Source organism: Lygodium microphyllum, chromosome 8 (assembly GCF_053477565.2).
Source record: "Lygodium microphyllum isolate KBCC chromosome 8, Lygodium_microphyllum_v1.1.10, whole genome shotgun sequence".
Classification (NCBI taxonomy): Eukaryota; Viridiplantae; Streptophyta; class Polypodiopsida; order Schizaeales; family Lygodiaceae; genus Lygodium; species Lygodium microphyllum.
In genome coordinates, this window is record NC_141142.1 from 16,867,594 (window position 1) to 17,155,951 (window position 288,358).

The 288,358-nt window shown below is 41.2% G+C and overlaps 1 protein-coding gene across 3 annotated transcripts; it reads right to left on the reverse strand.

The window, feature by feature from the left end:
• Positions 1-83,568: 83,568 nt before the first annotated feature.
• On the reverse strand, positions 83,569-206,683 carry LOC148032021 (uncharacterized). 3 transcript variants are annotated; one of them, XM_087682647.1, is made up of 4 exons: positions 206,391-206,526; positions 205,785-205,890; positions 161,581-161,901; positions 83,569-83,885 (listed from the first exon to the last, which is right to left on the reverse strand). In XM_087682647.1, exons 2-4 carry the CDS (start codon positions 205,805-205,807, stop codon positions 83,822-83,824), a joined length of 408 nt encoding a protein of 135 aa, XP_087538773.1. In that variant the 5' UTR covers positions 205,808-205,890; positions 206,391-206,526; the 3' UTR covers positions 83,569-83,821. The 3 variants fall into 3 exon arrangements, with proteins under 3 accessions (XP_087538773.1, XP_087538771.1, XP_087538772.1); XM_087682645.1 differs by lacking the exon at positions 205,785-205,890 and having other exon boundaries at positions 206,391-206,683; XM_087682646.1 differs by lacking the exon at positions 205,785-205,890 and having other exon boundaries at positions 161,581-161,898; positions 206,391-206,677.
• Between the last annotated feature and the right edge of the window lie 81,675 nt (positions 206,684-288,358).

A 288,358-nucleotide genomic window follows, 5' to 3' on the forward strand; every position in this document is an offset into this window, starting at 1 on the left:
CTTGATTAGTTTGATTACGAGTAATATCATTTGGCAATTGTATCTCAATGTCTCTTATATACTGAGGATTAGCATTTGTGATTCAGAGATTTCATTTTATCAACACAAAAATTAGAAATATTAAATCTTTTAGGGACACAGTACCTTCCTTGTACTTGCATAGGTTCATCTTGTACAGACCCAAGTTAACCCTTGGAATTCGTGGTTAAGAATTCCTCAAAGAAATTATATGCATGAATCGAATAAAATCTTTATTTTTACATGCAGCTTTTGTTGCCTATTCATGGAATAAAGGCCCACTAGCTACTTTTATTTAAGAAGATTAGTACCTGAAGATCCGTAGTATGGGTGCTTGGTTGATGGTATTCGTGGCTTCGTTTGTAATCCTCGTACTTGCCGTTCCATTTGTAGTACTTGTGTCAGCAATGTTATTGGTAGCTTCTGCCTCCACGACCTTCGTAGCTTTCTTCTTTGGAGCCATGGTCTTTATCGCAAGAGCGCAAAATAGGGGAATTTGGTGAACGGGGTTGGGGGTAATTAGATTGATGGAATTTTGATTGACTGGGGGGGAGAAGGGGGGGGGGGGGGAGGGGAAGTGATCACCAAGGATTTTAAGAAATCGAGAAGAGTCTTGATTCCATAGGGAGGAATAGAATAGAAGGGATGGAGGAATTGAAGTTGAGAGCTCGTGGAGTATCCTCCTTGTCTTCTTGACGAGAAATTCATGTGCTCGCACTTCTCTTGCCTCACTCCCTCTTGTTATATACTCCTGAGAAGGGCCTCTCCCCTCTTACTCAAATTACTCTCAATGGCTCCCCATGCCTCTTATTTATAGCTAAATTAGAGAGGAAGGGTTGTGGCTAAGAAGAAGAGTTCTTTATGGAGGGGCTCTTCGCAAAATCAACAATCTGGTGCTCAGATCACAAATTTGATGGTTCCATTGGCTCCGAAAGGGGGGTAAAACTCCCAAGATTCTTGATGCTTGGTTAGAAATCTTCTAGATCACTCCTTCTCCATGTTCTAAGTGTTGTTTATTGCCTATAAACTGCAATCGCGACACATGTGATTTGGCCAATCCTTTTTTTACATTAAATCTCCAAAATTGACTGAAAATCCCACTTTCTTTTTTTTAAAACATGACATCATGTTCTAGAAATTTTCATATATTTTTAGGATATTTACAATAAATAATATCTAAAATATGCCAATCTTGTCCAAAAATCTAATATTTTTGGACCATCCATATTATACACATTGACACTAATGACTAATATGGCTCATAACTCTCATTCACGTGGTGACTTAGTTGGTTTGTTCTTCTATATTTAGTTGTTGGCATGCGTGAATTTAGTAATTCACTAAGGACACCCATAATGTTTGCTACCAAGGATCTAGATGCCTTATAATGATGAATTGTTTGAAGAGAATCGGAGCACTAATAGTAGAGTTTGAGAAGGGTGACAAATATGAGTCTAGATTAGTCATAACATCAATTGTTTGAAGAGAATCAGAGCACTAATGGTAGAGTTTGAGAAGGGTGACAAATATGAGTCTAGATTAGTCATAGCGTCAATCATGATACCATTTCTTATCATCAAAGGTACGCTTTATTCTCCATTGGTAGATCAATGGATGTACAAGAGGCTAAGGTGGATTCCCTTGGAATCAAATAATGAGATGGAGCCAATTTTTGAGCTCCATGTATTATTTCCATATGAAAACTTAGAGCTTATAATGGCATTGTTGTGCTTGAAAACCATTTGAGTGCACATTCACAGTATGGTGGTTAATGCTTTTTCTCATGGTTCATTTTGAGCCAATAATAGATGTCTTGATATTATTAGTATTATTTACATGGATAATTTGGTTGTGTTTACTTTCTCACTAAGCAATGTTTGTGTGTTTGTATATTAATATATATGCAAAGAGCTCTCCACATGTCCAAAGTGAAGGGCAAAAAATACATTTATATTGCAAGATGGTTATTGATTTGTGATGGAAAAGTGATTTTACTGTTTGTCAAATATTTCTCATTGATTCACAAGAATAGACTTTATACGATTTTTAAAATTTTTTGCTACTTTGGTTTCATGTTTTTGCTATTTTAGTTTCATATGTTTGTTTTTTTGGCATTTCCACTTTCTGTAAGTGTAGCGTTAAGACTTTGCAAACATGTCTAACTTATTCGTTGCTACTACATCTCTGATCAAAAGAGATGTGGAGCTCTATATGATGTTTTCTAAGGAGGATGTTGTGCTTGGTATGTATGATGTGTATAGGGAGATTCATGAACCTTTAGTTGCATATCTAATATCAGTATTTCAGTCATAGTTAGTTTTGATAGTGCATCAAGAATGACATAGATTCGTTTTTCTGTAGTTAACCAATTATATGCTAGAAATACTACACATAGGAAGATGCTAGATAAATTCAAATAAATCCATCAAATTACTATGAGAAGAGTGTGGAAGAGGTTAAAATAGTTTGAATTGAGATATAAGAATGATCTCTCTTGGGAGATGTGCCTTTTGTTCTTTGCACAACAAGGAAACACTAGGTTGAGGGTGCATTATCACCAACAAAAGCCTCCAAGCTCTCCCATGCTTCCAATAAGGTAATTGAAGAGCTTTGCACATGGCAGAAAATTTTGTTGACCCACCTACATATCCACATTCATATAATCTCCCTATCCACCTCCATCCTCTCCATCTCCCCCCCATCCCTCTTTCCCCTCCCTCTCCACCACCCTAGGCATATCCATATCACTCTCCCCCTCCCTCCCTACCTTCCTCTCCTTGTCTCTCTCCACCTCTATATTCCTCTTCCCCCCTCCATATCTCTCTCCCCACCTCCCTCTCCAATACATATCCTTGTTCCCTCCATATCACTCTACCACAGCCTCCCTACCCAAAAAGTACACATGATTAAAATAAATTAATGTAGAGATTGTGTAATTGCATCATAACTACAACATATTGTTTGTGACTTCTCCCTCCTTCACATGTGACCCTCAATACATATAAAAGAAAAATACTATTATTGACATTTATTATAGAAATAGAACATGATTTCAAGCTCAATACATCAAAGCTATTGGGTTCTAATATAGTTATCACCATGGAATTGATAGGATGGTTGGATTTTGCTTCCCACCTTAAACTAAGCTCTCCTTTAAGTTGTTATTTTCCCTTTCTATGTTGTTCTTTCTTAGCCCTTTTCTTCACTAAATGGTTCACCCTAGGAGGTTTTCTTCCTTTCATTAATATTTTGTATTTTATTGATGTTGCATCTTTCATAGTTCCCTCACTACCGTTTGATCCCTTGCCCTTGGAACTGATCCTAGGAGGATGTGGTGGAGAATTAGGATATTCTCAAATGTCAACATGCTTGCTAAGAATTATCTTGATGCTTTGGTTCTTACAATCCAAACATAGCCACTCTCGTAAAAATCTCATGTGAACTATGTAATGAAACATGGACATAAGCCAAATTTTATTTCAGTTTGACAAAATACCAAAGAAATAACTTATAATCCTTCTCTTCTTTGAAATAATAATCTTTTTCCCCCAAATGATCCATGCATTTGACCCTTCATCCATACATAGAGTTGTGTGGTTGGCGAGGTACTTGAAGTTAAATTTTTATCTCTTTTGAATGGGGGTAATTCTTCTAGTGCAACATAAAATCCTTTGAAAACCTCTTTAAAATTTTATGTTATTGACCACATAAAATTAGAGGTTCTTAAATGCACCAAAACACTTATAGCTTGACATCCCTATGAAACCCATAGAGGTAATTATCATGAAAATCTTTCTAAATCTAGGATCAAAATAGTAACACATGCGAATTTCATGCCAATAAGCAAAATTAGGAGGTCAAAAAAATTTGTCTCATTTGGAATAGATTTATGAAAAATTTCACTTGAGAATACTTGATTTAAATATATTTGTTATAAGAAAAACTCCATGCTACTTATGTTTTCACTAAGATGAGGGACTCAATAATAAACATCCTCATTTCTTTTTCCATTGGAAGTGTACACAAAAACTGTCTTCAAGAAAAAAGATTGAAAATCAAGTCAACAAGACTCAAGCAACATGAGAAAGTAGACTTTTGAGATGTCAAACCCTATGGAGTGCAAATGGCACTTCCAATCAAATTGTAGGGGGCTTTTACACGCCATTATAGAAAATTCCCAAACAAGAGCAAGACCATCAAGATAATATCAGTACATGAAACCTAAGGAATGCATACCTTAAGAAGACCAAGATGGTTGTGCCATTGATCTCCTTCTCCTTTCTATACAAAAGTATGGTGTCTCCAAGGTAAATGGTCAAGTACTATGGGATTTTCTTCACCTACTATCCACTACCAAACAGCTGCCAGAGAATGAGTAGAAACCTTTGACTCGAGTTTTTATTTTGCCACGTGAGATTCTATTTGTTGTAATTTTCTTTACCAATTTGAAGGATGGCACCTTAGATATGAGCATATGGATAACTTTCTATGTCTTCCTTATTTCTCTAAGGCTAAGGCTTGGGGAGTCACTATGTTCACTATATGTAAACCCTTGCTACTGTGTGCTTTCAAGGCCTGATTTGAACATTCTTAATTGAAAATATATTAAAAATAAATTATACACTTTTTCTATTCAACTTGTGAATATCTCCATCAAATGATGCAAGTTTTGCATGTAAAAAAGGTCTTAAAAATGGATTTTGAAAATCCCAATGATAAACTCATGTGATAAACTTACATATTCACAAGTAACCCCTAAGCTTTAAGAGGATCTAGTTGTTGACTCATCCTTCTCTTAAAAGTATGCTAAGAATTTTTAAGTTGTACTATATTTGTCTTGGATGGTGTAAGGTGCCCGCCCATTGGCTATCCAGGCACGCTTTTAGCAGTATATCAAGAAACGAATCTAAGAGTCGTTGGACAGCCAATGGGCGGGCACCTTACACTTAGTATCAGAGCCAAAACTTCGTAATGATGCGTGATTGATTAATGTATGGTTCGTAGACATATCCTAAACTGAATAACCTGAGTGGTGTGACTTGATTGTCAAGCACCTCCTACACCCACAAATACTGACATGCAAGAGAAGAATTTCTTCTCAAGCAAATTAAGGCACCCCAGGTTGATGGAGAAGGAATAGACGTTGCAACAGAGGCAGAAATATGGATTGAGTCAATGGATGATTATTTCTCTACTTTGGGAACTGCTTCTACCAATCAAGCAATGATAGCCAAACTTAAGCTAGTCGGTTGGACTCGATTATGATGGAAGCAATGGTGCAAGGATCAAGGTATTTTCAAAGTCACTGTCACTTGGGCTCAGCTGAAAGATGCTGTACGCGGACGATACCTTCTGCCAACCTACCAGACTTTGAGGATGAATGAATTTTTTCAAGCTCAAGTAGCTAGAATTAACCTTGGAAGCTTACTACTCAAGTTTGTAACCCTACTAAAATATGTGCCACCTATGGATATTGCACAGCAAGTATCCAAGTTTTGCCATGGCCTAAACACTCCTCTAAATCACCGTCTTGAAGCAATGCGTCCAACGGACTTGCAAGACACATTATTATGAGCGAATCCAATCGTCCAAGAACTTAAATTGGGAAATTGTAGCAAAGATGACTCCTGATATTTGGGTAAGAGATGCCACACATGCGGAGAGATAGGGCACATGCATAGGAGATGTCTCTATCGTCGATGCTTCCACTGTAATGAGCTAGGACACATCCAAGTAGACTGCCCTGATCTAAGTCCAGAAGACATTGAGCCTCCAAGAAAACGAAGCTACACAGGTGCAATCTATGGATATATAGAGGAATCAGATGAAGACGAAGACCTAGAACCGATAACACCTCTTCAAGATGACTAGAAATCCTAGAAATTTTGTTGACATGAAATACAACTTGTATTGGAATAAACTTTACTCTTGTAACTACATTTAACATGAGTAATATGAGTTGCATCTATTTTGAGCCTAGAACTTGCAAATGATTAGAGATACTCTATCTAGGAATGACAATTATAAATTGCAATGAATTTTTATTTAGTCATTCCTTCTCAACTAATATAGATTGGGTCTCATCATAATCTCGAAGCTTGGAAGTATTCTTTAGTATTACAAGTAAATCCAATTGTCAATGGAGCTCAATCCTGAACTAAGAAGAGGACAATCTGGGAACGTGGTTTCTAAGATAAAGGACCACTCCAATCTGCTAAAAGAATCCTAGGACACTTTGGTCTAAAGAAGAAAATCCTACCAAGGACAACCAAGAATCTTGTGACCACAAGTGAAAAAGTTCCACGATGTTTCTATTACAGGGAGTTAGGTCATTTCAAAAGGGAATGTCCAAAGCACCCCAAACACCGATGCTCCGAGCGCCACAACATTGGACATAACTACATCAATTGTCCCAACAGAACTCGAAGAGAACTTGAGCTTATAAGAAATAAAGTTGTTCAAGCTCCAGTGATCTAGAATATACCAGGTGCTTAGGAAAAACCTAGAAGATATCCATGAGATGTAACTACAATAAATTTTCTCTTGTAATCAAGACTCTGATATATCAAAAACAATAGGTTGTTGTTTCAAAAGACTGCATGCCTATGAGTAATCAAAGTAGCACAGCGGAAGCGTGATGGGCCCATAACCCACAGGTTCCAAAATGATACAGGTTCATCTCGAGATGAGGACATCTCGATTTCTCTAAGGGGAGGAGGATGTAATATTTCCACGCAATAAAAGTTAGTTGGTTAGTTTGAAGGTTAGTTAGTCAAATAATAAGTTACTAAGACTACTAACTAAAGATTAACTAAGGTAAAAACAAACTAACATTAATAACTAATAATTTTTATTTAATTAAAAATATTTTATTTAGAAAAATTGAGAGTCGTAAATTTGATATTTTTCTCGGATTAACAAGGATCGTAGCCACCCTTCACATAAGTTACGACGTGAACGAGACTTATGAGCTATATTAATCACTAGTATTAATGTGTATAGTTTGGATGGTCCAAAAATATTAGATTTTGGGCAAAACTAGTATATTTTAGATATTATCTTAAAAAAAGATATGGAGATTTTTAAAACTGGATGTCATTTAAAAGAAAAGACAAATGATATTTTAGTTAGTTTTGGAGATTTTATAAAAAGAAAATAAAGAAAAATGACTGGAAAAATGGCACGCGCCATGATCGCAGTCTACAGGTAGTAGACAGTACTTCGAACAGAGAAAAGAAGAAGGAGTGAGTTGAGAGATTTCTAAGCAAGTGTCTTAGGGTTTTACCTCCCTCTTTTGGAGCCAATGGAACCATTAGATTTATAATCTAAGCATAAAATCATTGAACTTTCCAAGATCCACCTCCACAAAGAGCTCCACTTCTCAACCACAAAGCCCTCTTCTCTAATTCACTATAAATATGAGGCATGGGGAGGCACAAGGGAGCATAAGGAGACCTCGAGAGACTACGAGAGAGAGGTAGAGAGAAGGATACCCCTCCAAGAGATTGTGAGAGAGAGCTTGAGAGAGAGAGAGAGGGAGAGAGAGAGAGAGAAGAGTTACCTCGAGAGGCTGCACAATTCCCTCTATCTCGGTCCCCAACTTAGCCATCTTCTCTTACACTCTCCCATCTTGAATCTATTCTACCTTCTTAATCTCTTGAGTCTACTTGCGGGCGATGGCCCCCAAGTGAAGAATGTCACGTGCAGATGGCAATCCCATAACCAACAACGAAGCTTCAAACCAAGGCATCACTGTCAATCCAATTGTGGTACCGATCGTAAGTAATGTATTTGCTTGTTTTCATTCTCGTATGAGATACGTTAGGCCCCATACTATGATGCATGAGAATAGGTCATCGGAAGGGATAAATTTTATCTCACGTATTCAAAAGATTGAGCTTGCAAAGTGCATGTATTAAGGAAAGTTAATTGCCCCTAGTTGCATATGGCTTATTCGTTAATAGAGCAATTATAAGGGAGAATTGGTTAGGGGTTATGAATGGCATAGTCATGACATTAAAAATTGTGCATACAAGAGTTAAGTAAATTTTACATAGAATTGATCTTTGATCCCAAGGAGAAGAGCAAATATGCAATGGAAATATTATCGCAACTATTCTTGCATTGTTTGGCAAGAATACAATTGGTTTTTTTGTTGGATGATCTAACAACATCCTAAATGCTTTTACATTCAACTGGTTGTTAGTTGTTGTTTGGATGATTGTTCCAAGTACTTGTGATTTATGGTAAATGCATGACAAGGGTCTGTGATAACAAGTTGCCATGGGGATAAAGGAATGTTTTCCTAAAAAATGATATTAGGGTTGAATGCCTTATTTGGGCTTGATTCTTAAAGGATTTAATTAAGGAAGGATATTTTGCACAGGTGGATCACCTCCATGATCGCACCGCGGATTAACCCAAAGATGGCACTGCTTGATTCATGGACCGAAGGTCGAGTGGAGAAAAGGCCAACCACGGGAATGATGTTTCTCTCCTAGACAGCTTGCGGGTCAGGTGGAGCTCTGGACACCCCTTGCTAGGTCTTGAATGGAGTTGAAGACCTCCGTGGCCCCCAACGTTTGGGCATGCTGGGAGATCCTATTCTAGATAAAGGATTGAATTTGTGGTGCCATGTGATTTGGACCAGTTACTTCTACAAGGCAGAAGGGATACTTCTGTTGCACAGAAGGGATACATAATTTCTCATCTATGGGCAGGAGACAAAGATTAACTTGAAGATAAGTTAAGGAACTTGCTTGAACTTGTTTGTCAATAGATTGCTTTGCTCTGTTTTCATGTCTGTGATGTAAGTTATGCAAACGAACCCTATTCCCTAAAAGGCTTAATTAATAAAGTTGATTTTAAATGTTGCACATAAATGTTGTAGGACCTAATTAGAAAACTAAAGCTATTAAGGGAAGCGGGTGGGCGGAACCCCCGATGGGTCCATCCTACAGCAGGGTGGTCCCAGAGAACTGGGAGGCTTCTCACAAGATTTTACCGTCGTTCGACCTTTAGGTATTGTTAGGTTAGAACCCGGTTCATGTCGTTTTAGGGGACCATAATGGGACTTCTATGGGAGGCTTCTCACAAGATTTTACCGTCGTTCGACCTTTAGGTATTGTTAGGTTAGAACCCGATTCATGCCGTTTTAGGGGACCAGAATGGGACTATGCTCTATAGGCAGAGAGGTTGAGCGGCGCATCCCTCTCGTTTCCAATTCTCTTTGAACCAAGTGCGGCATGGGTCTGCTTCGGCTTGGGTATCTCTGTGTAAAGTAGGATGTCCAGGATCCGACGCTAGAATGCTGTTAGGAGACCTTGGCCACTAGGAGCCGAATTTCAGGTCAATCCTAGTGGATTCAGCCATGAACGTTCCATTGTGAGGCGGAGTCGAGAAACCCTAGGCGATAAAACCCGAAATATTCCATGGGAGTGCCGGGTAGCGACGCTTAGATTCGTTTCTCGATAGACCACTAAAAGCGTGCCTAGACAGTCAATGGCCGGGCACCTTACAGATGGAATTTTTGCCCCTGAATCTTTTTGTGGTATACTTTTGCATGAAAAAACACCTAGTATTACTTACTTTTGACATACACAAAAGAAACTTGCTTTCCTTTACCAAATTTTCTAGCCCTTTCTAGGCTCGTTGTGGTTATATCAGTCTCATTAGGGATCTTAATGCTTACTAGGATTTACTCGTGGCATGAATAAAAGCACCTTTATTTGTATTCCCTTTCCCACTTTTAAGGGGCTAGACACACCAAGGCTTTATTTAGAAACCTTCTTGGTAGAAACCTTCTTGTAGCCATCGCTAGATAAAGCAAATAAACATATGAAAGAATAGGAAAACCATAGATAAAGCTCCAAAATTGGCAGTCATAAATGTTTAGTAGCTTAGACCCTACAATATGCTATTAAGAGGGCAGCAAAGGCATTTGGATAGCATGTATGCATGTTGTGCACTTTGATGTATTTTAATCTAATAAAGTAGTAGTCACATCATACTAGGATTGAGGTAGCCATGTTAACATAATACTAGGATGGGAGTTCTTATGATAAATAACATGGAAGAAGTTTTAAAACTAAAGGAAAACAAGATCTATATTAGATTTGAGCAACATAATACTAGGATGGGTGTTCTTATGATAAATAATGGGAAAGAAGCTTTGAAAGGCAAGGAAATCAAGTTCTATATTAGATTTGAGACACATCTTGAAAATTAATAAAAGTGTTATAAGTATTCAAATACTTGTATTTTATGAGGATTATATTAAGACTATAGATGAGCTCAAATTTCCTTTTTGAATTATTTTTAGTACAAAAATCACCCCTTTGTGAGCTTTAGGGAGAGAATTATAGCTTTGTTAAGATCGTAATTTTCGAAAGACTACACGGTGCACAAATGGCTTGTCCATTCTAATTTGGACTTTGCTGTCAATATCCTTTTCACTTATTATTACAAACAAGGTGTGTATAGCTTTTTTCAATGCCCTTTTAAGGAGAACATATGCAATAATGATTTTAAAAACACTTTACATCAAGTGGTGTGGCAAGACTAATGGAATGAGATGTGGCATAGTATACATCAAGCTTAAAGGAGTTTATGGATAGGCATTTAATATCATTGGCAAGGCTAATGGAATGAGATGGAAAGAGTTTACATCAAGCTCAAAGGAGCTTATGGGTAGGAATTATGTATATTTTATTTAAAAAATTGGTTACTTCTTCAAATTTAGAGTAGTGAAATTTCAAGTTACAAGTAAGCTCTTTCATGGATCTTTGGAGTGCAAGTCATACATTTGGTATCTTTTGCATTCATGGCAATGTTAGGGATTTTAATTGACTTCCTAGAATCTATTTTACATTTCTCAACTTGGATCCAATTGTGTGTAAGATGGCCCAAGAGTTGAACCCCATTTTGTGTGTTTTGTTGGATCCTCATGCCTTCAAAACTAATTTACAAGGTTAATTTTCCTTGCATTTTTTTAAAAAGTAGACATGAAGAGTCAATTGATCCAGTAATAATTTATTGGGAGGCTCCATTTGCAGGAGTATTAAATATGTTAAGGAGGTTTTACTTTGAGTAGGAGAAGAATATGTCAAGGAAACTTAATATTTCTAACCTCAAGAAATCCAATCCATTGGAGAATGAGTTTGAATCACTTAGAAAGTCTTTCTATCTTTTCCAATGCTTGGGAATGATTTCCTTCTACTAAATGATATTCAAAAACTCATACATCTTAGAGAAGACTATTACAAAGTCATAACTATATGATCCTATGAAGAAGAGGAATTTTATAGATGATTCTAGTGAGGATTCCTCTTTCTTGGATATGCATGCTATTCACTTTATGGAAGACCTTGGTTGACCCTTAGTGCTCAAGGTTTTACCTTTAAGTTTCCAAGATTGCTCATAGTAGCTTCCTTTTGAAGAGGATTTTTTGGGCATTTAGAGAAGACTTGGAATTCAACATATCTCAAGAGAGGTAGATAGAAATGTTGATACAGAGGAACTAGTATGGTAATCCATCAAACTTTTTCACCAAGATTGATAAGTTGAATATTCTCTTTGTCCACCTTTTTTTCTATAGTCTCTATTATGTCTTTTGCAATGGATTCTCTTTTTTTATGTTTGTTGAAGCTATTCCAAGTACTTCTGAACATGTTCAAGAGCATTCTTCTTAGGACAAGCTCTACCGAGATGTCCCATTTCCCTACAAATGTAGTAATAAATTAGGAAACTAGGAATACTTAACTACCCCCAACCATAGTTCAATAAGGAATATATTAAGGGAATTTTTTTTCAAATTGGCTATTTTTGGAAGATCTTTATAGCAATAATCAAGATAGATCTTCCTCATCAAATATTAAAAAGTAGCCCTCAAAAAGTTGGATATATTTTTTGCCACAAATTCATCCTAAAACATTGAAATTGAGGTTTGTGGCCACACTTTTTCCTATTTTCTATACCATTCCTACTTTATCAACAAACCAATCACCCATCTTTACAATTGAGAAATCATAGGATCCCTTATTCTTTACATTATTTTAATTTCTATTTGCATAAACTAGACCAATATCACTAGTGGTTCCTTGTGTCTTCCCTGGAGAATACACATATTTTCCATTTGTCTACCCTAGAACATACACATGTTTTTCTTTGCTTGCACGGCACCACAAGTGTTCTTACACACATATGAAGACATGGCAAGGACCTCTATGGTGGTAACACCAACCTCTCCTTCTAGCTAGTTTAAGAATGTTAGAAAAGAGGCCCATTATGTGGATTCATGCAAAAGAGTTGGTATTTGAGGAAAACATGGCCTCTATGGTGATAACACCAACCTCTCCTTCTAGCTAGTTTAAGAATGTGAGAAAAGAGGCCCATTATGGGGATTCATGCAAAGGAGTTTCTATTTGAGGAAAATTGTGTAGTCCAAAGGAGGGTAAAAACCAAATCTCCATCACAACTCATAATACTACTAAGAATACACTATTTGTCAAAGTCAAAAGTTAGTAGGGAAAAATAAAAACCCTTAGGGCCTATGAGTTAAAATGATACAATGAGGATCTTAGTCATAGGTAGCATGAAACCATCTTTCAAATTCCTATTTATTTGGCACATTTGCCAAGGAATAAAAATATACACTAGCCATGAGTACATTGCATAGTCATGCTACTTAAGGCATAATTTAAAAAAACATTGTTGGTGATCCAAAAATCCTATTCTCAACATTGATAAACTTTCTTGTTAACACTCTATAAAGAACTTGAGATCCTCGTGAAAAGTATTTTCCAACTCACACAGTCATGCTTGTATCAATTTCCAACAGTTATAGCATAGTCCAAATCCATGGCATCTCCTATGTTTAGTATCTTTTGTGCTAATTTCCAATAGTTGTAGGATCATCCAAATCCATGGAATCTCCTACCTTTAGTATCTTTTGTGTATAGCTATTACTCCTCGTAGTCTAATCAAAGAGGCCTCCTCCATTGGAAAACCACATGAGATCCATGCCCCACGAAGAGACTAAGGTGCCACATGTTAAACCAGCACAAATTTCCAAATGTAATTGCTATCAAGATGTAGTCTCCTACCTACACTCTTTGGTAACACTTGTACATATGCAAATATATGTTTACAAATGAGTTTAAAAATAGAAACCTTTTCTTGGCTACAAGTGCACATTTAACTTTTGAAAATTTGCAAAGATTAGGGATGAGATGTCCTAGTAAACCACCATATGTTTCCACCACATAAGGAACTCAAGCCTTGCATGATGCATGCTTTATATGAATATTTACTTGACATTGTAATAATTTACTTCTCTAGATGTACACATGCCCATATAAACAAGTCATTGATAAATGATTCTAAAATAGCATGTAGTTCTTAGAACAATAAAATGTGGTTCTACTCTATGTACAAACATTAACCTCTTTGATTTAGAATGACGCATTGCTTATTACTCTTTAGTATATTAGAAGTTTGGTGGAGCCTAACTTTCATAATTTTCTAATATTTGGAAACTATGACATACATTCCTATTATTACCAAGTTAGAAACACCATGAAAGCTCACACTTGGAGTTGAATAAATTTTTTGGCTTGCCTTTACTTAATTATAAAAAATGGACTCTATTTTAAAATAAGATGAAAATGTTCTTGATAATTAGAAGCATTAACTATCAAAACATTGAAAAAGCTACTTTCATGACATGCTCACAAGTTTGTTTCATCAAAATTGAATCTCTATGCATTTTCTTAGATAAGATGACATCATCCTTGATACTAAAAGCACTTCTCACCATGTTTTAAATCAAGATTTTACTTAAACATCAAATCTATGGGCCTTTTCAAAACAGGATGTCTAGACTAAAATATCCAAACCTCTATATCTTATACTAGTATTAAGAGCCAACATCCACATTCCCATCTTAAAGCCATGTAGATGTATCAACAAGGATATCATAACATGAACTAGATTTGATACAATGTAGCATGAAGCATTAGTCTTGTAGCTACAATTAGGAATAAAACAAAAGATAATCAAGCATCCATGGAACTTAGGATAGCTAAATATTAATGAATTGGTGTGCCTCATATGGATGTATATACACTTCATGTTGTCATACCTATGCTATATTTGTGAAAGGATATTTGCCCCATCGGCAAATGTTCTAGAAATTTCACTACTAGTTCCATGAAACGAAAGATTATGTGGTATGGTTGTGATACTTTCACTTACCATAGACATGGAATGTAGTTGGAGCTCTTTAATTCCTATGACTCTCTCCTTTTGAAGGGGAATGAGCAAGAATGGGGAAATTTCTTGTAAAAATAAAAAATTATATAATATGTGTAGACAATGCAATGGCATGTTGTAATTAATTTTGAAAGTTGAATACCATCCATAATGTATTGTTGTTAAATAAAGTTAGGCAGCAAATTTAGCCAAAAACAAAGACCAACTTCTAATGTGGACATATAGTTCATCTTACATATTTACCAACATATAGCTAGAGCATAATGGTATACAATCAATAAATTTTTGAGAGAAACAAAAACAAATTTCTTATGTAATCAATAGCTTGAAACTTCCCACTCAAAGTAAAATTATAAGAAGGGATGGAGAGAAAATAAAACATATTTTGTGAGTATGCAAACTACAAAAGTGTTTGTGAATGTTTAAGTATATTTAAAAATTCTAAAATCTTTTTACTAATAATAAACATTTTCATTCTAAAAGAATTCAGTATATTTGTGAAGAATAAGCCAAACTATTCTAAATTGAAAGGGCATTGTGTATATAATGTGGCTTCCAATTTGGAGTTTTCTTAAACCATAGTCAAGGTAGATTTATCTACATAGAAATGCATTTTTTAGTGGATATTAAAATCAAATACTAATTTCTATATACGTGTAGGGATCACTTTATTAAATAAATGCTCATTAATAATAAGAATTTTCAATTGCAATGTAGGTTTAAATGAGGGAGTTCTTCAATTATAAAAGTGCTAAATTGTAAAGAGATGGTGATCTAACAAAAACTTTTTCATGTTTTTCTAGGACAAGAGGTGTTGATCTCTATGTATGTAAGGTGTGTTTTCAATAGCCTTTGGATGAATTATATATGCGTGGCTTCTTCAATTTCATATTTATTTAAGCTTATAATAATATACCCACATGTGTACTATTGTTTCACTCTTTGTAATATTGATCAAAAGCTAGGTCATGTATGTTATCAAAAGCTCAATATGTTTAGCACAAAGGTTCATATATGTATGTAGTTGCACATTTGATAGTTGCATAACCACAAGGTTGTTGATTGAGAATATACATCATTGTGATTTTTCTATCAAACATTGCAATTTGCATGGGTTAATTCACTCATATCAATGTGTTATTTACTATTTACAAAATATTCACCCAATCCCTCAAGTACCATGAAGTTAGTGACTCAAGCAGTCAATTTGTTACACTTTATGGAAAAGTTGAGAGGAGAATGGATGGTTGGCAACAACAATGTGCTTTTAACACCACAAGGGTCAATACATATTTGTCAAGTTGGTTGCTTTATTCTCAAGTTTGAAATGGTTGGTACTTAACTAAAATACATGATTATCACTTACAAGTAGTATTGGATTCTAGAACCAGCACTTTCAAAAAAGTTTGCCCAACTTGAATTCTAAACTTTTTGCAAGTCTAGGTTATAGTTTGTAGCTTGAAAATCTGGAATGTGAACTACTTGAGATTTTGGTTTTCATGCTTCTGATGCAAGTTATCCTACTTTTTGAACCTTGATTTTCTTGAATTCAATGTAAAGGCAACCCATCTTGGAATTCTGGGTTGAAACGTCTCTTATTCAAGTACTAGATATTGAAGCCTTGTACGGCAAGTTTATAATAGAAGATCCATTCATATGCAAAAATGTACACATACTTCTATCCTTGTAGTGTCTTAAAAGCCAACTTAGGCATTTTATGACTCGAGTCATGCTGGCCTTATAGAATTATTGTCTTGAAATAGCCAATGTAGGAACTTTACGACTCATACCACCATGGAAGTCTCTGAAAGGCCCTTGGATAATGAAATGTGAAATTTTCTACTGTTTGAAGTTTCATGTCTCAAACCATATGAGACAAACTATGGAAGTCTTAGAGACAATCTTGAAAGGCACTTGGATAGTGAAATGTTAGAATTTCAAATGTTTGAATATGCATGGCTGTTACCCACAATATGAACACTTGCTTGCTCAAAAAGCAACTTTCTTTGTTGATAATTCCTAAGAGAAACAATGGGCTTGAGCAATTACACACATTGAGCCAAAGTTTAAGGATAAATTATTGTTCACTCATACATAATTTAATTGGTCCAAAATTACTTCTTAAAATGGTGTCCAAGACCTTCAAAGTATTCAAGAATCGTTGAAAAGTATTCAAGAATCGTTGATTTTTTAGAGGCCTTAGCATGGTTTTCATTTAAAGGAAATCACTCAATTGAAACCATATTTTTTTTCAAGATGGACTTTTATTCATCGTACAAGGTAAGAGATAGTGATTTGGGTATGCATTAAAGGACCTTTGGTGTAAAATCAAGACTTTGCTAAACAAAATATGGAGATCTCTTCTATCCTCCAAGATTTTGAGTTGTTGGATTGAGCTTTCTAAAGATGGGAGCCAAGATATCTTCCTTGCATTGAAGAGTAGCATAGTTAAAGTGCATTTGAATATATTCTAGAATATGCATAAAATAGAATGTGACTGATAAAGCTCTAGTGAAGCAAAACTTCTACTTGGCCATGCCTTGTTACAACTTCACCTAATAAAAAAGTGATACTTTCTCTCTTTCAAGATGGGTGACCATGTCTAAGTTTGTTTGAGACTTGTCCACATGTAGAGATGTTTGAAGAAGACACAAAATATTGTCTTTGCAAATTTGAATAGGATGAACTTCCTAAACAATAACTTTACATTAAGCACCTTGGACTAAGACTGACGAGTACTCTTATCTCATCCCAATGCTTGGGCAATCACTTAAATTTACATAGATAGAATTATCTTGATTAGCCTTACATAAAATTTTAAGGTGGTCCAATTGTCCAATCATGAGTTCTTCTATGAAAAAGGAGCAATTGAGAGAGAGAGAGAGAGAGAGAGAGAGAGAGAGAGAGAGAGAGAGAGAGAGAGAGAGAGAGAGAGAGAGAGAGAGAGAGAGAGAGAGAGAGAGAGAGAGAGAGAGAGAGAGAGAGAGAGAGAGAGAGAGAGAGAGGGAGAGAGGGAGAGAGGGAGAGAGAGAGAGAGAGAGAGAGAGAGAGGGGGAGAGAGAGGGAGAGAGAGAGAGAGAGAGTGTGTGTGTGTGTGTACATGTGAACATGTGCAAGCATGCATGCTTGTGGCTTTAAGGGGTATGCATGTTTGTGTATGTGTGCACACATATAGACGTTGCATGTGTGCATGCACATATAAATGTGCACAGATGTGCACAAATATAATATGACTCTTGCTTACATTAAATAAAAGGAAACCATGTGTAAGAATCCCAATGAAATATTTTCAAATGTCTATTTTTGACATGTTCGGTTCCAAAGTAGCTTTTGCACATTCACACATCTTTTGGAATTTTAGAGCACCAATGGCTCTATATGCTATGGTTATGAGCTACACAAATAGCAATAACATCAATCAAATATGGGTTACCCTTAGGATAGACTATCACTTATGCAAATTTCTAACTACGTGAAAAGTAATGGAAATTTTTGAATATTGAAAACTATCAATATTGCATTTGCTTGTATTAATCTCCAAAAAAGTACAATCAACAATCACAGTTTTCGCTAAATTTCTCTTCAAATCATGATTTTCCTTTCAAAAAGACATTTATGGTTTCATGTAGTTTGCTAGAGATATAATTTTGGAATCTAAAAAAAGCATAGAGGAGTTCCTTTATTCTTCATTTAGATGGTTAAGAAGTTTTGGTGGATTGAAGAGGAAATTTATATGCATGAGGAAATGGTTCATTGGGTTAGAATGTTTGAAAGTTCTCTTAATTGTTTAAGAGCATCCTTTCCAGCAAACTAATGTTTTGTGTCTTCATTCAGTACACTTGTTTGATATCTTTACTAGTGCTAGTGTATAAAATGGAGATGGAATACTAAGGAAGATTGAAGAACTTGTCAAGCCTTTTAAGTTGATTCCAACATTGAGGACTTGATCTTAGGTTGGTCCTATGACTTTTGCAATGCATTAAACCTCCAAGAAGGCCTTTGACTTTGAAAAAGAATTAGCAAAATTAGTTGACTAGCATATTTTCCTCATTTATGGATTATACATCATATTTACTAGGTGCTCTGCATCGAGGTTCTCTTGACACTTTATATCGATATTCTCCTAGTGCTTCACACTGGAGTTAGTAATAGTTAGGGCACTTCACATCCTAAGGCATGTTTCATGTGGCAAGATGATTCATGCTGGTTGAGCCACAAAGAAACCAAGTGTGAGAGACACATTCAAGAATAGTAAGATAGATAATATTAAATAATATTACATAATTACATAGACAATAGCAAAAAGTGTAGTGTGTATCTCTCATAAGTAACACATAATAGATAAATGTTACTATGAACACACACACACACACAACTACTAAAACATTTTCTATAAAATGATCATATTATATAATAATACAATAATAATATAATAAATGTATAGAATAATAATATGTATTTGTATATAGTATATTAAAAATGCATGCAATATAATATATAATGTAATAAATGTGCACACATGCACATCCTAAACTCTATTTTATGTAATCTTAAATGCCATATAATATAGGATAAATGCATATAATATAATGTTACCACATATAATACATACACACATTATACAATGTTAAAACTAATGAGAGAGAGTAAACTCTATCTTAAAACTCATAAACTTAAATGTTAAAACCCTATATTAAACTCTATGCTAAAACTCGTTAGAGAAAGGAAATGCATATGTTTAGCCTCCATGAAACAATGAATCAACATGAAACAATGAGTCAATGTGACACACACGCTCTCTCTCTCTCTCTCTCTCTCTCTCTCTCTCTCTCTCTCTCTCTCTCTCTCTCTCTCTCTCTCTCTCTCTCTCTCTCTCTCTCTCTCTCTCTCTCTCTCTCTCTCTCTCTCTCTCTCTCTCTCTCTCTCTCTCATAGAGGGAGGGAGGGAGTGTGTGCATGTGTATATTTTGGGGAGGGAGAGAGAGAGAGAGAGAGAGAGAGAGAGAGAGAGAGAGAGAGAGAGAGAGAGAGAGAGAGAGAGAGAGAGGTGTAAGCTCATCTTTGACTGAGGCTCAACATACATGAACTTTAGGTGTGCAACTTGAGATGTGCATAGGGCAGCGCGAGGGTGATAGTTGGAGCAGGGCTCAATAGATGGATGACAATCATGTGTGCTTGGGGCACTCAAAACTCCAAATCCTTGACAATCTTGAGACAAATGGATAGACTCAAAGGACAAACCAGACTATGGAGGATATGTTGCATGCATATATCTTCCATAGACACTCTAATTGGGAATGCAATCTTCCTCAAATTGAGTTCGCATATAACAATGCTAAGCATTTGGCTGCTAGTTATAGCCCATTTATGCTGATGCATGTTTATATATGAGCTCCTTGAATAACAAATGGATGCCCAATAAATGACGAATACAAAGAAAACGAGAATGAATGAATAGGTACAAGAACGTCCACATAGGCAAGGAATGTGATACAAGCACATGGAGTGGTAAGGTTCTGGCCAACCATTGAAGAACCTACAATGAGGGAATTTCTTCAAGTTCACCTTACTAACTTTTACTTCTTGAAAACCAATGGTCTTTGGCTTCATGTAGGATTTGAAACATCCTATCTTCAATCACACTAGCTTTGATTGGACTTTCAGACCCTTAGTTCTTCATGATGGCATATCCAAAGTGATAATCATTACAACTTTTAGAAAGTTTGTCATAGTTGAGAAATAAGTCATTGTGTCTTTGGATACATCAAGTCCCAATTGCACACGAAGTAAGCTATGGGAATCCCTTGTATCTATTCAACACTCTATTGTCCTCTTAGGGGACTTTAATATGAGCAAGTCCCTAGTAGGTAGATTCAATGTACTAGGTAGATTATTGGAGAGAGAAAGAGTTTATTGGCTTAATCATAAGGTTCCAAACCTTGGTTTTTGGCAACCCTTACTCAAGTTTCATATGGGCAAACAATTGACGAGGCAACAATTTTGGTGAAGCTAGACTTGATAGGATGTATATCTCTAAAGGTTGTCTAGATTTATTGTAGAGTCCAAGTGCTTAAGAATATTGTGTTGTAAGAGAAAATGCATCCGCTTTAAGCTCTTCAATGATAGTTCTAAGATCAACTTGGGTATGCCATCTTCCAATGTGAGCATGTCAAAAAAGGATATCTTCAATATTTGATTTGAGTGTTTCTCCTTGGCCTCAACCCCTTCTATCTCTTGGTTCTATGTAGTAAAAGCCTCCCAATCCTTTCTGTAGAACCAAGGCTGGATGAGATGGAAGGAATGCTGCCTACATTGAAGTCAATGAGCTCAAGTTTACAAAATGCATTTCTGCTCTTGGTTGATGAAGGTACTATCAATATACATTTAAAAAAACACAATAAGAAAATGTGATCAAATTAAACACCGGTTAAATATCTCAACAATATCTACAATGGTTTTGGCAAAAGTTTAGCTAGGATGTTGCGACATCAAGCTTAACACGAGTTGACACTTAGGCATGGATGATTGTTTCCACATCTACATCATTGGCATGCTTGATACACATGTCAACATATGCTTCCAAGGATACTTTGTAGTTGGACATCAATTAGTCCACCTTATCGGTTATTGTATATCTATCTAGCCACATCATTGGTTAGTGTGTTCACATTATGGAATCCTTACACATTATTATGTGTGTTGTAATTTTCTCTATTGGGGAGGTCTTGAACATGCAACCACTCTAATCAAGTCTTCCTTTCCTTAAAAGATTGATTTGATCGAGCCTAGACAAGCTTCAGTGGGCCTTCATTCAACAGTCTCTCCAAGATATGGAACTAGGTAAAAAGTGTATTAATTATGTTTCAATGCTTTTTGGTAATGCTATGGCCAAAATGCCAATTAATATACATACCACCCCTTTCCCTCAGTGGAAATCCATAGTCAAAGGTTCTCTTTGGTCCCCCTCTTTTTTGCCATAGCCACAAATACCCTAGGATGGATGCCAAGTTGAACAGGGAAATATTTGGGGCATTTCCCTCCTTAGATCCAATAGAGACATGAAGCTTAATTTAGGGCATCAAGCTCAACAAATCACAATAAGGCTAGTTATGGAACCTTATTGAAGAACCCCCTCAATGGTTGCTAAATAGAGGTTGTAAAATCTGATGGAGAGTAAGCTCATCAAGCTCCTGGGTATGATGATGGGTTTTAGGGTCAGCCTAAATCAAAGGTAGTAATGGGCCATTACTAGGATATAGAAAAAGTGAGAAAGCTAGAGTGGGTTTTAGTTTTGGATGGATGTTAGAACAGTAGTCCTCAAGCAGATCATTATCCCTACTATTATTTCCCTTCTTGATTGTTGGTGTTTGCTCTCAAATCTAGACTCAATCAGTTTGGAGGCTCTAGTGGGTGGTCCAAATTTGGAATGCTCCCTACAATGATTGGGCAATCAAGATGCATCATAAGCAATTCAGAGTTAGTCATGTAACTTCCTCGAATAACCTTCCTCTGCACATGGCCATCTTTAGTCACATTGAATCTTGCCTCCTGCCATAAAATGTTGAGGTACTATCGAGATTAAGCCTTCACCCATGTGCTCTTAATTGGAAATAATTGTTTTTAGGTGAGTCCAATGGCCTCTCTCCTATACCACCCACACTCAAAAACTGCGCTCCCTCAAAACCAAGGGAAAAAAAAGCCACCACCACACTAGCTATTTGGATTATATGGTTGAAGGAACATAGTGGCATTCAATGGTAAAGGATTTGATGAACTCTTTAAATTAAAAGATTGTTTGTTTTGATAGGTTTTTGTACGTGAGGGGAACTTAGGAAAGGAGCAAGCTCCGTGAGCTCAACAAGACAAACAAAAATGAAATTTGAGATCTTAAAGAGCTCAAAGAAGAAGAAGATTTTGGGGCGAAAGTTTTTGTGGAACACACATGTTTACAAAATGTTAAGAAACAACGCATTTTGGTAGTGTGGAAATGTGAATGCTTTGTAATTTTTGGAAGTGAAGCTTCTCACGAGAAACCCCTCTTAACTGAAGCACTTAGCTCTCTCTCTCTCTCTCTCTCTCTCTCTCTTTTGTTTTGGGTGTGTGATGATGTGCATTGTGATCTACTGAAAGTGGTATGCAAGAAAAGGTGAAAGAATGTGTACACAGAAAAGCATGAGTGGATAGAAATTTCAAGGCCACACGTGAAAAAGGGTTCCGTGCAGAGAAGGCCATGTGGCAGAGCATGTGAATGTTGCCCAATCTACTCAAAAGGGAGCGGGGTCCCGGCCCCCGGGGGGGTCGCGCGAGGGCTTCTTGTTAATTTTCATACAAGATTGATGATATATAATTATAATTTATAACTATAAGGCTAGGAGAAATATAAAATCTTTAAAGGCGTATATCCCAAACAGACATCAACGTGCGAGAGCCGCGAGAGAGAGAGAGAAGGCCCGATTCCCGAGCCCCGAGGGCCGAGGGGTTCAGATTCAGGTACGGGAATCTCCAACCAAACATGGGGATGTGGAAGGAATCTGCGATGTGTGGGGAGTGGGGCCCAGCCTTTCGCTTCTTCTCATCTGATCCGAATCCCGATCCCGATGATGATGGGAGGAGGAGGAAGATTCTCCGCAGCGTCACCAGCATCTCATTCAAAAAATAGAACGCATCGAAACGATACATATCCGAGTGCGCGAAGACGCACGAGATGGGTGGGTCCCACCCCGCGCGCAGCCAATCATTTTTGGGACGGGGGTGCTGCTGAGCTGGACAGCAAGGCGGCTGCTGCGGGGCGATGATGACGAGAGAGAGAGAGAGAGAGAGGCCGCAGCGTCGAGGCGCGGCGGCCAGCCCGCCACGTAAGCGGTCACGCGCGCGGGCCCCCATCCAGCAGGCAACGCCTCGCCAAGATTCTGGGCCCCGCCCAATTGGCCCTCTGCCCTCTTTGAGTCTCGAGACGACTCTCTGGCGCCCTTGGGCCTTGGCCCTTCGCCCCATCCACACTTCGTATTTTGAGCCCCCCACCTCGTTTCCACCACCCCTTTCGAACGTGTGTGTTTGTAGGCCGGCTTCCTCCCCTAAACGTGCCCCCACTCAAACGTGACATGTCATGTCTACCTAGTACCTACTACCTAGGTGTTTCTAGCCTCATTCCAAGGGCCACAAGTCAAAAGTCTTCCCATTCCATGCCTAGTGCTTGTGAAAAAACCACAAGTTTAATGTAGAATGGATCGCAAAACTTTGGGGGATCTAAAAAAACTTCAAAATTTAAAGGAAAATATTTACAACCTTGAGTGTGCAAAAATTGTAGTTACAAAACTGGTAAAGACATGAAATTTGATTCGAACATCCCTCCAAGATTTTGAGGTCAAGGTGTTTGTATCTAATATCAAACAAAATAGCCAAATCAATTGACACACCACCGAAGACTTAGAGGTAAACGCATTATCTAAGCCACTAGCATGATTAAGGTAGGGTGGGACACTTGCCAACCTCAAAGTTAAAACCTCAATAGCTCCTCTTCTATCAGGTTTCACCCATATGTACCAAGTCAAATGGCTCACATCAATTAGTACTCAAGGTCAATTAAAACTCTCCATTTCGATCAAGTAACGATCTAACAATTGGTTCTATTTCAACCTAACAATCCTAACAAGTCTTTCTACAACTATGAAAAAGGAAAACACTCCTCCCTCAACCTTCATTGCATGCAAACCTCTTAGCTTGCTTTGCATATAATACATGCACCTAGCAAAATCAAATTTTTATTATAGATATATAGTACTACAACCACAATCAAAATGTAAAAATTTGATATTGAGCTCATAATACATTTTCAAATAATGTGTTGTCTATGATTTGACTTAGTTCTACAATATGCACAACAAGCTTTTTGGAATAACATGATGCCACTACTCATTTTGATTATGTGTACGATTAAGCATCAAGCTTTGAATAAATTGCACTAAAGAAAGTTTAGGATACCCATTGATCAAGTTAATCGTAACCTTCAATCAAGAAAAAAGGTGCATTTATAGCTCAAACTTTTAAGATGATGTAGAGTTTAAAGGTATGAGCTCTAGTAGTGTGTGAAATAAGAAAGAACTCTTCTATGTTTATATGTGCATGCATGCAAAATAAACTATTGTGCATATTATCTATTGTTTTATTTTATAAAGATAAAGTAGAATCCAGAGTGCTCATGATTTTGGGATGCTTATGGGAATGATCAATGTGCATCTATTTTATGATGTGTACCTTCTTATCTAAACCCAAAGGCCAACGTGTGTGACAATTTGTATTTGACTTATTGCTTACTTCTTTTGGTAGTTGCATTGTTTGTTTGCAAATGCTTTTAAAATCATTTGGAAAAGACTTGACTTTACTAGCCCAAGTTTCAAGAAGAGTCCTCAAAGTTGTAAATTGTAATATTTCTTTTCTTGAGAAGTCCAATGCTCATTCATAAATGAGTGCACAAACATCCTTAAGACAAAAAGTTCCCTCCCTTTTTCCATGTCACATGCTTAAAGCTAGGTCACACCTAGTGCTAATAGGGAAAGTGTGTAACCTTGCTCCCTATTAGCCCTTGGACGTGCCCTGGATTAGCAACACTAGTGGGAATTTCTTTCCCCCCCCCCCCCATGCCACTACCATAGTCGAAAAACCATGTGCTAGCTCAAGGCTTAAAACACTAACAAAGTGTTGTTCTTATTTTCCATTTCCACTTACAAATAGGTCAATATCCACCAATCATAGTTCTTTCTCTCTCTAGATTTTTGTCGCTACTATCTCGGACTAGCTCTTCCCTCACCCCACAATGCAATTGCATGTTAGTGGGGGGAGTGCGACTGCATGTTAGTGGGGGGAGGGAAGCCTTGCTACTAGCCCACAAGGCACAACTCTTATATTCAAATTAGAACATACTTCCTTTAAGCTTCCACTACAAACATCTCAAATTTTGCATGGCTTTATAACTGGCTTTTTTATTAGTTATTTTTCATTAAATATTTCTATAATGAATCGTTCGTGTGTGTGTGTGTGTGTGTACACACACACACACACACACACACACACACACACACACACACACACACACACACACACACACACACACACACACACACACACACACACACACACACACACACACACACACACACACACATAGCTTCACCCCTTGAAAAATGAAAGTGTCATAGGCTTGCATACAACTTCCCAACTAAAGTGGACTATATATTTGAAATATGATGGTTTTGATAAACAAGCATGTAAATGACACAATGTCAATAAGATTGGCTCATGTCCATGTATGTCATGGACATGCCATGATCAAGTGTATGAATTAATTCTTGCTTATGCCATATGAATCCACACCCCATGCAGACGCACCCTTAACAGGACATCCTCGAGCCAACCATGTGAACCTACCCTTGCCATGTCATCATAGAACATCCTAGAGGATATGCCACATCATCACCTACATCATCAATGATGTCATCATGGAACATTCTAGAGGATCTTTAGGTGCCCTCCAACACCTATAAAAGGAGGGGCTCGCCATAGAGCTCATTAGTCTTGCCAATGCCAATCTTGGAAGCTCAAGGAGTTGCAACCTCCAAGTAAGAAACTTCGATTTCCAATTCTAGTTCTTGTCTAGTCAAGGTACCTAGTCTTGTCTTGTCTTCCATTATACTCTTATTGTCTTGTCACCTTGTGATCTCGGAGTACGAGATCTTGTCTAGTATGTCTTGTATCTTGTTCATTCCCATCGAGGGAGATCTTGTAATTCTGATATCTTGTATCCATACCTACAAGCCCAGGTTGTGGGATCCTTCATATCCTATGGAGTCCTATTGTCAATATCTACGGTAATGGGTTGTGGGATTTTCCGTATCTTATTAAGTTAACACTGTACCTTGTGCCCCCTACCTGGGATTATCTTGTAATTAGAATTCTTGTAATAAATCTAGCATCTAGTCTAGTCTCTCAAGCATAGTCTAATGTTGCCATAATAGTTTGGCAAGACTACTTTCTAGCCGTACTGAGCACCATGGAGGCGACCCTTGGAAGAGTTGTGGCCTCCCTTCAAAACCTCCAACAACAAATTCAAGACTTGAATGAACGACAAGTGCAACTTCAAAAAATAGAACACCCTATATGCATCTAGGCCCTACGCTTCAAGAGATGCAAGACCAAACCTGAGACTTGCAGAAAAAAAAAGGAAGTGATTAGATCATTCTGCGTGTTTATCAAACCCTAACAAGAGAACCCAAGATTAGCATGCCAAAGAAGTTCAATGGTGACCATTCGAAGTTCAGGGGATTCCTACAACAAGTAAAGCTCTATATCTACATGCAATCGGATAGGTATCCAAATGATGCTTCCAAGGTGGGATTCATTGGGACTTTGCTTTGTGTTTAGGCTTTATCATAGTTTGCCCCAATCTTGGAAAAGAATATACCAATACTTCATAGCTATGAGGCATTTCTTTATGAGCTCACTTCCACATTTGGAGATGTAGACACTGGTTGAGTAGCAGAAACAAAACTTTGGAAGTTACAACAAGGTAATCGCCTTGCCTATGCTTATGCATTTAAATTCTGGCAATTAATCAGTGATCTCACTTGGCATGAGGAGTATTTTATCATCCAATTCAAATGGGGTCTTCGAGATGACTTCAAGGACTTCATGCTCACCATGCCTGAGGTAAAAACACTCAATGATTATATCATGCAAGCCATCCAATGTGATAATAGACTGTTCAAGAGGAAGCAAGGAAAGCGAGAAGAATTAAGACCTCGCCAATGGAACCCATCCCCAATCAGAGACCCAATTAGAGAAGAAACCAAGCCCGAACCGATACAAATAGATAATACTGTTGGGGGTAAAGGCACCTCTGCCTAGCTGCCCGTGTATTACTATACTGACAGTACCCGCCACTACACACTACAGTGTGGCGAGTGCCCATCACAGTCACTTATTCTTTATTCTTTTAGTGACAATTTGAATAAAGGAAGGCCCGGCCACACATTGTGGTTGTTGCAGTTCACATTCCTTATCTCTCTCTTTCTTGCTCTTGCTCTCCCGCCATAGCTCTTATATGCAAGCTTCAATCCTTCTCACCTTTCAATTGGTATCAGAGCAAGTCCTTTGCGAGCGCTTCCCAGCCTTCCCCGGCATCTACACGAGGTATGAGAGCTTGCTTCTCACTTAGTTCTCAACCATTCTTTAACATGAACAACAAGGTTTCATGAAGAGGCAGTCATAGCTTACATCATTGAAGCTTGTTCTCTTCACCTTTTGCTTGGACTTGTCCTAGGCTTGTGTAGGCCTATTGTAGGCCTTCATTGGGCTCTTGCTTATCCCCTACCCACCCTGATTTGGCCCCTCAAGTACAGCATCATGCTCACGTTTTATTTGCACATGTTTGTAAAAATAGCTCAAAAATCAAAATTTTTGTCATATCTTGGGCATTCGGAACCCGATTCAGGCAAGGTAAGAGTCTAAGTTGGGTTTTTGGCACGCTTCAAACGTGATGGTGATGTTGGATTCACCAAATTCTAATGAAAAAATATTCTGCAACAGATTTCAGGTCTGAGACATCATGTATTTGTATGCCTATGGCTTATGTGATGCTTCTACTTATGTCTATTGATACCGGATCACTTGTGGATGTTATGCCTCTTATGTGAGATGCATTTGGAGCTGATTTAGCTCAGCCATTGATAGTTTTGAACAATCCCGGATTTGGCCAAAATAGGGCAATACTTATCTCTTGTCTATGCTTACCGGGATTGATCACTTGATGCATATAGATGCCCAGATGATGTTGCTATGTATGGAGATGCTATGTTAATGGATTGCCATCATTTTGGTACTGAATTGAGGCCTGAAATACTTAGTCTGGAGCAGTGAATGTCTATTGTAAACAGTTGGGCTGAAGCTATTCTACTCATGTATGCTTATGCCTATGCTATTCGGGTCATGTCTTGGATATGTACATTGATGTATTGACCATCAAGGATTGGAAAAGAGTTCGACATTGCTTCTTAATCATCGGTTGAGCTTGAGCTCCGATTTCCATAGCATTTGGATATTTATCTTGGATGTATCTTGGCACTTATCGGTCTATGCTTGACCGCTTTGGACATGCACTTATGCTCATGTCACCTAACTATGTCAGTTACATTGTTTGAGCTTGGTTGCTGTTGGAGCTTTACTTGGGCTTGACATTCAATTGTCTGGAGCATATTTTGGAGATTTATTAGCTTGCCAAATTTTATTTTGGGATATACTTGATGTCTATGGATGCTACATATGGATGTCATACCGTCTCCATGTTCGGGATGTCTCATTGATGCTTGATCTTGGACACTTGTCACTGGTGCTTGTACATGCTTTGTTCGAGCTTTGTTGCTTGATATTTATGGCCTTTGTGACAGTGGGAGCATCTTTGGATGCTTGACAGACATTGAGCAGGTGATCTATTCTATTTGAGCCTTTGAAACTATTTGGGATTTCTTACCCTTTGAGATGATGCATGGTTCATATATATTGATTCCTTCCGATACTTATGAGCTGACTCTTTGACTTGGATCCCTTTCCTTGTGAGCTGACACCTACTTGTGTCAAGTCTTGGTAGTGGCAGGCACACTCTGCTCTATTGACTAGGGGTGTGCCTACTCACTGGCAGATATTTCATGACATGTTTGGGTGTTGGATTCATGCTTATCGACTGTCATATGCCTATGTTATGCCTGCATGATGCTGGTTATGGTCTTGGAAGTATATGATTGACCTGGGATCCGCTTCTAGCACAGTTAGCTCTCATTTACTAAAATTCATCATTTATTACAAGAAGCTACAATTTTGCCTTTTTGCATTGATTTGGGACAGCATGGCTGGTCATCATCTGAAAGACACAGCTCTCTTTAACATTGCCAAGTTGGATGGTACTAACTATGGGTATTGGAAGTCCCAAATATGGCAGGTTTTGGTGTAGAAGTTGCAGATTAAACCCTTGCGTTTCAAAGGTGTCAAACTTGAGGATATGGATGATGATGTTTGGATGGAAGTTGATGAGCTATGTAAGTCTACCATTATTTTGTCACTCTCAGAAGAGGTCCATCATAATGTTGTTAAATTGATGAGCTATGTAAGTCTACCATTATTTTGTCATTCTCAGAAGAAGTCCATCATAATGTTGTTGAAGATGAGAATTGGAGTGCATGGGATTTATGGGAGAAGATTTAGGAGCTCTATGAGTAGCAAAGTCCTATGTCACAGATGTATTGGCTGAAGCAGTTATGGACCTTTGCATGAAGGAGGGGTCATCCCTATCATCTCATTTCAGTTAGTTTCATGCTATCATGAAGAATCTGTTGTCACAAGGTATTGTGTTCAATGATAACTTGCACCCGTTATTTCTACTTGTCACCCTTCTTGAATCATGGGATGTATTCCGTACTGCCATATGCACGAACAAGCTTGATGGGATGAAAATCAAAGGTGTTGAGAGTGCTTTATTGACTAAGAAGTATGATCTTACATGTCATTATTGTGGGAAAGTAGGACATATTAGGCCGCAATGCCATAAAATGTGCGATGATAAGTGCAAGGAGAAGGGAAAAGATAAAGTGCAGGAAAAGTCTTCTGAGCGTAGCATAGTACCTGTAAAGTCTAGTGTGAAGATAGAAGAGGTTAATGTCACGCAGGCCACTGATTCAGATGATGACTACATACTTGCAGCTTCTTCATACGATGCCTTACAAACTTTTGAGATACATTCTATGTATGCGCAGTGCTGGCTCTTGGATTCGAATGCGTCCTTTCATGTGACACCATGTCGAGATTGGTTTCATACCTATCGTACCATGTCCGGTTCTGTGCGTCTTAGTGATAGGTCTCTTGACATTGTGGGCATTGGAGATGTTAGGCTGTAGTTTCCTTGTGGCAGCTCTTGTGTTTTGCATAATGTACACCATGTACCTGCGTTGACTCGCAGCCTTATATCAGCTGGTGAGCTTGATGATGTAGGGTATTTTGTGTCTTTTGAGACTCTGCATGGAAGATTACTCGTGGTAGGCTTGTACTTGCAAGAGGTGCCAAGTCTGGCAACCTCTATCCCTTACTTGTATCAGGAGTTACATTGGATCATGTTTTGTCTATGGGTTCTATTCCCCATGTATCCCTTTGGCGTGCTCGTTTGGGGCATATGTCTCTTAAAGGAATGAAAGTGCTCCGTGCTTTGCAGTATCTTTCGCCTTTTGACTCTTCGCATTTTGATTCTTGTGATCATTATTTGTATGGCAGGCAAACTAGACATATGCATAAAAAGTCTGGTAAGAAATGCATGGGTGAGTCCTTGGCTCTTGTGCACTTAGATATACGTGGGCCCATGTCCTGTCAGTCACTTAGTGGGGCAAAGTACTTTGTTACTTTCATAGATGATTACTCGTGTAAGGTTTGGGCTTATCACATAAAGAGAAAATCTGATGTCTTAGACACATTTTAGCATATTGGCAGAGAACCACTCTAGGAAAAGGCTCAGATGCCTAAGGCCAGATAATGGAGGTGAGTATGTATCACGTGCTTTTGAGCAGTTTTGTGATGAGCGGGGTATTAAGCATCGGTTGATCGCCCCTTACACCCCACCCCAAAATGGTATGGCTGAACGCATGAATAGGACCATTCAGGAAAGGGTTTATAGCATGCTTAGCCATGCTGGCTTACCGCAGAGGTAGTTACTACTGCAGTGCATCTCATTAACAGGTCGCCTAGTAGTGGCATTGACTTTCAGGTTGTAGAGGAGATGTGGGCAGGCAAGCCTCCCTCTTATGATCATTTTCATGTCTTTGGATGTGAGGCATTCCACCATATTCCCAAGGACAAACGCAATACGTTGGATCCTAAAAGTGTCAAATGCATTTTCATTGGCTATGGAGATGCAGGAGAGATGGGTTACCGTCTATGGGATCCGCAGGTGGGGAAAGTGATCCGCAAGTGCAAAAAGTGATCCGCAGCCATGGTGTCATCTTTCATGAGGACAAAGTGCATATGCAGTCTGAAAAAGTGGTTGAGGTACACAAAGTTATATTTTAGGAGGAGCTACCTGCTCCCGTTCAGCCCGCTCCATGGCTAGCTAGACAGCGTGTAGCATCACCTGATGGTCATGGCCCAGATGTTAGACATGTTGATGTTAGAAATGATGTCGGTCAGGTAGTAGAGCTTAGGTTGAGGTGTTCTACTAGAGATAGACGACGTCCTTACCATTTTGCGCCCTCTATGGATTATGTATTGGTTACAAATGATGCAGGAGAGTCTCTTACTTATGATGAGGCTATGTGCAGGGGTGATTGTCACTCTTGGGAGAGGGCTATCCAGTTTGAGCTTGACTCATTGCATAAGAATAAGACTTGGGATTTGGTTTCCTTGCCTCAGGGTAAGAAGGCTTTGCCATGCAAGTGGGTGTACAAGCTGAAAAGTACCCCATGGACATCCCAAGTCGGCATACAAGGCTCGATTGGTTACTAAGAATTTTATGCAAGAGCATGGTGTTGACTTTGATGAAGTCTTTTCTCCTGTGGTCAAGATGTCCACCCTATGCTTAGTGGCCTTGGTTGCACAGCTTGACCTGGACTTGTATCAGATGGATGTCAAGACGGCTTTTTTACATGGGGACTTGCATGATGAGATTTACATGGAGCAGCCTAAGGGCTTTGCAGACCCTAGAAGGGAACACCTAGTGTGCAAACTAAAGATGAGTCTATATGGCTTGAAGTAGGCACCTAGGGAATGGTACCATAAGTTTGATGCATTCATGCAGTCACAGGGCTACAGCCGCAGTGCTATGGATCCGTGCTTGTACACGAAGAAAGCCCGTGATGATTCTTTAGTGATTTTGGTGCTCTATGTGGATGGCATGCTTTTAGAAGGGACGGCTCATGAAGAGCTCGATGCTCTTAAGGCTCAGCTCAAGAAGAGCTTTGAGATGAAAGATCTGGGACATGCCTCTCATATACTTGGTATGCGCATCATGCGTGATAGATCTTAGGGACTCCTCTATCTGTCACAGAGGGAGTACGTACATAAAGTCCTTAAGCGCTTCCGCATGCAGGACGTTAAGCCTATTGGTTGTCCATTACCTTCTCATGTGAAGATTTCACAGGCCGATTGTCCACAGACAGATGAGCAGAGGTCTAAGATGGCCAAGATTCCCTATGCATCAGCTGTGGGCAGTCTTATATATGCCATGATAGCCACCCTTCCAGATATTGCTTTTGCAGTTGGGGTTGTGGAATATTATATGGCTACACCTGGCAAGAAACATTGGGATGCCATGAAGGGTATCATGAGGTACTTGAAAGGCACAACAGATATGTGTCTTTGTTATGGCAGCCAGGATATAGGAGTCATGGGGAACATTGACTCTCATTATGCAAGACATGCAGATAGTAGGAAGTCCACTTTTGGCTATGTGTTCACTTATGTTGGAGGGGCTATCTCTTGGATGTCTAGGGGGCGCAGAAGTGTACGGCCCTTTCTACTACAGAGGCTGAGTATATTGTAGCCATAGAGGCTTGCAAAGAGGCTATCTGATTAGGCCACTTGATTGCAGACCTTTGTATGACAGATGTTATGCCTACACTGCATTCTGACTCTATGAGTGCCATTCAGTTGGCCAAGAATCCGATCTTCCATGCGAAGACAAAACATATTGAGGTGAGGTATCACTTCATTCGCGAGGTCATTAAGGATAGGTCTGTTGACCTTGTCAAGATTCTAACTGAGCAGAATCATGCAAACTTGCTCATGAAAAGCCTCACTACCGAGTGCTTTGCCTTCCTTAGGATATTGATGGGCATTGGATGAGATGGTGTCTTTTTCCTTATCCTGTTGTATATGTGTACATGTTGTACCATCTTTTCTTTTCTCTTTCTCATTGGGGCAGATTCACCTTTGTGGGAGGTTGTTGGGGGTAAAGACGCCTCCGCCTAGCTGCCCGTGTATTACTACACTGACAGTACCTGCCACTGTACAATACAAGTGGCGGGCGCCCATCACAATCACTTATTCTTTATTCTTTTAGTGATAGTTGTAATAAAGGAAGGCCCTGCCACACATTGTGGTTGTTGGAGTTCCCATTTCTTGTCTCTCTCTTTCTTGCTCTTGCTCTCCTGCCATAGCTCTTGCATGCAAGCTTTGATCCTTCTCACCTTTCAAATACCAAATTCTAGCCCTTGGCCCCATAAGAAAAGCAAAGATGAAGAGAGAATCATCTATGCCTATATTGTGGAAACCCTAGACACATTGCCCTAAATTTCCCAAATAAGAGGGCAAGAAACCCAAGAGTTACTCCAACCACCCTCGAGTAGGAAAACGAGGATGTCTGATTGTGAATGAGACCATACAATCGATCATGTCTCTTGATTCCAACCATGCCCATGGAAACTTTCCTTGTCACAATTCACATGATCCTTCTGAGAAAGACCCTTTCTCTCAAAGCCTTGGTTGACTATGGGATCTCCACATGTTTCATTGATGATGGCTTTGTGAATAGATACTAGATTCTAGTACTCCAAAAGTCCAATCTTGCACCACAGTTGAAGTCGTGGATGGAAGACCTCTAGTATCTAGAGATATTACCAAGGAAACCTGACCACTCATGGTAACTCTTGGAGATCAAAAATCTTGTGTATGCTTTAATGTCATATCCAGTCCCACAAATCCAATCATCCTTAGGATGCCTTGGCTAAAGAAACACAACCTAGAAATTGATTAGATTAAGTAAAAGATTACATGTCGTGAAAATCAAGGAAAGTTTGTATATCTAGGAGCCAAAGCCTCTATGCATACAACAAGGTAGGAACCAACCTACATGATATATCATATACCAACTCGAGAATCTAGTAAGGTTGAGTTTGTCAAGCTACCAAGACAATATCAAGAATTCCAAGATGTATTTGATAAAAATAACGCAGATCTCTTGCCCAAGTACAGTCCATATGATTGTGCTATAGAACTCCACGAGGGGGTTCAACCAACTTTTGGACCCATCTACAGGCTATCCCATGATGAACTAGCTAAACTACGCAAGAACATTGATGAGAACTTAGCCAAGGGGTTCATTAGGCACTCAAAATTTCCTGCTAATGCCCCAATTTTGTTTGTGAACAAAAAAGACAGGTCACTTCGAATGTGTGTGGATTATTGAGGACTCAACAAGATAATAGTCAATAATCGATACCCTTTGCCATTTATACCAAAGCTCTCGGAACACCTTGGAAAAGCCAAGATCTTCACAAAGGTTGATCTATGAGGGGCTTATGATCTTGTACAAATCAAAGAAGGAGATGAATGGAAGACAGCCTTCCGCACAAGGTATGGTCACTTTGAGTATGTTGCTATGCCATTTGGTCTCACCAATGCTATTGTAGTGTTTCAACATACGATGAATGATATCTTCCAAGAGAATCTATATGATTTTGTAGTTGTACACTTGCATGATATCTTGATATTCTCAAAAGATCCAAAGGAGCATGAGCACCATGTTAATTTAGTTTTGGAAAAGCTCAGAGGAAAAGGACTATATGAAAAACTTGAGAAGTGTTTTTTCTATCAAATAGAAGTGGAATTCTTGGGGTACAATGTCTCCCAAAGAGGAATCTTCATGGACCCCAAGAAGATTGAGACTATTCTTGATTAATATACACCCGCATGTGTTGTGATGTTCATTATTTCCTTACCTTTGCCAATTTCTACATGATATTTATCAAGGATTACTCAAAGATAGTTACATCACTCACTAGACTCATAGGAAACTCAAAGTTCTCATGGATCCAAGAAGTCGAGAAGGCCATCCAAACCTTGAAGACTGCTTTCACCACCACTGCCCCAATCCTAGTCCACCCAGATCCTACCAAGCATTTTTTCTCAGAGACCAATGCATTAGACTATGCCTTAGGAGTTATATTGTATCATCATGGAGATGATGGTCATATGCATCTAGTGGCATTCCACTCAAGGAAGTTCTCCTCTCTAGAGATAAACTATGAGATCCATGACAAAGGACTCCTTACCATTGTAGATGCCTTTGATACTTGGCATAATCACCTAGAGGGTGTAGTCCATAAAGTTATCATCTATACAGATAAAAAAAATCTAGAATACTTCATGACAACCCACATCCTCAATCAAAGATAATCCCTTTGGAGCAACTTCTTATCTAGGTTTGACTTTGTCATCATCTATCGCCCACACAGGACGCCAACAATGCCAATCGTATGCTTTATCAAGAAGATCCTACCTAGTACCTAAGAAGAGAGAAGAAGCTTTTGATCAACAACGAGCAACACTACTCAAGCCAAAGAACCTCCAGCTATCAGCCATCCCTAGTTGTCACCAAGACGATCCTACCTTGATCCAGTTAATCCATGAAGCCTTGCTGCATGATGATTTAGCCAACAATGTCAAGAGAAAAAATCAAGAGGGTAAAGGAAATGAAGTTTGTGAGTTTTAGGAAACTAATGGATTGTTATACTATAAGGATCTACTTTACTAATGGATTGTTATACTATAAGGATCTACTTTACATCCCTCCAGGAAAGCCGAGACTTTAGGTACTCCAACAACACCATGACACCCTAACAACACGACACTTTGAAGTTAATAAGAACTTAAAGTTTATTTCAAGAGATTTTTAATGGCCCCAGATATGGAAAGAAGTTAAGAAATATATAAAATCATATGATACCTGCAACAAGGACAAGGTACCTTGTCACAAACCACATGGCCTCCTCCAATTCTTGGCCATTCTAGCGTGATCTTGGTCTTCTCTATCCATGGATTTCATAACGGATTTTCCCAAGTCAAACAAATATGACTCTATTCTTGTTGTGGTAGATAGGTTCACAAAAATGGCACATTTCATCTCTACCACCAAGACCATCATAGCCACAGCTACCACTAGACTTTCTCATATACATTTTTAGATTACATGGACTCCCAGATGACATCATCAATGAGTGATTGGGGTCTCCAATTCATATCTCTTTTTTAAAAGAGCGTTTGCAACCTCCTTGGAGTCCAAGTTAAGTTATCCATAGCCAATTATCCACATATTGATGGTCAAACATAATGGGTAAATCAAGTATTGGAACAATATCTCTACTGCACCATCAACTACCATCGGAGTTTGCTTATAATAATAGTATCCATGCATCTACCAAGCAAACTCCTTTTTTTGCAAACTATGGCTAGCATCCAAGGATGAATTTACATCTCTCCAATCAAGTATAGAACCTTGCCGCTTGAGATAAAGCTTAATGCCTAGCAGATATGCACCAAGAACTCAAGCAACAAATCCAAAAGACCACCTATCCAGATTGAAGATCATGAAGAATTTGAGGTCGAGCATGTCTTAGACTCGAGGATCTCCCGAGGTCGATTGGAATACCTTTTTCACTAGAAAGGACATGATATCAACGATCACACTTAGGAACCTGCAAGCAAAATATCTCCAAAGATTACCTCTAAAAGTTAAATAATTTCACAAGAGAAATCCAACAAAACTTGGACCAAACCTCCCAGCTGCTCCTCTTGGAACTCATTGCTAGAGGAGGGGGTGATGTCACAGACATGGCATGATCAGTGTATGGATTGATTCTTGATCATGCCATATGAATCCACACCCCATGTGGACGCACCCTTAACAAGACATCCTCATGCCAACCATGTGAACCCATCCTTGGTATGTCATCATAGAACCTTCTAGAGGATATGCCATGTCATCACCTACATCATCAATGATGTCACCATGGAACATTCTACATGATCTTTAGCTACCCTCCAACACCTACTTGCATCCCCATACTTAGGACATGACATATATATATGTAAATGCAAGAGGTAGGGTTAGAAATACTTGGCCCATTTAGTTGGTCAAGGTGGACCATCGTCGACGTGTTGGGGATCAGAGTTGTTCGTAGGAGGTACCATGACTCGTCATGGCACTTTTCTAGCATGAAAGGGACCATGCAACAACGCCTAGGGATGTACCATCATTAATGGCGAATTGTTAAGTTATTGGCGATGAAGAATATAGCACTCAGCTTAACAAGCACTCATGTTAGGATGACAGATCAGTCGCTTGCTCCACGGATCATGTCACTTAGAGAGGAAGAAAAATCCCTATCTCTCACTTGGTTGAGAATTTGACAAGAGGAATGATGCAGAGGAAGTATGTTAGTGTGCACAATTGATGGTGCATTAGTGCATTCCAACTCATTTGGCATAGGTGTGAGAAAGCAAGCCAGGGAGCCTTGCAGTGCAATGCACAAAATAGAGTGGCATTTTTGGTAGTGATAGTAGAGGCTCATTCCATGTGTATTGTTAACCCCGGCTCGAGATGGAAGAAGCAGGTCGAAGAACAAGCAAAGGCACAAGGATGGTCTCTAAGCCTCTAAAATTAAGTTAAAGGCAAAAACACATTTTTAAGTGAAATGCGCCCCAAAATTTTTGTAAAAGAGTGCTAGGCTCCCTCCTGTGCAAATTGTAAAAGGGTAGACGGGCAAAAACTAAAGAAATATGCCAAGTAGAAGGGAATGGAAAAAAGGACCTTGCCACAATGGCCGGTCATGTGAAAAAGGGGATGGGTGCCCATGGGATTTTAGGACATGTATATAAAGTTCAAAAAGTGAATGAGAGCTCATCCTTGGTGTGTGGCAAAAAGAGACTCTTCTTCTTCTCTTCTTCTCTCCTCTTGCTTGCTTGTGTGTGCTTGAGAGAGGGAGTGTGAGAGTGTGAGGGAGTGAGTGTGTGAGGGTGAGAAATCAAGGAAATGAAGCTCTCCACTATCTCCTCTCTTCTTCCTCTTCTCTTCTCTTCTGTTTTCTTGTCTCGTGCACGGCTATGGGGGATGGAGCTTGGAGGTGGAGGCTTGAGGATGCTTGAGCTCGCATCAAGAATCGTGGAGCTATTGGTGTGCTTGAGGGAGGAGGCAACTCGTTCGGGCATCGAGGTAAGCTCACTACACTTGTAGCGAGAGAGAGCGCGTCGTCTATGTGAGAGTAGCCATTTGTGCTCGCTTTAAATGCTTGAATAAATAAATGGTCTGTGGGTCTTGGTGGTTGAGTGTGAGCTCCCTCTACATGTGCCTAGGAAAACAAAAAATGTACCTTGTGCCAATGTCATAACATACCTCAATCCTCACCTCTCAGAGTTGAGTGAAGGGAAAATCAGCTATGCTCAACCCCCCCTGTCTCCTGCTCTGTTGATGAATACAAGAGGGCATCCCATACTCACATCCTTATCTAGTTAGCATGAAAGCTCACATCACTTAGGGTTTATCGATAAAGAGCAGCTTCATCTTGTTGATGATGTCAAATAGTGCTTGCTGATGAAGAGGCATACCCAAGGAGGTAGCCAATAGATCAAGTCTAGCTTGTATTGCATGTAGAAGAGATTGTCTACTGTGGGGGTTAGATGTAGATGTCTAAGCATAGGACACAACGCACCAAGGGGTGGCTTCAGAACTGCATCTTGGGGATTTCAATTAAGGAGTTAGTTGTTTTGGACTGCAAGGTATTGCAACCATGTCCACAGTTAAATTTATGTCCAAGGGTGTTTACCACCTTTTTTTGGAATGAGGCCTATTATGATAGGAAATTTCTTCTTTTTCTCCCATAATAGTTTTTTTTTCTTATTTCTTTTCTTCTTTTCTATTCCCTACTCCCGCAGGTGTTTCTATCTTTTCTCGAAGAGTAGGTCGGCATGACAAGGACTGAAGTTATTTTCTCTCATGACCCTTTTTTTCCTCTTTTTTTAAATTTTTTTTCCAAGTAAATGGTAGAACACCATAGGTTAGAATCAACATAGCCATATCAATTGGATTAAATAGGAGGGTAACCGCACATAGGCAAGATGTGGAGGTGAGAGGCTTAAACAATGATACCAACACATGAAGATGAGATTGATAGAGCTATCAATAGCAACATGAGAAGTAGTAAGGAGCGATGCCCAAGAGGGAAAGGGACTATCAACTATGATTGTCAAGACCCCTAGGGAAAGTAATACTTCTTCAGGTGATAACCCTTAATCAGGAAAGGATTCTTAGAGGCATCAACAGTTTGCACTTGGACAGAGCCATTAGGGTTTACAGTAAGTACCTTGTAGGGGCCAATCCGAAGTTATTGGAGCTTTTCTAGAACCTTACCAAAGTGTGAATCATACATAGGCAAGGACTAGGTCACCTTCCTTAAATTCTTTGTGCTTGATGAAGCTATCACAATAAACCTTTTGTCAATCCCATCTGACTTCCATACACTATAAAGCCATCATCATATTTTATCCAAACATTCAAAGTGTAAGAGGCGGTGTTGCATAGACTCAGTATCTCCCAAGTGCTTTGTGATAGCCACTCGCAAAGAGGGTAGTTCTAACTCGACAAGAAAAATGACTTACGTACCATACACCAATTAGAAAGGTGTCTATCTTGTAGCATACTTATCAGAGGTTCAAGATGCTTAGAGGGCCTTTGTAAGTCGATCATCCAATCAGGTGGTGTGCAACAATCGTTCTTGTTAGGATGATTGAATAGATAATGTGATTGGTAACTTCGACTTGGCCATTGGCTTTGAGATAGTAAGGTGTGGAGTTACGATGGCGGATCTTGTAAAGCTCTATCAACTCTTCCATAATCTTGTTTAGGAAATGAGTACATCTATCATTGACCAACTCTAAGGGACTACCAAAGTGAGTGATAATATTCTCAAACAAAAACAGGGTTATCATTTTGTTGTCATCTCGTTTGAGAGCTTTAGCTTCACACCACTTCGTCACATAGTCCATACAGTTCTACTTCATTTTGGTTGGAGGGTCAATTAGGCCCATAAAATCAATGCGCCACTTCTCAAACAGGTTTAGGGAAAGGATGGGATGTAGTGGAATGGCACTGGATTTGGTAGGCTTTCCCATCCGTTGACAAGAATTACAATATTTGTAGTCATAGAAATCTTTATGTAGTATAGGCCACCAATAACCTGCATGTAGGGCCTTTTTGGTTGTTGCTTCTCTTACAAAGTGTCCACCACAAGGCTTGTCATGGCATGCTTTTAGCGCAATCCCGATCTCATCTCCAGCAACACATCTCTGTAGCACTTTATCTTTGTCTCTCTTGTATAAAGTGTTGCCTTAGTAGAGTGTAGGGGGTTGATTCTACCAGAAGCTTCTTCTTCTCTCTGCTAGAGATGCCAAGGGGGTACTATTGTGTGGCCAAGAGATTGGCAATGTTTTCATACCATGGGGTTATTATTTCAATCAAAAATAGGGAAGCATCAGGGAGGTCTAGATCCTCCTACTTCTCTTCTTTAGTATGAGGGATCTGTGAGACAGATGATTGGCCAAAACATGAGAGTGACCAGCCTTAGTAATCACTTCAAAATCAAACTCCTGGAACAGAAGTAGGCATATCATCATTCTACCTTTAACATCTTCCTTATTCATCATGAAGGACAATGCATCATGATCCACATAGAACTTGAAGTGCATTGATGGTAGGTAGTGTTGAAACTTCTTTAAGGCAAACACCATTGCTGCCAGGCACTCTAACTCCATCACTGTGTAGTTCCTCTCTCAATCAATGACCTTACAGCTTGTGTAGTAGATAGGCTAATCAACCTTTGAGGAGTCTTTTTGGCATAAGACTGCACCTAAACCTTCTACAAATGCATTAGTGTGTGGAATTCCTTCATTCAATCAGGATGTTGCAAGGTGAGTGCCCCAATCAGACATTGCTTCAGAGTGTTGAAAGCTCCAATCAGACATTGCTTCAGAGTATTGAAAGCTTCTTCATAATCATTTGTCCAATTAAAATTTTCATCTTCCCTTAGGAGCTTATGCAAGGGGCTTGCCTTTATTGCAAAATGTGTGATGAACTGCTTGTACTAGCCTACATGGCTAAGAAATCCCCTCAATTGTTTGCGGTTAGTTGGTGTTGTTAGGGTTATGATATGGCTCAATAGAACTTCTAAAGAGACTCCAAAGATGAATTTGTCAAGGTTGAGGAAGATCCAATACTCCCGCCATCAATCAAAGCACTATTCCAAGTGTTTCCAATGCTTATGGATTAGGCTATAAACAAAAAATTCATCCAAGTATACCTCAATGAAATCATGTAGGTGATTTTGGAATGTGGCCATCATCACTCTTTGAAAGGTAGTAGGGATATTAAAGAGCACAAATGACATAACTCTATAAGCACAGGTTCCCCATTTTGTTGTGAAGGTTATTTTGGATTGATCTTCTTCTACTATGTTGACTTAATTATACCCGCTGAATCCATCTAGTAGAAAATAGAGCTCATATCCCACCACTGTGTCTAACAGTTGGTCTATGAAAGGAATAGGAAAATTATCCTTCTTTGTCTTGGAGTTCAATTTGTGAAAGTCCACATAGATCTACAACTTTCCATTCTTCTTGGGTATTACTATGATGGGTAAAACCCATTCACTATTGGCCACTGGATAGATAAACTTAGCTTTAAGGAGCTTCAACAACTCTTCTTTCATTAGGGCTGAGTAATTTGGATTCATGCAGCTCTATCTTTGCCTGACATGTTTGGCATCGGGCTCTATGTCAATTGATGCTAACACACTGTGGATCAATCCCCTTTAGATCTTTATACAACCATGCAAATAAGTCCAAGTTTTCTTTTAGTAGGTCATGCAGGACACCGACAACTCCTCTTTCGGAAGATTGGTATCCACTTCACGTGATGTTCAATGCCACATCTGCATCCACAAAAGTCAATTGCTTTTCACCTTGCACTTCACGAATGAAGGTCCCACGGACTGCTTTTGGGTATAGATTCGACTCCTTCAAGGGAGTAGCCTCCTTGTCTAATGCTTTGCTATAGGAGTGACTTCTTCCTTCCATGGGGACTCGGGCTAGCTCTTTGGGATGCAAAAATGGTATCATAACTATATCAAAATTTGGGGAAGAGTCAATTACTTCGTGACTCAAGGACTCATCTTTTGAGTATGCCTCCAAGAACATCGCATAATAGGAACCTTCCGAGTTTTTCTTGGGCTATAGGACCGGTGATTGTTGGCAAGGTGCATCATCATCATCCTTTCTTGAGAAGGGTAAATTAGGGTGACAAGAGTCACTATTGAAGTAAGGCTTATTCTGCTCACTCCATTTTCTATAGAGGTTTTGCATATGATGCAGTTCATTTACTAGTCCAAAGGGTAGTAGAGTCATTCTATCCCACATCATGAGATTTTCAGCTTCAAAAGCTTCTAGGAGTTTCTTGTTAGTATCCTCTTCATATTGGATAGCTTTCTCCACCTCACTTCCATAATCTTCATCTTGACTTTCATCTTTATCCTCTTCAGACTTTGGCTTTGCCTTTGTAAAGGCTCTATAGGAGAAAAAAAGACTCTCTATTATATATTTTTCTTCTACTTATGCATCTAGCTATGCTTCTATTTTTTTCTCTGGCTCTACTTCTGTATCAGCTTTTATTTTTATCATTGTCTCTGCTTCTGTTGTCGTTGGCTCTACTATGGCCATGTAACATGGAGAACAATACATCCATGCCTCTATCTCACTGTTAGAAGTCATTTCACAATTCATTTCTAGACCCATCAGAAGGTATTCAACCATGGACAAGGACTTTGCTTCTTTTGTGCCATGCCACCATTGTTGAAAGGTTCTAACTAGTGTTCCTATCGAGTTCAACGAGAGAGGAAGGAGGGATTGTACTTGTTAGTCATCCTCTCTCTTGGCTTGACTTTGATTATCATAAGTACAAGTGAGCTAACTAATATGGCATGGCCTATCACTAAAGTCTGGATCTATACTTTATATTTCGACTAAGCTTCTAGAGGGCCCACTAAACATTCTAGCATTGGTGTGGCCATTAAAGATCCCCGATGTAGGGTTGTCATGGAGTGTATTTAGGACCCTCTTTTACTAATAATATGACAGAATATAAGGCCTTGATTATGGGGTTGAATGTAGCCCGATGTGGTGGTATCTGCCAATTATTGGTGAAAGGTGACTCGTAGTTAGTGATCAATCAGTTGAATGAGACCTATAGTGTGCATGATCCCATCTTTCGGATGTGCCATCGTGCAGCCTTGGATATGTTGCATATTTTTGAGATGGTGACTTGTCAGCTAGTTCCTCAATAGTGGAATTGCTTTGCAAATTCCCTGGCTAGTTATGCTTTTGTTGAAGATGTCTTTTTCAATTGTGGTCAGAGGGAGCTCTTACAATTATCTTCTCACATTAGCCCTGGACTACTTTGGGGTCTTCTTGCTAACACATCCTATTTTGGCCACCGATGGCTAGTTTGGGTCATGAGTCAAGTAGCAATTAAGTACCTTCCTATTTTATCATGGTTATATATGATTGTTTATCGTCATATTCGTCAAACACCCCTTGCTATTTATGCAGGTGGTTAGCTAATAACCCGATGCATTTAGTACAGGGCTTGAGGAGCCCTTATCCTTGATCGATCTTGTGCTTTAGTAGAGTTATGTAGTGACCAAGGGTTTGTTTTTGCAGTGCATTGCTGAATAGTAGTGGATTATCTTGTTAGGCCAGAGGGACATGTGTCTGTTTGGTGCGGGTGCATTTAATAGTTTTCTATTTTAGTGATTGCATCAGATAGGTTTGATAAAGGACCTGGAGGGATCCTCTTACTGTGCAAAAGCTTCTTGTGGCCCAATCCAGGTGACGTTCCTCCTTTATGAGTACTTTTCTTTTATATTGTATGTATTTATGTACTTGTGTGAGAATTTCTCATTTGTTGGGGACCGAAAATCAAGGCATGAAGTCCTAGAGTTAGGTGAGGTATATCTGGGGGAGGTTTGAGTAGTTGTCTACCTCCTGTCATGATATTGCCAGGCATTGAAGAACCATTTTAGAAGGCAATACTAGTGACCCTACTCTACTAGCCTACTAGGTAGCTATTCTAGGAGTCCCTGCTAGTGTGAGGCAGTTAGAGAAGCTTGTTGAAATAAAAAAAGAGAAAATTTTGAATACATCTGACAATCACAATACATAGGTGTGTAAAAAGAAGTTCTAGCCCCTAAAATGGAAAAGAAAAGAAAGGAAAATCTCAAGAGCAATTGATTATCACCTTGCGAAGGCATGGTAGGTTCGTGGGGTGCCTTGTCTTTCTTGGGGTAGCAGCTAGCTAAAATAAAGAAATAAGAAAGGTTGGAGCGAAAATAAAAGTGAGCGAAAAAGAAAAGCATTAAGTGTCACTTCGCGAGAGCTTGGTAGGTTCTTGGGTGCCGTGTTAGGACACCCGAGACCAATGCCGTGTTCTCCTTGGGTCACTCTACACTCAACTCCCTCCTTTTTACACCCAAGTATGGAAACTTTGGAAGGAAGTGTGTTAAAAGAAAATATATGATGACCAGGCTATAAGAGTCCTCACCTAGCAGGAGGGCCTGGTCCAGTTATCCTAAGTTAGGTCGGAAGTTGAGGCCACCACCAGGAATGATCTCTTTGATAGTTCTTTTCGTCAGTCTGTGTTGGAGCACTTTGGATTTCTGTCGGATTATTCGGGGCATATTCCTTGTGGAGTTTCATGCCTTGATTTTGTTAGGCGCGGTAGAGTGAGAGTTGTTATTGTGCTTTGTTGAGTATTATTTTTTGTAGTGGCTTGATGCTTTTTATGGTTGTTGGTTGTGCAGATCAATTCATGGGATTCGACAGAGGCTAAGTCACCCTATCCCATGGTGCCAATGAGAGTAAATTTTTAGACCCCATTTTGAAGCAAAAAGTGGCCCAAGATCCATAAAAGACCAATTTTTCATGCAAAATAAAATGGTTGTGGATCGATGAGCTGGAGTTTTCCTAGATGGAGTTCGATGTTAGGAACCCAATGCAAGTCTCGGTTCATCTATCAAAGTCCGTTTGACCCCCATTTAATCCCTGCAAGCTTTGGCATTATGAAGCATCTATGTGATTCGAGAGCCGCAAAGTGCATGATGGAGGAAAACTTTATAGATTTTGACATTGTGAAGCTAGCTAGCCAATCAGATCTCGAATTCGAGCTCATTTGCCCCTCCAAAATGTTAAAAATCACTTATGCCAAGTGTGAACATGAAAGGTGGAACTAGTTTTTTTTAGGCTTAAAGCCTTAAGCTTGTTTAAGCTTGGAGAAATGAAAAGCCACAAAATCATTTTTAATCTTGGAGGCATTTTTAAATCACTTTTTAATTGGATGAATCAAGCTTAGGCAAGAGACCGGGAAAGATACTCAATTTCTTCGCCATTCATCGCGACATATTGATTAGAAAATGATGCACTGAATCAAAAGATCAGATTTTAGTCTTTCTCTCTCCTATCTCCTCTTGTTGTATGTTTCTATGGGTTAATTTATGAGAGAAGGGGGTGGGTTGAGATGAAAAATTTTGATCATACGATGGTGGAGCACAAAGAAGTGTAGATTGGAGTTGGAAGGATCATCAACGGCTATTGAGGAGCATCAGGGGGCCTCCAATTTCAAAATATGTATGTCATAAGAGGCGCGATTTCATGAGTAAGTTGTAGATTTCGTTGTTTTATGATAAATTTTGGTTGAAAATGGTTGGGAATGATTGTATTTGGTTGCCAATGCTTTGATTTATCAACCATGTTGAAGTAATCAAGAAAAAACAATCGTATAATAATTCTATGCTAAACACGCAAAACCCGTGACTATGCAGTTTAAGAAAAATTATGTGTTTTTTAGATTTTGTCATGCATATAGTGTTCCTATGGGTTGAAATATAAAGAGAAAATTATTTTTAATAAGATCAATCAATTTAAACTAGTAAATCAGTAAATATCATAATTATCTATAAATAAATAGAAAAAGATAATTAAAAATAGATTTTTTGCATCTAAAAAATAGGAAAAAAATAGACGTATGTTTGTGAATGTATGGTAGAGCTAAAGAATGAGTTTTAGCCTTAGTTCAATCCTATATCTATGTTAAACTAGATTTTTATTGCTTTCATGAAAGAAAAATACATGAAAATATGCCTTAAACCTACCACCGAATGCATAACTTTAAATTGTAGGGAGAAGGGGATTGTTGAGTGTTTAAAATACATTGAATTATGATGTTTTTATGATGCATAGCATATAGGGTATTTTTTTTCCTAAAATTAATAGGGTCTAGCAGCACGAGAATGCTCGATACTAGTCCTAAGCAATGCAGCAATCGGGATTTAGAAGAAAATCATGAAAATAACTGTTTTTGCACTCTCAGGATGCTGATTGTTAATTAATAAAATTATTTGAGAATAATTGCATTGCACATACCATATGGTATCATCCTAGATACATAACAATCATTTTATGAGCGATGACCTACATTGAGAGTATGAGGTACCCTAAGCTGTAGGGTTAGAGGTTCAATTCCTTGGGGGATACTCAGTGAGGACTATCTATTATCTCCTGGATCAATTCATCAAAAGAGTGGAGCTTGTTTCTAACATGCTTTATGTGTTCACAGTGCATCTCGGGGCCACTGAGTTGTAGGAGAGCCGTAGTGGAGCCATAGTAATCAGTTGAGGGGTGCTCCCTTTGTATATGCTTATGTGGTGTATAGCACTGATATGTTTAGGGACTCCCTCTGAGGAGTGTGGGGAAGGATATCCATTGGACTACAAATCCGTACAAACACAAAGTTCTGTATCAAAGGTTAGGGTAGTATATCATTAAAGGGAATAAAAATTCTTACTCGTTTGCAATATCTTTCACCCCTTGACTATAAGTGTTTTGATTCTTGTGATCACTGTCTTTATGGTAGAAAGGCTCGTAGTTCGCATAAGAAGTCTTACATTACGTGCATGGGCGAGCCCCTAGCTCTTATTCATTCTAATGTTTGTAGACCTACACCGGACCTATACCCTACAAGTCTTTAGGTGGTGTGAAATATTTCATTGATGATTTCTCACATAAGTTCTAGGCATACCCCATCAAGTAAAAATAAAAAATCTTGGCTATATTTCAACATTGGCTTGCTCTTATTGAAAAGTAATTTGGATATAGGTTGAAATTCCTATGATGTATAAATGGGGGAAAATATGTATCTAAAGCCTTTGTGCAATTTTGTGACAAGAGGGATATTAAGCGTCAGTTGACTGCCCCATATATGCCACCTTGAAATGGTATGGTTGTGTGTATGAATAGCATGATTTAGGAGTGAGTTTGTAGTATGCTTAGCTAACCAGGATTACTGTAGCATTTTTGAACTGAGGCAGTTACTACTACCATACACTTGATTAATTACTCTCCATGCACTGCTCTTAACTATCAGCTTGCAAAGGAAGTATGATCTAAAAAAACTCTATCATATACTCATTTGTGTGTCTCTAGTTGTGAGGCTTTCTACCATGTTCCCAAGGACAAGTACAATAAACCAGATCCTACATCTATGGAAACATCTTTCTTGATTATGGGGATGTAGATGAGATGGGCTATCACCTATGAGATCCATAGACTTGGAAGGTCATTTGTAGCCATGATGTTGTTTTGCATGAAGAAAAAATACATAAGCAGCTTGATTAGGTTGTTAAGTACGCATGGTGATATTTCAAGAGGAGCTTCCTATTGTTGTACAACTAGTAGCTAGACATATTGCAGTAGTTGATGCACCATTGGCCCAGGACCATGATGTTAACTAGGAGGTATAGGCTCCATAGCCTATTTTGCGATAGTCTACTAGAGATAGACATCAACTTGATCGATTTGTGCCCTCTATGGATTATGTTATGGTGACGGATGTTGGTGAGACTCTTACTTATGATGAGGCCATGCATAGAGGTATAGTCACTCTTGGAAGAGGGCCATATGGTTAGAGTATGAATCCATGTAGAAAAATCATTCTTGGGATTTGGTTCCCTTTCCTAGTGAAAAATGTGCTTTGCCATGCAAGTGGATATACAAGTTGAAGAGTACCTCTAGATGTCACAAGCTAGACTATAAGACCACATTAGTTGCAAAGTATTTAAGCAAGAAAATGGTGTTGACTTTAATGAAGTCTTCTCTCTTATACTCAAAGATAAATACCCAACACTTGGTATTGGCTTTGCTTACACAACTAGATCTAGACCTTTATCAAATGGATGTCAGGATGGCTTTCTTACATAGCGACTTGCATGATGAGATTTATATGCAACAACATAAGGAGTTTGAGAAAAAAAGGCAGGGAACACCTAGTGTACAAGTTGAGAGAGAGCCTTTATGGCCTTAAGCAGGCACCTAGGGAATGGTACCACAAGTCCAATGCTTTTATGTATTCACAAGGATATGCCCACAATAATGTAGATTCATGTTTATACACAAAGAAGACCCATGATGATAGCCTTATGATTTTGGTACTCTATGTGGATGGTATGTTGATTGCTAGGAGTACTCATGATGAGCTGGATGCCTTGAAAAGTCAGCTCAAGAAGAGCTTTGAGATGAAGGATATGGGACAGGCCTCACATATTCTTGGGATGTACATCACACATGTTCACTCTGGCAATTTGATGTATGCCATGATAGCCACTTATCCTGATAGATATAGCATTTGCAGTGGGAGTTGTGGTATGCTATATGGCTACACCTGGAAGTGGCATTGGGATGTCATGAAGGGTATCATGTGGTACCTTAGGGTACTATACATATGTGCATATATTATGGTGGCCAAGATACAGGACTCATGGGGTACACTGACTTTGATTATGCAAGACATGTAGACAGTAGGAAGTTCACATCTAACTATGCCTTCACCTTTGTTGGAGGTATTGGTTCTTAGATATCCAAGGTGTAGAAATGCACATTCCTATCCACTACATATATAGAGTATATTGCAACCACCGAGGCTTGCAAGCAGGATCTTTGGTTAGGTCGTCTAGTTGCAAACCTCAATATTATTGATGTGGTTCCTACACTACATTCACATTCTATGAGTGCTATTTAGTTGGTTGGTCTTCCATTCAAAGATAGAGCACATTTAGGTGCATTTTCACTTTAGCAAAGAGATCGTTGAGTACAAGTCCATCGAGCGTGTCAAGATCTCAAGTGACCAAAATTTTATAGATCTACTCACTAAAAGTCTCTTAGCGACGGAGAGCTTTTCCTTCCTTGGGAAACTGATGGGCATTCGATGAGATGACATATATCCTTGTCTTGTTATACTTTATGTACATTTGTACTTTTCACTTTTTTCTTGTTCTCTCATCACACTAGGGGCACATCCACCTTTAAGTAAAGGTAGTTGGGAGTAAAGATGCATGTTTCTGATTGCCTATGTATTCGTTACACGAACCATATCCACACACTTATACATTGCAGATATGGCAAATGTCCATCACTGTCACTTCATTCTTTATTATTTCAGTGACATTTGAATAAGGTAAGGCTGATCACACATTGTGACTATTGGAGTTTCCACATCTTGCGTCTCTTACTCTTACTCTCTTACTTCTTCCACTTGTGTGCTTCCATCCAAGGCTTCTCACTTTACTAATAAGGCTAATATCTATATCATTTTGTGTCTTTTATATAATAAATATAATAATAATAATAATAATAATAATTGACTGCTAATAGAACTAACTAACTCACTAACTTGACTATATTAACTATCTCATACACTTATTATGTGATGGTGCAAGGGAGGAGGGAAATTCAATAACTCATGCATATTTTATTGTATGTTAATGTGTAGAGGAAAATTTCTATAGGTGTGCATACACAAGAAAGTTTTCTCGTTTGGATTTTCCCTTATAGTTCGTAATAATGAAGGTTTCATCCACATAGAAAGAGATCTATTTTTAAAGAGTTATTTTAGCATTCATGTGTAAACTTAACTAACTTTATCCTTGAAAAATTTCATGTGTCTCATGCACAATGGATAGAGGAAATATAAAATAATGGGCATGTTATACACACACACACACACACACACACACTCTCTCTCTCTCTCTCTCTCTCTCTCTCTCTCTCTCTCTCTCTCTCTCTCTCTCTCTCTCTCTCTCTCTCTCTCTCTCTCTCTCTCATATACACATACATTTTAGAAATTTTTAAAGATCATTGACAAAACCAAGCTACTCATGAAGACATGGGAATTTTGAGAGCTCTATCATTGAAACTTAAAGGAAGTATATTCTAATTTGAATATAAAATGTGATGTAGAATAATGATATGATTTTTAATTTTAAGGATATTCTTGTATTCATTATGAAGGAGCATTGACTCCTTAAGAAAAGAAAGATTATTACAACTTTAAGGACTCTTCTTGAATATTGGGCTTGTAAACACAAGTCTTTTCCAAACAAAATTTCAAATCATTTGCAAAAAACTACTGAAACTACTCAAAGGAGTAAGCAATAAGTCAAATACAATATCTTCACGCATGTTGGCCCTTGGATTTAGATAAAAAGGTTCAAATCATAAACTATATGCACATTGATCATTGACATAAGCATCCCAAAATCATGAGCACTATAGATTCTACTTTATCTTCATAAAATAAAGTGACACATAATAGTTTATTTTGCACGCATGCATACTTAAGCATAGAAGAGTTCTTTTTTACTTCAAACACTAATAGAGCTGGCACCTTTAAACTGTACATCTTCTTTAAGGTTTGAGCTATGATGCTGATGCATGAATTTTCTAAATAGAATCTAAAATGCAACTTTTTCCTAATTGAGGGCGCTGATCAACTTGATTAGTGGGTATCCTAAATTAAAAAATTGTAGGGAGTGAAAGAGAAAACTTTCTTTAGTGCGATTTATTCAAAGCTCGACACTTAACCATACATGTCATCAAAATGATTAGTTGTAAGTTGAAAAGTTGCTAGTCACATTATGTTATTCCAAAAATCTTGTTGTGCATGTTGTAATAGTAAGTCAACTCATAGACAATACATGATTTTAAAATGGATTACAAGCTTGATATAAATTTTGTTCATTCTACCTATGCTTGTAGTACTACACACCCCTTTTAAGAAATAAAAATGATATAGCCCCTCGATGCATGTACCATATGCAAAGCATGTTGACAAGCTTGCATGCAATGAAGGTTGATCAAGGAGTGTTTCCTTTTTCATGGATGCAGAAATACTTATTATAATTTCTAGGTTAAAATAGAACCAATTGTTAGGCCATTGCCAGATTTCAATAGAGGGCTTTGATTTATCTTGAAAATTAATATATGTGATCTAATTGGCTTGGCATGTATGGGTGAAACCCTAGAAGAGGAGCTATTGAGGTTTAACTTTGAGGCTCATAACTATCCACCTTACCTTAATCATGCTAGTGGTTTTGTTGATGAGGGTTATCTCTCAATCTTTGGTGTGTTTGTTTGCGATTTTGCTACTTTGTTTGACAATAGATATAAAAACCTTTAGTTCAAAGTTTTGGAGAGATTTTTGAATCAAATTACATGTGTTTCACCAATTTTTTGCAAAAAAATTTGTGAAGCTCAAAGTTGTAAAGATTTTCTTTAAATTTTAAATTTTAAAAAAATTGCAATTCATTTTACATTAAACCTATGTTTAGTGAACACTAGGCATGGAATGTGAAGAATTTTGATTGTGCCCTTAAAATGAAGTTACTAGGTAGGTAGTCATGATATTTGAGTGGAGCCATGTTTAGGGAAGAAGGCCTACAAACACACACATTTACAGAGGGAGGATGGAAACAAGGTGGGAGGGGGGGAGCAAGTGCAAGCTTAAACTTGTTGTTGTTTCTTTAAATGTGGGGCCCTTGAAATTCTGACTTTGGATCCTATAAGGGGTGAAATACCAAAGAAAAGATAATGTAGAGAGAGAGAGAGAGAGAGAGAGAGAGAGAGAGAGAGAGAGAGAGAGAGAGAGAGAGAGAGAGAGAGAGAGAGAGAGAGAGAGAGAGAGAGAGAGAGAGAGAGAGAGAGAGAGAGAGAGAGAGAGATTGGGTAAGGCTAAAAAATGTTGACTAGGTAGGGCCTGCTCTTTGGAAGGGGTTATCTATTCAAAGGGACGCCATTTTGCTCAAGGCTCACCTAACATCATTTTGTGTAGGTGGGTCCCACCAACTTGGGCCAAAGAGGCTATGCGTAATGTGTGTGTACATCTGAGTTGCTCCTACCTACATGGGGAGTGCCCCATGCTAGTAACACTATGAATTTTTTCATTTTAAAATTAAATTAAAGTAACAACTATATGAGAATTCCCAAATTCCCTAATATAGTGTTTATGTGTTCAGATTGAAAGAAGCTAGTGAATCTTTTGCTTGATAAACCCACAACCTCTTTCTAAGTCTTGTGAATTCAATGCACCTTGAAGTTAGAGGTGATGGATTTATAGTTGTCCTTGGTTTTTCATCTTTTTCTTGAAAATTCTCTTTTGATAAGTAGTCCATTAAGATTAAGCTGGTAAGTGCCTTGGAATTGCAAAAGTTTGTAACCAAATACTACCATCTTGGGCAATCCAATGAAATCTCATCAATCCCAAATGATCAAATGTCTAGATCTTCACTTCATCTAGTTGCATATGGTTATCTATCTTACTATCATCAACTAGTTCAACGAGTTTGTCTATATCATCTAGTTCTTTGATCACTACTATCCAATCTAGTTCTACCACATACAAATACATGTTTATACAAAGCCTTGAGAAATACTTTGATCAACTTATGTTTTAAAAGTAACCACTGAATTTGAATTATTCATTGAACTAAATTACTTTCAAGGCATAGATCTATTGTAAAAAACCTTCAGACTTATATCTTGTAGATTATGATTATCCATTGTATTTATTTTGTGCACTTCTACATTAATGAAAGCCCACTTTGGTGTACTAAACTATAATATCCCCCCTCTCCGCAACAATTGGTTTTTTTTGGCTAATCAAACAACATCCTAAATGCTTTTACATTCATTTGATTGTTGGATTGTGGTTTGGATTATTATTCCAAGTGCTTGTGATTGATGGTAAATTCATGGCACGGATCTGTAATGACAAGTTGCCATGGGAATAAAGGAATGTTTTCTGAAAGATTATATTAGGACTAAATGCCTTGTTTGTGCTTGATTCCTAAATGATTTAAGGAAAGGTTCTTTGCATGGGTGGATCACCTCCAAGATTGCACTGTGGATTAACCCGAAAAGGGCACTGCTCGATTCATGGGCCGAAGGTCGAGTGGTGAAAAGGCCAACCACAAAAATGGTGGAACCCCCGATGGGTCTGTCCTATGGCAGGGTGATCCCAGAGAACTAGGAGGCTTCTCACAAGGTTTTACAGTCGTCCGACCCTTAGGAATTGTTGGGTTAGAACCCCGATTCATGACGTTTTAGGGGACCAAAATGGAATTATGCCCTACGAGTAGAAAGGTTGAGTGGCGCATCCCTCTCATTTCTCTTTGAACCAAGTGCGGCATGGGTATGCTTGGGATTGGGTATCTCTACGTAAAGTCGGATATCCAAGACCCGACGCTAGAATGCTATCAAGAGACCTTGACCACTAGGGACCCAAGTTTCAGGTTGATCCTAGTGGGTTCAGCCAACGAACGTTCCGTTGCAAGACGTACACGAGAAACCCTAGGCGACAAACCCCGTAACATTCCATGGGAGTGACGGGTAGCGATGCTTAGATTCGTCTCTCAATAGACTGCTAAAAACGTGCCTGGATAGCCTACTAGGTGGGCACATTACATGAGCCCTTTGTCTTCAAAAATTAGAAGGGGGAGGGGGGGTTGAAATTTATACTACAACTAAAAAAATAGTACCAATGCAATCATAAAGGGACATAAATGAATAATGAAAACTTAATGTTTTTCTTAGGAGGTGAATGTTCATAGGTCTTTTTTCCTCCTAAATCAGGTGCCAACTCTATGGCAACCTTAGCCTTCTTCTTCAGAGTGGCACACTAATCAATGCTTTTCCTATTCTTCTTGTTCCTAAAAATTTTAGTGTAAACCTATAAATTTTTTTCCATAAAGTCATCCAATAATTCCATTGTTTCTTCTTTAGCTAGAATTTACTCATATGGCATTTTAGTTTTATCTCTTGCTACCTCACTTTAAGCATTGTCTTTTGATGCTCCTAGCTAGGCTCCTTCAATGCATCCTCTCCATTTCCCATTAGATATGTTGATCTTCCAACCCAATACTCTACCATATGATGGGGCTTTTGAATACCCTTTGTGGTCTTGGCAACTTGTATTTAGGACACACTTCAATCCCCCCCACAACATGAACTATCAATGTCAAGCTTTTGTAAAGACCTAGCTTGGGAGTGTGTTGCAAAAATGACAAAGAAATAGTACTTAACAATAAGTTCTTTGAGCACTTCAAGAGAAGAATGAAGAATATAATTTGAGATATCACCAATACTAGATCCAAACATTTCTTCCATTGTACTTTCTTCACTTTATGTATAGAAAAAAACAAGAAATATTTAAAGATTGATACAACAAAGAGAAATTTATTGTAAGGCATACAAACATGTATTAGTTGCACTATGGTCATTTACATGCACATCACTAAGTGCTACTACTATCAATGCATCATTCAAAAACTCTTCACACCCCCATGAAATATCTAATGGGAGGAAGAGGTATAGGTAGTTACAAAGCAAAGTGGATAATGTGGATGTTGATAGGAAAGCATGTATACACCTATAACAAAATTGCATTGTCGATATCCCATAAGCAATGTAGTCACCAAATGATGCATTGCTAGTGCCCATGCCCAATTGAATTGGTGTTCTAATAGGAAGAATATGCATTTTTATCCTAAATTTTTTTATTATTGTCTCCACAAATCAAAGATGTTGTATTGAGCTTTGCATTACAAACCATTGTTATATCAACAATTGATGCTAAATACATGGTAAAGGAGATATTTGATATAGAACCAAAATCTTGATTCTTCAAAATCAACTTAGCATGCCGCAAAAATGTATGTGCACCTAAGTTAGTAGGTTAGTCAAAGGATGTGCCAATTATACCATTGTAAAGTGCCAGACTTTCAATAAAGGGTCTCCTCTTAGCCACATCTGTTTTGAGCCATTTATCGACCTCCAACTCTTCAATTTCTTATTCATGTTGTTTTGATGACATATTAGCTTGATTACACCCTTCATAAAAAGTACCCATCCATAAGAACAAGGCTATCTTCTGTCCATTTGCACATCTTCAATGTGAATCCACTTGCAAAAGGAAGACTCGCTTCATTATTTAGAGGTGCTCCTTGAGATATCTTATAGTATAAAGGATGCACTTCTCAAACAATTTTGGTCTTATTGATTTCAAATGGACCTTCTCCCTCTAATACCATTTATGTAGCCAAGATACAACCATCCCAAGTCTATGAAATCATCATTGCAAAAAATAAGTCCAGGATCTTAACCAACTTGGCTTAGCCCATGTTTTGATTCAAAGTCCTCCTTCATAAAACAAAAAATGTTTTAAATCAATAACACTAATCATGCTCCTAACCACCTCATTACAAAAAAATGTATATAAAATCATGTTTGTATACAATTAAAAATAACCAAAAGCTTTACAAAAAAGTGATCTCTTTTTTAAAAAATTGTGTGCAACACTTCTAGTGATGCTCTACCACTCACAAGTGATGGGCAACCATTCCAAAGTGGTATATAACCACTGTAGGTGTTGGTTCTCGCTTGTTAGTGGTGCAAAGGGCTATAAAGTAGAAGCCCACCACTTTTTAGTTTCTCTAGTACTTAAAAGAGTGTGCTACCACAAAAATTAGAGCGGGAGCAATAGTTTTGATATAGTGGAGCATTATATTTGTAGTGATGGAGCACTTCAAAGCTCTTTGAAGTGCTTCACCGCATTTTAACAATGGCTACACACCACATTGGAATGGTTCTCCACCACTTCTTAGTGGTGGAGCACAATGGAAAGCTTTCAACTTAATGGAGCACTTGAAAACTATTGCTCCACCACTTCCAAGTGGGTCTCTAGAGTTAGTTCTCACCACTTCAACAATGGCTTCCTTACCATCTAACAATGGTTGTACACCACATTGAAATGCTTCTCTCTAAATTTCATTGGTGTATCACCATTACAAAGTGATATTGCACCACTAGAAAAAGTAGTAGTGAACCACTTTAACCTAGTGGAGCACCACTTTATTACCAACTGCAATGGTTCTACACCACTTTCAAATGCTTCACCTCAAGTTTATCAATGTATCACCACTACAAAGTGTGTTGTAGCACTAGAAAGTGGTGTTGGGAAGGACCACTTTCGACTAGTGAAGCTCCACTTTAGTGGTGGTTATTCAATGATATAGTCCCTCCCCAATAGTTTAGACTCATTCTTGACTACTCTAAGATTATATTTCATGTTTAGGGCTATCTTTTAATCATCTTCTAATGGTTTGTCTCCACTTTTAAGTACAATAGAGTGGTACTATACCACTAGAAAGATGTGAACTGCCAGTTTTAAGTGGTGGAAAAACCAATTTAAGTAGTGGAACACCATACTAATTGAGCTTTTATAGCCCATCGCATAGTGAACCACATGCTTTATTGTATCACCACCATAAGAGAGGTCATGAAGTCTACATCTGTCATCAACAACCTTCACAATCATGCTAATCTTGGCTACTGCAAAAATTAATAGTAAATTCTTATTCATGTTTGGTATATACAAAGCATCTATATATGTGAAAATACTACCATTAATAGTAGTCAACACAATTTTGCCAACTCCTTTAATAGGACAAGAGGAGTTATTGGCATATGTGATAGTACTACTTTGAGGGATAGGCTAAAAAGAAGTGAATAGATTGTATAGAGGAATAATATGCTTAGTGCACCACTATCAAAGTACCATACATCTAAATCCACAATAAACACGCAAGGATCATGTCAAGAAGGTCAGGTCATAACTACATTGTATACTAAATGTTTGCGATGTATCTTATACAACTTTTGTAGATTTTGACTTAGAAATATAGGCACCAAAATCCATACTAGCCTCTTTTGTACCCAGTTTAGAAGATTTCTTAATGACATGATCTTTTTTCTTACCGTTGTTGCAATAGATGTTACTCTCATTTAGCTTCTCAATCTTATTAACTTTCTTTGTCTGAACAACATTTGTGAATTTCTACTTACTAGTAGAAAAGAGAACTTTTCCTTTACTTTTCTAACTAGCAACAATAGCTTAATATATAACTTTTCTAACTGGCCATAAAATCTTGATTCATAACTTTTTTTACTAGCCACAAAAGCTTGATTTGTAACACATGCAATGGACTTTTTTTTACTAAGATCGTTCTTCTTGTAGTAAAACAAAAGCCAACTCATCAAATGAAAAACATCTGGATTGACGTTCATCATCAAATGGAGAATAGACACAAAACTCTGATAAGAATTAGGAATGCCATTAAGCATAGGCTACACAAGTGAATTGTTTGGAAAAATCTCATTTGCAACAATCAATTGCTCCTTAGCATATTTTATCATTGTCAAAAAACCATCCATAGAGTCACCTTCATCCATATGTTCACTTGTTGATTACTTACACAAGTAAGTAACATGGGTCTCATTTCTTCCTTGATACAAACATGTAACTACATGTAGCCACAAAAGCTTGATATGTAATACACACAATGGACTTATTTTACTAATATTCTTATTCTCACAATTTAAAAAAATCCAACTCATTAAATGAAAAGCATTTGGATCGACTTTCATCATCAAATACAGAGTAGATGCAAAACTTTGATAAGAATTAGGAAGGCCATCGAGAATAAGTTGCATAAGTGAGATGTCTAACAAAATCTCATCTATAGCACTGGAGTTCTCCTTAAGATCTTTTATCTTTGTCAAACAATTGTTTGTGGATTCAACTTCATCCATATGCTCACTTGCTAAACGGCTTACACAAGTAAGTAACATGAACCTCATTTCTTGTTGATACAAATATGCAAGTGCATCTAGTTGTCTTACATGAGCTAATGTGCAAAATGATGGTATATTTAATAGAAAATGTAGTTAAGGAATGAGGCTTTGCATCTCTAGCATCCCAAATAATTTTCTCAAGAATAGATGGTGGTGGTGCTTTGCACTAATTGTAGCAAAACTAGAACATGCAATATCCTCAATAGCACCTATTTTTATTGCACTTCCAGCTTTCAAAACACCAAAAGAACCTTTTTCAATTCCTTGCACAATGATCTAAAGCCCCTTTGTAATCAATACATGATACATCATATAAGTCCATTGTGGATACGTGGCTCCATCCACCTTGTCCTCAATAGGATAACATATGGAATACATCATTGTTTGTTGCCAAACCTTGCTATTGATTGATGCAAAAGTTATTTGTATAGAGAAAAATATGCACAAAACTAGCATGTGTGATGTAACACAGTATAAACTAGATTGTAAGGCCTTTTACTTGTAGAATTGATCATTGTTAAAAATTATGCCCAAAAGGATGAAATACTTGTATAGTAATGGTAGTAGTGTAAACATAGACCAAAAAAAACCTAATTCAAAAATCTAATGATGCCAAGCCCTCCATCGAGTCATCTCCCAATATTTGTTGACTCCAATTGGAGGAAATCAAGAAAAGTGTGTTTAATGACTCTACCTAAGAGACTCAAGCTCGCTCTAATGCCAATTGACAGATTTTGGATTGCAAGAATGCACCACAAAAGGTATATTGAGTGATATTAATAGGGAACATTTACAAGACTAAGTCTTCCCTAAAGTGAATAGGTATATATACAAGGTTAGGGGAAAAGATCCTCCTAGAGAGGGAAAAAAGTACTTGGATAGCACTAAGTGTGTTCACACAAATTATGGTAATACAACTATATGATCCACTTTCTAAACTACCCAACCACTGTAGAACTCTTGTAGTTCATCAAAACCCTCCTACATACAAAATGATCACTATCCTTTGCTTTGATGGTTGAAACTAGAAAGTTGTACATGAAAGAATAATCCACATCATGGATTAGAAGTGTTTGTAGGTGTTTCATCAATAATAAAGATGGTTTTCCTTTACTAAGTGAGTCATACATCTAAAAATTCAATATTCCACGTACTCTTGCCTTCTAATGGCATGATGGACCAATAGAAGAATCAATTTCTTCTCAAGCACATTAAATCCCCAAAGTTTGACAAGGAAGGTATACATATAAAAACTAATGTAGAAGTTTGGATTGAGAAAATGGAAGATTAGTTTCTTGCTAATGGAATCATCATAGCACATTAATCCATAATAGCATGAGGTTAGCTTACATAAAAGGATAGACTCTATTAGAAACAATGGTGCCATGATAAGGTGGCCCTCATCACTAAGTCTTCCCAAACTTGGGTATACATAAAGGCAACCATGCAAGGGAGATATTTTATATACACCCAAAATTGGCTACAAATAAAGGAAGTCATGCAAGGGAATACTTATACCCCTCCTAACAAACCATTAAGACCAATGAATAATGAATGACTTTTTAGTTTGAAGCAACATGGCCTATCCTTGGAAACCTACTATTCATGTTTTATAATTCTATGGAAATACAAACCCCCCTCAAAAAAAGGCATTAGTTTCTCAAGGCCTGAACCCACCCTTGAATGGATAGCTTGAAGCAATGAGGCCCATCAACTTAGAAGATGCCTTGATGAGAGCCTAGCTACCATTGCTAAATGCCCTCTCTAAATGGAGACTATCCATCAAAGACAACATTATAGTAGGCTTGCTTAGAGAGTGACAAAATGATTGTAGATTTACATAACTCATCCAGTTCAGTCCAATCCTCTACATCAAAGTGTTCGGATTTACACCCTCATGTCTCAATGACTTAATCTACTATTTTTGCAGTAGAACTTGTCAAATTTGTGCTTTCCAATAGCTATAATTTGTGCCATCCAACTTGTCAATATTGAAGATAGCAATGTCGTTTGACCCACCAGCCATAATGCAATAAATAAAGGCACAATATAGCAAAAAAATGAGGCTATAAATGACAATAGAACAACCCCAAAATCATATCCAAATCAAGGACTAAGCAAGAGGAACTACCAAAATGGCAAACTGTCCACAAACTATAATCAAGTAATTGTCAGATCCAAGTGAGTGCCCTCATATAGAATTCATAAAACTAAAATGGCAAGCTACTATAATAAACTATAGCAAGATGCCAATAGGAAATTGTAAGCAACCAAGAAAGAAAGACCACAAACAAGTAGCATTGAAAACTTTCACAGTTGCAATGTGTCAACAACCATACATGCGGTAGGCATAGACATCATGCACATAGGAGATCTCAGGGTAAAGAGAAAAGAACTGCCAGATGTATAACCCACTGAGCAAAGCTCAATACATAACCTAGAAGTATAAAAATATCGCTAGCAACACACTGATAGACATAAGTGCTTGGTCCAAAGTAAGTGATCAAATTAGCCCATTGTAGGATAATTGCATCTAATACATATTAAGAGAGAATGTACATGAAGTAAGTGTCACATGGTAAGTAAGCTCAAGTTCAACTCTGAATGCCCAAAGCTCTATGTAACATCCAAAATTTCACGAAAGATCCCACTGGAATGAAGAGTGAATGCCAAATGAGAAAAAAAAGCTCAATAGATCAGAGGTATTGTATCTAAGCATCCAAGATACATGTGACATACATCCAGGAGCATAAGACCTCAATAATCCTCAAGCTTGTATGTAAGAGCACAAAAGAAACCAAAGTATAAGTCCAATGTTGTAATACATGTAACCAAGGTCAAATCACGGGTCAATAGCATCCAATCAACATATCAAGACATGTAGAATCAATGCCATATATTAGGAAAACTATTGAAGTGCTTAAGAAGTATGAACCTACAATAGGCATGAAGTGCTTCAAGGTAAATACTTGATGTATAAACTATTTATAGCAATAAAACTATCAATAAAATGAGCCAATGCAAGCTCAAGATTAGCCCCAAACCATGTTAGATCAATGTTATAACATCCACAAGTTTCGAGTATCACATACATGTCACATGGGCAATGCAAATGACGCACAAGAGCTAAAACAATAGATGAAATGTCTATCTTGTTGCTATTACAACATGCTTTTCACAATATACAATAGTAACATAATTGTCAAAATCAAGTCAATGAGAGCTTGAATCAATCCCAGAAGCATGCCAATACATCCTCAAATTATTTAACACCAATGCATAGCCATATGAGCATCACTAGAGTAATATAGAAGCCACAATCTTTGAGAAAACATTATTCCAAGTATATTACAATAGGTTTGTTGTTCATATATAGCAATAATAGAGTTTGGGAGCTCCAAACACAAGTTTCCAATGTGAAAGAAGTGTCCAAGAGGTTGCCAAGTGTCAGAGATTATCAAATGCCACACAAGAGACATGAGATGCACTAGACTAATCAAGAAAGGGGTTGGACAACTGATCACAAATCATGCAAAGCTAGCTGCCCTACCTATTTGTCCTACTACTCAATATTGAGGCATAAATAATAATGTGAAAGGTCTTTTGCACCCCTGCCTCAATAGCTGGGAACAAGCTGGTAGAAGATAGAACTCAATGTATACCTCGGGGTGAAGAAGCCACTGCATGAGTAAACTATTGTAGGTACTATCACGAATTAAAGTAAGTGTCAGGTGATGCTACTCAATCTTAGCTCTGATATGGTTGAAGGGAGAAGCCCTTAGAGGAAGCACACAAGTGGAAGCAAGAGCTATGGTGAAAGAAGCAAGAGAGCAAGAGTAAGAGATATATAGGATGCTAGAACTCCAACGGTCATAATGTGTGACTGGTCTTCCCTTTTCCGAGTGTCACTAAAAGAATAGAGAATGAAGTGATAGTGATGGGTGTCTCCCACTTGTACAAGTGTGCGGGTATTGTTAGTGTAATGAATACATGGCAGTTAGGCACATGCACCTTTACCCCCAATGATTGGGAGGGCAAACCTATCTACTATCACATGAAGAGTCCTTCCATCACTCTCTTTGGTGCGTAGATCGAACGTTGTACGCTCACGTAGTGAATGCCGGAAGGTCCCCCAAGAACAATAGAACTCTACTTTTGCACAAGTTACAAGGTAAAAAGCATGAACGACAAGAGCAAGAGACCAATTGGGTGCAATCTCCCCCCATGCCTTGTGTGAGCGCTTCACAAAGCATGTATTTTATGTATATTTCATCTTCATGCTCAATAATAGCCCAATTTACAAAAATATATCAAGCTTTTAGCTTTTGAGTTTGCTTTTACAAAAATAGAAATAAAGCTAATGGACGGTCCCCAAAGAGTCTGGCACGCCCAATACAATGTCCAAATAGAAATAACATAACCATGCGCATGGGCGCATACAAAATAATAAATAATCAATGCCTCAATAAACATGACAAAATATAGGCGTGGCGCCTATCAGAATATAATCCATAGATCGAATACTCGCTATCCTCCAATGCTTTCCTCCGCCACTTCTGCTATCTCTATACATCAACTGAAGCATTCACAATCGTTAGTAAAATAATACAATTAAACCGACAAAAGTGAATACCTAGCAGTCTTCAGCTACATAAATAAATCAACTGGTTAGAAATAAATCCTAACCTTAATTTATTACGAGTGCGCACTCTAAACTCATAAACGTTTATTAATTTAATATACATTTTGCGCAATCACCCGCTATGGAATCACCCATGTACACACTAAATTAATGAAACGCCTGAAAAGGACAAGCGTCCCCATCAACTTCTCGCACAAAGAATCCACTTTGTGTATAAGCCCCGATCAACAAAGTTTACGGAATCCATCGTAAAACCTCACGGAATCCACCGTGGCACGGAATCCACCATGGAATATGCCTCCTGGCATCATAGCCCCGGGGTGGGATAGCAATTGACCTCAATTGCTATTAGCTCAATGTGGAGCTAACAGAGTGGGAAAAGCATTTAAGTCTCTAGCGTGCATCCATTGTGCTTCCTCTACAGGATGGTTCTTAAATTTAACTAGATATCTAGAATACCTTTGGCCAGTTCTAGTGGTCATAAAGTCAATGTCTATAATAGCTTCTGGTTTAAGTATTTCAGTCTCTTTCTCTAATAAAGGTGGGTTTTCATAAACAGGGTGTATAGGTAATTGGCCTCTAAATGGTCTCAATAAACTAATGTGAAATGTGTTGTGAATTTTCCAATGAGGGGGTAATTCTAACTTGAATGCATTATCATTAATTTTATGAATGATCCTAAATGGTCCATAGAATCTAGGGGCTAATTTGACAACTGGATGTCTATCTACACTTTGCAGTCTACGTTTTTCTATTCTCAGCCAAACATAATCATCAACTTTGAAATTCATTGCTTGTCTTTTCTTGTTGGCTTGTTTGGTATATGATTGCTAGGCTTTAGCAATCATATCTTTGACCTCATAAAAAATAGTGTTATGCATACTAGCAATATCATCAGCACTTTGAATTCTATTTGACAAAGATGCAACAGGTGTAGATAATCTATATCCATAAATCACTTCAAACGGTGCTTTCTTTGTAGATGTGTGTGGTGTATTGTTATATGCAAACTGTAATAAATGCAAATGTGTGTCCCATGTCTGTGGTTTAGAGATAGTATATGCACGTAAAAGATCTAGAATTGTGATGTTAGTGGCTTATGTTTGTCCATTAGTTTTTGGATGAAATGCAGATGAGAAATCAATCTTTATACCTAGGTTAGCAAACAGAGTAATCCAAAAGTTGTTACAAAATCTAGAATCACGATCTGAAATAATAACTTTTGGCAATCCATGGTTAGTAAAAACAGTTTTCAAAAATAACTCTGCTGCCTGTGATGCTGTTAAAGTTTTCTTACATGGAATGAAATATGCTTGTTTACTAAATCTATCTACTACTGTCCAAATCATATCATGGTTAGATTTAGTATTAGGTAAACCAGTAATGAAATCCATAGAAATTTGTTCCCAAGGTTTAGATGGAATAGACAAAGGCATAAGTAATCCATACTATTTACCATGATGTCTCTTAACTCTTTGATAGATCAAACATTCAGAAACAAAGTTAGATACATCAGCATCCATATGCTGCCAATAAAAATATTCAGTTAACATACGTAAGGTAGATATGATACCTCTATGACCTTGATATGGGGGACAATGAATTTCATTCAAAACAAAAGATTGGAATGGAATTGTAACACACAATCTCTTTTCATAAAACATAAATCCATCATTATATGACAATGAATCAATAGGAATGAAATTATTTTGAACTAATTTATTCCAATTACATGAAAAGTAATATCCTGATGATATGTATCTTTCATAGCAATCAAAGAATCAAAAGATATGACATAAATATTATGAATGGCAGGTCTTCTACTCAATGCATCAGCTACTACATTTTCTTTTCCGGGTTGATATTGAATGATAGGATGAAAACTTTGAATAAAGGAGGCCCATTTGATATGTCAGTCAGAGATTTGGGGTTGGCTAAGTAAATGTCTAATACTTTGCAGATTGGTCTTAATCATAAATTCTGAACCCATTAAGTAGTGTTTCCACTGTCTTAATGCTTGTACAACTGCTAATAGTTCTTTGTCATATGTGGAATATTTCAGCTCAGAGGGTTTCGGCTTACAACTAGAATATGCTATAGGATGATTGTCTTGCATAAGTACAGCTCCTATTCCTGATCCACCAGCATCGGTCACTACTAGAAAGAATGGTCTATTAAAATCAGGCAACTGTAGAACAGGAGCATGGGTTAATGCATGTTTCAGTAAGTCAAAGGATTTCTGTTGATTTTCAGTCCAATGATAAACAATTCCTTTCTTCAGAAGTTTGGTTAATGGTAAAGCAAGTAATGAAAAATTACGTACAAACTTCCTATAGAAACTAGCAAGACCAAGGAATGAGCGTAACTTATGCACGTTTTTAGGTACAGGTCAATTCAATATTGCATCAATTTTCTTAGGATCAACTTTAATTCCATCAGATGATACAATATGACCTAAATACTCAATTTCTGTTTTAAAAAATTCACTCTTTTCAAGATTTGCATACAGTTGATTTTCTTTCAATAACAGAAAAACCAATGACAAATGCTCATAATGTTCTTTCTCATTTTGACTAAACACCAAAATATCATCAAAGAAGACAATTACACAATACTGATATTTCAGAAATATACGGTTCATCATTCTAGGTGCACCGAATGGAGAACTGCTAGGTCGAATCAATCCTCTATTTAGTAATTCCTCAACTTGACTCTGGATTTCTTTTTGCTCTATCTGGTTATGCCTATATGGTGCTTTGCAAGGTGGTTGTGTGCCAGGGATCAAATCTATCTTATGGTCTTCTGGACGTGAAGGAGGTAAACCTAGTGGTAGGTCTTCTGCAAAACAGTCCTTAAAATGTGCAAGAAATTCTTTATGCCTAGGGTGCATATGATTTTCTTTTACTTGCAATTCATTCACCAAAATGAGATAGGATTTACTACTCTTGCGTAATGCACGTTTAGCTTGAGTATGCGAAAGGAGTGGAAAAACATTAGATGCATGCATACCATATAATGTAATAGATTTTCCTTGAAAATTAATATTTATTATGTGTGTGGAATAGTCTATATCTGGATTATACTGGTAACGCCAAGGCATACCTAAAATAATGTCACTCAACTGTAATGGAACAACTAAGAAATTTTTTCTTTCAGTGTATGAACCAATTTGAATCTCTAAGTCTTGCACTTCATGTGTACCATTATACCTAGTACCTAAGAATGCAGCTTTTATGCGATAATGAGTAGGTACAGTCTGTAATTTCAATTCTTTTACCAATTTTGCTGAAATAAAATCATGAGTGCTACCGTCATCATGCAAAATAGTATTTTCCTTTCCATGCACCAAACATTTCATAGTCAATAAAGAATGTGGAGTTGGCATACCTGGTAAAGTATTGGAAGTAGTAGTAGTGTCGTCCTCATCTTCAGTAAAATCAGGCATATCTTCATGTTCGTCTTCGTCCATTGCTCCAAGGTAGTTGATATGGGCAAGTGGCTTCTTTGAATGACAATTTGCTGCTAGATGTCCAGGCTGGTGGCATTTATAGCATACTATTGGCTTGGCTTTGGTTACATTGTTTGCAATGGTGGGAAGTCTAGGTACATTAGAATTTGGCTGTGGAATAAGCTTAGAATTTTGATTGACATTGGATGGTAATGCAGGTGGTTTTGCCCAATTTTTGCGGAAAGATGATGAAGAGAAACGACCTGGATTAAATCTTCTAAAATTGGAATTGAATTGTTTAGATCCATAGTTACCATTGGCTTGGAATTATTGTGGTCGTCTGTCTCTACCTCGTAGCTTGTCTTCAGTATCGTGAGCTAGTGAAATGGCGTCTTCAAGAGTAGCAGGCTTGAACATGTTAACTTCAGCGTAGTAATGTCCAAGGAGTCTAGACATATACTTGCGCTTGTGTGTCACTTCTGATACGTCTTCAAGCATGCGTAACTAGAGTAGTGCATTCCAAAAACGCTTTGTATACTGAGGAATAGGCTCACGATCCCGTTGCTGAAGAAGATCCCATTGCTTAATAGCTTTCTCATGAAATTGTGGTGGAAGGAAATTCTGCATGAGCTTCTTCTTGAAATGCTCCCAAGTAGCAGGACAATCTATGCTCTTGCGTACTACAGTCCACCAAAGAGATGCTCTGTCTACTAAATGATTAGTAACACACTTGATTTTATCTTTTTCTGCATAGGTTTCCTCATGGAAATAGTCATCAAACTGACTAATGAATGCTAGAACAGTTTTTCCTTCTCGTATGCCATTGAAAGTACGGAATTTAAAACTTCTTTTACTTATCTTGGATTCCTTGCAGATGGTTTGGCTTCAAGAGTTGCGTCGATGGTACGTCGAATAAGATCTTCAGCTTGAGGTTCTTCTTTGTCGGTAGACGCTCTTTGTAAATTTTCCAGTTGAGCTTGCAATGATTACCTAGCCCTTCGTTCTTCTTCCAATTGCATCATAATTAAGTCCAGCTTTTGCTCCATCATAGGCTCAGGTAGGTCGCCTTCCGCCATAAGATCATCCATATGTAGTTCCGTCATCCTGCAAAACTCAAAAGACCTTTCTCACTCAAAATCTAGTTAGCGGGATGAGCGTAGCTCAAGTTTGGGAATACAAGGCTTATGTGTTTTTGGGTATAGCTTTCTCAATCTTCAAAAAATCTGCAATTTATCCTTCTTCCTATGCTGAAAATGCTTTAGTAAACCTGCGTATGGGTAGAGTACCTTCCAATGAACAACTTTGCAGTTCGGAGTTTCTACGCAGGAACAATTCTTCTAGGAGTTTTGAGCACAAGTCAGTTTTGACTCCAGTTGACTTGTCTGACTTGCAGAGTTGCAAACTTATGTGACTTGCAAAGTTGCAGACTTGCAAAACTTAGTCGATTTATGGAACTTGCAGAACTTGATCAGAAAATACTTGCTAAACTTGATTTTTGTGGTGTGGCCTGGAGTTTATGACTTGCAGAGATGACTTGCCTTAGATGACTTAGCTTAATTGATTAAGCTTAGGGAGGCTTAATGAAGTGAAAACGGCGCAGATCGTGGGGGGGGGGCGTTTTTTATGGCGTGCGTGATTTTCGGAGGTCCTTTGAGGCTTTACGATTAAATTCTGAAGCTTAAAGCTTCTTCTAAAGTGTCTAAGATTTAAAGCTTAAAGCTTGAAAAGTGGGAAATTAATGACTTATCTCTGGTTGTCCACGACTTGATGAAGGAGATGAAGGAGTGGTCCTCCGCCTCTGTAGCCCGGTCCTTTGCGATCTAATGGCAGAAACATGGGTTCTTGATCGCCAGAAGTCTGCCTGTATCGACGGTTCGCGACGAGATTGACCGTAGAGCCCGATCGTTCCAGGAGCTCCGCCTTCGCACGAGATGGGTAGTGATTGGAAGCTCTTGATCTCAGCTCCGCTCTGATACCACTGGTCCGCAGATCGGACATTGTACGCTCGCGTAGTGAATGCCGGAAGGTCCCCAAGAACAATAGAACTCTACTTTTTGCACAAGTTACAAGGTAAAAAGCATGAACGACAAGAGCAAGAGACAAATTGGGTGCAATCTCCCCCTGCCTTGTGTGAGCGCTTCACAAAGCATGTATTTTATGTATATTTCATCTTCATGCTCAATAATAGCCCAATTTACAAAAATATATTAAGCTTTTAGCTTTTGAGTTTGTTTTTACAAAAATAGAAATAAAGCTAATGAACGGTGCCCAAAGAGTCTGGCACGCCCAATACAATGTCCAAATAGAAATAACATAACCGTGCGCATGGGCGCATACAAAATAATAAATAATCAAATGCCTCAATAAACATGACAAAATATAGGCGTGGCGCCTATCAGAATATAATCCATAGATCGAATACTCGCTACGGCCTTCGCAGGCTATAAAAGCTAAACCCCTTCACAGCCATCGATCACTCATCTTTCACCCAGTTAGAGTTGTTGTTCTAGCTAGCCTTAAGCTGTTCACCTATCTTCTGTCTAGATCGCCATCTAAGCTTCACAAAGTGGAAGCGCACGGGTGGACAAAGCCATCTTTGTATCAGTTGTTTGAAGTTAAAATATTTACTGATTCTCCTCTTATCTATTGTGTACTCTCTATCTCTTTCTCAGATTCTGTTTGCTGCGTCGTGTAATTTTTACATGGTATCAGAGCCCAGGGGGCTCTAGAGATCGGAGAGTGTGCAAGAGGCAAAGGCTTCAATAGCAAAGAGAAACTATGACCAATTACAGTGGGATTAGCCAATGAGAAAATCCAACATGTCAAGGAATTTCTTCAAGATCATTTTGATATGCTAAAAAAAGCACTATTAATTCAAAGAAATATGCAAATGAATGTAGAAATATGGTCACTTTTGAAAAAAGTGATAATGTCTACTTATGTTTTCCAAAACATTCAAGAAGTTTAAAGTCTAGACCATTTCTTAAGTTATCTCCATGGTATTGTGGGCCCATTTACAATCCTTAGGCATGTTGGTGAACTTGCATACAAATTAGATCTACCATCCTCTAGTAGATTCCATCTAGTCTTTTATGTTAGCCAATTGCAAAGGCAACTTTGTAATTATGATAATTGGACCGATGAGTGTTAATAGAAATTATTGAACCATCAATTCAACCTCATGAACTAGAATAAATCCTAGATTTCCATGAGCACTGTAAACATTATCATGTTCAAAAATAAGTTTGATCAAGTGAAAAGATAGACCTAAAGAAGGTTCTACTTGGTAGAACATTATTATACTTAAGAAGTGATTTCTCACTTTTACTTTTGAGGATGAAAACTCTTCCAAAAGGGGAGAATAATGTCAAGGTCCTTGGGTCCTTAGCATAAATGGTCTATGGGATAGCTCAATGTAGTGCTGATAGCAAGTAGTAGATCATTATGTTATGGCATATTGATGGGTTAAGGGATCAAGTGATAGTCTACATTAGGGCATAAAGGTATATGGACCAAAGGAACACATAATAAGAAATCAATGTGAATGGACTTACTAAAAGTCAATCTAAAAATAGTCCATAGATCTCCCTAGAGATACCAACGCGATGCTAAAAGAGGCTATGCTCTTGAGTGACTGGGAGATTAACTGAGCTTTTCATGACTTCTATGTTTGTCACTAAAGACAAGGCACCAATGCGTGCGTGACATTAGGCCTAGGACAAATTTCAATTGGGGAGGAGGGGGATGGGGGAGGGGGAAATTTAGTTACTTACAAATTTAAGCCTAGAACACATTGCAAATTCAGGGGGGAAATCATCCACATAGTTCCTTAGGAATTTAGGCCCTAGGGCACATTTCAATTTGATTGCATTGCAATTTGTGGAGGAAAATCATTCACATTGTATCTTAGGAATTTGAACCTAGGACACATTTCAATTGGGAGGCCAATTTAGGCCTAGGATGCATTTCAATTTGGGGGTGAGAGGAGCAAGGGAAGGTTAGTTCCTTAGGAATTTAGGTCTATTATAATACATTTCAATTTCATTGGAGGGGAGGCAACTTAGCTACTTATGATTTTAAACCTAGAATCCATTGCAAATTAACGGGGGGAAATCATCCAATCAAGCCATCAACTGCTACGTCCTGTTCATTGCAAGTGCCCTATAAGAAAGTAGCAAAAACTAATTAAATACGAGGAGAATGAAGACGAATTAAAAGGACCAAGCATAACTACATCCTAGCTTGCTAGGTCAATTGGATCAAAAATCCTAGGGATCCATGAGTAATAAGAGCATGTTCCAAGAAGATTGATTATCCAATGACAAAGGCACATCAAGGAGCAACTAAGGACAATTACACCCAATGCAAGATCAAAAGAGAATGACACTAAATGATAAGAACTTGAAGAGATAAAGTCAAGAGACTAAAGAAGAACTAACAAACCTAGAGAATAAAAAGTAAAGTGTACACAAGATAAGACCACACAAAAATGTACTATTATAAGAAGACTTGACAAGTTTTAATTGGCTATTGAGAGCTTGATACTCTTTATTGTTGTGTCTTGATGAGTAATGTTTAAGAGTTTTGAAGTAATTTCTCAAGTTACAAGAGGACAAGATGGAATCACTCAATAGGAGTCATCCTAGACCTAAAAGAAGGAACACAACTACAAATAGGAATCATCCTAGACCTAAAAGAAGGGCCAAAGCTACCAAGAGCAACACTATATCTTCTATAGCTACAAAGACAAGAACATCATACAAAAGGACAAGGAGATCCAAGGCATACAATCAAAATTATCAATGTAAAAAGTAAGTACAAAGCCACAATGGGCTCCCAAAGTGTTATTGCATGTTGAAGGGTTCTGTGTAGGAAATCGATGGATTTAGTTGCAATTAAAAAGTCACTTCTTTTCTATCAAGAAAAGGCACCTCAGTCTTCCATCACAAAAGTACAATAGCATGATGTGTTTGCTACTCTACCATAAAAACTAGTGGTGCCTAAGAAGTTATCTGGTAAATACAAGGAAACAAAGTAACCACATCCTTGTCATGTTGCTCAAACTAGTAGAGATAGTTTTAAAATGGATGTGATAGAGCCATCAACGGTTGACAAGCAATAACCCATTGTATTCTTTGGCCCATTCAAGTATCCAAAATCTCCCAAAACTTAAGAACCTTTATCATCCAAGCCAAAATAAAAGATCACATAGTAGTCACCTAGTGCGACTACTCAATCCAAGAAAAAGGATACACCAAGAATAGACAAGAAAATATCAAATGATTGAGACCTCCCTCCTAGAGTCCAAACACAGCTGGCAATACTAAGACTGAAAACACTTCCAATCGATATAAGGATCCAAATGTGCAGGTATCTTTGATGAAAATTTTTGACTAATCCATTGAATTCATAGTTGCTACTTTCAAATTTGAGGTGGACCCCACACAATCCGAGCCTTTGACTACAGCAAACCTATCACAATATCAACTAACCCATTCAAGCAGTGGTTACTACTTTCAAACTTAAGCCTGAACCCACACAATCATAACCTTTAGCTGCAACTAAACTTATCATTTCTGCTAAGAAACATGCCTCTGGTGCTTCTGCCTCACAAAAGGATACAAACTCTAAAACAATGAGCACCATCAACTTAATAGCTATCCAGTTATGCTCAACCTGGCCAAAGCCTCCAATGAATTGAAACCATGTGGTGGTGTGCTTGGTGGTGGATGCAAAGGAGTAGATGGAGTATGATCATTGAACCTTCAAGCTATTAGACTACTATGTGGAAAGGTAAGCTAGTAAGTTCACTACACCTCAAAGCTAGTATGAGGAATGCATGGTTGGTTAGAGTTTGAACTGTTGAGACAACTATGTGAGAGGTAGTTGGCCAAGGATGTTCAAGGTTTAGAAACAATGGAAGTCCATCAGTGTCCTAACTCTTATGCTTTTACCCCAACAATAAAAGCCTTAGTGAACCTATTTCATATGTTTGTTCCCATTTATCAATCCATTGTACATAATAATCATAGTGAAGTAGTATACTTCTTTTAGAATGATGTTTATCATTGAAGAGAGTGAAGTGAAAATTCTATTCTTATGCCATCATCATCCAAACTCTAGAGAATTTTATCTTATAATCGACAATTTTTGATACAATCAAGTAGCTACCAACACTTGACAAAATTATACCTACCTACTCGATTGATTAAAGTAGGTTTCACAGCTTTTCCTTTTTCCCTTGACTTTTTCCCAATGAATTAAGTAAAGAAGGTTTTCTCCATTTTATCTTTCTACTTCATGGCGTGTTTCTTCCTTTTGGGCTTTCCACTTGTAATATGGTATTGTGTGCGTGTGCGTGGGCGTGGGCGTGGGCGTGGGCGTGGGCGTGGGCGTGGGCATGCGTGTGCGTGTGCGTGTGTGTGCGCGCGCGTGTGCGTGTGCGTGCGTACGTGTGTATGCATGCTTGATTTAACGTTTTACAAGCACCTCACTTCTTGGAAGATTACTACTTTAGGATGACTTCTTACTTGAAAACTTTCTAGTTTGGGGAGTTGTAGTAAACCTAGGTAATATGGGATGAAAACTGTCTCTTAAAGTGCATGCTAAGGTCTCAAGTCATCCATATATTTTAAATTTTACCAAACTAAGGGCCAACATTTGGCATCGATTTCTAGTCCTATAGAGATTCATTTTAAATGGGATCTAGAGTATATCCTTAGGGCATAGGACCAACTAATTTATGTGTTTAGGTTCACTTAACTATCAAGCATTGATGTGCAATTGAACTTGTGTGAGTTTCTTCTTACATTCAGGCCATTATTTATTAGCTTTGAATGGTGCAAAGAATACCAAAGTTGTAAGATTAAAAAAATGTCAATTGATATTTTGAGGCTAACAAAAACTTGAAAAATAGTAGCATGTGTCATTTTGCATACTCCTCCTTACTCAAGGTGACCTTTACTTCATAAAATTCCACAAGTTCCATTCACTGTACATTATTCCCTCTCATTTTTTCGCTTTGCAATGTTGTTCCTCTATTTGCAAATACCCTTTCACATTGCAACTATCTTATTTCCATAATGCCCATTCATCTCTTTCTTATCATCAAATCTCCAATTCTACACTAGAAAGCACCCAACATCGCTATCTTATTTGCATTCTTCTCAAAGCCATTCTAATGGCATCTAGAAACTAACAAAGGTATCCTTCATATTTGGTATGTGCTATGTGTTCACAACACGAAGGAAGAGAATAGACAATGGGAAGGGGCAATGCTTAAGGACTATTCACATGTACACATAACCACAAATAATTGGACCTCATAGAGCAACAATTAACCATTTTTTATCCTAATAGACTGCTTCCCATGGAATTGAGTTAGGTATCAACCTTTAAACATCCTAATAAAGAGATATAATGATTTGCACGTTGTGATGGTGAGATTATGATGGTTGGAAAGTGCCTGCTTGACTACAAAATCTACTTTTATAAAGACAAATAGCTAGTGCCTATTTTATAAATTGTATGATACTTTTGAAATTAGCATTCCTTGCCTATCCTTTGATTCCATTGAATGGGCCATGCATGACTGAAGGAAATGCACTTACTAAGATTCAAATATCTTGAATGGCATGCAAATTCCATTGAGTGGCTCATGCTTGACTAAAGAAAATGCAACTACTATGATCAAAGAACTTGAATGATGTGCAAAACTTGTACAATCTTCAAGTTCTAGTTCATGTTTATTGATGTTTTAAAGCATATTTTCAAGATAATTGATCCATGTCATTAACCCTATATGTCTATTTGTAAAGACATAGGTAAGCAATTAATTCATAATTGTTGCTAGATAAAGATGGGGATAAACTAGACATTATACAAAGAAGATGTATACTCAATAGGATGTCCATCTCCCATACTACCTTTCACTTGCTTGATTGCACATTCATCATTGAACATGCACTTCTATTATCATATATGAATATCAATGCATGCAAGTGGAGAAACATGGACCAACAACCATTGATCTCAATCTCCATATGTTAGATGGCTTTGTGGAGATAGTTTAAATGAATATATTGTATGTGTAGTGAATGTCCTTCCTTGATAAAAAGGGTGTATTAAAGCTTACATAAAAATTTTGGGTTGTTAAGGTGGGTGATAGAATAGAGAAAACTTTCATGGTGTCAATGCACACACTATTATCCAATTGGACCATGTATCTAAATTCAATATCAATAGATAAGTGTCTTTCTTATTATTTGATAACATTGGATTTTTCAAGTTTATTTGAAGTTTATTTTTTGATTTATGTGGGGAGGTATCATTCAAAGTTTCAATGAATATTACTAGAGTTTCTCCAATGCATGTGACATCTAAGCATCGAATATTGATGGGCACCATAAGCATGAAGGAAGGGGAGCCTCAAATTTAAAAAAGGTGTATTGAATCTCACACAAAAATTTGGATTTTTTAGGTGGGTAAAAGAATGGAGAAAACTTTGATTGCGTCAATGCATGGGATCGATATTTGGTCCAATTGGATGATGTATCTCAAAATCCAATTAACAGATAGGACATTTGCATGGAGCATGGTTATGGGAACCCTTAAATCTACAGAAAGTTGGGGAAGGGTGACTTTTCTAATGGAAAATGTGTTTCTAGAGCTAAAGAAACTATAGAAACAACCTTTTTGAGAGGATTGCACAATAACTAGAGTATGGCAAGAAATCTTCTTCATCTTTGTTTTATTGAGCAAAATAGTAAGAGTATGTACTTTTTATGTTTGGTGATAACATGCTCCATGAGAGACTCAAGATAATGGGTATTCACACTCTAAGAATCTTGAGCCTTCAAACCATATGAGAAGTTAGAATTAAGCTCTTCTTTGAATGGGTCAAGTAGGAAATTAAAATGGGATAAGTTTATATGCAAAATCTAGTGGTTCCAACTATGGGAAGTATGGTTGGAAAATTGGGTAAGAAGGATGTGGCTAAACTAGCAAGTATTTTCAATTAGCAATGATCCTAAAAATTATATTCAATGAATATTTTACTAATATAATAATATAACTTTTCACGTCTAACATATGTTGACTCAACATACAATGAGTGCCCATTCAAGTTCAAAATGTAAAAATACATTAATGATAACATGTTGCTCAATTGAGCTCTACATATGAAAATAAGAAGATTTTATTACTAAATATTTCATTATGTAGAGATATACATCATTATGTGCAAGAGAATTAAATTTGGGATGTTAATATCATTAAATTACTTTTCTTTGTGTTTTATAAGGCTGTTGACAAAAGTAACATACTACAACAAGCCATCATGAAAGTTAATGAGACAAATTAGTTGAAACATATTTCTTGCATCTTTTTGTCAATTTCACTTGTTTTCTTTTTTTCTCAAAAAATACCACTTAAATTTTTGGTGCACTTAGCCTCCTCTATTACTTATTAGAGTTTATAAAGTACAATAATCTTCAAAATGGTTTCATCTTCAAGTAGACCTCATCCAAAGGATTTTGTTACAAAGCTTACATTGGGATGAAATAAAAAATGATGATATTTTGATGAATGAGAAGTTCAAGGATGGTTCATACTTGTACATGCAATCCTTAGCCCTATGAATCACACAAGGCTCATGATAGAATGATAGAGGGCAATGCACCCTCATTCCTTCATCATTTCATCAATGCAAAAGAATACGCTTAGTCACACACTCCAGTGAAATAAGGATAGGTCACTTAACTAGCCACACACACTAACTACAATTGAGTCACATCCGCTCATTTATTATGTCACACATGATGGTTCATAGCTTGGTTATAGCTGTCCTATAGTGTTGGTTTCACTGAGCTTGATTCCCAACACTCACTCAAGCTCAAGTCATCTATTGCACTCCAAGTAGCTCTCAGAAGTAGACAAACTTATCTCTACCAAGTGATTTGGTAAAGATATCAACTATCTAGCGTTCAGTCTTCACATGAATCAAATGTATCTTCCCTACAAGCACCATCTCCCCAATAAAGTGATAATGTACTTCAATGTGCTTTGATCTAGCATGGTAAACCATATTGCTAGCAAGAAGCACGCTACTCATGTTGTCACAATGCAATGTGACTGATCTATTCATGTGTATGCCCAAGTCATTTAGTAGTTTCAAGAGCCAAACTGATTCACATGCAGCTAATGTTGCACCTCTATACTTTGCCTCTATGCTAGAGAGAACAATTGTAGGCTGCTTTTTGCTAGTCCAACTGATCATACCAAGACTGAAATCATATCAACTTGTCGACCATCTATTATATGAGCAACCATCCCAATCTACATCAGAGTATCCTATCAACTCAATAGTCTTTCCAAACTCATAAAACAGCTCATGCTCAAATGTACCCTTAACATACTCCATAATCCTCCTAAGAATTATAAGGGAAGGATTTATTCTTTCAAGTCAAAAGAAGACTTGGTCGCAATGCAACGTGTCTATGAAATGGATACTACCATCATCGACCCTAGAAAGGGGATCGAGAAGTTTTCTCCAAGTTGTATCTATTTCTCCCTTCAAATCCGCGAGGGATTGACCTATGATAGGCTTTGATTGGAATATCTTATACCATGCAAGCATTAGGTGCTTGCTTTATTTATCTTAATCAACAAATTTGCTTTGTGTAATGAAGCATTCAACCAAGAAAAGAAATCTAACTAAAAACTGGAATAGGGATGAAATAACAAGAGAACTATTCCACCAAGACATCTTGCCATGTATTAATTATGAGAGTTCCCAAAAATACATGACAGCCATGGCTGATGCTTCATCTAGCAAGAAGGAAGCTAACAACAAGAAAATGATTCACAAATCTTAGTGAATGAGCCAAAAGATGTCTTCTCCTAGCCGCTTGCCTTCTTTATCCTAACCCCTCATTTCCAAAGTTAAGGGCACATTTACATAGGCAAGGGCTGAATTTACAAGGGCTGGAAATTACTAGGTATAGAATTAGCATGATTCCAAAGTATAAAAATATCAAAGTATTTTTCCTTCATGACAAACCATTCCCTCCTAAGATGGTTTTCTCCTCAAAACCAAGGATAAATGGACCAAATCTATGCTAAGGATGATAGTAATCATGCCCATGTAGCTCCGATATGATAAGAAAGCACTTTCCATGTAAGAGAGACCTTTATGTATACCAAACTATGAGTAAACTGGCTGCTGTCCAAACAAGGTTCATTTACAAAAACTATCATAACTTTTGATAGAGTGGTCCAAATGACACATATGAGGTATAGAAATGAAGTATACAATCCCTAGTATCACCTTATAACATCAAAATCAATTTTTGATAAAGTCACGATAGTTTTATTACCGATCGTAATAACGCACAACAAGCTGTCCCTACATAGTCCATGCACTGTTTGTCATGTATCATCCTATAATAACCAAGGAAAATCATTCACATAAGTGGATGGTTGCCAAGAAGATTTTTCTATAGGCAGACTCTTCCACTTAATGAGGTACTCAGTAAGAGTATGATTTCTGAGCACTTTTTCTCTCTTTCCAATAATGCTTTGAAACATCAAGTCCAACATACTTCTTAAGCTATGAAACATGAAATACATTATGTATTCTAGTGGAATAAGGTAGTTGGAGCTTATAAGAAAGCTCTCCAACTTTGTTCACTATCAAATATGGTCAATAAAATCTCTGAGCAAGCTTAGTGTTCCCACCCTTCAATGAACCATACTGTGTCTTGGGTACTTTAAGAAACACCCAATCTCCAACTTTGAAATCCAAATGTCTTCTCTTCTCATTGGCATAGGTTTTCATTATTTCTTGTGTTTTCCTTAGGTTGTCTTTGCATTGTCTCATGAGCATCTCCATCCTTTCCAACTCTTTCTTTGTTTGCGGGTTAATATCTCCATGAAACAAAAATGATGGAATTTAGACTTTATACCCATAAAGTGCTTCAAATGGGGGCATACCTATGCTCATGTGATACATGTTTTTATAGCAGCAAGGTGGATCCAACAATCCCATAAAGCTTGTTTGTCATGACAATAATGCCTAAGCTACACTTCCACGAAGTGATTGACTCTCTCCGTTTGCCCATCAATTTGGGGGTGATAGGCTGTACTACGAGTGAGAAAAGTACCCATAGAAGAGAATAGACTTTTCCAAAAGTTGCTCATGAATTTTTTATCTCTATCCGATACTATTCTCATTGGCATACCATGCAGCTTGAACACACTTTCCATAAATTGCTCAACCACTTGCCTTGCTAAATATTGTATTTTGGTTAGAATAAAATGGGTTGATTTAGTCAATCTATCAACAACCACATAGATACTATTCCATCCATGACTAGTAGTAGGTAATCCCATTATAAAGTCCACGGAAATATCGGTCCATTTGCTCGTAGGAATAGGTAAAGGCTAAAGGAGTTCGGCTGGTAATAAGGTGGAATCCTTATTTTGTTGGCACTTTAAACACTTCGATACATGCTCCTTGACGTCCTTCCATAAACCCTTCCAATAAAAACTTTTATGGACCTTGTCAAAGGTCTTGAAAAGACCCAAATGACCGACCATTGGTGATGAGTGCATCTCATGGAGCACTTTCAGCTTGAATTTACTATTAGGAACCAAGTACACTTTATCCTCAAACCATAAGAGTCCATTATGCACTTTGAAATTTGAAAATTCTTCATCATGTCCTTGCTATAATTTCTGTAAAATCTGGACAGCATGCTCATCCAGCATATATTCTTCTTGGATGTCGTTTTTCAAATCCTTATAAATTGTAGACATTGTAGATAAACTGCATGCCCACATTCTAGATAACGCATCAGCCACAACGTTATTCTTTCTAGTCATGTATGCTATTTCAAAATCATATGACTGCAAGGTAGCCAGCCATCTCTTTTGCTTGGGAGAAAGGTTGGGCTGTGAGAGAAAATACCTCAACACCCTATGATCGCTTTTGACTTTAAAATGTGTTCCATAGAGATAATGATGCCATTTCTTAATCTCATGTAGAATAACAAGCATCTCTTGCTCGTACACATGCATCTCCCTCTCTTTATCATCGAATTTTCTACTCTCAAATGCAATGACACCATGCTCCTGAACCAAAACAGCCCCTAAACCTCTACCACTAGCATCCACATAGATGGTAAAAGTCTTGGAAAAATCAGGGCAAACTAGTATGGGTGCTGAAACAAGCAATTGCTTCAGCTCATTAAAGCTTTTGTCGGCGATTTCGTCCCAAAAGAAGGCTTCTTTTTTTAGCTGATCGATAAGAGGAGCTGCAACATGAGCATAATTCTTCATAAACCTACTGTAAAAAGATGATAACCCAAGAAAGCCTCTTAAAGAAGTTGCATTAGTTGGAGTAGGCCATTCTTTGATGCATTGCACCTTCTTAGGATCCACTTTGATTCCATCTTCTCCCACTATATGACCCAAGTATTCAACTTCCTTTGTCATGAATGAACACTTAGTTGCCTTGGCAAATAGTTTGTGCTTGCTCAATATATCAAAGACCTCTTTTACATGCTGTAAATGGTCCTCTTTGTTCTTGCTATAGATCAAAATGTCATCAAAGAACACCAAAACTGTCCAAAATAGCAAAGGCTGAAGTATCTTATTCATAAGAGATTGGAATGTGGTTGGAGCATTGGATAAACCAAAAGGCATAACCATGAATTGATAGAGGCCTCTTTCCGTCCTAAAGGCTATTTTAAACTCATCCCCTTCCATGCGTATTTGATGATACCCCGATCTCAAGTCAATCTTGGAGAACACCTTAGCATCCTTCAATTCATCTAGGAGGTCATCTATTCTAGATATTGGTTACCTATTTTTTATAGTGACCTTGTAAAGATCGGTAGTCGATACACATGCGAAAAGAGCCATCTTTCTTCTTTACAATAAGAACCGGAGAGGCAAAAGGCGATCGGCTTGCCTTGATGAGACCCATTTCTAATAGCTTTTTCACTTGGCGCTCTACCTCTTCCCTTTCCACTTTGGAGAGGTGATATGGTGGTTTGTTAATAGGCTTGGTATTGGGCAGCAAGTCTATAGGATGATCCACTTCTCTTTTGGGAGGAAGGGAAGTAGGTGGCTGAAAAATATCAACATAATCCTTCAACAACTTGCAGAGACATGGATCTATGTCATTGGTAGGAGGAGAGGGAATCTTTTGTGCAATATCATTACGAGAACAATCATATTCCTAAGGTTAAAATGAATCGTTTGTATACTTTCTTTGTCCCACATCCAAGATCTATGATCTTTCTAAGGATAGAAAAAATCTTTTGTACGTTTGTCCCATCTTTTGTGTCTTTGTGCCCCCTCCAAACCTTATCAACTCATATCATCATGAACTTCTTGATGAATATAGTTTAATAAAAAATCCAACAAATTTCTAACTCATTTATAAAAGTTTTAGCATGTCCCCACATTTTTTGGAATATTTTGTCATTAATGTTCCTACATACCTCCATTTTCAACCCAAAAATCAGATGTGCCCTAGGGTAGGTGCAATATAGTGGGATGACTCTATGCCTCCTAAACTAGTAGCACTTGTGGAACCTAATTTATGGACTTGCTTTTCTCTACTTAGATCCCTCTCGACCAAGTATCTCTCGTTTCATGGTAGTGTTGTGTGGCACCCCTAAAGCTCCAAAAGAAAATCCCTACACATCTCTAGTCTTCAAGAGGTCCAAAGACCTCATAGAAGAGACAATGATACCTCCCCTATGTGCCATGGTACATTGTACATATGTATATAAAGTGCTTCTATGTAGCAAGCTCTTTGTCAAACAAAGCCAGCATATCCTATCCTCTCCTGGGGTATTTGTCCATCTACATGTCTCTATCCTTAGTAGGAGGTGCACATCTCTCCAATAGCAACCTACATACTATGGGAGAGGTGCATGTCCATGTATTGTGGCCAGACAATAAATCCATTCTAAGAGAGATGTAGGAAGTGTCTCTAGTAAAACTCTCTCTTTGATGCAAACATGATCACTTAGCACACCTATAGATGGTGCAACAATGACCAGAACACATCAATGGTATCTCACATTGACACTCTCGTTGATTATATGATGTGAGTGTGCATGTGGAACCATGAATATAAGTGAGACAGACATGCATGAACACATATAAAAGAGAATCATGTCTAAATAATGATAGAAACAAACTACACTAAATGTGATAAACTAAGTCTCCTACACTAATGTCAAAGAGAGTGCACTGATACAGTAAGAGGAGATGGAGAGAGAGAGAGAGAGAGAGAAGCTAAACAAAACAGGACCAAATGTGATGTGATAAAGATGACTAATGCAAGGGGCAACAATAAATAGACCAAGACTGGCAAACTAGCCGACCTACAATAAATGCAAATACCTAGAAAATCTATCAATTGCCATCATAAATGGCACAAAACCTAGGATGCGTCATGCGAAGAAACTAAAGAAGTCTAGGTGGCCGAATGAAGCTACCGCTAGATGTTGAATGGGCTTGATTGCCTCCATGTCACATGTCAAGAATGCGAAAACTAACAAACATGGTCCCAAATGTGATAGCCTAGTGACAGTTATCAAAACTAAAACATGGTCCCAAATGTGACAGCCTAGTGACAGTTCTTACTTTGGACTTGTGATCATGAGATTGTCCATTCAATCCCATTGGGTGCATCACTTGGTTCAACACGCATGTTCACATGGTGTGTTTATGTAAGCCTAGGTTTTTGCCCATTTGAACACTCAATTCATCATCAAGCTTGGTAAGGTCACTAAGGAGGATCCCAATGTGATCACGCTCACTTGTTCATTTGGCTAAAATTTGGAGGGGAGATGCCCACCCCCACACACCCACCCTCTCTTTGTGAGCGCTTCCAAGTGTGTGGATCCTAAAGGAAAAAAAGGATGATGAGCATACCAATGCCAACACTCTAAACATCATCATCTAACTTAGACTAAGGCTCACAACCAAGAGATGGACTCCAACTACAACATGGAAACACAAAATTGGTAACAATATGAGAGTACCACACTGCCTTTTTATGAGGAATATGGTCCTTTACATTGAGCCATGGCATACCCTAACCAAAGATTTTTATGCATCTACCATGAACACACAAGCACAAATATTTAGTGATCTTATCCCCTAGCAGTACTACTTCATGTGCAAAGGCAACACTACAAAAATTTTCTTCAAGGCTATACAATCAACAATCAGTCCATTATCCTCACAAAGCAGTAGTGATAGATGTGAAATCTCTACAACATTGTGGCAGAGTTTTTTTTTCTTGAAACTTGTATAGAAGCCTCTGAATATTCATCATTTAAACCAATCAAAATGCCATTTCCCGAGTGAGATAAATATAAACACTTCAATGTGTTAACACAAGCTAGTGTACTCTAAATTCACTCTACCTATAGTAAAGGTCAATCAATTTCATTGTGCAGCGGTTGAAACTTCGGCTCACAATCGTGAGCTGTGGCTTCTAGTGTTGCCAAGTGCAACACTTGCTTGGGCACCTATGTTAACATGGTGTGTTCATGAATATCTAAAGCTACTACCCACTCAAAACATTTCATTTGTCCTTGCTCTCTTGACTACTAATTTGGAGGGGAGGGCCCCTTCCCACCATAAATGAATAAGTAAATAAATAGAAATCAATTTCATTTCGTGGACATAAAAATCATATGATTGTGCTAGTAAATGCAAACACTTGTTATAATATGAGTGAGAAATGCATATACAAGGAACAGAACAGAAAAGTGGAGACATTGTTGTGAGTGTCACCACACTGCTGTGTAATTGATTCAACAGCCTTCTTTGCATGGCTTGGAAGATGCCTTGACCATCTTGGGCTGCATCTTTTCACAATGCTACCAAGATTATTTTGCATAAGATATACATGCCTGTAGATTAGTTCGAAATGCAAAATCATTGTTCTTTGTGATTATTACGAGCTATGTCATATCAACATTGTGAACTTTCTCTCTACACCACCAAACACCGAAAATAGACTTTCTAAAAAGCTAAACCAAATGACACCAAACAGAAGCTGATTATAAAAAGACAAGGAGGTAAATACAGTCAAATTACTTGGGCTACAACCCAATTGGCAAAAGCACATTCTTCTTTGACATATGTAGCATTCTGTATATTTTATCACATAGCTTAAACTGCACATTTATTGCCTTTAGCTATGCATTCTAACCAAGTTTTAATCGGATTCTCACACAATGTCTAAAGTCTCTTAAATTTCAATGGGGAAAAAAAATACGTTCATTTTCAGCATGCAATGCAAGAGATTTGAATTTAAGTAATCGAGATTTTTAACAAAGCAGTTATTAATAGATTACATGTTGCAGGGTGAAGTCTCTACACTCTACGACCCCTATCCCACGAGAGCATGCCATTCCAAAAAACCAGCAATTGGTTTTACTGACTCTATGCATCCCCTATGAAAAGCATCTCTGAACGTACACAAATGTTGCCTTATGGTTTACTTCTTGGTCGCCTTGTAAAGAGCTTTTCCAAATCTTCTGTTGTAACATTGCTCCTGCACAAAGGTAAACATCAAACTAGAAGTCATACCCACTGCTGGCATGTACATAACCAGATTTTCTCATTATTTATCCAAGCTCAAGACTAGAACTTTCATAGAAATACAATACATGGAGCAAATCCAAAGCACACACGCTTTCTATAAGTGAAATGTTGCTGGAGTAGCTAAAACCTAACCCATATGCCAAATTAAGGAATGGACTCTACTTTGACCAGCATCAATTGAATGCCTTGCCAAATAGGTAAGGCAGACCTTGGCATCGGGTACACAAGAAGATGGTCTACACTCCTCCAGCCACATGTAATCTGACATAAAACTTTTGCATTTTTGTGGTGCTGCACTGCTTTTTTCCACTTCAAAACCTGTCAAACCCAGTATATGTGACCTTACGCTCATGGACCACAATCCCAAATGTGTCCACAATACTTCTATTTGCATGTGTTCTATCCTCTCCCAACCATTTTAAGAATTGTCATATGGTCCCATTGTGGTTAACGTTTTCTCCCCCATTTTCAAAACCTAACACAAGTTTAGTGTGGATGTGGCATCATCAATCTCAGATTGTCTCTACAATTGTAGCTTGAAGGTCCAAAGAGAGAGAGAGAGAGAGAGAGAGAGAGAGAGAGAGAGTCATTACTATCAGCTACTATCAGCCATTTGGTTTCGAGTGGTGGGGCTATCGATGCTTCCAAAGGATTGGGTCTTTGGACATTCCAAATTTCATGGAACCCATGGAGGCTGATATGAAAGTGCTCTTTCCTTTCTTACACTTCTGAGGTTGTTGGTATAAGGACCATGAGGAATGCATTCATCTTTGATGCTTCATCAGGCATGCAGAGTCATAGCCGAACTTCTTCATTGGCAACTCGACTTGATTGAGTTAACAAATATTCTCTCTAGACAAGATTTGCTTGCTTGGCAGATTGCAATTCCTTCTGCCCCCCTTTCCTCACTTTGCCTCCTTTGTACCTTGATTATGATGTCTCAAATTTTATGCACAATGGCCTAGAGCAGTCTTGTACCTTGTAACCATGTAATCTTGTATTTTTTTCATAATTAATACAATTACCTTTTACGGGGGAAGAAAGAGTCTGTGAAACACAAAGCAAGGCTTTTCCTAACCATAGAGTGGTAGGTGCGAAAGTAGAAAGCCAAAACAGCGCTTTATTCTTGGAGTTTAATAAAATTTTATACTAAAAAAAGTGCCACATCTGAAACTCCCAATAGCATACTCCCATAGTTGCATTCTACTAGAATTCGCTAATTCTATGGGTAGTGCCCAATGTTTTAGTTAGTTGGTTTGTAGTGTGAACACAACTACATTAATAAGTTGTGTCACCACTTCTAGAGTTAGTTGTAAAGTTAAATTAACTCTAATTGAGTTAAGGATAGGTATAACTTACTTAAGACCTATTGTACTTTCATTCTATCAATTCTAGCACTTGCATCTTTTGACTGTGGAACTACTACCCACTCTTGCTCATTGTCTTGTGTTCTCTCTCTTTGTCTCTTCCTCCATTTCCAACATTTGGTATCAGAGCAACTTCTATGCGCAGATTCCGAACAGCCACTGTCGACCGGTGCTGCTCCACCATACAACCAGCCAACATTCAGCCGAGGAAGGTTGTTGTTTTGGAGGAGGTGTTGCTACTGTTTTCAGCCTGCATGCAGTCCCATACACAGTCTCGCATGCAACTCTGCACACACAGCCTATCTCAACCCTATTCATAATATCCTCAGCCCTGCCCGCCATTTTCTGCAGATCTAAGAAAAAATAAACCAAAAACCCTAATGTTCCAAATTTGGGGGTTTTTGAAAATTTCTGCAATTTCTCATCCATCTTGCTCATCTCGTACCTAATTTCGAAGAAATTTTCAATTTCTCACTCCATGCCAAGACATTTGGGGATTTTCCACCGATTTTCTCAATTTCAAAAATTTCTCGAAATTTCTTTGAGGAAAGTTGGGGGCTTTTGGCCAATTCAAGTTCCCGTGCATAAATCTCCACTGGAGACGCCAAGATTGTGCAATTTCTTTGACATTGGAGTGAGCAATTCATGGCTTTTCTATTTTTTGGCTCCGACACACATCACGAAGCAGATTTCAGCTGTTGGCTACTGTTGACACGCATCCAAGGGGATGTTTTTGCAAAAATTCGGACTGTAAGGTATAAATGTCTTGAATTTTTTCAAAATTTTGCAAAGAAATTTGCGGTCCAACATGCACTCCAAGGTAGGACACAAGCTATACACTAGCATTTAATTGCTGCTAAAGTCAGATTGACCAAAAATTTTGGGAAAATTTCAGAAATTTCGGTGAGAATCGACATTATTGCTAGAATTTGTACTTTTCTGGACACACATTACAAGGTAGGTGTACTACAATAGTATACAACAATATATTGCTGTTATTATTGGGGCTAAGTGCTGATTTGGGTGACATTGTGCACACTTTGGCATTTGTGTAACAGTTCGGCTCTTGTTTGACAATCCTAAAGGATTTCTTGTACTCTCAGTACACACACACTATACTTCAACATCAAAATATTTGGCTGCAAATTTTTGCTCATTCTTGATAGTATGGCACATCAGGAAAATAATGACTTGAGCAGCATCCTTGGTGTCCTCACTCAAGAGGATAAGCTTGATAGCTCCAACTACCCGTTGTGGAGTTTTATGGTAAGCAACCTTCTTGTTGTGAAGGGACTTGTGGGACTATGTTACATGTAACTTGCAGTGACCAAGAGGTCTCTCACCTCAATGTCACAATCAAGGACAGGTTGTTGCTACTACTGTTGCCACCCCTCTTACTTGGGAGTTATCTTTGATGCAATTTGAGCAATTTGAGCAGAGAAATTTTGGGGCTTTTGACCATGTGAGTCAAATTTGTGCTCGTGGATGTATTTGGAGCAAAAATTGCAAAAACAATTCCCTTGCGAGGGCAGTGTCCAAGTGGCACCATTGCATCACCATGATGATTTGCATTGTCTCTTCCATAACCCCATGCATTGACATTTTGTTCTTGTAAACATGTGTCTTTGTGCAATTATCTCTTTTCGGTCAAAGAGTGGTCAACTTGGGATCTACCATATTTGCAGCAGCTCCCATGGTAGTCTTCCTTTGCTACCACCTATCTTTTTTGCTTCATTGCATACCCTCCATAGATTCCTTCATCATCGACATCGAGCAATGGTCAGCGGGAGTTTGTCCATTTTGTGATGTGTTGGTTTTGGCCATCCTTTTATTCTCCCCTAGAGACACAAATTACTAAATAGGACGAAAACTGATTGAAAACCTACACTTAAATGCTAAATCAAATCATAGATTATGAGCCCTCCACAAAGAAAAAAAGCAAAGTCCATTGTGGTTCCATTTGCCTTTGCAAGTCCTAGTAGACCTGGGTAGTCGACGAGCACTCTTTCTTCAATGCCTTGGGCTTTCTAGGGTGATTACTTGGGCTCCCTTGGTAAGATAACCATTGCCTCTATAGTTTTGGTGGACCATTGGAGAGTCGATGTACACCTTTTGCTTGATACCTTGGTTGCTTTGGTATGGGATGCCTTCGGGAAAAGAAAAGGTATGGGCTTGGGCTAACATAGTCCCTTTGTGATTCTAGTTTTAGGCCTGAGAGGGCATGTTGAGCCAAAAATGCATTACATGGTAATAATCCACTCAAAAGAGCCCCAACAAGCTTAATAAATGAAATTACTAAACCTTTCATTGAAAGAAATGTAATCCTAGAGATATTTGGTCCCATAAGCCAAATCCTAATTTGGGAGAACCCAACTATCTATAAATAGATAGGCATAGCTAACCCTTTCTAAAGTGGTTTTTACATATAAGTTTAGCTCATAAGGAGTAGAATGACATGAATGAGTTCTAAGGATCTCACTGATCCTATGGAACTAGGAACGATGTACTTGCTTCAGCCCAAAAAGAGCTTTCTACAAACGAAAGATCTTAAATTTATGGTCTGCAAAAGGAATTTCAAGATGTTGCTCCACATAGATTTTCTCCTCCAAATAACCATTCAAGAAGGCATTTTTAATATCAATCTGATAGAGCAACCAACCTTGATAAGCAGCTAGTAGAACCAATAGATGTGTTGGAGAGCTCAGCTGGGGATGTGTAGCAGCAGTTCGAGGAGAAAGTGAGAGTGACGGTAAGAGTCAGAGAGAGAGAGTGTGAAAGTACAATAGATTTTGGCATACCAACAATGTGTTGGTACACAGAGAATAAAATGTATTTATACTTAGGGTACATAAGGATGCATTCACACGTACAACTAAATAATGTGCGTGTACTTTACACGAAGGTCAAACGAGCCTTTATCCCAACAACGTTGTTGGAGAGCTCAGCTCGAAATGTGCAGCAACAATTCAAGGAGAGTGATGTTAAGAAGACTGCTAGGGTTTGCACTGAGGACACACAAAGTGTATGACCACGACAGAAACACAAAAGACACAAACACAGACGCAAAACTCAAACCCTAAACGAAAAACTCAAAACTCAAACACAAACAGAAGAAGGGAGAGAGAGAACACAACTCTAAACTAAATGAATGCTGTAAGTGAATGTAAGAGTGTACAGTGAGCTCAGGGGCAGAGCAATGTCAGAGTGTGAGGTCCACCGAAGACGGATCCCAAGTTTGTGACCACCAGTCGGAGTGTAGGAGTGCTAAATAGTGAATGGCAGCAGGCTGGTCACCAAAACGTAGTAGTCTGGAGGCTGGAAACTGCTAAACACAGCAGTGTACCACGATTGGGGGTTGGAAACTGTGCACAGTCTGCTGTAAACAGCAGGCTGAAACAGTGTCTGAGAGTGTCAGGGCCTACAATGTTGGAAACGCAAGCTGGCTAACCCTAGAGATGATGGATGGCAAGCTGAACAGCAGTCTGGGACAGTCTACAGCAGTCGCCAGCAGCTGAGAGCTGTCGCCTACAGCAATGGACAGGCTGAAGATGATGTGGCTGCAGTCGATGATGGCTGGACAGCAGATGGAGGCGGGCTGCAGGCTAGAAACTGGGCACCAACAGCAGCAAAGGGTGTGTGGGCTGGTGTAACTTGCAAATAAGGATGATTGTTGAATGGGAGCAGCCTGTCTATTTATAGATGTGGAATGGCGCCCCAAAAATTAGGGTTTCCACTAAACTTTCTCGAACTGCTCCCCGTTTTAGGGTTTCCACTGAACTCTCTTGAATTGCTTCCCATTTTAGGGTTTTACTCTAAAAGAGCATTTTTAGTATGTTTTGCAGTTGTTTAAGAGGCTAATTAGCAAGTAATGCATATTTTAGCTCAACATCCCCTCTCAGGCCCAAAACTGAGCCGAAAGGTTAGGCCAGCCATTGTGATGTTGATGTATCCCAAGGCGTCCCACCCCAAAGTAGCCAAGGCATTGGACAAAGGTTGCACGTCAGCTGCCCAATGGCCTACCGAGACTACAGAGGTGATGGTTATCGTACCAAGGGAATCCAAGTAGTCACCCCAGAGAGAACAGGGCATCGGACAAAGGGTGCATGTTGGCTACCCAGTGGCCTACCAAGCCCTACAAAGGCGGATAGAACGACATGGAACTTTTATGTGTGTATTTTTTTTTTTAAAATAAGTGTGGTAAATTTTATGGGATGTGGCCGATTGAGGAATAGTAACCCAGAAGACGGAAGTAGGGAGGATACACCCAACACATCACAAAATAGTACAAGCTAACCCATCCACTCAGGGTGTCGATGACGAGAAAAAGTAGGTGATGAGGTATCCATATGATGAAGAAGGATTGTGGTATGGTAACAACAACCGCCGGTGGAAACAGCTTAGAATCCGCTCAAGTGGTGCTCTGCACAATGAGATGCAAAGTATGCTACATGCTGAAGAATGCTCATGCAACAGGTGCCACTTGGACAGTGTCCCTCATGGGAAAATTGTTCAATTATCCAAGCGCCCTAGTACAAAGATGATGAAATCATGCAATGCAAAGGGTAAGGTATAACACAGGGAAGAAGCCGATGTCGAAGACAAAGTGCTGAAGCTTGTAGAATACCAAGAAGGGTAGGAAACCCCTCTTAACCTGGATGTAGATGCTGAAGAAGGAAGAGGAGCCTGATGTCGGTCTTCGTGTGGTGCCAAGAACCATAAGGAATAAAGAGGAGGAGGAAGCATCCCAGCTGGAAGAGCTAGGTAGAAGTCACCGCCATGATAGCATCAAGAGAGATGCTGCACGATCCGCCTCGGGAGGGGAAGTCTCCATGTTGGTAGAAGAGCAAAACTCCAAGGATGATGAAACCATGAAGGAACGGCGCACATCCCAAGTCTCCAACCTAGGTAGGACTGGGCAAACCTGCATGTTAGCCCTACACTAAAAACAAAACCTGCAAAGGAGATCAAAGTCTGCAATCACAGAGGTGAGTAGTGAGATGCTCCAAAAACTAAACTAAACTAAAATGAAAAGCTAACTGAAGGAACAAGTACAAAGATGCAAATGTGTATGTGTGGGTGAGTAAATGCAGCGGAAGACTTAAAATGTAGAGACAAAAATCCTATGGGCTCGACTCTAAGAGTGCGAAAAATGAATGCTAGACTGACCTAGGGTATCCGAAAGGACCTAGAGACATGTTAGTCTAAGAAGGTGGCCACCATCGCGTACGTCCAGTAGTAAGGGAACACCTGACAAGGTGGGGAGGAAGGTGAGATAGATGCATGAAGTGCAACGGGATTGGAACCTGCAAACCAATCAACCAATCCTTCAGGAGTAGAGAAGGATGGCCGCTAAGGCTGTCCGACTGCCACATGTCTAGCAGTCGCTGTGGGGGCTAGAGGAGTAGATGAGGTAGCAACGGAAGGCGTGTTAAAATATCAAGCTCATTTATGTGTGTTGACCGTGGACACAGCTAGTCTAGCCATAGTAGTTAGGTACATTAAATAAGTCGGTGCCACTACTGGTGTGAATGGTCTTATGACCTTAGGTTGTACTTTCACTATAGAGTGTGGAATGAATAATGAAGTGTGAGAGAGGAAGCATGCTGCTTCACTCTGTCTGACATCTATCTGCCTCTTTGAATTCTAACATGGTATCAGAGCCATGAATCGGCAAAGACTGGGTGCCTAGGAGTGTGGCATTGGACTTGCAGGAGCTGAAGTCAAAGGAAAGGTCATTCTTCTTCAAACAGGCTGAAGCCATTGAACAATGGAAGGTATGCAGTGTATTGTTGTTTGCTCAATGATCAAAGGCATTATCAAAGGCTTGTTTGTAGCCTTGAGAGGGATGTATTGAGCACCTGGAAGTGCCTCATTGTCATGGTTAGTAAAATCGTGAGCTGTGCTGCCCCCCCTACCAGTCTGCGCTGTTGCGCCAGATCTATATTCATGTCCTCCAGCTTCAAAACGAGGCATTAAGCATCTTGTACATACTCTATGAAGTATATGCTGACCCTGGGGTGTGACCTTGAAGGTCTGACAAGTCAATGGAAGCTTGGGTGATGAGGCATGGACTGTTATGCAGGTATACAGGTCTGAAACCGAATGTACACTGCTGAATACAGTGATTTACATCACTGTTTTGATCTCAAGTACAAATGGTTCATGAAGGTTGATGCTTCGGTCAGTGAAAACAGGTTGCCTATGTATACCCAGATGCTCATGTACTGACCTTGTCATTACGAAGTAAATGTATGACATGATTGGAAGACAGTTTGGGGCTGATTGGAACTTGATATGCTGAACTTTGGTTGATTGCAACCTGCAACTGAATTTGTTGACACTTGTATGTGCTGGTTATGCACTGTTCCGTGACTCTATGCTCTTGTCATGACTGCCAAGTGTACTAGCAGCTATTTGGGAGTTTTTGGGACATGTGTGACATGATTACCACTCAGTTTTGGACTTGAAAGTGCTACTGATTATTTACAGTTTACAGTTTTCAGACTGCATATATGTACCCTGGCAGTGAGGTTGCAGGAGTTCAAACCGAAGTGAATACAGAGTATTTGCATTGACTGCTTTACTCACAGGTTAAGCCACTTGGTGTGAGCTGTTTTGGACTGTTAGTGGGCTGAAATACCCTGGTTTTTTACTGCAATTAATTGCAGAAAACTGTCATAAACAGTTCCGGGCTGAAGTTGAACTGTTAAGAAGATCTTGGTTTGCAGGTAGTCAGGCAAGGTCTACAACATGGCAAATGCTGATAGAACTGATAATGTAACCCAGATTGTGGGAGAAAAGCTTGATAGCAACAATTATGCAATATGGAAGCTCCGCATGGAGAACTTTCTGATAGGCAAAGGATACTGAGACTTAGTGACAGGTGTTAAGGTTGAACCTGAAGTTCCAGATAGGAATCCTACAGCTGATCAAAGACGAGCGCATCGAGCTTGGACGGAAAGAGCTCGCAGAGTTTTACATTGGTTGTCATTATGTATCTCGGATGCTATGGTGATGCAGATCATGAACTGTAAATCCCCAGCAGATGCATGGAATGTATTGGTCAAATACTATGGCACAACTACAAGTGCAAGGAAGATACAACTGAAGCAGAAATTCAATAACATGGAGAGGAAGAATAGATCCATACAAGATTATGTCACAGAGGTTAAGACCATAGCAGATCAGCTGGCATCTGTTGGCTCACAGGTAGAAGATGAGGATATGGTCGCAGTGACCTTAAATGGCTTGGGTCCGGAGTACAAGTCTTTTGACACTTCAGTATTTGTCCGAGCTGAGATGCCTAATTTTAATGAGCTGGTTGCATTATTGATTCATGAAGAGGTGAAGCTTGGCTTAGCTACAGGGTCAAGCAGCTCAAAGAATAAGGATGCAGTTTTTTATTCGAATCAGCGTGGTCGTGGTAGCCATGGTAGAGGCTATGGATCTGGCAGAGGAGGCCAGCAGAATGCATCCTATAGTAATAGCAATCAGCAGTCATCAAATGCAAGAGGTAGTGGAAACTTTCGAGGCAGGGGAGATCTAACTCCCGTGGCAGAGGCTCATGGCAGCAGCAGCGTCAGTCAGACAATCCAAATAAAGATAAGGATTGTCACTACTGTGGAAAGTATGGGCATATTGCAAAGGATTGCTGGAAGAAGCAGGGAAATCAGAAGGGCAAGCAGCATGGACATTATGCTACGTCCAGTCAGGCAGATGACTCTGGTGATAGACTGTTTGCCATGCAGTATGTCAAAGATAAGGCTGCTGAAAAATCATCTCATGATGCAGTGTGGTACATTGACTCGGGGGCTTCGAATCACATGACCCCTCATGGTGATTGGTTCACGGATATGGTGGCTGAAAAGCATGGTTATGTATGCATAGGTGATGACACTCAGCATAGCATTGAGCATAAAGGCAAAGTGCCCCTTGTGGTCCATAATGGCAGAAAGAAAAATTTGCATGATATATTGCATGTCCCTTCAATTACGAAGAACTTGTTATCTGTTGGTCAGATGACGGAACAAAACTTGCAGGTTAGATTCAATAAGCATGGCTGCTTTATTGAAGAATTTGGCAATGGCTGCAAGTTGATAGCTCGTGGTCACAGGAACGGCAGAATGTTTACTCTTGATGCTTCTTTGCCAGAGCTGAATTCAACTATGTTTGCTCATGGTTCTGGCACTGTTAGGGATTTGGAAATATGGCACAAGAGAGTGGGGCATGTAAATTTGCAAAGGCTGCAAATTATGCAAAAGAAACAGCTGGTTACAGGGTTACCGAAGTTCCAATATTCAGATATTGGTCATGTATGCGAGGCTTGCCAGTTTGGTAAGCAGTCACGATTGCCATTTATCAGGAATGTACGACAAAGTACACGTCCATTGCAGTTAGTGCATTCTGATGTTTGGGGGCCAGCTCATAATGTATCTATGGGAGGTTCTAGATATTATGTATCCTTCATTGACGACTACAGTCGATATACCTGGCTTTACATATTGAAAACAAAAGATGAGGTCTTTGCTGTTTTTTAGCAATTTAAAGCACAAGTTGAGAAGGAGTTTGAATGCTACATCTCTTGCTTGAGATCTGATAGTGGTGGGGAGTATGTATCAAATGAATTTGATGATTTCTTGGCTGAAAATGGCATTCGTAGGCAGCTCACCTGCCGCTACACTCCGCAGCAAAACGGAGTAGCTGAAAGGAAGAATAGAATTCTGATGGAAGCTGCTAGGGCTATGATGAATGAAAAGCATATGCCACTTTACTATTGGGCAGAGGCTGTTATGACAGCCGTATACATTTTGAACAGGAATCCCACTGCAGGTATTCATGAGATGACACCGGTTGAGAAGTTGTATGGCTATAAGCTAGATGTAAGTCACATGAAAGTCTTTGGCTGTCTTGCTTATGTGCATATTCCAGATGAGAAAAGGAAGAAGTTGGATCCCAAAGCACATAAGTGTGTTTTCATTGGATATTTGCAGGAAAAGAAGACATACAAATGCTATGATCCCTCTACCAGGGAGACTTTGGTAAGCAGAGATGTTATCTTTGATGAGATGGGTTCTTGGTATGTATCACCAGTTGCAGTGCCATCCGATATGTCTTCCACTCATGTCTCTACAGTTAATTTGCAGCAGAGCACTGCTATGACAGGACCTATCAGTCAGACAGTATCCCCATGGACAGGGAGATTGAGAAGCTCACCGTCCACTGACACGGGTATGTCAATGAGGGGGAGACATGATGTCTTGGACAGCAAAGGAAAAGAGAAAGTTATTGAGGATGGTATGATGACACTTGGCAGAATGACTTCGGGCTATGAGTCTAGTGATACTTTAGACAGCGAACTTGGTATTCCGACTGTCTATACGCCTGGCACGAGGCAGAACAGGTACATTCCGCCTCATGAGAGAGGTGAATCGAGTAGTGCACCACAGCTTAGACGCTCGCAGAGGGTCAGATACCCTGTTGACAGGTTGGCATACAGTGGCTACTCTGCAAAGCATTATGCGTATATGACAAAAGTGATGGAGGTTAAAGAACCAAGTACATATGCTGAAGCAGTGAAAGATGAGAATTGGTGTGTAGCCATGGATGAAGAAATTAATGCCTTGGCTGAAAATAAAACATGGGATTTAGTACCACTGCCTGAAGGGAAAAAGACCATTGGCTGCAAATGAGTCTACAAAATCAAATGCAAGTGAGATGGCAGTGTGGAGAGATACAAAGCCAGGCTAGTTGCAAAGGGGTATGCCCAACAGTATGGACTTGATTATGAGGAAACATTCAGCCCTGTTGCCAAGATGGCAACTATACGCACTGTGATTGCCTTGGCTGCTGCTAAAGGCTGGAAATTACAGCAGATGGATGTTAAGAATGCATTTCTTAACGGTGACCTAGCAGAGGATGTCTATATGGTTCAGCCGGAAGGGTATGTGTACCCTGATTTTCAGCATTATGTATGCAGGCTGAAAAAGGCATTATACGGGCTGAAACTGGCTCCGAGAGCTTGGCATGCTAGGATCAGTAACTACTTGCAGAGATTGGGTTTTGCTGTTGGTAGGGCTGATCATAGCCTATTTACAAAGAAGACGGACAGTGGTTTAGTAGTGCTGGTCATATATGTTGATGATTTGATAATCACTGGTGATGATGACTTGGGCATACAACATGCAATGAAGATGCTGAAATTTGAATTTGACATAAATGACCTGGGAGAACTGAAGTATTTCTTAGGCATTGAGGTAATTCCAGCTGACAATGGGTTATGGCTGATGCAGAAGCTATGCCATAGAGATGCTGAAGAAGTATGGCATGGCTGAATGCAAACCGCTGGATACACCTCTTGATCAGAATGTCAAGCTAGACATGAACACTGGGGCTGAAGTAGAGGATGTGACTATGTACAGGCAGATGGTTGGCAGCTTGATTTACTTGACCATCACTAGGCCTGACTTGAGCTATGTTGTAGGGCTCGTAAGCCAGTTTATGCAGAAGCCTAGAAAGCCGCACTTGGATGCAGTTAGACGCATTATGAGATATGTTAAGTCCACTGTAGAGTATGGGCTGTTCTATGTCAGAGATAAGCCCTTGATATTGACTGGATACACCGATGCAGATTGGGCAGGTTGCTCATATGATCGTAGATCTACGAGTGGATATGCATTTGGATTTGGTAGCGGCATGATTAGCTGGAGCAGCAAGAAGCAACCTACGGTTGCTTTATCAAGTACTGAGGCAGAGTACAGGGGTACTGCATTGGCAGCATGCGAGATTTCATGGCTGCTCAAGCTTATGGCTGATTTGGACATACAGGTAGATACTCCAGTGAAGCTACTATGTGATCATCTGAGTAGTGTACACCTGGCTATGAATCCAGTTTATCATGCCAGGACGAAACACATAGAGGTACACTACCATTTCATCAGAGAGATGGTTCTCGCAGGACGCATTGATCTTATGCATGTAAAGACAGATGAACAGGTGGCGAATATCTTTACCAAGTCCTTGGGTAAAGATAAGTTCTGTGGTTTTAGACAGCTGCTTGGAGTTCAGATGCTGTCTTGAGCTTGAGGGGGAGTGTTAGAATATCAAGCTCATTTATGTGTGTTGACCAACATGAGCTGGACACAGCTAGTCTAGCCATAGTAGTTAGGTACATTAAATAAGTCGATGCCACTACTGGTGTGAATGGTCTTATGACCTTAGGTTGTACTTTCACTATAGAGTGTGGAATGAATAATGAAGTGTGAGAGAGGAAGCATGTTGCTTCACTCTGTCTAACATCTATCTGCCTCTTTGAATTCTAACAAGGCGTAGCCCCACTGGACTGTGAAGTCGCAGCGGTCTGCTGAGGCTTTTTCGGTGGAAGATCTTTGGCCTTGGAGCGACATTCCTCGTCCACATGGCCTGCTCTCTCGCAGTGTATGCAAAACCGATTTTTCTTAGGGAGTTGCTGCCAAATAAGTCTTGATTCTTTGGTTCCATCAGAGGAAGAGGAGTCGCCCTTTGATTGGCTTGCCTTCGCATCTAGCGAGTTCTTGCCACTCGTGGTTTTCCTTCCCGAAGAAGAAGCAACCAACCCCCTCTGCTCTGAATAAGACTGTGATGAGGATTTCTTGTGGACTTGATCATGCAGCCTTGCGTAACGCAAGAACTGGCACTCAAACTCATAGAAGGTTGGCAATCGAGGTTGGGAGATGATGTGTTGAATGAAATCGAAGTATTTTGCGGACAACTTATTCAAGAAGAATGTAACCTGATCATCATCTGACTTTGGAGAGTCGGTAATGGCAAACTCGGCAAGTAACCGCCTATAGTCAACTAGCTTGACTTTCAAATCATCCCCTTCCTTAAGAGAGAGGGATGGGTTGACTAGGCATGGGTATGGTAGCCATATGAGGAACCCAAGGAGCTGGGACGGAAACACGGTGAGTAGAAGATGGGAATCCCTACATAAGTGTAACCCAAGGAGAGTGTAAAGACGCACCATAAGCTGAGGATGGAAACCCCTGCGTATGAGTGGTCATGGGAGATGTGAAGCTGGGGATAGTGAGGGGGATGTCCATCACAGTCGACCCAGGAGTTATGGGTGTACTCATTTGCTGAAAGATGAGAGGCACTGTGTTAAAGGGTGGCATTCCCCCTAACGAAGTACCATGGTACAAAGAGATAGAAAATGGGGTGGAGAAGGAAAAGGTGCTAGGAGCGGAGATGGAAGATCCAACCCCTAGGGTGTGTGAAGCAAATGTGGAGTGTAATCCAAGATTTTGGAAAGATAATGAGAGATGATCAAGGTGTGATATAGAAGAGGGTGGGAAGGGAGGCAAGTGAGAAGTGTGTGTAATATGCTCAAATGAAACAGAAGCTGTAGATGTACCTGAATTTCGTCTGCTTCGTGAGCCCCCCTCTATTGAAGTTCACATACGCAAATCCATCCGGATCTTGTACCTCAAAAGAAGAAACAGGCGAGGCTTTTGATTCATGCAATACAAAAGAATTGTACAAACCTGACATTGGACCTAGCAGAGATAATGAAGATGGATCGTCGGACGTTCCGAATGCCGTATGTCCTCCGTGGAGAGGTGGCCAGCCTCACTATCCGGTCTGAATGTGGTAGCAAAATTGGTAGGAGGGGTGTAAACATCACCGTACTTGTTGCAATAGTACTCCTCAAAGTCCTCCTTTGTCATGTTAATGAAATCTGATGAAGGTGGAGTGTCATCCTCCTCACCGAGTCCATAATGCCGTCTCAGGGCCTCCAATGATAGAGAAGCCTGATAAGACATCATAGGAACTGGAGAAGAAGGTGTCTGGGACATTGTGATTCAGTTACGAGTCGTATTGTGTGCCTTGCACAAAGACTAGCTCTCAACAATATCCGCAGGATACTCTTTACAAGAGCATCGGCTCTGATACCATGTTAAGAAGACTGCTAGGGTTTGCACTAAGGACACACAGAGTGTACGACCACGACAGAAACACAAAGACACAGACACAGACACAAAGGGCAAAACTCAAACCCTAACCGCAAAACTCAAAACTCAAACACAAACAGAAGAAGGGAGAGAGAGAACACAACTCTAAAGTGAATGAATGTTGTAAATAAATGTAAGAGTGTACAGTGAGCTCAAGGGCAAAGCAATGTCGGAGTGTGACGTCCACTGAAGACGGATCCCAAGTTTGTGACCACCAGTCGGAGTGTAGGAGTGCTGAATAGTGAATGGCAGCAGGCTGGTCACCAAAACGCAGCAATCTGGAGGCTCGAAACTGCTAAATACAGCAGTGTACCACTGATTGAGGATTGGAAGCTATGCACAGACTGCTGTAAACAACAGGCTGAAACAGTGTCTGAGAGTGTCAAGGCCTGCAATGTTGAAAACGCAGGCTGGCTGACCCTGGAGATGATGGACAGCAGGCTGAACAACAGTCTGGGACAGTCTGGGACAGTCTGCAGCAGTCGCTAGCAGCTAAGAGTTGTCGCCTACAGCAATGGACAGGCTGAAGATGATGTGGCTGCAGTCGATGATGGCTAGACAGCAGATGGAGGAGGGCTGCAGACTGGAAACTCGGCACCAACAGCAGAGGGTGTGTGGGCTGGTGTAACCTGCAAACAAGAATGATTGCTGAATGGGGGCAGCCTGTCTATTTATAGAAGTGGAAGGGCACCCCAAAAATTAGGGTTTTCACTAAGCTTTCTCGAACCGCTCCCCGTTTTAGGGTTTCCACTGAACTCTCTCGAACCACTCCTCGTTTTAGGGTTTTACTCTAAAAGAAAAATTTTAGTGTGTTTTGGGGCTGTTTAAGAGACTAATTAGCAAGTAATGCATATTTTAGCTCAACATGTGACAGTGACAACAAGAGTCGGAGAGAGAGTGAAAGTACGATAGATTTTGGTGTACCAACAATGTGTTGGTACACAAAGAATAAAATCTATTTATACTTAGGACACGTAAGGGTACATTCACATGTACAGCTGAATAATGTGCATTTACTTTACGCAAAGGTCAAACGGGCCTTTATCCCAACAACCTCCCACTTAAATGTCTAAAGTGAACCGCTAATCAACACCCAGTAGTCGTATGCAATCCTCATGCTGAGCTTTGCTTAGACTTTTAGGGAGAACATCTACAGGGTTGTCATGTGTTTTGATCTTGGTCAATTTGATTTGACCATCTTCCAGAATCTGTCTGATAAAGTGATATCACACATCTATATGCTTTGTGCATGTTATACATGGCATTCTTAGACAAATACACAGCACTCTCGCTATCACATCCCAAAACTGCAATACCCATAGACATGCTGAGATCCTCAACGAGTCTGTTCAACCATATAGCTTCCTTAGAAGCTTCAGCTGATATGTATTCAGCTTCAGTAGTACTCAGTGCGACAATGTTCTGCAACCTCGAACACCAGGAAACAGTCCCACTAGTAACTATAAGGCATACCCGCTTGTGGATCTACAAGTATCCAAGTCACCTACCATGTCTACATCAGAATAACCCTGCAAACTAAGTGCATCCTACCCATAGCAAATACACTTTCTATGTACCCTTAAGGTATCGAAGAATACATTTGACAACCTCCCAATGTGTTTTGCCAGGATTTGACATAAACCTGCTAACAACTCCCACTACATGAGCAATGTCTGGACGAGTAGCAACCATAGCATACATAAGAGAGTCACAAGCTAACGCTAAGGGACTCCCTTCATAGCATTTTCTTCCACGTCATCTTTTGGGTTATTGGCTTTACTAAGCTTAAGGTAAGGAGGTAAGGGTACCCCAAAAGGCTTAGCTTCAACCATGTTAAATCTATCCAATACCTTTTCAATGTACTTTTCTTGAGATTAAAACAGCAATTTCTGCATTCTATCTCTGCGAAACCTCATGCCCAAAACATGCTCTGCATTCCCAAAATCCTTCATGGAGAAAGCTGATTTTAGGTGATTTTTTAGAGCATCCAAGCTAGTCTTTCTTTTCCCAGCTACCAACATATCATCCACATACAAAACAAGTATGATGGAGCCGCCGTCTGTATCCTTTCTCATGTACAAGCAATGATCTGCATGGCTGCGTGTAAACTCATGAGATAGCACAAAAGTGTCAAACTTTTTGTATCACTACCATGGTGCTTGCTTCAGCCCATACAGGCTGCGTTTTAGTTTACACACCGTCTGCTCTTTTCCAGGAACTACAAAGCCCTCAAGTTGTTTCATGTAAATTTCCTCATCAATGTCACCATGCAATAAAGTTGTTTCTACATCCATTTGGTATAGCTCTAAGTCCAATACAGCAGTGTGAGCAAAAAGCACACGTAGAGTGGTCATCTTCACAACAGGTGAGAAGACCTCTTGGAAGTCAATCCCTTCCTTCTGTGCATACCCTTTAGGAACCAGTCTTGCCTTGTACTTGGGTTTCCCATCAACTATCTTTACTTTGTAAACCCATTTGTTTGGAAGAGACTTCCTTCCTTTGGGCAACGACACAAGATCCCAAGCATCATTTGCATATAGAGATTTAATCTCTTCTTCCATAGCTAGCTCCCACTTATTGTTGAATTCGCATGACTTAGCTGCTTTGTATGTAAGAGACTCACCCTCATTTGTAAGCATCACATAATGCAAGGAGGAATCAAACCTCTGTGGTTGCCTTCTTACACGTGTAGATCTGCGTACCTAATGATCAACATTTTCAGGACTTGGGTCTATATTTGGAGGTATGTTATTTTCAGCATTTATTGCCTGTTATAAGCCATTCTCAGCATGCTGTTCATCCTGTATAGCACCTTCATTTTCATTACCAGCACCTGCATTTTCATAATCAGCAAGTCTATCTTGCTGTCCATGACCTCCTTGTGCTCGTATTTGTTGTCCATCATCATGTGGCTCAAATATAACCAGCTGATCATCAGTTTCAGCCTGTGGTACAGCACCATGAGGCAAGTAATAGGTGGCTGCAAACTCTGAAACTTCACCTTTTTCAAATCTTCATTAGAGGCTAAAGTGGCTATCAGCAATTTTGTCTCATTGAACACAACATTACGGCTGTGAATAATTTTTCCATAACTGTCTGCATTGAACATAGCCAAACACTCCAAGCAAGGAGTTACATGGAAAGAGTCACTAGAGTCTACAATCCAAGTCTAAGTAACACCATCATCAACTAACAAAAGTGCATCAATCACATCAGCCTTGGTAATCTGCATATCCTGCATGTGACATACAAGGGCATCATAATCAACTGCACATAATACATCAGCCTCTGTATCCAAAAGCTCCTCTATGACCACGCTGGAGGCCACATTGGCCTTTTCCTTGCCTTTGATTGCCTTAGTGTCATGAAAGAAAATACCTTGATATTTTCGTACTTTGGAATCATGCTAATTCCATATCTTGTAATTTCCAGCCCTTGTAAATTCAGCCCTTGCCTATGTAAATGTGCCCTTAACGTTGAAGATGAAGAGTTAGGATAAAGAATGCAAGACGCTAAGAGAAGACATCTTTTGGCTCATTCACAAAATTTTACTGTTCACTTTCTTGATGTTAGCTTCTTTCTTGCAAGATGAAGCATCATCCATGGCTGTCATGTATTTTTGGAACTCTCATCATTAATATATGGCAAGATGTCTTGGTGCAATAGTTCTTTTGTTATTTTATGTCTATTACAGTTTTAGTTAGATTTCTTCTCCTGGTTGAATGCTTCATTACATTGGTATCAGAGCATTAGTTTAGATTATGTCAGAAGTCATTTTCATGCAATAGATTTAGTTGCAGTGACTAGGGAGTGAAAACCGCAGTTAAAACTCATTCACAAGAGTTAGTTCTTCCATAACCGTGGCCTGACATGGAGAACTCTTACAAACCGTGACTAAGATGGAGGTTCTTGGCACGAACCAGTGGACAATGGCGGGCTCCAACCAATTCGGCAACTCGTGACTAAGTTTTGGATCAAAAATTGGGGTAAGTTGGACAAAACGAAGGTTACAAGACTTAGTTTGGTTCAAACTTGAGTTACTTTTCAAGAACAGGGATTTCTTCCTTTTTTCCTTCAAGCTTCTCTCAAGAATCCATGGCCAAAGGCTGAGCAAGATCTCTTGCCCCTGACTTCTATCATGCAAAAGGACTTCATAGCCTTGTCCTCCATCCCTCAAGCTTTCAATGGAATAGTAGAATGGCACTATATGCTTTATTTCTGTCAAGGAACACAGCAGTAGGCAGCAGCGTGAATTGCACCTGCTGCATATTCTTGCATATTTCTTACTAAAGATGAGCTATGGAGCTCAAGTTGCTTATGATTCATACTCTAAAGCACTTGACAAGTGATCTTCTTCAAGCTTTGACAATATTTCTCTCTATTGTGGACTCTTCTCTCTCCCATGGAACCCTGTTATTGATAGATTTGGACAGTAATTGAAAAGTTCTAAATTCTTGAAGCAAATGAAAGGCGTTTTAGTGGTAAATCATCATTGTAGCATCCTCAAGCATTTGCCGTCAAGTCTTCATCAACATTGATCCAACATTGGAGAGTTTTGATCCCACATTGATCAAGGGAAGGTAATGGACAGCATACACCTTCAATGTTACTACAATTATGGCTTCTCTCTTCAAATTTTGAAGTCTACACACTATATTGGAGCTTCTTTCATTGGTCCTTCAAGCTCTACAACAAGTAGAAGAAGAATTTTACCTATATCAACTATTCTTCAAGCTATTGGAGCAACCATGGAACTCAAAGAAGCTAAGGCCTATTTCTTTGTGGAGCATTCTTGAAATTTGGGAATTCTTGGATGGATTTGAAGCTGAAGTCAAGCTCTATTTGTGGGAGATTCCTTCATCAACAACAACACTCTTCTCCTACAAGCTTAACAGGTACTCTAATCATCTTTTAATCTCTTTAAATCCTCTTGCTGAGCTAAGTCCAATTGATGAAAGAGGGATTAAAATGAGAAAGAATCCCATCCATTCTATCAAATGCATTTCATGGGAAATCCATAGAGCTCTCTTAATGATTGATCATTGCATAATCACTCTCATTCACTGAAATAATCACTTTCAAGTGTCTCAAATTCTCATTTCATTTATCTAACCCTGATATTGAATTGTTTGCTCTTTTTTTTTTCTTTGACATGAGTGAAATTTTACCCAATGGTAAGTGAAATAAGAATTGTTAAGCAGTGAGTCACTACTGAGGTTATTCCTTACCTATCCCCATTTTAATTTCAGCCTATTCCATTCGAGTTCTTGCATATCATAAAAGAGCAATCAAATTCTTTTCATTCCATGCATTTCATGCTGATTTTTAGAGTCTAGCTTTAAACTGCCATGTATATATCCATGAGGAAAAGTGGATGCCAGGCGAGTTGGTAAGATAAAAAAGAGGTGACCCTCCCCTACTGACAAGGACCCTGAAGGGGAGCACAAACCGGCTTGAGAGGGAAATTTGCACACCCCTCAAGTCTCGGATCCCATGCATTTAAGTTCAGGTGCAGGTATCACTCAAGGAAACAAGAATTCAGCCTTCAACATGGTATATTCGGCATGGGATTACATGATGCAAAAGCAAATGTATGGCAACATAATGCAATGCAAGTGGCAAATGTGGACAGAGTTATGCTGAGCATTATGAAAGCTATTGTTGGCATTTGTTAATTGGAGGTTATTTTCAGTATTGGCAAAAGTTGCAGAAATTTTCAAGCAACTATAGTAAAATGTTTACAGTTTCTGTATTTAACTACTTTCAACACTTGATAGCTCATTAGAAAGGTAACTTCTCAAGCTTCAAACAGAGCCAAAGAGTTTGTTATTCGAAGCACTAGAACTCAAGATATTTGAGTTTTTCTTTTGTTGTATATACAGGACAAGAAGTTACTCATGGCAAGAAATAAGAAAAGGGATCCTATTTTGGAGACCATCAATGAAGCGCTGAGAGAATACCAACATGAACATGAACATGAAACCCCTCAAGAAGCTATACACCGTATGCATTATGAGAATAAAGAGGTTGATATAAGCTCCACTCATTCTCCTGTCAATCAACCAACGAATGGAGTTGAGATGTCCCATGCTTCCATGAACTCTAACAGCCTACAACAACTCTCAAATGATATTAAAGAGATGAAATCAAGCTTTGATGGTATGAGAATGGGTATTGACAAGTTAGTGGCTATCTTTAGTGAAAAGATGTTGCCTACAGCTGGTTCCAATGTTCCAAACCCTCCTTTGGCTGAAGAGCAATCCAAACCCTCTACTCCAAAGGTGGTAGGACAATTTGAGATTAGGAAATCGTCAAAGGCTAATGATTTTATTCAGCCCACTTCATTTCAGCCTCAGTCCCATCAATCAAAGGCCTATTCTCAGCCACATGGGCAAGATCCACACGATAGGGTTCAAGCAAGCTCTAGCCATAAAGAGGACATCCACGGTTACAATCCATTTTATAAACAATTCTATCCTCAACTAAATATTTGTGGGCGTGAACAAGGGCATGTGAATTCAACCCCAAACTCCTATGGACAGCAACAACACAATCCTCATACTTAAGTTCAGCCTAATAGGCCAAGCCCTTTATTCAATCATGGTTGGCCTCAACAAAACAGTGGGCAACAACCACCATTTAATACTCCTATGCATGGATAACATCAAGGGTACCATGGACAACATTCCAATATGAGCGACACTCATTGTCAGCCTCAAGGATATTATTTCCAGCCACAAGGTTATGGTATGCAGTATGGACAGCAAACCCCATATGCACAAGGAACTTGGAATAATGAATTCCCTAAGCAAGGCTCATTTGGTAACTCTTTTGGACAGCAGCACCACAATGGGCAGCCACCTCAATATGAGAGAGAGTATAAAGAGAAAATTGTCATCTCAAATTTCAAAGGACAAAATCCTTCACCCACGGAGTTGGAGGAGTGGTTTGACAAATTAGAGATGTACTTTTCCCTTTATCCAAGGCCCGAAAATGCCAAAGTGAAGTTTGCAGCCCTTCGTTTAGAAGACTATGCACATACTTGATGGAGATATATGACAAGAATTGGGCATGACTTTTTATGTTGGGAAGCACTAAAGAATGCTAAGATTGAAGTCTTTGTCTCTCCCATTGAAAAAGAGCGCTTGGAAAAGAAATGTTACGCCCTTAAGCAACGTGGTCTCTGTTGGGTATTTGATTCACGCCTTACTTACGCCTACGCTCATATGGGAGTGTCGGTGATCAGTAGGACACTGGGGCACTTTTTACTCTCGGTAGAAGAGGTTTTTTCCCCCCAGACTTATGGTCTTATTTTCGTATGTACTTATGTGCTTATGTTACACACATTTGGGCACTTAGTGTGTGTCGAGTGTGAACACCCCCCTACAACCCTAAGGTTTAAGGGTTGTACTTTGTACTTTCAGATTACACTCATTCAGTCTATTCTCTTGGGTGTCGTGCTTCAACTCTGTCTCTCACTCTCACACTGTCTACTGAATCTCCGCTGTACCTTGATCGTCTGCTCTCACATTTGGTATCAGAGCTCAGCTCTGAACTCATCTCCAGGCCGTCAGTTCCAGCCGCCAGCACAGCTCCACTAGCCTATCCCAGCGCGCCACCAACACGAGCCGTCAACATCCCAGTCACGTCACGTTAACTGCAAGCGCTGACGTTTGCCAGCGCAGCCTTCGCACGAGATCCGCCTGCAGTCAAACTCTGTCAGGCTCGTCACGTCACGACTGACATCAGTCATTGCTCACGTCAGCAGCTCGCGCGCTGTTCGACAGCGTAGTCTTCGTCAGACGACGCCCCTCAGACCACGCGCAGCCCGCTTGCCCGCCTGCCGCCGTTTTTAAAACATTCCGCCTGCAGCCCGCCACGTCAGCCACCAGCTCAGCCGTCTAAAGCGCCGCTGACTGAGCACTGCAACGACTGTCCTGCGCCCGCCAGTCAACGTCCTGCCCACCACGCGCAGCCTGCTCGTCTAACGACCACGTCAGGTAAAATTTTCAACAATTTTTTTTAATTTCAGCCCAGAACACAATTCTGGAAGCGGAGGTTCACACGCGGCAAGCACAGAACAAGTGGGGGGATAAATTTCATGCAAATTTCTGGACTGGATCGTCAAAAATTTTGGGGCTTTTGTGTATTTGGAGGATAGTTGCATTTGAACTGCTGATACAGTCACAGAAAGACTGTTTTTGACAGAAATTTTGGCAAAAATTTTGGGGATTTTGACATAACAGTGTTGCAGTGCACTGTTTGCACCTTGGGAAGCGTGCATTAAAAGACAGTTTTCTGACAGAGTACGCCCTTACACATTAATTGCAGAAACGTATTTGCTGCAATTTTTGGAAATTTGCAGATTTCCAATTAATACTGCTTAGACATTGCTCATTTTGTCTTTGGAAATTTGTCATCATGGCAAATCAGGGAGGTGATGTTTTTACGTATGTATCCAAGGAAGACAGACTGGACAGAAACAACTATTCCCTTTGGTCATTCATGATGAAGAATGTACTAGTGGCCAAGAATTTATGGGATTATGTCAGTGGAGAGGAAACTCGACCAAAGTTGTAGCTCCCGTTACTCCTCCTCCCCAAGGCCCACGTGGACAACGGGGACCTCAGCCCGCTCCACTTCAGCAACTTCCACCCAGAACTGCAGCTCAAAAAGCTTGGGATACCCGTGATGCACAGGCCTTGTCGCTGATTGCTCTGGCAGTTCAGCGGTCCATCATACCTCATATCCGTTCGGCATCTTCTTCACGAGATGCATGGTTGACTTTGGAGCATATGTTTGTAGGAAAGAATGAGACTTGGATCTCTTTCTTGAAGAAAGAGTTGGAAACTCTGAAGATGCATGAAGGTGATTCTATGCAGGATCACTTAAACAAGATTCAGGACTTGAGGGAGCAGCTCATGAATGTAGATGAGTATTTTTCGGATGCACAGTTGATATCCACCACCTTGAATTCCTTACCTCCTTCGTACTTGTCTTTTCATATTGTATTAAACCTCACCATGAGGATTGCTGAGCACCCACTCACTTTTATTCAACTGGTTAGCTTGCTTCTAGAGAAGGAGCAAACACGGAAAAATAGTGGTGTGGATGCTATAGTCTCTGAGCAGGCTTTTGTGGCAAGACAGAAAGGCAAGAACAGCGAGGTTAAAAATGCTCCACAGAGTTTTGGCACTTCGGGCACATCGCAGAATCAGTCACAAGGGGGGACGCAACCAAAGAAAGGAAAATGTCATTATTGTAAGAAGCCCGGCCACTATATCACTGAGTGCAGAAAACGCATTGCCAAAGAGAAGAAGAAGGAGTCAGGAATGTCTGTTTCTACTACTCCTTCCACTGCTAGTGAGTCCGCGTCCTTTGTTGTGGACAGGGACTATTGTTTTTACACTTGCAGTTATGACATCTCTTGGGCCGATAGAGCACTTAGCTCTACAGAGGATGCTGACACTTGGTTCTTTGACAGTGGTGCTTCTAGACATATCACATCTCGCAGAGATTTGTTTGCTTCAGTTAGTGCACCTCCTGTTGGGAAATCGGTACAATGTGCCAATAATGCATCATACCCTGTTCATGGTATTGGGGAGATTCAGCTCACAGCCATTGATGGCTCTATTCTCCGCCTACAAGATGCTTTGTTTGTGCCTCGAATAAAGAAGAATTTGCTTTCTATTTCTTCTTTGGCACGTTGTGGTATGCAGGTCACCTTTGATGATGACCGTTGCATGGTTCGAGAAAAAGAATGCATGACATTGGTCTTGACAGGATCTTTGTGTCATGGTTTATATGAGTTGGATGCTCTTTCAGTAGATCAGTCAGCATACTTGACATCCACTCTTACTCCTGCTATGATACAGGCGGAGTTATGGTATGCTCGTTTAGGGCATGTAAACTTTGGCAGCTTGATGCTTTTACAACGTACTCAAATGTTGGATGGCTTACCTCTCTTGGAGAGACCTCCTGAGCACTTATGCGAGGGATGCATTTTGGGAAAAATGCATCGGTTCTCATTTCCTCGTGATGTTGCTTTCAGGGCAACAACCAGATTGCAGTTGGTGCATTCAAATGTTTGTGGGCCTATGCAGACCATGTCATTGGGTGGTTGTTATTATTTTGTGACATTCATTGGTGACTTCACACGTTTTTGCTGGGTCTATTGTTTGAAAAAGAAGTCAGAAGTGTATGATGCATTTTTGGCTTTCAGTGCACTTGTTGAAAACCAATCTGGATGCCACATTAAGACTCTCCGTTCGGACCGAGGGGGGGAATACATGTCCTCTATGTTGATTTTTTTTTTGCAGCAGAAGGGCATAGTACATCAGTATACTACAGCTTATACTCCACAGCAGAATGGGGTAGCAGAGAGGAAAAATCGGTCACTCATGGAGATGGCCAGATGTATGCTGAAGGCGAAGAGCTTGCCTCATAGTTTTTGGATGGAAGCAGTCATGTGTGCTTGCCATATTTTGAGCAGATGCCCTACCAAATCCTTGAAGACCATCACACCATTTGAGGCTTGGAACAGCCGTAAACCTTCGGTTGGTCACTTTCGTACCTTTGGGTGTCTTGCCTATGCCCATATTCCACAGGTACTTAGAAGAAAATTGGACAACAAGGCTGTTAAGTGCATTTTTATGGGATATAGCAATGAGAGCAAAGGCTACAGACTCTATGATCCCGTTACTAAAAAGGTTTTTGTCAGCAGGGATGTTGTTTTTGATGAAAAATCAGAATTATCCTTGGCTGGTTTGGACACATATCAGGCTGCCCGTGATGTTTTTGAAGGGCTGCTGCCCATTACTTTTGGTGATTCAGCTGGAGGTTCACAAAATGAACCTAATGTTCAGCCAACTGCTCCTATGGAAAGTGCAGAAATTCAGCCATTGGCTGATCGGAATATTCAGCATCATGCTGAAACAAAAATTCAGCAAGAGCTTGCACACAGCCAAGATGCTAGACAGCTACCTAGATGGTATTTGCAGACTATGCAAGATAGTCCTTTGGATGCACCCATGGCTGGTCGTACTAGAAGGCAAACTCGTTTGCATGATTCAGCACATACTATGGAGTTTATTATGGCAGCAAGTACTTTTGATAATGAAGAGCCTGAATGTTATGAGGATGCACAACACAATGTGCATTGGATGGCAGCCATGCAAGCTGAATTAGATTCTATTACTAAGAATCAAACTTGGGATTTGGTGTCCTTGCCATTTGGGAAGAAAGCCATTGGAACAAAATGGGTCTACAAATTGAAAAGAAAAGCAGATGGATCCATTGATAAATACAAGGCACGGCTGGTAGCTAAAGTGTGACATTAATGTGACATTAAAAGTGATATTTAATGTCACATTAAGGTCATAAGTGTGGAATGTAACATTAAAAGGGATCCCTTTTAATGTTACATTCCACACTTATGACCTTAATGTGACATTAAATATCACTTTTAATGTCACATAAAGGCTACGCACAGAAAAAGGGCATTGATTATGAGGAGACATTTGCTCCTACTTCCCGTGTGACGACCATCAGGTCTATGATTGCTTTGGCTGCACATTATGGTTGGACAGTCCATCAGCTAGATATCAAGACTGCATTTTTACATGGGGAACTTCAGGAGGAAGTTTATGTACAGCAGCCCATTGGTTTTGCAGTTGAAGGCTCAGAACATTTAGTATGCAAGCTCAAAAAGGCACTATATGGTTTAAAACAAGCTCCTAGAGCTTGGTATGAAAAGATAGATGCTTTCTTGATTGGTCAGGGGTTTCTAAACAGCTCATCTGACTCTACCCTTTACGTATGTAAAGAAGGGGGATCTATGCTGATTTTATGTCTTTATGTTGATGACCTTTTGCTCACTGGAACACATGCTGATCAGATTTCAGCATTCAAGCAAAATTTGCAGCAAACTTTTGACATGTCTGACTTGGGAGTTTTGCATTACTACTTGGGCATCCAGTTCATACATAATGCTCGAGGTATTGGGTTATCACAATCAAGGTATATTGGGTAGCTTCTTGAGAAATTTGGCTTACAGGATTGCAAGCTAGTTACTACTCCCATGGAACCTGGACTGAAACTGTCATTACATGATGACAGTGATTTATTTGATATACATACATATGCTCCTGCAGTTGGATGTCTTATCTATCTATGCAATACTAGGCCGGACATACAGTTTGCAGTTTCAGCTTTGAGCAGGTATATGCATCAGCCACGTATGTCACATTGGCAAGCTGTCAAGCGTGTTTTTCGCTACTTGCAGGGTACTCGTTCTCTTGGGTTGCTTTATGCCAAGGGGGGACCACTGCATTTACATGCTTACAGTGATTCTGATTGGGCTGGTGATTATAATACACGTCACTCTACTAGTGGCAATTGTTTCTTTCTTGGCACTTCTTGCATTTCTTGGCTTAGCAAGAAACAATCCACTGTTGCCACATCGTCATGTGAAGCTGAATACAAGGCAGCTTTCACTACCACAGTTGAATGCGTATGGCTTAGACGCTTGCTGGCTGATTTGGATGTATCTGTTACTAAGCCTACTCCATTGTTTACTGACAGTCAGAGTGCTATTGCAATGGCACGGAACCCAGTGTTTCACGCTCCACGAAACACATTGAGATTCACTATCACTTTGTCAGAGAGAGGCTACATGCAGGTGATATCAGCCTTGTCTATTGTCCTACCACCAGTTTGATATCCTTTGGTGGCAGATGATCCTTGTACTCTTGATCACTCTTCACTCCAGGGGGGTTTGTTGGGTATTTGATTCACGCCTTACTTACGCCTACGCTCATATGGGAGTGTCGGTGATCAGTAGGACATTGGGGCACTTTTTACTCTCGGTAGGAGAGGTTTTTTCCCCCAGACTTATGGTCTTATTGTCGTATGTACTTATGTGCTTATGTTACACACATTTGGGCACTTAGTGTGTGTCGGGTATGAACACCCCCCTACAACCCTAAGGTTTAAGGGTTGTACTTTGTACTTTCAGATTACACTCATTCAGTCTATTCTCTTGGGTGTCGTGCTTCAACTCTGTCTCTCACTCTCACACTGTCTATTGAATCTCTGCTGTACCTTGATCCTCTGCTCTCACAGTCTCTCGATTAGAGAGTATTCAAATCAGCTTTTAAACCTCTCAATGTATGTTCATGGAGTCTCCGATAGTGCCAAATTGAACAAGTATATATTTGGTTTGGAGTTTACATTATCATCCAAAGTTGGAGCCATGAAGCCTACATCTTCGCAAGCTCATTCAATTGGCTGAGAGTTATGGACAGAAATACAAGAGTTTCCAGCCAAAAATAGGGCATTTATTTCAGCCTACACAGTTCTCAAAGACATCAAACCATTATGGGCATGTAAGGACTGATTTTCAGCATGGTGGAAAGCCAATAAATGTTCACAGCAGTACCTACAGCAAGATACCAACTTTCCCCACTGTTTATGGACCAAAGCAGGGCAGCAATTTCAGATCTAATGCTAAAAATAAGTTTGATGGAAAAGCCCCTATCCAAGGCAAGCATGTGTCTAATGATAAACTCAAAGAAATGTATGCCAAAGGACTATGCTTCAAGTATGGGGAGAAATGGTCACCCGACCATAAGTCCCAAGTGCAAGGCTAAGAATTTGAAGGTTAGCATGACTTATGAAGACATATCTAATGCTGAACCTATTGAGGGGAGTCTTGCACAGCTTGAAGGCTCTACTTCTCAAGAAGAGATGCATGAAAATGAAGAGAGTATCCATGATGAGTTTTATGACCCAATGGATGGCTTTCCTTTTGATCCGGATGGTCATTACATGGATGATTCTTGGACTGATTTACATCCTTCGCTATGTTCCATATCAAATGATGCATGGAGTGGTTCAAGAGGGGACAATACCCTACGCCTCAAAGGCCAAATCAAGGGAAGGACCACTCACATACTCATTGATACCGGCAGCACATATAGCTTCATCAATTCCAAATCACTCAATGGACTGAAATTGAGTACACATGATACTTCTTCCCTCAAAATCCAAGTGGCAAATGGAGACTTTGAAAATAGCAATCAATGCAGCCCAAATATTCCTATTACTCTATCTCCATTGTGTACTACATCAGTGAGTTTGATCGCATTAGAAATGGGTCCCATTGGCATTATACTTGGTTGCAATTGGCTGAAAACTTTGGCCAGATTTACTATGGATCTTAACAAGCTGGAAATGGAATTTCAATGGTGTGGACAGCAAGTAATTCTACATGGTGTTGAGAAGAAGAAAATGGAGGTGATCAACCCCAATAAGATAAAAAATGAGATAAATGCAAAGGCATGCATGTTCACTATTCTTCTTTCGAAGATTGATGAGGATTAGCCCTCTTCTCCTACCAATGGCATAGATCCATGTCTTTGCAAGTTGCTGAAGGATTATGATGATATTTTTCAGCCACCTACTTCTCTTCCTCCCAAAAGAAAAGTGGATCATCCTATAGACTTTCTGCCCAACACCAAGCCTATTAACAAACCACCATATCGCCTCTCCAAAGAGGAAAGGGAAGAGATAGAGCGCCAAGTGAAAGAGCTATTAGAAATGGGTCTCATCAAGGCAAGCCGATCGCCTTTTACCTCTCCCGTCCTTCTTGTAAAGAAGAAAGATAGCTCTTTTCGCATGTGTATTGACTACCGCGATCTTAACACGGTCACTATCAAAAATAGGTATCCAATACCTAGAATAGATAACCTCCTAGATGAATTGAAGGATGCTAAGGTGTTCTCCAAGATTGACTTGAGATCGAGGTATCATCAAATACGCATGAAGGAAGGGGATGAGTTTAAAATAGCCTTTAGGACGGAAAGAGGCCTCTATTAATTCATGGTTATGCCTTTTGGTTTATCCAATGCTCCAGCCACATTCCAATCTCTTATGAATAAGATACTTCAGCCCTTGCTATTTCCGACAGTTTTGGTGTTCTTTGATGACATTTTGATCTATAGCAAGAACAAAGAGGACCAATTACAGCATGTAAAAGAGGTCTTCGATATATTTAGGAAGCACAAACTCTTTCCCAAGGCAACTAAGTGTTCATTCATGACAAAGGAAGTTGAATACTTGGGTTATATAGTGGGAGAAGATGGAATCAAAGTGGATCCTAAGAATGTGCAATGTGTCAAAGAATGGCCTACTCCAACTAATGCCACTTCTTTAAGAGGTTTTCTTGGGTTATCATCTTTTTACCATAGGTTTATGAAGAATTATGCTCATGTTGCAGCTCCTCTTTTCGATCAGCTAAAAAAAGAGACCTTCTTTTGGGACGAAATCACCGACAAGAGCTTTAATGAGCTGAAGCAATTGCTTGTTTCAGCACCAATACTAGTTTGCCCTGATTTTTCCAAGACTTTTACCATCTACGCGGATGCTAGTGGTAGAGGTTTAGGGGCTGTCTTGGTTCAGGAGCATGGTGTCATTACATTTGAGAGCAAAAAATTCAATAATAAAGAGAGGGAGATGCATGTGTACGAGCAAGAGATGCTTGCTATTCTACATGTGATCAAGAAATGGTATCATTATCTCTATGGAACACATTTTAAAGTCAAAAGCGATCATAGGGTGTTGAGGTATTTTCTCTCACAGCCTAACCTTTCTCCCAAGCAAAAGAGATGGCTGGCTACCTTGCAGTCATATGATTTTGAAATAGCATACATGGCTGGAAAGGATAATGTTGTGGCTAATGCATTATCTAGAATATGGGCATGCAGTTTATCTACAGTGTCTACGATTTATAAGGATTGGATAAACGACATCCAAGAAGAATGTGTGCTGGATGAGCATGCTGTATAGATTTTACAGAAATTACAGCAAGGACATGATGAAGATTTTCCAAATTTCAAAGTGCATGATGGACTCTTATGGTTTAAGGGTAAAGTGTACTTGGTTCCTAACAGTAAATTCAAGCTGAAAGTGCTCCATGAGATGCACTCGTCACCAATGGTTGGTCATTTGGGTCTTTTCAAGACCTTTGACAAGGTCCATAAAAGTTTTTATTGGAAGGGTTTATGAAAGGACGTCAAGGAGCATGTATCCAAGTGTTTAGAGTGCCAACAAAATAAGGACTCCACTTTATTACCAGCCGGACTCCTTCAACCCTTACCTATTCCTACGGGCAAATGGACCGACATTTCCATGGACTTTATAACGGGATTACCTACTACTAGTCATGGATGGAATAGTATCTATGTGGTTGTTGATAGACTGACTAAATCAGCCCACTTTATTCCAACCAAAATACAATATTCAGCAAGGCAAGTGGCTGAGCAATTTATGGAAGGTGTGTTCAAGCTACATGGTATGCCAATGAGAATAGTATCGGATAGAGATACAAAATTCATGGGCAACTTTTGGAGAAGTCTATTCTCTTCTATGGGTACTTTTCTCATTCCTAGTATAGCCTATCACCCCCAAACCGATGGGCAAACAGAGAGAGTCAATCACTGGGTGGAAGTGTACCTTAGGCATTATTGTCATGACACACAAGCTTTATGGGATCGTTGGATTCACCTTGCTGAATTTTGCTATAACAACGCATATCACATGAGTATAGGTATGTCCCCATTTGAAGCTTTTTATGGGTACAAAGTCCAAATCTCTTCAGTTTTGTTTCATGAAGATATCAACCCCCAAGCAAAGGAAGAGTTGGAAAGGATTGAGACGCTCATGAGACAATGCAAGGACAGCATAAGGAAAGCACAAGAAGTAATGAAAGCCTATGTCAATGAGAAGAGAAGACATTTGGACTTCAAAGTTGGAGATTGGGTGTTCTTAAAGTGCCCAAGACACACTATACTTCATTGAAGGGTGGGAACAATAAGCTTGCTCACAGATTTTATGGACCGTATTTGGTAGTGGACAAAGTTGGAGAGCTTGCTTATAAGCTCCAACGATCTTTTTCCACTAGAATACATGATGTATTTCATGTTTCACAGCTTAAGAGGTATGTTAGACCTGATGTGCAGGTATTGGAAGAGTCGCCACCAATGGAAGAGTTGCTCAAAAATCGTACTCTTACTGAGTACCTCATTAAGTGGAAGAGTCTGCCTATAGAAAAATCTTCATGGCAACCATCCACTTATGTGAATGATTTTCCTTGGTTATTGCAGGATGATACATGACAAACTATGCATGGACTATGTAGGGACAGCTTGTTGTGAGATATTACGGTCGGTAATAAAACTATCCTGACTTTATCAAAAATTGATTTTGATGTTATGAGTGATACTAGGGATTGTATACTTCATTTCTATACCTCATATGTGTCATTTGGACCACTCTATCAAAAGTTATGACAGTTTTTGTAAATCAGCCGTGTTTGGACAGCAGCCAGTTTACTCACAGTTTGGTATATATAAAGGTCTCTCTTATATGGAAAGTGCTTTCCTATCATATCGGAGCTACATGGACATGATTACTATCGTCCTTGGCTTGGATTTGGTCTGGTCCATTTATCCTTGGTTTTGAGGACAAAACCATCTTAGGACGGGATGGTTTGTCATGAAAGGAAATACCTTGATATTTTCGTACTTTGGAATCATGCTAATTCCATACCTTGTAATTTCTAGCCCTTGTAAATTCAGCCCTTGCCCATGTAAATATACCCTTAACTTTGGAGATGAGGAGTTAGGATAAAAAAGGCAAGAGGCTAAGAGAAGACATCTTTTAGATCATTCACAAAATTTTATTGTTCACTTTCTTGATGTTAGCTTCCTTCTTGCTAGATGAAGCATCAACCATGGCTGTCATGTATTTTTGGAACTCTCATCATTAATACATGGCAAGATGTCTTGGGGCAATAGTTCTTTTGTTATTTTATGTCTATTACAATTTTAGTTAGATTTCTTTTCCTGGTTGAATGCTTCATTACACTCAGATGCATCCGTCTTATCCTCCTCCTTTTTGTCTCCTGCATTCTTCTTTCTCTCTTGTTTCTTCTTGCAATACCTGCAATCAGGTTTCTTGTGGCCCTTCCAACCACAATGATAGCAAGTAATGTCACTCTTTTCCTTTCCTTTGCTCTTGCTCATGTTTCTCTGTCGTGCATTTGCATTTTTCCTTTCAACCCTACCTCTTTGTCGGAGTGCAGCGGTGCGGAAGCGTAGGACTGAGAGAGAGAGTACGCAGAGAGAGAAGAGAAAGAGAGATAGTGGAAGATGAAGATCTGTTGTATAAAGAGTGCTGAATACAAAGATATACAGATATATACACGGGCGCAGTGCGCTGGACTGCGTGTCTCCACCTCGACGATGCAACCTGTTGTTCACCTCGAAGTCCGCCGCAGTCTGCACTGTCTCCTATCTGAAATCTGCGAACAGAGACGGAATCTGCGCGTGTCACCGGTCTGTAATCTGCGAGCAAAGAAGTGTATCAGACTGCTGAGAATGTCGGCTATAAATAGCCAGAGACAGCCAGGAAATAGGGCGCCAGAAATGCCCAGTAAATGCAGCCGACTGCCTGCAGTGGGTCGGACTGCCACGTGGCAGTCTGACTGTGCAGTCCGACTGCACCAGGCTGAAGTCTGCTGCCTGGCTGTGATCTCTCTAACACCCCCTCTCAGAGCCTGGGCAGGGCAGAAGCCTGAGGGATCTGGAATGTCTCCGAAGTAGAACCTGGGGAAGTGCCTTCATAAACAAATCCGCAAGATTATCCTCCGTCTTGCAGTACTCCACAGGGATGGTCTCATCCAAAAGCTTCTCTCGGATGAAATGGTACTGGATCTCTATGTGCTTCGTCCGGGCATGAAAAACAAGATTCCGTGCCAAGGCAATGCAACTCTCATTGTCACATTGCAGCAAAGTAGGACGAGTCTGGGGACACCCAAGCTCCTCCAATAATCTCCGAAGCCACACAGCCTCACATGTGGTGGAAGACACAGCCCGATACTCCGCCTCAGTAGACGAAAGGGCTACCATGGGCTACTTCTTGCTACTCCATGAAATAACACCTGCACCCAAGGTAAAACAGTAACCTGTAGTAGACCGCCTGTGGTCCACATCACCGGCCCAATCCGAGTCACTCCAACCTGCAATTACAAGATCAGAACCATCTGTGCCTGCGGGGTAATGAATCCCTAAATCAGACGTCCCCCTCAAATACCGAAGTATCCTCTGAGCAGCCTGCCAGTGCACCGTCTTAGGTTCACTCATGAACCCTGCCAAGAGCCCAACAGCAAAACATAGATCAACCCTAGTGTTGAGAAGCCAAATCAAGGACCCAATCAACTGACGATGGCGGGACGCATCCGCCAAAGGAGAAGCTGAATGGGAAGTGGCCTTCCAATTCGGATCCATAGGAGTAGAAAGGGCTCAACAATCCTCCATCTCAAAAGACACCAACAGCTCTTGTACATATCTCTGTTGAGAGATAAAGATCCCCCTCTGAGACTGATAAATCTCATGGCCTAAAAAGAAATGGAGTAGACCCAAGTCCGTCATCTCGAACGTCCGATATAAAGCTGACTTCGTCTCTTGGACCTGCTGTGCAGCATCACCTGTGACAATCAAATCATCAACATATAAGACAAAAAGCACACAACCATCCTCGGAAGTGTGAACATACAGCTGCGGATCGGCCATGGACCGCCGATATCCCAACTGAGATTGGAGGAACGAATCAATCTTCTCGTTCCATGCACGCGGAGCCTGAACATAGATCTCCTCCTTCAAGTCACCATTGAGGAAGGCCGACCTCACATCCAACTAATAAACAGGCCATCTCCTATGGCCAGCCAAAGCAAGAACAGCTCTAATGGTCGCCATACGAGTTGTGGGGGCAAAAGTATCATGACAGTCAATCCCTGGGCGTTGTGCAAAACCTTTAGCAACAAGGCAGGCCTTGTGCTTATCCAAAGAACCGTCACTAAGGTATCTGGTCTTGAAGACCTACTTGACTCCAATCACTTTCTTATTCGGGGGGCGGGGTAAAAGTGACCAAGTGCCATTCCCCTCAATAGCCTCCAACTCGGCTTCCATAGCTTTCTTCCATGGTGCGGACTGTAAAGCCTCCTTCACAGAGGTGGGCTCTCGATCCTGCATAACATGGGTCAGCAAACAATAGTTGGAGCAAACAAGCTCCGAAGAATGTGCCTGGTGCCGCCGTGGCCACCGCGGACCATCCTGCGGTCCCCACTCCTCAAGAACCCCCTCGATCCCTGAATCACGGAGTGTGTCACGGGCCTAGCGAGGAGGAGGCCGAACCTCCCCTCGTCTTTCTCCATCAGCAGAAGACTCTGGAATATCCACCGGTGGTAACTCCTCAGAGGTGTCCGGTGGAACCGTAGACTCTGTGTCAGAAACAGAATCATAATCAAAAGGCATGGGCTCCAGTGGAACTGTAGAAGGACTCCCCTGGATCTCCAAGAACGGGATGCTCCTCACCCGTTGAAGTAGCCGGAACCTCCACAAACCGAACATCGTGGCTAGTGTACACATCCCGCTTGACAGGATCATACAGTCGGTAGCCTTGGGACTGGGAGCTGTGGCCAACAAACACCTGTTTTCGGGAAGCTGCTTGAAATTTATTACAGTGAACCTTGGGAATGTGAACACAGGCATCACACCCAAAGACCCGAAAGTAAGAAACATCTGGCTTCGTCCCAAAATAAGCCTCAAACGAGGTCATCCCTTCCACGGCCGAAGTAGAGAATCGATTAAGGATGTGGATTGCAGTAGCCACAGCCTCGGCCCACAGAACCCGAGGGGTCTGTCGGTGCTCCATCATGGTGCGCGCCATCTCGATCACACTGCGGTTCTTCCGTTCAAGAATACCATTTTCTTGAGGAGTGTTGGTATTGGCAAACTCCTGGTGAATTCCTCTATCTGCACAAAACCCAGCAAACTCATTAGAAACAAATTCACCTCCCTTGTCGGATCGCAAGGTCTTCAACTTCCGGCCCGATCGGTTCTCCTTAAAGAGAAGCCAATCCTTGAAGTGTGAGAAAGCTTCTGACTTTAATGCCAAAAAATAGGCCCACGTCATCCTGCTATAGTCATCCACGATCAACATGAAGTAAGAGCTCCCACGCAAGGACTCATTCCTCATAGGGCCACATAGATCCGTAGATACAAGCTCCATCGGTGAAGTAGACCGCCGCGAAGCTGTGTGGAAAATGGCATCCCTATGCTGCTTTCCCCGAATGCAAGAGACACATGGCTGTTGGCTCACCACTATATCCGGCAACCCTCGAACAAGCTGTCCACGTGACACCCTCCGAAGATAGTCATAGTTCAGGTGACCAAACCGAGCATGCCATAACTCTAACTGTGACTGAGAGGGAAGAAGAAGAGTAGAGAGGGCGGTGGAAGACTTCAGTTTGTAAATGCCGTTCTCCTCATATCCGAATGATAGAACCTTCATCAATCCACGATTAAGGACTCGCACCGTAGTACTATCAAACTCCACCAAAAGGCCAAGGGAGCAAATCTTATGAACTGACAAGAGATGGTACCCTAAGCCTGGTACATGCAAAACCTCTAAGGTATGGGTACCACCTCGTCCATCGAGAATAAGCTGCATCTTACCCCGACCTGCAATAGATACTGAAGAGGTGTCTCCTATGAGAATCTGCCCACGCGAGGGTCGCAACTGGGCAACACCATCTGATGAAGGAGTCATGTGCCGTGAGGCACCACTATCAACGATCCACTCTCGAGCCTAGGAAGCCGTCATCGCAGCATCAGAAGCATTCGGTGAAGCGTCCTCAATGACAGCTAGATGAAGAAATGCAGCTGATGAAGGTGAAGCCACCGCTCCAAAGTCCTTGATGTCCTTCTTCTTGGTGTTCGTGTCTTTATCAGGGCAATCCTTCTTCCAATGGCCAATCTTTCCACAAATATGGTATGTGGAGTCTTTGTCATTGTCCTTCTCCTTGTCCTTCTTGGACTTGTTATCCCCCTTCTTCTTCTTTTGGTCCTTCCCCTTCTTCTGAGAGGCTTGACCTGTCAGCGCCTCCGACTTGGAAGCATTCTGTCCCTTTAACTGTTCCTCTTGGTCCAAGACCATAGAAACCAATTCTTCCCACCGAAGAGTAGACTCTCGCCCCGAAGCAATAAGGACAGAGTAAAATGTACCGAATCGTGGCGGCAACTGGGACAAAAGTGTGATCGCCATGTCTTCAGAGGAAATCGGCTTCCCCGCATTCTGAACCTGCATCTAAAGCTGCCTTAGCTTGTTAATGTGCTCCCGCAGCGAAGAAGACTTGTTTACGGACAAGGTCCGCATCTGTACCTCCAAAGAAACCCGCTTCATAAGGGTCATCCGATTGTACATCTGATCAAGCTCCAGCCATATCTCCCGAGCCACCGTCAAGTGCTCGATGTGAGCGATCACGGTTGTAGTACATGATAGAAAGAGAAAGGAACGAATCCTGGCATTCAATTTGTCCCAATGAGACTGGGCCTTAGCCAACTCCGCACAAGCATCGGAAGAGAGTTTGGACTCATCGCTTACCGAGGGCCGGTCGATCTCCTCCTGGACCAGCTCCGCCAAATCATAAGACTCAAGGATGGCTAACATCATGACGCACCAAATGCGGTAGTTGTCGCCGTCGAGCTTCTGATCTGCAGGAAGAGCCGATAAGACAGGCACCTTCCGGTCCATAATCGATTGGAACTCCAAGTCAATCTCCATAGACATCTTCACCTGTAATGCCTTCACAAACGCAAAAGCAGCCCCCTCTGACTGGGAAAACTCAGCCTGCTAAGGCTCCTCCGCGTCCTGAACCTTCTTCACCCGCCGGAGGCGATGAAAAAGCAAAACCTGCACTTGTAGGCTGAAAACTCAAACTTCCTCCGCGTCAAACAGCAGCAAATCCACCACCTGTACTCCTTTCCTGTGCGCCCACACTCATTTCAGCCTTGTTCCAAGCCGCAGCCCTCCTGTCTACCCTTAAACGCAAAAAATGAAAATTTGTGTCGCGATGGAAACTCCTCTTCAGGTTGATTCTGCGCTCAGTCAGCCCTCAAACACTGCTCTGATACCATGTCAGAGTGCAGCGGTGCGGAAGCGTAGGACTGAGAGAGAGAGAGAAGAGAGAGAGAGAGACATTGGAAGATGAAGATCTGCTGTATAAAGAGTGCTGAATACAAAGATATGCAGATATATACACGGGCGCAGTGCGCTGGACTGCGTGTCTCCACCTCGACGATGCAACCTGCTGTTCACCTCGAAGTCCGCTACAGTCTGCACTGTCTCCTATCTGAAATCTGCGAACAGAGACGGAATCTGCGCGTCACCGGTCTGTAATCTGCGAGCAGAGAAGTGTATCAGACTGCTGAGAATGTCGGCTATAAATAGCCAGAGACAGCCAGGAAATAGGGCGCCAGAAATGCCCAATTGGCTGCATTAAATGCAGCCGACTGCCTGCAGTGGGTCGGACTGCCACGTGGCAGTCCAACTGTGCAGTCCGACTGCACCAGGCTGAAGTCTGCTGCCTGGCTGTGATCTCTCTAACACTCTTACATTATAAGCTGAGTTGCTGCCTTCTCCACTAGACATATGTCTAATTTCTTCATTCAAGATTGAGCCCCTCACCCCATCATATGAGAGATTAGGATTATTGCTGAGAGAAACCATCAAGGTCTCCCAAGAGTCAAGCAGTGTCATGATCAAAAAGATCGCCCTCAACGTATCATCAAAGTCCAAATTTGCATCTTTGAGCTGATTTAAAATCCTTGTAAATGCACTCAAGAGCTCAGTTGCAGGCTTTGACTCATCCAGTCGCATATTCACCAACTTGTGTATTAAATGCACCTAATTAACAAGTGTGGTGATCTCATAGATAGTTTTCCGTTTCTCCCATATTACATAACTTGTATCTAAACCCTTAATGTCTGTCAAGATGTCATCAGTGACACCCAGCCATCTGAATGTAAGCCACAGTCTTCTTATTTACTCTGCCCCAATCTACATCAGACATTAGTGCAGGTTTATCTTCCTACAAAGCATCCTCAAATCCTTTAGGAACAATATGCCCTGCATACAGTCTTTCCAAAGGTCAAAGCCATGACCATCAAACCATTTGATTTCCATCAAACTCTTGATTTCTAAACTAGAAGAAGATGCAGCCATTTTATCATGAACACAAGAGTAAATGCCCCTCAACTGCAGAAACACAAGCTGAACCAGCAAACACACTGTTGTTCTTCCTCAACCAGAAATATATCTCTGTTGTTTATACATGAACCAGCCACCACATGGGCAAAAATGCAGATATTTACCAAATTCTGCACAAATCCCCAAAATTTCAGGTCCAAAAGTGCATGAATGTCAGCCAATCTGACACATCTGAGCAAAATTTTACAAATATATGAAAAGCCCCAAATTTCTGGTATCCAATGTCATGAAATTTTACTCAAAAAGAGTGAAATTCTAACAAATTTGGCAAAATCCCCAAATAATTGAGGTCACCACACGCAATGTTTGCAATTTCTTACCTGAATGTCACTGCAAGCATGGAAGAGATCAAATCCGAGAAAAGCCACAAATTTCCAAGCTCGAAATTGCACAAATCCGAGATCTGTGCCTCCAGTGTGCAAAGCCCAATTAAAGGGAGAAATTTCAAAGGATATTTTGAAGAAAATAAGATTTTTTATTTTAAAAAACGAAATGACGGGGTCCGTTGACCCATTAGATGAGTCGCGTGACAAGACTAGCGGCGCCTATTCTATCACGTGGCGCCCATCAGCTGCCCGCTTCGTCAGCCCCGCGTTGTGCCGTGTCGTCTCTCCCGCGTTGGTCGTTTGCCAATCATCTGCCCGTCACGCGACTGCCCTGTCGCCCGACTGCTGCCATGACTACTGCCCATTCGCCTAACTACTGTCACGACTGCTGTCCGCCTTTCACCTATTGCCCCTCATAGTGAGCCTATCAAGTGCGACTTGACTATCGCCTGACTACTGCCCACTACTCCTCTCCTGTTGGTGGTCTCGGAAAGCACGCGAAACCTTATGCTCTGATACCAGTTGTTGGAGAGCTCAGCTAGGGATGTGCAGCAGCAGATCGAGGAGTGTGAGAGCGACGGCAAGAGTCAGAGAGAGAGTGAAAGTACAATAGATTTTGGTGTACCAACAATGTGTTGATACACAAAGAATAAAATCAATTTATACTTAGGGCACGTAAGGGTGCATTCACATGTACAGCTAAATAATGTGCGTGTACTTTACACGGAGGTCAAACGAGCCATCCATGGCCTCTTGGCCTAGGGGATGCTTTCAAGCCTCCTACCAACTCTCCCACTCAAAATGCCTATATAATCTGTCGTAAAGACGTATAAATGAGACATTGGGCACAAGCCAGATAGATCTTCTAAGGCCCTCCGAACTGGAATCTCCATTTTCCATATGATCTATCAAACCAGTCTTCCTTCTCCAATAGGGTGGTAAAACTTGATTAACCACTAGTTACAGCAATTAATAATTGAGCATAACCTGAAATGCACATATTACCTCAACAATCTTGGATAATAGACACCCTGTTGGCCCCAAAATTAGCATCCCTTTCGGTATTTATTTAACTCCAATTGCCAATGGATCAATTAAAGCTGAGATTCTCCGATCTCCTTGGCTAATCCAAAAGCCCCTTTCTATACAAACAATCAGCAAGCAATTTGGGCCGATTCTCCTTGACTCTTACCTAGGACTTGTACAAAGGGAACCACCAACTAGCCAAATGCTGTCCCAATTTACAATGAATAGGCTAGCATCTGAATTCCCTAATAATTACACAAATTTCAAGTGCTGAATTCTGTGTACGATGCCTTCTCCTGTTGGCACATGTCCCAAGGTGGCTACTAAACCCTAATTTTTGCAAAAATTTAGGGTTTACAATAGAGATCTCTCTATTGTCCACCAAATTTGGTGGAGATCCGCTCAAGATGGCTAAGAAATGTTGAGATCTCTTGAGAATGGATTAAAGGTGAGAGAGCCAAGATAAGAGAAATCTGAATTTCTTTACACGAAAAACCCTATATTCTGCATGCTGCCTGCTCCAACCTATATCTAATGCAGTCACCTCTCCCAAGCACCTCCAAAATGCTATAATCTAATCAGCAATATTGTTGTGCACTAAGGCCCCCAAATGGCTATCTTTTGCAGCAAATTGATATTCTTTGATCAAAAAATGGATCAACTCCTCTCTCTCTCTCTCTCTCTCTCTCTCTCTCTCTCTCTCTCTCTCTCTCTCTCTCTCTCTCTCTCTCTCTCTCTGTGTAAAACTAACTGAATGGCTGAGACCTAGCCCCCAAAAACGTTTTCTTAATTTACATGGGCATTTTTACCAGATGGCAACCTTTTAAACCCATTTTTCAGCATTATCCAGCCATTTATTTAATTTTCAAGATTAAGTAATTCTAAGAATTAATTTCAACCCTTCTGACCCTGCCCAAAATTAAATATACCCATCCATAATTAAATTGGCTTGCAATCTCTGTTGACCCTTAGATTGGCATTCATTAATTAATTAATACTAGTCTCTACCATCACCACCACTAACACTTATTAACCAAACAACTATCCTAGGGTCAAAACTGACACCCACTAACCCCCAAACCCCAACTGGCATAACTTATCACAACTTTTTCCTTTGACACTCACTCCACCCTTGAGGTTCTTGACATGTTACCATGAGATAACTGCCATGTGTATCACATGTACTAAACAATTTTACAAATTTGATTAATAACTTAATCAAATGTTATCGGCAAGATTAAAACATCTCAAAATTTCGCATCCCCGTGACAAGTGTCAACTCAAAGGTGGAGGAATCTACTCATAGGCCAATGTAATGGTATGTACAATATCCCTCTTATTAAAAACAACACCTCTCTGGATAATCATAATGTTTGTCTAAGGATCTAACAAACGATAGGCTTTTGCATCAGAGGAGTAGCCAACAAAAATTTGGAGATCAACTCAAGGAGCTAGCTTTTCTATCTTATTATTGGAAGTATGTGTGTAAGCATTGTAAAGATATGCTAGGGTTTGCACTATGAAAACATAGAATGTACAAACATGATTAAAACACACTAACTCACACAATAACGCAATAAACACAAATCCTAAACGCAAAGTGTAAAACTTAAAATGCAAACACAAACAAAGAAGAAAGACAACTCTAAATGAATAAATCAATGTTGTAAATGAAGAAAAGTATGTACAAGATGCTCAAGGATAGAGCTATCCAACAGCCGCTACCTCTCATGGGAGTAGGCTAAGGGGGGTGTTGATGTGTATCATCTACTAAAGACCAATCCCAAGTACAATAACCACCAATTGGAGCAAAGATTGATGAAGCAAAGCGCTGAAAACATAAAAATAACCTTATATAGATAATGCAAGCTTATCATTGGCAGCAATGGGAGACTGGGTGACAATTATAGACTGCGTAGCAACACTCACTAGGGGTTGGGGGTTGGGCAGCTAGTGGAAGAGGGCTGATGACTTAATCCCATTTTTCCCTGGGGCATCCCACCCCAAAGTAGCTAGTATGGTGGCGGTTGTTGCGTAATGGAGGTTCAATGTTAGGCAATGGCGATGGCGAAGAGAGAGAGAGAGAGAGAGAGAGAGAGAGAGAGTGTGTGTGTGTGTGTGTGTGTGTGTGAGTGAGTGAGTGAGTGAGCGAGCGAGCGAGCGAGCGAGCAACGATAGTAGTGTGATGCACAATGTATGGATACAAAAAGATGTACCACTCTTTAGGTTTTTGATAGTTATATGTAAAGAGCTAAAGTACAAGTGCAAGGGTGTGTTCACACCTAAGCACGTATAAAAGACACGTTTATTCCCAACAACCTCTCAACTAAAGGCAACGAACCTGAGGTCAAGAAAAGAATCACCTAAATCTAAAGTATATACAAAGCTGAAATACATATACTATCCAACTCCCATCATCTATCGACAATTAGCAAACCGCTCTGCAGAAAATCCCTTTGTGAGAAGATCTATAGGATTATCATCTAAATGTACCTTGACAAGCTCAATGCTTTTGTTGTCAAGTACATCCTGATAAAGTGATACTTCATCTATATGTACTCGTCTTTGCTGTAAACGCCCCGAACAACGTAGTATACTTAACAATTATGATATTCACTTGTTTTCGAGATCTAATATAAAAGAGAATGAACACTTAAAGCTGAAAATAAAAATTACTCACAAAATTACAGCCATGAAAATGTAAAAGTAATGGAGACAAGATTAAGGGTTGAAGATGGGCAACCCCCTCCCCCGAAGGAATGTATTTCTGCTCAACCCAAGTCCCTTAGGGAAGAGCTCAGTTACAATCAACTTGAGAGTGAGGAGAAGTAATTCGCACTCTCACAAGATCATGCAAAGATGTACAAACACACATGCATTATCTATTATGCAACGATAAGAACTGATAAGAACTGATTTCTTTACAGTATGAGAGAAGAAAGAGGGGAAATCAGCCTTTCTCCATCGTTGATCAACAGTACATGGATAGGGCTTGCTTCTTGTTGCTAAAATGGAAGAAAGAGCTCGAGAAGGAGATGTTGTAATGAATTTACAGGCTTGCTGTCCTGTAAAACAGCAGTGATAGAAGAGGGAATATGGAGGAATTTGATAATGGAGAAGTGGGGGATGATGATGGGGATGGATGGGGCCAGTTTCTCGCTATCTGTGGATGTTGTACATGAGTTTATAGCAAAGAAAAATGATGCTGAATGAAGAAAAACGAGCTCTTATTTATAGGAGAGAGAAGAGCTAGTACAAAAGGGAAAAGTGGATTAGCACAAGACAAGTGTCCAGCCACATGTCATGAGATGTGACAAGTGGTGGGACACTTGGAAACTTGTGTGACAAGTGTCTTGACACTCGTCTCTTCTCTATGGCCTTCCTTTTTGGGCTGAATACTGTCAAGAATAGAAACAACCAAATTTAGTAAGCACAGTCAAAGTACAGAATTTACTATTTTTAGAATGACATCCCTATTTTTTAGGACTAGCATTTTTAGGCTAATTCGAGGCTCCTAAAATTTAGGGACCTCCTAAAATTTAGGAACCCCCCCAATATGGGTGTCATATGAAAGCTTTTTCCGTGTACATCACAAAAACGGTATCAGAATCTTCATGTGACTTTCCTATGCAAAGAAATGTGCATTTCAAGCTTGCAGCCCACACATGCACATTGTACAAACATTTCATGATCATGCCATCTTGTTGATTGTAACTGTCTATTCTGGTGGATCTAGCCCACACTTCAAGGCATCAATCCTTTCTGTGTGCGAGTCTAATCCTGATATGCGTGAGTTCTGGTCACAGGCGCCCAATCGGGCCATATAGGTGGAAGTGTGAACTATCTTTTCTCTAACCCACCGCATGGGTCCACGATAACCTGTGACCACTCATCAGTGGCCAGCTCCAATGCACTTTTCTTTATATCTAATTAGTGCAAAGGAAACAAATTTAATAAATCATTATATAGACAAATTAATTCAAAAGGATACAAATTCTGTTTCTATAGAGCTGTGACATTTGCAAGAAAGACGTGATTCCATACTAGCATGATAGTACTCTGACTATCACAATGAAGAACAAGAGCCTCAGTAATGCCAAGCTCTCCCACTAGACATGAAAGCCATAAAGCCTCCTTGCATGCCTCAGTGGTAGCCACATACTCTACCTCTGTAGTAAACAATGCAACACACTTCTATAGCTTGGAGATCCAAGAAATTGCTCCCCCTGTGTAGGTGAATACATACCCTGAAGTAGACTGCCTGCAATTAGCATGACCAGCATAGTCTACATCTGTAAAGCCAACGACAGATACTTTCTGCTTTTCAAAACAAATGTACACACCTTTTGTGCCCTTAAGATATCTCATGATACCTTTCACCACTCCCACCGCAAATGCTATGTCAGGACATGTAGCAACCATAGCATACATCAAGCTACCCACAGTTGAAGCATATGGGATCTTAGTCATTTTATCATCAGATGTAGGGCTATCCTCTGCAATGAGTTTCACATATGGAGATAATGATACACCAATTGTTCCCCCCCCTCCCCCCCCATCCATATTGAAACACTGTAAAAATCTTGGATACATACTCCTACTTTGACAGATAAAGAACACATTAATGTGTCTAACGCATGAACATACCTACCACCAATCAATATGTCATCCACATACAAAATCAATATAATAAGGCTGTCATCTGTAGCCTTCTTGGTATACAAGCAATGATCCACTTGACTTCTTTGAAAACTTGAGATTGCATGAATGTATCAAACTTATGATACCATTCACACAGTGCATGTTTTAGCCCATACAAGCTTTTGTTGAGTTTATATACCATATTTTCTTGCCCCTTAGCCACAATACCTTCTAATTGTTGCATACATATGTCCCCATGCAGATCGCCATGTAAAAAAGCAATCTTTACACCCATCTATAAGAGTTACATATCCTCACATGCAACCAAGCCTAATACGGTTCTTAAAGTAGTCATTTTGACTGCAAGAGAAAGGATCTCATCAAATTCAATGCCATGTTCCTACTTGTACCCTTTGGCAACCAGTCGTGCTTTGTACTTTGGCAAGAACCAGAGGTGACCTTCATTTTGTAAACCCATTTGCATGGTAGGATTTTCTGCCCCTTAGGCAAATGCACCAAATCCCAAGTACCATTTTTCTTTAGAGATTCCATCTTTAACAACATAGCTTTAATCAATTTCTTGTTGTCCTTTCTATCCATTGCTTCCTTGAAGCATGGAGGTTCACCACAATCTGTCAATACCACATAATCAACAACATAATTTGCACCAGGAACAAACCTATCTGGCTATTTGGTATTTCTAGTCAATCTACGAACCCAATGATCAGTGTTGGCTGTTCAGCCTACAAATCTGCATTAATAGCTTGCTGTTCCAAAGGTTTAGCATATTGTACTGCCTATTCCAGCTGTTCCAAAGGCACATTTTCTTGTTGAAACTGCGGTATATCATGGGCAACTTCTTGCTGATCTATTTCAGCATCATTCCCCGTATTTAAAGGGACATTTACAGTAGGTATTTGTTGTTGTATAGTGGGCACCCTCTGCTGTCCTATAGATATTTCTTCTCGAAACACAACCCTCTTCACTTCTTCTATCTTTTCGGGTTGTTTATGCATGCGATCTTCTCAGAAGATTACATCATTGTTGTGTATAATTTTCCTTTTTCCAGGGTCCCATAACTTATACCCATTTCTCTTTCATCACCATATCCTAGAAAAATGCATTTACAAAACTTTGGCTCCAATTTGCTGCTTTGTTCCTTGCGTATTTGCACAAATACCTCGCAACCAAACACTCAAGTGTGTATATGAAGGTGGCTTGCCTGGTCACACTACTTAAGGAATTGTCCCCCAAAGACATGTTGGGTGACTAATTCATCAAGTGTACAACTGTCATAATAGCCTCTGCCCAAAAACCATGAGGTAATGCAGTATGAGACATCATAGTATGGACCTTCTCCTAAATAGTCCTATTCATATGCTCTGTGACACCATTCGGGGTAGATTATCAGGGACAGTGAGCTCCCTTTTTATCCCTTTGCTATCACAAAAGACTTGAAAGGCTTTAGACACATATTCCCCACCATTGTCGAAGCAAAGACACTTTAATGTCTTGTTGGTTATATTTTCAGCAAGTGCCATGAATTTTTTTAACTTCCAAAGCCTCGTCTTTATGACAGATCCGATAAACCCATACTTTGCGTGTGGTATCATCAACAAAAGTGATAAAAATATTTCTTTTTCCCTAGAGACAACCCTGGCATCTCACATACGTTTGAATGTACTAACTCTACGAGTGAAGATTTTAGTGAAAGAGATTTTTTATGTGATGTTTGAGCATACTTGCCATAAATACAGTGTTCACAATGGTCAAAATCAGCATATCTCAAACAAGGTAAATAACCCAAACGAGAAAGCGCTTTCATTCTAGTTTGACTCATGTGCCCTAACCGACTATGCCACAAAGACACACTTGGCTACTCGGTTATTGTGACAACATGATCACGCACACTAGATACATGTAATGGATATATAGTATCACTTTTAGAGCCTTTGGCAACAATTCTAGAGCCCTTACATATTTTCCATTTGTTATCTCCAAAGGTGGTATAATAGCCTCAATCATCTAGTTGTCATGTGCTTATCAAGCTCTTCTTGAGCCGGGATACATGCCTTACATTATGCAAAGTGAACATTGAACCATGCTGAAATGCCAACCACACACTACTAATCCCTGCAATGTCACATGCATAATTGTTCCCCAAGTGGATAACGCCATGTCTACCACCACTATAGTCAGAAAGCCACCCACAATGTGGTGTTACATGGAATGAGACACCTGAATCAAGAATCCAAGAGCGCATGTCATCATCAGAATCTACAATCAATGATTGTCATAGTTGTCAGGTACGAAATGTACGATACGGTACGGTACAATAAAATACGAGACTAAATGGTACCTTATGATTTTATAAGGTACGTACGATATTAGTACGAAAAAAAATTAAGATGATTTTTTAAATAACAAAAAGCATACATCATTAAATGATAGATCATAGAATACATGTTTAAAGTGGAAATAGTCATTTCATTATAAAACAAGATGAATACATGAGGGTGACCATCACGGTCGGCTGTGCAAAACATGTGATACAACTACAGTCTAGTATATCTAATACAAAAAAGAGAGAGACCTATGAATCTATGATGAGGAATCATCATCATCATCATCAGAACCATCTGAGTGCTTATCAAGAGAGTCTAAAGATGACTCCTCGACATCTGATGATGAGACACACTCATACTCGTCCTCACTGATGAGGTTATCATCATCAAATGATGGCTCCTTAGGTGGCAGCTGGGTCGGCAAGGGGGGGATGTCATCATGAGGCACAAGATATGAGCTACTAGAGCCCTATCTTACAGATGTTTGCAAGCCACTCGAACCACCCCTCCTCGATGATGAAGGGCGTCGAATGACCATGCCCCTGCTTTCACCTACTCGAGCTCCTCGCCCACGAGCACGCTGACTGCGAGTGTCACGAGTATCTGCTGATATAAGCTCTCTATAGAGCTCTGTAAAAATCATCTCCTCCTCCTCCTCCGCCTCCTAATGTATACTTGGAAGAGTATTGCCCATCAACTTAAATGTATCAACATTCACCTACAGAATGCAGTGATACACGTAAGATTGATCATTGTAAATGCTAAAGTCTAAATTGTAAAGTATAAACTTCAAAGTTCAAAGTTTAAAACAACAAATTTTAAATGTTATGCTTAAGTGTTTAAACTTTACCTGCTTCGGACTACCCATGCTCATCATAGCCCTCATCATGTGTAAGTTAGTGCAGCAATAGACTAGTTGCTCTAACTGTCATGTGCTAAGCCGATTGCGAATCTTTGTGTAAATGAGAGAATAGACACTCTAGTTTCTCTCACATGCACCCAAAGAGCAATCTTGGGCAAGGACCCTCATGGCTAAGGGCTAAAGGATCTCCAATGCGTATCCAAAGTTTTGCCACCGAAATAAAAGCTTCACAAGTGACTCTCTCCTCCAAAAAGTGGGAGAAGCAAAAGCCACATGCCCTCTCTAATCTGCATAGCATCCTAGCTCCTCCAGCATTGCATTGTGGTTATCCACAATGGGCCACACAAGTCAAATAAGCAAGCTGGTCCGAACGAAACTCTCTATCATCCATAACCGCCGTCGACTTATAGACCGGATGTACCAATGTGGCAAAACCATGGATGGGCTTATGCATCCATGCCCATCTCCTGCTATCTCTAAAACATGTGCACGTTGTGTCTCTGTGATCACTGTAGAAGCACGTGCCTCCACCAATGCCGCTCTAAAGAAGTGAACAAGAAGGCTCATAGTGGACCCCTTGCAATTACTCATACGTTATACTCGATAAAAGGGAGTCATGACAATGACAACGACACGGACTTTTTGCCAAAACTACTCATTAAGGCACAAGCGTTGCATAGCTTTGGCCTCTGTCTCGTGCTCATCCCACTCATTCCATAGAGTGGACACCACTATCTAGCACAAGGCGTGGACCACACCTCATAAAGGCACTCCAGCAATAACCACATGTAAGCAAAGCGAGTTGAAGAAGGCTTCTTCAACTCCAATGTGCTATGCTCACGATACATCGCAAGCACCTTCACCTTTACCGTGAAGAATGTGATAATTGATATAGCTTTACGGACCACCCTCTTCACCCACTTGAGCTTCCCAATGTCCTCCATAAGCAAGTCCAAACAATGACTTGCACATGGAGTCCACACAATCATAGGAAACTCGGCCTCAAGCAAATAGCCCATGCGACAACAATTCAATGCATTGTCGGTAACAACTCACACCACATTTGAGAGGCCCACCTACAACCACAATTTACAAATTACAAGTATAGGTTAGAGAGAGAAAGAGAGAGTTGAAACTTGAGCCTTTCAAGTTTCAACTTTCAAGATTCAAGAATGAAGAGAGATGGGGGTTGGGGGCATAGTTACCTAGAACGCGGAACGGGAACGGGAACGGGAACGGGAACGGGAATGGGACCCCTTGGAACGGGGAAAATGTATCCAAGGTCAGGGAACAGGAACGGGGGTAACGGCACATGTCTTAAGAGCCCCAAATATGCCCTGCATGACCCAAATTGCCCCAAAGAATATCCCTCTAATTGCCCCAAAACCATTCAATGCTCCAAATTGTCCCAAATGTTCCAAAATTGACTCGATTACCCCCATAGCTCCAAATTGCCTTGAATTGCCTCAATTATCTCAATTTCCCTTGAAATTACACAATATAAATGGATGATTACCTTGGAATTGAGGATAGGCTGAAATTTGATTGTGATTTGTAAGAGTTGATAATGCCTCAAATTTAAACTTTGCATAGACTCCTCATTGGCTTGTGGATTGTCTTGACACTTTGAATCTTCAACCAGAGAGAGAGAGAGAGAGAGAGAGAGAGAGAGAGTGTGTGTGTGTGTGTGTGTGTGTGTGTGGTTTTTTTTTTTAAAAAAAGAGAGAGAGAGTGGTGTGTGCGCATTGGGCAATGGAGATGGGTGAACATGTGGTAGAGGAGTGTGACACAAGCAAAAAGAAAAAACTTTAAAAAACGTCATTTTTTTGTCAACATGCCTGGAACAACTGTTTCAAACAGGAAATGGCAAGGGGAACGGTAGAAAACAACCTTGGGAACAGCAGGGAACGTTCCATGGCCTTTTCACCTCCTCAAAGGGTTTGGAACACGTTAGGCCGTTCCTACAGGCCGGAACGGTTGTTCCCTATCTCTATGGTTTGGGGCCTTGCAGCACAGGGGGAAAGAGAGAATCGAGATAGATACTAGAGAGATATTAGAATAGGGAGATAAATAGTTATGCATAAACCAATTTAAAATTATCATAATGAAAGAAAGTGAAACAAATTTAAAAGGCAATGTATACCTCAATGATAGCTTGTCGAATGTGACGGTAGATGAATGCACCCATCGTTTTTCTCCCTCTCTAGCCGGTACCTACGGCCCGCAAAAGTAAGGGCCGAGTGGACATGAGACGAGTATGTTAATGATGCCATATTTCTTACGATCACTCCATCCATCGGTGAGAATGGAGCAACCATATTTTATCCATGCGGCCTGAATAGGATCAAGGGCTCTATCAATCCTCTCCTTCTCTTTATCAATCTTTTTCATCCTCATGTCATTGTATGTAACACCGGTCCATCCTTCACACGGACCCACATTGGCAATGGCTTTACAATCTTCTTCCATTGCTTTTGCTTTAAGACATTGAATGCAAGATTACACTCAATCACCGTGCATGCAATTTCAATGTCCACAAGCCTTTCTCTAAGAAAGGCAACCGATCCACGCACATGACCGAGAGCTTGAGAGAGAGGATTGTCTCTCCGACACCGCATGAGCCTCCACTCTTTGTCTTTTACCAGAGCCGAATGCGGATGTGGAGCCCCCACCACCAATGGTAGAGGCCTCTCCCACATCGGTTGAAGATATGCCCACATTTGATGCTTCCTCATTAGTAGGCATAGGAGTTGGTGCCGATAAGCAATTTTCTCCTCCTGTTGTGGATCCCCCTCTCATCTTGGCGAGAATCTCCTCTACGATGTTTTGAGGGATCTCCTTGCATGGAGCAACTTGCCTCCTTGTCTTGAAAAGATGTTGGAGAAGCCAAGTTGCACCCCTTGTATAGCACTTTCCGCAATACTTGCATATCCAATGGTGGGATTTGTGACTTCTTTATGTCCCTCTCCACATGGATCGCATGCAAATTGAAGGCCTCCTGCTTCTCACGAGTCATGGTGACAATGACGGATAAAGAGGCCCGAGAAAGAGAGGGTGAGTGAGATGCTTGAGTCTCAACTCTTGAAACTTGAGTCTTGAAAGTTGAAAGGAAAGGAGACTTGAGAAGCCCGAGGATCGGGGTAAAATTGAAAGAGCAAGAGTGAGAAAGAGAGGATGGGAGATGAGAATGGCAAATGCTTTGATAGGGTGCAGGATAGAGGGGATGGGAGACGAGATTTGAGAATGACAAATCACAAGCCCATTCAAGAATCAAGATCCAAGAGAGGAAGATGAGAATGGTAAGTGCTTGCTAAATTGGTGTGGAAGTATGGAGGAGAGGAGCACCTTTTTTTAGATGAGAAAAAGGTCAAAGTTCAAACAGTCAAAGAGGGGACTGCCAGTTGGAAGGAACCCAAAGAGGGCTTTTTTTTTTTGGGGGGGGGGGGGGGGGGGGGGGGGGGGGTTGGGGGTTGTTGTTGGAGGGGGAGGCATGGCTAGAAAAGGGGGTGGGATAAGATGAGGTATCCAAGGCTTCCCATCCTCCCCCAAAAAGTGCCACGCAAGCAAGTGGAACACGCAGGAGTAAAGGCGGGGGCGCAAGAAACACGGGACACACAAGAGAGGTGGCCCAAATATGCCCAAAATATCATACGAATACGTACCATACAAATCATACGTTACAAATAGTGCTGTAAGTCGTACGAAGGAAACTATGATGGTTGTGCACTAAAAGAAGAAGAAAAGAGTACATCACTACCATTCATCGCTCTCATAACTGACTACAATGACTTCCTCTATCTTCACACTGCTCTTCTTTGCATATTGACTGTTCTTTTTCTCATCTTTGTTATCATCAATATTTTTTCCCTTGCCCTTTTTTTTTCACTTGAAGCAATCCCCCTTGAAGCACCCTTTCTTGCCACAATGATGGCATTCCACATTTTTCCCACGAGACTTGCTGCGTGCTTTGTTGTCAAAATTGACCTTCTGTTGGGATCTGCCTCTAGTATACAATGCATTGGAAGACTTGTTTGCTAGAATATTTTGCCTATTGAGCTCCTCCATGAGTAAAGAACTTTCTACGTTTGAATATAACAACATAGCATTCGAGTTACTCATTGCTGTCCTAAACATATCCCAACTTCTAGGCAAGGTGCATAGCAAAAAAGTTGCCTTGAACTCCTCATCAATGTGAAATTCCAAGGCAATCAATTGGCTGAAAATCGAGTCAAACTCATTCAAATGTACAGGCATAGCTATACCTTCCTTCATACAAAGGTCCATCAATTCTTTCAATCAATAAACCTTACAGGCTGCACTTTTCTAAGCATATAACTCCTTAAGTCTTTGCCACATGTCATAGGCAGATTTCAATTTCTTGATGTTGAAAAGCAGTGTCTAAAACTGAAAGCTCTGTGGTTGAGCATGCAAGCTCATCTAAATCATCTCATTCCTCTTGATCCATGGTTGCTGGTTTTACTCCTTTTGTTTTACTGGGCTTCACATGTTTCTTCGTCGGCGCCGACACATTATAGCACTACTTCTACCATATAGCGAAGTTGTGCGAACCTTCAAGCTTCTTAATGTGCAAAAGAATGTTGCTATCATTGCTGCTAGACATGGTTTACAGCTCAAAGGACAATAAATGTGAGCCCAAATGTCACATAAATGACCAAGGTACAAAGTAAGTACCAACCAGCAATGAAAATTCAAGTAAATGCAGAAATTTCAGACCTGCAAATTAATTTTCAGAGGGATAAAATGTGTGCTACAGCACACCACAAGCCATTACAACCATAATCACAAGCTAATACATCAGTTACACGAGAAAGCCCCAAACTTTAACTGCAATTTCTGCTCCAGATTTGACCCAAATCTTGCAAAAGCCCCAAATTGTACAAGGTCCAATGTGTCAAAATTTCAAGAATTGCACATGTCCCACTACATGAGGACTACAGTTTGCTCCCTCAACAACTCTTCTTCAACTTCTAGTGATTACTTTGATAGCCCATGTGAAGATATATTAGGGTTTGCGTTGAGGAAACACAGCATGGACGACCAAGACTGAAACACAAAGACTCAAATAAAGATAAGCAAAACTCAAACCCTAAATGCAAAACGCAAATCGCAAAATGCAAAAACTCAAAACTCCAACATAGACAAAGACAAAGAGAACTTTAAAGTGAATGAATGTTGTAAATGAGTTAAAGAGCGTACAGAATGCCCAAGGGTAGAGCAATGCAGTGTCGAAGAGTAACATCCATCGAAGACGGATCCCAAGTGCAGTGACTACCAATCGGAGTGCACGAAACACCAAACATTGATCACCAAAGTGTCAGGGAACTAAGGCAACAAGAGAGGTGTTTGTCTATTAGGCGGCCGGCTGGACAGAAAAACGCAAGTACTGCAACAATCGCCTAGTGGGAGAGATGGCAACAGCCTATCGCTTGGCCCCAGATGCCAAAAACGTAGCTTGATCAGGTGCTATGGTGATGCAAAACAACAAGGTGATGGCTGAAAACAGCCTGCCTAGGCCTAGATAGTGATGGGCTATAATCACTGATAGCTAGACAACAAATGGTAGGTGGCTGATAGCTGAAATCTACATGGTAGAGTGAGAAACCTACACAAAAGGATAAGGCTGAATGGTGGGCAGCCTGTCTATTTATAGACGTTGAAAGGTGCCCCAAAAAAGTAGGGTTTTGGGGAACCATTGAAACTCTTTCGAATCACGCATCAAATTTGCATTTTTCATTAATTAAACATGTTTTGAGATTGTTTAAAAATGATAATGAGGTGTAAAGCGTATTTTAGCTTAACAACCCACTACCCGAAGAACTATGTTTCACTCCCTTCACTATGCGAATTCCCACAGGAGCTATCATCTAAGTCAAACATGACGGTGCAGCCATCTTTTGAGCTTCGGCTCCACTTTATATGATTCAAAGCATCATCTCCGTGTTCTTGTGTTTCTGAGTTTCTCTTTTCTCTTAATATTTGCCGTGCACACTTTGTATTTCACCCCACAAGCCCTACTGTCTCTCTACATTGTCGCATACCTTTATGTGGTATCAGAGCATACATCTTATCTCGACATGCTATTAGAGCACATGAGCTCAAAGTGCTAAAGACCCTATTCATCAAAGAAGACAAAGACAAGTTGCAAGTTCGACATCATCTATTGATTTCCCCCTTCCACTGCATCACCAGGAGACAGAAATACCCTTCTCTTCCTCTCCCATCCACCCTCCCTTTTACAAGTTGACACTCTAGTACTATGACTTCTCCACAGGTAGATGGACAGACCACTAGGTGATCCTCTTCCAACATCACCAAACCTCCCACCAATGCTTGCCAACATGGACCTTTACACTGCTAGAGTATATACGTGTGACATTAATGTGACATTAAAGTGATATTTAATGTGACATTAAGGTCACAAATATTGAATGTGACATTAAAGTGACATTTAATGTGACATTAAGGTAAATCAAGGGGAACACGCACGAGGATGACTGTCCGGGCTCTTGGGCGCCCGAACGGGGTTAAGGGGAGCCTAGAACTAAAGAGAGTCCAAGAATAGTAGGACTCACCAAGGTTTGACGGCTGGCAATCGGATCACGATGGTCTGGCCAGCAATATACTAGGCAAGGCTAGGAGGTGAAAGGAATGACTCGTGCTCATTCATCCGGACTGCTTTATATTACAGAGAGTAAAAGTGTTCTGTACAGGAAGAGACCATAACATATATACCTCACAAACTTCCTTCTTTATCAGCTTCTGAACTTCAGTAGAACACAGCAAAGGATTATCAGATACTTCATGTTCACCTTGAATAACAAAAGTCTTACCATCCCTTTCAAATTCCAGTGTATTATGGTGATAACTACGTTTTAAGGATAGTTCCAATCCCCATAGCCACTCCCTCCCTAGAGCAATATCCGCTCTTTCCATATTCATAATTTGGAAATCAAGTTTATCTTTATATCCTTGAATTTCAATTTCCAAATTGGATACCATTGTATCCCATATTTTATTGTCTTGGCCTTACATCATACAAACAACATATTGATGTCCACTCTTTTGTTGGGGAAGTTTCAATTTTTTGACAAGTGCATAATTAATAAAATTATGTGTAGCAGAGTCATCAATCATGACTCTAACTCTCTTTCCAGCTGTCAATCCATGTACTCTAAGTAAATCATGTGGCCCAAAAGTAGTCTGCCACATAGAAGTTGACATACAACACTTGTGTTGTGCATCCATGTGCAAGACCTCTAAAGATTAATACTTTTCATGCCCCTTTAATTCTAAGGTCTGCACTACATGGATTTGTTTTTATTTTCCCTTGCCCTTGTCCTTATCCTTTCCTTTGTCTTCCCCCTTTTTCTTTTGAGGGCAATTCCAAGCAGCATGGTTAGGGGATAGGCAATTGAAACACAACTTTTCTTTTTTGGCCTTATCAAAGTCATCAGGACTTAACTTTGGCCTCACATATGGTTTCTTTTCAAAAGGTTGTTTTTTACCTTTAAAGAATGGCATTTTCCTTGTAAATTTGCCCACAAATTTTGAGGTTTCCAATTCCTTAGACTTGGGCTCCGTATCAGTGAGACTAGTGAGTGTACCTGGACGCACCTTATCTTCATTGATTAATGCAAATTTAATTGCCTCTTCCAGCGTCTCAGGTGAACTCCTTTTTACTTCCTTTTTACAGGCTTTATCTAGTCCCCTAATGAATCCTCTTGTTTTTTGAAATTCATCTATTCCTTCCAATTTGAGGATTATCTCACGATATTCCTCCAGATATATCAGCAGGGGTCTTCCCTTTTGTCTGACATAATCCCAATCTTCCCAATTTCTTTCCATTTCATTTTCAGGAAGGAATTCTTTCAAAAAGACGGATTCAAATTGAACCCAAGTTTCAGGTATTTTATTTGCCTCCTTTAAAGTTCGCCACCACTTATATGCTTTGGGCCCCCAAGTTAAACTAGCCTCCAGTGCTTGGAGATGTGGTGGGGTATTTTTAAGTTTATGTAAATCTTCCCATTTTTGGAGGAAATTAAAGATTGTATCTTTATTTCTATCTTTTTCCTCCCCGTGAAACTGAGGGGGTTTCATATCCTTTAAAACTGGATTATCCCTCAACTTATGGTGGGGTTCCTTAGGATCTCGCATAGTCACATCTAAATCTTTCGATGAAGATGGGACATCCGAGGTTTCTATCTTATTTTTATCTCTTTCTAACAATAAAGTTAATTGAGATTTTATTTCAGTGAGTGTTTGGGTTAAAAATTCCATTTGAACCCTCTGAGCTTGCACACGAGCAGTAAGATCATCAAATTGTTCTCGTGTAGCAAAAAATTATTCCCACTGTTCTTCTTGCATCTCTAGTTCATGGGGATCTACTATAGGGTGGTCCCCAGAACTAGAACCTTCCATTACTCTCTCTTTCCCTTTTTCTGCCATTAATACACTGGAATTGGAAAGCAAAGATAAGAAATTTGCATACAAAGTAAAGTACTTCCCTGATTTTAATGGCAGGCAGTTGTTACTGGTTCATAAATAAACCCGAAGAGTAAGAAACAAATTTTATCGCCCGAACAAAGTCGGTCACGCAGGAAATGGAGCTTCTTTGCAGAAACGACTAGTATTCAGCCCCCTTCTTAATAATCATGCAGGCCATCAATGCACCTTTCCTGAACTTGTTCTCTGCTGAGCTTGTACTTGTGATGTAAGTGTCGTCGAAGTTGGTGAGAAAATTTCCAAAACGTGCAGTCAACTAATCACACATACATCAAAAAATAGCTTCAATTTCAGCCTGCGAAAAGGGGAAAAAACGTGTGGTCTGTTGGTGCATTTACAGACGGGCTCCAGCCAGAATCCGTCACGCGATCCAGCATACAGCGTTTTTGTAAAGGATAGCTTCCCCGCCTTGTAATACGTGATGTAGATAATCGTCACGTCAAATTTTATGTGACGTGTCACCAAGCGCTTTAGACCAACGGCTTCACTACGAGACCCGTCGACTGAGACGAATAGTGGGACCCGTAAGACCCGTCGACTGAAACGAACTGCGAGACCCGTCGACTTTGCCTTTTCGTTGAAGAACTTCACAGAACCACACGACTAGATCCGTCGGCTCTGATACCAATGACAGATGACTCTGAAGAAGACCATAAAAGCCAGAGAAAGCAGCCCAGATGAATGAGCACAAGTCATTCCTTTCACCTCCCAACCTTGCCTAGTATATTGCTGGCCAGACCATCGTGATCCGATCGCCAGCCGTCAAACCTTGGTGAGTCTACTATTCTTGGACTCTCTTTAATAATGAATTAAGTAGTTTGTTAGATGATTTTAAAGATGTGTTTCCTTCTAATTTACCAAGTGGCCTTCCACCAAATAGGGGTGATATAAATCACCCAATTGACATAAATAAGGATACACACCCTATTTCTAAACCACCGTATAGGTTACGTGAAACACAGCATCAAGAAGTTGAAAGACAAATTAAGGATTACCTTGATAAAGGGTTTATACAACCCAGTAATTCACCTTGGGCTTCACCAATTTTATTGGTAAAGAAAAAAGATGGTTCTATGCGACTTTGTGTTGACTATAGAGCACTTAATAAAATAACGGTCAAGAATAAATTTCCTATGCCCAGAATGGAAGATCTTTTTGATCAATTGCAAGGGGCAAAATTCTTCACAAAGATAGATTTAAGATCAGGTTATCACCAAGTAAAAATTAAGGCACAAGATGTTCCCAAGACAGCATTTCGTACTAGATACGGGCATTATGATTTTTTGGTGATGCCTTTTGGCCTCACTAATGCACCAACTACCTTTATGAAGCTGATGAATAGTGTTTTACGGCCCTATCTAGGACATTTTGTAGTAGTCTTCTTGGATGATATCTTGATCTTTAGTAAATCAAGAGAAGAACATTTGAAACACTTACAATTAGTATTCCAAATGTTAAGAACACATTCCCTTTATGCGAAGAAAACTAAATGTGAATTCTTTGCACAAGAGGTCAAATATTTGGGGTATATTATCTCGAAAGAGAGAATCAACATGGATCCAGAAAAAGTAAGGGCAATTATTGAATGGCCATCTCCAAGGAACCTGGAAGAGCTGCAGATCTTCCTAGGTTTATCTAGATTTTATCGTAGATTCATTCGAGATTATGCCAAAATAGCTGTTCCAATGACCGACCAACTTAAAGAGAAAGGAAAAACTTTTTATTGGGGAACAGACCAAAATGAAAGTTTTCAAAAACTTAAGGTAGCTATTGCTACAGCTCCAGTACTATTAATTGTGGATCCCAATAAACCGTTTGTGGTTGAAGCTGATGTCAGTGATAAGGCGATAGGCGCGGTCTTATTACAAGAAGGTCGACCAATTGCTTTTGAAAGCAAGAAATTAGACCGTGCAAAACAGAATTATTCTGTTTATGAGAGGGAGCTGTATGCAATAGTACATGCAATGAAGAAATGGAGGCACTATCTGTACGGTGCCAAACTTTTGATTTTATTCGATCATGAAAGCATTAAGTCGCTTAATGATCAACCGGATTTACATGGGCGTAAAGCCAGATGAGCCGAACTCCTCCAAGAGTTCGACTATGAGATCAGATATAGAAAAGGAAAGTATAATATAGTAGTTGATGCACTCAGCAGAATGCCCATCATTAATGAATTGAGTTTTACTCAGTTCACTTCCAATTTGCTTAAATCTTTAAAAGGGAAATGCCAGGTTGATCCGGCATATTCCAACATATGGGAAGCAATAAAAAATGGGGATCCAAATGAAAGTGCTTCTACGGAGGAAGGAATATCTGACGATGTTCAACAAGGAAATGGAGCATCAGGGGTTGCTCAAACTGGATTCAAGTGGAAGAATTTTACCATTGATAATGGTTATTTACTCTACAAGGGTAGGGTATGTGTCCCGAAAGATATAGAAATAAGGCGCCAGATACTCTTTGAGTGTCATGATAACCCTAGTGCGGGACATCCAGGAGTTAATAAGACTTATAGTCTTATTAAAAGGCAGTTCTATTGGCCTGGAATGAATAAGGACGTCCTTGACTATGTGGTCAAATGTAATAAATGCCAAGTTAATAAAGCTGAAAGATTGAAAATGGGAGGACTTCTCCATTCACTAGAGATTCCTTCGGCAAAATGGGAGAGTATCTCCATGGACTTTATTGTTGCTTTATCCAGAACACAGAGGGGGCACGACTCTATGTGGGTGATTGTGGATAGGTTAACCAAAATGGCTAGGTTCATTCCAACTTCAACTGATGTTAAAACACCAGAATTGGCTAGATTGTTCGTAGAGAACATATACCGATTGTATGGCCTTCCAGCAAATATAATTTCTGATCGGGATAGAAAATTTGATAGCCAATTTTGGCGTGCGGTATTTAGGAAATTGGATACTAAACTTAGTATGAGTATGGCGGATTATCCGCAAACAGATGGGCAAACTGAAAGGGTTAACCAAATTCTTGAAGATATACTTAGGGCATATGTAAGTAAAAGGCAAACTAATTGGGAAGAGTATCTACCGATAGCAAAGTTTGCATATAACACTGCCAAGCACTCTTCCACTAGATATAGTCCATTGATGTTAATGTATGGGTTTCAGCCCAGAGCTCCTTTTACAATAGGACTGCATAAGGAAAAGGTTCAGGCAGCCAAAGGCTTTTTGGAGGATATGAATAATATGTTAAAATTTGCTCAAGAAAATATTAAAAAGGCTCAAAACTGAGCTAGAGCATACGCAGATCCTCACCGAAGAGATATCTCCTTTGAAGAAGGAGAATTGGTCTATCTTAAGATACCTGAACAAACTAAAACTATGAAAAAGGGAAATGTCCAAAGCTTTCACCAAGGTATTGTGGTCCTTTCATAATACTTAAAAAGGTGGGAGAATTGGCTTACAAGCTCCAACTACCTGCTGGTAGTAAAATACATCCAGTTTTTCATGTAAGTAAATTAAGGAAGAAGCTGGGTGATTTGGATAATCTAATCTTAAATTATGACATTGAGGAGCTATTCAATGACCAATCTAATCCACATAAACCAGAAAGAATATTAAATGTTCGTAATAGACGAACAAGGAATACTATTTATCAAGAATGTTTGGTTAAGTGAAAAGATTGTTCAGAAGAAAGCTCAACATGGGAGCGAGTAAGTGCTTTAAAAAAAAGGTTTCCCGATTTACAGTTAGACCTTCCAAGTATCGTTTTCGAGGACGAAACCGATTCTTAAGGGGAAGGAAATGTGACATTAATGTGACATTAAAGTGATATTTAACGTGACATTAAGGTCACAAATATTGAATGTGACATTAAAGTGACATTTAATGTGACATTAAGGTAAATCAAGGGGAACACGCACGAGGATGACCGTCCGGGCTCTTGGGCGCCCGAACGGGGTTAAGGGGAGCCTAGAACTAAAGAGAGTCCAAGAATAGTAGGACTCACCAAGGTTTGACGGCTGGCAATCGGATCACGATGGTCTAGCCAGCAATATACTAGGCAAGGCTGGGAGGTGAAAGGAATGACTCGTGCTCATTCATCCGGGCTGCTTTCTCTGGCTTTTATGGTCTTCTTCAGAGTCATTTGTCAATACGTCTACACCCAAGCACTCTTTATGCCTTTTGGGCCACAAAGTTTATTTTGCACCAACTTTTAGAATTTTATGCTCAAGGCAATAAGACGCATCCGATATGCACTAATCCCTATCGAGCCAAAGAAGGATTGTCAAGCACCACAACCTCCTCACGACCACCACGATGCACTTACAGAGGTTGCTTTTACTTCTTCTAGGACTTCAAGAATACCACCTTGACAACCTATATTCTGTAGTTCACTCCCCTGAGAGAGAGTGATTGTTTGATACCATCTCCTCAACAGTCCTATCCTTCAAGAGACACTGGTTGTTTGACTCCTTTCATTGTAACATACCATCTCCTCAGCAATCCTGTCCTTCAAGAGACAATGGTTATTTAACTCCTTCATTACTTTGGCTCCACAGCTTGCTCCACTAAGAGACAACGACTATCACCCACCCTTGGCTCAGCATGAGCCTCACCTTTCCCCACCCTCAACTACTCAGGTTCAAGAGGCCATCTCTACGGATTCTTCAACATCTTCAATACCCTAGATACCTTCTTCAACACGACCGCCGTGTTGAGCTAAAATATGCATTACTTGCTGATTATCCTCTTAAACAACCCCAAAACACACTAAAAAATGCTCTTTTAGAGTAAAAACCCTAAAACGGGGAGCAATTCCAGAGAGTTCAATGGAAACCCTAAAATGGGGAGTGGTTCAAGAGAGTTCAATGGAAACCCTAATTTTCGGGGCGCCCTTCCACATCTATAAATAGACAGGCTGCCCCCATTCAATCTTATTCCATCTGTGCAAGTTCCTCACTCCACGTGCAGATTTCAGCCATCAACCTCCTCCCACGTGGCTGTCCAGCCCTCGAGATTGCTGTCACTCCATCCGTGTTTGCTCCTGCTGCTGACCCCTTCATCCATGCTGACGTCAGCTACTGGCAACATCATCATCTGCTGCGATCTGATCATCCAGTCATCGTTAGCCACATCAGACACTCTTTCAGCCTGCTGTTTACAACAAACTGTGCATAGTTTCCAATATCCTATCGGCGGTACGCTACTGCATTTACCAATTTCCAGCCTCCAGACTATTGTGTTTTGGTGACCAATCTGCTGCCATTCACTATTCAGTACTCCTACACTCCGACTGGTGGTCAAAGACTTGGGATCCGTCTCTAGTGGACGTCACACTCCGACATTGCTCTGCCCTTGAGCACACTGTACACTCTTACATTCATTTACAGCATTCATTCACTTCAAAGTTGTGTTCTCTCTCTCCCTTTTTCTGTTTGTGTTTGTTGGGATATAAAGGCCCGGTAACCTCCGTGTATAGTATACGCACATTGTACATGTGAAAGCACCCTTTACGTGCCCTAAGTATAAATGCATTTTATTCTTTGTGTACCAACACATTGTTGGTACACTCTTATCGTCTACTATTTTTCACTCTGCTCACACTCTTTCAAGCTGTCACACTCACTCATTCACTCCTGCTCGAGCTGCGTCCCTATCGCTTCCAACAACTGGTATCAGAGCCCAAGGTGTTGCACGCTTCCCGAGACCAAGGCGCAACTCACAGGTTATGGAGGCAGCTCGAGGCAGAAGGCCAGTAGGGTCCAGTTGACAAGGCGCCAGAGAAACCAAACAGCAGCGGCCAACGGCAGTGGCAAGTCGACAACTTGGAATCGACAAGCAGTCGTGTGCACGGTAGTCGGGCGTAGGCAAGCAACGACCAGGCGGCAAGCGACTGGGCATTAGAGTGGACCAGTCGGACACGACCAGCAAACGCGAACGAGGAGACAGGTGTTAGTCGTGGGCTGGTGACGAGCAAGCGACGATAGGCGAGCAGCGACCAGGCGGGCAGACGACCGAGTGATAGGTGCTGCGTCAATCCCGATGTGACAGGACTGCGAGTCAACGGACCCCCTCCCGTTGTTTTTTAAAAATCAGAAATTTGTTTTTTTTAAACCCCTTTTATTCTCTTCCTCTGACGGTGTTCAGGCATGGAAGCACAGTTTCAAATCTGTGGAAATCTGGCCAGAAAATTTGGGGCTTTTCCTAGATTTGATTTCATCTAGGCCTGACAGTGATATTCGTGTCAGAAATTGCTGACATTGCCAACGGCCTCAATTAATTTGGGGATTTTGCCAAATTTGTCAGATTTTTGCTCTTTTGAGCAAAATTTCCTGACATTGGATCCCAGAAATTTTGGGGCTTTTCATCTATTGGCAAAGTTTTGCTCAGCTGGGTCAGATTGACTAATGTTTATGCAATTTTGGACTTGAAATTTCTGGGATTTGCGTAGATTTTAGTAAATTTCTGCATCTTTTGCCCGTGTGGTGGTGGCTGGTTCATGTACAAACAGTAGAGATTTATTTCTGGTTGAGAAAGAACAGCAGTGCATTTCGCTGGTTCAGCTTGCGTTTTTGCAGATTAGTGCATTTACTATTGTATTCGTGATAAAATGGCAGCAACTTCTTCCAGTTCAAATATCAAGAGTTTGATGGAGATCAAACGGTTTGATGGTCATGGCTTTGACCTTTGGAAAGACCGTATGCACGGTATTTTGTTCCTAAAGAATTGTGACGATGCTTTGCAGGAAAATAAACCCGCACTTATGTCTGATGCAGATTGGGCCAGAGTGAATAGAAAGGCTGTAGCTTACATAAAGATAGGTGTCACTGATGACATTCTAACAGACATTAAGGGTTTAGACACAGGTTATGCAATATGGGAGAAGCTAAAAACTACTTATGAGATCACCACACATGTTAATTAGGTGCATTTAATGCACAAGTTGGTGAATATGCGATTGGATGAGTCAAAGCCTGCAACTGAGCACTTGAGTGCATTAACAGGGATTCTAAATCAGCTCAAAGATGCAAACTTGGACTTTGATGGTAAGTTGAGGGCAATCTTTTTTATCATGACACTGCCGAACTCGTGGGAATCCTTGGTGGTTTCACTCAGCAATAACCCCAATCTCTCATATGATGGAGTGAGGGATTCTATCTTGAATGAAAAAATTAGACGTATGTCTAGTGGAGAAGACAGCAACTCAGCTTATAATGTAAGAGGCAGGGCTGAAAATAAGAATGCAAATGCAGGGCAGAGAAACAAGAGCAAGAGCAAAGGAAAGGATGAGAGTGACATTACTTCCTATCACTGTGGTCGAAAGGGCCACAAGAAACCTGATTGCAGGTATTATAAGAAGGAACAAGAGAGAAAGAAGAATGCAGGAGATAAAAAGAAGAAGGAAGAAAAGACAGATGCATCGGAGACAACCAAAGGCAAAGAGAAGGCCAATGTGGCTCTCTAGCGTGGTCATAGAAGAGCTTTCAAATACAAAGGCTGATGTATTATGTACAATTGATTATGATGCCCTTGTATATCACATGCAAGATATGCAGATTACCAAGGTTGATGTGATTGATCACTCTTGTCAATTGATGATGGTGTCACTCAGACTTGGATTGTAGACTCTGGTGCCTCTTTACATGTAACTCCTTGCTTGGAGTGTTTTACTATGTTCAATGCATGCAGTTATGGAAAGGTGTACCTTGGAAATAACCATGCTTGCAGCATTGATGGGATTGGCACCGTATACTTGTCTTTAGACAATGGTCAAGAGCTTGTGTTTAAAGATGTCAAATATGTGCATGGCATTAAAAAGAGTTTACTATTTGTTGGTCAGCTTGACTTGGATGGCTACACCACACTGTTTGGTGGTGGTTTGTGGAAAGGAAAAAAGGGTTCCATGCTGATTGCAAAAGAAACTAAGAAGGGCACTTTGTATTGTTTGCACTATAAAGCCTTGAATGGCAAAACTTTCTTGCAGTTGCTGAAATTTGCAGCCACTTGGAGTTATGGCATAAGAGATTAGGCCATATGAGCCAAAAAGGACTTGATGTCCTTACCTCTCTGAAGAGGGTTGATGGAAAAGGCTCTAAACTTGATTTTTGTAATGAGTGTCAGTTTGGAAAGGAAATAAAAAATTCATTTTACTCTGGTATCTCTCGTAAGTCCAATGTCTTGGACTTAGTGCATTCTGATGTATGTAGTATGCCCGTGAAATCATTGGGTGGTGCTACATATTTTGTCTCCTTTATTGATGATTGTTTCAAGAAGATTTGGGTGTACTTGCTGAAAAAGAAAAGTGAAGTGTTTGTTGTTTTTAAAACTTTTCATGCATTTGTGACCACTCAGACAGGTAGAAAGTTGAAATGCTTGAGAACTGATAATGGGGGTGAGTTCACATCGACTGAATTCAAGTCATTTTCTGACTTACATGGTATTAAGAGGAAGCTTACAGCCCCTTACAGCCCTTCTTCAAATGGGGTGGCTGAAAGATATAACATGACTTTATGTGAAAGAGTGTCGTGCATGCTGTCCACTGCTAATCTCCCTCATGCATTTTGGGGAGAGACACTCAAAACCACGGTTCACATTTGCAACCACTCTCCCAACAAGTCCTTGAATAATGGCATCCCTAAGGAGGTTTGGTCTGGCAAATCAGCCTCATATGACCATTTACGCATATTTGGTTATGATGCTTTCGTGCATGTTAGGAATGAGCTGAGGAATAAACTTGACCCAAAATCCACCAAAGGCATCTTTATGGGCTATGGTGATGATAGTGAATTTGGCTACAGAGTGTGGTTATCTCAGTCCAAGAAAATTATTCGCAGCCGTAATGTTGTGTTCAATGAGGCAAAATTGCTGAAAGCCACTTTAGCCTCTAATGAAGATCTGAAAAAGATGAAGTTTCAAAGTTTGCAGCCACCTATTACTTCAGAAAATGAGCCTCATGGTGCTGTACCACAAGCTGAAACTGATGATGAACCAGTTATTTTTGAGCCACATGATGATGGACAACAAATAGAAGCACAAGGAGGTCATGGACAACAAGATAGCCTTGCTGATTATGAAATTGCAGGTGCTGGTAATGAAAATAAAGGTGCTGTACAGCATGAACAACATGCTGAAAATGGTTTACAGCAGCAAATGAATGCTGAAAATAATATACCTCCAGATGTAGACCCAATTCCTAAAAATGTTGATCATTGGGTACACAGGTCTACACGCGTAAGAAGGCAACCACATAGGTTTGACCCCTCCTTGGATTATGTGATGCTTATGTATGAGGGTGAGCCTCTTACATACAAAGAGGCCAGGTCATGTGAGTTCAACAGTAAGTGGGAGCTAGCTATGCAGGGAGAGATTAAATCTCTATATGCAAATGATACTTGGGATCTTGTGTCATTGCCAAAGGGAAGGAAGCCACTTCCAAACAAATGGGTGTACAAAGTCAAGACAATTGATGGGAGACCCCAAGTACAAGGCAAGGCTAGTTGCCAAAGGTTTTGCACAAAAGGAAGGGATTGACTTCCAAGAGGTCTTCTCACCTGTTGTGAAGATGACCACTCTACGTGTGCTTTTTGCTCACACTGTTGTTTTGGATTTAGAGCTGTATCAAATGGATGTAAAAACAGCTTTCTTACATGGTGACATTGATGAGGAAATCTACATGAAACAGCCCAAGGGCTATGTAGTTCCCGGAAAAGAGCAGATGGTGTGTAAGCTAAAACGCAGCTTGTATGGGCTGAAGCAAGCACCACGGCAATGGTACAAAAAGTTTGATACTTTTATGCTATCTCATGAGTTTACACGCAACCATGCAGATCATTGCTTATACGTGAAAAAGGATACAGATGGCAGCCCCATCATACTTGTTTTGTATGTGGATGATATGTTACTAGCTGGGAAAAGAAAGACTAGCTTGGATGCTCTCAAAAATCAGCTGAAATCAACTTTCTCCATGAAAGATTTGGGAAATGCATATTTTGGGCATGAGGATTTGTAGAGATAGAATGCAGAAATTGTTGTTTTTATCTCAAGAAAAGTACATTGGAAAGGTACTGGACAGATTTACCATGGCTAAAGCTAAGCCTTTTGGGGTACCCTTACCTCCTTATCTCAAGCTTAGCAAAGCCAACAGCTCGAAAGATAACGTGGAAGCAAATGTTATGAAGGGTGTTCCTTATGCATCAGCTTGTGGCTCTCTTATGTATGCTATGGTTGCTACTCGTCCAGATATTGCTAATGCAGTGGGAGTTGTTAGCAAGTTTATGTCAAATCCTAGCAAAGCACATTGGGAAGCGGTCAAGTGTATTATTCGATACCTTAAGGGTACACAAAGAAAAAGTATTAGTTTGCAGGGTTATTGTGATGCAGACATGGCAGGTGACTTGGACACTCGTAGATCCACCAGCGGGTATGTCTTTATAGTTGTTGGTGGGGCTGTTTCTTGGTGTTCTAGGTTGCAGAACATTGTTGCGTTGAGTACCACTGAAGCTGAATACATATCAGCTACTAAAGCTTCTAAGGAAGCTATATGGTTGAGCAGACTTGCAGATGATCTCGACATGTCTATGGGTACTGCAGTTTTGGGATGTGATAGCCAGAGTGCTGTGTATCTGGCTAAAAATGCCATGTATCATTCACACACAAAGCATATAGATGTGCAATATCACTTCATCAAACAGATTCTGGAAGATGGTCAAATCACATTGACCAAGATTAAAACACAAGATAACCCTACAAATGTTCTTACTAAAAGTCTAAGCAAAGCTCAGCATGAGCATTGCATTCGACTAGTGGGAGTTGGTTAGCTAGAGGTTCATATCAGACCTTTAAGTGGGAGGTTGTTGGGATATAAAGGCCCAATAACCTCCGTGTATAGTACACGCACATTGTACAAGTGAACACACCCTTTACGTGCCCTAAGTATAAATACATTTTATTCTTTGTGTACCAACACATTGTTGGTACACTCTTATCATCTCATATTCTTCGCTCTGCTCACACTCTCTTAACCCGTCACACTCACTCGTTCACTCTTGCTCAAGCTGCATCCCTATCGCTTCCAGTAATGTCTGAGTTTCTGTGTTTGAGTTTTTGAGTTTTACGTTTAGGGTTTGAGTTTTGCCCTCTCTGTCTGTGTCTGTCTCTTTGTGTTTCTATCGTGGTTGTACACTCTGTGTGTCCTCAGTGCAAACCCTAGCAGTTTTCTTCACATGGTATCAGAGCCGGTGCTCTTGTAAAGAGTATCATGTGGATATTATGGAGAGCTAGTCTTTGTGCAAGGCACACAATATGACTCATAACTGAATCACAATGTCCCAAACACCTTCTTCTCCAGTTCCTATGATGTCTTATTAGGCTTCTCCATCATTAGAGGCCCTGAGACAACATTATGGACTCGGTGAAGAGGACGACACTCCACCTTCACCAAATTTCACCAACATGACAAAGGAGGACTTTGAGGAGTACTATCGCACCGAGTACAATGATGTTTACACCCCTCCTAGCAGTTTCGCTACCACATTTGAACCGGTTGGTGAGGCTGACCACCTCTCCGATCATGGAGAACATACAGCATTCGAAACGTCTGGCAATTCATCTTCATCATCTCAGCCAGGTCCAATGTCAAGTTTGTACAATTCTTTTATATTGCATGAATCAAAACCCTCGCATGTTTCTTCTTTTGAGATACAGGATCCGGATGGCTTTGCTTATGTGAACTTCAATAGAGGGGGCTCACGAAGCAAACGGAATCTAGATACCTCTACAGCTTCTGTTTCATTTGAGTATATCACACACACTTCTCACTTCCCTCCCATCGCACCCTCTTCTATATCACACCTTAATCACCTCTCATCATATTTCCAAAACCTTGGATTACACTCCACATCTGCATCACACACCCTAGGGGTTGGATCTTCCATCTCTGCTCCTAGCACCTTTTCCTTCTCCACCCCATTCTCTACCTCTTTGTACCATGGTACTTCGTTAGGGGGAAAGCCACCCTTTAACACAGTGCCTCTCACCTTTCAGCAAATGAGCACACGCATAACTCCTGGGCTACTGTGATGGGCAACCCCCTCACTATCCTTAGTTTCACATCTCCCATGACCACTCATACACAGGGGTTTGCATTCTCAGCTTATGGTGCGTCTTCACACTCTCCTTGGGTTACACCTACGCAGGGATTTCCATCTTCTGCTTCCCATGTTCTCGTTCCACCTCCTTGGGTTCCTCATGTGGCTACCATGCCCATGCCTAGTCAGCCCATCCCTACCTATGGATCCACCTTGCACACTATCTACATGCCTAATGGGCACTCTAGGGCCTATTCCCAAGAGTACTCCACTTCCCCAGCCTACCCACACTACACTTTTTCACACTATCCATCTCCGAGCACTACCACTCTTGTTGCAATGGCCAAGAATGCCTTCACGGATAAGACACGTTTTAACGGATCAAATTTCACCACTTGGTCTAATTTCATGCAACAAGTGCTTGAGTCTCAGGGTCTTTAGCACCTCGTCATTGATCTAGAGCTTATGCCGGACCCTCGACTAGCTCACCCTGATTACATCTATCAATGGAGAGCCTGCAATGCCACAACCAATGTTGAGCTAATGCAAGGATTGCTTCCTAAGCTTCACTCTCAGTTGCAGCACTTCCCGCTCGCATCAGAGCATTGGAGTCACCTTCTCGACCGCTATGCGGCTCATGATCGTACTCAGTGCATCAATCTCGACTTTGAGCTTCAAGAGTTCTCTATTAAGGAAGGGGATGATCTAAAAGTCAAGCTGGCTAAATATAGGTGGTTACTTGCCAAGTTCGCCACTACTCCCTCTCCGAAGTCACATGACGATCAGGTTACGTTCTTTTTGAATAAGTTGCTTAAAAAGTACTTCAATTTCATTCAACACATCATCTCCCAACCTCGATTACCAACCTTCTATGAGTTTGAGTGCCAATTATTGCGTTACGCAAGGCTGCATGATCAAGTCCACAAGAAATCTCATCACAGCCTTATTCAAAGCAGAGGGGGTTGGTTGCCTCTTCTTCAGGAGGAAAAACCACCAGTGGCAAGAACTCGTAAGATGCGAAGGCAAGCCAATCAAAGGGAGACTCCTCTTCCTCGGATGGAACTAAAGAATCTAGACCTATCTGGCAGCAACTCCCTAAGAAAAACCAGTTTTGCACACCCTACCAACGAGCAGACCACTAATCTTTGTGTTTGCAGATTCTCATCTCTTTTACAGGGTTTTGTCTTTCAATGTAGGGCTAACTTGCAGATTGCTTTCGTCCTACCTGGGCTAGAGACATGGGGATGGGCACCATTCCTTTCATGGTTTTATCACCCTAGGAGTGCTTGCTCTTCTTCTAGCATGGCGGTTTCCCCTTCCAAGGCGGATCGTACAGCATCTCTATCAATGCTATCATGGCGGTGACTTCTACCTTGCTCTTCTAGCGGGGTGCTTCATCCACACTTCATCTTTTTCCATTTCTTATGGTTCTCGGCACCATATGAATATCGACATCACGCTCCTCTTCCTTCTTCGACATCTACATCCAGATTGAGAGGGGGTTCCTACCCTTCTTGGTATTCTACAAGCTTCAGCACTTTGTCTTCGACATCGGCTTTTCCCCTTGTTGTACCTTACCCTTTGCATTGCATGGTTTCATCATCTTTGTACTAGGGCGCTTGGGTAAGTGAATAATTTTCCCATGAGGGACACTATCCAAGTGGCACCTGTTGCATGAGCATTCTTCAGCATGTAGAGGGGGTGTTGAGCTAAAATATGCATTACTTGCTGATAAGTCTCTTAAACAGTCCCAAAACACACTAAAAAATGCTAAAAACCCTAAAACGGGGAGCAATTCAAGAGAGTTCAATGGAAACCCTAAAACGGGGGCGCCCTTCCACATCTACAAAAAAGACAGGCTGCCGCCATTCAGCCTTATTCCGTCTGTGCAAGTTCCTCACTCCACGTGCACATTTCAGCCATCAGCCTCCTCCCACGTGGCTGTCCAACCCTCAGGAGTGCTGCCACTCCATCCGTGTTTGCTCCTGCCACTGGCGCCTTCATCCATGTTGACATCAGCTGCCGGCGACATCATCATCTGCCGTGATCTGATCATCCAGTCATCGCCAGCCACATCAAACATTGTTTCCACTTGCTGTTTACAGCAGACTGTGCACAGTTTACAGTCTCCGATCGGCGATACGCTGTTGCGTTTACTAGTTTCCAGCCTCCAGACTGCTGCGTTTTGGTGACCAGCCTACTGCCATTCACTATTCAATACTCCTACACTCCAACTGGTGGTCACAGACTTGGGATCCGTCTCCAATGGACGTCACACTCCGACATTGCTCTGCCCTTGAGCACACTGTACACTCTTATATTCATTTACAACATTCATTCACTTCAGAGTTGTGTTCTCTCTCTCCCTTCTTTTGTTTGTGTTTGAGTTTCTGTGTTTGAGTTTTTGAGTTTTGCGATTAGGGTTTGAGTTTTGCCCTCTATGTCTGTGTCTGTCTCTTTGTATTTCTGTTCTGGTCGTACACTCTGTGTGTCCTCAATGCAAACCCTAGTAGTTTTATTCACACGCCGGCACTTCCTTTGTCATTAGATAATCCAGAGTCCATGATCCATGAGTTTTTAGATTTTCTCTCTCGCAGCTCCTCTTTCTTTTTTGGCTTCAAAGGGAGTCCCTACTCATCGTGGAGTAAAGCCTACCATTTACTCTTTGGGGATGGTTGTCTTCAAGCAGTCATTTCTCCTATTGATACCCATGATCTTCAAGTAAAGCCTACTACAACTTGGTGACGAGACCACCTAATTCCTTCCAGTATGGAGTTATGGAGCTAGTGGCTTCTCTCTCGAGGTGGAGTCAGGTTCTAAAGTTCATTCCGTCAATTGTTCCTTACTACAAGTTACCTTTCAATTGGAAATGTTGGATCTCCGAGATCCTCTACATCTTCTTTGTATCTCTCTTCACTCCTCTTTTTTCATCTCTTTTTGGGCCTAAGAGAGGGTGTTGAGTGTCAGAGAGTAGCAATGCGGAAGCGTGGGACCAAGTCTGAGAGAGAGAGACGAGAGAGAGACCACAGAGAGAAGAGAGAGAAAGAGACAGTGGAAGATGAAGATCTGCTGGATAAAGTGTGCTGTATACAAAGATATGCAGATATGTACACGGGCACAGTGCGCGGGACTGCATATCTCCACCTCGACGATGCAACCTGCTGTTCACCTCAAAGTCCGCTGCAGTCTGCACGATCTCCAACCTGAAATCTGCAAACAGAGATGTAATCTGCACGAATCTCCAGCCTGAAACCTGCGATCAAAGTTGTGTGGAAGACTACAGAAGATCAGCTATAAATAGCCAGTCAGAATGCGCCAAAAATAGGCAGGTCGGCTGCATTAAATGCAGCCGACTGGTGCAGTACATTCGCACTGCCACGTGGCAGTCCCGCTGGTCACTCCAACAAGTCGCCATACAAGATCTGACATCGCTAACACCCCCTCTCAGAGCCTGGACGGGCCAAAAGCCTGAGGGATCTGGCATGTCTCCGAAGTAGAGTCTGGGGAAGCGCCTTCGTAAACAAATCTGCAAAATTGTCCTCCGTCTTGCAATACTCCACAGTGATGGTCTCATCCAGAAGCTTCTCTCTGATGAAGTGGTACTGGATCTCTATGTGCTTCGTCCAGGCATGGAAAACAGGATTCCGTGCCAAGGCAATGCAACTCTCATTGTCGCATTGTAGCAAAGTAGGACGAGTCTAGGGGCAGCCAAGCTTCTCCAACAATCTCCGAAGCCACACAGCCTCACAGGTTGTGGAAGACGCGGCCCAATACTCTGCCTCAGTAAGACGAAAGGGCTACCGTGGGTTGCTTCTTGCTCCTCCATGAGATAACACCAGCACCCAAGGTAAAACAGTAACCTGTAGTAGACCACCTGTGGTCCACATCACCAGCCCAATCCGAGTCGCTCCAACCTACAAGTACAAGATCTGAATCACCTGGTTCACTCATGAACCCTACCAAGAGACCAACAGCAAAACAAAGATCAACATGAGTGTTCAGGAGCCAAATCAATGATCCAATCAACTGACGATAGCGGGAAGCATTTGCCATGGGAGAATCTGAATGTGAAGTGGCCTTCCAGTTCGGATCCATAGGTGTAGAAATGGTCCCGACAATCCTCCATCGCAAGAGAAACCAAGAGCTCCTGTACATATCTCTGCTAAGAGATGAAAATCCCCCTTTGAGACTGATAAATCTCATGGCCCAAGAAGAAGTGGAGGAGACCCAAGTCCGTCATCTCGAACGCCTGATCTAAAGCTACCTTCGTCTCTTTCACCTTCTGTGCATGATCACCTATGACAATCAAATCGTCAACATACAACACAAAAAGCACACAACCAGCCTCGGAAGTGTGGACATAAAGCTGCGGATCGGCCTTGGAGCGCCGATATCCCAACTGTGACTGAAGGAACGAATCAATCTTTTCGTTCCACGCACGCGGAGCCTGCTTGAGGCCATACAAGGCCTTCTTTAACCTGTAGACTTGCCCATCGGAAGATCCAAAGCCAGGAGGCTACTCGACATAGATCTCCTCCTTCAAATCACCATTGAGGAAGGCCGACTTCACATCCAACTGGTAGACAGGCCATCTCCTATGGCCAGCCAAGGCAAGAACACCTCGAATAGTCGCCATACGAGCAGTGGGGGCAAAACTGTCACGACAATCAATCCCTGGGCGCTGTGCAAAACCTTTAGCAACAAGGCGAGCCTTATGCTTATTCAAAGAACCATCGCTAAGGTACTTGGTCTTAAAGACCCATTTGACGCCAATCACCTTCTTATTCGGGGAGAGTGGCACGAAATACCAAGTGCCATTCCTCTCAATAGCCTCCAACTCGGCTTCCATAGCTTTCTTCTAGGGTGCGGACTGTAAAGCCTCCTTCACGGCTTCCATAGCTTTCGGGGGGCGTGGCGCGAGATACCAAGTGCCATTCCTCTCAATAGCCTCTAACTCGGCTTCCATAGCTTTCTTCCATGGTGCGGACTGTAAAGCCTCCCTCACGGAGGTGGGCTCTCGATCCTGCATAGCACGGATCATCAAACAATAGTTAGAGCAAACAAGCTCCGTAGAATGTGCCTGGTGCCTCCGTGACCGCCACGGACCATCCTGCGGTTCCCACTCCTCAGGGACCCCCTCGATCCCTGAATCTCGGAATGTGTCACAGGCCCAACGAGGAGGAGGCCGGACCTCTCCTCGTCTCTCTCCATCAGCTGAAGACTTTGGGATATCCACCGGTGGTAACTCCTCGGGAGTGACCGGTGGAATAGAAGACTCTGTATCAGAAACAGAATCGGAATCAAAAGGCATTGGCTCCAAAGGAACTGTCTCGGGAGCCCAACTCTCCCCTGGATCTCCAAGAATGGGATGCTCCTCACCCGCTGCTATGGCTGGAACCTCCACGAACCGCACATCTCGACTGGTGTACACATCCCGCTTGACGGGATCATATAAACGATAGCCTTGGGACTAAGAGCTGTAACCAACGAACACCTGTCTTCGCGAAGCTGCTTCAAATTTATCATGATGAGTCTTGGGAATGTGAACATAGGCATCACACCCAAAAACCCTGAACTAAGAAACATCGGGCTTAGTCCCAAAGTAAGCCTCAAAAGGTGTCATCCCATCAACGGCCAAAGTGAGGGATCGGTGAAGGATGTGGACGGCAATAGCCACAGCCTCGGCCCACAAAAACTAAGATGTCTGTCGATGCTCCATCATGGTGCGCGCCATCTCGATCATCCTTCGGTTCTTCTGTTCAAGAATGCCATTTTCTTGGGGAGTGTTGGTGTTAGCAAACTCCTGGTGAATGCCTTTATCTGCACAAAAACGAGCAAACTCATTAGAAACAAATTCACCACCCTTGTCGAATCGCAAGGTCTTCAATCTCCGGCCCGATCGGTTCTCCTCAAAGAGAAGCCAATCCTTGAAGTGGGAGAAAGCCTCCGACTTCAACGCCAAGAAATAGGCCCAAGTCATCCTGCTATAGTCATCTACGATCAACATGAAGTACGAGCTTCCTCTCAAAGACTCGTTCCTCATAGGGCCACAAAGATCCGTAGATACAAGCTCCATTGGTAAAGTAGACCGCCGCGAAGTTTTGTTGGGAATAGCATCCCTATGCTGCTTCCCACGAATGCAGGAGACGCATGGCTGCTGGCTCACCACTATGTCCGGCAACCCTCGAACAAGCTGTCCACGTGACGCCCTCCGAAGATAATCATAGTTGAGGTGACCAAATCGAGCATGCCATAGCTCTGATTGTGTCTGAGAGGTAAGAAGAAGAGTAGGGAGGGCGGTAGGAGACGTCAATTTGTAGATGCCGTTTTCCTCATATCCTGATGAGAGAACCTTCATTGACCCACGATCAAGGACTCGCACCGAATCACTGTCAAACTTCACCAAAAGTCCAAGTGAACAAATCTTATGAACAGAAATTAGATGATACCCCAAACCTGGCACATGCAAGACCTCTGAGATATGGGTACCACCACGTCCATTTGGAATAAGCTGCATCTCACCCCGTCCTGCAATAGACACCGAAGAGCTATCTTCAATGAGAATCTGCCCACGCGAAGGTCGCAACTGGGCAACACCAACTAATGAAGGAGTCATGTGCCGGGAGGCACCACTGTCAACGATCCACTCTCGAGCCTGGGGAGCTGTCATCGCAGCATCAGAAGCATTCAGTGTAGAGTGCTCAATGGCAGCTAGATGAAGAAACGCAGCTGATGAGGGTGCAGCCACCGCTTCAGAATCCTTAGTGTCCTTCTTGTTGGTGTCCTTCTTGTCTTTGTCAGGGCAATCCTTCTTCCAATGGCCGGTCTTTCCACAAATATGGCATGTGGATTCTTTGTCCTTGTCCTTCTTTGACTTGTTGTCCTCCTTCTTCTTCTTTTGGTTCTTCCCCTTCTTCTGAGAGGCTTGACCTGTCAAGGCTTTTGACTTGGAAGCACGTTGTTCCTTCAGTTGTTCCTCTTGGTCCAGGACCATAGGAACCAACTCTTCCCATCGAAGAGTAGACTCACGCCCGGAAGCAATAAGAGCGGAGTAAAAAGCACCGAATCGTGGCGGCAACTGGGACAAGAGTGTGATCGCCATGTCTTCTGAGGAAATCGGCTTCCCCGCATTCTGAACCTGCATCTGAAGCTGTCTAAGCTTGTTTATGTGCTCCTGCAACGAAGAAGACTTGTTCACGGAAAAGGTCCACATTTGCACCTCCAAAGAAACCCGCTTCATAAGGGTCATCCGGTTATACATCTGATCAAGCTCCAGCCATATCTCCCGAGCCACCGTCAAGTGCTCGAAGTGGGCTATCACGGCTGTAGTACAAGATAGAAAAAGAAAAGAACGAATCCGGGCATTCAGTTTGTCCCAGTGAGACTCAGTGAGACTGTGCCTTGGCCAACTCCGCACGAGCATCGGAAGAGAGTTTGGACTCATCTCTCACCGAGGGCCGGTCGATCTCCTCCTGTACAAGCTCCGCCAAATCGTAGGACTCAAGGATGGCCAACATCATCACACGCCAGATGCGGTAATTGTCGCCATCGAGCTTTTGATCTGCAGAAAGAGCCGGTAAGACAGGCACCTTCCGGTCCATGGTCGTCTGAAACTCCAAGTCAATCTCTGTAGACATCTTCACCTGTAATGCCTTCACAAACGCAAAAGCAGCCCCCTCTGACTATGAAAACGCAGCCTGCTAGGGCTCTTTCTTCCGTGTCCCGTACCTTCTTCACCCCGCCGGAGGCGATGAAAAAGCAAAACCTGCACTTAAAAGCTGAAAACTCAGACTTCCTCCTCTTCAAACAGTAGTGAACAACAGCAAATCCACCAACTGGACTCCTTTCCCGCGCGCCCACGCTCGCTTCAGCCTTGTTCCGATGCGCAGCCCTCCCGCTTGTCCTCGAATGCTGGAAACGCAGCCTTGTGTCGCGATGGAATCTCTTTTTCAGGTTGGTTCTTCACTCAGTTAGCCCTTCTTCACTGCTCTGATACCATGTCAGAGTGCAGCGATGCGGAAGCGTGGGACCAAGACTGAGAGAGAGAGAACGCAGAGAGAAGAGAGAGAAGAGAGAGAAAGAGACAGTGGAAGATGAAGATCTGCTGTATAAAGTGTGCTGTATACAAAGATATGCAAATATGTACACGGGCGCAATGCACGGGACTGCGTGTCTCCACCTCGACGATGCAACCTGCTGTTCACCTCGAAGTCCGCTGCAGTCTGCACGATCTCCAACCTGAAATCTGCAAACAGAGATGTAATCTGCACGAATCTCCAGCCTGAAACCTACGATTAGAAGTGTGTGGAAGACTGCAGAAGATCGGCTATAAATAGCCAGCCAGAATGCGCCAAAAATAGGCAGGTCGGCTGCATTTACGACTGGTGCAGTACAGTTGGACTGCCACGTGGCAGTCCGACTGGTCAGTCCGACCAGTCACCGTACAGGATCTGACATCGCTAACATCGAGAAACCACTTCTTCAATTTTCCCACTTCAGTTAGGATTTCCCAATGACAGCCCCGATGTTGTATGATCCACCTGGGGAGGGGGAAGCCTCCATGTTAGTAGAAGAGTAAATCTCCTAGAAAGATGAAACCACAAAAGGAACAATGTGCATCCCATGTCTCCAGCCCAAGAAGGACCAATGCAAACCTGCATGTTAGCCCTGCACTGAAATACACAACTCTACAAGAGAGATCAGAATCTACAAAACAGAGGTTATCTACTAATGTAGGAACGAATTCTCAAATTGAGAAACTGAAGAGATTGTGCCCCATTTACATAGAAATTGGACGACTGGTTGAACAGTACTAAGAAATGCTGCTGTGCCAGAAAAAATAGGTACAGATAAGAATTCATTGATGGAAACTAAAAACAATCAACTTGCAGACAGCAAAATGTTGCCATATCGTAGGTGCACTACATGTGAACAGTGTTATAGATGATGCACCAAGAATGGTAACCAAGAAGACCATCAGGATGTTGTTTAAAGCTACCCTGGTCACCAGCTCATGGCTGATCTAGTGTCAACTACAAGGGCTCTTTTGATGCCCCATACTATGATGCTAATTGGCCTGCAGGGCATGGGAGCATTGATACCAGGCCCTGCAAGATGTGCTAGCCACACCACCCTAGTGGCTACCCATGCAGAATAATCCTAGCATTGCTTTTCAATTATGTGAACTGGTCAATTATTAAGCCTTCATTCAGATGACTTTTCCTCAGAAATGAAGAGTGCAATACATGCATAATCAACTATAATACGTCTAATGAGAGTATTCAATTGAAACAACACTAGAATCAGATGCTAAAGCATATGGCATGGTTAATGAATACGATGTACAAACCTGCCTCTGAGCTGTGGAGGAAGTAATGATCCACCTGCAGTGTCTGGTATAACTCTGGATGGAGGTAAACTGCCCCTCGGAATCTTTCTTTGAGGTGAATTTGAAGATCCATTCATATCAGCCCTTTTTCGCGAAACGCTTGCATCACTTACAATTGATGGTACAGACATGATATTACTTATTGCAATATTTTGTGTCACTTCCAGTGATGCAAGAAGCTCTGCAGCATCTGGCAATCTTAGATTTACATTTTCAGCACCTATTGAAGTATGAGAAGCATTTTCCCCTGACTGAGTGCGCTCTGCATTAGCAACCAACCTGCTGTAACATAACAAGTTAGCACATGATGTTAAGGGTCCAATAGAATGTCCAGAAACAATCCACCAAAATACTATAATACAAAAAAAAGACATATAACCCAAGAACCACCTTGCTGCTCAAGGATGCTATAAGTCTTAATTCTACAATAAAGAAGCAGAGATGGAAGGTGCACATATTGATACTAAGAAGGCAATAAACCCAAACATAACTTGTCATGTCATAAACACAAGAAAGAACCAAAATCCTCATTAGTGTCTGAAAACCCATGCTTAAGGTCTCATCAGCAACCAAATTTTTTACAAATGAAAATTATGATGAAAAAAGGAGTCCCCCCCTTCACTAATTAAGGCAATCCTCTTAATATACATTTGTGCCTCAATTCCCAATCGGTGCAAAGAGGCGTGAAGCTGACGAATGGTGCACCAAACTTCATGAGAAAGGTGTGTCCATGTATCTCAAGTGAACCACACCCACTCAAATGGCCTAAAGTGTCACGAACCACCACAATTCAAAATGGCCACCTCTCTAGTCAAGGAGAACATACAACTATTTGGCACAATTGGCGGTACATTTTCTTCATCACAGCCAAGCCTGTAAAGAAAATACCCTAACACAAAAGCATAAACAGAAACCGTACGACAAAGCACAGACTGATAAAAGAACACAGTTAGGGTTAGGGTTAGGTTTAGGGTAACTCAAAGACAATGAACACAGTTAATAAATGAAATGATATGACTACTAATAATACGATGCTCATGCAGCAAGCACACTATGTAGTGAATGAATACTGAACCTCGAACTCCTGTATATCAAGGATCAGGGCAAGGGTAATGAGCAGGAGAGTGTTTCGTACTCTGAACGGATCCTGAATCGCAGCAAGGCAACCTCTAGATGTCGAACACTAGCAAACGCAGCAGTGAGAAGCTGGATTTGATGCAGACAGCACTGAGGAGAGAGAAATACTAAAAACGCAGGCAGGATAGCCTGCAGGAGAGAAAAACTGCAGCAGGAGAGAGAAAACTGTCAGGGCGGCAGCTGGGGCCTACAAACGCAGCAGTTTGCTGACGTGGCAGGCTGTATGACAGCAATGCAGATGATCAGCAGTTAGTTGTCAGGCAGAAACAGCAACAATCAACGTGTGGAGGGCTAGAAACATGCGCCAGACTATAGGGAACAGTGATGGACAGCAAGGGCTTAGATGTCCTCCGCGAACGGGGTGTGGACAGCAAGTTGATAACACCTGAAACCTGCAAAAACGAGATTGAGGGAAGAGTGGAGGCCTGGCTGCCAATTTATAGAAAATTAGGGTTCTAGATCCTCTCCCACTTAACTCTCTCGATCCAATCCCCGTTTTAGGGTTTTGGCTAAAATAAGCCTAAAATAAGCATATTTTGGGGCTGTTTAAGTGGCTAAGAGCAATTCTTAGCACAACACCCCCTCTCAAGCCCAAAATAGAGCGAGAAAAGTAGGCCGGCCTAAATTTTGATTTACCCAAGGCGTCCCACCCCAAAGCAGCCAGGGCATCGGCAAAGGGTGCATGTCGACTGCCCAGTGGCCTACCAAGACTAGAGAGGCAATAGTTATCTTACCAAGGGAGCCCAAGTGATCACCCCAAAGAGGCCAGGACATCGGACCAAGGGTGCTCAGCGACTGCCCAAGGGCCTACCGAGTCCTACAAAGGCGGATGGAATCAATGGACTTTTGTTTTTTTGAAATGTTTGGAAAATACATAAGTAATATAGGAGCAACGGCCGATTAAGTGACAAATAGGAAAAGATAAAGAGAGTTTTAAACCCAAGTCAAGCATAAAACTAGCAAGCCAATTGTCATGGGCCATAGGAACCCTCCCAAGAATTTTAAAGGAATATTTTTTTTCTTTCATTAAACTCAAATTTTTTTTACTTCCCCCCCCTCTCTCTCCCCGCCGACAGCAGTCGAGGGAGGGGGGGAGAGAGAGTGGGAGTGGTGGATTAGGAGGGGAGGCATGCAACCTCCAGGAGGAGGGTGGCCATGCCAACTATCCCCTCCCCTCCCCGGAGGACTTCTCCCCTCCCCAAGATGGAGGCTACGCCCACCTCACGCCGTTACCGCCCCGCCATCCTGCGCACAAGCCCCTGGGGCCTCGTCCGTAGCCATCCCCATCAGGCGCGCCACCTCCCTGGGCCCTTCCGAACGGGGTCCCTTCCCCCCCCCTGTGATTGACTGCAACAGCAGCTCTGCCGGCGGCCGCTCCGCCACCCAATTCCCCACGCGTCATCTTCAACCCACCCGTTAAGCATTTCGCTGGGCCATCTGGGCCTCCGACTAGCGTTCCCCTCCCCCCTCCGATCTGCGAAAACGGCCCTGGGCCTACGACCAAGGTAGCTGGGGTTGAGCACTCAGCTCTCTAAGCTCCCAACGATCATTCTCCCCCTCTCCTCGCGGCGGTACTACAGGCCCTTCCAATACGTCACCCCCCTGGTTGACTAACATCGCCGGTCCCTTCCTCGGCCTCCAAAATAAACGGCCTCCTTGTTTGGGCCGTGAAGAGAAAAAATAGAGGGAGAGAATAAGAAGAGGGTGGGAGAATAGAAAGAAGGTGAGAGAGAGAGAAGAGGAGGAAGAGGAAGAGAGAAGGAGAAGGTGAGAAGAATGAGTGGAAGAAAGAAGAGAGAAAAGGAGGAGGAGGTGGAAGAGCAAGAAGGAGGGAGAGGAAGAAGAAAAGGAGGAGTGAAGAAGTAGGAGGGAAGGAGAAGGGGTGAAGAGAGAGGTAGAGGAAGAGAAAGAAGAGGGAGAGAAGGAGGAAAGGAGAAGAAGAAGGGAAAGGAGAGAGGTAGAGGAACAAGAAGAGGAGGTAGAGGAAGAGAGGTTGGAAGTGGTAGAGGAAGGAAAAGAGGAAGGAGCAGAAGGAGAAAGAAGTGGGAGAAGGACAAGAAGAGAGATAGAGGAAGAAGAGAGAGAAAGGGGGTAACCGTACAAGTCACCCAAGCCACTCTCCTGGCAACGAACCACATCCAATGGTCCTCCCAACCGATCGCATCTAACCGGAAATGTTAAGGTCCGGACTACCCAATCTCCGCGAGGCGAATGGCTCCCAAGAAGAAAGTCGTGGGAAGCATAGGCGCCCAAGCCACCGGTAATGCTAGAGGGACGAGTGGAACGACCAACGCAGCACATACGAATCAAGCCCAGGTTTCAAGCATTAAAAATTTTAGTTTAGGACTTAGTTCTCGTGGAAGGATTAATGTCGTGCATAAGGTTTTGTTTATACTAAGAACTAAGTTGCATGCAACAGTAGGGTTGAATTCGCATAAGATTTTACTCACCTAAAATAATAAGGTCATCACCTTATCTCACATGAAATGATAGCTTCTACACACATAAAATGATAGAGTTATTGCCTTATTTCACATAAAATGATAGCTTTTTAACCAGTTCAGTGCATGAATAGTCATTTAGAATTCACATTGCGCAATCATGGTTAGAAGAAACACATGAAATGTTAATTTCTGTTCATAAGATACACTTGCTTCGTTAAGGAAAAAAAAACCCTAGTCTTCCATAGATGCAAGTCACATGTGATCTGGGGCATTGGAGATAAGTACTCATTGCTAGGAATAAAGAGAGATAAAAGTCGTTTAGGGAACAACTATACTAAACGCACAACGTGCATGATGGTTGGGAAATCCTGCATAGAACCGCACTAAGAGAATTGGAAGAATCGCATATATCTAAACCGCATATTAAAAGTTTAAATGAGAAAACATGTGTTGCCATGTGTGTTAACTGAGCTTGGCTAGAATTAGAGATTAAAAGACCCTTGGTTGGGTTACGAATAAGGCATGTCCATTGCCTTGACTGACCAGCTAGTGCTTGAGTTAGGGACTAAGATACCCTAAGAGAGTATAAGTCAACTTACCAAGACCATTTGCTCTTGTTGAAATTATTGGGATTTCGCCAAGTCGCGGAAAGACCCAAGATCGGGTGCTGGACATCCGGGAAAAAGGAGTCACACCTTAGCAGTCGGTCCCACAAACGACCTCCAAAATGTTCGTGCTTGTACTTAGATACATTATTTGATTTCTTTGCTCAAGGAACTAATTCAAGGAAAACACTTAATGCTTCAGGTTGAAAGCCTGGAGGGAGAAGCAGGAACAATAACCTCCGACTGTCTATCTGGCCCTATCCAAGGGGGCTGTTAGCCGCACCGGGTATATGAACCTAACCCGCTGCGAGAGGTCTCTCCGTGGGTACTGCTTGGAGTGGGAGGACGCTTGGGTGCCAAGGGAGACTCTGGCTGTAAATCCCTTGCCTCCAGATCCCGCGCAAGAGACCGACGTGACTCGAGATGGGATCTCAAGGCCCGAGTACTAGTCTACGGGCAGAACTTGGAACAGCAATCCTGTAAATTGCTAGGATGGCCTTCGGCATGATGTTGGATGTAATCCAGAATTATGATAAATAAAGAACATATGCTTGAGAAAAAGGAACTTGCTTGACATTGTTTTTGTGTCAGTGCCTAAGTTACATGAAGGAACCCGTGATTAATTTGTTTAATTAAGGAAGCTAATTTTACATGTCAAAACGTAATGTGTTAGTTAATTAGATAACTAAAACAAACTGAGGAAAGTGCGGTGGATGTGACTCAGGTCTGTCCTACGGAAGGGTGGTCCCTGTTAGCAGGGAACTTTTCTCAAATGTTGAGATAATAAAGACTTAGTATCAGTGGATGTAGAATCTTCGGTTCATTCTGTTTTAGGGCAAAGAAATAGGTCTATGCCGTTCGGCAGAAAGGTTCAAACTTTGCTGGTAGGAAAGGAACCCTGACCTCAGGTCGATCCCAAGTGGAAACGGCTGGACACTTCCGCTCGAGGCAAACTCGGGAAGACCTGGATCGCAAACCCTGTGTCATTCCCTGCAAGTGCCAGGCAGAGCCTTCTAAACCCTCCTCCCGATGGGCTGCTAAAACATGTCCCGCAAGCGGACAAACGGGCACGTTACACTAATCCCTCGCACTGACTAGGATAAGTGCCTAAGGATAATAAAAGTGTGTGTATGTGCCAATCATGTGGTGAATATATGGAGAGGCAAAAAAAACGGTAGGCTTAGCAAGACAAGCAAAACAAGCAAGCAAGCAAGGGTAGGAAAACTGCCTTTAAGAGAACTGCCATGTGTTATGCTACGAATATGGTGGATCCTAGAGTCGACCACTCCAAATGACCGAAAAGGAATAAATGTGCACAGATGCATGTTCACATGAACATAATGCCAATGCATGGAGTAATACAAAGGGAGATGCAATATGTTATGCTCATGCAATATACTATGCAATGGTGTCACTGGGACAGTGCCCTCGCAAGGCAATTGTTCACTTGACCAAGTGCCCTTTTACAATCAAGTCATCCTGACAATGCGGATAAAGTTTACAAATGCCCATAATACAATACAAAAGAATAAGTGAATGTAATGTCTAAAAACTGTAAGCATCATTATTGTCACAATCAAGAGTAGAAACCACCCCCTCTCAAACTGGAAGGGAAAGCAAGAGGAAAGCACCCTCTCCCCGTCAAGCTGAAGAAGTAGGGGAGGGTGTACCCAAGCCGATCCTAGGTAGCAGGTACTGAAGAACCGACTGGTTGACCGCTTTGGTCAAGATATCTGCAAAATTATCTGATAAAGGTACAAACTCTAGGCGAATAGTGCCTAGCTCAACCTACTCTCTGAAAAAGTAAAAGTGGACTCCCACATGCCGTGTCCGTGGTGTAATGATCGGATTGCCCGCAAGGGCAATGGCACTCTAGTTGTCGCAGTAGACAACTGTGGGAGAGACATGGAAAATGAAGCACCGCCAGTAAACTCCTCAGATAGATGGCCTCGATGGTGCCATTGAAAAGAGCCCGGTTCTCAGTCTCGGCCGTGAAAGCCGCCACCGTCTCTTGCTTACGGCTAGACCAAGAAATGGGAGCCGTGCGCAAGGTAAAAAGGTAGCCGCCATGGTAACGCTGCGTGTCAAGATCTCTTGCCCAATCAGAATCAGTATACCCCTGCAAACATAAACCAGAACTATATGTCAAGCCATAAGAAAAAATACACCGCAAATAATGCAAGACACGAAGACATGCAATCCAATGTGACATCCTAGGTGCTGTGAAATATTGACCGAGTATGTTAACTGAGTAAGCTAAATCCGGCCTAGTGTGAATTAACCAAAGAAGTTTTCTTACAACAGAACAATAGGTATGTACATCAAAGGGCTATCCTAGGATATCCTTCGACAAGTGGACAGTAGAATCAAGAGGCATAGCCACTGGCCTTGTCTGATCCGAAGTGGTAAGCTTACCTATCTTGTCATCAAGCGTATGTGTGTGCGCATGACACCCAAAGACTCTGAAACGGAAAATAACAGACCAAGAGCCAAAAAATGCCTCATATGGGGTCTTCTGAGGAAGAGCCGCAATCGAGCACCAGTTAAGGATATATATCGAAGTGTTAACAGCCTCGACCCAAAGGCGCCTAGGAAGCTCTGTTGCAAACAGCATAGAGCGTGCCATGTCCATGATTGTGCGGTTCCTACGCTCTACGACTCCATTCTGAGAGGAAGAGTTGGTAGAGGTGAGCTAGCGAGAAATACCATGCTTCTGTAAAAACTTAGAAAACTCGAGAAAGATAAGCTCACCACCACTATCACTTCTCATGCACCCGACACAACGACCAGTCTAGTTATGAACCAACAGCACCCAAGCAGAAAAATATGTGAAAGCATATGACTTATGCTTGAGGAAGTATACCCACATGTATCAAGAATGATCATCCACTATCAAAAAGAAGTACAGCGTGCCGTTCAAAGCGACAGTGGATGTCAGCCCGCAAAGATCAACGTAAATCAATCTAAGAGATTCCTCAGCTCTATGTGTAGACTGCTGAGGAAATGGGGTACAGTGCTACTTCCTAAGCTGAATGGCTTTACAAACATCTCGAGCTAGCTTCAGGCGTGGAAGACCCTCAACCAGCTCACGGCATGACAACTCATAAAGTGAGTTATAACCAAGATGCCCTAAGCGAAAATGCCAAAGACGCTCATTGTGCATAGGCTTCCGAGATGTGGCTAAGGCCTGAAAGCTATGGAACATGGAGCCCTCGACAGTCGGCTCGGTGAGAAAATGAGTCATGTGGTCTAGGCCATTAGGCTGTGCCTCACCGCGAGCAATCACTAAACCAGTCTGAGAGTCAAGGACCTCGACTGTGGTCACTGTAAAAAAAACTGCTCGCCTCAACCGGCAAAGTTGCTGAACAGATAACAAGTTCACCCCAAGCTGAGGGACATGATATACATTGTCCAACGAAGCCAGATCCGGACCCTTATCAATGGCAAAACTAACGCAACCTTGAGCCTAAATCTTGACCGAGGAGTTATTTCCTACACAAATCCGCCTGGCTACAGGGACTCAGGTACGAAAAATGTCCTCTATCGGAGTCATGTGATGTGTAGCTCCACTGTCCACAATCCAAACTAGAGCTGAAGTGCTCGGCTGTGACGAGTGGGCCTCTGCAATAACCTCGTCAGGAGGCAACTCATAGATGTGAACGAGACTCATATCGGATGTCTCTACGGAGACGATGTGGGCCTCTACAAACCAATCAGACAAGCCCTCTGGAATTGAGAACGTTGTCGACTGAGATGGTTGTGCGGTAGCAGTGTGAGTCTGACCTTTAAACTGCCCCTTGCCATCACCTTGCCTTCCCTGCTAGGGGTTACTCGACTGAGGGGCGGGGATCTAAGATTTAGGTTTTGGTGTTGTGCCTCGTGCCTTTGATCGACACTCGTCATCAAAATGGCTAGCCTTTTGACAATGTTGACAATGCATATTTTTTTTAGGTACATTTTACCACCCTTGTTTAAGTTGTGAATGGGAATTTCCTTGAGAATCCCTAGATTGATTTAGCTTTCGAGTTTAATTTTGATTTTGAGTGCAAGTTTGGTTTATTTTGCCCTTCCCTTGTTGCCCTTTCGGAGAATGAGCAAAAAGAGTCCCCTTCTGAAGAGGAATTCATATGAAATTAATCAAACAACCGTGCGTAACACAACAGTTGACACTCAAATTCATAGAATGTAGACATGGTAGGCTTTGAAACTATTCCTTCCACAAAATTGAAGTATTTCTTAGAGAGTTTATTTAGGAACAATGTGACCTGATTGTCAGAGGACTTGGGAGTCCCCGTAGTGGAGAATTCAGCGAGGAGACACTGATACTCAGCCAACTTGACTTTCAAGTCATCACGGTCAGTGATTTTGAAAAGCTGAAGCTCATGGTCAAGATTAATACAACGGGTCCTATCCCGAGCCGCATAGCGGTCAGTCAAGTGTGCCCATCGCTCTGATGCTAAGTAAAAATATTGAAGCTGAGAATGAAACTCAAGCAATAAGCCATGTATTAGCTCGACAATAGCGAAGGCATTCCTAGCCTTCCATGAGCGGACCACCTCGTATGGAACAAATACGGGATCGAGTTGGGGTTCCAACCCCTACACAAGATCCCATAGGTTCTATGAGTCAAGGACATGTCTCATCAAATTCGACCAAGTAGTAAAGTTTGACCCGTTAAAACGAGTCTTGTCATTAAATGCATTCTTGGCAGAAGATGAGCTAGAACCATGAAGTGTCGGGTAGGTGGTGTAAGATAATGGAGGTGGATGTGTCTAATAAGAGAAAGAGGGAGGGGGAAGAGGTGGGTAGACAGAAGGCTGTGAGTGTCCAATGAGTGCCGATTGATATGGAGGCACTAAAACATGAATGTTTCCATAAGGAGCCGGTATAGGTGGAGACACTGGGACACAGTAGCCTTGTCCAAAGTGAGGCTAGGATACAGCAAGATGACCAGAAGATCCACTAGGCAATGCAATAGAGGCAAACTGTGGAGGCAACTGATCCACACTCGTCGGGAGAGACTGAGTGGGATACCCAGGCTGCAATGATCCCGAAAGTATGTATGAGGTAGATGGAACATCACCCAGCTAAGGGAAGGATGAGGTCCTAAAGGATGTGCCTATGTTTCCATAATCTCCCGATGTGATGTGCGGTGCAACATGAAGTGTCTGAAATGAAAATGTAAATGGTGTAAATGGAAATGGTGAAGCAGCGAAAGAATGTGGTGGGATGGGTGGGTTTTGAAAGTAAGATGTATAAGGTGCAGATTCTTTTTATTCATTTTTATCATTTAAAGACTGAAAAAGAAACTGTGAAGATGATGATGCACCATGTAATGAAGTGAAAGGAACACAAAATTCATTCTGATTATGTGAAGTAGACGAAAAAAAAGGAAGGGCAAAAAAAGAGATACCTGACTTTTTCTTATAATCCCCGCGATGTGTGTTAACATACAAGAATTAGTCCTCAAGATGATCTTTTCCGTAGTCAACTAACTGGACTCTTTCTTCCACATGATCTCTACTAATATATTGCAAAACAGAAGAGGTGAAAGAAGAAGGCACAAAAGACGAATCAAAAGTACCTTGCACCGGAGAGAATGAAAGAGTCTGAAAAAATGAAAAATACTCCGGATCTTGCTCTCCAAGAGGGAGTCCTATCCCTAATGGAGGTCTCGATGGCCCTGCAACATCATCAGACTTACGCGCAACATCTGAAGAGTGAAAATCATGCATACCTTCATTCAAAAGCTTTTCTTGAAGGGCAATCCTTCGATCGAGCTCCTCAATCTTCTTTTATCGATAGGCTATGATCAGTTTATATTCTTCAGAGGTCACCTTGATTATCTTTTCTTCCATGTACTCAGATGTGTCTTCCACCATGTCGGAACTTTGTGGAGCAAGCTGATCCGCCCACTCTCGCTCTATTCTCGCCATAGGCTGTTCTGGAGACAGAATCAGTGTTGATATATTTGAAGTCATTTCAACCTACTATTGTTTTTGCTTCTTGCAAAGAGCTCTCAAATCAAAGGCCTAGGTTTCTCAAAGAGTACCAAGCTCTGATACCATGTAAAGAAAATACCCTAACATAGAAGCATAAACAAAAACCGTACGACAAAGTACAGACTGATAAAATAACACAGTTAGGGTTAGGGTTAGGATAACTCAAAGACAATGAACACAGTTAATAAATAAAATGATATAACTACTAATAATACGATGCTCATGCAGCAAACACACTATGCAGTGAATGAATACTGAACCTCAAACTCATGCATCTCAAGGATCAGGACAAGGGTAATGAGCAAGAGAGTGTGTCGTACTCCAAACGGATCCCAAATCGCAGCAAGGCAGCCTCTGGATGTCGAACACCGGCAAACGCAGCAATGAGAAACTAGACCTGATGCAGACAACAGTTAGGAGAGAAAAATACTAAAAATGCAGGCAGCAGGTGAGAGAAAGACTAAAAACGTAAGCACGACAGCCTGCAGGAGAGAGAAATACTAAAAACGCAGGCAACAGGAGAGAGAAAGACTAAAAACGTAGACAGGACAGTCTGCAAGAGAGAGAAAAACTAAAAACGTAGGCAAGACGGCCTGCAAAAGAGAGAAAAATTGCAACAACTACAACAAAAGAGAGAAAACTGTCAGAGCAACAATTAGGCCTGCAAACGCAGCAGTTTGCCGACGTGACAGGCTGTACGACAGCAGTGCAGATGATCATCAGTAGTTAGTCGCTAAACAGAAATAGCAGCAATCAGCGTGTGGAGGACTAGAAACAAGCGCCGAACTATAGGGAATAGTGATGGACAGCAAGGGCTGAGATGTCCTCCGCGAACGGTATTACGAGGACGTGAAAATTTGATACTTTGCTTATGTTTAATTGATATTTGCTTAAAGGATTAATCAAATGTGCAATTAAAAGATGCACATGTGTTGCACATGTGAGGTGCAAGCTACTTTTTTCACAGTTGAAGGCCAAAGAACCCTGTGAAAAAGATGGGTGTCAAAGGCAAAAGTTGTAACAAGTTACACTTATTAGATTCTAGGTGAATTTTGGTATCGGTTTGTCCCTAGGACCATTAATTGGCCATTAAGAATCAGTGGTGACACTAGGGACTAGGCGTTAATTAATGGATTCATGCTTGTCCAAGGGTCAATTAATGCATAGGACCACTTTGGGTTGCAAACGGCCTAGCCAATTAATTTTTGGATAGGCAAGGTCAATTTTCTAGGCATGGATTAAGGGCTGAATTAATTTTCAGAATTAATTAAATGGCTGAAAATTGCTGAAAATGGATTAAGAAAGCTGCCACTTGGCAAAACTTTCCCGTGCGAGTGGAGGAAAGGCTAAATAGGGCTGAAGGGAGAGGAAAATCTCGTTTTTTCATTTTGGAACTGTTGGAAAGAGGAGTTGGACTGTTGCTGCCAGCTTTTGGGGCCATTTCCCAGCCATTGGAGACCATTTTGGTGATGGAAACTGCATATTTTTTACCTTGGGAAGGTGGCAATTGCTGCTGATGCACTTTCTCCTGAAGATCGCAGTCTTTGATGCTCCTATTGTTGTTGGTGTATCCGTTTGGGGCTGGTACAGCTGGGCTGCTGCTGATTTTAATCAGTTCTTCGTGACAAATCTCAGAATTTTCTCTCTCTACAGTATTCTCTCATCTCCTTCAGCCTATGCTCAGCCATTCTCAGCAATTCTCAGCCATTTGGAGGAGATTTCAGCCATTTTTTGTGGGCTGATCTGTAATTTCTGCAGTAAACCCTAATTTACAGCAAAAATTAGGGTTTAGCAGCCACCTTGGGATCCCTGCCAGAGATTGAAGGCTCAAAAGACTGAAATCAGCAGCTGATAATTGAAGATTATGAAGGGATTTCAGGAGCCAGCCCATCCCAAATTGATTTGGGGTAGCATTTGGCCAGCCAAGGGTCAAATTGGAGAAGAAGTCCTAGGTGAATCAAGGGACAAATGACCCAAAAGGCTTGCTGGTCATTTATGACAGCAAGAGCAATTGGTTAGCAGGAGGAGATTGAAGAATCTCAAGTTGTACTCCTTCCAATTGAATGAAAGCTAAAGAAATACCGCAAGGGGTGCCAATTTTGGGGCCAACAGGGAGTATACCGTCCAAGAATGTTATAGTAAAGTGTGTATTTCATTTTATCTGCATTTATTTATTGCTGTAATTAACTCTTAAATCAGGTTATCACCGCCCATTCCAAGAAGGAAGACTAGTTTCAAATGGGGTGTGGGCAACAAGCTAATAACACCTGAAACTTGCAAAAACGAGATTGAGGGAAGAGTGGAGGGCTGGCTGCCAATTTATAGAAAATTAGGGTTCTAGATCCTCTTGTTAGCGATCAGAGCCGTTAGGCCGGCAGCCAGTCGGACTGTACAGTCGGACTGCCACGTGGCAGTCCGACCTGTTTCTGTCAGTCGGCTGCATTTAATGCAACCGACCTGCATATTTTGGCGCCCAGGTTTTTGGCTATTTATAGCCGATTTTTCCAGCAATCTCCTACATTCTTCTGCTCGCAGATTACAAACTGGAGGCTCGCGCAGATTCTGTCTCGGTTCGCAGATTTCAGACAGGAGATCATGCTGACTGCAGCGGACTTCGAGGTGAACAGCAAGTTGCATCGTCGAGGTGGAGACACGCAGTCCAGCGCACTGCGCCCATGTATATATCTGCATATCTTTGTATACAGCACACTTTATACAGCAGATCTTCATCTTCCACTGTCTCTTTCTCTCTCTTCTCTCTCTCTGCGTTCTCTCTCTCTGTCCTACGCTTCCGCACCGCTGCACTCTGACATGATATCAGAGCAATGTTGAAGGGCTGACTGAGTGCAGAACCAACCTGAAGAGGAGTTTCCATCGCAACACAAGGCTGTGTTTTCAGCGTTTGAGGGCAGGCAGGAGGGCTGCGCCTCGGAACAAGGCTGAAGCGAGCGTGGGCGCACGGGAAAGGAGTCCAGGTGGTGGATTTGCTGCTGTTTACTGCTGTTTGACGAGGAGGAAGTTTGAGTTTTCAGCTTTCAAGTGCAGGTTTTGCTTTTTCAACGCCTCCGACGGGTGAAGAAGTTTCGGGACGCGGAAGAGCCCTAGCAGGCTGCGTTTTCACAGTCAGAGGGGGCTGCTTTTGCGTTTGTGAAGGCATTACAGGTGAAGATGTCTACAGAGATTGACTTGGAGTTCCAGACGATTATGGACCGGAATGTGCCTGTCTTACCGGCTCTTCCCGCAGATCAAAAGCTCGATGGCGACAATTACCGCATCTGGCGCGTGATGATGTTGGCCATCCTTGAGTCCTATGATTTGGCGGAGCTTGTACAGGAGGAGATTGACCGGCCCTCGGTGAGAGATGAGTCCAAAATCTCTTCCGATGCTTGTGCAGAGTTGGCCAAGGCACAGTCTCACTGGGACAAACTGAATGCCAGGATTCGTTCCTTTCTTTTTCTGTCTAGTACCACAGCCATGATAGCCCATATCGAGCACTTGACAGTGGCTCGGGAGATATGGCTGGAGCTTGATCAGATGTATAACCGGATGACCCTTATGAAGCGGGTTTCTTTGGAGGTACAGATGCGGACCTTGTCCGTTAACAAGTCTTCTTCGTTGCGGAAACACATCAACAAGCTTAGACAGCTTCAGATGCAGGTTCAGAATGCGGGGAAGCCGATTTCCTCAGAAGACATGGCGGTCACACTCGTCCCAGTTGCCGCCACGATTCGGTGCTTTCTACTCCGCCCTCATTGCTTCGGGGCGAAAGTCTACTCTTCGGTGGGAAGAGTTGGTTCCTATGGTCCTGGACCAAGAGGAACAACTGAAGGGACAGAATGCATCCAAGACGGAGGCACTGACAGGTCAAGCCTCTCAGAATAAGGGGAAGGACCAAAAGAAGAAGAAGGGGGATAACAAGTCAAAGAAGGACAAGGACAAGGACAAAGAATCCACATGCCATATTTGTGGAAAGACCGGCCATTGGAAGAAGGATTGCCCTGACAAAGACAAGAAGAACACCAACAAGAAGGACATGAAGGATTCTGGAGCGGTGGCTCTACCCTCATCAGCTGCGTTTCTTCATCTAGCTATCATTGAGGACTCTACACTGAATGCTTCTGATGCTGCGATGACGGCTCCCCAACCTCAAGAGTGGATCGTTGACAGTGGTGCCTCCCAGTACATGACTCCTTCATCAGATGGTGTTGCCCAATTGCAACCTTCGCGTGGGCATATTCTCATTGGAGATAGCTCTTCGGTGTCTATTGCAGGACAGGGTGAGATGCAGCTTATTCCAAATGGACGTGGTGGTACCCATACCTCAGAGGTCTTGCATATACCAGGTTTAGGGTATCATCTTCTATCAGTTCATAAGATTTGTTCCCTTGGACTTTTGGTGGAGTTTGACAGTGATTCGGTGCGAGTCCTTGATCGTGGGTCAAGGAAGCTTCTCTCATCAGGATATGAGGAGAACGGCATCTACAAATTGAAGCCTTCTACCGCCCTCTCTACTCTTTTTCTTACCTCTCAGACACAGTCAGAGCTATGGCATGCTCGGTTTGGTCACCTCAACTATGATTATCTTCAGAGGGCGTCATGTGGACAGCTTGTTCGCAGGTTGCCGGACATAGTGGTGAGCCAGCAACCATGCGTCTCCTGCATTCGCGGGAAACAGCATAGGGATGCGATTCCCAACAAAGCTTCGCGGCAGTCTACTTCACTGATGGAGCTTGTATCTGCGGATCTTTGTGGCCCTATGAGGAACAAGTGCTTGCGAGGGAGCTCGTACTTCATGTTGATTGTAGATGACTACAGCAGGATGACCTGGGCCTATTTCTTGGCATTGAAGTCATAAGCTTTCACCCACTTCAAGGATTGGCTTCTCTTTGAGGAGAACCGATCAGGCCGGAGATTGAAGACCTTGCAATCCGACAAGGGTGGTGAATTTGTTTCTAATGAGTTTACTCGTTTTTGTGCAGATAAAGGTATTCACCAGGAGTTTGCTAATACCAACACTCCTCAAGAAAATGGCATTCTTGAATGGAAGAACCGAAGTGTGATCGAGATGGCGCGCACCATGATGGAGCACCGATGGACACCTCAGTTTCTGTGGGCCGAGGCTGTAGCTACTGCAGTCCACATCCTTAACCGATCCCCCACTTCGGCCGTTGATGGGATGACACCTTTTGAGGCTTACTTTGGGACTAAGCCCGATGTTTCTTACTTTAGGGTTTTTGGGTGTGATGCCTATGTTCACATTCCCAAGGCTCATCATGATAAATTTGAAGCAGCTTCCCGAAGACAGGTGTTTGTTGGCTACAGCTCCCAATCCCAAGGCTATCGTTTGTATGATCCCATCAAGCAGGATGTGTACACCAGTCGAGATGTGTGGTTCGTGGAGGTTCCAGCCATAGCAGCGGGTGAGGAGCATCCCGTTCTTGGAGATCCAGGGGAGAGCTGGGCTCCCGTGACAGTTCCTTTGGAGCCCGCGCCTTTTGATTCCGATTCTGTTTCTGATACAGACTCTACTGTTCCACCGGTCACCCCCGAGGAGTTACCACCGGTGGATATCCCAGAGTCTTCAGCTGATGGAGAGAGACGAGGAGAGGTCCGGCCTCCTCCTCGTTGGGCCTGTGACACACTCCGTGATTCAGGGATCGAGGGGGTCCCTGAGAAGTGGGGACCGCAGGATGGTCCGCGGCGGTCACGGCGGCACCAGGCACATTCTTCGGAGCTTATTTGCTCTAACTATTGTTTGATGACCCGTGTTATGCAGGATCGAGAGCCCACCTCCGTGAAGGAGGCTTTACAATCCGCACCATGGAAAAAAGCTATGGAAGCCGAGTTGGAGGCTATTGAGAGGAATGGCACTTGGTCACTCGTGCCTCGCCCCCCGAATAAGAAGGTGATTGGCGTCAAATGGGTCTTCAAGACCAAGTACCTTAGCGATGGTTCTTTGGATAAGCACAAGGCTCGCCTTGTTGCTAAAGGTTTTGCACAGCGCCCAGGGATTGATTGTCATGATACTTTTGCCCCCATTGCTCGTATGGCAACTATTCGAGTTGTTCTTGCCTTGGCTGGCCATAGGAGATGACCTGTCTACCAGTTGGATGTGAAGTCGGCCTTCCTCAATGGTGATCTGAAGGAGGAGATCTATGTAGAGCAACCTCTTGGCTTTGGATCTTCAGATGGGAAAGTCTACAAGTTGAAGAAGGCCTTGTATGGCCTCAAGCAGGCTCCACGTGCATGGAACGAGAAGATTGATTCGTTCCTTCAGTCACAGTTGGGATATCGGCGTTCCAAGGCCGATCCGCAGCTTTATGTACACACTTCCGAGGCTGGTTGTGTGCTTTTTGTGTTGTATGTTGATGATTTGATTGTCACAGATGATCATGCACAGAAGGTCAAAGAGACGAAGGCAGCTTTACATCAGGCGTTCGAGATGATGGATTTGGGTCTACTCCATTTCTTCTTGGGCCATGAGATTTATCAGTCTCAGAGGGGGATTTTCATCTCTCAGTAGAGATATGTACAGGAGCTCTTGGTTTCTTTTGCGATGGAGGATTGTCGGACCCTTTCTACTCCTATGGATCCGAACTGGAAGGCCACTTCCCATTCAGCTTCTCCCATGGCGGATGCTTCCCGCTATCGTCAATTGATTGGATCATTGATTTGGCTCCTCAACATTCGTATTGATCTTTGTTTTGCTATTGGGCTTTTGGCAGGGTTCATGAGTGAACCTCAGAGGGTGCATTGGCAAGCTGCCCAGAGGATACTTCGGTATTTGAGAGGGACGTCTGATTTAGGGATTCATTATCCAGCAGGCACAGGTGGTTCAGATCTTGTTCTTGCAGGTTGGAGCGACTCGGATTGGGCCGGTGATGTGGACCACAGGCGGTCTACTACAGGTTACTGTTTTACCTTGGGTGCAGGTATTATCTCATGGAGTAGCAAGAAGCAGCCCACGGTAGCCCTTTCGTCTACTGAGGCGGAGTATCGGGCCGCGTCTTCCACCACATGTGAGGCTGTGTGGCTTCGGAGATTGTTGGAGGGGCTTGGCTGCCCCCAAACTCGTCCTACTTTGCTGCAATGCGACAATGAGAGTTGCATTGCCTTAGCACCGAATCCTGTTTTCCATGCCCGGACGAAGCACATAGAAATCCAATACCACTTCATCAGAGAGAAGCTTCTAGATGCGACCATCACTCTGGAGTACTGCAAGACGGAGGACAATCTTGCAGATTTGTTTACAAAGGCCCTTCCCCAGGCTCTCCTTCGGAGACATGCCAGATCCCTCAGGCTTCTGCCCCGTCCAGGCTCTGAGAGGGGGTGTTAGCGATCAGAGCCGTTAGGCTGGCAGCCAGTCGGACTGCACGGACTGCCACGTGGCAGTCTGACCTGTTTCTGTCAGCGACTGCATTTAATGCAGCCGACCTGCATATTTTGGCACCCAGGTTTTTGGCTATTTATAGCCGATTTTTCCAGCAGTCTCCTACATTCTTCTGCTCGCAGATTATAGACTGGAGGCTCGCGCAGATTCCGTCTCTGTTCGCAGATTTCAGACAGGAGATCGTGCAGACTGCAGCAGACTTCGAGGTGAACAGCAAGTTGCATCGTCGAGGTGGAGACACGCAGTCCAGCGCACTGCGCCCGTGTATATATCTGCATATCTTTGTATACAGCACACTTTATACAGCAGATCTTCATCTTCCACTATCTCTTTCTCTCTCTTCTCTCTCTCTGCGTTCTCTCTCTCTCTGTCCTACGCTTCCGCACTGCTGCACTCTGACACCTCTCCCACTTAACTCTCTCAATCCGCTCCCCGTTTTAGGGTTTTGGCTAAAATAAGCATGTTTTGGGGCTGTTTAAGTGGGTAAGAGCAATTCTTAGCACAACAAAGCCTAGTGTCAAGTTCGTCTAACCCTTTTGAGTTATTCGAACCAAAACCCTCCCTTGCTTTTCCTTTTGGTATGCAAGATCCAGATAATTACAGGTTTTAGTATGTAAATGTTAATCAAGGAGGCCTCAAAGTAGACGTACTTCCACAAGTATATCTGACACTTCTGTTTCATATGGGCATGGTGTTGCTAGTCACTTTCTCAATCTCTTCTCATCTCTCCATCTTCTTGTCAAAAAATAGATTTTCTTACTTCAGCTTTCAATAACTAGGATTGCACTCCACACCTGCATCCAGCACACTAGGATTTGGATCATCTATTTCAGTTCCTAGTACCTTTTCTTTTTTATCACCACAAGTATCCACAAGTGAATGCCACTCTGCACCCTCGTACATTGTTAGTAAGAATTTCACCTTTTAACATTGTGCCTTACACACACCCACAAGTGAGCACATCTGTCTATCCTAGGACAGCTATGATAGACATCCCCTTCACTAGTCCTGAACATTCATCCCCCAATCCATCAACCTCTCAAACGTAGGGATTTCCATCCTTTGCCTATGATGCACCATCACTCACTACATGGGTCACTCCCACGCAAGGATTTCCATCCTCTATCTACCGTGTCCTTATCCATCCCCCTTGGGCTAAATATGCGGCTACCATGCCTATGCCCAATCAACCTATACCCACTTTTGGATCCACTGTGCACACATCTCGCATGCATGGTGGGTACTCTAGAGTTAATTCCCAAGTATAATCCACTCCACCACCCTACCATGCACTTTGTTCTGCAACTTAGGAGGCAATTTGACTCCATTGCTTATTAGCAAAGATTGGCTTTCCACAAATGGAACCACACTGCTATGCATGGATAACCAAAGTCCCTTAGCTCTAGCCAAGAACCTTGTGTTTCATGCTCGCATGAAACAATTCGAGGTTCAATGCCACTTTGTTCGAAAGTGGATCATGGATTCTGAGTTAGCAGTGGCCTACTGCACCATGGCACGTAATGCAACAAATCTCTTCACAAAGCCTCTTCCATAGGCTTCTATGCTTTATCATATGAGATCGGTCGATCTTCTCTGGTGTTAGCCTACCATTTTATTCTGTAAATCTCTCATCTCCTAATTGTGAGCTCCCTCAAAGTCTGAGAAAGATATTGGAGCTCTAATTGTCATTTCCACTCCATTTAGTATGCATTTCCTTTGTCAATCAGCTTTAGGTGTGCTTTTTCTTCATCTTCAGCATTTTTTTGCTGCAACCATAGCCATTGGCCAAAATTTGTTGCAATCGGACTATATATTTATGGCCTATTTTGGTAGGTTAGTCAATTTTAGTTTATATTGGCTATTTATAGGCCTAATTGGCAGTACACAATTATTCATCTTCTATCTTTTGCAAGTGCTACTAACTGCACACTCTGTCTCCATCTCCAACACTATCATCATTTCCAGCCTAATTTGGTGCCAAGGTAACCATGAAACGTTTCACCACTAAAACATTGCATTTCACCCCAAAAATTTTCACCTTTGGGCAAGTCTCAAGCAAAACACTAAGTGAAACAGTTACATAATACATGTGAGATAGGTTTCTTTATAAACAATGAGTTCCAACTTATGCATGTATACCATACAAATCCTTTTATGTCAACAAATGATGTATTTTTTTGGGTACACAAGATCAATAAGAATGGTATCCTATGGACAAAGTGTGCAAAAATTCTCAAAAAAACAAGAAAAAACCATCTTTTTCCATTTAAAAATCATTTTTCCATGTTTCAATCAACCATTTCACTTAGGGCATTTCACGTTTCAATGAAACGTTTCAAGCATTTTGCATTTCGGCACTAGCAAAACGCAATTCAATGTTACCATATCTAGTGCCCTCATTGATGCCTTGGGCTATGTGCAAGGACTAATCAGCCCATCATTGTATTCGGCATTCTTTCCAAATTCAATGCAGATTTCTCTTGCATTCTTATTGTCTTCTCTCTTCTCCTTTTATCTCAGTGTTCACGTTTCTCTTCTGTTGCATGCTCTCACATCTTTGTGGTCTTGTCTTCCTTGAAGACTCGCTCTTCTACCCTCATGGAGGCTTCCCCTCTTGAGGCGACGTTACGACATCTCTCGATGCTATCACAGCAGTAGCTACTCCTTAGCTCCTCTAACTCGTGCGCTTCATCGACATCCTTCTTCATGGTTCTTGTCAACATACAAAGACCGACATCAAGTTCCTCTTCCTTCTTTAGCATCAACAGCCATGGTTAAGAGGGAGTTCCTACCCTTTCTTTGTATCCTACAAGTTTCAGTATCTGTCCCCTATATCAACCTCCCTTCCCTATTGTACCTCCCCTTTGCATTGCAGGATCATCGTCATCTTTGTAAAAGGATTCTTAGGCAGGTGAACAATTTCCCACAAGGGACATTGTCCAAGTGACACCTATTACATGTGCATTCTCATCATGTAGGCGGAATGGTATGCTCTAATACCATGTAGAGAAACAGTAGGGTTTGCAAGGAGAAACATAGTGAATGGCAAACACTCGGACAAGAAACTCAAAAACACTGAAGAAGACGATGAATGTGAAGCAAAAACACTGAAGAAGATGATGAATGTGAAGCCAACCTTTCTTCTTGGAATGGGTGGTAGATGACCTAACTTACCACAAATTATCGTAAGGAATAAATACACAAATCTGAAAATGCAAACTTTACCACTTAATCTTGGACATTCAACACCCGGTTGGCCCCAACAATTGACGCCCCTAGCTTTATTTCTTTATCTTGTATTACTAGAAGGTTGAAGTTAACTGAGACAGGCTGATCTCCTTCAATCGTGAATGCAATCATTGTCAAAAAAATAACCCCTTGATTGTGTTACAATCAAAGTATAATTTTTTCTTCAATCTCTTACATGCCGGCCACAATAAATTGAGAATGGGCTACCTCTCGAATCAACTGCCAATTTCTTGCCTTCAACCACTACACCGAGTACGAGATCTGCAATAATTGGGCACGGATCCCAAGGCAGCTGTGGAAACCTTGGTTTTTGCTATAAATTAGGGATTCAGCAACAACTTCTTCAATTGCTCTTTATCCAAAGCTAGAAAAGGCTGAGAACTATTGAGGGATTGTCCGGGGATGAGAGAGAAGCTAAGAAGAGAGAATTTCTTCAATTCGGTCTGCATGAAAGTCCTCAAATCTGCTGTTGGCTGCAAAGAAACAGCATCAAATGTGGTCGTCCAGCAATTTGGGAACTTATGAAGGCTGTCAATGGCCCTAAGATGGAGTCATCAGCAGTTGAGCACCCTCCTAATGATGTTGCCTAGCCTTGGAGAACTGCTTCATCCTGGCTAGGAATGCTCAAATATAGCCAGTGACTTGGGCAGTAGCCTCTCTCTCTCTCTTTGATCTTTATACACGGTCTGGCCTTTGCACTTTTGCAATCTGGGCATTCTGGTGCAAAGTGACCCAATTGACCCCAGGAGAAACAGCGGCCAACAAAAGTACCACACTTGAACTGAAACCAAAGAGAGGCCTCATACCACTTCTTGGCTATATCCCATAACATGCACAAATGATTCCTGTTGGCTGCATTCAGTCCCCCCTCTCTCTCTCTGTGCGCCTTCATAAGCTTCAAAATGGCTAGAATGACCCTCAACCGACCCCCAAATACTCTCCCTCAGTTTGCATGTCTAATTTTGACAAAAGTGGCAGCCTCTTTTGCCACTCTGCAGCCTTTTAATTGCATTGTTCAGCATTAATTAATTAATTTTCAAAATTTTACTTCTAAGATTTAATTAATTATCCATTTGACCCTCCCCAAGAACTAGCTAGTGCCCATTTACATTTGATGTGCTAACACACATGGGACATTTAATTGTCCCAATATTAATTGGCCTTGGACTAGCATTAATTTATTCATTAATACCTAGTCCCCCAATGTCACCACTGGACATTTAATGGCCTAGACTCAAATTGACACCAAGCACCCACAAGTACACGTCCAACATAGCTTAATACAACTTTTGCCAATGTCAGCCACTTATCACTTGAGATACTTAGATCGTCAACATGACTTAACTTACTTGCTCTTCACGTGTGCACCTCACATGTGTTGAGCTAAAACACGCTTTACAAAACTGATTAGCATTTTTAAACAGCCCCAAAATACACTTAGTTAATGAAAAACCCAAATTTGCTGCACGGTTCAAGAGAGTTTCAATGGTCCCCGAAAGCCCTAATTTATTGGGGCAGCCTTCAACATCTATAAAATAGACAAGCTACCCACCATTCAGCCTTATCCTTTTGTGCAGGTTTCTCACTCTACTGTCCTACCATCCACTGTCTAACCATCACCAACTACAGCCCATCACTCTCCAGCCCCAAGCGGCTTGTTTTCAATCACCGTCATGCTCTTTGGAGATCTCCATCTACTGCGCCATCATAACACCTGATCAGCCTAGTTTTCAGCATTTGGTGCCAAGCAACAAGCTGCTGCTATCTTCCTGCTGCAATACCTACATTTTTGTTGTCCAACACACCATCTACATCAGGAAACACCTCTCCTTTTGTCGCCTTAGTTCCCTGACACTCTAGTGATTAGCATTTGGTGTTTCCCGCATTCCAACAAGTGGTTACTACACTTGGGATCCATCTTCGGTGGACGTCACTCTCCGACACTGCATTGCTTTGCCCTTGGGCATACACTCTTACATTCATTTATAGATTCATTCACTTTAGAGTTTCTTCTTTCTATGTTTGTCTCCATGTTTAAGTTTTGAGTTTTTGTGTTTTGCACTTTGCGTTTGAGTTTTGCTTGTCTCTACCTAAGTCTTTGCGTTTCAGTCTTGGTCGTACATGTTGTGTTTCCTCAATGCAAACCCTAGCATATCTTCACATGGTATCACAGCCGATGCTCTTCTAAAGAGTATCCTGTGGTGTTTGTGGAGGCTAGTCTTTATGCAAGACTCGCACGTGACTCGATTCTGACTCATAATGTCTCAAGCACCTTCTTCTTCGGATCCTATGACGCCCTATCAAACTTCTCCATCATTGGAGGCTCGGAGAAGGCATTATGGTCTCGATGAGAAGGTAGACACACCTTCACCTTTACCATCATCTTCTTCTCATTTTGGTCATCTTAGAGATGAAGAGTTTCAGGAGTACTTGCACATCACATACACTTCGATTTATACTCCTCCAACAAGTGCTACTATTCCATTTGGACCAATTCGTGAGACTAGCAATCTCCTTGATCTCAGAGAGACCACGACATTCGGCGTGTGGCGATCCATCTCCTTTATCTTAGCCAAGCCTTATGTCAATTTCATATAACACTTTTGAGTCGCATGAGCCAAAACCCTCTTTTGTTTCTTCTTATAATGTGCAAGATCTGGATGATCTTCAGTATGTTAACTTTAATAAAGGATACCCTTCAGCAAGTATATCTCTACCATCTGTTTCATTTGAGTATGTAAACTACTCTTCTCAACTCCCTCCTATCCCACCATCATCTTCTCCACATTCTGATCTATTCACATCTTCATTCTAAAATCTTAGATTACATTCCACTTCCGCTCAAAGCACACTAGGGGTTGGATCTTCCATCTCTGCTCCTAACACCGTCTCGTTCTCCCTTCCACCACCTACCTAACCTCCATTCACTCCACCTCTTGGTGCATCGTTAGGGGGAATGCCACTCTTTAACACTATACCTTCCACCTACCCCCACTTTACCATATCCTTCCACTCAAGGACGGCTATGATGGGCATCCCCCTCACTACCCTCCAACACTCACAAACCCCCCCACACGACCTTTTATACGCAAGGATATCCATCCTCTACTTATAGACTACAATCACACATCCCTTGGGTCACTTCTACGCAAGGATTTCCATCCATTGCTCCTTGTGTCCCTATCCCTCCACCATGGGTTCCACAAGCAGTTCCATATCCATACCCAATCCACCCTTGCCCACATTTGGATCCACTATACACACTTTTGGTATATATGGTGGGCACTCTAGAATTACTTCCCACGTGTAGTCCACTCCATCTCCCTATCCTTCCTATCCGCCCTACCCACAGACACATCTTCTCCGTCTCCTAGCACTACCACTCCTATTGCAACAGCCAAGAATGCCTTCATGAATAAGACTCGTTTTAACGAGTCAAATTTCACCACTTGGTCGAATGTTGCAAAAGCTATTCGGAGCTAAGAGTGAAGGTACAAAGAATTGAGAGCAACAGAGTGAGAGAGTGAGCATGACCCTTGATGTTCGGTACAAAGACTAGTGTACCACATTTTAGGTTTTGAATATATATAAAGTACAACATGTGAAAGGGTGCGTTCACACCCGAACACGGTAAAAGGCACGGTGAGCCTTTATTCCCAACAACCTCCCACCTAAAGGCAACGTGCCTAAATGTAGAGGAAAAAATCAGCTAAGTCTATGTATGTACAAAGCTGAAAGATACATATACTATCCAACCCCCATCATCTGGCGGCAATGAGCAAACTGCTTAGCTAAAAGACCCTTTGTAAGAAGGTTCGCAGGATTATCATCTGTATGTACCTTGACAAGCTCAATACCTTTGCTGTCAAGTATATCCCTGATAAAGTGATACTTTACCAATATGTGCTTTGTCTTTGCGTGAAAGACAAGATTCCATGCTAGCATGATAGCACTTTGACTGTCACAGTGGAGAATAGAAACCTCTGTACTCCCAAGCTCTCTCACAAGCCGTGAAAGTCATAAAGCTTCTTTGCATACCTCTGCTGCAGCCACATATTTTGCCTTTGTAGTAGATAGTGCAATACACATTTGCAGCCTAGATATCCAAGAGACTGCTCATCCTATGAACATAAACACATAGCCTAAAGTAGACTTCCTACAATCAGGATGGCCAGTATAGTCTGCATCCGTGAAACGGATAACAAAGGACTTCTATTTAACAAAGCAGATACACAATTCCTTTGTGCCCTTAAGATATCTCATGATACCCTTCACTGCTTCCCAATGCTTTTTGCCAGGATATGCCATGTATCTGCTAACCACTCCCACCGCAAATGCAATGTCAAGACGTATAACAACCATAGCATACATCAAGCTACCAATAGCTGAAGCATAGGGTATCTTGGCCATTTCAGACTTTCCATCATCTAATGTAGGGCTGTCATCTGCACTTAAGTTTCACATACGGAGGCAATGGTATACTGAGAGCTTTTCCCCCCTCTATATTGAAATGTTGCAAAACTTTCGTAATATACTCATGCTGTGATAGATAAAGAAGACCTTTTGATCTGTCTCTAAGTATACGCATGCCAAGAATGTGATTTGCCTCACCAAGATCTTTCATATCAAAGCTATTGTGTAGACTCTGCTTCAAGGAGTCCAAGGCATGAACATCCTTGCCTGCAATTAGCATATCATGCACATACAAAACCAAGAGAATAAGGTTGCCATCTGCTGCCTGCTTGGTATATAAGAAGTGATCAACTTGAGAACGATGAAATCCCTGAGATCGCATGAATGTATCAAATTTGTGATACCATTCTTGTGGTGCCTGCTTCAGCCCATACAGACTTTTGTTGAGTTTACATACCATGTGCTCTTTTCCCTTTGCAACAAAACCGTCAGCCTACTACATATAGATTTCCTCATGCAGATCACCATGTAAGAATACGGCTTTTACATCCATCTGTATGAGTTCCATGTCCTCAGATGCAACCAAGCCCAAGATGGTTCGCAGAGTAGTCATTTTGACTACAGGAAAAAAGATTTCATCAAAATTAATTCCATGTTCTTACTTGTACCCTTTAGCAACCAAGCATGCCTTGTACTTTGGCAAAGACCAAAAGTGACTTTCATTTTGTAAATCCCATTTGCAAGGTAGCACTTTTTTTCCTTTTGGTAAATGTACTAAATTCCAAGTGTCATTCTTCATAAGAGATTCCATTTCCGATAGCATTGCTTTTTGCCTTCTGTCTATCCATTGCTTCCTAGAAGCATAACGGTTCACCACAATCTGTTAACATGACATAATCAACCACATAGTTTTCTCCAAGAACAAATCTATTTGGATGTTTTTGCACTCTGGTCGACCTACGGACCCAGTGGTCAATATTTGCTGGCTGTTCAGCCTGCAAATCTACATTAACAGCTTGCTGTTCTGCAGGTACAGCTTGCTATATAGCCGGTTCAGCTTGTTCCAGGTGCACATGTTCTTGCTGAATTTGTGGGACATCATGGACAAGATCCTATTGATCATTTACAGCATCTTTCCCTGCATTTTCAATGACATTTTCAGCAGGTATTTGCTGCTGTCTAACAGACATTCTTTGCTATCCTATTGGTACATCCTCCCGAAATACAACCCTTCTGACCTCCTCTGTTCTTTTCGAGCTGTTTGTGCATGCAATCTTCCCGGAAGATGACATCATTGTTGTATACTACTTTTCTTTTCTCGGAATCCCATAATCTATACCCCATTTTCCCTTCATCACTATATCCTAGGAAAATACATTTACAGGACTTTGGCTCAAGTTTGTTGCATTTTTCCTTGCGTATGTGCACAAGTGCCTCGTAGCCAAACACTTTCAAGTGTGCATACGAAGGTGGCTTGCCCGACCACACTTCTTGGGGAACTCCCCCCTCCAAAGACCTATTTAGTGACCGATTTATCAAGTGTACAGCTGTCATAACAGCCTCTGCCCAAAAACTATGGGTTAAAGCAGCATGTGACAAAATTGTATGCACCTTGTCTTAAATGGTCCTATTCATACGCTCTGTAACACCATTTTGGGGTGGATTATAAGAAGCAGTAAGCTCCCATTAATCCCTTTGCTATCACAAAAGTCTTGAAAGGCTTTGGACACATATTCCCCACCATTGTCAAAGAGAAGGCATTTTAACGTCTTGCTGGTCTGATTTTCAGCAAGTGCCAGGAATTTTTTAAATTTATCCAAGGCCTCACCTTTGCGACGGATTGGATAAACCCATACTTTACGTGTGGCATCATCAACAAAGGTAATAAAATACTTCTTCCCCCTAGACATAATCCTGGCATTTGACATACATCTGAATGTACTAACTCTAAGGGTGAAGACTTTAGAAAAAGAGACTTTTTGTGTGACATTTGAGCATGTTTACCATAAATACAATGATCACATTGTTCAAAATCAGCATACCTCAAAGACGGTAAATAACCCAAACAAGAGAGCACTTTCATTCCAGATTGACTCATGTGTCCCAACCGACTATGCCACAAAGAACCACTTGGTTGCTCAGTTATGGCGACAACATGGTCACGCACACTAGATACATACAAATGATACAAAGTATCACTTTTGGACCCCTTGGCAACAAAGCAGGAGCCCTTACATATTTTCCATTTGCTATCCCCAAAGGTGGTGTGATAGCCTTCATCATCTAGTTGCCCTGTGCTTATCAAACTGTTCTTGAGCTGAGGTACATGTCTCACATTATGCAAAACAAACACGGAGCCATGCTGAAATTCCAGTTTCACACTGCCAATGCTTGCAATTTTACAAGCATAGTTATCCCCCAAGTGGACACTGCCACGAACAACACCATTGTAGTCAGAGAACCACTCATGATGTGATGTGACATGAAAGGACGCACCTGAATCAAGTATCCAAGTGTGAATATCATCCTCAGAATTTGCAATCAATGCATGTGCATCCAAAGAAGAAGCAAGAAGTACATCACCATCACTGTCATTGTCATGAGAGACTACATTAACCTCTTCTATTTTCACATTCCTCTTTTTGGCAGGCTAGCTGTCCTTGCTTTCAGCCTTGTTGGCTTCATTGTTTTTGTTTTTTCCCTTCTCTTTCTTCAGTTGAAAGCAATCCCTTTTGTAGTGCCCTTTTTTGCCACAATGATGGCACTCCACATTCTTTCCACGAGATTTGATGCGTGCTCTATTTTCAGAACTGCTGTTATGCTGAAATCTGCCTCTAGTGTGTAATGCATTGATAAAATTCTGCAAAAAGGTCCGGTGTGCACAAATTTCATTGAAATTGAAGAAATTTCACTGAAATGTGAAAAGCCCCAAAATTTCACGAGCAAATGTGCACTAATTTTACAAATTCTAAGTCAGATTGTCCATTTCTACATTACAGTGCCCAAATTTGGGAAAAGCCCCAATTTTTCAAGTCAGGCTTGCACAATGTGCGTGTGTGCGTGAACACCTAATTGTGGAGGAGGATAAAATTGAAATGTTTTTTTTTAATGACAACGTTGACTGTCAAGTATGATTCATGACACGCCTGGTCTTCGACAAGTCACCGCCTGTCCTGTCGGAGCGCAGCCGCTAAGCTTGTCTTGTCCGCGCTAAACTTGCAACCATGTTGCCTGGGCCTGCTATCCGGTATGATTCGTGACCCGCCTGGTCTTTGACAAGTCAACACCTGTCCAGTCACACCGCCACCGCTAAGCCCATCTTGTCCACACTAAACTTGTTGCCATATTGCCTAGGCCTGGTCGCATCATGCACGTTGACCCTAGTCACGTGTGCGCTTGCTATGGTCGCATACAGGTCTCGTTTGGCCTACGTCAACCTATCACCTATTTGTGGTGCAGTCCGTTCCTTGCTCGCTGCACCTGTTGGTGTGATAAACCTGCACTCGTTACGCACTCAACACGGCACAGAAAGGTAACACGATATGAGCTCAAGGTATACTCTTGTATTATTCAATCCAAAAGCGGGACAACATAGACACATCCCAAGACTACACCCTCGTGACGCCGCACATAAGAGGGTTCACCACTGGGTATAGGGAATCACACGTAGAGTGGAAACAAGGCAGGGCTTTGAGTCACTACTACTCCCTATATAGGTGCAATCGGTAGCAATGGCATGGTATAGCTACAAAGCCCTTACACTCACCCCCGCTTACTGGATTGCTGACCTCAGCAATCTAAGGGTAGCGTTTGTTATTTGACTCATCCGGGGTCTTAACGCAGCTTTTCCTAGCAAGCTGGTCAGTGTCTGCCGGTCTAAAGGGACCGCGGGGTCTTAACACAGTCTATACTATCAGACTGGCCAGTGTCTGCCGCACTAAGACATTGGGGCTTTCTCTTCTTTTTTTTTTTATGGAGTTATTTGTGATGATTGCTACCATGTGAGTCCACCCTCGACTCGATTACATTTGAGGAGTGGAGGCACATTTGAGGTCTATGATTGAGAACCGCATTATTTGTTGGAGTGTTGGGGCGGCTCAAGGGTCGGTAGAAGGAGCAGGGGGGTTCTCCTCGAGCCAAAGGGCGAAGGCATGCTTTCCGCGTTCACGGGCCTCCGCTTCTAAGATCCAAGTGGCCTCCTTGAGTGGACGCCCACGCCACTTGGTGAGGTATTCGGGGAAGCCTCTTTGTTCCCGGCGTCGGAGGAATGCTTCTACTTCAAAGGGACCATTGGAATGGAGCATTGGTACGCGCCGTCCCCATTGGTTGTCGGGATAGAACCTGCGCAGAAGACGAGCATGAAATGCATTATAAACACAAACACTGTCTGGCAGGACCAGCTTGTAAGTGACTTCGTTCAGCACTTGAGTGATTCGGTAGGGTCCATAGTAGCGGTGATTGAACTTTGGGGTCATGTTTTTGGGAAGTGACCTATTCTTAGAGCTCACTAGGACCATGTCTCCTTTGGCGAATAGTACAGCCTTTCTCTTCTTGTTTGCTTGCTCTGTCATTGTTATCTTGCTCCGCTCGAGACTTTGCTTAGCTGCTGCATTGCGATCTCTCCATTTCTTCAAGAATTCTTCTGCATCTTGATCCTCCGCTTTGGCCGCTCCGGATGCTAAGGCCAGTGGTGTGATGACTTCTTTTCCTGTGGCTAACTCAAAGGGAGTGTACCCTGTAGCCGAGTGGATGGAGCTATTATAGTGAAATTCCAAGACATCAAGGTACAAGGCCCAATCTTTCTGATCCACTCTAGCATAGCTGCGGAGATAATCTTCGATGCCTTGGTTGACTCGTTCTGTCTGTCCATCTGTCTCCGGATGAAAGGATGATGAGAATCTCAGTTGGGTTTCCAGAGTCTTGAAGAGTTCCTTCCACGTCGCTCATGAATCTTCCATCTCTATCTGATACAATGGCCAGTGGTAAGCCATGCAATTTGAATACATGTGTGAAGAAGAGGCGTGCTACCTCCTTGGCATTCAGTGGTGGTTTGGCCGGGATGAAGTGGGCTTGTTTGGAAAAATAGTCCACCACTACAAAGATGATTGTGTGCCCATGGGACTCCGGTAGTTCCACAATGAAGTCCATACTGATGACATCCCATGGGCGGTTAGGTACTGGTAACGGTTGTAATAGTCCGGCTAGTCTTGATCTGGGTACTTTGACCATTTGGCAAGTGGGGCAAGTTTTGATGTAGTCTATCACTTCTTCCTTCATGTTCGGCCAAAAGAACTGCTTCCTAAGGGCCTCCAAGGTTTTGCTTTGCCCTTTGTAGCCTCCAATCTTGCCGTCGTGTATCTCATGTAGGATGAGTTTCTTTAATTCCACATTGTTGGGGATATACAATCTTTTGCCTAAAAATAGAATACCCTCTTCTAAAGTGTACATTCCATGGGGGGTCTTCTCTGCTTCCACATCTTTGATTATCTTGTGCATGTCTTGATCTTGTTCTAGGGCTTCTTTGACAAGTTCTATGAAGTTGCTGCTGACAACACTAACAGCTTTCAGGTCAGCTTTCCGGCTGAAGGCATCTGCTATTTTGTTAGTAGAGCCGGGCTTGTGCTTAATTTCCAGGTCAAATTCGGCTAGGAAGTCTAGCCAGCGGGCTTGCTTTGCTGATAACTTGGGTTGGGATTGGAAGTATTTGAGGGAGATATTGTCGGTGAAGACTATTGTATGCTTGTCTTGAACATAGTGCTTCCATTTTCTAAGGCAGTGGATGACTGCCAACATTTCCTTCTCATGTGTGCTCCACCTTGTTTCAGCATCAGTAAATTTCTTTGACTCATACGCAATGGGATGCCCCTCTTGGACCAGTACACCCCCTATGCCATAGTCAGATGCATCTGTAGAGATTTCAAAGGGTTTGGTGAAGTTCGGCACCCTTAGGACGGGAGTTTGGCTCATGCACTTCTTCATCTGCTCAAAGGCTTCCTGTTGCGCATTCCCCCATGTAAACGAGTGGTCTTCTTTGGTGAGGTGGGAGAGGGGGGCAGTGATGAGGCTGTAATCTTTGATGAATCTTCGACAAAATACTGTAAAGCCTAGGAACTCCCGCACTTCTCTTACAGTTTTCAGTACAGGCCATTTTTGGACAGCTTCCACTTTCTTAGGATCCACTTTGATTCCATCTGCTCCTACAATAAAGCCTAGGAACTCCAATTCTTTCACTGCGAATTCACATTTTTCCGGCTTGGCGTATAATTGATGTTGCCGCAGTTTCTCAAAAACTTGGCGTAAGTGTTGCTTGTGCTCTTCTAAGGTCTTGCTGTAGACTAGGAGGTCATCTATGTAGATAATGACAAAGATATCTATCTCCGGTCTAAAAATTCCATCCATGAGGCCACAAAATGTGCCTGGCCCATTGCTTAGGCCGAACCCTAATACTAACCACTCAAAACTACCATATCGGGTCCGGAAGGCTGTCTTTGGGATATCTTCTTCGGCTATGCGGATTTGGTGGTATCCTGATCTAAGGTCAATCCGACTAAAGTGCTTGGCCCCATGCAGTCTATCTAAGAGGTCTTCCACTAGGGACATAGGGTATTTGTTCTTTATGGTGATTTTGTTAAGAGCCCTATAATCTACACAGAGTCTAAGTCCCCCATCCTTCTTCTTTACAAACAACACTGGAGCACCAAAGGGGGATTTGCTAGGGCGGATGAATCCTTGTTCTTCTAGTTCATGTAGTTGCTTCTTCAATTCCATGAGCTCAGTGTGGTTCATGCGATAGGGAGCTCGGGCTGGTGGAGAAGACCCTAGAATCAACTCAATCTTGTGATCCACATCTCGTCTAGGTGGTAGACCCTTGGGTAGTTCGGCTGGCATTACATCTTTGAATTCTTCAAGTATTTCTGTCACTTCTGTGTTCCTCTTCTGTTGTTTGGGTTTCTTGCCATCTTCTTCTTCTTCAATTGGTCGAATCATACACAAATAGACCATATCTCCTTGTTTGACTGATTTCTCGACTTGCTTTGCACTACATGTCATGATACGTGGCCTGATGACGGTCCCTTGGACCGGTGCTTTTTGGGTCTAGCCCTTTGGTTGGTTTGCAGCTGGTTTTACTGTTTGGCATGATACTCCTGGCTTGTTCTCCTTCATTTGCACCTTGATTGGGGTCCTACCAGGTAGCTGCATTCTTTCGCATGGTACTCTGACGCCTTCTCCTTGCATGTCTAGCATCATTTCATTCACACCCTTACCAAACATTGCAATGACATACTTGTCATAGAATTCTAAGCCTAATATCACTTCAAAATCATCCATGGGGATTACTAAGAAGTTGAGTTTCGCTTTCCACTTGTCAGCTTCCACTTGGACTGCAAAGACTTGTTTTACTTCCTTGGCTTCTCCTTGTGCGAATGTTACTGTTAATCCTTCTGGGGCTTTGGATAGTTTCAATCCATGCTTTGCTGCACACTGTGGTGTCATGAAGTTATGGGTTGCTCCTGTGTCCACCATGATAGGTTGGTTTCCTTCACCCACTCGACCTTTGATGTATAGATGGTGGACTGCTGCTACTCTGGCTGCCATGCATTGGGGTCGGGCACTAACTGACCCTACCCTTGGGTGGTCCGTGCTCTCTTCACTCCCATTTGGAATTTCCTGGATACGCGATGGTTGTGGTTCTTCTCCTCCATATGCATAAGCTGCATTCACCCTTGATCCACTCGATAAAGCTGTGTCTTCTATTGGGTATCTATTTTGGTAGAGTGGACCCCCGCATTTGAAGCATCTGATGCCGGTGGAAGGGCCTGGGGGTCTCCACCATGATGTGTTTGATCCTGCGGGCCCATATGATGTGCTAGGGGTTGGCCTGTAGTGATTGTTTCCCCATCTCCCTACTGCTCCTCTTGGTACTAATGCGGTTTGGGATACCGCCGTGGTGTTAGTGGTGTTTTGACTTCTTGTATCTGTGAATGCCCCTCTAGGAGCATTGGGCCTCTGGTTCCAAGAGTTGCTGTTGTTGAAGGTGTTGTTGAAGTTGTTGTTGAACCTATTTTGATTCCCTTGTGCTGTTCTTCTGCCTTCCAGGTCCACCAATCGTTCGGCCATTCTCATAGCTTCTGCTAAGCTTGTTGACTCCTGTCTCTCCACATCTCTTCTAGCCCATTCTTGCATTCCAAACAAAAATCCATGTAGCTTAGTGTCAGTATCCATGTTTGGTAGCTGCAGCATGATTTGCCTATATTTGCTGACATACTCTTTCATCTTTCCCTGTGCTTGCTTGAGGTTCCTCCATTCGTCTCTCACTTTGAATTTCTCCAGCTTGGGAATAAAGTAGTCCTTCAGTTCTTCCTCGAGTTCTTCCCACGAACAAATTGTGTGGCCTTGCTCTTGTTCTAACACGTACCAACTGGCAGCATCCTCCTCCAAGTAAATGGCTGCCACTTCCGCCTTCCTGTCTTCGGTGATTCTTGAATATTTTAAGTACCTATCCACCTCTGCGATCCATTTCTTCAAAACCAACCCATCTCTCTCTCCCTTGTACTTGGCGGGTTGGGGCATCTTGAATTTTCCATAATCATCTTCTAAACTACTGCTATCTTCCTCTTCTTTGCGATGGTGTTTCTTCTCCTTCTTCTTGTCTTTCTTTTTGCTTCCTAATTCTACTACTTTCTCCTTCTCCTTCCTTGTATCTTGCGCCCTCCTAGATGACTCCTCTCTACCCGTTCTATCCATCTCCTCTTGCATTCGGTGTCTCCTCTCCTCTTCTTGTTGTTGACTCATCCATTCTCTATAGCCCTGCTCTACTTCTAGTTTTTTCCTCCTTTCTTCCTCTTCCTCTTTCATCTGCATGTTCCTCCATATTGATTCTAGCATGCCTAACATACCATCTATTTGTCTTTCTAGTCCGGTCACCTTCTCCTCTTGGGCCACTCTCCATTCTTGTCCCCTACTCTTCTTCCTCTCCTCCAATGTCGGGAGGGTGATGTTCTCCCTTTCTTCCTCCATGTGGTTGGTGGTGGTGTCAGCGCGGGGAAGCCGCGTTTCGCCTGTGGTGGTGCGGGTTGTGCCGCGGGGAAGCCGCGTCACGTCTTCAAATGGTGGGATGTCGAGGTTGGGACGTGACGCCGGGGCGACGCGTCGGGGGGTGTCGCAACGTGGGACGACACGATATGGGGCGTCGCGCTATGGGTCGTTACAACTTCGATCTCTTCGGGGCACTGGATCTTTCCTCCTGCTTCCGTGAGCACTCCTTCACTCCGAGCAAGGGTTGCTCTGATACCAAGTGTGATAAACCTGCACTCATTATGCACTCAACACGGCACAGAAAGGTAACACGATATGAGCTCAAGGTATACTCTTGTATTATTCAATCCAAAAGCGGGACAACATAGACACATCCCAAGACTACACCCTCGTGACGCCGCACATAAGAGGGTTCACCACTGGGTATAGGGAATCACACGTAGAGTGGAAACAAGGCAGGGCTTTGAGTCACTACTACTCCCTATATAGGTGCAATCGGTAGCAACGGCATGGTATAGCTACAAAGCCCTTACAGTTGGTCCATCTACCTCTCCTGCACCTGTTGAACACTGACGATTGGTACCTAAAGCTCCTACTCGCCTGTCACGTGGCCTAACGACCATCACCGGCTTCGAGAAGCGTGCACACAACCTGTGTGCTCTGATACCAGTTTATTGCAAAGGCTATTCAGAGCTAAGAGTGAAGGTGCAAAGAGTTGAGAGCAGTAGAGTAAGAGAGTGAGCACAACACTTGATGTTTGGTACAAGAATAGTGTACCACATTTTAGGTTTTGAATATATACAAAGTACAACAAGTGAAAAGGTGCGTTCACACCCAAACAAAGTAAAAGGCACGATGAGCCTTTATTCCCAACATCAAACTTCATGCAACAAGTGCTTGAATCTCAAGGACTTTAGGATCTCGTCGTTGATATTGAGTCTATGCTAGACTCTCAACTAGTTCACCCTGATCACATTCATCAATGGAGAGCCTACAACGCCACAGCCAATGTTAAGTTAATGCAAGGGTTGCTTTCCAAATTCCACTCTCAGTTACAACATTTTCCCCTTGCATCATCTGAGTGTTAAAGTCATCTCATTGACCGCTATGCGGCACGAGATCTCACTCGGCGTATCAATCTCGATTTTGAGCTTCAAGAGTTTTCCATTAAGAAAGGGGATGATCTGAAAGTCAAGTTGGCCGAATATCGGTGGTAACTCGCCAAGTTTGCTACTCCTGGCTCCCCAAAATTAGATGATGATTAGATCATGTTCTTCTTGAACAAATACTTCCATTTTATCCACAACATTATCTTACTACCTAGATTACCAACCTTCTATTGCGTTCAAGTGTCAGTTCTTGAGTTACGCGAGACTGCATGATCAAGTCCACAAGAAGTCCTCCACACACATCCATTCAAAGGGGTGCAAGTTTGTTGCCTCTTCTTTGGCAAGGAAAACCAACAGTGGCAAGAACTCGCAAGATACAAAGGCAAGCCAAAACAAGGCGTCCAATGCAGCCTTATGTGTGCATCTATTTAAAGTCTAGGTTGCGATTAGAGTTACCATTTGCCAATGTGTGTCGTACCAAGGCCTAAGGTCTTCCTCCTAGAAAATCACAACAAACTATTGCAACTGCCTTTACTCCAATTGGCCAGTCGAGTGGGGCTACACCTCCCGCTCCTGCACCATCTACTCCATCTGCCCCAGCAACTACTAGATATATGGTACACGGACAACATAGTCTACCTCCTTCACTACTCCTAAAGGATTGGCTGATCGGTTTGCTACTAACTCACCTATTGCACTTTACACATCCATTCCTAGGATATCCACTGCACCTTCTAGAACCACTTCCCTACCTTGCCGTACACAATGGTGACTACACTTAGCCTTTCTCTTTTTAGACTTCCGCCACATACTTACATACTCATTGCATTGCACTTAGCTTTGCTTTCTTTTACTTTATTTTCAATTTTGTTTTTTGAAGCAACTCACTACTTATATCTGTGCTTGTAGATTTTGATCTCTTTGCACGGTTTTGTATTTCAATATAAGGCTAATATACAAGCTTGCACCAGTTCTTTCTAAGCTAGAGACAAGAGATGCGCACCACTCCTTTCATTGTTCCATCTACTTAGAGTTTTACACTTCTACCAGTATGGAGGCTTCTCTTCCCACGATTATGCAACATCTCTCTTAATGGTATCATGGCGGTGACTTCTATCCTTGCTCTTCCAGTAGGGATGCTTCATCATTTTCATCCACATGGTTCTTGGCACCACATGAAGACCAACATCCTCAAGCTCCTCTTCCTTCTTGGGCATCGACGTCCAAGTTAAGAGGGGGTTCCTACCCTTCTTGGTATTCTATACATTTCAGCACTTGTCTTCAACATTGGCATTTCCCCCCCTGTTGTACCTTCCTCTATGCATTGCATGATTTCACATATTTGTACTAGGGCGCTTGGGCAAGTGAACAATTTTCCCACTAGAGATACTGTCCCAAGTGGCACCTACTACATGATCATTCTTCAGTATGTAGCATGCTATGCATCCGTTTGTGCGGAGTACCACTAGATGGATCCTAAGTTGTTTCCACTAGCGGATTACACCACTATTCTTCTTCACATGATACTTCATCACCTTTCCCTCATCATTGATATCCTTGAGTGGTTGCATAAGCTTGTACTACATAGTTACCAGGAATGGAAAACGGGGAACAGGATCCCCGGAATAGGGAAAACGCCCAAAGTTAGGGAATGGGAACGGAGGGAACAGCATATATATATATATATATATATATATATATATATATATATATATATATATATATATATATATATATATATATATATATATATATATATATAAAATAGAGAGAGAATCGACACTTAGAATCTAGAGATATGAAAAATTGAAAAACAAAACTAACTTTAGTAAGTTGATCACAAAATCATTGACCAACCCCATATGGCATGTACACATAACTATAAATTGACCTATTAATATCCTTTTTCGATATCAACCTTAATTCGCGAAGTTAGAGACATAATAATCAAGTTTCAACAATAATAAAGATTCAAAACATTGTAATCAACAATGGATTGTCGCATTGTAATCAACAATGTTGCATAAGTTCAACAAGTGTACATTGCAAAGACACAAAATATGCACTAAACTTTAAAGTCTAAAGATCCAAGTTACAAGAGCTCCTAGTTCCAAGTTAATACTCTAAAGTTCCAAGAGGCTAGCCGCTAAGTGCTCTCATTCATGGAAGATGGCTCCACTATGCCTAAATGCTCATCTTGCTGAACAACATCCTAGCCATCACCATCATCATTATCGACATCATCTTTTTCCCAACGTATAAAAGAATTAGCCTTTGCAACTGATGTTCGAGCTAGCAAGCGAAGATTGGAGCTCACATAAGCTAGGTCATTCGTCCTCATTGTACCAAGACGATTTCTCTTTAAGTGAATATAATTGAATGAGCTCCATAGTTGCTCTAAACAAGAAGAGCTAATTGTTTGGCTAAGAATACAAATAGCCAAACTCTGCAACTCTAGAGCTTCTCCCTCATAGTCCTGTCACCATAAAGCAGCCCTAATATTTGTCATGTCCTCTAGTGCATCCTCTATACCAAGCATCCCTAATGTTTGTCGATACACAAAGAGCTGATTTTTAATTTTGTGTTGCATTTCATGGCTAGGATAATGCCTTGCAAGCAATGTGTTCCAAGCCTTGACCACCTCAAGGTCTCTTTCTTGTATCTTTCTTTGAAACTCAGAATCAAGCACATATGTTGCAGCATGCATAGGAGAGTCATACTCATTCCATCTGCTGATGCATAACTCCTTGATCTACTCATACCTATCTACATTTAGTTCCAAACTCTCCAACTTCTCAATCATGTGATCCATACCTTCATAGATCTTCCCAACGCACGGAACCATACCATTTGTGTGATTCACCTCATCCCAAAAATCTCTATCAGAGACATATGCATTACATAACACAGCAGTAACATAGCAGCCCCAATCCAATTTTTATACTCATCACTAGTAAATAGCTCCCCAATTGCACCTTTGCAATAGTGCATACAACCAAGCATAAAAAAGTTATGTGCAAATAGTGTTTTCAAGTATTTGAGAAGTTCTTTGTCACTTCTCTTACGAAACTCAACATGCAAGTACTAATGATTACATATAAGTGTGACAATCTTGTTTTGCAACAAGAGATGCAATCCATGGCAAGTCCCCAATATCCTTCAACAAGATATTCAAGCAATGCGCCATGCATAGACTAAAGATGATATGTGGATGCATTGCCATTGAAATGTTTCCTACTGCCCTGTTTGTAGATTCACCATCTACCACAAACTACACTACATTTTCTGCCCCAACAACCTACATTACCTCACACCACTCAGATGCCAATACATCTATACTCTTTCAAGTCTCTAAAGCATCATGACTACCAATAAAGTACACATCCCCATGAGAATATGCGACAACACCATGTATGAACCTATGGCGTGTGTCACTCCATCCATCTCCTATCAATGTCACTCCATTTCTTGTCCATTGATTGCAGATATTTATTGTTGCAATCTCTATGGCTGCTTTCTCCTTCCGAAGCAATGTAGTCCTGATAGTTTCTGATGAAGGGGGCTTATATGTGGGTCCATACTCTGCAATCTTTGCTACCATATTTAAAAAATAAGCTAACTTTGCTGATTTGAATGCAATATGGTCGTGGTAGAAAAAGCGTGCCACTGCTGCATTTGTTTACTCTTTGTTCTTTGGTTCCCATGAGGTGTGCAATGAGCTTTGTCTAACACCACGACCTGCTACCACTGATGGCCCACGAGAAGGCTGCATAGCCACTAATCCTGGTGGTCTTTTGCATGAAGCACCATGTCTTGCTGGCCTTGGAGTCCATGTTGTTGGATCCACTGCTATGTTTGGCGTTCTCTTGACATATGAATTCCCCATAGAAGTGGCTATGCAATCAAGTAACTCCTACCTTTTTTCAATTGATACATTGGTGCAAAAACAAACCTCTTTTCCCTCCTCATGTAGAAGATGGGGTCTCACTTTATCAACCCCACAAGTGCGAGCATAAGAGCAAAGTTTGCATTTCCAAGGGCGAGCCCCTCCACCGCTCAATGGCACCCCTGCATCTACCTCATCTCACCATGACCTAGTAGTGCTTCGACTTCATCCAGTTGTTGACGAAGTACTTGCTGAGGATGATGAAGATCCATGGATGTCAATGCTGCCATCTACATAAAGGTGACAAATAATCAATAAAGTTCAATGGAATTGCAAAAATTTGCAGCCAAAATTTCAACATGCATGTGTTTGCTAAAAATGCCCGAACTTTTGGTGCTACTTCAGCCTGCATTCCTTTTATTGAAAATGCCTCAAATTTGGGGCATTCCAACCTGCATTCCCTTGCTAAAAATGCCCCAAATTTGGAAGCTGAAATTGTCTCCAACTTTGGGGCAATGACTGATTCAAAATGCCCCAAATTTGGGGACATGGCAGCCAAATTTGGACCCCAATTCTTGTAGGAAAAGCCCCACATTTTGGGGCAACTACTAATCCAAAATGCCCCAAATTTGGGGGAGATTGCAACCTGAATCATAGATGCTTTAAATTGGGGTAAATCCCTGCTGAATCACCCCTAAATTTGGGGCAAAGACTGATCTGAAATGCCCCAAATTTGAGGGCAATTTCAGATTCCAAATGCCCAGATTTGGGGGCAATTCAAGCCTCAGTTGCAAATACTTTAAATTTGGAACAATCAAGAAATTTGGGATAATTGGGGTGATTTGGGGCAATCATCCAATTTGTGACATTGGGAGCCATTAGGGGCAATCAGTAATGTTGAGAGAGGCATGTGAACCCTATGTATGCAAGGGTGGATAAGGGTAGTTGGGTGTGAATGAACTGCAGGGCAGGGGGAAACCCTAACCCTAGCCATCCAGAGGTTATATAATCAGCCTAAAGATCACTCTCAACGTTGAGGAGAGTATACTAGTTATACTTGTGAACAACTGACTAAGCAAGATCTTCTTCTTGTACTTGAGCTCTCTCTCTCCCTCTTGTGCACACTCTCAGGCATGTGAACCCTATCTATGCAAGGGTGGATAAGGGTAGCTCGGTGTGAATGAATTGGAGGGAAGGGGGAAAACCCTAACCCTAGCCATCCAAAGGCCATATAAACAGCCTAAAGGTTACTCTCAATGTTGAGGAGTGTACTAGTTGTACTTGAGAACAACTCACTAAGCAAGATCTTCTTCTTGTACTTGAGCTCTCTCTCTCCCTCTTGTGCACACTCTTATGCTCTCGCTCTAATATTTCAACAAATAATGTGACATTTTGGATCCCAAATTGCTCCATATGTGCAAAATTTACCCCAACATTGATACAATTTACACAAATTTCTTAGCATTTAAATAAAATTGAAAGCGGTGTGTATGGTTTGGAATTTAGAAAAGCTAAAATGGATTGTTGATGATGTGCCAAGTCACATGTGAACCTCCCACAAGGCTTGGCAATGAGATGAGAGGAAGGTTGAAGCGAGTGCGCATGAGAGTCCACAAAGAGAGAGAGAGTCTCCGAACAAAGAGAGAGAGACAGGTGGGCAGCTTGCAAGCGATGGTCGACTTGCAGCATGCTGGCGGCAGCGTTGACAGTGGACACGTGGACAGGGAGATCGTGGGTGACGGGCAGACGACAAATGCGTGGACGACAAGCAGGAGATCGTAGGCGGGAGACGCAAGAGATCGTAGGCAACAAAGGACACATAGACGATAGGTGAGAGATCGCAAACACACAACAACCACGAAAATGTATGTTGTAACTTTTTTATTTTCAAAAAATATTGCAACATTGAAATAGCCATCCCAAATCGGGAACAGAATGAAACAAGGCAAGGAAGACTGGAACATTCCGCCAACGTTTCGTGGGTTCAGTCCTCCTTGAACGCGTTAATCCATTCCTAAGTGCCAGAATGGGCATTCCTTGTCTCTATGTTGTGTTGTTTTGTGACGTGTTGGGTTACAAATTGTGCAATGAACAATGGGGGTAGTCAAATGATATAATATCACAATTCAAAGCAACAAGGCCTTTCTACTTCGTTGCTTGATATTCCCATTCCCGTCTTCTGGGTCACTATTACTTAATCAGTCATCACCCCTAAAATACACTTTCCACCCAAAAAAAAAAAAAATTGTTCAATGTGGTTCCATCTGCCTTTGTAGGGCTTGGTGAGCCACTCAGCAACCGACAAGTACCATTTATCCAATGCCCTCTCCTATCTAGGGTGACTACTTGGACTTCCTTGGTAAGATAACCATCACCTCTATCGTCTTGGTGACTACTTGGACTTCCTTGGTAAGATAACCATCACCTCTGTCGTCTTGGTAGGCCACTAGGCAACCGACATGTACCCTTTGTTCAATGCCCTTGACTCAGTTTTGGACCTAAGAGGGGGTGTTCAACTAAAACATGCTTTACAACTTATTAGTATTTTTAAATAGCCCCAAAATACGCTTAATTAATGAAAATGTAAATTTGGTGCGCGGATCGAGAGAGTTTCAATGGTTCCCCAAAACCCTAATTTTTTGGGACATCCTTCAACATCTATAAATAGATAAGCCACCCACCATTTAACCTTATCCTTTTGTGCAGGTTTCTCACTCTACCACGCAAATTTCAACCATTAGCCACCTACCATCTACTGTGTCCAGCCATGACCAATTGCAGCCCATCACTATCCCGCCCTAGGTAACCTATTTTCAACCATTGCCTTGCTTTTTGGAGTCTCCATATGCTACGTCATCATCAACCTATGTTTTCAACATCTGGTGCCAGGCAACAAGCTATTGACATCTCTCCCACCAAGCGACTACTACAATACCTGTGTTTTTATTGTCCAACAAGCCATCTACATCATTAAACACCTCTCACGCTGTCACCTCAGTTCCCTAACACTCTAGTAATTAGCATTTTGTGTTTCTCGCACTCTGATACTCCGATTGGTAGTTACTGCACTTAGGATCCCCGATGGATGTCACTCTCCAACACTGCATTTCTCTACCCTTGGGCACTCTATACACTCTTATATTCATTTACAGCATTCATTCACTTTAGAGTTTCTTCTCTCTGTGTTTGAGTTTTCAGTTTTTGTGTCTTGTGTTTTGCATTTTGCGCTTAAGGTTTGAGTTTTGCTTGTCTCTATCTAAGTTTTTCTGTTTCAGTCTTGGTTGTACATGTTGTGTTTCCTCAATGCAAACCCTAGCATATCTTCACAACATGTACACAACTTAAGAATTAAAAGTACAAGTCCCCATGACACACCTCCCCCTTGAAATCCTTGCAATCGCCCCTACTGCGATGTGACAAAAGCAAAGTAATACTAAATAAAGCATAGATATCATAGTCAAAGGGCATCGATCATTGCTATTCATACTATGCTATTGCCAAACACATACTAAAATTTCTAGTCAACATAACTAGTTATAACTGACCAAAAATGCATCATAGTGACTGTCAAAACCACATGTGATGGATCCATTAACTCTAAAGTAAAAGTGTTCTAACTAAGCAACCGTGGTAAACCATAGACTGAGCATAAACCATGGCTAAACTATCAGTGAATCCAATAACACTCTACTGTCCATAGAAACCATTTGAGTACCACTAATAACCGATGATTATCCACTAAAATCTAGCAAGTGGCAATCAATCTGTGATGATTAAGTTTGTGCAAATGTATGGTTTCACAATTGCAATGAAAACCATGCCCATCTACATACCAACAACAATGACTAGTGCATTGAATACTGACCTCACAACAATTATACTATTAGCAAGCAATACCTTGGATGCATATCAAATACCTCCAAGACTTAATGTATACATGAGCTATGCATCATTAGAGGAGTGGAAGTGCTACCTGCCCTTTGAGCATCGAATAGTGCTCTAGACCTCCCGCTCTGCTAAACCTAAGAGAGCCCAATCTAAAGTCAACTCTAGTTTAACTGCCTCTAGGTAAAGCTGCAACAACTAAGGGTGGTCTACCAAGTCACCCTCTTTTATCCATTTGGCATCCATCGGTGAGTAGTTATGAGCCTTCACCAAGAACATCCTAGAAACTTTGCCTCGAATCTCCCTTTCCTTATGTGTCGAAATCTGCTCAAGTACCAAAATCTCATCCAACTCCTCAACATCTCGCCAAATTTCTGCAACCATTTCCTAATGCACATCACAAGGCCGCAACATCTCACATGAAAAGCATTATGTATCTATCAATGTGGAGGCAATGTAAGCTGATACACCATATCACTAATATTTTCCTTACCTTTTTTGCCACTTCTCAGCCTTATTTTCAAATCTACCCTTTTTCTCAACCTTGGAGACTTTCTTGGACAGCTTCTCGTCTTCATCCTTGAAGCCCGAAGACTTTCCTCACAGCAGAATATCAGCTGTACCTGCCATCTCAATGAGTTGTGACACACTCGTCACCGTGGTCTTTATGCAAAAATCCCTGATTTTCTTCGGCAGCCCACACCAATACGTCTCAATTTGCTCCAAAAGGGGCACAACACGAAAAGAAGTTACAAGCAACAATGCCTCCCAAAACTTCTTATTGTATTGCTCCAAACACTTGCATTGGAGTAATACAACTGTTGTACACATCCCAAACACTAAAATGCTGCCAAAAATAAAGCCAGTCTGATGTACAAAGTCTTAGTTGCCACTCCCTAAGAATTGTAGAGCTGATGCAGAAACTTTTTTGTGCAATACATGACCAACCTGGCACCATCAGCAGCTCTGCAACGCCTAAAAACCCTTAAATGACTTCTCAAGTACTCACATTGGAGACACAAGCCTGTGCATGATAATTGAGCCCTAGAAGACCTGCATATATCTTTCTTCCCTTTGAACACACATACCATCCACATGATATCTTTAACACACATCTGCACACCCAAAGAGAGGAATTGACATTAATGGAATTGTCCAAGATAGTGCAGGAGAAACCAACAATGTTTTGCATCTAGACATCGCTCCTAAGCCTTAACAGTCACTTTGGATGCAGAGATGAAAACTAATCCTACATAAAATCTGTCCGCAAAAGGTCACAAGCCTACTAACATGACTAATCGGTAGGGAGGGAATGGAGAAACCGAAAATGTTGTGCATCTGGACGTCCCTCCTAAGCCTTGACAGTTGCTTTGAATGCATAGATGGAAATTAACCTACAGAGGTTACAAGCCTCCTAACATGACTCATCGGCAGAGAGGGAATGGATCCAATTTGCAGTGGTGTCTGCACGAAAAGGAGATCTCGCTAATATTGAGCTTATTTCACCTGCCTCTGTTGCACAGGCTAAGCCCTCGTTCAATGTCCAAATTTGAAATGTCACGTGAGAATGAGAAATCGTGAATCCTGATGATACGTTTACAGGAGAATTACTAACGTGGTGGAAGGGGATGCAGAAGCTCCATCGCTGGAGTGAATGGCTTCCAGATGGAGTATAGAATGCCGCTCTCTATCATCCTTATCGTCATCAAGCTTCTTCTCCGCCTCCGCGTGCTCGTCCTCCTCGTCAGAAGAATAATCCACGAGAGACATCTTTCGTGACACTAGCCTGCTTTCAAATGTTTTTACATGCAAGTAAGAGTGAATGTGTAGGCTAGCTGTATGGAACAACCAACCAACTAAAGAGTGGTTGGTCTTTCACATGTGTTGCATCGATGATAAGAAGCATGAAGCCATGGAGTCTTTCACAGGGGGGGGGGGGGGGGGTTTTGCGCGGCCATGTCGTGCGAGGGTGAGGTGAGGAGGGGTGGGTTGAGTGGGGTTTTTTGAGGTGTGGTGGGGTGGTGTGGATGGAGCGAGGTTTTTTGAGGTGCGGTGGGGTGCTGCACACAATTTTCAAAAATGAAGTTAGGAAGATCACATGGTAATTAAATAAAATTTTGTGTCTCCCTTCACTATCCATTAGTCCAAGGTAAGAAATGGAAGTTTGCAGTTTATAGGATAGGAGAGTGGAGACTCCTAACTTTTTAAAACTTAAGGATAGTAGAGAATTGGAGATACTCTTTCAACTTCTATTATTCCAACTCCTCAAAGTCTCTTGTGTGTAAAAATATGATTGGGGATTTCCCTAAACTGATAAAAAGAGCTTAAGAAATGTTTGCATACGATTGCAAGCAACATTAAATTATTACACCCTTCAAGGCAAACTTAGCTCTTGTGGAGATTTGTTGCCTATGAAATGTGACATCTAATTTAGGATGATATATTCTCTAAGGTTCACATCAATACACCACATATTTCAATTGCATTTAACATACTATGTCGAAAGGTTCATATTAAACTACTGTTTCCTTTATGCTCACCTTAATTCTCAGGTTGATGCAATTGTGACATTTGGCTATCATGTACATACTTCATGGGCAACCCATTGCCACTTATTTTCTCCATTTGTATAGTGCTTCTTCAATTCATAGTAGTGTCTCTTGAAACCTTTTTTTCTACCTTAGGTCATCCTATTCAGCCATTTTAGATATAGTTAACATTTGAGGACAACTTGGAGATGTTCAACGCTAAGCATTAACGTTATCTTCTTAACTTCTATAAATCAATTCAGCCATCTTCTATCCTCTGATCACCACATTCTTGGAGCAAATTCACCTTAAGGACTAGTGTATCAACCACAATCCATCCATTGGCGGCCAAGTTACTATCCCCAATACACGGAGGACCACACATGCTCCCATTCTTTTTTCCACATATCCTTGTGTATGTTTGCCTAGATTGTCCACATGACCACTCTTTCCCTTTGTGAAGTCAATATACCTAAGTCTTTGTTGACTATAAGAAGTCATGTCTTTTTTCCACATACCCTTGTGTCAATTGAAAGAAGGAGATATTTTGTAATAGTCTCTTATCAATATTTTGTAATAGTCTCTTATCATTTATAGGGCAAAGAAAACTTGTCTACAAATTAAGGAACCACAAATTTTCATTGACTATGCCTAACACTATCATAGAATAATTTTACTTTATTACATTAGTTGGTTGCAATTTCATTTGTTGGCCTTTCCATTTTTTATATGGTTATAAACAATGCCACTTATATGGTTTGCAAAGCCATGAAATGTTTTCATTCTTGCATTGTGGTTTGATTCTCACCAAGTGAGGTTGGCCATTGGATGACATCCTTGAAATCAAAGGGTAGCTTCAATAAATTTGTCAATAAAACTAGACACCATGAACAACCCACAACCAAATCGCTCTCAAACAAGTGCATATAAGTAGCTAGTTGCAAAGTGAAGAAGAGCAAGTGTAACTTTTTCTTTCAATAGGAAACACATGGGCCTCCTAAACTCACCTAAACAACCCCACGACCTCGTGGCTAGGAGTGTATAGACACTATGAGCTTATTTAACCAAATAATGTGTTTGTAGATATCATCTCTAAATCATAGTCCAACGTGATGCCCTTCTTGACTCCAAGAAAAACATGCTATTGGTCATAAGCACATTACAATTTTCAACTCTCATCCTATCACATGGTTTTGGCAAACTAAGAAATTATTGGATAGGGTGACTAAAAACGGCATTAGCAATTTAAAGCCTTTAGATTCAACCTAAGATATTGTGCAAAATTTTTTTAAGGCTTTGCATGCAACTTTAAAGCATAAGATTTCCAGAACCTTAAGTGTATTTGAATGAAGATGATCCAAAAATTATTATGCAACTTCATTACAACCCTAAAGGAATAATGACATGATATATGCCTTTCTTACTCCTTATCAAGTTTAAGCCTCAATTATAGAAAAACATTAGCTAGAAACTTGAAGGAACAATGCTAGGATAAGTATTCAAACTTTGCTAGGGAAAAACTATGTTGTGAAACATAGGCATAACACAAAAATCATCTATTTAAACTTATACGTGCAAGGCCCTTTTCACATTGCTTGCTTAGGGATGTAACTATAAACCATGACAACTTATGATGTGCTAAAGGTCATTGAGTTCTTAAGCCTAAGTCATTTAGTATTGCATCCCCTTACAACCACATATATCCCTTTCGCTAAGATTCCAACTCCCTTTCATCAAAGGTGGCTAGCCTTGATGGTTGTGTAAATTCATATAGATGTTCATAATGCTTGCCAAACTTTTGGATTTCCTACAACTAGACTTCTATTGAAAGGCACCATAAGAAGCTAATGGAGTCTGACAAAATCAGTAATAATGAAGTTTGGTGACTCTTTGTTGATACTTGTGTTGATACTAATGGAGTCTAGCAATGAGTTTGGTAACTGATTGTTAGATTCCATTAGCCACCATAAGAAGCTAATGGAATCTAACAAAATTGGTAATGGAGTATCGTAGCTCATTGTTAATGGATTCTAACAAAATTGGTAACGCAATCTGGTTACTCATTGTTGGTAACATAGTTTAACAATCTATAATTTTAAACTCGTTATGATATTTTCACTTTGATTCACCGTTTTGGTTTTGAAAGGGACCCACTTTGATATTCAATATGACATTTTCTATGTGTTATTGGTTCATGCTTTGGATTTCTTGAAAAATGCCTTCTATTGGGAGCCCCTTGATGATATTAATGGAGCCCAATAAAATTGCCAACAAATGTAGGGTGTTTGATTCTTGATTCTTATGACAAAAGGGAAAAGTGACCTTTATCATTTCAAACTCATAATGCTTTTATTACTATGGTTCATGGATTTTGCATCACACATGACTCTATTCAAAGCTATCAACAAATATGTACACTTTTACAACAAATATTGTGGCTAGGTTTGAAATGTGCACAACTTATGGCAAACTTTTAAAAGGGTGAACATGAGTGAGAGAGAGAAGAGCATAAGTGAAAGTAAGAGCAAGAGCTATGAAGGTTTAAACAAGAGAGAGTAAGATTGGTTGTGGAAACTCCAACAATCACAATGTGTGACTTGGCTTCCCTTTATTATTCTATCATAGTGAAGAGTAAAGAATAAGGAATAAACATGACAATGATGGGTAATTGCCACCTACAATGTACATATATGTGGACACTCTGGACAACTCAAAGATAGGCGGCTAGACACATGCAGCCTTTAACCCCCAACAACCTCCCATGTAAAAGCAAATATGCCTAGAGTGAGAAGAAAAGTATAATATGTACATATGAGTACAACTAGACGAGGAAAGATATCATCTCATCCTACACACATCATCTTCCTAATAATGGCATAACGTTCCACTAGAGATCTTGGTAAGCTCTATGTGCTCGTCCTCAATCACATCTTTGATGAAGTAATAACGCACCTCAATGTGCTTGGTCTTCACATGAAAAATATATGTTACATGCCAACTAGATGGCACTCGTAGAATCCAAATGCAATGTAGGAGTCATAAAAGTAATACCAAGGTTTGTAACTAGATGGCTTATGCATAAGGCCTCTTTGCAAGTCTCAATGGCTACAATGTACTTAGCCTTGATAGTAGACAAGCTAGTGCACTTTTACACATTAGACATCCAATAAACAACACCTCCTGCAAAGTTAAAGACATAGCTAGAGGTGGGCTTCTTACTATCTGCATGTCCTACATAATCTGAGTCAGTATAACCCACAACTCCAGTATCCTAGCTACCATAGAAAAGGTAGAAGTCTACATTGTCCTTAAGGTATCTCACGATACCCTTCATGGCATCCCAATGTTGCCAGTTAGATGTCACCATGTAACAATCCACAACTCCCATTATAAATACTATGTCAGGTCTGGTGGCTGTCATGGCATACATCAAGCAACCCACTATAGATGCATATGGAATCTTGGCCATCTCGGCCTTCTCATCATCTAATTAGAGAGATAACCTTCATGAATAACCTTTACATGAGAGGATAAAGGGGTGCCAATGGCTTACCACCTTTCATATGGAACAACTCAAGGATCTTGTGAATACACTCCTTCTACAAAAGTAGAGATATCCCTTAAAGTAATTGTGTGTAATAAACATACCAAGTGTATAAGAAGCATGTCCCATGTCCTTTATGCCAAAGCTCCTCTTGACCTGAGTCTTTAAAGCATCCAGCTCACCATAAGCACTCCTAGAGCAATCAATATATAGTCGACAAAGAGTATCAAAATAATAAGGCTACCATCTTAAGCCTTCTTTGTGTAGAGACATGGATCCATAGTATTATAGGAGTAAGACTATGAATGTATAAAGGCATCAAACTTATGATACCATTCCCTAGGTGCATGCTTACGTCCATAGAGACTCTTTCTCAACTTGCACACTAGGTGTTCCTTGCTCTTTTCCACAAAGCTCTTAGGCTGCTACATATAAATATCCTCATGTAGGTCCCCATGTAGGAAAGTCGTTCTCTTAATATTGGTTACTTAATTCATGGGCTTCCTTTCATGTGACCCCGTATCAGAGTTGATTTTATATCTATTGTACCATTTTAGGTTTTGTATGACTGGGAGATGATTATGTATATGATATTATTGGCATCAATGATGTTCATTTGTTGTCTCCTACATCTACTTCTTTTGTTTCGCAAGATGTACTCCATGTCTTGGCTTTAACAAAAAGCCTTATCTTTGTTGGGTAGTTGGATGATGTTAGTTATCATGTCACTTTTGATGATTCTTCTTAGAAAGTTACTCATTGCCACCTTATTTTTGCTAGATGTGGCAGTGTTGGTAGTTTTTATCCCTTTCTTATTTCAGGATCCATGGATCATGTATTAGCTATCACTAAACTTCTTCATGTATCTCTATGGCATCATCACCTTGGGCACATGTCACTTAAAAGAATGAAAGTTTTGACTCGTTTACAATACTCCCGTCCCTAGATTATTCTTGTTTTGATTCTTGTAATCATTGCTTATATGGCAAGCAAACTTGTAATGCTCATAAGAAGATGCGATCCACGTGCATGGGTGAGCCTTTGGCTCTTGTTCATTTTTATGTCTATGGTCCCATGCCCTGTCACTCTTTGGGTGGTGCTTAGTACTTTGTTACATTCATTTAATATTTACACATAAAGTCTGGGCCTACACCATAAAGCAAAAATCAAAATTTTTAGCTACTTTTCAGTGCTTTCTTGCTTTGGTTGAGAATTGACCTAGGCATAGGATGAAATGGCTAAGATTAGGTCATGGGGTTGAGTATATCTTACATGCTTTTGAGCAGTTTTGTGATAGTTGGGGGATTAAGCATTAGTTGACCACTCCTTATATCCCACCCTAGAATAGTGTTGCCAAGCATATGAATAGGACCATTCTCAAGAGAGGATATGTAGTATGCTCAATCATGCAATCTTACCCTTTTTTTTTGTTTGAGATAGTTACTACTACATTTCACTTGATTAATAGATCCACGTGCATTGCTCTTGGTAGTAGAGTTGTAGATGAGGTATAGTCTAATAAACCTTCTTCATATGCACACAAGTGACACCTTGCCGAGAGTGGTTTCATTCATACCATACTATTTCGGGTTCTATGCGCTTGGGCGATGACAGCTCTCTTTATATTGTGGGCATTGGTGATGTTAGGCTGCAATTTTCTTCTGGCAGTAGTTTTGTTATGCAGGATGTACGTCATGTACCTGCTTTGACATGCAGTCTCATGTCAATTGGATAGCTTGATGACATAGGATATCATGTATGTTTTGGAGACTCTGCATGGAAGATCACTCGTGGCAGACTTGTGATTGCGAGAGGTGCATGAGAGTCTTCAGATGTGAGGTATTCTATGATATTCCCAAAGACAAGTGCAACAAGTTGGGTCCAAAGTCTATAAAATGCGTCTTTCTTGGATATGGTAACATAGATGAGATGGGTTATCATCTTTGGGATTCATAGGCTAGGAAAGTTATCTGTAGCCATGATATTATGTTTCATGAGGATAAGATGCATAAGAAACCTAAGTAGGTGATTGAGATGCGCAAAGGCGATCTTTTATGAGGATCCTCCAGTTGTTGTACAGTTAGCCCTAGATAGACAGCCTGTAGTTACTATTGATGCTCTAATGCCCCAAGACCCGCTTATTGTGTAGGATCATATTGATGTTAGATAGAGAAGAAATGATGTATTGGCTTCACATCTAATTTTGCAATGCTCTATTAAAGCCTTGCATCCTCGTAATCATTATGAGCCCGCTATGGATTATGTTGTGGTGATAGATTTTGATGAGCTCCTTACCTTGGAGGAGGCTATGCATAGAGGTGATAGTTCTTATTGGGAGAGCACTATGTAGTTGGAGCTTGACTCATTGTAGAAAAATCATATGTGGAATTTTGTTTCATTTCCTAGTGGAAAACATGCATTGCCATGCAAGTGGGTGTATAAGTTGAAGAGCACCCCTGGTTACCCCCCTGAAGCCAGCATATAAGGACCACTTAGTTGCGAATGGTTTAAAATAAGAAAAGGGAGTTGACTTTAATGAGATATTCTCCTCTATCAATACATGTATATCATGATATCTAGAAGCCCAAAGATACCAAATAATACATCAGGAGCATGTAAATAGCATAAGCATCCAAGCCTGTAAATAGGAGATCACTAAACCATCCAACCTTTGCAAATATGGATGTAAGAGATCTTAGAATCAAATCTCAAAGCTCAAAGGATAGCATATCTATATATGACCAGCAGTGTCTGGGGGTAAAGGCGCCTTTGCCTAGTTGCTCGTGTATTACTACATTGACAATACCCGCCACTGCACATTGCAGGCGGCGGGCGCCCGTCATAGTCACTTATTCTTTATTCTTTTAGTGACAGTTTGAATAAAGGAAGGCCCGGCCACACATTGTGGTTGTTGGAGTTCCCACTTTGGAGTCTCTCTCTCTCTCTTGGCTCTTGCTCTCCATCCACCATAGCTCTCACCGCCAAGCCTCTTCCTCATGGGTTCCACTTCCCTTTCAACTGGTATTAGAGCAAAGGCATTGGAGCTTGCCCGACATTCTCTTCAGCCCAGATTTGAAGAGATTCAATGGCAACCATGGCATCTTCATTTGCAGGTATGTTTTGATCTCTCGCCTCCTCCTCGAGCTTCTGAACCTTCATCGGCTTCTTCCCAGGCTGCATTGGAGCCCCCTCAACATTGTCAAGTGCCCTTGAAGGCTGTTGAAGACCCCCCAACCCCCCAGGAATAGCTAGGGCAAATTTTGGTCCATTTTTAGGGGGCTAGGTTGACATGCTCCCGGGCATTTCCCTGCTCTTCCTCAGCTTCTCAACACTCTTGGCAACCTTTCCGAGCATTGCTTGACTCCCCGACATTAGTGCTTGACTCCCGTGATCGATTCGAGTGCTTTCCCCTTCAGCCCTATGCTATATACACAATCTCAGGACAACACTTGACATTTACTGTTTAATGCTTCTTGGCATTGCCCATTTGATGCCTATTGATGCCCGGTGATGCCAAGATGTTATGGGATGCTATGTCTATGCTTTGGGACTGATTTGGAGCAGATTTGAGCACCGTTTGAGCTTCATTTAACAGTAAATTGGTTGTTGTAATACAGTGGGATGAAGCTCATTTACTTGGTGTATGAATTGGTTCATGGATATGGGGTTCTTACTGGAGGTTTGAATGATCATACCAATGTATTTGGAGGTTGTCAAATGCTTCTTCTTGGTTCCGGAATGCTTTTGAGCTTGGATTAGGCTCTAACTTGGTCGTCCATCACTAGCATTTGGCTTCAGTGGCATGCTTTGGACTGGTCTATGCCTATTTTCATTGCTTGACATTTAGGCTTCTTGTCTTTATGCTTTGGTCAGATATGGATGCCACTTGGTTTGCCCATGCTTGACAGCTACTTGGAGCTTCCTCTTCAAATGTATTTGAGCATTTTGGATCTACTAGGCATTACATTTGGTTGTCACTTACATGTTTTTTGAATGCTTTCAGGCTTATGCTTTATGGGTCTGAGATAGCTTGGGATTTCTGCTCCGGATGTACCCTACTGGGATATGGCATGTCTGATGCTGTGTATTTGATGTATTAGAGCATTGCTTGCTCTCTTTACATCTAACTTCACTTCCAATGGGAGCTTCTTGGTATATTCGAATGTACACAGAGTCTTATTTACAAATGAGCTTGAGCTTGTGGGACAGTTACATGCATTTGCTCTCTTGAGAGCTTAATGTCTGCAGTTTGTCTGTAGTGGGTTGATTTGATATGCCTATTGGGGTAGGCACCTATCTCTGTCATAGTTCTTGGTACCTTCTTGCCCCTAGACACTCATTGTTGGATATATCTTGCTACCTGGCAGTTGCAGTGACATATGTATAAGTGATTGCTTCGTTTTGGGACAGTTTTACATACTGTTGTCATTTATCACAACAAGCTAAAATCTGCAGATTTTGAGCACTTCTGGTGCGCAGATCGGATGCTGTATGCTCGCGTAGTGAATGCCGGAAGGTCCCCAAGAACAACGAAACTCTACTTTTTGCACAAATTACAAGGTAAAAAGCATGAACAATAAGAGCAAGAGACCAATTGGGTGCAATCTTCTCCCATGCCTTGTGTGAGCGCTCCACAAAGCATGTATTTATGTATTATTCATCTTCAAGCTCAAATAATAGCCCAAATTACAAAATAGCAAGCTTTTAGCTTTTGAGTTTGCTTTAACACAAAAATAGGAATAAAGCTAATGGACGGTGCCCAAAGAGTCTGGCACGCCCAATACAATGTCCAAATAGAAATAACATAATCGTGCGCCCATGCGCATACAAAATAATAATAAATAATCGATGCATCAATAAATAGGCATGACAAAATATAGGCGTGGCGCCTATCAAAATATAATCCATAACTTGAATACTCGCTATCCTCTAATGCTTTCCTCCGCCACTGCTGCTATCTCTACACATCAACTGAAGCATTCACAATTGTTAGTAAAATAATACAATTAAACCAACAAAAGTGAATACCTAGCAGTCTTCAGCTACATAAATAAATCAACTGGTTAGAAATAAATCCTAACCTTAATTTATTACGAGTTCGCACTCTAAACTCATAAACATTTATTAATTTAATATGCATTTTGTGGAATCACCCGCTATAGAATCACCCATGTACACACTAAATTAATGAAATGCTCAAAAAGGACAGGCGTCCCCATCAACTTCTCACACAAAGAATCCACTTTGTGTATGAGCCCCGGTCATCAAAGTTTACGGAATCCACTGTAAAACCTCACGGAATCCACCATGGCACGGAATCCATCGTGAAATATGCCTCCTGGCATCATACCCCCGGGTGGGATAGCAATTGACCTCAATTGCTATTAGCTCAATGTGGAGCTAACAGAGTGGGAAAAGCATTTAAGTCTCTAGCGTGCATCCATTGTGCTTCCTCTACAAGATGGTTCTTAAATTTAACTAGATATCTAGAATATCTTCGGCCAGTTCTAGTGGTCATAAAGTCAGTGTCTATGATAGCTTTTGGTTCAAGTATTTCAGTCTCTTCCTCTAACAAATGTGGGTTTTCATAAACAGGGTGTACACGTAATTGGCCTCTAAATGGTCTTAGTAAACTAATGTGAAACGTGTTGTGTATTTTACAATGAGGTGGTAATTCTAACTTGAATGCATTGTCGTTAATTTTATGAATGATCCTAAATGGTCCATAGAATCTAGGGGCTAATTTCACAACTGGATGTCTATCTACACTTTGTAGTCTACGTTTTTCTATTCTCAACCAAACATAGTCATCAACTTTGAAATTCATTCCTTGTATTTTCTTATTGGCTTGTTTGATATATGATTGCTGGGCTTTAGCAATCATATCTTTAACCTCATCAAAAATAGTATTATGCATACTAGCAATATCATCAGCACTCTGAATTCTATTTGACAAAGATGCAACAGGTGTAGATAATCTATTTCCATAAATCACTTCAAACGATGCTTTCTTTATAGATGTATCTGGTGTATTGTTATATGCAAACTGTAATAAATGCAAATGTGTGTCCCATGTCTGAGGTTTAGAAATAGTATATGCACGTAAGAGATCTAAAATAGTGCTATTAGTGGCTTCTGTTTGTCCATTAGTTTCTGGATGAAATGCAGATGATAAATCAATCTTTGTGCCTAGGTTAACAAACAGAGTAATCCAAAAGTTGTTACAAAATCTAGAATCACGATCTGAAATAATAACTTTTGGCAATCCATGGTTAGTGAAAACAATTTTCGAAAACAATTGTGCTGCTTGTGATGCTGTTAAAGTTTTCTTACATGGAATGAAATATGCTTGTTTACTAAATCTATCTACTATTGTCCAAATCATATCATGGTTAGATTTAGTATTAGGTAAACCAGTAATAAAATCCATAGAAATTTGTTCCCAAGGTTTAGATGGAATAGACAAAGGCATAAGTAATCCATACTGTTTACCATGATGTCTCTTAACTCTTTGACAAATCAAACATTTAGAAACAAATTTAGATACATCAGTGTCCATATGCGGGCAATAAAAATCTTCAGTTAATGTATGTAAAGTAGATATGATACCTCTATGACATTGATATGGGGGACAATGAATTTCATTCAAAACAAAAGATCGGAATGGAATTGTAACACACAATCTCTTTTCATAAAACATAAATCCATCATTATATAACAATGAATCAATATGAATCAAATTATTTTGAACTAATTTATTCCAATCAGGATGAAAAGTAATATCCTGATGATAAGTATCTTTCATAGCAATTAAAGAATCAAAAGATATAACAGAAATATTATGAATGGAAGGTCTTCTACTTAATGCATCAGCCACTACATTTTCTTTTCCGGGTTGGTATTGAATGATAGGATGAAAACTTTGAATAAAGGATGCCCATTTGATATGTCAGTCAGAGATTTGGGGTTGGCTAAGTAAATGTCAAATACTTTGCCGATCGGTCTTAATCATGAATTGTGAACCCATTAAGTAGTGTTTCCACTGTCTTAATGCTTGTACAACTGCTAATAATTATTTGTCATATGTGGAATATTTCAGTTCAGAGGGTTTCAGCTTACAACTAGAATAGGCTATAGGATGATTGTCTTGTATAAGTACAGCTCCTATTCTTGATCCACTAGCATCGGTTACTACTAGAAAGAATGGTCTATTAAAATCAAGCAACTGTAGGATAGGGGCATGGGTTAATGCATGTTTCAATAAGTCAAAGGATTTCTATTGATTCTCGGACCAATGATAAACAATTCCTTTCTTCAGAAATTTAGTCAGTGGTAAAGCAAGTAATGAAAAATTACGTACAAACTTCCTATAGAAACTAGCAAGACCAAGGAATGAGCGTAACTCATGCACATTTTTAGGTACAGGCCAATTCAATATTGCATCTATTTTCTCAGGATCAACTTTAATGCCATTAGATAATACAATATGACCTAAATACTCAATTTCTGTTTTAAAGAATTTACTCTTTTCAGGATTTGCATACAGTTGATTATCTTTTAATAACTGGAAAACCAATGACAAATGCTCATAATGTTCTTTCTCATTTTGACTAAACACCAAAATATCATCAAAGAAGACAATTATACAATACTGATATTTCAAAAATATACGGTTCATCATTCTACTAAACGTAGCAGGTGCATTAGTCAATCCAAATGGCATCACTAAAAATTCGTAATGACCAAACTGTGTCCTAAATGCAGTTTTGAATATGTCTGACTTATCTAGTCTCACTTGATGATAACCAGACTTAAGGTCTATTTTACTAAATATAGCAAATCCTTGCAGTTTGTCCATAAGGTCATCAACTATAGGAATGGGATACCTATTCTTTACAGTGATCTTATTTAAAGTTCGATAGTCAATGCACATACGATAGGTATTATTCTTTTTATTGACTAATAGAACAGGTGCACCGAATGGAGAACTACTAGGTCTAATCAATCCTCTATTTAGTAATTCCTCAACTTGACTCTGAATTTCTTTTTGCTCTATCTTGTTATGCCTATATGGTGCTTTGCAAGGTGGTTGTGTGCCAGGGATCAAATCTATCTTATGGTCTTCTGGACGTGAAGGAGGTAAACCAGGTGGTAGGTCTTCGGTAAAACAATCTTTAAAATGTGCAAGAAATTCTTTATGCCTAGGATGCATGTGACTTTCTTTTACTTGCAATTAATTCACCCAAATGAGATAATATTTACTACTCTTGCGTAATGCACGTTTAGCTTGAGTATGCGAAAGCAGTGGAAAAACATTAGATGCATGCATACCATATAATGTAATAGATTTTCCTTGAAAATTAATATTCATTGAATGTGTGGAATAGTCTATATCTGGGTTATGCTGATGACGCCAAGGCATACCTAAAATAATGTCACTCGACTGTAATGGAACAACTAGAAAATTTTTTCTTTCTGTGTATTGATCAATTTGAATCTCTAAGTCATGCACTTCCTATGTACCATTATACCTAGTGCCTAAGAATGCTGCTTTGATGCGGTAATGCGTAGGTACATTTTGTAACTTCAATTCTTTTACTAATTTTGCTGAAATAAAATCATGAGTGCTACCGTCATCATGCAAAATAGTATTTTCCTTTCCATGCACCAAACATTTCATAGTCAATAAAGAATGTGGAGTTGGCATACCTGGTAAAGTATCCGAAGGAGTAGTGGTATCGTCCCCATCTTCTGTGAAATCAGGCATATCTTCATGTTTGTCTTCGTCCATTGCTCCAAGGTAGTTGATATGGGCAGGTGGCTTCTTTGAATGGCAATTTGCTGCTAGATGTCCAGGCTGGTGGCATTTATAGTATACTATAAGTTTGGCTTTGGTTACATTGTTTGCAATGGCAGGAAGTCTAGGGACATTAGGATTTGGCTGTGAATAGGCTTAGGATTTTGATTAACATTGGATGGTAATGCATGTGGTTTTGCCCAATTTTTATGAAAAGATGATGAAGAGAAACGACCTGGATTAAATCTTCTAAAGTTGGAATTGAATTGCTTAGATCCATAGTTACCATTGGCTTGGAATTGCTGTGGACGTCTGTCTCTACCTCGCAACTTGTCTTCAGTGTCGTGAGCTAGTGAAATGGCGTCTTCAAGAGTAGCAGGCTTGAACATGTTAACTTCAGCGTAGTAATGTCCAAGAAGTCCAGACATATACTTGCGCTTATGTGTCGCTTCAGGTACGTCTTCAAGCGTGCGTAGCTGGAGTAGTGCATTCCAAAAATACTCTGTGTAGTACTGAGGAATAGGCTCACGGTCCCGTTGCTGAAGAAGATCCCATTGCTTAATAGCTTTCTCATGAAATTGTGGAGGAAGGAAATTCTGCATGAACTTCTTCTTGAAATTCTCCCAGGTACCAGGACAATCTATACTCTTGCGTACAACAGTCCACCAAAGAGATGCTATGTCCACTAAATGATTAGTGACACACTTGATTTTATCTTTTTCTGCATAGGTTTCCTCATGAAAATAGTCGTAAAACTGGCTAATGAATGCAAGAACAGTTTTTCCTTCTTGTATGCCATTGAAAGTACGAAATTTGAAACTTCTTTTACTTATCTTTGATTCCTTGCGGATGGTTTGAGCTTCGAGAGTTACATCAATGGTACGTCGAATAAGATTTTCAGCTTGAGGCTCTTCTTTGTCGGTAGACGCTCTTTGTAAATTTGCCAGTTGAACTTGCAATACTTGCCTAGCCCTTTGTTCTTCTTCCAATTGCATCATGATTAAGTCCAGCTTTTGCTCCATCGTAGGCTCAGGTAGGTCGCCTTTATCCATATGTGGTTCCGTCATCCTGCAAAACTCAAAAGACCTTTCTCACTAAAAATCAAGTTAGCGGGATGAGCGTAGCTCAAATTTGGGAATACAAGGCTTATGTGTTTTTGGGTATAGCTTTCACAATCTTCGAAAAATCTGCATTTTATCCTTCTTCATATGCTGAAAATGCTTCAGCAAACCTGCGTATGGGTAGAGTACCTTCCAATGAACAACTTTGCAGTTCGGAGTTTCTGCGCAGGAACAACCCTTCTAGGAGTTTTAAGCACAAGTCAGTTCTGACTCTAGTTGACTTGTCTGACTTGCAGAGTTGCAGACTTATGTGACTTGCAGAGTTGCAGACTTGTAGAACTTAGTCGATTTATGGAACTTGCAGTACTTCAACTTGATAGACTTGCCAAATCTGATTGTCTGTGTGTGACCTGGAGTTTGTGAGGACCTGACTGATTAAGGAGCTTAAGTAATTAAGCTTAGGGGGGGCTTAAAATCAACAAATGGCGCAATTTGTGGGGGGGGGGAGCGTTTTTTATGCCGGCACAAAAATCGGAGGTCTCCTCTGGTCCCAACGTGACGAATTTTGAGATGAAGCTTTAACAAGCTTCTAGCTAAGCTTAATAACTTTGAAATTTAAGCTTTGAAGCTTAATAAGAGATATGGAAATTACTATGTTCTCTGTACAAAACGACTTGATGACGGAGAGTTGGGAGTGGTCCTCCGTCTCTGCAGACCGGTCCTTCGCGATCCTATGATGGAAACATGGGTTCTTGATCGCCAGAAATCTGCCTGTATCGACGGTTCGCGACGAGATTGACCGTAGAGCCCAATCATTCCAGGAGCTCCGCCTTCGCACGAGATGGGTAGCGATTGGAAGCTCTTGATCTCAGCTTTCCTCTGATACCACTGGTGCGCAGATCGGATGCTGTATGCTCGCGTAATGAATGCAAGAAGGTCCCCAAGAACAATGGAATGTATTATTCATCTTCAAGCTCAAATAATAGCCCAAATTACAAAATAGCAAGCTTTTAGCTTTTGAGTTTGCTTTAACACAAAAATAGGAATAAAGCTAATGGACTGTGCCCAAAGAGTTTGGCACGCCCAATACAATGTCCAAATAGAAATAATATAATCGTGCGCCCATGCGCATACAAAATAATAATAAATAATCGATGCCTCAATAAATAGGCATGACAAAATATAGGCGTGGCGCCTATCAAAATATAATCCATAACTCGAATACTCGCTATCCTCCAATGCTTTCCTCCGCCACTGCTGCTATCTCTACACATCAATTGAAACATTCACAATCGTTAGTAAAATAATACAATTAAACCGACAAAAGTGAATACCTAGCAGTCTTCAGCTACATAAATAAATCAACTGGTTAGAAATAAATCCTAACCTTAATTTATTAGGAGTGTGCACTCTAAACTCATAAACATTTATTAATTTAATATGCATTTTGCAGAATCACCCGCTATGGAATCACCCATGTACACACTAAATTAATGAAACGCCCGAAAAGGACAGGCGTCCCCATCAACTTCTCGCACAAAGAATCCACTTTGTGTATGAGCCCTGGTCATCAAAGTTTACGGAATCCACCGTAAAACCTCACGGAATCCATCGTGGCACGGAATCCACCGTGAAATATGCCTCCTGACATCAACTTCTACGAGAGTAATGCTTACTATTTGATGTTAGCTTGGTCATATTTGGTGGACAGGTGCTTCTCTTGGTGAAATCCACTCTTTCAGCTAGTTTTAATAGTGGTTTTAGTTCATTTTTTGCTAATTACAACAACCTACAATTTTGCCTTTTTGCTTTGATTTGGGACAGTATGGCTGGTCATCTGAAAGACACAACTCTCTTTAACATTGCCAAGTTGGATGGTACCAACTATGGGTATTGGAAGTCCCAGATATGGCAGGTTTTGGTGCAAAAGTTGCAGATTAAACCCTTGCGTTTCAAGGGTGTTAAACCTCAGGATATGGATGATGATGTTTGGATGGAAGTTGATGAGCTATGCAAGTCTACCATTATTTTGTCACTCTTAGAAGAGGTCCATCATAATGTTATTGAAGATGAGAATTAGAGTGCATGGGATTTATGGGATAAGATTCATGAGCTCTATGCGCAACAGATACCTATGTCACATATGTATTGGCTGAAGCAATTAATGGACCTTCGCATGAAGGAGGGGACATCACTTTCATTTCATTTCAGTTAATTTCATGGTATCATGAAGAGTCTGTTGTCACAGGGTATTGAGTTCAAAGACAACTTGCACCCGTTGTTTTTGCTTGGCACTGAAGAGCACCCTGCCACAGCACAATATGAACCACGAACCGGCTAGGTAGAGGCTACAAATACATTACTGGCCATGAAAACCTGCAAGAAAACTTTCCTTCTCACCAAGAACCATGCTCCCCAAACACACAAGAGATAGGCACACAAGAAATTGAACAATTCTTCCATCCTCACCCTCTTCCTCTTCCTCACTCTCCATTAGAAATGAGCATGAAGCACAAGAGAGGGAAACAAGAACAAGAAAGATGAGAGTTGTGCCAAAATGAGAGAGGGAGAAATGAACCTGAGAGAAGAAGATAAAGGAAGAGAGGGTGTAACCACCTCAACCTCCCACCTCCCCAAATCCCATGGCTGCAACCACCTCCTTTTCCTTTCTTGAATTATAAAATTCAAATTTGCATACATTGGCTAAGGTGTAAGGACCTTTCAATTTTTGGAATGAGACAAAAGGGTTTGACCTTCCCTTTTCCTTTCAACATTTTTTTAATGTGAGCCTTTTGGACTACACATTTTACATTGCTTCATATTTGATTTTTGACAAAAGGGTACATTTGCAAAGTACCAATTTACAAAAAGTTGTTTCCATGTGAGCACATTTTTGTGCCTTTATTTGCACTGATTTCCTGGTCATCATTCCTCCCACGCTTAAGTGTGAAGCGTCCCCGCGAACAAATTTGAAGAAAAACTACAATCAGCTCTTGGAAAAATCTTCATCTTTAATCTTTGGTCTTCAGTCTTCATTTCTTTTCTTCAATCTTCTTTGAATTGTCATTGGATAGGGAAATGAAATAATCACAAAAATACACACACAACTAGGTCGTTGAAGCCTAGGTAACAAACACTCCACAAGAAAAATTCACCGAGCATACAAAACATAAGGCTCTTAATCAACTTGCATGCAAAGTTAACTTCACACCCAAGATAGGTTGAAACACAACCACACCATGAAGCTCCTTAAAACCCAAAAAGATATAACCATCCAACATTCCCTAACAAAAGCTATTGCAATTATGCACTCCACCCGGTTCTTTTTAGAAAGGATAAGAAATGTAGGTTTTATTTGAAAAGAAAACTAAGAAGCATAGAAAGATAACTAGACGTGTGGTTTTATGAGGACAAAAGTTCTTGATGAGATAAAGAAAGAGGCACAAGGAAGAATGAACCCAAGGATATGAACAAGATTTATAAGGGAAGGGTAATTTATTAGATTTAAATGTTATTAAGATTAATGATTTTTTTGAAGGAATTCTTTGTCTGACAAGACGAAGATAAAGCACATGTGGCATATAAAGAATCTAAGAAGAGGAGATGACATGACGACTAATCTGTTGCTATGGCCTGGATCTGAACCGCCATATTATGATAGTGGACAACGACGATATCACACCAGCAGTTGGTAGGCAATGGTAGCCACAAGTTTTTTTTGTAATAGATGTTGTCGAAGAAGCCAAACACTGCACAACTGTAGTGAAGAAAAATAAGATGAGAGGCCATGTGCAAGAAGGCGTCGAGGGCATCACCGTCTCTCTCTTTGTAATAATAATCTCGTTTTGAAACCAGCATCTTCCTAAGACGACTCCCATGCTCAATGGTAAATCTCAAGCAACAAGAATAGAGGGTTCAATAAACCATATTCTTCTCCATCTTCCCATGGATAAAGCTTTTATCTTCTTAGTACCAGAGCACCCATCTCTTCCTCTTGAGAATGTAGCCAAGAATGAAGCCTTCCATGACCCAAAATCAGACCTACAAACCTTTTCTCTTGCAAGCTCCATGACCACCTCTTCCCGGCCAGTGCACCAAATGAAGAGCACCCTGCCATAGCACAATATGAACCACGAATCGGCTAGGTAGAGGCTGCAAATACATTGCTCGCCATGAAAACCTGCAAGAAAACTCTCCTTCTCACCAAGAACCATGCTCTCCAAACACAAGAGATAGGCACACAAGAAATTGAACAATTCTTCCATCCTCACCCTCACCCTCTTCCTCACTCTCCATTAGAAATGAGCATGAAGCACAAGAGAGGGAAGCAAGAACAAGAAAGATGAGAGTTGTGCCAAAATGAGAGAGGGAGAAATGAACCGTGAGAGAAGAAGATAAAGGAAGACAGGGTGTAACCATCTCAACCTCCCACCTCCCCAAATCCCACGGCTGCAACCACCTCCTTTTCCTTTCTTGAATTATAAAATTCAAATTTGCATACATTGGCTAAGGTGTAAGGACCTTTCAATTTTTGGAATGAGACAAAGGGTTTGACCTTCCCTTTTCCTTTCAACATTTTTTTAATGTGACCCTTTTCGACTACACATTTTACATTGCTTCATATTTGATTTTTGACAAAGGGGTACATTTGCAAAGTACCAATTTACAAAAAGTTGTTTCCATGTGAGCACATTTTTGTGCCTTTATTTGCACTGATTTCCTAGTCATCAGGCACCTTGCCTGAATCATGGGATATCTTCTGTACCGCCATATGCGCAAACAAGATTGATGGTGAAAATCAAAGATGTTGAGAGTGCTTCATTGACTGAGGGAATCAACAGGAGAAACAATGATGCTTCCCACTCTTCACATGCATTGACCGTTAGAGGTGGCAGGCATGGCAGGCATGATAATGATGATAAGGGCAGGGACTCTCAGAAGTCCAGGTCCAAGTCACGTGGTTGCAGTAAGTCTGGTGGACGGAAGTTTGATCTTACTTGTCATTATTGTGGGAAAGTAGGACATATTAGGCCGCAGTGCCATAAAATACGCGATGATAAGCGCAAGGAAAAGGAAAAAGAAAAAGTGCAGGAAAAGTCTTTTGAGTGTAGTATTGTACCTAGAAAGTCCAGTATCAAGATAGAAGAGGTTAATGTCATGCAGGCCATTGATTCAGATGATGATTACATACTTGCAGCTTCTTCATGCGATGCCTTACAGGATTCTAAGATACATTCTATGTATGTGTAGTGTTGGCTCTTGGATTCGAGTACATCCTTTCATGTGACACCTTGTCGAGATTGGTTTCATACCTATCGTACCATGTCTAGTTCTGTACATCTTGGTGATGATAGATCTCTTGATATGGTGGGCATTGGAGATGTTAGGCTGCAGTTTTCTTCTTGCAGTTCTTTTGTTTTGCATGATGTACACCATGTACCTGCATTGACTCGTAGCCTTATGTCAACTAGACAGCTTAATGATGGAGGGTATTTTGTGCCTTTTGGAGACTCTGTATGGAAGATTACTCGTGGCAGGCTTGTGCTTGCAAGAGGTGCCAAGTCTAGCAGCCTCTATCCCTTACTTGTATCTGGAGCTACATTGGATCATGTTTTGTCTGTGGGTTATATTCCCCATGTATCCCTTTGGCATGCTCGTTTGGGGCATATGTCTCTTAAAGGAATGAAAATGCTCCATGCTTTGTAGTATCTTCCGTCTTTTAACTCTTCGTATTTTGATTCTTGTGATCATTGTTTGTATGGCATGCAGACTAGAAATACACATAAAAAGTCTGGTAAGAAACGCATGGGTGAGCCCTTGGCTCTTGTGCACTCAGATGTATGTGGGCCCATGCCCTGTCAGTTCATGGGTGGGGCAAAGTACTTTGTTACTTTCATAGATGTGTCACCTTGTTGTGACAGTGTTGTATCCACTCTTGTATCCGATCTTGATTGGTTAATGCGAGTTCTGTTGTCGGTGGATTGAGTGTTGCAAGCAATTGTTGATGGTAATGGTTGCTCTGATTTTTTAGAACACACGAATGTGTCTGAGGTTTCACTACTGTTAAGAGAGATGGCAATGGGTTCATTGGTGGATGGACTCGATGCTTTATTCCTCAGCTCTTCAATGCTCTTAGTCTCAATGTTCTTGGTATCCATAGCCACTAGCAACTGTCATTGTTTTTATTGTTTTCTCCTCTTTTTCTTGGGCAATTGCAGTGTATCCTTTAAGAACTCAGGACCTTGAACTAGTTTAGATGTTGATGTGCTCGGTTGGGCCTCAACATTCTCTTCTTTTTGCATGTCCTTATGGGACATAATCGCGGCTTGTTGAATAGCCTTATGAGGTTGTCAGGGTACAATTGCCTCTCCTCTTGGTGAGTCTAGCTCTTTGGTCGATTCTCCCTTGTTTGGCTCCTCATCCGATTCCTGATTGGAAACAATAGCGGCTAGTTTGATGGACTAGCTATTGTTGGTGGATTGCGGTGCCAAGTCTTAGGCAGCAGATCGGAAGTGGTCGTGTCTTTTGTTGCTCGTTGAGTATTAACTTGTGCAGATTGAGCATTAGTTGCGAGCTAGTCACAATGGATTGCACATGCATATTCTTAGGCTAAGAGCTAAGGGTGGTGTCATGTCCCACCTCTTGGACATTAGGAAGCTTTGATAGAGATAGAGATTGGAATTGAGTAGCTGCATGTTAGATATGATCAATGCCCCACCCTCATTGGGTGCTACCAATGATCCATGGTGCTCAAAGTTGTAAGGCCCCCATTATGAGGAGAAGCCAAATGTGAGCCCGGACATTGGTTGAGTCCTGACTTGTATATCAGATGAGGTCTATGTGACCGGATGGCAAAAAAGGTGATTGTTGTGGGTCTAATCTTTGGGTTAGACGGAGTGGTTAAGCTGGTAACAACTTGAGGCACATTGCATTGAGTTGCGTGGTAAGGGAGTTAAAAGGGGCCCCTATTGTGGGGTTCGGGGGCTGCGGAAGCGGCCCCTAGCTGGGGGGTCCTAGGGGGGCCAGCGGCCCCCCTGGCGGGGGTCCGGGGGCAGCGCCCCCGGCCCGATGGTAAAGGGAATATTCCCTGGCCGACTAGTGGAGGCTCATATGGTAGGTCGGTCAGCAGGCCGACCTAACGACCTTCGCGGGCTATAAAAGCTAAACCCCTTCGCAGCCATCATACACTCATCTTTCACCTAGTCAGAGTTGTTGTTCCAGCTAGCCTTAAGCTCTTCACCTATCTTCTGTCTAGATCGCCATCTAAGCTTCACACAGTGGAAGCGCACGAGTGGACAGAGCCATCTTTGTATCAGTTGTTTGGAGTTAAAAAATTTACTGATTCTCCTCTTATCTGTCGTGTACTCTCTATCTCTTTCTCAGATTCTGTTCGCTGCGCCGTGTAATATTTTACACTGCATTTGATGACTATTGTTGTGCTTCATGTGTTTGTTTAGGGAAAGAGGGTATAGGAGACTTGGGACTCCTAAGTGGCTTTGACACTTGCTAGAAGATTTTCTCATGGCTATTAGATGACTCTACCATTTGCTTTATCGAGCAATAAGCCTTATCATGAGAAACATTGTCCATGTGGTGCTCATTATCCTTTTGGGAAGTCAAAGGCTCCTTGGGTACTAGTGGCTTTTGTGCACACTCGATGGTTACATATAATATCCACTTGTTAAGCACGCTAGGCTGAGGATCTATCCTTCGAATAGTCCTGTTTGGTTTCTTGATTTCAATCGTGAGGGCCTCGATCACTCCAATGTTTTTGACTCGATACTTGTTTTTTAGTTTAGATTTCCTCTTATGCTTCTTCGCTCTTAATACGTCCTGGCCTTTAGCTAACAGAGGTGGTTTAGCAAGGGATTTTGGTACCCAAATCCATCGGTTACTTGCGTAATACCCTTGAGCACGTATCAATGCTTTGGATATCCATCGCAGCATTGTGCTAGCTCTCCATCAATACCTTCTTCTATAAGGCTTGGGCTTCTCTTGTGGTCTACGATATTTGTAAGTCCAAAGCATGTCCTTGGCATTGTCTCTTGACCTTCTTGTTTCAAGCATGGCCTCGCTCACTAGCTCTCTCTGTTCAACATGGGCTTGTATCAACTCTTTCAACAAGTCCTTGCTCTCATCCCTAGACTTGCATGGTATGTTCGAATGTTCCTTGTCCTTCCTTTGAGGATTAATGAGGTCACCCTTGCTAAAGGTTGTGATTATCCTCACTCCCGGTAGTGTCAAGTGTATCGTTTGTGCTACATAGTCGACCTCACACTTCGTTGCCCTTTTGAAGGGTCCTCCTAGGAGGGTTTCCTTTTCACAATTAGCACTATTTGGAGAAAAATGGAATAGGATAGGCAAGCTTTCAGTTTCAATAGTTACAAGGATTTTGCACTTCTCTATAAGTGCTTTTGGGTGTCCCCCATAAGGACTAAGAGTTGCATTAGTTAGTGTGAGCTCAGTGGGCCTAGTAGGATCCATGCTTCATTGGTCAAGATATTAAAATCTTCTCCTTCATCGATGAGATCATCAACACTATGATCTCTTTTTACGGTGAGTTTGACCCTAAGATAAGTAGGCGGTACTATGTTTTCATCTTTCGGGTCTTGTTGAGTGTTGAAATGACTTGTTTTTTGGCTGATTTTTGTTGTTTTTGAGAGCTGAATGGTTGATTTTATGAGATGATTGATTGATTTAGAAGTGGTTTGAGAGTGTTTTAGATGATAATGATTGTGTTTTGGAAGTTCATGATGTTTATTGGTGATTCTGTGATGTTCTGATAGGTTCTAAATGGTTCTGTATACCTTCTGTTTTGCTCTGTTTTGGTCTGTTTTGTTCTGATTGTCTTCTGTAGGGAGGGATGGAGTATTGATTGATGAAGATTTAGATCTTGTGAAAGCTTATTGAATGGTTTGTGAGAGTTTGGAATGATTTGAGAATGAGTTATGTGGTTTTGATGACCTTCTGTAACTTTCTGTAGGTCTTCTGTAGAGCTTCTGCTTCTGTTCTGTTTCTGTTCTGTTCTGTACTGTAGCTGTTCTGGTACTGTTCTGTAGACTGTTCTGTATGCTTCTGTAAGTGTTCTGTGGAATGTATGTGTGACTTTGGGAAAGTTTTCTAGCCTTGGAAAGAGGTGAATACAAGTGCAAAAGAGATGAAAGAAGTAGCTGCTGAAGACTCAAGAGAAGACTAGAGTGAAGTGACAGTAGTGAGCTATGAAAAGACACTGTAGTGGCTCTGGTGACTCTTCATATCAAACATACCTCTTGGGAGGGGTATCCACGACCTAAGAGTGATTATTGAGAGATTGTAGTGAGGATATGATGTATTATTGATGGAGTGAGAGAGAGAGAGAGTCAGAGATAGCCAATTCTACTGAAATAGAGTGATTGTATATGAGAGATTGAGAGAGAAGACTATGAAGATATTGAAGATGAATACTATGTGATGTATTTCCATTCAAAGATGGTGTATTCCTTTGCTCTCTTTGTTCTATTGATGGATTTTGTGAAGATATTGAAGAATATGGTTGATTCTATTAAAAACCGTGGGAGATCTACATGATGCTGTATGAAGATTTGTTGTGCCTGGTGTTCTTTTCTTCATTGTGATCATATGAAACATGGTAAACAAGCTTGTTGATGTTACAAGATAGATTTTCTTGCAAGAGAATTTCCTTTTCCTTGGTGTTCCTCTCGGGGCTCCATGTTTTTGGTGCGTAGCTGAGGAAACTTGCCATCAACAAGCACCAGAAGAGGCTGAAAATGAAGGAAATGGCATTGCCAAGAAGAGAAGAATTCAATGGATGTTTGTAAAGTTCATTCTTCCACTGAAGAGTTGGAATTTCTCATAATCAAAGCCACTTTCCACAAGAAGTTCATCCCACAATGGCGGAAACACATCACCATCATGATGCATGCTCTATGTAGTGGACAGTTTCCTCTTCCTGTTGAAGCAGCAGAAACTTGCACCTTGGTGGCAAACTGTTTGGGAATAAACTGAAGAGCAGAAACAGAGAGAATGACCATCCATGGAAGATTTGGCATTCATTGAGAAGTTTCCAGACAACATCAAGTGGGAGATTGTGAAGAAGCTTCAGGAGTCTTGGTCTGTAGAGGTTCACAAAGACAAGAAGGAAAAAAGTTGGAATTTGTTCGTGGACGCTCAACAGCAAGATACATGGGATGCTTGGTATACTGATAATCTTCTGTTTGTTCAATTAGCAACCCACTGGAAGCTGGTAGACAGAGTGTTTTTCACAACATACACTGTTGAAACCATCAGAAGTTGGCATTACTATGATGATGGCACCACCACAATGCTCAGACGTATGCATTTTGACACCTTCAGAACCGAATACCTTCCTCTGTGCAGTGGCATGAAAGCAGAATTCAGGGACGTTGAAAAGAAAGAAGTAGAAGAAATGTTGGCAAGAGAGTCCTCCAGAGACTGAAGCCTTCTGTTAACCCTCTGTGGAGCACTAACAACATAGTGGAGCCACACCCTTGATGAATGACGCAATAAAAAGGCAAGTGTTAGAACGAGTCCAGAGGTACGTGAGAAGAGAGAAAGCAAAAATCAAGGCTAAGAGCGAGCTAGCCGCAGAAGCCGCCTTTGACGCCCTTGCGGAACTCTTTACAGAAGTCCCAATGGCACATCAAGCCCTTCCTCCTCCTGCTGGACGTCCACTTCCAAGCCAGATCCGTCCAGGAAATATTGATGACAGGCCAACGAATGTAGTTCCATTGCCAGTTTTTAAGGGAGAGTACAATGAAGACCCCGATCTTCATGTAGCAGAGTTTATGGTAGCGTGTGTGGCTAACAATGCCAGAACCCCTAAGCATTGGTTAGCGATATTCCCCGCCACTTTTAAGGGCGCGGCGTTTCAGTGGTATGAGAGACAAGCAGTAGGAACTTTTGGCACATGGGACGACCTGAAGTTGGCCTTCCTCACTAAATTCAGGTATGAAGGTTTTGAAGAGCGGATGAGAGAGGAATTTATGAACCTAAGTCAATCCTCTGGAGAAAGAGTGGAAGCTTATGTCTCAAGAATGGAATCCATCCTGAAGAGATGGACTAACCATAATCTAGATGATGGCATTCAGAAGGGGGTGTTTCTCAGAGGATTACAACCAGAAGTCCGTAAGTTTATGGAGCTACAAAGACCAGCCACCCTGCAAGCTGCAACAGAAGGTGCAAGACTGTACGATGAAGTGGAAGCTAGATTGGCGATGAATACAGGAAGAGGAGTCCTACCTCCCCTGATGCAAGGAATGATGTATCCACCAAATGCAGTCCCAGGGACTGTTCCCTACCCCTACCAACAGATGCCCCCGGTATCACAGTACAGTGCACCAAATCCACAGTGGCCACAATCCATGCCTCAAATGATGGCTCAACCACAACAACAATGGTCCCAACCAATTTCCTCAATGCCAAATCAGCAGCAACAATGGAACCCTACCAATTGGAGTCAACAGCCAACAGTTCAAATAGGAGCCCTGAATCAGAACCAGAACAGAGACCCCTCTGTACCAGCCCAACCCGTTTATGCAGTGATTACAGAGACTCCTCAAAACCCTCCTGCCAGTGCCTCAGGAGGAGAAAGCTTAAAGGATTACTTATCCAACTCAGTTGGAAACATAAAAAAAGAATTGATGGATGTGATTACAGAACAACTACAGACGTTGAAAGTGAATACCGCGAGCATATCCAACGTTGCAGGAGCAGGAAGAGATGTGATGCGCTCAAATACTTGGTGTGGTAAGTGTCATCAAGCAGGCCATTTAGCCACTGAATGTACACGAAAACCAACTATTCCTGGGGCCTTCTGTTCCTACTGTTTGCGGAAGAACCATACAGAGGACATTTGCTCTCTAAAGGAGATGCATGATAGGAGAAGGAAGGAAGAAGACGCAAGATTTAACTTGCTGGAATCCAAAATGACAACACAAGATATTGGACCCAAGCCTAGAGAGTTTGGTCCTAATTTCGGACCCAGAAGATTTCCCTCCCAAAGTTACAGAGGAAGACAGTCTGGCGGTGGTCAGAGATCAGAAGTGGAGTGTTACAGATGCGGAGAAAAGGGACACATCTCACCAAATTGTCCAAATCCTCGAAGGTTAGTGGATTACAAGCCCTTATGCAGTCGATGCAAAGGAGAAGGACACACTGCAAAAGACTGTCCAAGCCCAGCCCCAGTGAAAAACAGTGCTACTGATAGTCCGGCCAAGGCCCAAGAACCTACCTCCAATTTAGTGGAATTGGAAGTTGCTGCCATCACGCGTGCAAAGCAGAAGGAACCACTTATCCAGAAAGAAAACAACTCCCCTGCCAGAACAGTGAAGTTCAAACTTCCACCAGAAGAACAGAACAGAGCAGACCCTAACAGTGCCGTACAGAGCACTACAGTGCCACAGAGAGTTACAGAGACAGGACCAGAGGTCCAGGAGACAGAAGAGGAGGAAGTGCCACAAGTGGCAGAAGAAGCTCCTATAATTCCTCTGTTGGAAGAAAGAGGGAAAATGAAAATGGGTGTTGCCCCATTCCCTAATCGGTTAGAGAAGCCAGTGGATCCTATTAAGGAATACGATCTAGTCAGAGATCTAGATACCTTTAAACCAAACCTCACATTCCGACAATTATTGATGTTGTCTCCCAGTTGCCGGAAAAGGTTCAATGGTATACTGACAAGAAGACGTGGCTTAAGGATTGCTCCCTCAATAGCAACAAAGTCCAACAAGGCTCCAGAGCCTGTAAAAGAAGTGGATGTGGCTAATGCTTTCCTAGATCCGGGTACCCTAGAGACTGGTGTGTGGATAGAAGGCTGCTTCATTGCAAATGCACTGATTGATGGAGGCTCGTCAGTGAACATTATGATGGATGTGACAATGAAGGATCTAGGCCTACAAGGTGTGCAACCCACCCAATGGCTCATCAGATTGGTGGATCAGAGTAGGATCAAGCCTTTGGGCATTCTCCCATATGTGAAGACTACAGTGGCTGGAAAAGATTATTGGCTAACCTATCTGGTGGTGAAGCCAAACTCTTATGGTACATCCTATCCTCTGTTACTAGGCAGACCATGGCTTTTTGAAGCTCGAGCAAGGACGGATTGGTTCAAAGGAACCTTGACCTTGGGTAGAGGACCCAACAAAGTGGTGCTGAAACTGTATGGTTCTCAAAAAGGACATGGATCCACCTCCTTGGAATTATCTTCTGACTCCCCTAATGAGGTTACGGATGGAACATCAGCAGACGAAGATGCTGTCAAACAGATTCTTCCCAAGAAAACAGTGGCAAATTCCTTAACAGTGGATACTGTAAGCCGACTTCCAAAAGATGCAAAGCCGTTATCAATGGGTGAATACTTCTTGCATGAACCAGGAATGACTTCTGAAATCACTTCTGACAGTGAGATCGAAGCATGGATGTACTGCTCCCCCTGTTACATGGCCATAGCAGAGCCAGAGACAGAGGCAGAAGAGGAAACAAAGAATCTGTTCTTCTGTTACAGAGCTCCTACAGAGACAGAAACAGAAGCAGAGACAGAAGCAGAAGCAGAGACAGAAGCAGAGACAGAGACAGACGAGGTTGAATATGATATGGACGCAGAAGATTATGAAAGTGAAATGGAAGAGTCTATCCCAACTGAAGAGGATATATATGGAGAAGAAGTTCCAGAAGCATCAGAAGCAGACGAGCTCATGCTATGGGACAGCATGGTGATGGTACCATTTGGTCTAGTAAATGGATCTTCTCATATGCAAAACCTTTATAAGAAATGGATTAAGGAGAACAAGCCGTCTTTTAGCAGTGGCTCATGCCATCCTCACCCATCCTTGCCAAAGAAAGATGATGATGATGCACCGTGCCAACAAGCACCAGTCCGACAAACGCAACCGGCATCAGAGGGTCCCTGTTATGTGAGGTTCCTGGATGTATCATTAGAAGATGAGTCTTCAAGCCAAGAGGTAATTACTCTTGAAACCAAACCCGAAACAGCTTTAATCCCATTCCAACATCTTAATGAGCAACCTAAGTCTCCACCAAAAGAAGAAATTGGTTCTAGTGGGACATCAGAAGAGGACACCACTCCCTTGAAGGAGTCGGATCTGTACCCAGAAGCAGTCCGCGGGACCTTCATCCGTGAAGTAGAAGGTGGAAGGCAGTTAACCTTTGTGGATGCAGAAGGCACTGAACGCCACTTGGAGGTGGGTAGTAGCCTCCCAGAAGAGGAATTGTCAACCTTGTACAACTTGTTGAAAGAAAATTTGGACGTGTTTGCATGGTCTTACAAAGACCTAAAGGGGATTGATCCCACAATATGTCAACATCATATTGACTTGGAGCTAGATGCCAAGCCAGTACGGCAACGACAGAGGCGAATGAATCCGAATTATTCCACATTGGTGAAAGCGGAGCTGCTGAAGCTTCTGGAAGCCGAGTTCATCTATCCAGTGGTGGCAAATAGTGAATGGGTTTCACCCATCGTGGTTGTACCCAAGAAGAATGGCAAATTGCGAATATGTGTGGATTTCCGAAAGCTTAATTCCAAGACAAAGAAGGATCACTTTCCTATCCCTTTCACAGACCAACTGTTGGACACAGTGGCAGGACATGAGCTTTATTCTCTTCTGGATGGATTCAGTGGATACAACCAAGTCCAAATCGCAGAAGAAGACCAATCCAAAACAACCTTCACCACAGAATGGGGGACCTACGCTTACCGAGTGATGCCATTTGGGCTCTGCAATGCCCCTGCTACTTTCCAGTGAGTCATGATGGCCGCATTTCGAAATCATCTGCATGACTTTATTGAGGTATATTTGGATGATTTCTGTGTCTATAGTTTGATCCGTGAACACTGGGAACACCTGGAACAATGCTTTGACCGGTGCCGGGAGTATGGGATTTTCCTCAACCCCGACAAATGCATCTTTGGGGTCTCTTCTGGAGTCCTATTGGGCCACATTGTCTCTGCACAAGGGATATCAATAGACCTTGCAAAGATTGAAAAGATCGCAGCTTTGACAGCACCCTCCAACCTCAAACAGTTGAGGGGATTCTTAGGTCATGTGGGTTACTACAGAAGGTTTATAGCCCATTTTGCGACAAAGGCAACTTCCTTGCACAAGCTTCTGAGGAAAGATGCAGAGTTTACTTGGACGGAAGAATGTGACAAAGCCTTTCACACTCTGAAGCAGTGTTTGATAGAGGCACCCATTCTGCAACCTCCTGATTGGACGAAAGAGTTCCATGTACACACTATTGCATCAATTGAAGGTTTAGGTGCTATCCTCTGCCAAAAGGGCTCCTCGAAGTTAGATCAACCGATCTATTATGCAAGCCGAAAAGTCACTGATAGGGAACGAAACTATACAGTGACAGAGCTGGAGTGCTTGGCAATGGTGTTTGCCCTGGAGAAGTTTTGCCATTACCTCCTATCCACCCACTTTAAATTTTATGTGGATCATGAGGCCCTGTCCTTCTTGATGAACAAAGCAGATGTGAAAGGACGAATGATGAGATGGCTCCTTCTATTTCAGGAGTTCGACTTTGAGGTGATTACTAAGCCTGGTCGTTCCCATGTTCTGGCTGATCATCTGTCGCGTATCCCACAAATTGCAGACGAGGAGCAGGATGATCCAGACCTCCCTGATGCTTCCCTATTCTTGGTAGAAACTGTAACTCCCTGGTATGCAGACATTGCCAATCTGCTGGCAACCCAACAGTACCCTCCTGGTATCTCTAGTTGGGAAAGGAAGAAGCTCATGCTAGAATCAGCCCCCTATACCTTGTTAGGCGGTGCACTGTACAAGAAAGGCAAAGATGAAGTGCTCAGAAGATGTGTTGCAGGAGAAGAGATTGGGATTGTTCTGAAGGCTTGCCATGACGAGCCATGTGGAGGTCACTTTGTAGGAGAAGCTACAGCTAGGAAGGCTCTGCTAGCAGGATATTGGTGGCCTACAATTCACAAAGATTCCTATGATTACTGTAAAAGATGTGATGCTTGTCAAAGAATGGGGAAACCCACCAAGACAAATGCCATGCCACTGCAGCCTATCCTTCTGTTGAAGCCATTTGAGAAGTGGGGCATTGACTTCGTAGTTCCGATCGATCCTCCTACCAGAAGGAAACAGAACCGATACATCCTCGTATGTACGGATTATGTTACAAAGTGGTGTGAAGCTAAAGCCCTAAAGCGGGACGATGGTAACATCGTGGCCCTGTTCATGTACGAGAATATCATCACCCGTTTTGGTAGTCCCTTAGAGCTGGTAAGTGACAGAGGCACTCATTTCCTTAACAAAGTCATGGAAGAATTGACAGAGTTGTATAAGATCCGCCATCGCAAGTCCACTCCTTATTACCCTAGAGCCAACGGCCAAGTCGAAGTCACCAATCGCATCCTCTGCTCGATTTTGACAAGAACAATCACCGCACATCGTCGTGATTGGGACAATGGACTTACAGAGGCCCTCTGGGCATACAGAACCTCCCATAAAGCAGCAACAGGACAGACACCCTTCCAGCTGGTGTATGGTACAGAAGCTGTTTTTCCTGTTGAACTGGAATTGCCCTCTTTGAGAGTGGCTATCAAAGAGTGTTTGGGGGACGATAATTCACTTCAACGCCGTCTCCTGCACTTGGAATGTTTGGACGAAATTTGTAGGATGGCTCTACAGTGCATGGAAGCCACGCAAGCTCGACGTAAGGCTTACTATGATAGCTTCATCAAGCACAAGGAGTTTAAAGAAGGTGATTTGGTCCTAGCCTATGATTCACGCTTTGGCAAGTTTCCTGGCAAGCTCCAACAGCGGTGGATGGGCCCCTATAAGGTACTTGCCGTCAACCCTAATGGCTCTGTCCAAGTACAGACCGTTGATGCCTCTGATGATCCCTTTCTGATCAATGGATATCGCTTGAAGAAGTACTTCCCTCCTTGGGAATCTTGACAATTACGGTCACTTGATCCTCTCTCTTATTGGCGCGGCACTGTACTTCTTATGATGCTACTTCTGATAGCCGTTCTTCAGTCAGTCCTGATGAGGTGGACGCAACCCTTTGTCCCCTCAAAACCCCCTTTCAGCCTTGATCTCTTATCCTCTATTTTCCACCAGTGACAGTGGCGAGGTGGGTTCTGACAAATGGTCTTTCTACCATTCCCTTGCTCAATATTGGAAAAAAAAAAAACATATCGGTCATGGGAGAAAAGGACTTAGGTCCCTGTCATGCCGACCTATTCTTCGAGCAAAGGTGGAAACACCCTCGGGAATAGGGGAAAATAAGAAAAAGAAAAAAAAAACAAAGAAGAAAAAAAAAACAAGAAAAACAAATCTGTTATGAGAAAAAAAGGAAGCAATTCCCTGTCATAGCAGGTCTCGTTCCAGGAAAAGGTGGTAAACACTCTTGGGCGAGAAGCTGGTTGTGGAAAAGGTGGTAAACACCCTTGGGCGAGAAGCTGGCTGTGGAAAAGGTGGTAATACCCAACAGTCCAGAAAGTGGATTCATTAATTAATATCCCTAGGATCCAATTCCGAAGCTGCCTCCCTTGGTACGCTGTGTCCTGGGTCTCTTTGCAAAGTGACTACCTGTCCTCTAGCGGATGACATGTCCTATTCAACACAACATTCGATTTGATGGCTACCTCCCTGGGTACGCCTCTTCAACAACTGATGACACAATCTTCATCGACAAACAATCGAGTGATGTGAGCTTTCATCCTAATCGGATGGGGAAGTGAGTAAGGTTGCCCTCTTGTATCTATCACCAGAGAGTGAGACAGAGGGTGGGGCGAGAGACCAGTCTTTTTCCTTCAAATCAAATGAGAGGTGAGTAGTGTGAATGAAATGTTGCACGCACGGGATGGGCCTCTCAATGCACAAAGCACAATTTGTTTCTGTGCACTGCACCATAAGGCTCCCTTGCCTTCCTTCTCGAACCGTATGCCGGCACAGGGCGGGATGCACAGTTGCACCATCAAATGCGCACAAGGCATACAACCTTTGCACAAGTGACTGTGAGGATTACATCAATGGGTTTCAGGAAAAGGCTGCCCTTCTGTAACTATCAACAGAGAGTGAGACAGAGGGTGGGCTGAGTGTGACTGGAGTTTCTTCAATCAAATACCGAGAGGTGAGATTGAGGGACGTTACGACACTTGGAGTCAGGTATGTTCCCCGTTTCCCTGTGCACCCACGGGATGGGTCTTTGCCATCCTTATAAACCACGCCACCCTGTTCTGTACACTGCACCATAAGGCTCCCTTGCCTTCCTCCTTGCACTTATGCTAGACGGGTTGGACGCACTAATGCACCATCTACTGTGCACCCTGGCATACTCCTTCTGCACCTTTCCCCCCTTGTCGATTCCTCAACCGGGTATGAGATATGGGTTTCAATCCTTATTCCTCGAGTGATATTAGTCATGGGGCGAGTGACTGTTCTTTCATTTCAATTGAGTGATTGTGAGTTGAGTGTAGTATCCCTCATCATCGACGAATTTCCTGTGATTCCTTCCATTAGCTACCTCCCTGGGTACTGCCGCGTGGTCCCTGCCATGACGAACGTGTGCCAAGAAGATGCCTTGGTCCCTCCAGCGCCGACAACAACACTGGACGTGCCATCGACACTCAACCTTGATTCTTGACGAAATGGGCCAAGTTTTTCTAATCCTACACTTTGGTTTCTTCGTGACGGTCATGTTTTAAGTGTGGGGAAGTTAGTGGATGGTCTGTGGCGTGGTCCTAGGTCCCTGTTGCTCGGTTAACCCTATCCGTTAAGGTCTTAAGTGTGGGGACGCATCCCTGCGCGTCTACATTGCATACCCTTCTGCATATGCCTTAACCTGTTCATGCATGAATGCCTTGCCTTGCTGTCACCCTGATGGGGTCCCTTCCCACCCATCCGGTTATGTTCCACCCACCCTTGGGGCTGTTCCCCTGCAGTTTTCCTTCATTCCCGGATTTTGAGGTCCTGCCATGTGAATGCACCCTACGTTCACCAAAGTCCCAATCCAACCTTATAGCCCTGTTCCTCCCTTTGAATTGACCATTTTTCCTTTTTACCTACCTTTGTTCCGGTGCAGGTTTTTGAGTTATTAATTTTTGAAGCATTTTGCACAAATTAGCTGGTTTCCCATGTGAACGCGCTTTTCTTGCTTCGGAACCATGCTCTGATGTCATAGCCCTACCAACCACTTTTCCCCTGACATTTTTCCTTTTTACTCCGAGTCATTTTGATACACGGTTTGTCCATTATTAATTTTCCGGTTTTTTAAGACTTTTTCATGCGTCTTTTTGCTATTTTTTCATGTGAACCTGCCCTATTTGCATCGGAATTCCAATTTGATTTGACAGCCGTGTCCCCTGTGCCTCCCCCCACCTTTTTCCTTTTTCTTCACCCTCTTTCGCCTTCTGGATTTTTTATTATTCATTTTTAAATGAGTTTTCGGGAGTATTTTTTGAGTTTTTCGCATATGAACCCCTCCTATTTCCACCAAAACTACATTTTAACATGATAACCTTGTGCCACTCCTTCCTGCGGAGATTTTTCCTTCTTACTGCATGTCATTCCGGTGAACGATTTGTCCGATATTAATTTTCGATCCCATTTTCGGGTTTGTTTTTTGGGTTTTTCCCATGAGAACGCGTCTTATCTCCGTCGGAATTATGTTTTGATGTGATATGATTGTCAGGCACATCTTTTTGCACAGTTTTCTTTTTTTTTTCTGCACCTCATTCCGATGAATGGATTTTTCGATATTAATTTTTAATTGCGTTTTTTGGTTCGTTTTTTTGTGTTTTTTGCACGTGATCGCCTTCCTCCCCCCCCCCGGAACCTCCGTCCCGTATTTTCCTTGTTTTCCCCCTATCGTCTTGCCCACTTTTTGTTTTTACGCTATTTCGTTTTGCTGTCCGGATTGGGAGTTATTAAATTTTCTTTATTTTTACGTGTATTCGCGCGCCTGTTTTGCGCGTGAACGCGTCCTTTTTCGATTTTACACATCTCCACGCGCCCCGGTCGTGTCCGCATGACCCGTCCCGTCATCCCAGCGCCATTTCAATCCCGTCACGGCAAATTTTTTTACCCCGCCCCGTGCATGAGCGCGAGACGGGGGTATGCGCCCTTGTCCCTACCCAACCACCCTGCCCACCCCCTACCCTACCCTGCCCTTGTCCCTACCCAACCACCCTGCCCACCCCCTACCCTACCCTACCCTTGTCCCTACCCAACCACCCAGCCCGCCCATTGCCCCTGCCCACCCCTTCCCCCCAACCGCCCGACCCCTTCCCTCCCTCCCACCCTCTCCATCTCCCTCTTCTCCCTCATCTCCCTCTTCCTCCTCCCCTCTTCTCCTTCTTTGCCGTCGCCATCCTCCCTCTTCTTCTCCCCCTTCCTCCTCTTCTTCTCCCTCTCTCCTCCTTCCTCCCCTCTCCTTCCCCTCCTTCCTCTCCCTCCAGCCAGCCGCCTTCGCCGCCTGCAGCCGTCTGCGACCGCCCCGGCCGCCTCCATCGTCGTCCGCCTCCGTGGTCGCCGCCTCCGCCGCCTGCAGCTTGTCTGCGACCGCCTCGGCTGCCTCCATCGTCGTCCGCCTCCGTGGTCGCCGCCTCCGCCGCCTGCAGCCTATCTGCGACCGCCCCGGCCGCCTCCATCGTCGTCCGCCTTCGTGGTCACCGCCTCCGCCGCCCGCAGCCTGTCTGCGACCGCCTCGGCCGCCCGTTCGCCCGCCCCTGAAGGTGCTCGCCGCCATCTGCCGTGGCCCCCCCTCCACAGCGCCCGAGTTGACGCCGCCGCCACTGTCCTCTCCTCCGCCCTCTCCTTCTCCCCCACCATCCACCATCCACCACCCACCACCCACCTCCCACCACCTCCTCCTCCTCTAACCCCACCTAGGTTAGTTACTAACCTAAGTTCAGTTAGGTTCACCATTAACTTAACTTAAGTTCAAAATTAACTCTAATCTAGTTAACTCAAACTAACCCTAGTTAGTTGGTCACTAACCCTAGTTAGTTCCCACTAACCTTAGTTAGGTTAACTAAACCTAACCCTAACTAGAAACCCTAACCCTAACTAGAAACCCTAACCCTAACCTTAACCCACCTTAGGTTACTTAACCCCCTTTAGGTTAGTTTCTACTAACTGGACAGCTGGAGATACTGTATTTTCATGCCCTCTGTTTGCCTAGCAGATACCTGGTCCTGTTGGAAAGGATGTGCTGTCTCCAATTTTTTCAAAATCCTCCTAAAAACTTTGTAGATGAATCCTTATCTATGGATCGTTTCCGACAACATCAATCTTTTAAGAGGGATCATCTTCATTGATACCTTTCCAATGTATGGTGGAAGCTTTCTAATGAAAAACTCTCTTTTTGAAGGAGTCATTCAGATGGTTGTGTTGTGTATTAGTGTTTGTGTTGTGACTTCATTTATGTCAAACGAACGTGGTGCTTTCCTATTGGATTTCGTGTGCGAGCTACCTTTTGGAGAATTGTGGTGCTGGGTTCGTGGATGGAGAGTTGAAGCTGATGCTGATGAAGACAAAGAAAACTTTTATATCCTTTACAAATTTGTTGAGATTTTTAGTTTGATAAGAGGTGTTAATGTATAAAGAGTTTTCCTTTCTTTGTATTTTTATATCAGAAACATGTTATAAGTTGGGGTCGTGGTGGATGGATTCTTTGTGAAAAGATATTGACGATCAAAGTTGAGCTTTTCCCTGAACTTGTATTCCCTTTTTTCTGGGTCGCGAGGACGCTTCCTTATTAAGTGTGGGGATATATTGAGTGTTGAAATGACTTGTTTTTTGGCTGATTTTTGTTCTTTTTGAGAGCTGAATGATTGATTTTATGAGATGATTGATTGATTTAGAAGTGGTTTGAGAGTGTTTTAGATGATAATGATTGTGTTTTGGAAGTTCATGATGTTTATTGGTGGTTCTGTGATGTTCTGATAGGTTCTGAATGGTTATGTATACCTTCTATTTTGCTCTGTTTTGGTCTGTTTTGTTCTGATTGTCTTCTGTAGGGAGGGATGGAGTATTGATTGATGAAGATTTAGATCTTGTGAAAGCTTATTGAATGGTTTGTGAGAGTTTGGAATGATTTGAGAATGAGTTATGTGGTTTTGATGACCTTCTGTAACTTTCTGTAGGTCTTCTGTAGAGCTTCTGCTTCTGTTCTGTTTCTGTTCTGTTCTGTACTGTAGCTGTTCTGGTACTGTTCTGTATGCTTCTGTAAGTGTTCTGTGGAATGTATGTGTGACTTTGGGAAAGTTTTCTAGCCTTGGAAAGAGGTGAATACAAGTGCAAAAGAGCTGAAAGAAGTAGCTGCTGAAGACTCAAGAGAAGACTAGAGTGAAGTGACAGTAGTGAGCTATGAAAAGACACTGTAGTGGCTCTGGTGACTCTTCATATCAAACATACCTCTTGGGAGGGGTATCCACGACCTAAGAGTGATTATTGAGAGTGATTTTGAGAGATTGTAACGAGGATATGATGTATTATTGATGGAGTGAGAGAGAGAGAGTCAGAGATAGCCAATTCTACTGAAACAGAGTGATTGTATATGAGAGATTGAGAGAGAAGACTATGAAGATATTGAAGATGAATACTATGTGATGTATTTCCATTCAAAGATGGTGTATTCCTTTGCTTTCTTTGTTCTATTGATGGATTTTGTGAAGATATTGAAGAATATGGTTGATTCTATTAAAAACTGTGGGAGATCTACATGATGCTGTATGAAGATTTGTTGTGCTTGGTGTTCTTTTCTTCATTGTGATCATATGAAACATGGTAAACAAGCTTGTTGATGTTACAAGATAGATTTTCTTGCAAGAGAAATCCCTTTTCCTTGGTGTTCCTCTCGGGGCTCCAGGTCTTGGCTTATAAATTTAAGCCTTCTAATGCATGCCTTTGAGTCCCCAACTGCACAACCAAATGTGGATTCTCTACTGATGTCTTGGGTCGTCTATGCAGTGCCATTCAAGGTGCATCTATCATCAAGACGGTCATATCTAGTTATCCTCACAGTTGTAGCTTGATATTAATCCATTCCGCTTTGACTAGATGTAGTCCGAATGCAACATATGCATGTTTTTGTGGTGTGGCCTTTTTTCCCTTGTTGGCTAGATTGGCCCATTGAGATTCTAGGGTCCTTGTTTGTCTTTCTTTGGGTATGGCTTTTGATTGTTGTTTTGCAAGTGAGAATCTATGCTTGTGCAAAGCCACTATTACACTAGGTCTAATTTGGAGGACCTATCATGGTGTGCGTTTTCTCTCCATCCTACTGGGGGGAGGTGCGAAGGGGGCAGAGTCCCCCTCTACGGGGGTTCGGGGAGGGGGGGCAATCTCCAGGGCCGGTACGCTAAACACCATGAGTGATTTGAGGGACCCTTTGTAGCCAAGTTTTGAACTACTTGCTCTAGATTTCAATCTATTGATAGATCTACGATGTTCCTTTTGGCTATGTATGGTCTCTGGGTCAATTTCAAGGTCTGTAGGTTAAAATTTGACAAAATCCAAATTCGGTCCAACAGGTCTAAATTGCAAGGGTCGAATGTCTAATTTGGCCCATCCAAATGGCCGAGGGCCAAATGAGAAAGGATGGAATGCAACTGGTTCGAATGTTAAATTCAGCCAGTCCAAATGTGGTTGTCTGGCCGAATAGCTGAACATTAGTGGGCCTAGTTGATTGGGCTGAGGGTCAAGTGGTTTGTCTGAATGGGTTTGGGCTGAGAATGGTTGAGGGCCGCGGTCAAGAACCGAGTCAGGTGGGCCGAATACAAAGTGGTTCGAAGGGTGAATTTGCCCAAGTTGAATGTTAGCTTGTTTGGAAGGGGCCATTGGCCGAGTCGGTAGGGTCGAGGGCTGAATATCAAGTTGGCCGAATATTGAGTTCCTACGAATGGTCGATTTGGATGGGCCGAGCTGTGGGCATTCGAGTGGTAGTGGCCGAATGGTCGAATATGAGAGGATCAAGGGTCGAGGGTTGATTTTGGGACTTGGCCCAGAATTGCCATCACTCGGACTGTCGGCTGAACGCGACACGCTTTTTTGCCGACTTGCACAAAATTTGTCGTGTCGAGTGATCGAGGCCTTCCCACCGATCGAGTACCTCTAGATCCTAGCTACTCATGCAGGAGAAGGTGTGGGAGTACCTATAGTGGGCAAAGAACTCCTCGATGGCAAGATCAAAGCAAGTCCACACAATGAAGCTCTCTCTCTCTCTCTTCAACTCTTTCGAATCCCTGAAATACAAACTAAGGTCTCCCCTGCTACTCCTAGCCTCTTGTTACCTTGCCTAGGCCTGCATTCACCTTAGTCTTGCTCCCCTTATCAACATTTAATCCAAAATTTCATTTTTTGCCCTTCTTTTTCATGTTTCAGCCTGTTATATAGCAACAGAAAACCCTACTACATGCTCAAATGTTTTGCTTCTATCCTTCCTAAATGCAACAAAAAATCATAAAGAAAACACCTACACTACTCCAAACTACCTTTCCAAATAAAAAAAACCAAAAACTTACTTGCTAAGGAGATTGAATACATCTTCAAACTCCCTCACTTCCTACCTATCTAGCTCAAGCACCGGTTCGAGGAAAACCCTATTTCAATGCTCAATTTGAAGCGTGCAAGTGCTCAAGGATTGAATCCTTTGGTCTCGACAATGGAACCAAAATGTAGAGGCGATCAACTGCCGAGACCCATGGACCACTTACTATTTCAAGCATTCCAAGTTGAGTACTAATGGCTATCTCTCACATAACCGATGCGCTATCTTTCTCTACAAGTGTAGTGAGATTACCTCCATGCCCGATTGAGCTGCCTCCTCTCCCAAGCACTCCGGTAGCTCCACGATCCAAGTGCAAGCTTCAAACAAGCTCCATCCTTAAGCTCCACGCTCCAAGCTCCATTGCCACAAGCAAGAGAAGAGAAGAGAAGAAGAGAGGAGAAGATGGAGAGCTTCTCCACCATGGTCCCTCACCCTCACACACTCACTCCCTCATACTCCCTCTCTCAAGCACAAGCTCAAGTAAGCAAGAAGAAGAAGAAGAAGAGAAGAGCCACTTTTGGCCACAAAAAAGAATGAGCTTCTCATTTGCTTTTCAACTTTATATACAAAACCCTAAATTCCTTTTGGGCGATTATCCCCTTATCCCCTTTTTTACATGGCCGGCCATGGCTTAGGCCATTTTTCTCATTGTCCTCCTATCTTCCTAGCTTCATTCCTACCGCTCATCTACCTTTACAAATTACACAAGCGAGAGCCCAACACTCTTAAAATAAATCATGGTGTGCCTTGCACTCTTTTACAAAAGTGTTGATGTGACCTTTTTCTTGTGTACCTTTCTCCTTGATTTAGGAATTTTCTGCACTTCTTATGTTTCCAGATTCTTCTTAGCGTGCATTCGTCTTTCGTTTCACTTTTGCCTTAGCCTTGTCTTTTGCTTTAGATTTTTTAGATTTTCCACCTTGTTTGTCTGAGGATTAATAGAAAGCCACTTACAATCGAGACCAGAAGGTGCCTGATATATCTTATGCCAATCATAGGATTTTAGCCCTGATAGTTGGTGGTCTTTAGAAAAAGCGGATATATGAGAGAATGCATCATACCCATCAGGATGCGAATAGACCTGATAATTTGCTTCACAGTGTGCTCTTCTTTAGTGGATAGAATCCAAGGAGCGCGATGTAGTTGCAAGTGACCATCAGTGCTCGACTATGGCCAAAGCACCTCCATCTTGCCTACCTCCTTCAAATCCATTTGTGCCCTTGCAGTGTCTCTCTTTTCTATGATGTGGTCCCATAGTAAGCTGCCCACATTTTTAAAAATATGCATGGGATTCAACAAGTGGTTGATCTATCAGTGGGTCCAATACATCAACTTGTAGAAAATCGAGAACCATCGTATTCCATTTGGATATGACTTTGTGTGAACCATTTTCAACTCGTACCAGCTTTGGGTGTTCATTTTTGCTGAAAGCGGTGTGTCCTTGATATATCATCTTCTTCATGGTTTGTGACCTTTGGGAGCCCACACAATGGACATGAATGATAACCTGAGGTAACCAAACAGGTCCCAACACCCCTATTTAGTCAACACAAACGAGAATGAAAGTCTACTTACCTAAGCACTTCCTGAATCCTGAAAAGTTATGCATAGTCCACATGAGAATGGCTTGTATATTGGCTTGTGCTTGCTCATATCTTCCTGCGACCCCCTCCTCCCACAAAATCTTAAGCTCATCAACTAATAGACAGAGATAGACAGATGTCCATATTCTTGACTTTGTAGCACCTAGGGAATGAGCAAGCTAAGGATCAAGTGTCCTTTCTTTGTTGAAAGCCATGGCAAGATATTGTAGTTTATAAGAACTACAGGCCACACATTGTAAGAAGTTGAGCATAGACCAAATTGATTCATGCCACTGAAGATTCCTTAGCTCTCATGCAAAGCCTGGAAAGGTAGAGTCAATGTGGCTCCATACACATGAATCCACTGATATTCATTGGACTCCATTTGTACGAAACATGTGACGTATATGTGGGATATCAGTGGATTCAATGAATATCAGTGGATTGATGTCATGCTCACCATGCCCGATGTACAAAACATGTGATGTATATGTGGGATAAGTAGAAAGAGTTTAAGAAGATTTTGAGAGATGGTTTGCCTTTGCAAGTCCTATCTCAATACCTGTGAGCACCACACTTTGAACATGTCTCCATAGTCCCGTACTTTTCTTGAAACACCATGCAATTGTTGACATATGCATGGATGTTATTGTAGTCTATGCCAAGCTTTCGTAAAACATGTCGTGTATCATCACAAGACTTAGGCATAGTATTTTCAGGTGGCGGTATATGATAATTTAACAACTTGAAAAAAAAATCATAAAACACCTTAAAAAAGCATGTGTTTTTTATAATGGTGCCAAAAAGAAATCAATGCAGCATACGTAGAATATACCTGAACAACTCAGTCACTCTTGCATCGCTCCACCTGTATTTTGCTTGCACACTTAGGAGTGCAAGCAATGTCTTTAGGCGAGATACTCGACACCCATCATATAATGGTATGAATGCTTCCTCTCTTAGTAGATTAGATGTCTCGATATCCATGGGATCAACACATTGATCATTGCCTCCATCTCAAGCTCCAAGATTTGAGGAAGGTTTGAAAGGTTGCTTGTCTTCTTTGGTATTGATGGTATAGACTGAGTCGTGTCTTCTAAGTGGTGGATTGGCTCATGCACTCCATCCATCACATGTCCACAAACTCTTCTCTGGCTGCAGTAGGTGCATTCCTCCTTGGGATGAGACATCATCTCCCTGTATAAATTTTATGGCCACGTCTAATGTTTTTGTATATGATATTCAATTAGTTTGCGAATGTAAGGCATGATTGATACACACTTTTCTTACTGTTCTTTCAAAGTGTGAGATCTCCTGATCAATGATCTTCGATTGGAACTCACCAAAGCATTGTACGTGTTCTATAGACAAGCGATGCTTTTGTCTGATAGCCACCTTGCATTGAGAGCAAGGACACAGGACATGCTGATTAAGATATGCCTCACGATCTTGGACATTAGGACCCTCATCATTTTTCATTTTGTCTACGTTACGACAAACAACTAGTTTTTGTTCTCATTCTCTTTTTCTTTTTTAATTTGTTTGAGAAGGGATTTCTCCTCTTGTAACTCAATAGAATTAGCGTTAATTGAAACGTCTTGGTTTACAACACATAACGAACTAGTTTAATATACATTATTAAGAATCCATATAAACCTTCTTACATTTTAACATAAAATTTTAGGAGCTATTGAGCTTGCACAAGTAAAAGGCAAAGAGTCATCTTTTATTTAAGTTTTTCCAATAGTTAAGAGACATTACACCATGGTAAGAATCCTATTATAAAGATTTACCCATGGAAATCAGATACATTGACAGTATGGTTAACCCAAGATTCCTTCAAAATAAACATTTAATAACATTTAGATTTTCCATCCACTATATCTACTTAAGGTTGGTTCTAATATAGGAAAGATGATCAGCATTGATAAAGCAATACATGCCATTCCATATCTAACACCTTTCATGATGGAGAAAGATCATAAGGTCAATCTAAGGTGTGCACAAATTAATCCCTTTTCATCCAAAATCTAGAGATGCATGGCCTTGCAAATCTAGAGACTATAGTCATATCTAGGTGCATATCTATATTTGTAACATATCTATCCACTGAATCCTAATGGCACAAATTTATTAAGAGGTAATCAATGTAGCTTCCGCTCAAAACTCCCTTGTAATAATCAAACTCCATTACCTTAAACTACTTAAGTCTACCTCATAGGGAAAGTTTCATTGCAACCCCACAAGGATCAACCCAAGCCTAAATCGTGACTATAGTCTCCTACTATGGTTATCTAACATTAGCTTAAGATAACTACTTTGCTATCATATCTAAAATGTAAGTAGAACATTGCATTGGTTTTAAGAGAGTGAGAAATGAGGGGAAGTGATATGCATCAACCACTTTATTAATAAGGTATAGTCACAACTCAGGCCCCCTAAAATAACATTGATTTGGATCTAGGATGACACACTAGGATAGTTGACATTCGATTATTCCTAACTTAACCTTATCTAGGATTTCGTATTTTTAATGGAATCCTCTTGGCTAACCAAGACCACTTTGCTGTATAAAAAATCCATAGGTACTTTAAACACCCACTTCCCTCAAGGAGTAGCTTTAGTTCTCTCTTCGTTTTCCTTGCTTCTTTTTCCTCTCTCATTTCCTTTCTTTCTTCCTCAATGCACCTCATTCTCAAGAAAAACAAACAAAAGAAAAGAAGAAAGAACAAGAACAAACCAAGAGGAGACAATGTACTTAATGCAAAGGCTCAAGGGTGGATTCTTCATCTCCTCTTTGCGACAGCCCCTCTTCCTCCTTCATGCACTTCTCCTCTTCTTTGTCGTGAATGGCAAAGGCAGTAGTGAGAAGCTCTCCTTCTTTCTCTTTCTCTCTTTATCTCTTTCTCTCCCTCTCTCTCCCAAAGCCATGATCTCTTTTGCTCTCTCTCAAACTCTTTGCGGCAAAATGCTGCGCTTGGGTTTTCACCTGTTTTTTTTTTCTTAGAGGGGCATCCCTGTTTGCGATGCCACTAATTTGCGTCAGAAACACCCATCGCTATACCCCCATTCCCTTTTAGTGAAAGTTAGCTCTATGGCTTCATGACATACATGGCTTGATAGGGCATTACATGGATCATTTTGGGATTTATGGAATCTGGGATTTTGTGTAAGCTTTCGCTTGACCGTCAAGACCCATGCAATGCTTATTGCTCAAGCATTTCAAGCTGAATGCCAATGGCTACCTCTCACATAGCCATACACTCTCTCAAGCTTATGAGTGTAGTGAGCTTACCTCAAAGCCCCCAATCGAATACCCTTCTCTATCACACACCCCAATAGCTCCACGATCTGAGATGCGAGCTTAAGCAATCTCAATCCTCTACCTTCAAGCTTCATGCTCCATAGCTACATGCAAGAGATGAGATAAGAGAAGAGAACAGAAGAGAAGAAGAGAGGAGAGGAGAAGATGGAGAGCTTCTCCACCATGGTCCCAACCCTCACACACTCACTCCCTCACACTCTCACCTACTCTCTCTCAAGCACAAGCACAAGCAAGCAAGAAGAAGAAGAGAAGAGAAGAAGAAGAAGAAGAGAGCCACTTTTTCTACACACCAAGAATGAACTTTTCTCTTCATTGTTTGGCTTTTATAGATACCATTATCCCTTTGGACACCCATCTCTTTTTTTGTATGATTGGCCATCTTGCCAAGGTCCTCTTTCCTATTCCCTTCTATTTACATTATGCCTTTACCTATGCCTATCTACTCTTTACAACTTACATAGGAGGGAGCCTGGCGCTCTTTTACAAAAATTTGGGGGCACCTTTATATTTTAAAATGTGACTTTGCCTTTGCCTCAACTTTTAAGGTTACCCTTGCGCTTTTGGCCTGTTTTCCTCTTATCCTTCTATTGGGCTGCCTTTTTCACTTTGCTTCACATTTTTAAATTTTCTTGAATTTTATTTTGCTTCCTTTCTCTTTGTATTGTACTAGGGTTAACATTACCCCCTCCTAGTTGAGTGCCTATCCCATGGCACTTGCGGGACTTTGTTGATGAGGGCTCGGTGATTGAAGAGTGGTCATGTGAGTCAATGATGGGGTTTTTGTGGGGATTGGGCATGGAAGAGAAGTGTGTCAAAATGTTTGAGGTTGTGGAGACCAAGGGTATATTATGTAGGTGACGGGGGCCTTTGATGTCGATGGCTAGGCGTGGGTTGTCAGATTCACTTGAAAAAGAAAAGAGAGAGCACTACCTAGGGGATGTGCCTACCTCACTGTGAAATGCATTGTGTTCGTGTTAGTGGAATAGGAAGCTAGGTTAGCTTGGGGTGTTGTACTAAAAAATGAGGACCCAGTTTGTGCAAATGGGAAAGTGAGGTGGGTGTAGCTTAGGGAGACATGCCTAACCATAGGCGAGTGTGACCTCCCTAGGTGTGTCATGCCCTTGATGTGCTCTAAGCGTGAAGTGGGGAGCAAAAGGGCTAGGGGGTTAGGGACAAAGCTAGTCGGCCAAGGCCACCACACGCACCTAACTTGAGGACCCCTAGGTGGAGTATTTATGGCACTCATCAAGTGAGGTGTGTTTTTCTCCTTTCTACTTGATTTTATTTTCTTTCTTTGTTCTCGTCTTTTTCTTTTTTCCCTTTTCTTTCTCTTTTTATTTTTAATTTTATTTTTCTCTTTCTGTTTGTTTTTTTTTGAATATACATGAAAAACTAGTTCTCATGTTTTTGGTCACGGGAGGAAGAGATTGGGGGATTAAGGGACTTACTAAGGAAGTTCTTGCTCTACATGCAATCCTTTAGATTCATACGTATATTTAGAGGGGTTGTTGACAAAAATGGATGACTACATCTAGTAAATCGGTAGTCATTCATGTCCTCTAGTAGGGCCATACAAAATGACGGAAGGAGAGTGGCTCTCATCACGAGCTTGGCCATTGTATAGCTATCTATGCTAGCATTCAAATAAAAAAATAGGGGCGGTAGGTGGTATTCATGAGACTAGGTTCTTGCTTAAGTAAGACTCTAAGTAGCCTAAGGTAGTTACAGGTTGTAATAAAAGTAAGATTGGGGCAAGAAGAGAATTCATTAAGGAAATGGGAGATAGAGGGCCCTAGGTCATTTTCAGAGAATGTAAGAGCTTCCTCTAGCTTAGTAGCATTTACATTATAGATTTTAGGGAAATCATAAAACGTCCATGGATGTTGAAGTTAAAGTCCACTCTACCCTTCTTGGATATGAAATTTATAATGGGTCATCTCTCTTGTAGGGTAGGGTGCTATAAAATGACATCCATGCATCCATGTTCACGTCCCAAATTCTCCGCCTCCACCTTGGCTATGACTCATACCCCTTCACAGTCTTGGGCACCTCCATAATAGTCATGTGCCTTTGTCTTCCCAATAGTCATGCGCCTTTGTCCCCCACAGTGTTGGATTCTTCTTTCTTTCTACACTCCATCAATCTCCAAGCCTTCTGCCCATGCTTAACACCTCCTCCACCACTTTAGGGGACAATACTCAGCTTAGTGTGGGTGGATATTGAAAAGTAAATTTGAAGGGCTTGCACTTGTTTTTCCATTGTTCCCACACTATGAGTTCCATGTTCCAGTTGATAGGAAAGCATTCTTCTTTTTATGGGATGGGAGATTCTAGAATTGCTAGGGGTCATGCCCTTGCCTTCTTTGTGCTTGTTCCAACATCTTCTTCCTCTTGTTTCTGAACTTCTGCTTTTCTTTTTGTAGTTGTATCCTCTGGCAGCACTTCTTGCTGAGCTTATGATCTTGAAGAGGGTGGTTGGGAGACTTGTTCTTTATATTGTTGCCCCACCTTGAAGTCCTGCCCTACTTCAAGAAGTGATATATGTTCTTCTTCTTCTCTTACTAGCTCATGTGGTCCCTATTCCTCCATATACCCTAGCAAATTCCCTCTCTTGAGTTGTTAGTCCTACCCTTACCAAGTACTCCCTTCTTTTCTTTCTTTGGCTTATGCTAGTTTTTGCTTTGTGCATCCAAATACACAAGCCATGCCTTATGGCTTTGCGGGTAATCTCCAACTTCTTTTTTAAGGTTTCAACGGCCTCCTTCTCTTTTGGTTGCATGACATCTAAAATGTTGTTGAGGAAGGCACATTGTTGGGCTTCCATGCTTGTCTTTATGGCCTCTACCCTGCTCTCTGTTAACACTCTATTACCTTCAACATGGGCTAGATGGCTTGCCAATTCTTTTACTCTTCCCTCACTCTTGGCTACCCATTCCTCTACTTTTCACTTCATTTCCTCTAGGATTTCATTTTGCCTTTGTGCTAAGGCCACCATCCTTGGCTCCTGTTCCTTCCACCTTTGGATTGCTTCTTCTTTCTCCTTTTCCAAGTGCTTAATTTCCCTTTCTAGCCTTTCTTACTCTTCTAGCTCCGTTAGCAACCTATACTCCATTTTCTTCATGTTTCTTTGATACTCTTCCTCTGTTTGATCTTTTTTTGCATCCTATGTGTCAAGTTTGTCTGATGCCTCTTTGATCCTTTTCTACTGCTCTCTCGATTCTTCATGTTGCACAAGGATGAGCTTGTAGTCCCTTTGCAAGCCTATCAACTCGTGTGGTTATTTCTCAAGCCTTTCTTGCCAATTGTCTTCTTCCTTTTGCTTGGCATTGAGCTCTTCCTTTAGCTCGTAGATTTTCCTTTGGTACCCTGCTACTTGGCGAGTCCTTTCCAACTGGAAGGTTGCTAATGCTTCTCTTTCAGCCTCGAATTCTGCCAGGCTGTCTTCTTTTCCTCCTTTGCTCTTTCTAGCTATGTGAGAAGCTCCTTAACATATTTGTCATAGCCCATAGACAGCGGCACTATTGTAGGTATAGATGTTGTCAATGCCTCTATCTTCTGCTTCTTTGGATCTTGCCTTGATTCAATATTCAGAGCTACCAGTCTCTTTGTTCTAGTTGTTAGAGCTCCTCCACTTGAATCCAAGGCTATTTCTTGCACTTTATTCACTAGATATTGCACCTAGGCCATGAGGTTGCTTGTATCCCCATTGTGCTAGTGATACCTTGGGTGATTATGGTGGTTATTGGTTAGGGCATGAGAATAAGCGGGATTGGACACAATAGGCTCTTGCCTTTGCCTTCTGCCACCATCGGTGGTGGTTTAATCTATGGTACCTTGGCACTGGTGCTTGGGCTTTTTTCCCTTGGTGGACTCATAACGGCCAACTCCTCCTCCCTGGAAAGCTGTTCCACCAACATATGAATGGCTTGAGCCAAATCTTCATCTTCCTTCCTATGCAACTCTTTTGCCTTTGCTTCTACTTTTCTCTTCCTCTATTCTTCAGACCTCCTCGACTCTGCCTCCTACACTCTCTACAACTCAGCCTTTTCATCCTTGGTCATTCTCCCCCTAGTTTATTGCTGTTGCTTTTGAGGAGTCTTCTTCTTTGGCCTCCTAGGCCCTCCTTGGCTAGATGGTATCTCTGGTTCTCTGCGTCACTCAGTGTCCTTTTATTGGATTACTCCTGCTTTTGGCGTAGTGATATTTTAGGTGCCTCCCCCACTTTCTTTTCACCTTCCACCTCTCCCACAGCCTCTTGGATGATGATGGTTTGCACCCCACTAAACTCTATAATTGATGCTTTTGATGATAATTTCTTCCTTGCCATCCTCGCTGTGGAAATTGGAGACTCCTCGCCTGCTGGTCTTGTAGTTATGGCTAGTGCCTTTGTTGAAGCTTCAATGGTTTTTTGCATGTAGCCATTTCAATTTACTTCATCCAGGGACTTGGTTGCAAGGCTCTCTAGCAAGGACATTCCAATTCTACTCATTAAGGTGTTGTACCTTTGACTAGAGAACAATGCGTGGATTGTCTTTGCTTGCAACTTGACTTTAGGATTTGGAATATCGGCTAGGTCGATGCCATTATTGGTGTGGACTAGGGCTTTGTCCATTCCCATCATACCCTCAACATCCCTTTTAGGTTGCCTCCCAACCTTGTTGACCAAGCCCAACACTCTTTCCACCATTTTTGGGCTCAATTCCACCTCGACTTTGTAGCGTTCTTCTCCTTGTCTAACTATTACAGTGCCACAGTTTCTATTAGCATCGAAGGTTCATAGGAACTCAGTGCACTTGCTGTATTGACCTTCTCCATGTATTTTTCCACATTGTATTGGTCGACAAGCTACTTCACAATTGGTTCTTCCATGATCACATCATCCAAGTTCATGATGTTCCTAAACTTGAATTGGTTGAAGGACCTTATTTCAACTATTAGGTAGTATTTTGCATGTTCTTCTATGAACGAAGCTTGCCTGCCATTGTAGGTTCCTGTCATCACAATACCAGAGCTTACCATTAGTTTTCTTGAGATAACTCTTGCAAGATAGTAAGCGGATGATTAATGTAAGCTATGGAAAGGGAAAGTGCTCAAGTATAAAATAAAGACGTTTGCTTCAAACAGTCCACACAATCCAAAAATTTGACAATTTTCCTCAACCATAAGTTGATTTTTATCAGTCCTTTAGACATTGGTTGAGGTTTGAGACATGGTTTCTTTCCCATCTTACCCCCTCCCCCTTGGGAATGATGTGAATCCTTCCTAGGATTGGAGAATGAAGGGTTAAGGGTATTGAGTGCAAGCTTGCGATGCTTCACTTTTGCATTAGCTAGGCATAAAACAGTGGGTTATATTCCAAGTGAGCATGACAGTTTATGTTGTGAGGTCTAATATCTACATGTATAATGAAGGTCAGAACATTAGTTAGGAAATCACCAAAGTTGATCCTACTGGCAATGTGTAGCTCTTCCTTGGTAGACTCAATTTAGATAGGGGTGGGCCATGTTATGATCTTCTCTAAGGGTTGATTGCGAGTGATGGCCAATATTCTAAAGGAGCTACATAAGTAGGGTCATACTTAGAGGTTTTGATGACATGTCTCTGCTCTACATCATTGATCATGATTGGGCATCCCTTTTGTTCTCATTGAAGATGGAGAGTGTACCATTTATGTAGAAAGGCAGAGTTAGTGATAGCCATCATTTTAAGTTATTCTAGCTCTTGGTTTGTGATAGATACTTTGCTCTTGCTATTGGAGGTGATTAGCCTTCATTTGCAAGCTTGCTCGTGAGAGATCTTAGTGTGGCAATCAATTCCTCACCTATACATTGGGGACTTTAACGAACATGAACTCATATTCTTCCTAGGTATATGGCATCATCCGTACATCAGTTGGCTAAAGGCTCATCTAGGAGGCCTGGGTCCAACCGTTCATAGCTTTTAGCAAGCATTGTGAAGGTAGCATCTAAGTGTCTAATGCATGTGACCAAGTTATCCCCCGTGTTCTCAGCTAGATCAAAGGCCAATCTAAGAATAGATCTCCTCTCATAATAGGGTTTAAGGCCTATAGGAGGTTGGGCTGGAGAGCTCAACAAGTAGTGTCTGCTGCTTTGGTTGATCCTTAGGATGTGGGCTAGCCACTAGTATGAGAGATGTGGTTTGGGGCTCAGATGTTGTGCTGCTTTTGGTAGTTGTGAAGCCGTTGGGGCGCTAGTAGCATTAGTTGACTTGGTTTAGGGGCAACTGGTTATAGTTTTGGTCAGTAGACATGTTGAGATTCAACGGGTTTGGTTTGTAGCTCAAGTGGTTTAGCAGTTTTAGGTGGCTTAGCAGTCTTTGGAGATGGGCTAGTAGCCGATGGCTAAATGGCACATGTGCTACTCTTGGTCTTAGGCACCCAAATCCAATTGTTTCCCTCATAGTAGCCTTGTGCATGCAATAGGGCCATAGGTACCCATCGTGGCTTTTTTTGGGTTCTAAAACGCGAACTGTGTCTCCTACGCCTAAGGCATGATGGTCGGGAGTTATGGGTCCATGTGGATCGGTTCTTAGGTGGTGATGATTGGAATTTAGGTACCCATTTTAGTTGTTGTTTAGCAATCTTGATTGCATTTCCCTTGGGTTGTGATTGGTTGTTCTTGGTAGGGTAGGACAAATCACGACACCCCCCCCCCCCCCCCCCCCCCAAGACTTTTTGTTATACTATCAGTGGCAATGTGGGCTTGGGTGGAGCCATGCTACCCTTGCTGAAAGCCGTTATTATCCTTACATTTCCAATGGCGAGGTGAATGCACTATGAGTCATAGTTGATATTGCAATGTGCCTGCTTCTTGAAAGCATGTCCTAGCATCGATTCCTGACTTGCAACCTTAGTGTTAGGTAGCACATAGAAAATCATGGGTAGGCTTTTAGTCTTGATAAAGACCGCCACTTTGCACTTCCCTAGCAGAGGGTAGGAGTGGCTCCCAAATGGATTGAGCTTAGCATTCATGGATTGTAGTTGGGGTTGACCAATGAGAGTCCAATGCTTGTGAGTAAAGATGTTGAAGTCAGCTCCCTCATCAATGAATGCATCAAAAGTGTATGCCTTTTAAGTAGCAATCGTGATTCGTAATAAATAAGTAGGTTTTACTGCCTCCTTGTCTGTATCCTCTTGATTTCTATGATAGTGGCTACTCTCACATTGACAGGTGGCTATAGCATTGGCAGCTCGTGCAATGGATGGGTTGGGGGATAATACTTCTTGAGATGACTGCCGTTAAAGAAGCCTATGCCCTCTTCCTCTAAGGTTTTGGGCTATACATTGCATGGTCGACTAATATTGCAGACTTTGAAAGGTCCTAATTATGTAAATTTCATCTTTTGCTTATGTCCCTTCACGGAATATAGCAATACTAGGTCGCCTTGCTCAAAGTCATGCTGTTTGATATGCTTGTTAAACCAACTCTTGTGTCTTGCCTTCTCATAAATTAGCAAGATGTTCCAACTCTACCAAGTGTATGGTCCATGGTTCTTTCCCATCCCATCACTCTTGTACTGGTACTCTCAAGCTAGGGACGAAAAAATTCACATGAAAAATTGCTTTGGTTTTGTAGTTTAGCTTGAAGGGTGTTTGCCCAATTGCCATCTTATAGACTATCCTATAGGCCCATAGTGCTGCCATGAGTTTGTTATTCCACTAAGGCAGAGACTACCTTAGTCAGGACATTCACTAAGATCTTGTTCATGGACTCTGCCAGACCGTTAGCTTGAGAGTAGTAAGGTGATGATTTCCTATGGGGATGATTAGGAAGGTGGACATCAAGTGGGCAATCACTTCATTAATGAAATGAGTGCCTTGGTCACTAACTGGTTTGATGGGGTAGTCGAATCGTGAGATCACTTGCTCCCAAAGGAACTTAGAAGTGGTTCTAACATCATTCTTTCTTGTGGCTTGAGCTTTTGTCCATTTTGTAAGGTAGTCCATTGCCACAATGATGTATTTGGCTTGGGAGTACTATGTTGCGAGAGATTGATTGGCCCAATGAAGTCAATGCCCCATTTTTTGAATGGTTGGCATGCAATGACTAGGGTTAACTCCATCATGTCCCTATGAATAGGAACCTTAGTCCTTTGACACTCATCATAATGCTTTACAAATTTAGCAACATCGCGAAATAGGGTGGGCCACCACAGTTGAGATTGTAGCACCTTGTGGGCCGTAGTATCTCTACTAAAGTATCCTCCATAGCAATTCCACCATGCGCTTTAGTTAACACATCATGCATTTGATGCTCACATACACATCTCCGTAATAGGCCATCTTGCCCTAACCTATAGAATTGGTTGGCAATCAATTGATAGGGTTGAATCTTAAGGATAAGGCACCTTAGCCTAGCTTTCTCAATAGGTCTCTTTGGTAGTCTGTGCTTTGGGATATGGACTATGTCATCAACCCAATAAGGTGTCATGTTAACTCTAAATAAATCCTTCTCACTTGACATGCTGAAAAAGTGTGCATTGGGTAGGTCATCTATAATGCCTTGTCCAGTGGCCTCTCCTACGATGGGTATGCGGGACATGTGATCTGTCATCTAATGTTGCTTGCCCTTCTGTACAACCATAGAAAAGTCAAACTCTAAAAGCAGAAGTAACCATCAAGCTATGTGTCTAGTAGTGCAAGGTTTGTTGACAAGATAAAGTAAGACTTGATTGTCAGCAAAGAAGGTGAAGGGCATAGCCAAAAGATAATGCTGAAATTTCTTTATAGCAAATACCATGGCCAAAACTTTCTCTTTGTTATGGAGTAGTTTATCTCCATATTCTTGAGTTGTTTGATAGCAAAGCTCACTAGATAATCAAAGTTATGTTGACCAGGCTGGCACAAAACGGTTCCAATGGCAAACTTTGACGCATCAATATGCACATGGAATGTTATGTTTCAATTTGGGGATTGTAAAATTGGTGAGGAGTGAGAGCCTTTTTCAATTCCTCATAAGCGTGTTGGCACTCCTCAATCCACTCGAGTACAATCAACAACTTATAGAGTGGTATAGCAATCAATGAATAGTTTAGAATGAAGCATAGATAGTACCTTGTGTGTCCTAGGAAGAACTTAACTCCCTTATAGTTGGTTGGTGGTGGTAAGTCGACAATAACCCTGATATTAGAGAAGTCAATGGTGGCAATGCCATTCTTGGACACCACGTCTCCTAAGATACATCTATGTTTCACCCAGAATTGGCACTTTAGGGGGCTCAAAGAGAGACTATAGAGCCTACATCATTCAAAGACTACGTGAAGCTTATCTAGGTGTTCTTTCCAGCTAGAGTGCACACATAGATTGTCAACAAATACTTCTAACTCCCTCACCTAAGCATGCCCTTGAAGATGGCACACATTCAATGTTGAAAGGTAGTAGGGACATTCATCAACCCAAATGGCATGACTATGTACACGAACACATTCCACTTCGTGTGACGAATGTTGTCTTATGCCTATCATCGAGTGTACTTGAACTTGGTTGTAACTTGAGAAGCCATCCAAGAAACTGTAGGCCTTTTTTCTTGCTATTCTCTCATGCATGTGCTCTATGTAAGGCATGTATAATTATCTCTCTTAGTCATGGGCGTTGACTTTCTTGTAGTTCACACACACTCAATTTTTTTCATTCTTCTTCAAGATGATCACAATGGGTGACACCTAGTCCATGTGGTCGATCTCGTAGAGATGCATCTTGCCTTCAATAGCTTATAGATCTCTTTCTTCATGACATGAGCATGCTTTGGATTCATTGGGTAAGGTCGTTGTTTTACTGGTGTTGTGTCAAGAGTCATTGGGATGTTATATGTCACAAACCTTGCATCGACTCCTTTGAGTTCACATTTAAGGACTAGGCGAACACATCTATATACTCTCACAAAAGAGAATAATAAGATCAACCTCTTCTTGCTTAGTCATGTCGTCAGCTATAGACACGGGTCGAGGCTTCTCTTCTTCCCCTGTTAAGTCGACTTCTTGGACTTTGGCAGGTCCTTCTATCAGTTTACTTGTTTGTCCTTGTCTCTTTGCACCCAACAAGATCACTACCCTATCCTCGTTCTTGAATTTAGTGAAGGACTTTGGCAGGTATTGGGGTTTCTTTTGCTGTTCAACTTTTGAACCTTTTGGTTGTCCTCTCTTTTCTTGCTTCAATCATCTATGCCTTAGGTGGATTGGCAAGTCCCTTTTGGTGTGTTTGGTTTTAGGTGGTTGGGGTATTTCTGGATCTCTCTTAGAGCTTACCTCCAATTCTGAGTTGAACTCACAATCCTTGCTAGAGGATGGAGGTTCCCTGGTGGTTGTAGCTCTGAGGTTGACTCTATCCTAAAGAGAGGTGCAACACTTGGCTAGAGTAGCCCTACATGCTCATAGTCCATCACACCTAAGTGATCCAGCCAGGTGCGATTGCATTTAGTTTTGAAGATTCCTCTTTTAATTCTGAATGTCTTTACTCTCTGCAGCTTGGAGTCTACATTTATTTGCTCAACTACTCGACTGTCATTGTTGTACTCTATCATCTCGACCTATTCTTCACTGCCTTCATTCACGGAATAATAGTTCTTGTACTCGTTATTTGAATTGCTATCTTCTAATTGCTCGTCATCGTCTAGGTCTCTATTCTTGACTCTCTTTTTATCCATGGTCATCAATGCCCAATTGTACATAGGTTTAGATTGTGCACTTTGGTCCATCATCATCTCGGTTCATCTATGAGATCTTGGAGCAGGTTGAGATTAGCAGTTGGACGACCAGCTAGCTCCCTTGTTAGATACTCAAGAATCCCTTGGAGTTTAAGTCTATTAAAGGGGATATGGCAAGGGGTGGGTATTTGTTGCTTGATGCTAGGGCTTTTGGCTAGCATGTAGAGTGGCGCTGATGGTGGGTCTTATCCCTTGAAATCTAAGGTGCGGTGGCTTTATGGGAGTCATCGACTGTACTTATAGCTTGCTTATAATCTTCATCATCATCTGAAAATGGTAGGTTGATGGTGGCTAGCACGTGCATCCAATCCCACTTATCTTCAAGGCAGGGAGTGTACTTTATCAAGGGTCCACACGAATTCCTAGCTTGGGTATCTCCTTTCAAGATAAAGGAGATAGCATCTAAGTCAACTGGTGTGGTCTTCCAAGTACCCAACTCAACTCTTACAGCCTCTGATTTGTTACCTTGGAATATAAGGCTATTGTCCTAGTCTTCCATTACCTGTGCATTCCTCATCCATGGTTTGCCTAGCAAGATATCATAATCTACTTCCTTTATAATGATGAAGTTCATCGAGAATTGGACACCTGCTATCTTCAACGGCCAGTCCTTCAATACCCCGAATAGATTAACTTTTATGCCATTAGCATTGTGACATTAGTCTTTGTGGTCTCCACGAGCAAGTTACCCCAAATCTACAGAACTGCATGGCTAAGTATACTCACTTTCGCTCCCATGTATACAATCCCCTTTCTTATGACATCTCCTAGTGCTGCCACTAGTAGGACCGCATGCATATCCGTGCCTTCCTAGAGAGCATTGACATGCAAGGACTTAGGCACTGAGTTCAATGTGAGGCTGGGTATTTTCTTGGCTGCATTATTCTCATGCAAGTTGGGTACTCCTGGCTCGTTAGATCCTTCTACCCATTGCTTCAATTCTTGCCATTATGAAGGGCTTTGCCTAAGAAAATTTCCCATCAGCAACATTATAGGAGCCAATAAGTAAGCCATTAGCTACTTGCCTTTTGTCTTGCCCTACACACTTTTGCCACTGGTCTTGAGTAGCTTGTCTATCGATGGTGTCTAAACTTGTCTTCGTGGTTCTGCGTGAGGTACAGATCTCTTGAGTTTATGCGTGTCGGTGAGACAAGCATGCTTACACTAGAGAATTTGTTGATCTCATCTTCTAGGATGGACTAGGCATACTTTAGATGCTCTTGGGCTTCTCTCATCCACTCCTTAACCTTGTCAACTATTTCCAATTGGTGCTTTGGATCAGGATAATTCCCAACCTTGGCACTCCCCTTAGGTGTTGAAGTCTTAGTCTCTGCAGCATCTGCCACTTGCTTCCTTCTCATCAGTGTAGTCGCACTATTTGTTTTTAGTGTCACTTTGGCATGAGCCATTTTTTTCTTCCTTCGACGAGTCTTCTTTCCTATTGATGCTGTATCTAGGTTGCTAGGTCTTAGCAATGAAATACCGGCTTGCTTCATCTATGCCCTAGTCATGACACTCAACAAGATGGGAGTGGCCTCACCACCATCGAGTGTTTCAACTCCAAATAGCTCCAAAGATACACAAGGTACGATGGCTGAGCGGTTTTCACCTAGAACATTCGATGTATAAGTGAGTGTTTCCACACTTGGGATATCTCAAATCAGCCTTTTCTTAGTTAGGCTGTTCTCGTTTGGGGCAACAAGATGAGATATCCCCTCGATGGCGGCAAGTCCATGGCCGCAAGTCCAACATGAGATTGGGTCTTGGCTTTGCCCTAATAGGCCTCTACCCCTTCCCCAACCTAACGCCATCATTGATACTAGTCTAAAGTCCATTGAGATGGGATTGCCTTCATTGTTGTATGAGATGTAAGGGTTTACATATATCTTATCCTCATTTGGCTCCTCCACATAATGTATTGGAGCATGACTTGGTGGATGGGTCATGAAGGGTCTAAGTGGTCTAGGTATACTTGTAGGGTTGATGTCCATTCTAGGGATAGCCAGCTTGGCATCATTAGGCATTGGAAGCACTAATGGAGCTCCCCTTCTGAATTGCGATAGTCTATTCCCTAGTAGTATGGCTAGTTGTAAAGCTGTGGATATGATAATCACCTCAGTATTGGCAATGCATAGCATTGTGACCAAACCCACCACAATCGGCACAAGGTTTGGATCTAGGATTTGTGCACTCAACTAGGAGGTGGTTCCCTCCACAGTGGACACATTGCACATGAGGTTGTGTAGATCTTCTAATCATTTCTTGGAGCTTGGCCAACTCTAGCTTTAAGTCCACCAAATATTGGCTCGAGTCAATACTCTTCCCTTTCTCTTGGTTACTCTGATTAGATCTCTTGCTAGTGGCAGTAGCTCTCTCTTGACCCTCTAGAGGCTACACTATCTTGGATTGTGGCTCTCAAGCTCCTCTCCTTGAGTAGGCTATCTACAAGTATGGCTTCTTCAAAGACTCTAGCTAGCACATCCCTTTGCAGGCTTGACTTGCCTACCAAGGCCTTGTAGAGCTCTTCATTCCTAATTCCACTTATGAATATGGTGGAGACCACTCACTCACTAGGTCACTCTCTGTGTGGTGGCTGGGATTGTCTTAAAGAGACTCCTCACGTGGGTGACATAATCTCTAATGTTCTCCTAGTCCTTTTGACTGACATTCATCAGTTGAACCATGAGGTTATCCGAGTACCACACCTCAAAGAATCTCTTGATGAAGAGACTCTTGAGAGTATTGAAGTTGTTGCGTTCGGCATCATCTAGACTAGTGTACCACATCTGTCCTTTATCTCTGAGACAAAGACCAAAAGCTTGCGCATGTTGAGGAAGGTCTGTTAGGCCATTTGCCTACACTTGCTTGAAGCGCTCTACGAATCTATAGGGTTTTTGTCAAGATGATACTTGTGGAGTTGCTTGGCAACTATGTGTATCTTTGGTTGGCTCCTCGAATTTGAAGTGAATCCAAGTCTTGCTAGCAACTAAGTTGCTAGGGCCACTCTGCTTTACTTTACAACTATGTTGCCTATAGTCTCTTTATGAGAAGCTTGCTCAATGTGAGATCGACTTCTAGTGCTCTTTCCCTCTTCACATTGGGTCATGCCCTATTCAAATTGGCAAGCGCTAAAACTTGCTGGACCTCTGGCATTTCTATTTCCGATCTTGTTTATCCTGGAGCTCCAACTCTCTCTCTCTCTCTCTCTCTCTGTCTCTCTCTCTCTCAAAGATCTGAAACTAAAAATGAGCTCTCTTCACCCTTTCTCAAGGTTTTAGATCCCCTCTCCAATACTCCTTGGATGCCTTTTCCTCTTCTTTTCCGGATTTCAACCTCATTTTCCTTCAATTTAGGCCTATTGTTACACAAAATCCTACTGTGGTTTTCTTTCTCTTTCCTTATTTTTTCCTACCTAAATGCCTACAAATCACAAGCAAACACTAATGCTAATCCAACAAACTTATCCAAACTTCAAAAATCCAAAACACTTACTTGCAACAAAGATCAAATGCCCTTTCTTCCTGTCTATTGACCTCAAGCATTAATTTGGGGAAAACCCTCCAATGCTCGATTTCGAAGTGTGCAAGCACTCAAGGCTTGAATCCATTTGTCTCGGTAATGGAACCAAAATGTATAAGCTTTTGTTCATCAACTGCCAAGACCCATAGACTGTGCTAATTGCTCAAGCGTTTCAAGTCGAATGCCAATGGCTACCTCTCACATAGCCGTATGTGCTCTCAAGCCTACGATCATAGCGAGCTTACCTCAATGCCTGATCAAATACCCTTCTCTCTCATGCATGCCGGTAGCTCCATGATCCGAGATGCAAGCTCAAGCAACCTCAATCCTCCACCTTTAAGCTTCATGCTCCATAGCCACATGCACAAGATGAGAGAAGAGAAGAAGTGAGGAGAAGATGGATAGCTTCTCCACCACAATCCCTCACCCTTATACACACACTCCCTCACACTCTCACACTCCCTCTCTCAAGCACAAGCATAAGCAAGCAAGAAGAAGAAGAGAAGAGAATAACAACAATAAGAAGAAGAGAGCCACTTTTACCACACACCAAGAATGAGCTTCTCTATTTACTTTTTGGCTTTTATATATGAACTTATCCCTTTGGGAACCCTTATTTTAAAAATTTATTGAATTTTCTTTTGCTTCCTTTTTCTTTGTCTTGTACTGGGGCTAACTAATTTCATTATATGTTGGCTGTTCATATACATGTGGACATTGCATTACTTTGGCATCGCTCAATGACTTCCACATTATTTAACACATGATTTTTCTTAAGGGTTTTAACATTTTTGCAAGGAATCCTTTTATGCATCAAAGGTATGGAGAGGTCTCAGTGGGTTATCTCCCATGATAGCATCTAACTCCTTTCAAAAAAGGGATTTTTTGAGGTTTATAAAGAGATTTAAAGGATCCCACATACAATAGATTTCATATGATCACATCTGACCTTTGTGAACAATGATACAAAACTTATAGTGTGAACACCATTTTCAAACCAATTAATTTTGGCAGATAGCAGCGTGAAGAGGCCTTAGGATTGAGCTAGTTTCACTCTAGGAAGGTATGAAGGAGGCTAGAGTTAAACCTGTTCAAATGGATAAGGTGTGAACCAAGGCTCAAAAGGGGAGTATTTTAAAACCTTAGTTTAAAGTTTAAAGAAGAAAGAAAATAGCCTTATCCTCTTTTAATTCGCTTGCAGATATTTTTTAGACACCATTGATTGTGTAAGGACCTTGATGCCTTTGTAGGAGTTGATATTGGAGAAAGCATCCTCTTGTATCTTCCAAAAGTAGGCCCCTTGCTTCCTTGATAAGCAAGCCGTGATCTTTTAATAACAGAAGCAAGCCCTTACCTTGTGTCCTTAAGCTACCCCCTTGCTTCTTCCAAGCAGCCTCTTTAAGTAGAGGGTTTAAGCAACCCCCTCGCTTGGCAATAGCCATCAAGAAAACCCAATTGATTTGGGCTTGAGACTAGCCCTCATATGACTATAACATTCTACTTATTTCACAATGACAAGCTTCAAAATGGATCAAGATATGAGAAATAAATGAGATAGGCATACCTCAATATCTTCTTAACTCCACACCCTTGTCACCCAAGATGTATGCATAAATCAAAAGAGAATCAATCAAAGGCCTAGAAAATGGATAGGATGCCCAACTTATGGGAAAAATATAAACTCAACCCCTATGTATAAAACTAAATAGAGGAGCTCATTCTTGTGTGTGCCAACTTTGAGGGCTCCCTTCTCTTGCTTCCACCTTCTCCTCTATTCAGTTGAGAGAGAGAGAGAGAGAGAGAGAGAGAGAGAGAGAGAGAGAGAGAGAGAGAGAGAGAGAGAGAGAGAGAGAGAGAGAGAGAGAGAGAGAGAGAGAGAGAGAGAGAGAGAGAGAGAGAGAGAGCATTGGGAGAAGCTATTCTCCAACTCTTGTTCCTTCTTCTCCTTCTTCTCCTTCTTCTCTTCATCTACAAAAACATGTAGCATTATGGATCAATCATGAAGCTATGGAGTAGTGGATCAGATTGAGGAGCACCCTTTGGATTGTGGAGCAATTTATGATTCTATCAAGCATCAACTACAGTAAGTAGGTGAGGTCACTATGTCTTGAATCTAGTCTTGCATTTTGCTTGCTTGGATGGAGAGGAGAATGCATGTTTGGATTGAAATGGAGTGTGAGGAATCTATGTGAGAGATAGCATAACTAACACAGTTGAAGCTCTTGAAACAATAAGAGTTTCATCCAAGTCCTAACATTGAGCAAAAAGTCCAACAATTTGGTTTTGTTGCTACCATGAAGACAAAATTAACCAGTGAGATTCTTAGAATCTTACCATTAGACGGAATAGGAGGCTCATTAATAACATGTGTAGTTCAAAACATTCATGGCTAGGTTAGGAAGGCCCAATTGAGAAGGTATTGATTCATTGGTTTGGTTATCAAATTGGTAGATGATTAATGTAGGATACGATTGAAGGAAAGAAAGAAAAAACCCCCAAAACAAACTCAAAAGATACACATAAAAATGATTTTTAAATGCAATAGTTTATATCACTATTTCATTCTATATAAAACCTTAGGATATAGATTCTACTCACTCATAGGGTTTCATATTTCTACTCACCTATATGCAAGTTCATTGGGATAGGGGACCATGAGAAATAGATAAACACGTGTACAAAGGGTGAGAGGCATTGAGTATAAAGGATTTAATAAGGCATTAAGTTTGTGAGGTTATTAGAGAGGTAATCTTGTCCAAATGCACAATTTATTTTTAAAAAAAGAGTATTACTACTTTTTAATGTATTCAAATAGTGTAAAAAGTATTAAGGCTTTTCATGGGATATGATATCTCTTGAATACGGGTGGCCTAAATTTGTACCAAATGTGATTCAAAAAAGGAGGAGAGGAAAAGCTTGAGATTTTTGTTTTGGCCATTTGTAAGAATGACCGTTCAAGGAAGGGAAGTACAACAACCATATTAGAAGAGGAGATAAGAGAGAAGATGGTGAGAGGGGACTGTTGTAGATTGAGGAAGAGAAAAATACCATGTAGCTACCACCTTGACCATTGGTTTGAAGAGAGAGAGAAAGCATCATCATCATCAATTTTGTTGCATTCATCAAAGAACAAAGGGGATAAGAGAAGCAAAAGAAGATATAAGAGAGGGTTTCACCATCATTGCCATTGGGAGCAAAGGGAGACAACAACACCATCAAAGTCCTTACAGCTCATCACCACCTACATAGGTATGAGTAACCTTTTCCTTCTCACTAGCTTCAACAATAGTTTACATTGTTTTTGTTTTAGTTAGGGTTGAGGTTTAGACACACAACCTTCGTGTTAGCCTCAATACCTAAAATAGAATTGCATACACACCAACATGCATTTAGTCTCATGGCCCTTGACCCAATTGCTTGCACATTGCCTTCAAGTGGACATGTGGCATCACACCCTCCTACTCACTCTCATAGCACCTTGGACTAGTCACTTACACCTCACACTTACCAATTGGCCATACTCTACCATTGACCACAAAGGGCCAATTAGCCTCACACTCTACTTTCGGCCACAAAGGTGCATCCAACCATACACTATTCCATCAACCTTTCATGCCCAACACTTGGTGTCACAACCCACCTCTTAGTCAACCATAGCAGCCCCATAATAATAATTAGCCACACAACCTTAGGCTAATTGAATTTATGTGGCCTCTTTAATTGGCCACATGGCCCATGTTCCATGACCAAGCATAGATGATAACTTGCAACCAATTTCTCTCATGATCGACTACATCATCCAAGGTAGCTGACTAGACACCTCTGAGACAACCACATGCTCATAGTGGCAGACCACCCTAGGAACATGCCTGTCCTCATGAAAAATGATCACCCTCATATAGAACTTCAATCAGGCTTCAATTGGGCACATGGTCTCATGGTCTTGAACTACTCACTCTGATGCCTAGAACTAGTCACCCTAGTGGCTCAACCAAACAACTAACACCCTAGGTGGCTACATGTGTACAAATAGCCTCTTAGCCCATTAGCCTCATGGCACTTAGACACATCTCGTGATGCTAAGTTTGTAGTCACCTATATAGTCTATAATTGGGCATGCAACCTCACAACTTTGCCCACATGTCAATTGAATTGGCCACATCGCAAGCTAACCAACCACACACTCGTAAAGGTAGCCACTCATATGTCATGACATATGGCCCACATGACCTATGTAGCCTCAAGCACATGTTTTCTCCTCTTAAATATAGAACTCATTAAATACATTATTGCACACTTAACACATTAGGGCACCTATGCACTATAAACACATGACCTATGTAGCCTCAAGCACATGTTTTCTCCTCTTAAATATAGAACTCATTAAATACATTATTGCATACTTAACACATTAGGGCACCTATGCACTATAAACATACAAGCAAACTTAAGCCAAAGCACACATAAAGTACATCATTAGATCACACTAGTAGGGGCACAAACACCACATAGCACAAAGGCACAAGATCAACACACTACATTCAAGCACATGCACAAGGGCACCCACACAATAACATTCTAGCACACTACCCTTGAGCATGAGTAGTTGCTCTAATGTACCAACACAAGTCACTAGCAGTATAGGCACACTAACATTAGCATATTAACTCATTAGCACCACACAAGCACATAGAGAAGATGCACTAAGGCACATTAGGAACCACATTGAGTATGCTCTAGCCTATAGTACCATCTTGCACGTGCACACTAATTTGAGCACAATAGTACCCCTAATTCTTGCTAAGTCACATAAGTAATATAGAGGACTTAGAAGTCCATATTTTTATATCTCAAGCAACCTTAGGATGATGAACCCACAACATTGTGCCCTAGGAAGTTAAAAACTTTTGTCTAGAAACACAAATATTCTCTCTTGTGGGCATTTGATTAGTAGCACATAGGCATATGCTAACAAGGGTTGAGCACTTGGCCTTTCCACCTCACCTAAGGCACCCTTAGGGATGTCACACAATCACACATAGCGTGAGTTGCACTTCCTTGCATTCAAGCACTTCTTTGCACAATTATATTGGGTCTAAGTGGGGACCTTGTTCTCCAACTAGGAGTACCTAACACTCCTTCTTAGGCATTTAAAATAGCATACATCATTCCTTGTATACACATGTCTAGGGTAGGACTTGCACTCCTAAAGGCATACATGTTTACACATAACCATGCATCCATGTACATAGGACTCGTAAACATGCATCCATCTACATACTAACCCTTAGGGACATAAGACTCCATTGTTTGATTCCCAACCAATCAAACTAGCCCTAGGAAACCGACAACTAACATAGGTAATCCATTTGCATGGTGTGCTAAACATAAAAAACATCTAGTAAGACTAGACATAGAATATCACCTCCTTGGTGCTAGAGTCATTCTAGGAAGCACAAAACCCTACATCCTCATCACACACACTTTAATTAATTTTAGTTAGGCAAATTGTCATCAATGAAGCTAGGATTAGGGATTCACAAGCTTAAGAAGAAAATGGTTTTTCATGCATCTTGTGGTGTAATGTTAGCTTCATAGAGTACACCCTTAGATCAACCCTTTAGTGCATTATGAGAATAGGGAATTATGGTTTTTGACCTTTGACTAACTAGTATTGCACACAAGAGGAAATTACACAAGAAAGACAAGGCACCAATCCTCCCAACCTTAGTAGCTCTAGCAAACTAAGACAACAAACTCACATTCAAATCAATTAGTCCAAGCATGTGACTCTTTGGCATAAGTACTACAAAGCTAGGTAAGTTGGGGTAAGTACTACAAAACTATAAGAGAGAAATGTGCATAAAGTGTTAAAGGCATATCCAAACTCCTTTAGCATTTCAGAAAGAGCTCAAGTATGAGGGCACGCACCTTTCATGTGGCTTAAGGAGGTTTGTCAACTCGAGACCCCTAGGAGTCTCTAGTTACACTTGTAACCTTGGGGCTTCTTGTGCACGATTCTAACTCAAGGTTAAGGAACCACCAATGGATCTCATACTTTAAGGTATTATGTAGCATGTAAAATAGAACATCTCAAGAGTTTCACACCCCAAGGACCTTCCTTAACTTATTTTGTAAGGTTGAGACAAGGTCTCAATTCACCCAAGGATCCTTACAATTCAAGTTGCCCTATAGACCAAGGACACAACCATCCAATACCATTAGGATTCTGACTCTTTAGTGCATTAATTTGCATCAACATCGACCACTAAAGTGCCTAATTTAGGCTATCAATAGTTGTATATTAGAGCTTGGATGTAAAATAGCTAATTCTTACATCAAGAAAAATAACTAGAAATACACCATATGTGCCAAGAAACCATAGCCAAGGTGGCTAGGCATGAAATTATGTTGCCATGGAAGGCCGAGAATCATAGATGAATACTGCAACATGAATACTCACCTCAAGCCAAGGTGGGACATGGTATGCACCCCATGATCTTGGTGGCTAAGAGTATGCACCCTCTTAGATGGTGGGAGGAAGGGAACCTTAAATCATGTATTCTTTAAAAATGGCAAAAGATCATTCACATGTTACATCTCCACCTTTTATACTTAACCCTAGCCTACCCTAGACTAAGGCATTTATGGTTTATTATAAGCCATCCCACCCTAAAAGAGCTTTGTCCTCAAAGCTGAAATAGGAACAAATTACAAGGATGATTACAAGGATAGATTGAATCATTTGGAATCATGTTGAAATAAAACTCTATGTTGATGAAGAGCAAAGAAGTCGATGAAGAATAACCATGTACATAGAACAGACTGCTGTAAGTTGTCCAAAACAGGCTATAGTACAAAATTGGCCATATCTTGAGCTAGAATTGGCCGATTTCCATGTGCAATATATAAAAATGTAGTGGATAACATGTAGTATGCAACCATGCCTTCAAAATAATATTTTGATGAAGATAAGACAATTTACTTTCTGATAGGGAATTATTACAATGAGTTGTTTATTGCCCTGTTCATGAAATGTCCTCTTGTAGAAGCCATGAAAATTGTTCCAAATATGATGCTTATTGCCAATAAGATTCTTCAATAGGCAAACCCTTCCATTTGACAAGATATTCCACAAGAATGCAATTCCTTAGAACCTTCTCCTGCTTGTGCCCAATAATATTTTTGGGCTCATAGATGATCAAGCCATTGTCATCCAAGGGAGGTAGTTCTTCATGAACTTGGATTTGAGGAACAACATACTTTTTGAGCTGACACATGTGAAAAGGCCAACCATGGGGTTGATGTTTCACTCCTAGAAAACTTGCGGGTCAGGTGGAGCTCAGTACGCCCCTTGCTAGGTCTAGAATGGAGTTGAAGACCTTCGTGGCTCCCAATGTCTGGGCACGTTGGGAGATCCTATTCTAGATAAAGGATAGAATTTGTGGTGCCATGTGATTTTGACCAGTTACTTCTATTGGATAGAAGTGATACATAATTTCTCATGTATGGGTAGGAGACAAAGATTAACTTGAAGATAAGTTAAGGAACTTGCTTGAACTTGTTTGTCAATAAATTGCTTGCTCTGCATTCGTGTCTATGCTATAAATTATGCAAATGAACCTCATTTCCTAAAAGGCTTAATTAAGGAAGCTAATTTTAAATGTCACACATAAATGTGATAGGACCTAATTAGATAACTAAAGAATGCCTATTGAGGGAAGCAGGTGGGCGGAGCTCTCGACGGGTCTGTCCTACCCCATGGTGATCCCAGAGAACTAGGACGCTTATCACAATGGTTTACTGTCTTTGACCTTAGAAATTGTTAGGATAGAGCTCTGATTCATACTGTTCTAGGGGACCGGAATGGGATTATGCCCTATGGGCAGAGAGGTCGAGCAGCGCATCCCTCTTGTTTCCCATTCTCTTTGAACCAAGTGCGGTATGGGTTAGCTTCGACTTGGGTATCTCTGTGTAAAGTAAGATGTCCAGGACCTGATGCTAGAATGCTGCCAAGGGACTAGGAGCCCAGATTTCAGGTCGATCCTAGTGGGTTTAGCCACGAGCGTTCCATTGCGAGGTGGACTCATGAAACCCTAGGCGACAAACCCTGGAACATTCCATGGGAGTGCCAGGTGGTGATGCTTAGATTCGTTTCTCGAGGGACCGCTAAAATGTGCTTGGATAGTCAATAGGTGGGCGCATTATAGTTGGTATCAGAGCGAAACTTCGTAATGATATGAGATTGATTAATGTATGGCTCATAGACATATCCTAAACAAAATAGCCTAAGCGGTATGGCTTGATTGTCAAGTACCTTCTACACATACAAATGCTGACATGCAAGATAATAAATTTCTTCTCAAGTAAATTAAGGCACTCGAGTTTGATGGAGAGGGAATAGACGTCGTAGTTGAGGTGGAGATATGGATTAAGTCAATGGAGAATTATTTATCTGCTCGAGGAATTGCTCTTTCCAATCAAGCAATGATAGCCAAACTTAAGTTAGTTGACGAGGCTTGGATATATTGGAAGAAATAGTGCAAAGATCAAGGAATTTCTAAAGCCACTGTCACTTGGGCTCAGTTGAAAGATGCGGTACACGGACAGTATCTTCTGCCGACCTACCAGACTTTGAAGGTGAATGAATTCTTCAAGCTCAAGCAGCTAGAATTAACCTTGGAAACCTACTATTCAAAGTTTGTAACCCTACTAAAATACACATCACCTATGGATATTGGATAGCAAGTATCCAAGTTTTGCCATGGCCTGAATACTCCTCTAAACCATCGTCTTGAAGCAATACCTCCAACAGACTTGTAAGATGTATTACTTCGAGCAAAGCCAATCATCCAAGAACTTAAATTGGGCAATTCTAGCAAAGATGATTCTCGAGATTAAGACAAAAAGTGCCACACATGGAGAGAGATAGGGCACATCTGTAGGAGATGTCCCAACCATCGATATTTCCACTTCAATGAGCTAGGGCACGTCCAAGTAGACTGCCCCTAGAAGATATGGACCCTCCAAGGAAACAAAGCTACACAAGTGCAATCTTTAGATATATAGAGGAATCAGATGAAGACAAAGACCTAGAACCTACAACACCTCTTTAGGATGATGTATGATTTTATGTGGTATGCTCGTGACCTAGGCTTTACGACCTAGTTGTGTCTTTCTTTTTGTGTGTTATTTCCTTTCCCTATTCAATGGTGAAGAAAAGAATATCAAAGATGAAGATGAAGAATTTCAAGTGTTGATCATGGTTCTTCTTCAAATTTGTTCGTGGGGACGTTTCACACTTAAACCAGGAAATTTGTGCAAATAAAGGTACCAAAATGTGCTCAACATGAAAACATCCTTTGCAAAATAACATTTTGCTTTTGTACTCTCTTGTAAAAAAATCAAATATGAAGCAATGTAAAATGTGTAGTCCAAAAGGCTCGCATGATAAAATATTGTGCTAGGAAAAGAAAAGGTCAAACACCTTTGTCTCGTTTCAAAAATGAGGGGTCTCAAAGACCTTAGCTGATAGCCTCCAATTTTATCATAAAAAAGGCTAAAAGCATGTGGCTCTACATCGACAAATTATTCACTTTATGAAAAATGTTCGTGCTATTGCATCTAAGATGCACTTCATTGATATATTTTTATGTGTTGTAAATGCTTGGCTTGGAGTTATAAAAGCCATTGCATATGTTCATTTATTTTCAAACCTTAGGCATCTTGCCTAGAATACATGCAACACATAAGGCTTCAACCTTTGCTTTTTGTATGGTCTAATATTTGATTTAATAAAAGTGTAAAGGGTGCAATTGGGGTTCTTGGGAAAAAGTGGTTGAGGAAGTTGGAGCATGGCAGATTGTGGTGTCTCTTTAACTTCTTTCTTCCCTCTTTTCCAAAGTCTCTTTGTCCATCCTTCTTCTTGCTCTACCTTTGTGCAAAAAACTATGGATGTTGAGTGTGTAGAGGAAGAGGAGGAGCCTCCTGATCTCATCTCTTGATCAATGAGGATGTGTCTTGGGTCTTTTGTGTGTGTGTATTCATGGCAAGAGAAGTGTGTTTGCAGGTTTCATTGTGAGGAACAAGGCTCCAAGCATATATTTTGTTGCTCGGGACCCTGGTTTTGTGCTTGTCATTCGAGTGCTAGGTGGGACCCATTCATTAGTCTATGTATGCACTTCAATTTTAATATCAAGAAAAGGAGGCTTGTCGGGTGATTTGAGGAGGTGAGAGGTTAAGGTGGTTACAACCTCTCTCTTCCTTTATCTTCTCCTCTCACGCTTCATTTCTCCCTCTTCAATTTTGGCACAACTCTCATCTTTCTTACTCTTGTTTCTTTCTCTCTTGTGCTCCTTTGCAAGATCTCATGGAGAGTGAGCAAGAGGATGATGATGAGGATGGCACTAATGACAGATTTCTTATGTGTCTTCCATCTCCTTGTGTGTTTTGAGGCATGGTTCTTGGTGAGAAGAAGAAAGGTTTATTGTAAGATTTTGTGGCCAACAAGTGTACTTACAGCCTCTACTTGGCCGGTTCGAGCTTCTCTTTGTGTCGTGGGAGGGTGCTCTTCATTTGGTGCACTAGCCTTAGGAAGGAGATGGTCATAGAACTTACAAGAGAAAAGGTTTGCAGTCTAATTCGAGTCATAAAAATCTTTATCCTTGGTTGCATTCTTGTAATGTGCTCATCTATCGGCTGTCCAAAGACATTTTAGCAGTCCCTTGAGAAACGAATCTAAGCGTCACCACCCGACACTCCCATGGAATGTTCTAGGGTTTGTCGCCTAGGGTTTCTCGAGTCCGCCTCGCAATGGAATATTCACGGTCAAACCCACTAGGATCGACTTGAAATCTGGGCTCCTAGTGGCCAAGGTCTCCTGAAAGCATTTTAGCATTGAGTCCTGGACATCCTACTTTACGTAGAGATACCCAAGCCAAAGCTGACCCATACCGCACTTGGCTCAAAGAGAATGGGAAACGAGAGGGATGCACTACTCGACCTCTTTGTCTGTAGGGCATAGTCCCATTCCAATCCCCTAAAATGGCATGAATCGAGGTTCTATTCTAACAATTTCTAAGGTCAAAGATAGTAAACCCTTGTGAGAAGCCTCCCAGTTCTCTGAGACCACCATGCCATAAGATAGACCTACCGTCAAGGGTCCTGCCCACCTGCTTCCCTCAAAAGGCGTTCTTTAGTTATCTAATTAGGTCATATCACATTTATGTGTGACATTTAAAATTGGCTTCATTAATTAAGCCTTTTAGAAAACAGGGTTCATTCGTGTAATTTACAACATAGACATGAATACAAAGCAAGCAATCTATTGACAAACAAGTTTCTTAACTTATCTTCAAGTTAATCTTTGTCTCCTGCCCATACAGGAGAAATTATGTATCACTTCTATCCAACAGAAGTAACTGGTCCAAATCACATGGCACCACAAATTCTATTCTTTATCTAGAATAGGATCTCCCAACATGCCCATATGTTGGGGGCCATGAAGGTCTTCAACTCCATTCTAGACCTAGCAAGGGGTGTCCAAAGCTCCACCTGATCCGCAAGCTGTTTAGGAGTGAAACATCATTCCCGTGGTTGGCCTTTTCACCAGTCGATCTTTGGCCCATGAATCAAGCAGTGCCCTCTTTAGTTTAATCCACAGTGTGATCATGGAGGTGATCCACCCGTGCAAAATATCATTTTTAATTAAATCCTTTAAGATTCAAGCACAAACAAGGCATTCAGTCCTAATATCATTTTCTAGGAAAACATTCCTTTATCCCCATGGCAACTTGTCATCACATACCCTTGCCATGCATTTACCATAAATTACAAGCACTTGGAATAATCATCCAAACAATAAACCAACAACTAGTTGAATGTAAAAGAATTTTAGATGTTGTTTCATCAACCAATAAAAAACCAATTGTATTCTTCCCAAACAATGCAGAATAGATGCGATAACATTTCCATCGCATACCTGCTCTCCCCCTTGGGAACAAAGAGCGATTCTATGTAAAATTTACTTAACACTCCCTTTCTTTGGCTTAAGATATATGTCAAGGGTTCAAACACTGTACACAATGTAAGTTCTATAGGTCACTTACATTGATCAATAACCCAACCCTTAATTGGATTGGTGAAAGTTTTAGTTATCCAACGAATCTCAATACATCTTATTTTAATCCTTATGATTAATTTCTTATATCAGCTCTTAGTCAAGCCATGAGGCAAACAAGAATTTATTCTCATATATCAAACATGTTATAGACATAACATGTAAATACTTGATAATATAAGTGCGAGATGATCTCAAGTAACTAGACCCCAACAGGCCTTGCGTAGAGTTAGAACCTAGTTCTTCTTTTTATGATTATGCCATTCGTAACCCTTGACCAATTCTTCCTTGTAATTGCTCTATCAACGAATAAGCCATATGCAACTAGGTGCAATTAACTTCTCTTGATACATGCACTTTGCAAGCTCCATCTTTCGAATATATGAGATGAAATTTATCATTTCCGATGATCTAATACTCATGTATCATAGTATGGGGCCTAACATTTCTCATACGTGAATCAAAGCAAGCATCTATCAATTTGGAAATACATTTCTTACAATCGATACCGCAGTTGGATTGACAGTGATGCCTTTGCCCGAAGCTTCATTGCCGGTTTTAGGATTTCCATCCGCACGTGGCATTCTTCGCTTGGGGGCCATTGTCCGCAAGTAGATTCGAGAGATAAGGAAGGCGGAATAGAGCATAAGAGAAGATGGCTAAGTCAAAGATCAAGATAGGGGGAATTGAGCTAACTCTCTCCCTTGCAGCCTCTCGGGGTAATTCCTCTCTCTCTCTCTCTCTCTCCCTCCCTCTCTCTCTCTCTCTCTCTCTCTCTCTCTCGGAGGGCTATCCTTCTATCTCTCTCTCTCTAGTAGCCTCTCAAGGTCTCTTTATGCTTCCTTGTGCCTCCCCATGCCTCATATTTATAGTGAGTTAGAGAAGAGGGGCTCTGGCTGAGAAAAATAGCTCTTTGTGGAGGGGATCTTGGAAAAATGAGTGATCTAATGCTCAAATCATAAATTTGATGGTTCCATTGGCTTGAAAAGGAGGGGTAAAACACCAAGACACTTGATTAGAAATCTTTCATATTACTCCTTCTTTTTCTCCATGTTCGAAGTGTTGTTCGCTACTTATAGACTATGATCGCGACATGCACAATTTTGCAAATTCCTCTTTTTTTTTGTATTAAATCTCTAAAACTAGCTAAAACATCACTTGTTTTTTTCTCATGACATCCAATTCTAGAAATTTCCATATCTCTTTAGGATATTTATAATAAGTAATATTCAAAATATCTAAAATATACTAGTTTTGTCCAAAAATCTAATATTTTTTACCATCCATACTATACACATTAATATTAGTGATTAATATGGCTCATAACTCTTGTTCACATTGTAACTTTCGTGAATGGTGGCTATGGTCCTTGTCAATCTGAGAAAAATGTCGAATTAGGAATCTCGATTTTTTTAATAAAATACCATTAATTATTATAGTTAGTTAGTTTTTACTTTAGTTAGTCTTTAGTTAGTAATCTTACTAACTTATTAATTGACTAACTAACTTTTAAACTAACCAACTAACTTTTCATTGCGTGGAAATATTACATCCTCCTCCCCCTAGAGAAATCGAGATGTCCTCATCTCGAGAGAACTAGGGGTTTCATTCTGGAAACTGTGGGGTAAGATCCATCACACATTCGTTGCAACACTCTGACAATTCATAAGCATGCGATCTTTAAAATAACAACTTATTGTATTTGATATATCCGAGTCTACATTATAAGAAAGAGAAGCTCGACCCGGCCAAGTAGAGGTTGCAAGTACATTTGTTGGCCACAAAAAACCTACAAGAAACCTTTCGTCTTCTCATGAAGAACCATGCCTCAAAACACAGAAGGAGATGGAAGACACACAAAAAATCTGTCATTAGTGCCATCCTCATCCTCATCCTCTTGCTCACTCTCCATGAAATCTTGCCAAGGAGCACAAGAGAGAAAAAAACAAGAATAAGAAAGATGAGAGTTGTGCCAAAATGGGAGAGGGAGAAATGAAGTGTGAGAGGAGAAGATAAAGAAAGAGAGAGGTTGTAACCACCTCAACCCCCCACCTCCTCAAATCACCCGACAAACCTCCTTTTCTTGATATTAAAATTGAAAGTTCATACATAGACTAAGGTCTTTGAGACCCCTCATTTTTGAAATGGGACAAAGGTGTTTAACCTTTCCTTTTCCAGGCACAATATTTTATCATGTGAGCCTTTTGGACTATACATTTTACATTGCTTCATATTTGATTTTTTTACTAGAGAGTACAAAAGCAAAATGTTATTTTGCAAAGGATGTTTTCATGTTGAGCACATTTTGGTGTCTTTATTTGCAAAAATTTCATTGTTATTAGTTTGCATCCACATAAACACATTTTTCTCTTAATCTTCATCTACATCCGGCTCATTGATGATGACAAAATTGAGCTTGCTAATTTTGGATTTACACTTTAGTCTCCTATGGTCTTGTGTCCACTTTTCTCCACACTTGAAACATAAATCTTTGGCCTACATGTCCCTAATTTGATCATTAGAAAATACTTTACTATAAGTGCTATTTTGAGATCCCTTTTGTGCATTTTCAGCCTTGTAAAGTTTTGTTTTGCTTCAGCTATTGGTCTAGAACCAATACCAACACTTGATTTTGACCCATAAACCATTGGATAAGTAGGAACCTTGCTATAATTATTGATGTAGTATTAATTCCCTTGTTTTCTTATCTATAAAAATCCCTTGGTTGACTGAAATGAGCTCCAAACTTAGAAGACTAATTTGGTGAGGAATACCCTACACTTTTAGGCTAAATAGCCATTGAATCTCTTCTATATTTCTATGCATACCTTTCAACATATTGAATAGCATCATGAATGCTCTTGGGCCCCATTGCACCTACTTTCAAAGAAAGGGCTAGATCTAGACCAAAGAAGTATTTGTTTAATTTAGCCGAATCATCAATTCTTTCAATGTACAAGGAGAGATTTTGGAACATATTGGAGTAGTCATGAATGGACATGCCCCGTTGTAGGCGACCATACCATCTTCTTTGCAATCTCTCTTTTTCCATTGGAGAGACAAACACCTCTAATATTGTCTTCTTAAAATCCTCCCAAGAAACAAAAGTGTGACAAACCTTTGCATGTATCTCCACCATGTATATGCGTAGCCTTCAAGATGAAGTGCTGTAAAATAGATCTTAGCTTCATCATGGCGAGGAAAAAGTGTGAAGTACATCTCTAATTTATCCATTCTTCCCCTCCGTTGGAGATGTATTATCCCCCTTTAAGTTAGAAATGGTGATATTGTCTTTGTACTCCCCTTAGGGAAGCTACTATATGTATATCCTCTACATTACCTTTATATTACACTCTTTTGTATGTAAAAGATGTATAAAAATGGTATTTTAAACATACATTTTTTTGAATCCATGTGATACACACATATATTCACATGAGTAACTTACCCAAGATACTTCCTCTCATTATAGGTTGGCTAGAAATTGCTAGAGTGCTATCCAAAGGATGATTGTCTCCAAGACTCTCTATACATTGAACCTCTTCCAAAAGAATTTGGTCTAGAAATATTACCACCTTGATTTGGTTGACCCAATCTAAAAGAATGAGGTTGTCCACTAGTGGGCTCACCATAAAATGAGTTCTCTTTGTTAGTGATATCATGGAATGACCTTCTTTCCTAAAATCTTTCATTCTTATCATGCATCTCTGATTCTTTTTGCTTGATTGTAGATTGGGAAGGAAAGGATTTGAAGAACGGGTTACATCCATGAAACTCTTCATTCTTATCTTCAATGACGCTTCGATGGTATTAGTGGGGCTAATAATAGGCACTCTTTAATGTTAATGACTCTCCTTTGTCAAAGATTGACATTATTGGCTGATCAATCCCTTTTCCTTTCATATTAGTTGACTCAGCTAATGTGTAATACTTCCACACAATTAAAAGTTAGTTGGTTAGTTCGAAAGTTAGTTAGTCAATTAGTAAGTTAGTAAGGTTACTATCTAAAGACTAACTAAAATAAAAGCTAAGTAAAACTAATAATTAACTAAAAATGTAAAAAAAGTAAAAATCAAGGATCATAACTTGATTTTTTTTTTGAATTGACAAGGATTGTAGCTACCCATCATGGAAGTTACCACCTGAAGAACGAGAGTTATGAGCCATATTAGTCATTAGTGTCAATGTGTATAGTATGGATGGTCCAAAAATGCTAGATTTTTGGACAAAACTAGCATATTTTTGATATTTTGGATATTATTTATTATAAATATCCTAAAAAGCTATGAAATTTTTTAGAACAGGGTGTCATGTAAAAAAAAGCAAGTGGTTTTTAAAGCCTGTTTTGGAGATTTAATGCAAAAAAGAAGAATTGGCGACATTGCGCACATTGTGATCGCAGTTTACAGGCAACAAACAACACTTTGAATAATAGGAGAAGAAGGAGTGATTTGGAAGATTTTTGACTAGGTGTCTTGGAGTTTTATCCCCTTTTCGGAGCCAACGAAACCATCAAATTTATGACTTAAGTATCACATTGTATCTTAGAAGTTTCAGATTGCTGATTTTGCCAAGATCCCCTCCATAAAGAGCTCTTATTCTTAGCCGCAACCCTTCTTCTCTAATTTAGCTATAAAGAAGAGGCATGGGGACCCCAAGAGGCTGTGAGAGGGAGGTAGAAGGATACCCCTCCAAGAGACTGTGAGACGACATAGCTAGAGAGAGAGAGAGAGAGAGAGAGAGAGAGAGAGAGAGAGAGAGAGAGAGAGAGAGAGAGAGAGAGAGAGAGAGAGAGAGAGAGAGAGAGAGAGAGAGAGAGAGAGAGAGAGAGAGAGAGAGAGAGAGAGAGAGAGAGAGAGAGAGAGAGAGAGAGAGAGAGAGAGAGAGAGAGAGGTTACTCCGAGAGGTTGTGAGGGAGAGAGTCAGCTTACCCCCTTGTCTCGGGTCTTCGACTAAGCCATCTTCTCTTACGCTACCCATCCCAAATTTATTCCTCCTTCTTTATATCTCAAATCCAGTTGGAAACGATGGCTCCAAAGCGATGAGGTGGAAAGACCATGAGAACCACTACGATCGATATTGCTGGAGATATGGGAGTGCCAGAGGTTGCTAGAGTTGCCACTACTAACGAAACATCGGGTGTGGCAAATGCAAGTGTAAGCAAAGAGGAAATTCCCAATATCGTCGTGCTAAACTAGGTTATTCATGTTTCAAAAATATGCTATTATTTTCATATTGCCACATAAAATAATAAGATTTTTATCAAAATTTTACATAAAATGTTAGCTTTTGCATTAAATGGTACAAGATCTACTTGTTAGATTGATTGGACATCATCCATATAATAATTAAGTACAAAAAAAATATTAGCTTTCATATTTTTCACTTACACGAATTGATAATTTTATCTAGAGAGCGTATTAATACACGTACAAATGGTTAACTAATAGCTATGATTTATAGATAGTTAGATTAATCAAGATTATAATTCATAAGATTATAATGGAAATAGTTGCAGGAGGATATTGCACGAAATGAGTAAAAGACTATACGCGCACTCGAGATTAATAATATAACTCGATATATTGTCAATGCAACAAGGTTAAGGTTGATTAACATTTATTATAAAAAGTGAATGTTTATTTAAGGGTCTTGTAAATCATCTCGTTAAATTATTATCGCAATATTTTTTCTAAAGAAAATTCACTTATGTTGGGTAAGTTAGCCTCAAACGAGAAATTCATGTCTTGCTTAACATGTTGTAAGAGATGTACTCAACACTTCTTTATGGGAAGGAGAATCCTCATCATTAGAATGTAAGGTTACCTTAGGATAAGGTCTACCTTAGCTATGGAAGCTGTGAACTGCATGATGGTGTGATTGTCATTGTTTGAAAGGATTGTTTATGTTTGCTGGAATCTAGATATCTAATTTAAAAACATTGAAAAATAGGATAAAAGGAAAGTTCATGCTAGGCTACCCCCAAGCTAGCTGTGAGACCCTACTCCAAGGGGTTCATGGTTATCGCTTCGAGAGTCTTAGACCGGCTCTATAGTAGTAAAAGGTCTGTCTGTAAGGATAGCCTCGGGCATTAGGAAATGTGGGCTCTGGCTGTGAATTCCGCATTACTCCTAGAATTTGATAAGCCCCTTCATGACCTAAGATGGGATCCTAGAACCCTAAATACTAGTTAGAAGGGTGAAAACTTAGTGGATAGAATACCCTTGTGGAATTTTGTATATCTTTCATAGGGTCAAAAAGATGGAAATTGTAGTAAACTTCTAATATAATAAAGAAATTTGTTTTATCAACGGTTATTTGAATTGTATACATGTCCATGAGACAAATTATGTGAAGGAACCTATGATTTAATAAACTAATTAAGGAAGTTGATTATATATGTTTCAATAAATGTGGTATAGGTAATTAAAACTAAAGATGATTTTGTCATGAAAGGAAAGAGGGTGGGCGTAACCCCCGACGAGTCCATCTAATGGTAGGGTGGTCCTGGTTAGCTGGGAGCTTTTTTGAATCGACGATAGAAATATGAAGATGCCAAATAGTGGTTAGGTAGAATCGACTTGCATTGTTTTAGGGGGCCGGAATCGGATTTTGCCTTATGGGCAAGAGGGTTGACGTACTGCACTTCCCTCCGTCTCCCATTCTCTTTGAACCAAGTATAATGGCAAGTCCGCTTCAGTTTGAGTAATCCTGTAGGAAGTGTGAACTCGAAATTACTGACGCTAGTTAGGTGTTAGGAGACCTGTCTAATTGTAGGAACCTGAAAATTCAGGTCGATCCTAGTGGGTTTGGCCGGAACACTTCTGTTGCGATGTAGACTCAATGGGGTCTAAGTGACAAACCCCATGACGTTCTAACGAAGCGCGGGTGGTGTCATTTGGAAAACCTAATGATATACTACAAAAATGTGCACCTTGGAATGAACGTGGCATACACCTCACAGTTATTGGTATCAAAGCACACGTTAGTATAGAATACAACGTAAGCTTAAGAAAAAGATATATTTTTTAAATACAGCTTAGGACATGTTTTCTTCTCTTTGTTAATGTATGTTTTTGAATTATGGCAGAATAATGAATCTTGGAAACGATTCTTGATCTTCCAAGTAATGTTTACGTCAGCTATGCATTTATTCAGTTTTGCTTGGATAAATCAGATGATGCAAATACTAGATCAGTTATACAACCCCTCGCCTCTATATTATGAAATACAGTGGATGATTAGTGGAGGATAATCCTATATCGATGCAAGCCATGTACCTTATCTTCAAAATAGCTTGAAAAGGGTAAAATGGATGGAAGATCTTAAAGTTGTCGAGATCTATCTATTTTATGAGGCCAGTGTAAACTCAACCTTGTATACTAGAGGCAAGAAGATCAAACTAAACCAGTATATTTATGAGGAAGTTATGAAGATCCTTCCAACCGAGAGAATAAAAGTCGTAGGTTGCTCTAGCCATTGCAACTACAAAAAGGATGGATTTTTTGAGCTCCCTAAAAAATATAGATTCCTAGATATCTACTCTTAGAATCCAAGCTACTTCATAAAGGATATATCAGAATGTCATGCTTAGATTGTAGTAGGGAATCCTTTTTGGAAAAAAAAAAAGATGAGCCTATGAGCTATCTGAATAATGTATTTCTTTCCATTTGATTACCTTGTACATCCATTGTAATAAAGATTGATTGATACTTTATCAATTAGAGAAATAATGGAACCTTATTTTTCCTTGGAACATCTGAAATTGTAGTTTAACTTTAGCAATGGAAAAAGAGTTTTATTTAAAAATTATTTCAATAAATTAGGTGAGAAATAATTTGAGTATCAAACTCTAATATTAATGCTATATAATTTCTTGAAGTTTAATTTGGGAATTGTTGAAAATTTCCTAGAATTTTACACCCACAACAATTCCCAACAAAGCCAAAGAAAAAAGGAATATTTTGAAGCAAGTCAAATCTCTAGAATTTGACAGGAAAGGCGAGAATGTGGAAGCCAATGCAAAAATTTGGATCGAATCCATGGAAGATTATTTTACTCCTACTGGAACTATCCCAACCAACCAAGCCATGATAGCTAAGCTAAAATTAATTGGCGGAGCTCAACTCTGGTGGAAGCAGTGGTGCCAAGATCAAGGTGTCCCTAAAAATACTATTACTTGGGATTTATTGAAAGAAGCTGTAAGAGGAAGATATTTACCTCCAGCTTATCACACCTAGAAGATGAACAAGTTCTTTAATTTGAAGCAAATGGGATTGTAGAGGGGTATTACTCCAAGTTTGTTGCACGTCTTAAATATTCACCCTTCATGGATACTACTCAACAAGTATCCAAGTTCTGCAATGGGCTAAACTCTCCTCTAAACACTTGTTTGGAATCAATGTGTCAAATAGACCTCCAAGATGCTTTGATTCCAACTACTCCTATTGTGTGGGAAGTACAATGAAAGCCTAAAAATAAATAGTTTTGGAGCTACAATAGCCAGAACAAAGGAGGATTCAAAGGTTAACCAAAAAGAACCCAATGCCAATTTTACCAAGGTCAGAAGAAAAAGGCAAAATCCAATGCAGTTGGAAATTTTGTTCCTACCCAGGGAAATAGGGATGGTCTTAGGTGCTTTCACTATAATGAGCCAAAACATTTTAGGAGAGATTGTCCAAAGCTTGGCAGAAACCATTACCAAGGCCAATTTTGAGATCAAGATAGAGCTGCCCAAGGCCGTGATCAAGTAGCTATGGCAAGAGGAAGAACATCAAATATTACCCAAAAATAGATTAATATGGAGGAAGACCCTACTATGGAAGAAGATATTGAAAAAGTAATTGTTCATGCTGCATTCCACAATAAGAGCCTAAATCATCAATATTTGATAATACAGACACCATCTAGTCACAAAGGTAAATCATTTAAAGTTTTGATTGACCGTGGAAGTACACACTCATTTATTTCACCTAAGTGTGCTAAGAAGTTAGGAATAAATACAGTAAATGCATCAAAACTGCTTGTGGAATTAGCAAATGAAAAAGTTAGGAGCTTATGAATGTTTACTGGAAATGGATTGGTTGATTCCCAATGATGCTCATATCCATTGTAGAAAAGGTCAAGTCACATTTCAAGATTTGAACAGTAAAATAGCAACTACACAATGTGAAACAGGGAAACCTAAAGTTCAATTAGCAAAAGCTTCTCGAATTGTGAAAGGCTTGAAGAAAGGATTACTTGTTTACTTGATCAATCATAACAAGGTAAATCAAGATGGCCAGACAGAATAAGAACCATCATGGTTAAAAGAGTACTCCAACATATTTCTTGAAGAGCTAACTGAGTTACCTCCAGAAAGAGAAGTCGATCATGAGATCAAACTTGTTCCACGAGCCACTCCAGTGGCAAAAAGACCTTAGAAAATGTCTATTCTTGAAGCCATCGAACTAAAAGAGCAGCTCAAGCAACTACTAGAACAACAAGGGTAAATTCGGCCAAGTAGTTCACCATGGGGAGCCCTAGTATTATTCCAAAAGAAGAAAGATGGAACTCTCCATCTTTGTATCGACTACCGAGGCTAAACCTGGTAACAGTAAAGAATAAGTATCTGACCCTGAGGATAGACGAGCTTCATGATCATTTACAAGGAGTAAGGATCGTTTCTAAGATCAATCTCTTCGATCAGGATATTATCAGATTAGAATCAAGGATGAAGATATTCCTAAAACCGCATGCAATACAAGATATAGTCATTTCGAATTCATCATGATGTCATTTGTGTTGACAAATGCCCCAGCTACCTTTAGTGGGTTAATGCAGGACATTTTCAGACATCATCTCGATGACTTTGTTCTTGTATTCTTTGGTGACTTCCTAACTTATTCTAAGGAGGAAGAAGATCATGAACCACATCTTCGCATTGTCCTGGAGCCAATGAGAATACACAAGTTGTATGCCAAGAAGAAGAAGTATACCTTCTTCAAAAGGAAGATTGAGTGCTTGGGATTCATAGTGTCTGTTGAAGGTATATCAGTAGATCTTGCCAAGGTCAAAGATGTTCAAGATTGGCCACCCCCAACCACTATCAAGGAAGTGAGAAGTTTTCTAAGTCTAACAGGATGGTATAGGATATTCATGAGAAACTATGCCCAAATTGCATCACCTCTTACAGATCTACTCAAATAGTAAGTTGCCATTATCCGGACACCAATTGAACAATCTAGCTTTGAGCAACTAAAGCATAGTTTGGTAACAACTCCTATATTAAGGCTACTTGACTTAAGTAAGGAATTTGAAGTTGTCACAGATGCCAGCTCTCTCACATTGGGATGCATACTAATGTAGGAAGGACATCTTGTAGCTTACTCTTTGAGAAAGTTGAAAGCCCATGAAAAGAGATATGCTACTCATCACGACCTGGAGTTGTTAGGTGTGATTCATGCCCTCAAATTATGGAGACATTACTTGCTTGGAAATAATTTTTCCTTAGTCACAGATCATAAAAGTCTTAAGTGGATTTTTACTAAGCCTGATCTTAATATGAGGCAACGACAGTGGATTGAAATTTTGCAAGAATATGACTTTGAAATTAATTTTAGACCTGGTAAAGAAAATGTAGTAGCAAATGCACTTAGTTGTAAAGCCTTCCTTAATGCTATTATCACTAAAGAACCATTTAGGGTAGAAACTCTAGCTACAATGGTATCATTGCCAACTTAATCCTATCATCGAGTTGACTAAGGATGAAGCAAATAAGGACCTAGACTATCAACAATTGTTTTGGGAAGTTCAGAATAATGAACAAGATCCCAAACTCAAGAGTATCAAGAATTCTCTACAGATGAAGATGAAGGACTTGTTTATTTCAGAATGAGACTATGCATTCCTTCAAGTCAGACTCTCAAGAGAAGGATACTTTGAGAAGCACATGACTCTCCTTTTTTTTGGATACCTAGGGTATGCAAAAACTCTTAATACTGTCAAGAAAAGCTATTATTGACAAAGACTCAAGGGTGATGTACTTAAGTATGTCACTAAATTTCTAAATTGTTAAAGGGTAAAATCTGAATGTGTCAAGTTACGAGGAAAACTCTAGCCACTTGACATTCCCCATATGAAATGGGAGTTTATTAGCATGGACTTTGTTGTTGGGTTATCTTCTGTACAAGGAGGATATAACTCAGTAATGGTAATAGTAGACATGCTAACAAAGGTCACTCATCTTATTTCAACAAAAACCAATTACAAAGCTTCAGATATTGCAAGAATTTTTGTAAAAGAGATTCTTAGGCTACATGGGTTACCTAAAAGGATCATTAGTGATCGTGATTCTCTTTTCACATCACATTTCTAGAAGATTTTATTTGAAGCCATTGGCATCCAACTTTGTTTCAGCACTGCTTATCATCCACAAATTGATGGGCATACAGAACGAATTAATCAAGGAATTGAGGATATTCTACTCACATATTGTAGCAAGGAACCTAAAATGTGGATTCAATATCTATCCTTAGTGGAATTTGCTTATAATGCTTCCTATAATCGAAGTATTCAAATGACTCCATTTCAGGCACTATATGGTCAAGATTGCTGTATGCCACTTAATTTTTTTGATTCTACTCTAAAGGTAGAAGCTTCGAGAAAAATATGAGAAGAAATGTATGATCAAATCAAGATTATCAGACATGATATTCAAGTTGCCAAGGATCGACAAAATATGTATGCTGATCTAAAAAGGCAAGAACGAATCTTCAAAGTGGGAGACATGGTCTTCATCCATGTCCATCCAAAGAAGAGTTCTTTGTCTTTAGAAGAATTTAAGAAGCTA

Excerpts from the sequence above, each read along its gene's own strand:
- LOC148032021 (XM_087682645.1), bottom strand. The coding sequence starts at position 206,545 with ATGTCTCTCGTGGATTATTCTTCTGACGAGGAGGACGAGCACGCGGAG. Across the intron at positions 161,902-206,390 it reads TCTGCATCCCCTTCCACCAC|CAGGTTGGTTGCTAATGCAG; the intron begins GTTAGTAATTCT and ends GTTATGTTACAG. Across the intron at positions 83,886-161,580 it reads CCTCCACAGCTCAGAGGCAG|GAGCAATGTTACAACAGAAG; the intron begins GTTTGTACATCG and ends ACCTTTGTGCAG.